The sequence below is a fragment of the Canis aureus genome, chromosome 1 (assembly GCF_053574225.1).
Source record: "Canis aureus isolate CA01 chromosome 1, VMU_Caureus_v.1.0, whole genome shotgun sequence".
NCBI lineage: Eukaryota > Metazoa > Chordata > Mammalia > Carnivora > Canidae > Canis > Canis aureus.
The window spans coordinates 118,503,385-118,708,630 of record NC_135611.1 but is presented as its reverse complement, the minus strand read 5'-3'; the positions used below and the strand labels follow the sequence as shown (position 1 = coordinate 118,708,630).

The 205,246-nt window shown below is 44.6% G+C and overlaps 4 protein-coding genes and 1 long non-coding RNA gene across 20 annotated transcripts; 4 read left to right on the top strand and 1 right to left on the bottom strand.

Annotated features, from left to right (window-relative positions):
* Positions 1-14,971: 14,971 nt before the first annotated feature.
* On the top strand, positions 14,972-92,506 carry GARRE1 (granule associated Rac and RHOG effector 1). 5 transcript variants are annotated; one of them, XM_077855663.1, is made up of 15 exons: positions 15,013-15,079; positions 33,989-34,043; positions 42,930-44,221; positions 65,362-65,568; positions 69,720-69,860; positions 70,292-70,387; positions 70,524-70,685; positions 71,559-71,717; positions 74,641-74,738; positions 79,856-79,981; positions 81,537-82,570; positions 86,511-86,676; positions 87,440-87,577; positions 89,303-89,381; positions 89,858-92,506. In XM_077855663.1, exons 3-15 carry the CDS (start codon positions 43,727-43,729, stop codon positions 90,164-90,166), a joined length of 3,210 nt encoding a protein of 1,069 aa, XP_077711789.1. In that variant the 5' UTR covers positions 15,013-15,079; positions 33,989-34,043; positions 42,930-43,726; the 3' UTR covers positions 90,167-92,506. The 5 variants fall into 5 exon arrangements, with proteins under 5 accessions (XP_077711779.1, XP_077711789.1, XP_077711814.1 ...); XM_077855672.1 differs by lacking the exon at positions 15,013-15,079 and adding an exon at positions 22,109-22,197; XM_077855682.1 differs by lacking the exon at positions 15,013-15,079 and adding an exon at positions 24,629-24,760.
* Positions 92,507-96,726: 4,220 nt separating this feature from the next.
* On the bottom strand, positions 96,727-97,649 carry LOC144288044 (uncharacterized). The gene is made up of 3 exons (XR_013356005.1): positions 97,516-97,649; positions 97,288-97,361; positions 96,727-97,077 (listed from the first exon to the last, which is right to left on the bottom strand). It is a non-coding gene; the product is annotated as an uncharacterized LOC144288044 (long non-coding RNA).
* A 3,592-nt stretch (positions 97,650-101,241) lies between these two features.
* GPI (glucose-6-phosphate isomerase) lies at positions 101,242-127,036 on the top strand. Its single transcript, XM_077855633.1, is given in 19 exon segments — positions 101,242-101,457; positions 102,358-102,448; positions 102,784-102,852; positions 104,267-104,386; positions 108,451-108,534; positions 108,650-108,796; positions 109,557-109,628; positions 110,124-110,168; positions 111,446-111,499; positions 122,680-122,740; positions 123,152-123,195; positions 123,305-123,457; positions 124,554-124,683; positions 124,812-124,835; positions 124,838-124,884; positions 125,939-126,067; positions 126,291-126,366; positions 126,452-126,518; positions 126,631-127,036. Coding segments are annotated over 19 exon segments (1,671 nt in total). The 5' UTR covers positions 101,242-101,335; the 3' UTR covers positions 126,767-127,036.
* A 3,413-nt stretch (positions 127,037-130,449) lies between these two features.
* On the top strand, positions 130,450-160,015 carry PDCD2L (programmed cell death 2 like). 6 transcript variants are annotated; one of them, XM_077855605.1, is made up of 8 exons: positions 130,452-130,598; positions 130,714-130,886; positions 130,988-131,048; positions 132,833-133,206; positions 134,133-134,243; positions 148,735-148,883; positions 158,127-158,240; positions 159,837-160,015. In XM_077855605.1, exons 1-7 carry the CDS (start codon positions 130,491-130,493, stop codon positions 158,204-158,206), a joined length of 1,056 nt encoding a protein of 351 aa, XP_077711731.1. In that variant the 5' UTR covers positions 130,452-130,490; the 3' UTR covers positions 158,207-158,240; positions 159,837-160,015. The 6 variants fall into 6 exon arrangements, 3 of the variants coding, with proteins under 3 accessions (XP_077711748.1, XP_077711731.1, XP_077711722.1); XR_013355985.1 differs by lacking the exon at positions 158,127-158,240 and adding an exon at positions 157,164-157,294 and having other exon boundaries at positions 130,453-130,598; XR_013355986.1 differs by lacking the exon at positions 158,127-158,240 and adding an exon at positions 157,164-157,298 and having other exon boundaries at positions 130,453-130,598.
* A 4,406-nt stretch (positions 160,016-164,421) lies between these two features.
* Positions 164,422-205,022, top strand: UBA2 (ubiquitin like modifier activating enzyme 2). 7 transcript variants are annotated; one of them, XM_077855545.1, is made up of 17 exons: positions 164,422-164,602; positions 166,781-166,864; positions 167,998-168,068; positions 169,398-169,462; positions 171,072-171,172; positions 172,882-173,003; positions 179,221-179,288; positions 179,711-179,832; positions 186,850-186,949; positions 188,239-188,405; positions 190,080-190,173; positions 190,261-190,373; positions 194,520-194,675; positions 196,187-196,283; positions 200,731-200,836; positions 202,505-202,641; positions 204,164-205,022. In XM_077855545.1, the coding sequence occupies exons 1-17, from the start codon at positions 164,465-164,467 to the stop codon at positions 204,343-204,345; spliced, it is 1,923 nt and encodes a 640-aa protein (XP_077711671.1). In that variant the 5' UTR covers positions 164,422-164,464; the 3' UTR covers positions 204,346-205,022. The 7 variants fall into 7 exon arrangements, with proteins under 7 accessions (XP_077711671.1, XP_077711703.1, XP_077711691.1 ...); XM_077855577.1 differs by lacking the exon at positions 164,422-164,602 and adding an exon at positions 164,689-164,989; XM_077855565.1 differs by lacking the exon at positions 164,422-164,602 and adding an exon at positions 164,854-164,984.
* Positions 205,023-205,246: the final 224 nt, after the last annotated feature.

Genomic DNA, 205,246 nt, shown 5'->3' with positions numbered 1-205,246 from the left:
GACTGCCTCTCATATTCTCCGTTACTTGGAATCTATTTCATTCTTCTTGAGCTTAACAATTTTCTAATAGAATTTAGACAGTTTTTTCCTTGGACCATTACTTTCTCTACAGCTTTTTGTTTTTCCTGGAGTTGCTGAATGTTCTTTGCTTGTTATTTTTTGCTTTTATCATATAATAAGGTTTTTCTAAACCCTCACCCGTATCATTTCGATTTGGTCTGTGAAGTCATCTTTCTTCCTAGAGGCTGTTCCATCCTACTAAAATCCAAACAGTGTTTTCAAGATCTTCAGCAAAGGGACGATTCTGGGATTTCTCTCTTCACTGCTCTCCTGGATGAGACTCAGAGGTTCATGGATGCCATGTTTTCCATCCCTTGTTTGCTAGAATTCTTCCTTAGGGAGCTTTCTAAGAAGGTGTTCATAAAGGGCCAGATAGTACAGTCTCTGTTACATTATCTTTTTTTAATTTAACAACCCTTTAAAAATACAAAGCCCACTCTTGGCTCAATTGCTGACCCTTGATCTAATACTCAGTAATGCTAAATCCGATGCCATCTGATTCTTTTTCATTATAGATGACAGGTTTTCTCCTCTCTGGAAACTTCACGTTGTCCTTTGTGTTAAATTTTATAATGACTTCTCTGGGGATGGGTCTTGTTTTATCCCACTGTTACCCTGAACAGCGTAGACTCTTTTGATTTAAAGATTTGTGTGTTTAACTCTTTCTCTTACGACTTCTTGGGTAATTTCTTTCATACCATGCACACTGTTCTTTTTCACTAAATCTCCCTCTTAGATATGAGTTTCAAATGCATCCTCTGTGTCTAGGTTGTTTTTTTTTTTTTCCTCATATTTTCTTTCCTTATCCTGATTGTCAATCTTGGTTTCCTTCCTGTAACATACTCTCATTCACATATCTGAAGATTCTTGGTTGTGTTTCATTCGAAAGAAGCAAAATTGTTGCCAGGAGCTCTTTTTGTGGCCAGAATTGTCATCTGGCAGGGTTGCTTTAAGGTAGTGACAGCTCCTTATTTTTGAGATCTCTGAATTCCAGAAGGCTTTGTCCAGAGGTGCCAATATGCACAAATCCTGCAGAGGAGAATCGTCCTCTTGTTTGTTTGTTTTTCCTAGCAATTTGTTGCCTAATTATAGGTCATTCTAACCGCGGCAGTGAGAGGATTATCCACTGCTTATCGTGCGGACAGACCTAAAATTAGTTTTTCTGTTTTCGAGCCTCCTTCTCACTTTTGCCCTCTGTCATCCCTGCTGCTGAGTCTGAAGCATTTGAGCAGCACCCTCAGGCACCGTCCAGGTGGCTGCAGCCTCTGCTCCGCCCGGGGTCCCCACGCTGACTCCATGTGTGCCAACCAGCCTAGAAATTTGTTGAAAAATTGCCTCACTGATCCCTTTCTGCCCAATTCTATTTATATTATAAATAGTATTTTACTCATTTGATCACCTTGCAACGTAGCCTTAAAGGAAGAAAACACAGACAGTTGGTGAACCATCTCGAACCAGAAACCGGTTGACCAGCACTCTAGTGTGAAGTGCCTTCGGACCCTTGCAGGTGTTGTGACAATAACGTCTTCATCGGGCCTCTTCCATCCACACTGCTCTCCTCCAATTCATTTTCTGTGCAGCAAGCAGCCGGAATGGATTTTTGGGAACTCAAATCTGAGCATCAAATATTATATCCCGAGCCTTAGAGGAGGGCCTCTAATGTGAAGGCCTCAAGAGATTGTGTCCTGCTGGAAATTCCATCGCTGCAACTATGTGTGCTCAGATACGGACGTGAACGTGGGCTCAAGCAGCCCGCCCCATGCTACTCACAAGAGCCAGCCTCTGAGCAGGGCCTCTTCTCTCCCCAAGGCCTCGGTCCTGGTTTAGGCCTCTGAGTCACGGATCTAAAAATAAGGCACAAGGCTGTGAGCTAGCGAGGCCACTGCTACACCTCCGGTTCCCGGGCTAGCTGGTGTTCCACACCAGGGAGTCCCCATGTCCAGCACTGCTCCTGCTCCAGACAGCCTGGGGACTCGGCTCGGCTCCCACGGGGAGCAGGCCTCGGAGCTGCCTGTAACCTTGCGCTGGACTTCTCTTAAAGTTGTGAGGGATCAGAACCTCAGACCTGTTCTCTGCGGGTGTCTAAAGGGCTTCTGGACAAAACAAGAAATGCCAGGCCAGGTCATACTTTAACATGTCCCAGGATGTGTCCCTGAGTCAGATGCCTCTCTGTTCTTTGGTTTCCAGACCCAGTGGGTTTGCTCTGCAGCTTTCATCAACCCAGATGATGACTTATGCTCAGAACATACCTAGTGTCTGGGTCGGCTTACTTCTCTCTTCCAGCTGCTACTTGGTTTAAATCTGGAAATCCTGGAGACTTCAGACTTCCATGGAACAGGGGCACTGGATGGCTCAGTGGTTGAGCATCTGCCTTTGGCTCAGGGCGTGATCCTGGGGTTGTGGGATGGAGTCCCATGTTGGGCTTCCCACATGGAGCCTGCTTCTCCCTCTGCCTATCTCTGCCTCTATCTGTGTATGAATAGATAAATAAAATCTTTAACCAAAAAAAAAAAAAAAAAAGAGAGAGAGAGAGAGAAAGGCTTCCATGGTATAGAGATAGGCCACTGCCCTGATGTCCTTCCGTAACAGTCAGAGGATGGCTGCTTTTTCTTTTCCCAGGAATGAAAGGGACCTGTCAGACATGCTCATTTTTTGCATTATCCCAACTTGAACTTACCTTGTTTTCACTTAAGGAGGCAGGGAGGTATAGAACCAAATATTAGCACAAGTAACGTCTGTCACAGCCAACTACCAGAAAAGGACAGCCAGCTACAGATGACCTGGCAGCGATGGGCCCACACAGACTGTTGGTGGAAAGGCTGGCAGTTCCCCAACAATGGCTGGCATGAGCCCCAGGGTGCTTTCTGGAGCAGGCTGACATCTTTTCACATTTGATTCCCCACCCCCTTCCACCATGAACAAACTGGGTGTGCACACAGTCTGGCCTTTCAAAAAGAGGAGTTTTTTTTTTTTAATTCAACAAATTAGGAATAGATGGAAACTTAATCTAATAAAGGATATTTACCAAAACTGCTAGGCAATATTACATGTAATGGTGAAATATTGAACTCTTGTCTTGAGACTGGTGTCAACTATTACCACTTACATTTAGATTTGCATTGGCCATCCTGGCTAGAGCAATAAGGTATGAAAAAGAAATAAAGGTACAAGGATAGGGAAAAAGAAAACTATCACTTGTAACATGACATGATGAGATATATAAAATACATAAAATCCAAACTTATATCCAAACTACTTTTTTTTTTTAAGATTTTATTTATTTACTCATGAGAGACAGAGAGAGAGAGGCAGAGACACAGGCAGAGGGAGAAGCAGGCTCCATGCAGGGAGCCTGATGTGGGACTCGATTCCGGGTCTCCAGGATCCCGCCTGGGCTGAAGGCAGGCACTAAACCACTGAGCCACCCAGGGATCCCCTACTATAATTTTTAAGTGAATTATCAACATATACAAAAATCATTTTTATAAACAAGCACCTAGTAATTAGAAAATGAAAAGTTAAAATATTACCATTTATAATAGTACCCTGCCCCAAAAATCAAATACCTAGCAATCTAACAAAAGATGTGCAAGACCTGCAAATTTCAGAACATTTCCAAGAGAAAAATAGGGTCATATTTTTAAGACCTTGGACTAAGCAAAGAAGACACCAAGCAAAAAGTGATAATCGTAAAAGAAAAAAAAAAGTTGATAAATGACTTCATTAAGAATAAAAACTATCAAAAGAAAGTGAAAATGGAGGGATGCCTGCTTGGCTCATTGGTTTGACGCCTGCCTTTGGCCCAGAGTGTGGTCCCAGAGTCCTGGGGTTGAGTCCCGCACCAGGCTTCCTGCATGGAGCCTGCTTCTCCCTCTGCCTGTATCTCTGCGTCTCTCTCTGTCTCATGAAGACATAAATAAAATGTCTAAAAAAAAAAAGAAAGAAAGAAAGAAAGTGAAAATGGGAGCCACAGCTTGGGAGAAGATATTTACATCGTGTGCTATTAGCCTTGAAAGGGCTCATTACCCAGAATATATAAAGAACCACAAGTCAGTTTTGTTTAAAGAAAAAAAAAAGACCAACAATTCCAATTCTAAAATCTCAGACAATAAGAATATTCAGATTTCTAATAAACATGTAAAAATATTCTTGACATTTTATCATCAAAGAAATGCAAATGCAAACCACAGTGAGATACCATTCTACCCCCACAAAAATGACAGACCTTTTTTTTAAAGTCCAGAATGACAAGTGTTGGTGAGGAAGTAGAAGAGTTGGGATGGACACACTTTATTATTTTATTTTTTTATTTTTTATTTTTGGACACACTTTAATGGTGGGAGGGTATTGGTACAACCACTTTGGAAAACCAATGAGTGGCGTCTACTGAAACTAAATATAGGGGCCCCTGAGTGGCTCAGTGGTTGAGCGTCTGCCTTCAGCTCAGGGCATGATCCTGGGGTCCTGGGATCGAGTCCTGCATCAGGCTCCCTGCAGGGAGCCTGCTTCTCCCTCCGCCTGTGTCTCTGCCTCAATCTCTCTGTCTGTGTCTCTCATGAATAAATAATTTTTTAAAAATATTTTTTAAAAAATTGAACTAAATATAGATGTAGCTCCGACCCAGCAGTTTCCCCGTTGGGTATGTACCCAATAGCAGTGATTGGCTTTATGTCCACTAAAAGGACAGGAACGTTCATTGTAATCATAATAGCCAAAACCTGGAAATATCACAAATGTGTAACAACAGAATGAGTGGTGGTTATGTTCATCAATGAAATACAGTGAAAAAAAAATTTAAACTTATTCTAACACAACATAAATGAATGTCATGGGCATCACGATGAGGGAAAGAAGCCAGAGCCTCAGAGGACATACTGTATGATTTCATCTACATGAAACTCAAAACAGGCAAAACTCATCTATAGTGGTGATTAAGCAGTAGTCATCTTCGGGGGAAGCGGGGCCTGCTGAAGTAGATCGTGGTTGGGTTGAGGGGTACAGTATGTATACGTAAGTGAAAATTTAAACTGTGCCCCTAAAATTTGGTGTACTTGGTGTACATCGAGCATCAGCATAAAAGATACATAGAAGAGGACCTTGGATTCTCTCCATGGCTCTGGCCCTTTGATACACACGCAGGCCCCTGAGAGCCTTGCTAACTCCCTTCGCTTCTGCTTCTCCACCCCTCACCACCCCACCCCCCTCGGTGCTATGGAAACGAATTTTGCATCAAACTCTCTAGTGACTTCCTGTTTCTATTAAGAAAGAGCCCTCCTGCCCAGCCTGTCTTGGATGATCTAGTCCCTGGGGAACTCCCTCAGCCTTCCCTTGCTCCCTAAAAGGAGCCAAATCCCTTGCTTCGGGGCCCTTGAACAAGCAGTTCCTTTCACCTGGAGATCTTCCCCCAACTAGAGTTGTCCATTGAACGTTGTGGAGATTTGGGGTGCTGACCGCCCTACCCCACACACACAGTGAAAAAATCCACGTATAACTTTCGACTCCCCCCCCCCCCACAAACTTGATAGCATGCTGTTGACCAAAAGCCTTACGGATAAACTAAACAGTTGATTAACACATATTTTGTATGTTATGTGCGTTATATACCGTATCCTTGCAAGACAGCGAGAGAAAAAGAATGTCACTAAGAAAACCAAAAGAGAAAAATCCAGAACTGTGTTCTATAGAATTCACCTGTAAGCGGGCCCACTCAGTTCCAACCTGTGCCGTTCAAGGGTCAAGTGTAATTGCTTCTCATTTTTCAAGTGCCAGTGTAAACATTGCATTTTCGGGGATGCCTTCCAGGACCTTCCAGAATGTTTTTTTTTTTTTTTCTTCACTGCCGCATGTTCTAATTGTGCTTGCGTGTTTGTTATGTTTCTCTTTGCGGATTTTGTTTGTTCAATTCTGTCGTCGGCCTCAAGTGAGCGTTACGAATCACTGTGGTCTTACTACTCCATCCCCAGCACCTGGCCCAGTGCCTGGCCCGTAGTAGGTGCGCAGAAATTCACTGAATAAATGAGGAAGCCCCTTAGTGAATGCCGGCTGTTTGCTCTAGGCAGCACCAGTGCCGGAGATTCAGCCGAGTATGACACGGACACTAAGCTCACAGTCTGGAAAGGGCAAAAACGTACAGGTTTGTGGGATAAATACTCTAATGGGGAAAGTATACAGTTGGGGATTTCAGGGAAGGCCTCCTGGAGGAGGAGGCCCATGAGGTCATGCTTGAAGGAGCCCTACCAGAACTACCCCTACCTGTTCCGGGAGGAGGCCAAACTTGCAACAGCCTCTGGACTCACGGTGCTCGTGGATTTGCCTGTGACTGCACCTGTGCAGCTGTGGAAACAGCTTGAATTGCCAATTTTATGAGATCACAGGTTAAAAAAACATACTCATCTGATAGGCTTTATGTGAGATGATTTTTTTTTTTTAAGATTTATTTATTGGGACACCTGGGTGGCTCAGCGTAGAGCCTCTGCCTTCGGCTCAGGTCCTGATCCCGGGGCCCTGGGATCAAGCCCCGCAGCAGGGAGCCCGCTTCTCCCTCTGCCTTTGTGTCTGCCTCTCTGTGTCTCGCATGAATGAATAAATAAAATCTTTAAAAAATAAAATAAAGATTTATTTATTTATTTATTTGAGAAAGAGAGACACAGACTCCACACTGAGCTCAGAGCCTGACATGGGGCTCGATCCCACGACCCGTAAGATCACGACCCGAGCCCAAATCAAGGGTGGGATGCTTAACCACTTGAACCACCCAGGCGCCCCTGAGGTGATGTTTTTTATTTTATTTTTTAATTTATTTATGATAGTCACACAGAGAGAGAGGCAGAGACACAGGCAGAGGGAGAAGCAGGCTCCATGCACCGGGAGCCCGATGTGGGACTCGATCCCGGGTCCCCAGGATCGCGCCCTGGGCCAAAGGCAGGCGCCAAACCGCTGCGCCACCCAGGGATCTCTGAGGTGATGTTTTACTGTCAGGGTTTCTCCACGTATTTTTAGGGCTACGTGGCTCCCCTTCAGTCAACCCAATCTCATTGGTGATTCCGGAAGTGAAAGGTGGCTGTTATTTTTGTCAGCTCCCTCTCAAGTCCTCACTGTTAGCTCAGACCTGGATGCCCCTGCATCCCCTCCCTTGGTGCAGTGTAGACTGATCATGTTTCATGTTGCACACTCTACCAGCGATGTCCCGCGCTAGTGAAATCATTGTAGGTTAAGAGCCAAATCTTAGGGTATAAACGCAGCCTTTCCCCAAATATTTCTAATAACTTGGCTTAAAACTGTGATTTGGTTCTGCCCAGCTTTGCCCCTAAATGGAAGACACAAGAACTTGGCAGCTGTGCGGCTTAGGGTTAAGGTCAGGTGCAACACTGCGGGGCAGTGAGAGGCCTGGGAGTCTGGGCCCTGCGCCCATCATCTCTCCCCGGGGGGCCAGGGGGGCTGCGCAGGGAGAGACCCCTCTGACCTCTCTCATCACGCTGACACCCTGCCCTCCACCCGGCTGGGACAGCTGCCCGCCCGTGGCGCCCGGGAAGCGGCCGCCGTCTGATGCTCGGTGGCCCTGGTCCCCAGCACCTGCATCCGGCAGGAGTGGAGTATCCCCCCTCCCTTGGGAAGGGAGGCTGGGCTCTGTGACCCGTCCCCAGGGTCTCAGGAGTCACCATCACCCTAGAAACACAGTTGACTGCCCCTGCTCACGGGCGACTCAAGACCCACCTAAAATGCCCTAACCGGACAGGACCAGGGGGGCCAGCACATGCAAAGGTCTCTAAGTGGAGCCAGAGGGGAGCCTCGGGGTTGTCGGGCTGGAAGCCCCCTGCACCGTGTGTGGCACAAATGCAGCCCCGGCTCCGACGCCGTCCTGCCCAGTGTGTCCGAGCGGGACGGGCGCTGCAGGGGAGCGAGTCTCTAAGTTACTCCCGGGCATCGGGACGCCTGCCAAGGACAGCCGTTCTGGTGGCCACAGTGCCCTTTTTGTTAGGGCTAATAAGTCCCCTCTTGTTTCCGTGCCGAGGAGTTGGGGTCATTACGTGTTGATAACCGAAGGCAAGTGGCCCGCACTCGGGAACGGGGACAGGGTCCTGCGCTCTCCACCAGATGGGCCCGGGAAGGTCTCCTGTCCCGCTTCAGGCTCGGCCCGTGGGTCTACACATCCACAGGTGGGGTGGGGGGGATTTTCATAAATTATCCAGAACTCCAACAGTCAAGGGTTCACAGAGGACCTTTTGACAAGGCCGAGGAATCGAGTCTGCAGTTCGGGAGACACGTCTTGCCGCGGGGACTTTGCGACCCGAGGGGAGCAGGGCTGTGAGCTGGGCCGCAGCCGCAGGGCCTTCGGGCTACCTTGACCCGAAGGCTGTAGCCTCTGTGGCTTTGCAGAGCTGGGGGCCTGGAAGTCCGCGGGGCCTGGGCCATATCCCTCCCACTGTGCAGACCACGGCCGGTCTCGGTGACGGGCCATCACGGTGGTCCCTATCCTCCCAGCAGCCCCCCTCCCCCTCCACATACTCCAGACACCTGTTTCCCCAAGCCCCGCAGAGCCCCCGGGGAGACCCCAGCAGCTCCCCCTGCCTGGGCCTCACATGTTCCCGAAGATGCTACCTGGCATCCTGTCCCGGCTGCAGGGAAGGGGCCTGGCCTCCAGGGTCGGTGCAGCCCCCCTCTCCCGCCCCATCAGGGATCTCCCGGCCCCTGGCCACCCTCAGCCCATCAGAACCATGAAGAGCAACCTGGGATGCTAGAGGTGTGGGTGGACAGAAGCAGGTGGCTGTGCCCCCAAGGGTCCAGCCAGTGAGGGAGCAGAGGCCAACAGGAGGCTCAGATGCTCACAGGCAGGGGAAACGGGTGGTGAGGAGTGACTTCCTCCGGGAGGCAATCTCGAGAATGTGGGAGCAGTTTCCCCTGCGGCACATGACTCACGCTGCCCTCACCCCCTTTCCTGCCTGGGCCTCCGCTCCAGCGAGACTAGACTGGCCTCGCCCGGCCTCTCTCCATGCCCAGCAGACAGCCAGTTGCTCCGTGTCCAGAACGTCTGGCCAGCCCTCTCCAGACTCGGCAATCCTGGGGATTCTGGAACGCAGCTACCCTTCCTGGGGCTCATGGTTTGCAGCAGTTCACACTCTGCCCTGGGTCGGGGGGGGGGGGGGGGGGGGGGGGGGGGGGGGGGGGGGTGGACTGGCGAGGTAGAGGAGGAAAAGCACTCTCTCCAGACCAACCCCACTGCCCCTGCCTTGTCCCCCCAACCTTGGCTGTGACAACCTCTCCCCCGAAGGCTCTTCTTTCAGACATGCCCACTAAACCTGTGGAAAAGCCCAGCCTGGAAGCCCTGCACAAGCCAACGGGAGTAACTGGCTGCGTAAGGAACCGAGCGCTCTCCTTCCTCAGGAGGCCCCCTCTGTGGATGTCTGTATTCTGCTGCTCTCCACCTTAGGATGTGAATCCGCTTTTTTTTTTTTTCCATCAGCAAAGAGAGGCATCTCATGCCACAGCCAAGGTGCAGCTCTGGCCCATCTCACTCGTGCAGAGGGAGCTCTCATCTGTCACCCAAATGTCATTCTCACTTTCCATGGTGATGACCTCTGAGGCTCTCATCCCGTCCACGGGATCTGGCTCCAACCATCTGTGCCTCTGACCAGATACGAGGGGGGGGGGGCGTCAGGTGGATCCAGGAAGAGACCTTGAAATGCCTTCTTGGTGTCCTAAGTAGCAAGTTGAGGTCGGATGGTCTCTGGGATGCCACCCTAGCCCTGTGTGCATGGCAAGGCTCCAATCAGACCTCTCAGCAGAGTTGGAGGATCACAGCTTCTGTCCCTGAAGACCGGGGGGCGGGGGTGGTTTCCAGGAGGGCCTGGCCACCATCTCTAGACCCTGGGGGCTCCATTCTCTTTTCCTGGCACCTCTGTGCAAGGGAGCTTGGAACGAAGAGGTGACGGGACATGACAAAGGCCTCGGACCTGTGTGGTGCATACATGGATGTGTTTGATGAAGGAGAACAAATCGTTCAAGGCTCCAGGACGTAGGTATGATAGCTGCAGGTGTGCTCAAGCCCACTTGACAAGTGCACAATACCAAATGTCCTCAGGTCAGCTTGAGAAGTCCAAGACGGCCTGGTAGCTCGGAGCGCCACAGAGGCCACAGAAGGGCCCCAAGGTTGACGAGGTTCACACTGAGCCCAAACAAGAACTGCACGTTGTGACCCGAAACTAACGTAACACTGTGTGCTAATTATACTTCAATGAAAAGAAAACAAAGAAAAGAAGCCCCGCCTGCCTGGCTGAACGGGTCTCTAGAACCTCCTGGTCCTGGATTGAGGCCTACAGCAGGGGCCCAGCTGGAGCCGGGCGCAGGTCGTTTCCAGCCCATCACTGTGGGACCCCGGGGTTTGGAGTGAAGTGAGCAGCAGTGGTCAGAGCTGCCACGCGGGGAGGGAGCCTCTTTAAAGTCCCATCCGATGTCTACCAGGCGTAGCCCCCAGGCCCCTGGGGCCTGTCCTAGGAGCTAGGAGGGCCTCCGAGTGGTGGATGGGCTTGTCCTGAGACTGCAGGACCCACAGTTGGCCCACGTAGAAGCCAGCCGTCATCCCTGGTCCCTTCTCGGCCTCCACAGGTAAGAGGACGCCAGCACCCAGAGGCACTTCCTCCGACCCAGCTGTCTTCGCCCATCTCACGTCCCTCCTCTGGGAGCTTGGGGTCCACGGCCCATCACGGCAGTGACACTCTTCCCGTCTCCCCTGTATTCAACTGCCAGGTGAACGCTTGCTCCACCTGCTTCCCTTTTACCTGAAAGCTGCTGGGGAAGAGGGCTCTACTCGCCATTAATGATCCTCACTGCAAATTGTAAATGCTCCCACATTTCTCCTGCTCACCTTTCTGCTGCCAGACCTTTCCCATTCTCCTCGCGCCTCTGTCTCCAAACTTTCCTCTCTTTTTGCTTTTTGAAAAATTTTTTTCTTTTTGAAAAAGAAAGAGAGAGAGAGAGAGAGAAAGCATGGGAGGGGCAGAGGGAGAGAGAGAATGTCAAGCAGGCTCCATGCCCAGCAGCAAGAGGAGCCTGATGGGGACCTGACCCCACAACCCTGAGGTCACCATCCCAGCCGAAACCAAGAGTCAGACGCTCAATGGACTGAGCCATCCAGGAGCCCCTGCTGCAAAGCATCTTAGACCCCCCTCGAGCCTTTTCAGAACCTCATAAAATGACAATATGTTTCCTGTAACCTCAGCCTCTTTCTGTTAATAGATCCTCCTCTCTGATATTGAAATGTGTTTAAATCTCTTCCACTTTAATAAAACAACCTCCCAACAGGCACCTGCCTGGCTCAGCTGGTGGAGCATGAGACTCTTGATCTTCGGGTCACAAGTTCAAGCCCCACATTGGGCACAGAGCTTGCTTAGAGCAAAACCAAACAAAGCAAAAAATCACTAAAAAGCCTTCCCTCAAGGTAAACTCATTTCAGCTCCTCCCCACAGCTTGGATGACCAGCTAAGCCCCAGCGACGTTTCCAGCACTCTTCTCAGCTCCAGACTTTCGTCCCCAGTTCCTCCTTGGAGCATCCTTGATGTCATGTTCACAGCGGAACTCATGGCCTTCCTTGTATCTTCTGCCCTTCCAAATGTAGTCTTCAGGAACTTCCCAGCACTGGGTGTCACCACTACAATGGTTCGTCCCAGAAACTTGGGAGAAATCCAGGATTCCCTTCTCATCCTGACCCTCCATATCCATTTCATCACTTACTTGCATCTGCTTTACTCCCTACTGCAACTACCATGGTCTGTGAGTGGCTTTCCAAGTGAGGTTCACATACCCACCAGTGTAAGAAAGCAAACTATTAGAGTACAGGAATATAATATTAGAACTTCTATATAGGGATCCCGGGGTAGCTCAGTGGTTTAGCGCCTGCCTTAGGCCCAGGGCGTGATCCTGGAGTCCCAGAATCGAGTCCCGCATCGGGCTCTCTGCATGGAGCCTGCTTCTCCCTCTGCCTGTGTCTCTGCCTCTCTCACTCTCTGTGTGTCTCTCATAAATAAATAAATTTTTTTAAAAAAGAACTTCTTTTTTTTTTTAATTTTTTTTATTTATTTATGATAGTCACAGAGAGAGAGAGAGGCAGAGACACAGGCAGAGGGAGAAGCAGGCTCCATGCCCCGGGAGCCCGACGTGGGATTCGATCCCGGGTCTCCAGGATCACGCCCTGGGCCAAAGGCAGGCGCCAAACCGCTGCGCCACCCAGGGATCCCTAAAAAAGAACTTCTATATAGACTGTTCTCTTTTCAATTTTAAAAAATTGCTTATTTCTATAAATAAATAAATAAATAAATAAATAAATAAATAAATGTTTATTTCTGTTTCATGATATAAATAGTATTTGAGCAGTGTGGTGGATATATGGGCATACCTGGCCATATTACAGATTTGGTTCCAGACCACTGGAATAAGCCTAATATTGGAATAAAGGGAATCAAATGAATTTTTTGTTTGGCCCAGTGTATATAAAAGTTATGTTTACACAAGATGATAGTCTATTAAGTGTGCCGTAGCATTATATCTAGGAAAACAATGTACATACCTTAATTTAAAAATACTTTGTCCCAGGGCACGTAGGTGGATCAGTTAAGTATCCAACTCTTGATTTCGGCTCAGATCCTGGTCTCAGGTTGTGGGCATGGAGCCAGCTTAAGATTCTCCCTCTCTCCTCCTCCCTCTGCCCCTCCCCACCTGCTCTCTCTCTCTCAAAGACAAAACAAACCAAACCCAAACTTTACTGCTGAAAAATGCTAACCATCATCTGAGCTTTCATGTAGTCACAGTCACTGATCATGGATTACCATTAACAAATAAAATAATAATGAAAAAGTTTGAAATATTGGGAGAATTGACCAAAATGTGTACAGAGAGCAAATGCTGTTGGAAGAATGGCACCAATAGACTTGCTTGACACAGGGTTGCCACAAACCTTCGATTTGTAAAAAATGATGTTTTTGCAAATTGCAATAAAAGGAAGCATATTAAAATGAAGTATGCTTGTATGTAGTTTGTTAATAAAATTCAAGTGATACTGAAACTTTTTTCTAACAGAAGTTCAAGAATAATGACAACAAAATTTTGAAGGCCTGGGGCGCCTGGGGTGGCTCAATCAGTTGGGCATCTGCCTTCAGCTCAGGTCATGATCTCGGGGTCCTGGGATCAGGTCCCACATCAGGCTCCCTGCTAAGTGGGGAGTCTGCTTCTCCTTCTCCCCTCACCTTGCTTGTGTTCTCTTTCTCTTTCGAATAAACAAATAAAATCTTTAAAAAAAATTTGAAGGACCTGGTCAAAATCAGAATCCTTTTTGCTTGGGCAATTGAGATAGCCTCCAGATGTCTATCCACCTATCTAAAATATGCATACAGGGGATCCCTGGGTGGCTCAGAGGTTAAGCGCCTGCCTTCTGCCCAGGTGTGATTCTGGAGACCTCGGATCGAGTCCCACGTCGGGCTTCCTGCATGGAGCCTGCTTCTTCCCCTATGTCTCTGCCTCTCTCTCTTTCTCTGTGTCTCTCGTGAATAAATAAACAAAATCTTTTTAGGGTAGCCCCGGTGGCAGCGGTTTAGCTCTGCCTGCAGCCCAGAGTGTGATTCTGGAGGCCCTGGATCTAGTCCCACGTGTGGGCTCTCTGCATGGAGCCTGCTTCTCCCCCTGCTTGTGTCTCTGCCTCTCTCTCTCTCTCTGCGTCCCTCATGAATAAACAAAATCTTTTAAAAAATCTTTTTTAGAAATAAAATACGCATACAATTCCCTATTTTAACTGTTTTTAAGTGTATGGTTTTAATGTGGTTTGTGCATCATCGCTATGTTCATCTCCACGTTCATCTCCAGAACTTTACATCTCCCCAAACTGAAACTCTATACCTATTAATTAGAAACTCCCCCATGCTCCCCTCTCCCCGCTCCCTGGCGACTACCTTCTGCTTCTGCTCTCTATGAACTCGCCTACTCCAGGTATCGCATATAAGTGGAATCGTAGGATATTTGTCCTTTTGTGACCGGCTCACTGACTACTCAGCCTGATGCTTCCTGGTTCATATGTTTGTAGCATGTGTCAGAATGTCCCCCCCCCTTTTTAAGGCTGAATAATATTCCTTTGCATGGATATACCACATTTTGCTTATCCACTCATCCATCAGTGGACATTTGGGTTGCTTCCACCTTTTTGACGATTATGAATAATGCTGCTATGAACATGGGTAAAAAAAAAAAAAAAATCGACATCCAGTCCTGCCTCCCCCTCCCTAGTCCTTCCCGGCAGCTGCAGCCCAAAGACTCCCAGGAGGCCCACAGGTATGATAAAGTCTCCACCTGCCTAAAGCTTACTAGTTTCCCGACGCTCCCAGGCCAGACACCTGCCGTTTCTTCTGCCCTCACCGGGCCTCCCTCTCTGCGTCTGCAAGTTGTTTTCTTCCTTCTCCCCTCGGAGGACCTGAGCTCCCGCTCTCCGTCCGGGGCCAGGAGGTCCCCGATGACCCCCCCACACTAGGTCAGGGGACTCTCCACCCCCCCCCTCCACTTTCCCTTCCTACCACTTGGCACAACTGGCGCTCTCTCATCATGGGCGTTTGTGACCATTTTATTGCGTTTCCGCTGGAGCATCCAGCCACGCGGGGGTGCGGGCGCTCACCGCCCGGTTGGTTCCCGGGCGCCCGGCAGGACGCGGCCCCCCGCGCGCACTCGGGAGCCGAGGAACCTATTTCCATACTGAACACGTGAGGCCGCCCAGAGGCCCCGCGGCGGTGCAGGATCCGGGCGGCCGCCCGTCGGGCCCCCCCGCCCCCCCTCCCCCCGCGCCGCAGCGGCCCCTCGGGGAGCTCCCGGCGCCCGGGCACGGAGCTCAGGGCGCCCCCTCCCGGCCCGCGCGCGGGGGCCGCCTCCAGCCCCGGGGCCGCAGCCACTCGCGCGTCCGCCTGGGGCGGGGGCGGGGCCGGCCCGGAGACGTCACTTCCGGTGTACACAGCCGGGCCGGGCGGTGCGCTGGGGGCCGGGCGCGTCGCAGGTGAGGAGCGGGCGCGAGCGGGGCTGCCGGGCGCGGGCGGGCGGGCGGCCGGTGGGCTGCGGCCGGGGCTGGCGACCCGACGCGCTCGGGGGGCGGGGGCGCGGGGGGCGCCGCTCCGCTCCGCTGCGGGGCTCGGGGCTCGGGGCCGCGGGCGCCCGCCCCTCGCCCGTCCGCTGTGGAGGACGCGGGGCTGTGGGGGCGCTGGCCGGGCGGACGGAAGCCCGGAGGGGCCTCTGGGCTCGTGCCCGGGACCGGGGGGCGCCGGGGCCGTGAGGGGCGGCGGAGGGGGCCCGGCGAGGTCCGGCTGGCGCCGGCACCCGCTCCCGGAAGCCGGCGGCTGGTCCGCGGAGGCGCGGCGGCCTGTGGGCGGCCGGGGTCCGCGGGGACTGGCCGGGGACGCGGCCCTCACGCCGCCCCGCGGCTGCCGGGCCGGCCGTGCGGGGCCGCCGAGGAGCGCGCCGTCGGGGCCGTGCGGAGCCTGCAGGCGCGGTCCGGCCGCGGGAGCGTCTGTGGGCGCCCGGCGGCGCCGAGGGACCCGCGCCCGCGGGGTCAGGGGTGTGTCTTCCGGCGCCGCGCGGCGCGAGGCAAGGAGCGAGCCTGGCTGGCACGATAAGAATTCTGGTTATTCTCCTCACAAAATCCGCCCGATGAGCGCCCGGGTCGGGGGGACCCCGGTTTGGAAGCGGCATGTGGCTGCCCCTCCCCCCGCGCCCCCCACGACACGAGCGACCGTCTCCTCACACTCGGCCGCGCACGGAGTGTCGTGACAGGACTTTCGCGGACGGCGCGCCTCCGGCGGCCTCGCCTGCGTGACAGTCGTTTGCGGACGCTGCGCTAACAGCGTGTGATCACTCTAATGGGCTTCGTAGGCACCGCGGCGTACCGTGGTGTAACCAGACCCCCCGGATGGGCCTGTGGGTCGACCGTTTCCAGTTCGTCACAAGATACCTCTGCCCAAAGGATTTGTCTGATTGTTTTAGGATAAATTTACAAATGAGGTCAAAGGCAACATTCATTAAAAAAAAAAAAAAAAAATAGGTTATATTTGTTTCCTTTGTTGACATGTTTGGAAAATCCTTCTCCATCCCAGTGTTGAACTTCCATTCATTTTTGCTTCTCATTTCATGATTTCATGGTGGGTTTTTTTTTTTTTTTTTTTTTGACTTTCAGCTTAAATATTTTTTTTCTTTTTTAAGATTTTATTTATTCGTGAGAGACAGAGAGAGAGAGAGAGGCAGAGACATAGGCAGAGGGAGAAGCAGGCTCCATGCAGGGGAGTTGGATGCAGGACTGGATCCCAAGACCTCGGGATCACAACCTAGCAGAAGGCAGATGCTCAACCCCTGAGCCATCCAGGTGCTCCAGCTTACTTTCTATTTAAAGTTTCATTTTGGTGTAAGATATGAAATATTTTCCAAATGATTAGTTGACCCAGTTTTATCGAATAGGCTGTGACTGCCGTTTTGTCATATTTTATTTCACTTTTTAAAATTTTATTTATTTATTCATGAGAGACACAGAGAGAGAGGCAGAGACACAAGCAGAGGGAGAAGCAGGCTCCATGCAGGGAGCCTGATGCAGGACTCGATCCTGGGACCCCAGGATCACACCCTGGGCAGAAGGCAGGCGCCAAACTGCCAAGCCACCCAGGGATCCCCCATTTTGTCATATTTTAGATCTAAAGTTCTCAGTATGTGTTTATAAGGGACTACTCACAAATTTGATATTTAGGTTTTGTGTATGCTGTCTTTAAATTTCATCCGCAGGATCTTTTTTTCTTAATCATTTTCCTTTACGAGACTAGGAAATAGGTCATGTTTGAGATTTTTTTTTTCTTTTTTAAAGTGAAAAGTTCAGTTTATTGTTTCATTGCTTTCTTGCTGACAAGATAACAAACTCCATATGAAGAGTGCAGGTTTGTTGTGGCAACTTTTCAGTCTGGCATTTGAGATTCTAATCTTCCTCTATTTTTGCACACGAATACGTAGGTTAGCATTGGAGACCAAGATAGAAAAGCTCTCAGATTCCCTTGGCAAGCCTAGATTTTTGAATCTAAAATTATCTCTGGATTTTTGGAAGACAGCATGTTTTAAGCATCCTTTAAAAAATTTTTTTTAAACAAGTTGCACATGATTCTGCTGAAATCTTACTAAATGTTTATTCTGTTTCAATCCTGGAGCCTAATATACCAGAAGCTTTATGTCAAGTGGGTCTTCCAAGTCTGTAGGAAAATAATTGTATCTAAGAGCTGGTAGGCTGGTATATCACATGGGCTGGGTGTCCACTCTCTTTCTTTCCCTCTTGAAACTTTGTCCTTAGTGGAAAATGATGACCTTCCTAGGTAGGCAAAGAATGTTGGTTTGAATAAGGAATTGCTTTACTTTGGAATTACAGGAAAAAAAAAAAAAAAAAAAGATGCTTTTTCTCTTAGTACAAGTTCACGGAGAGCTTGAACTTGTGAAGCGTTGTGCTTCAAATGTCTTTATCTCTAATGAAACTGCTCTTGAGGCCCAATTGATAGATGCAGTGGCTGCTGCTTACTCATTTCCCTTGACCTTGACCATAAATATTTGGCATGGTGAGCCAGATTTCCTTGCTGTTGTCAATCTCCTCTTGGTTGGCCTTCTTGACTTGGAGCTATTGTGGTCATTTTCTTAACTTTGTGACAGTGCTTTTTCATTTGACTTTGTTGTTTCTCTCCCCACATCTGCCTATGAGCATTTTCCAAGGCCTCGCTTCCTTCCTCTACCTCTTTTCCCAAAAAACATGCTCCTTCCCACTCATCCAGTGTATGACTTCCAGGCAGAGAATCACTTTACCCCCTCACCCTTGTCCCCATTGAGTGACCCCAGCTCACACTTTGCTACAAGTCATTTCTTTATCTCCAACTGACCCCTGGTCATGTTCTCGAGGCCATCCTCTCTCCAGCTGAGGGAGCCCTTCTTTGCTTCCCAAGGTGGCCTTGTCCTTCATGACTATCCCATCTCATTTTCCTTCTTGATTTGGGGTGTATTTGCTGTTTGCTTTCTGTCCCTATACTTTGATTTAAACTTTGTGTCTTTGCTCTTAGGGACCTCAGACATAATCTGGTTCCACCCTAGATGAGAGATGAGACTCAGTGATTTTATTCATTAGTTTAGTTAACTCACATTTATGGAGTACTCTCAGTATAGGCCAGTTACTATAGTGGAAAATTGAAATACAGAGCTAGAAGGTATAGCCTGAACAAGAAGGCCAAATAAGCAATTGCCACAAAGTATCATAAATGCCTAGAAGTGGGGGACACTTAATGAGCTCCGCCAGGTTTCAGAGATCTTGCCTGTTGAATGTTGTTGCTGTTATCTCCAGGACCTGGAACACAGTGTCCTGGGAACGATCAAGTATTTGTTGAATGAATCAGTGATCATCTGAGAATGAAATGAGAAAAGAGCGGTCTATAGAAAAGATATAAACCAAGAGACATCTTGTGAGACAGTTTGGTGAATTTCAGGGAAAACTTTAAGTTCAACTAAAATGACCCGGCTATAACCCCAGGAAGGCATGAGTGGAATGTGTTTGTAGCCAGAATGCTTAAACTTAATTTTGTATCGTCAGAAGAAAGACTACATTTCTAGGAGAGGATTAGGATGGTGTCTGTGGAAATCGGGGTGGCAGGTCCAAGAGAAGAATTGGGTGCTGTGTCTGTAGCACTGCCTGGAGGCCCTGGCCAGAGGAGCTGTGTGCAGTCCTCCAGTGAGCTTCTGCACCCCCAGACAGATGGGTGCATCTCTGTTGATGCCTCAAGCCAGGAGAATCTTTCCCTTGCTTTACTTCCACACTCCTAATACCTTCTGATTAGAACATGGCTTCCTGCCAAGGAGAGAATGTGAATGGTTGAGAGCTCCTTATCCAGACTGACCGCTTGGATCAGATCCTGATCTTGGGGTGCTGGCTAATCTCTTTGTTTCCCTCTCTGTAGAATGGGGAGAATGGTAGACCCTTCCTCTTCGCTGCCCAGCACCTAGTATAAGTGCTCAGTAAATATTAGACCTCATCAGTATTTATAAACTTAGTAACTGGCCTTCTGGCTAGTACACAGTCATCTTTGAGTTTGGGTGGCCTGAGTCAGTTGCCCTGGACCTGCTTACTCCTGGGGGCACTGACAATACTGAGAAACAGAGGGGAAGTCGTGGCAGATACACTCTTCCCAAAGCGCTCATCCAGAGAACCCGACTGCTGTTGTCAGGGAAGATTTCCTGGAGAAGGATGGGCTTCAGCTGAGTACGCTGGGAAAGCATTAGTACAGCACCACAGTAAGGGGAAAGGACTTTTAAGGAGGGCCATGACAAGTACAAAGGCATAGAGGTGAGCAAGCATGAGGTTTGTGAACCGTAGGAGTTTTAGGGTAAAGGGTGGACAATTATGAATATGGAAGTGGAAGGAAATGGGATTGGGGAGGAAAGTGGGGCCAGCTCTTAAAGAAATAATTAATGATGATATGTAACTTATTGGGCAGTAACAATGTGTCAGTTATGATGTCAGTCCCTTCTCACTGTGCCAGCCAGGTTTGGTGCCAAGTGCTTTGTATACATTACTTTGTTTCATCTTCACAACAACCCTGTGTGATGTAGGTGCTTACATTACAGGAGAAGTGATACATCCAATGTCAGCTGCCTGGTGATTCAGCCTGTGCACTGTTGCAGGGTTAGCACTTAATATCATTTGTGCATTTAAAAGCCTCTGTGACTCCTGTTTCCTGGCAAGTCCAAGCCCGACAAGATCCTGACTTTATGGAACCATCTTGGGTTAAAAAGTGAAACTGTGTGTGTCTTAGAATTGAATAAAAACAGTATAGGTGCAGATATACGTCAGAGAAATGTCAGTCAGTGAAACAGGCAAGATGCAGAAGAGTGTGTATATGGGCCCATTTGTGTAAAAAATAAAGGAGAGAGAGAGAGGTCCACATGAAATAGGTTTCTAAGTGTAGAAAAACATTTCTGGAATGATAGAAAAGAAAGAGTGTTTGCCTTCAGGATGAGGCCCCAGAAATCAAGGCTTTTAGACTGACCTAGCTTTTTCTTGCACATACTCTTTTGTACAGTATGATTTTTCTTGTCACTGTGTATTATATTTTCAACTAAAAGTTAATAAAAACAAAATTTTAAATGTTTGCCATGTACGTAGCAGTCATTTAGAGAGGGAATGCGGTAGATGTTAAGAAGGATTCTATCCAGACTTCTTGTGTTCGGTTTCTGTCTCTGCCATGTACTAATTGTTAATCTCTTAAGTCACACCCTCTCTTTACCTCATTTTACCCCATCTGAAAATGGGGGGGGGGTAACACTAGCTACCTCTTGGAGTTACAGAGTTACAGTTAAGTTACAGTGTAAATTAGTTAATATTTGTGACGTCTTTGGAACGCTTCTTGGCCGGTATGTTTTCTTGTTGGTGGTGATGTTGTTGTGGCTTTGTACTGTGTACCGCCGTGCATCTGAAGAGGGGTCCACCCTGTCTCTGTGCATTTACAGTTCTTGTTGAACGGGCCGGCAAACAAAGCTAGCAACAAGCAGTGGCAGTGGAGGCTGCAGGAGCTCAGGACAGCCTCCAAGAGGACCGAAGGGGCCCAAGATGGTTTCATCCAAACAGTGAAGCTTAAATATGGCTAACATCTAGAAAAAGTGAAGGGGAAGAAAAAAGGGCACACAGGGACTTGTTTTGGGGGTGATGTGTGCCCCAGACAGACAGAAAAATAAGACAGGAAAGAGCCTGAAGGGAGCCCGAAATTGGGATATAGCGTGTGATGACAGGTCATCGTTATGTGGCAATTTTTCTTAGCATATATAAAATAATGATATGATTTATAAATGACATCTTAGGCTTGATGAAATGTGGTAGCTGTACCTTGATCTTTGAAATGGCCATGAGGTGTTCCTGTGTAAATTCTTTAATGAATCCCTTAATGCGGAACATGTGGGTTACTTCCAGGTTGATGCTTGTAGACAGAGCTCCCAGTGAGTGTCTTTGATATAGGTCTCTACATTTACTGAGTCTATTTCTAGGATTCATTTCTAGATGGTCTGTTTTTTTTTAAACTGTTTTGACTATGTTCCTTGTGTCTGGGTCACTGTCTGATATGTGCTTTTTCAAATTGGTAGCTGCAAAGAATTTTTTAAGATTTTATTTATTTGAGAGAGAGACAGAGAGCATGAACAGGGGAGGGGCAGAGGGAGAAGCAGACTCCCTGCTGAGCAGGAAGCCCAGTGTGGGCTCCATCCCAGGACCTTGGGATCGTGACCTGAGCCAAAAGGCACATGTTTAACCGACTGAACCACCTAGGTGCCCCATTTGCAAAGAATCTTAATGGGATGGTTTGGTTTGGTTTTCTTTTGGTTTTAATGGGATAGTTTTTAAGTGCAGAATTAGAGCTAGATATTACCTGGAAAAAATCTAATTTTCATTTTAGAAATAATTTTGGTGGGCACCTGGGTGGTTCAGTCAGTTAAGTGACTGCCTTCTGCTCAGGTCATGATCCCAGGGTCCTGGGATTGAGCCCCACATCAGGCTCCTTGTCAATGGGGAGCCTGCTTCTCCTTCTCCCTCTGCCTGTTGCTCCCCCTGCTTGTGCTATTTCTCTCTCTTTCTGTCAAATAAATAAAATCTTTAAAAAAAAAAAAAGAATTTTGGGATTAGTTTCTAGTGAGATGTTATTTATGATGGGGAACCTGGGAATACCTGACTTTTCTCCCACCCCACCCCCAGGTCCCAGAGGTGGAGGTGCATGCCTGAGAGCAGAGGCAGAGGAAAGCTGGCCTGGCTCCCAGACTCCAGTGCTGCAGGCTGTGGTAACCTAGGCAAGAGCTGTCCCTCTCCCCGGCTCCCAAAGACTTAGCCTACCCCTGGGTCTAGGTAGAGAATGCAGCCACATACCTGTGCTTCAGGAGCTTTGTACTTGACAACGCCAGGTGATCCCTTCCTGAGCCTAGTCCTTGCCAGTCTTCAGTGTGGGGCTGAAAGAGGAGGGAGTGGTGCGCAGGGAAATGGGAGGAGCCCTGACCTCCTTCCCCTCTGGAGGATACCCGGCAGCCCTCCTTTTAGTTTGTTGCCAGGACCTTGAGAGTCAGGGCCAGAGCAGCAGGAAGGTAAGTAATAATTTTGAAAAATTTTGTAACTATGTGGCATTTTGAGAGGAAAAGTTTGGGTTTCCCCCCACACACAAATAGGAGGCTAGTGTGAAGTATTTCATTAGAAGATGAAATGCTTCTCTCTGACTAGTGTCCAGCCTCTTTCAGAGCAGATAACTCCAGTTTCTTAGTGAGACTCAAAGTGTGCCAAGGGCTGTGGTTTATGGATTTAAGCCTCACCACTGTACTGAAGAAACCGAGGCACAGAGTTCAAAGAAACAGAGGCGTAGAGTTAGTAAGTGCCATTAATTTAACTGGTAATTACTGAGAACTGGAATTCCTATCCAGGTCAATCTGATTCCCAAGCCGTACCTACTGCACTTTGTCAGTGCCTGTTCCCAGGAAATCTCTGTGGACTGTGGAGCATCTTACTGACAAGGTCAAGGCATGAGTTTTTTCTCACATTGGGTTATAAGCTCCTGGAGAGCAGGAATTGTGTCTGTTTCACTCACCCCTGTACCCCCAGTGCCTGGAGCAGTGTCGTGCACATAGTAGGACCTCAGTAAATGCCTGAGTATGTGAAGGCTCATGGCGTGAGGAAGTGGGAGAGCCTGGAAGTCAGGATGGTAGTAAGCTCTGATGGTAAGGCCTGCTCTGTAGGGCCGTCTTCCCTGCCTGGGGAACAAGGGTGGGAATGGGGAGGAGGCTGCTTCAATATTCTCACTTAAATATTCGACCTGCTGGGGTGTTTGTGGGGAAAAATGGGCAACCTCACCTTGACTCTGACTTGCTGTTCTTTCTGAGAGATGGGAAGGCTTGCTGGCTGTGCAGAATTGAAGTGTGTGTTCCCAGCCTGGAGGCAGGGGCTGCTGTAATTATACATTGATCAGATTTTTCAAGGGTGCCTTAAATTTTCAGAAATGGTCCCGAATCTGAAGTGCATTTATCTAAAATTTATGATTCCTCTCCATAGTAAGAAATAATTTCTAGATTATAGTTTGATGTACCCATTTGTATATAAACTTATTGATAAATATTTGTTTTCCCTAGTCGAGGTTAATTTTGGACAGGTTCACAGTGCAAATGGTTAAGAATGAGTAGTGCTACTAAGTTTTTTTAAATAACTTTCTAATGGATACATTAGTTTTCATTAGTTGAACTTGCTTTCATGTTTGGAAACTTTTTGGATAACAAAGTTTAAAACTAGGCTCAAACAGAGCTGAGTGGATCAAGGCCTTTTCGTGCCATAAGATACTAACAAAAATAAACTAGCATTTTTTAATAGAGTCAGATTTTTTGGAATGCTTTAACCATTTGGGTTTGAAAAAAATTACATCAATGCTTGTAACTTTAAAAAAATTATTTTCTTCAGTCAACTACAGTTAAAAAAAAAAAAAAGATTTACTTTAAGTCATACTCCTTGATTTATACCCAAATTTCCATCAGTGGCACAATTTGCAGTTGTGAATGTTTTCTTCGTGCTCTGTTGTATTGGATGCAAAAATTTTAGCTTATCAATAAAAACCTGGTTTTAGCTGAGCAAACTTTTTCAGAAATTTCAGAGCCAACTTTATCCTTTGGAGATTTGTGGTTATTTGTACATAAACCTTTTCTTGGCGAAGCTTTGACAACTGCCCCCTGCTTTTCCTTTTGAAGATTTCTGTTTTAATAAAGTTTTTTTGGCTCAGAGTGTTCCTCTAATAAAATTATTTCAGAAGTTCTAATACTTATTTTGTTTTAAAGGCAACAGGTTTTGAGTTACTCTTTTGGTTTGATAAGATTAAACACAAGTCTTAGAACACCATGGGTTATTAACAGATAGCTAGATCTGCCCTCAGCAGGACCAGTAATAGATTCCCCCCCTCTCCCCACTAAATGTTCACCATTTTTCTTGGTATGAAACTGAATATATGGTGGTTACCATCCATTTCATTTACTTTTCTACTTATTTATGTGCTGTTTAGAAAATAAACTACCCTTTGATCTTCCTCTTTCTCCACCCCCAAAATACCCTCAATTTAAACAAAATTGCCCATCATCTGTACGACTGTTTATGCCTTTTTTTTTAACCTGTGTTACTTTGAAATTAAATTTCAACTCTGTTGACCTCATGGTTAGAAAATTTTTTTCTTCTGCCTAAATTATCACTTGTTTGTAGATTACTAAATAAAAAAGCTTTTTAGATCTATTAATGATATCTTGCTTTGTTATTATAGAGGGATGTCCTGTTTTGTGGTGATGAATGTTACAGACCAAGTGTCAAGACAAGAGGTCAGATGTCATCATGTGGGGGCAGTTTGTTCCCCCATTAGACCAGAAGCTCCTTGACAGCAGGTCCTGATTCCCCTTCTCTGCATCCTATGTGCCTCTAACATTCAGAGCATTCAGGACCACTTGGCGGGGTTGACCATGTTGCTGGAGGATGGGTATAAAAAATATCTTCATTTTAATTTTGGTAGATTCAAATGTTGATCAGAGTTCTTATTTGGTAGGGTTGTTTTTTTTTCCTATGTACTTGAATTTTCAGGGCTCAATTTAGGATAAATGGGTTTCAGATTTCATCAGCTGATCAGTTTACTTGGTAAGTTTTTGTTTTATATTAATAGCAGTTTTAGTAATCATTTCTTGAACTAATAATAATAATCTTGGCCTTCTTAAAACTTTTCACTGAGATTTTTTACTCAGAACTTTAATGTTTCTGGAGTTTTTGCGTGATTCTTTAAATTAACGTGCTTAGTATTAATTCCTTGGCTGTATAATAGGCTAGTGTTCAGTTTTGCACATATTTTTCTTTGGGACAGTCTCTGGGCACAGAAATAATCTGGGCTTGGTGGACCCAGAACTGTCACTTCCTTTCCTCTGGCTTTGGCTTTCCATGTCTGCCTTTCCATTTTGATGTTTTAATGATACCCTCCCTGCTCAGTGATTTGTGTTCAGGAAGCTAGGCAGTGATTACTTTTGTTTCTGCTTTGTGAACTTCCTCCCCCACTTCCTATTTTTACCGAGCAACTACAGGAAATGAGGCAGCTCCTGGCTGGCTGCTGCTAAGCACTGATTTTAGGTGGCAGAGAACAAGGCCTGAGCCATTTAAAACATTTTCCACCTTAGTCTTTTCACTATGTCCTTCCTGTAGGAATCATTGGAACATGATTTTGTGATTGGATTGAGATGATGACATGTCCTCTGCACCCTTCATGGGGTGGGGTGCTCAGTTGGAGGGCAGCGTTTTTTGTGAAGTAGGTGAGAAGTTTTTTCCATTGTAATAGTAGGAGTGGGACATTGTAGCCTGGAGGCCCAGCTGCTGTCATGGGTGAATGGCTTGGTAGAAGCAAAGGGTGGTTTGAAGGGACCTGTTCTAAGTAAGGCTGGAAAGGTGGACTCTGGTCCTCCCTAGGTGGGAGCCTTGGCTGGCAGTCTTGGAGTGGACTGAAGGACCAGTCTGTTCCCTGAGATCTTTGTGGGGTTTTTTTTGTGTGTGTGTTTGTTTGTTTTTTAAGATTTTATTTATTTATTCATGAGAGACACACACACACAGAGGCAGAGACACAGGCAGAGGGAGAAGCAGACTCCATGCAGGGAGCCCGACATGGGACTCGATCCCAGGTCTCCAGAATCACACCCTGAGCTTCATGAAGGCAGGGGCTCAACCGCTGAGCCACCAGGGATCTCCTCTCTGAGATCTTTGAAGAGGGCATCAGCCTTTGTGGTGCTCTCCTTCCTCTGAAGTCATGGCATTTGTCTTCTAAATCACTATTTAGCATTTACTCACTTCTTTTCCCATGGTAACTCTTGTTGTGTTGTGGACCTTTGGTAGCTTCGTTTATGGGAGAAGTTTGTATTATCTTCTCAGAAAGAAGTAACTCTTTATACAGTAGGTTACTTGGATATGGAAGACGGTCAAAGCATTTGTTGAGCAGAGTTTCTCAATAGTGGCACTACTGACATCTTGGGTTGGACAATTCTTTGCCTTTGTATGAACAAAGGAGCTGTCCTGTGCATCGTAGGATAGTTAGCAGTTGTGACAACCAAAATGTGTTACCAGACATTGTCATATGTCCCCTGAGTCGAATGTTTATGTATGTGTGTGTGAAACATCCTCTTCTCCACCTGTTGAGAACCATTGTGTTAAAGGATTGAAAGCTGACTTCTTCTAATTTTGTAAAATGGGATAAAAAAGAATGTCTGGGTCCTTGGAATTGGAGCCATTTGTTAGTTTCTATTCCAGTATCTGACAGTCTCATACATTTTTGGTTTGCCACTTAGATTTTGCTATTGTCTATCAGCCAGCTTTGAGGTGTATCTTCCCTTCTGTGTGCTTCCATCGAAACAGCTAGGGCCTGAGCATCTGACAGCCTGGCTTCTGGTCCTCATAGAAACCATTCTCTCTCAGTCTTTTTTTTTTTTTTTCCATTCTCTCTCAGTCTTGATCTTGCTTGCTCCGGAAGGCTAGTTCCTGGGAAGCTGAACACTGGGGGTATAAAGGAGAAAATGAGAGGCATCTAGAGTGTAACAGTAGCTCACATTCATGGAGCAGTTGCTGTAGACCAGGTGAGCAGAATTAAAGGATAGAAAGCCAAAGAAACAAGACCAGGGCCTCTGGGTCATTTTAGGTTTAGGCTCTGGGTGCCTTTAGCCACAACAGTAAGTACAGTAGAAGGAGCAGAAAATGGAAGGGTGACTAGATAAAGTTTGAAGGACCTGAGGAGATGTTTCATGAGTCTAGTCCTGGGAGGGAGAGGTCTTGACCAAAGAGTTGAATTTGGGTGTCATCAGTAATAGATACAGGTATGATCTCCTAAAGAGAGATCACTTTACTTTTCGTTACTTCAGCTTAACTTCCTGTCAGTTCCAAGAAGACTACAGCTTTAAGCCATCTCCTCTCTAAGAGTGATAAGCAGAATGCCAAGGTCTAGATATTTGACAGAGGTGGATTAGCACAGTGGAGAGCCCAGCCTCTGGCAGCAGATTACCAGGGCCCAAACCCAGTTCATTTGGTGACTACTACCTTAGCCATGTGGCAAGAACTTGAAAAACTCCCTTAACTGCTTTAGAAGATTTACCTACCTCACAGGGTCATTGTGAGAATTAAATTAGATAATACACGTGAAATGCATAGCACAGAGCCTGGCACCAAGTACCCATTTGGTTAATGTCAGCTATTTATTTTAGGGTTCTAGCAAGGATTAACTAAGCTTATGTATCTAAAGTTTAGTTTAATGCTTGACAGGTTGTCGGCCCTTAATGAATAGTCTGTTTTATTGAGGAGTACTTGCATTAACATAGCATGTCATCTGTAGCTTTTTTTTTTTTTTTTTTTTTTTAAATAGAGGCTTATTTCTAACACTTAACTACTGCTTCTGTGGATGGCTTCTGTGGATGGCAACCGACTGCCTGAATGCTGTAAAAAAAACACCATTCAACAAATACTAAGGATGAAGTCATTCAACAAATACCTGTTGAATGTTTACAGTGTGCTTAGCACTCTGGACTATCTTGAATGGGCCTCAGTGATCCCGTGGGTTGGATGTGGCAGGAAAGCATGGAAACTAGTGGTGTGATTCGCTTGTTACAATACAGCAAAAGAGAATGTGAAGACGGGGCTAAAAACAGAGTGTTACAGCAGCACACAGAGGGTCTTCTAGCTCACTTTTTGCCATGGTGGCTTCCCAGAGGAGGTGATCTAGGTTAGATTCCAGGAGGAGTGAGAATAAACCAGGAGAGCTTTCCAGGCAGAGGGAACTGAGCATGTAGACAATGAGTGGGAAGATGGCCACAGCAAAAACTGGGCAGTGGTGGGCACAGGGGTGGAGGAAGACAGTTGGGAAGGGTAGTGGAGAGCCACACAGATGTTAAACAGGAGAGTAGATGATTAGATTGGCTCTAGAACAATCACACAGCAACCAGAAGGGAGCAGTCCAGGAGTTTGGGAGGTTACTCAGTAGGCTCCTCTGTAATTCAAGAGGAAAGAAGGTCTGAACTTTGGATTGGCAGTGAACATAGAAGGAAAAAGACTTGAGAGATATCAAGGGAGCAGGAGGGTTCCTGAATGATTAAGTGGCTGTAAAGGAGGGTGAGGAGTAGAGGATAACTACCAGTCTTCTGGTGTACAGGTGGATGGTACAGGTGGATCAAGGGTTGGTCATTCTCCCAGTCACCAACATGGGAAAGGAACCTGGGGAAGGTTGGTGATGGACCCTTGACTCAGGGACCTGTCCAGTAGGCAGTTGAATATTTGGGATGTGTAGCACAGAAGAAAGATCTGGGCTAGAGATGGATTTAGGGATCCTCCTAGGGAGAACATGTTGATCATAGAAACAGACAAAGCACAGCATAGAGCTCTGGCTAACCATAGTGCTTCAGGTCAGAGGAAGGGTGGTTCACAGAGGCAACTGAGAATGGCCAGAGGGGCAGGAGTAGAGCTAGGAGGACAAGCATCTTCCCTTACAGAATTGCCCCCACTCTCTTTTTAGTTTGATAACATATAAGGGGAGCCAAAAAGTAGAGTCCTAGGGCTAAGAGAACAAAGAACTAAATCTTTCAGACATTTTCTCTTGCCTGGATAGATATTTTACATTCATGAATGTTGAGAATAAAATTCTTCAAAGCATTTTTCTGGAGTGTATTTCTAAATATGGCTTGTGTCATTCTGAACTGACAAAAAACATGGAAACGGTTGGGCTTTGAACTTCACAGACAATAACTTCACTAATCTCCCTAAAGAATTTCCTGTGACGTCTCCATATTATCAAGGGTAGATTTAGATTTACATTGTTGCAGACTGGAGGGAGAAAAAAAAATTTTTTTTTTTTTCCTGAAGAGGGAATTGTTTATGGAGTAGTTCATCTTTATATTTTTTGAACAGCTTTATTGAGATATAACTCATATATCATACAATTCACCCATGTAAAGTATATGATTCAGTGATTTATAGTGTATTCAGAATCCTACAGACAACACCACAATCAATTTTAGAACATTTTTCTCACTCCAGAAAGAAACCCTGAACCTGTTAGCAGTCATTCCCCATTCTTCTCAGCCACCCCTGCCCTAGGTAACAATCTAGTTTCGATTTCAGTGGATTTTTCTATCCTGGATGATTAATATTAATGGAATCATATTTAGTATGTGGCCTTTTGTGTCTGGCTTCTTTCATGCAGCACAGTGTTTTCAAGGCTCATGCATGTTGTAGCAGGGACTGGTGCTTCCTTCCTTTTTTATGGCTGAATAATATTCCATTGCATGGCTCTACCGCATCTTGTTTATTCATTCATCAGCTGGTAGACATTTAAGTTGTTTATACTTTCTTACAATTATGAATAGTAAACCTCATATACAGGTCTTTTGTAGACATGTCTTACGTTTCTTTCACATACATAGGTGTGGAATTGCTTGGTTATATGGTAATTCTATTGTTCTGCTGAGGGATCCCTGGGTGGCGCAGCGGTTTGGCGCCTGCCTTTGGCCCAGGGCGCGATCCTGGAGACCCGGGATCGAATCCCCACGTCGGGCTCCCGGTGCATGGAGCCTGCTTCTCCCTCTGCCTGTGTCTCTGCCTCTCTCTCTCTCTCTGTGACTATCATAAAATAAAAATAAATTAAAAAAAAAAATTTTATTGTTCTGCTGACTTTTCCCGAGTCTCTACATCCTTTTACATTCCCATAGGCAGTTTCTCCATATCATCCCCAGCATTTGGTATTGTCTTTTTTATTAAAGCCATCCCAGTGGTTGTGAAGTGGGATCTTGTGGTTTTAACTTGCACTTCCCTGATAGCTAATGATGTAGAGCATCTTTTCGTGTACTTATTGGCCATTTGTATATCATTTTTGAAAAGTTCATCTTCTTTTGGTCATTAATTTTGGCAAGGTAAATTAAGTTGCAAAACCCAAAACTGAAAGAACAGGTGAGTATATTTGACTAGAGAAATGAGGTATGTGTGTGCACGTGCGTGCATGCAGGTAGTGAAAGATTCTATAAACAGATGTAAAAGATAAAGGAGAGGCTCCCCCGGAGAAATAGCCAGCTCTCCACCCACCTATAGTCTTCACTCTCCACCTGAGCTTGACAAGCAGGGTGCTCGATTACCTAGCTGTGACTTTGGAAGTAGAGACCATGATCTCTGCCTTCTTAAGTCCACAGGTATTGCCACCATGTTGAACCATGTATCAGAATGTCTTTTCTTTTTATGTTTAAGAATATACCATTTTGTGGTTGTACCACATTTTGTTTATCCATTCATCCATGGTTGGAAATTTGTCTTATTTTTACCTTCTGGCTATTATGAATAATGCTGCTATGAACATTAGTATACAAATATCTGTTTAAGTTTTGCTTTCACTTCTTTTGTGTATATACCGAGAAGTAAAATTGTTAGATCGTATGATAATTATATATTAAATTTTTTGAAGCACTGTCATACTGTTTTCTATAGCGACAGTACCATTTTATATTCCCACCAGTGATGCCCAGAGTTCCAGTTTTTCCACATTCTTGCCAACATGTTATTTTCTGTATTTTTTTTTCTTTTTATAATAGCCATCCTAATGGATTTATAATGGTATCTCATTGTGGGTTTGATATGCAGTTCTGTGATGATCAGTGATGTTGAGCATCTTTCCATGTATTTATTGGCCATTTGTCTATTTCTTTCTTTCTTTCTTTTTTAAAGATTTTATTTATTTATTCATGAGGGACACAGAGAGAGGGGGGGCAGAGGAAAAGCAGGCTCCCTGCAAGGAGCCCGATGTGGGACTCGATTCTGGATCCCGGGTTTACACCCTGAGCTGAAGGCAGACGCTCAACTGCTGAGCCACTCAGGCATCCCCATTTGTCTATTTCTTCAGAAAAATATCTATTCAAGTCCTTTGCCCACTTTAAAATTGGATTGTTTGAAAAAAATGGATTGTTTGTTTTTTTGTTTTTGAGTTGTATATAGTTCTTTATATATTCTGGATATTAATCCCTTTTCAGAGGTACAATTACACGTATCTTCTCCCATTGTGTGCATTGCCTTTTTACTCTATTGATAGTGTCCTTTGATGAACAAAAGTTTTAAAACTTTTGAACTGAAGTCCAGTTTGTCTGTTTTTTCTTTCATTGTCTGTGCTTTGGTGTTTTATCCAGAAAACTATTGCCAAGTCCAAACTCATTAATTTTTAAAAAGATTTTATTTATTTATTTGAGAGAGAAAAAGAGAGAGTACAAGTAGGGGAAGGAGCAGAAGAAGAGAATATCCAAGCGGACTCTCACCCAGTGTGGAGCCTGATGTAGGTCTCCATCCCACAACCTATGAGATCAGGACCTGAGCTGAAACCAAGAGTTGGATGCTTAACCAACTGAGCCACCCAAACTTGTTATTATATTTTTATATATTTAATGAATTTCGCTTCAAGGGAGGTTTTTTTTGTTTTTATTTTTTATTTTTACTTTTTTTGCGGATTGTTTTGTTTTTGGGTGGTGGTTTTTTGTTGTTTTTTTTGTTTTGTCTTTAGATTTTATTTATTTATTCATGAGAAGCAGAGAGAGAGAGAGAGAGACAGAGACAGAGAGAGGCAGAGACACAGGCAGAGGGAGAAGCAGGCTCCATGCAGGGAGCCTGATGTGGGACTCGATCCCGGGACTCCAGGATCACGCCCTGGTCTGAACGAAGGCAGGCACTAAACTGCTGAGCCACCCAGGGATCCCCTGTTCTTTTTTGTTTTTGTTTATGTTTTTTGTATGTTTACATTGTCTCATTGGTCATTAATACAACTTATTCTTCAGGTTGACTCAGAGTTCTTTTGACACCAGCCAGATTAGGATCCCCTTGCTTTCTGGCTTGATAAAAATTCCTGGCTTATCTTTTTTGTTTCTGAATCAGCCATTTCTAAAAAGAGGTCTGATTTTTGATGGAAAATAGTATTAGGGGCATTCATTACAACTGGGCTGTGATTCCTTCTAGGTCTTCTCAGTAAAGTAAATAAGTACAAAGAAATAAGGTAAATCATGATTTCAGACTAATATTTCAAATTCAAATGAATGGTTAAAGGATTTTTATTTCTTTGATTTTATATTTGTGTCTGTTCTCCTTTATCAACAGTAACACCAGAGAGGTACAGTAAAAACAGTTTAAACTTCAAATAAGAGACAAAAAAAAAAAAACCCAAAACTTCAAACTTCAAATAATCCTTTTCTGTGTGATTATATGCCAGTTTGATAAATAGTTTAGGGTTTTTTTTTTTTTTTAAGGGATTGTTTTCTTTTTGCTTTACTTTTGTTTTTTAATTGTATCCGATATTTTACTTGGTTCTAAAGACAAAACTAGAAAGCAAGGTAGATTGAGAGAATTATAGTTTCCTTCCAGGCTTTTGTTCTTTTCAATAGCACATAGGTAACATTTCTATTGATGCTTGATTTATTCTTCCATTGCTTATTTTAAAACATATAAGCTGGGATCCCTGGGTGGCGCAGCGGTTTGGCGCCTGCCTTTGGCCCAGGCCGCGATCCCGGAGACCCGGGATCGAATCCCACGTCGGGTTCCCAGTGCATGGAGCCTGCTTCTCCCTCTGCCTGTGTCTCTGCCTCTCTCTCTCTCTCTCTCTCTGTGACTATCATAAATAAATAAAAATTAAAAAAAAAAAACATACAAGCAAATGTGTGCACCCTACTCCATTCTTATTCTATTTTTTCCTTCTTTTTTAACTTAGCAATCATATTTCTTATTTCCAAGAATTCTTTCTTGATTTCTGCTTCCTTTATGGTTTGCTTGCTTTTGTTTTAAGGATGTATTATCTTATATCTCTCTGAGGATACCAGTTCAAATTTTTTTTCAAGGACCCGAAATATATGTTTCTTTTGGAGTCTGATCTGCTTTTCATCTTAGTTGTCCTTTATTGCCCTTTGGGGTTTTTCCTGGCTGTCTGGTGATCCTTATCAGTGAAGAAGTGGGTTGATAATACAGATAATTGAGAAGAGGTTCTTGTTTTTCCAGCAGTCCCTTTGCCTGGTAGGAGTTGGCTGAGTGAGTTACCAGGAGTGAGAAGTGTGGAGATCAGGTTGATGAACCTATCTCCCCCATTCCTGATTTCTGTACCTGCTGACTCAAAGCTGGGCGTTTATCCAGCTCCTCCAGGAAAAAGGGCTCTGCCTCTCTGCCTGCCTTTGGCTCTGCATGTCCTGGGAAATGTCCAGCTCTGCTGTGGTCTGTCGTGTCATACGTTCCCTCTGCTTTCTCTTCGTCTTCTAGAAAGTAAGCAGCATTTTTTTTTTTTTTTTTTTAGTAAGCAGCATTTAAAGAGACTATATCCCTCAGCCCTTCTCGTTACTGTTTTGTTGTGATTCCCTTGTGAATGTCTTTAGTGTTCTGTCATTAGGATTTGGGGCCAGTGGGAAGGTAAGTATATGCGCCTATTTATTTAGCCTGTCATCTTGAAATGAAGCTACTTTGTGCCATACTATTACGGACAACAGGACTGCTTTTCATTCCCATTTTCTCTGCTGGCTTAATGACTGAAATGGATTTAAAATTGTTCTCTGTGTTCACAAATCATAGCTATCACATCACTGAAACAAGTGATGCCTCCTACCTAGAATACATAGATTTCTACTCAGTTCAGGAATTGGCTGACTCTGCAGGACCTGTGCCTATACTTTTTTTCCAGACAAGCAGAGCTAACAAGGCTTGCTTACTTTCACTTACTGTGTGGGAATGATAATAACAAGATCATCAAACATTCACTGCTCAGTATGTGGCAGATATTATTCTACCTACTTTATGTGTATAAACTCAATGAACTCAATAACAGTAGTTACTGTTATTATCCCTATTTTATAGACAATGAAACTGAGGCACAGAGAGGTTAAAGAACTTGCCCAAGGTCACGTAGCTGGTAAGTGACAGAGCCAGGATCCTACCCAGTCGGCCCTCAAGGTCACTCTCTTATCCACTGTACTCTGTAAAGGGAAGCTCTTTAGATATTCTTAGGCTGACCAAACCACTTTTTATATCTTGTCAGCTAGGAATATAAGAAAACCCTTTTATACTTAATCTTTGTCTAGTTTCAAGCATGTTCTTTGTTACCATGTGAAATCGAAATTACTAACGATTTCTATTGCAGAAAGGAATGTTTTAAATGACATAATCATGTCTGAGTTCAGTTTTAATCTATTTAGAATTTTAGCAAACTACTGTGGTGTTGAAAAAATGTGACTTATGTCCTAAAACGTCCTTTTCAGCTATGTGTTTGTGACTCTCAGGAAGCATTATAGCTTCCTGTGACTCTCAAGAAGCATAAAGCATTAAAGAATAAAGTACTTAAATTTTACAAGTCTTGGCTACAGCTAACTTCTGAGGTCTTCACAATATATATTGATTCCGCAATGCATATGAATAATGGATTCATAAATGATGAATATTTTCCCAGTGAAAACTCTTACTGAGAAAATACAGAAATTTCCTTAAATGGATTGAACATATTTTAGCCCTTCAGGCAGATAAATATGGGGGAAAGCTTTAGGAAAACATTAAGCATTAAGAAGAATTTTATGTTTAAAAAAAGAAGTAATGAAAGGGATAAATTCAGGTGCTTCTGTGCATGTTTCTGTGCATTTTAAACTTTTTATTATGGATATGTTCAGTCATACCCAACAATAGAGCAAATGATATGATAGATCTCGTATATCCATCATCCAGCTTCCAGCAGTGTTTTGTCAGGAGAAATGATCACTGCCATGAAGACAACTCCTTAAATGGATGTCACCACATTTTCTGTGTATTATTTCATGGCAAAATCCCATTCGAAAATGATAGAACTTGAATGGTATTTCAATCCCATGATATTTCCTTGACTTCAACACAGTATCTAGTTTTATTACACCAAAGATCAGCACAGGAACAAACAGATCTGTTAAGAATAAGTAAAAATCATTTTTCATCTTCTTAAGGGGTTTGTGTGTTCTCTCTGCCTGGAGAAGAACCCCACTTGACCATGGCACTTAAGTGGTCTTGTTAAAGCACTTATGATACATACAGGTTTTCACTGAAGCCTGGGGAGTATGGAGGGCAGGTGGTTCTTCATCTGAGGCTTCAATTTCAAAACTGAATGGAAACTTCAGTGTTTTGGGTATGTCTTTGATCAAGAGTGTTTTTTCATCAATATTTCAAAAGAATCTATTACCCTGCCCTCCCCACTACCTGCCACTCCCCAACTCTGCATGCGTACTCAACCATGTCCTGGAGCAGCCTGTGGGAGAACCTCCTGGCTTGTGAAAAGCAACTGCGCAGACTGCATTACCAAATAGCCCTCTTGTGTGGAATCAGAATTGCCATCACTACCCGATCAGAACTATCAACATGCAGCGAGACTGGGCTGTCAACCAATGGCTGACACTAATGCTTACCCGATATTCCATAAGGGCCCCTACATTTCCCAGCCTCTCTTGGAGTTGCATTGGTACCATGTGACTAATTCTGGTCAAAGGGTCATGAGGTGAAGTGATGTGTGTCGCATCCAGCCGGAAGCAGTCAAGAGTAGGTATGAGTTTCTTGTTTTGTACTCAGGTGACTGGGAAACAAGTTCCAGTCATGTCATAACAAGTTGAAGACAGGCTGCCAGACCCACACTGAACTGCATGCAAAAGAGAGAGAAGTCTGTTAGGTTAGGCCACTTGATTCAGGATTTGTTGCAGCAACATCACTTAACCTATCTGCCAGTCTGAGTAGTTGAGCGCAGAACATTTACGTGTGTGTTTGGAGTTCTGGGAGTCGAGATGCCCAGGTCTGACCCTGGCACTCTGTGGTCTAGTGCTGGGCATTCAGTGTCCTGGGACCATCCCCCTCATCTGTGAATTGAAGGGGCCTTTTTGGCACTGACATTACTAGATTTTGGTTAGCAGCACTTAAATACAAATTTCTAAGGAAGTGGGAACAGGAGACTAAGGGTGGCATTAAAGGTGTCCCTGGGAGACTTGTTCTTTATTATGTACCTTCTGCTGGCAAATAAGTTACATAAGGAGAAAATGGCAATGAAAGATGAAACTTTTTTTTAAAGGCAGCTTTATTGAGATACAGTTCATATACCATATGTATTTTAGTATATTCAGAGGTACGCAGCCATCCCCAGTATCTAACTTCAGAACTCTCTCATTACCCCAAAAAAGAAAGCCTGTATGTGTTAGCAGTGACACCCCATTCTACAGATCTCCTTTCTGTCTCTGGATTTGCATGTTCTAGAAATTCTATATCACTGGGATCATAAAATATGTGACTTCCTGTGTCTGGCTTCTTAGCACAATGTTTTCAAGGTTCATCCCTTTTAGTTTGTATCAATACTTCATCCCTTTACATGTATATAACATATACATATATAGTAGCTGTACACCGTCTGTTCACCAGTGGATAGACATTTGTATTGTTTGTGTTTTTTGACTAAGAATAATGCTGCTATGAACATTTATGTACAGGTTTTTGTATGGACATCTATTTTTTTCATTTCTCTTTAGTATGTACCTAGGAGTGGAATTGCCAGATCATTTGGTAACACTATATTTAACATTTTGAGGAACTGCCAAACTGTTTTTTTGAAGTGCTATCCCATTTTACAGTCCTTTGAGCAGTGTATGAGGGTCCCAGTTTCTCCACATCCTTACCAACCCTTGTTCTTATCTTTTTGTTTGAAGTGATTATTTTTGATGAAGCAGCTATATGCAAACCAAACAGTGAAGAGATTTGAATATATATTTTAGCTTGTTAAGTGATTCCTTAAGCAGTTATAATATCCGTTGGCGTGTGTATAAAAATTTTCACTGTGACCATAGCACTAAAATAAAAAGTTTAATGACCAACATAATCCCCCAACTTGTTTACCTTTTAGAAAAATTATTTTTATTAAAAAAAATATGGTCCTTAATCTGAAACTACTATAACACTGTATGTTAATTATACTTGAATTAAAAAATAAATTAAAATAATACATTCCTAAAGGGAAGAAAAAGGAGCAAATGATTCACCAGTTGTAATTATTCTCTTAAAGCATCAATTTGTCTTTTTAAACTATACACTTGGGATCCCTGGGTGGCGCAGCGGTTTGAGGGGCTGTTTTAAACAGTGAAATTGCCAACAAAAAGCAAAAAAACCAAAAACAAAACAAAAAAAGTGACACTAGATAAACTGTGGAAAGGACACTGTATTTATAATCTGAGAGTTGAAATAAGAAGACAGAGCATCACTTTGTTTGACCTGAGCTAGGGGCATGGACATTGGGCACTTCAAAAATTTTTACCACTCTGCGCATGTCCAAAAATGACCACAAGAGCTTTACAAGTATTGAATTTGTGTTACAAATAAAGTTTAGCCAGTAAGCCAGTCCACAAGAAAATGTGTTTGTTAGATAAGCTTCATTCAGGCGTGAGGTATGGTGCTGTTGGCTGTGAGTTCAATGTTAATGAATTAGCAATATATATTAAATAAGATATTTTTGAAGAGAAACATACATAAAACAAGGTTATGTATTGATTGCTTGATGGAAGTGTTATGACCAGAAGCTCATAGGGATTTAACTCTGTATGTCTTCTAAGAATACTGACTCGTTATTTGTGAATTATAGTTTGTGTGGTGACCTTCTATAACATAACTGCTATAAATAATGAGGTCAGCTGTACGTGATAAATTGCTTTCCTGCTGGTATCAAGATTCTCTGTCTTTGGCTTTAGGCAATTTGATTATAATTTGAGTTTATCCTACTTGGAGTTTTGTTGAGCTTCATGGTTGTATAGATTCATATTTTTAATCAAATAGGAGAAGTTCTTGACCATTATTTCTTCACATATTCTTCTGTGCCTTTTTCTCCTCCTTATGGGAATCCCATTTTATGCCTGATTATGTCGCACAGGTCTCTGAGGCTCTTTTCTTTTTTCTTCATTCTTTGTGCTCCTCACACTGAATGATCTCAATTTACATTCAGGTTTGCTCACTCCTGCTCAAATCTGCTGTTGACCACTTAGTGTATTTTTTATATCAGTTATATTTTTCAAGTCCAGAATTTCTCTTTGATTCTATATTTTTAAATAAAATTCTTAGGGCACGTGAGTGGCTCAGTTGGTTAAGCATCTGCCTTCCACTCAGGTCATGATTTCAGGGTCCTGGGATTGAGTCCCACATCAGACTCCCTGCTCAGTGGAGAGTCTGCTTGTCCCTTGTCCCTCTCCCTCCACCCCTTCCCCACTGCTCATTCTCTCTCTCTCTCTCTCTCTAACAAATAAATTAATTAATTTTTTATCTTTTGTTAGTATTCTGTATTAGCTGAGACACCACTATCATACTTTCCTGTGGTTCTTTACATGTTACATGTTTCCATTTGTTCTTTCAACATATTTTTACAATAGCTGACTTTAAGTCTTTGTCTAGTAAGTCCAACTCCCAGAATTGTTTCTATCGTTTGTTTTCCTGTGTATGGGCCATACTTTCTTGTTTCTTTGAATGTCTTGTAAATTTTACTTGAAAACTAAGCATTTTAAATGATACAACAGAGGAACTCTGGAAAGCAGATTTTCTCCCTTCTCCAAGTGAGTTCCATGTCAGTTCAAACAGAGAAGTAGCATCTTCCAGGGAATCTATCTGATCAAATAATGATAATTCCCTGGGAATGAAACTGAAGGAGTTCTAGCCGAGTTCTGCTCCCTCTGGTAGCTGCCTGCTTTCTGGTTTTCACTGCAAATACTGCTGTTAGTTTGTAAGGCTATAGCAGAGCTAGAAAACTGGGAATGGAACTAGGTCAAATTAAAATGCTGGAAAGCTCACTGTTCTTACCCAAATGCAGCTGTTTTTCTTGAATAAACATTCCCCAATTTGTTGCAAGCTGCTAATTTCCAGAGTTTGGAAAAAGTTGATTCTGACCATTTTTACCAGTTGTCTTATTGTTTTTATAGAGAAGAAAATTTTTAGAGGTCCTTACTCTGCCATTTTTTATGACATCATTCTCCCTGCCCCCCCTTTCCTTTTAGATTTTTATTTTCATGAATCTGTTACACTCTCTCTCTCTCTCTCTCTTTCTCTCTTTTTTTAAGATTTTATTTATTCATGAGAGACACAGGCAGAGGGAGAAGCAGGCTCCATGCAGGGAGCCCAATGTGGGACTCGATCCCGGGACTCCAGGATCATGCCCTGGGCCAAAGGCAGGCAGTAAACTGCTGAGCCACCCAGGGATCCCCTGTTGCTCTCTTCTTAATAGTGAAATTTCAGTTTGGATTAGGTCTGAATCTTAGAGTTTGCGAAAGCTTTTCATTTAAGACTTACTCACTTGCCCCAAGTTAGGCATATAAGCACATACATTTCAGAGTAGTGCAGTGCACATATTCTTGGCCCCACTGGTTTATTGTAAAGCAGTAAGACTGGCCATTTGGTAATGTCTGTGTTGCTCCCTCTTAGCCCCCAGGCCCACCCCCAGTGCCTGTCCATTTGGAGTGACAGTTTCCCTACCCAAGCTTCCTTCCATTCTGTGCTAGTTAACTCTTTGTTCCTTTAATTTTTTACTGAAGAATAACATAGGAAAGTGCACAAGTCAGTGCTTGATTTTATTACCTCCAAGTAAACATTCAGGTCATCGCCACCCTGGTGAGTCAATAGCTACCCACAATGATGCTGATCTGCCCACTAACTAGTGGGTCATTTTTCAAATGTAGCATATTAGGCCTTTGTTCATCTATTCTAAATAGGTATTTTTGGAAGCCAGTAGTATATATGTTTTCCTATTTCTCTTTTTTCATTGATACATAATACACATGCTATAAAATTTACCATTTGGGGGCATCTGAGTGACTCAGTTGGTTAAGTGTCTCCCTTGGCTCAGGTCATGATTCTAGGGTCCCGAGGTCAAGTCCCACATCTGGCTCCCTGCTCAGCAGAAAGTGTGCTTCTCGCTCTCCCTCTGCCCCCCTCCCCCCAGCTTGCACACACACCCTCTCTCAAATAGATAAATAAAATATTTTTTTTTTAGATAAATAAAATATTTTTTAAATGTTTTATCATTTCAAGTGTGAAATTCAGTGGGTTTCAGTGTATTAACAAAACTGTATGAGCATCACCACCATCTAGTTCCAGAACATCCTTATCACCCCTCAAAGAAACTCTGTGTTAATTAGCAGTCATTCCCCATTCCCTTCTTCTCAACTTCTGGCAAGCATTAATCTGCTTTTATCTGTTTTTGTGGATTTGCTTTATCTGAATGTTTCATGTCAGTGGAATCTTACATTTTATGGCCTTCTGTGTCTGGCTTCTTTCATCTACTGTATATTTTCAAGGTTCATGCACAGTATAGCATTAAGCAGTACTTCATTCCTTTTTATGGCTGAATAATATTGTATGACTATACCATATTTTGTTTATCCATTTATCAGTTGATAGACATTCGGGTTGTTTACTTTTTGGCTATTTTGCATAATATTACTATGGACAAGTTTTTCATTTATGATTTTATGTAGTTGTCATGTGCAAGTTTTTATATCAACTTATGTTTTCAATTTTCTTAGGCATATACTTAGGAGTGGAATTTTGGGATCATATGGCAATTCTCTTTTAACATTTTGAGCAGCTGCCAAACTGCTTTTCACAGTGGCTACATCATTTCACATTCCTGCCAGCAATGTATGAGAGTTCCAGTTTCTCCACGTTTGTTGCCCACACTTTGTTTTGTTTTTATTGTAGCCATCCTAGCATGTGTGGAGTGGTTTTGATTTGTATTTTCTTGATGACCATCCATGTTGCACATCTTTTTATTTGCTAACTGGCCAGTTGTATATCTTTGGAGAAATGTCTATTCAAATCCTTTGCCCTCTTTTTTTTTTTTTTTTTTTTAAGATTTTATTTATTTATTCGTGGCACATAGAGAGAGAGAGAGAGGCAGAGACAAAGGCAGAGGGAGAAGCAGGCTCCATGCATGCAGGGAGCCCAATGTGGGACTCGATCCCGGGTCTCCAGGATTACACCCTAAGCCAAAGGTGGCACTAAACCACTGAGCCACTGGGGCTGCCCCCCTTTGCCCTCTTTTTTTTTTTTTTAATTTTTAAATAATTCTTTTTTTTTTTTTTATGATAGTCATACAGAGAGAGAGAGAGAGAGAGAGAGGCAGAGACACAGGCAGAGGGAGAAGCAGGCTCCATGCACCGGGAGCCTGATGTGGGATTCGATCCCGGGTCTCCAGGATCGCGCCCTGGGCCAAAGGCAGGCGCCAAACCGCTGTGCCACCCAGGGATCCCTTTTTTTTTAATTTTTATTTATTTATGATAGTCACAGAGAGAGAGAGAGAGAGGCAGAGACATAGGCAGAGGGAGAAACAGGCTCCATGCTCCGGGAGCCCGATGTGGGATTTGATCCCGGGTCTCCAGGATCGCGCCCTGGGCCAAAGGCAGGTGCCAAACCGCTGCGCCACCCAGGGATCCCCCTTTGCCCTCTTTTAATTAGGTTCTTTTTCAAAATATTTATTTATTTATTTGTTTGTTTGTTTATTTATTTATTTATTTATTTATTTATTTATTTATTTATTTATTTATGAGGGAGAGAGAGTGCAAGGGGCAGGGATAGAGAGAGAAGAAGAGAATCTCAGGCAGACTCCTGCTGAGTATGGAACCTGTGTGGGGCTCAATCCCATGACCATGAGATCTGACCTGAGCCAAAGGCAGATGCCAAACTAACTGAGCCACCCTGACACCCCAAAACATTTTTAATTTTGATGAAGTTCAGCTTACCTACTTTTTTTTGTTGGTGGTAGATAATGGAAAGAAAGAAAACCTAGTTATCAATAAGTAGGCCAAACTATATTTAGTGATCATGTGGTTTGAAGTTTAATTTAGAACAAATATAACACTCAGTAAAATAGACTTGAACTCTTGTTATGTTTGGGAGAACAAATAGTTCAGACAAATGTGAACCCCGATGTTAGCTATGTGAGAAGAACCCCACTACTCCACTGTTGAAGGTATCAGAAACTAAAGCCAGAGATATCCAGATGTTGCTATTGGAACCAATCCAGAGCCAGGGGTTCTATAGGAGCTACCCCAGGGGGTAAGACCTAGCACACCCTGCCAAGCTTCTCTTTGAACATCCAGAGGGGAGCTGGGTAGGGTGAGAAGAATCCTGTCTACAGACCTCTCTTCAGCCACTCACTACTCCAGGCTCTGTCTGTGCACTGCACTTTGGCCCATCTGGGAATCCTGAGTAGACCCCAAGCCATGGTGCTTCCAGGCCTTGTTGTGGTGGTCCCTTGACCTGGTGAGCCCCACATATCCCTTTTGGGCTTGTCAAAACCTGTCCTACGCTCAAGGTTTAGGTCAAAGGAACATTTCCTTTATTATCGCCTTCCTGATTTCTCCCTCTCTTTTCCAGTCTCCCTTAAAGTTTTGGGAGTGCTGTAGTTGTTGACACCCCTCCCCATGATCTGGGTACTCTCCTGATCCTCTTGCAGATTTATGAACTCTTTGAGGAAGAATCAAGGGTATGTCAAACACAAACACAAGTCCAGGCCCCATTAGCCTCAGCTGTGGAGTGGTTGGTGTGGAATCAAACTATTTGCCCTATTGTACTATTTGTACAACATGAGGAATTTTCTAGTAGTCGTCATGTTGTAGTTGAACTCTCAGTGTCGCACCTGCTTTGGTAAGGTTATATATGATTTCCTATTCACTTAAACCCACCTTTATGTATTGTAGCATTTCAAGAGTTAATGTTTCGGAATTACTCATCGTCCTGTAACTTTCCTAACTTTATCTTATTTTCCCCCTCACAGGAAATGACTTAGAGGCCTTACAAATACATCTGTGCATTCTTGCTTCAGACTTTACAATTGAGGGCCAACCCAGTCTGGAAGCACCTCTTATTACTGTTACAAGGAAACTGCTACCTCAGCAAACAGAAGGGAAGGAGGAGAAGACTTGTAATAACAAATGCCATTTTTTAAAAAAACACTTGTTTTCAGAAAATATTAAAGGAAATTTGGAAATTTTTCCCATTGAGAAGAAGCTTTGCAGGTGAATGGATTTGGCAGGCGGGCTCTGTCAAAATTCTGAAGCGGTTTGCTCTTCCTTCTTAAGGACTTAGTGTGAAGTAACTGTACTGCTTTTTAAATTGCTGTTGATCAGCTTGTGGGTTTTTGGGTTCTAATTTTTCTGGTATATTGAAGATACATTATATTACATTATATTACATTTTTTAAAGTTAAGTTATTTTTCTGCCATTGTAAATACAAGTATCAAAATATTCTTGCAAAGCAATTATAGGTAAACATTTTTCTCGGCAAGCATATCTTTTTATTAAGAGAGTGGAATGCTAACAGTTCTTATACAGCATTTTGGACACACTTGTATTTTTTGTCAGCAGTCCTGTCTACACTGAAAATACTAATTATACATACTTGTTCTCACATCTACGTTGGATCACATGGTCACCTGCCTCCTGGAAATGCCTTTTTCAAAACTTAGATTTGCAGAACTCCGCTATTTTTATACCTAGCTACAGCTTGGGGGAAAAAAAAAGGAATCAGAACCCTGCCCTCTGCTCAGTCACTGGGACAGTTCTCCCTCCCGCATGTATTGCTGCAGTGCCCAGGACAGTAAAATGGACTACAAGCGGCGCTTCCTGCTTGGCGGGTCCAAGCAGAAAGTGCAGCAGCACCAGCAGTACCCGATGCCTGAGCTGGGCCGAGCACTGAGTGCTCCCCTGGCGTCGACGGCCACCGCTGCCCCTCTGGGCAGCCTGACTGCTGCAGGCAGCTGCCACCATGCCATGCCCCACTCCACTCCCATCGCTGACATCCAGCAGGGCATCTCCAAGTACCTGGATGCCCTCAACGTCTTCTGCCGTGCCAGTACCTTCCTCACAGATCTCTTCAGCACTGTGTTCAGGAACTCTCACTACTCCAAGGCCGCCATGCAGCTTAAAGATGTACAGGAGCACGTCATGGAAGCAGCTAGTCGGCTGACTTCCGCCATAAAGCCCGAGATCGCCAAGATGCTGATGGAACTTAGTGCTGGGGCCGCAAACTTTACAGATCAGAAGGAATTCAGCCTCCAGGACATTGAGGTAGAGTATCTTCTGTGTCGTACTTGGGTGGGAAAATGTGTTCCAGGGGTAAGTGAGAATGTCCCCTTAGTGTTTCCCAAATTATCACAATGGTGATCGTCATCTTCTTTCTGTTGATACCTTGTCCTTGTAAAAAAATTTGCACATGCCAGGTTCTGAATTGCTTTCATTTCCAATTAAGTAGGTTAATAGACTGTGAAACAAACAAATCAGCCTGTATTTTATGTTCTTTAAATTTTGAAGTTGAAACTTAATTTCCAAATAACATCCTGTTAAAAGTACCTAGTCGGGGCTGAAATTTCTAAATTTCTAAATTTAATTTTTTTTAAATTTTTATTTATTTATGAAAGTCACAGAGAGAGAGAGAGGCAGAGACATAGGCAGAGGGAGAAGCAGGCTCCATGCACCGGGAGCCCGACGTGGGATTCGATCCCGGGTCTCCAGGATCGCGCCCTGGGCCAAAGGCAGGCGCCAAACCGCTGCGCCACCCAGGGATCCCCTCTAAATTTCTAAATATTTGTGAATTGTCATTATATAGAACCATTGGTTTAATGTAGGAAGTTCACACATGTTTACAGGATAAATCATTTTTCCAGTTCTACATTCGTAGTTGTTTACATTTGGATGTGTGTTTGATTCTTATGGTTAAACATTTCTTAGGAGCTTTGATAATCAAAATGAAATGTCCTCCCTCTTTCAGGGTTCTAGATTAGAATGTAAGATTAGAATACAAATTTTGGGGGCACCTGGGTGGCTCAGCCAGTTGAGCATCTGCCTTTGGCTTAGGTCGTGATCCTGGGGTCCTGCAATCAAGGCCCACATCAAGCTCACTGCTAATAAGCTTCTCCCTCTACCTCTTCCTCTGCTTGTACTTTGTCTCTCAAATAAATAAATAAATAAATAAATAAATAAATAAATAATCTTAAAAAAAAAAGAATACAAATTTCCTTCAGAATAAAGGTGACTTTTTTCCTTCCTTCATTTAGGAAATCATTTATTCAACTGATCTGCTACCAGATTAGTGTCACTAATTATTACAACTGCTAAATTTTAAAAATTATTGTTATCTGCTTGGAGAGTTCTTCTGAGTTTGATGTCTCAAGTCCTTTATATTTTAGTAGCACATCAGAGATTAGGTTCCTGGATGCTAGGAGAGAGAATGTCCCTTTCACCCTGGGGCTGAATTTGATGTTGGGAAATCATATCTTCAAGCCAACCCTGAAGGTTGGGGTAGCTAACCAAGCTAATTTATACTTGTGTGGATTTTGAAAAAAGGGTAGGCTATTAAGGGATATGACTAATTTTTATTGTGTTTAAAAGTGATTTTTAGACATTTCCAAAAGAGTTTAGAACTATATTTGAGGGACATCTGGCTGGCTCAGTCAGTAGAGCATGTAACTCTCAATCCAAGGTCATGAGTTGAGGCCCCGTGTTGGACATGGAGCCTGTTAAACCAAAAAGAGAGAGAGAGAGAGAGAGAGAGAGAGAGAACTGTACTTGAAAAGACAGTATTATTGGTATAAATTGGGGGTCATCAATTTTATTTTTTGTACAGAACAAATAGTAAATTCTAGGAATCATGGACCACGTGTGGTCTCTGTCACATCATGTTTTTTTTTAAATAACCCTTTAAAAATGTAAAAACCAGTCTTAACTTGCAGACCTATCTGTTGAACTGGATTTGGCCCATTGACTGTAGTTTGTTGAGTCTGCTGATGTAAATGTATAATGGTCTCCTTGGGTCATTCTCTATATATATTTTTTAAGATTGTATTTATTTATTTATTCATGAGAGACACACAGAGAGAGAGGCAGAGACACAGGCAGAGGGAGAAACAGGCTCCATGCAGGGAGCCCAATGTGGGACTCGATCCCAGGACCCTGGGATCACACCCTGAACTGAAGGCAGATGCTCAACCACTGAGCCACCAGGCCTCCCAAGGGTTATTCTATTTTGAATCTGTCCCAGGTATATTTTACATTTCTGATTATTTCTATGATTACATCTTATATTCAGGGAAATTACCATTTTGAAGTGTTTTTAAAATGGCTTCTGATAGTTTAAAGTATTTTTTTGAGTAACACGTGTAAAGCATACATAAAGCATTTTTTGGGAATATATGCTTTTCAAAAGAAATTCAAAGAGTGAAACAGAACGGGATGTTTGTTTGAAAATAAACGGGATATTTATTTATATGAATAAATAAATAGAATCTTAAAAAGAAAAAGAAAAAAAAAACTAAGGCCAAACGCTTTTATTTATTTTTAAAAAGATTTTATTTATTTTTTCATGAGAGACAGAGAGAGAGGCAGAAACACAGGCAGAGGGAGAAGCAAACTCCCTGCAGGAAGCCCGATGTGGGACTCCATCCCAGGACCCCGGGGTCACAACCTGCGCTGAAGGCAGATGCTCGACCATGGAGCTACCATGTGCCCCCAAATGCTTCTATTTTAACCTGAACATCATCGAACCCTTTTTCAGGCCGTGCTTCCAGGTGCTGGAGGAGCCAGAGCTAGACACGCATGGCCAGTGCCCTTGCCCCCACATCAGAACCACTAGAGCAGGATGAACCCACCCTGAGGACTAGGGGTTTAGGAGGACACTGGGCTGAAGTTGTACCTCTCTTGGCCCTTCTGCTTCCTTGAGGCCAGCATGAACCACTTGAACTGAGAAGGAGAAATATTTCTAATTGTTGTGGTTTGGAATTTTGACTTGGCTTTCCCCATTGAAATGCGATTGGGATAGCTGGAATACTACCATGTTTTTGTACATACTAGGCTAAACAGGCTTTGGAGGCTAGACTCGAAAGTGCTATTGATGGGTTTTAGAATGTATGGGTGTATTCTAAGTTTCAAACAGCTGACTTATGAGTAAATCCTAAAATGTGGTTGCCAAGCGCAGGCCTACAGACTTTTAACATTTTGCCTTTTCCACAGAGCAGTATTTGTGGTTTCTAGAACTTATGTACTGCCATAGGCCAGTAAGGATGTCATGCTCAGAATGTTCACCAATTCAGATGGAATGGCTGGGCATTTGGGTTTTTTTCCTGTTAGTGTTTTTAGGGTTTTACCAGAAAGGCCGGGAGAGACTCTAACATTCATCCTTGAGGCCTAACAATGCTGAACTTGACGAGCTAGCTGTGGACCTCTGCTGAGAAGCTTAGTCCCGGACTGTGAGGGAGGAAAACTCTGAACTCAGTGTTCAAATGCTTGACCACCCCCCACTTTTTAAAGATTTTATTTATTTAAGAGAAAGAGAAAAGAGAGCATGAGTAGAGGGGAGGGGTGAGGGTGGGGGTGGAAGGAGAAACAGACTCCCAGTCGAGCAAGGATCCCAGGACTCTGGGATCATGACCTGAGCCTAGGACAGCCACTTAACCGACTGAGTCTCCCAGGCGTCCCTCAAATGCTTGGCCATTTTAAACCTAAGAGAAAGCACCAATCCCACTGTCTTCTCCCTAAAGGGTTCTCAGAGATGCCTCTCATGTTCCTTACTTACTGTCAGGTTTGGGATATGCTCATTGATCCTGGTGCCTATGTCTAGAACTCCATTTACTTTGTGCTCTGGGGCAAGCAGGGTGTACATGGGTCCTATCCCATCTGTACTGGTCAATGACTTGCCCCTTACCCTGGTGCTTCAGCCCTCACAGTCTCACTGTTAAAAACTCACTGTCAAAAAAAAAAAAAAAAAAAAACTCACTGTCAGAGAGGTGAGCTGTGACCATGGTGTTTCATTAGGTAACGGGAGCCTGTGACACTGTTATGGGACATGGAGTCAGAAGACCTAGACTTAGAAAATGACTGCTGCTTACTGTCCGCACAGCCTTGAGCAAATCTTCCAATATCAAAAAAAAAAAAAAAAAAAAAAAGAAAAATCTCCCAATATCTCTAAGCCCCATTTTGCCCATCTATAAAGTGGAATTACCAGGGTGCCTGGTTGTCTCAGTTGGAAGAGCATGATTCTTGATCTCAGGGGTGTCGGTAGAGACCTGCTATCTGTCTTTTCTCTTTGAATCTGTGAGCATCTCCACTGGTGATTCTTCAGATTGTGTTAATTCCAGTATTCCTGTAAAGTGCCAGGCTAGCTAAAATGAGTGGTTAATTTCTCTTTGATTTTATCTACCTCAATACTCTTTGTTTGTAGAAATCTGTTATCCTTTACAATTAAACCATGTAGTTCATAGGAAAGCAGTATAGAGGGCCGCCCAGGTGGCTCAGCTGTTTATTGCCTCCTTCAGCCCAGGGCATGATCCTGGAGACCCAGGATCGAGTCCCACATCAGGCTCCCTGCATGGGACCTGCTTCTCCCTCTGCCTGTGCCTCTGCCGCTTTCTCTCTCTTTCTGATCTCTCATGAATAAATAAATAAAATCTTTAGAAAAAAAATAATAAAGCAGTATAAATAGTCCTGTAAAATGGTTTTCTATTTATTAGAAACTTATAAATGTCCACCTCTTTTTACAAGGATCTGTCACTTGTCTTAAATTCTTTTTCAGCACAAATGTAAGAGAATCAAATTGACTTGTGATTCATGCCTTTGTTCCACAGATATTTATTGTACACTTTATTTGTACCAGGTACTGTTCCAGGTGCAAAGGATACAGTAGTGAACAAGATAGAAATTCCTCCTTTCAGGTAGATAAAAGAGGACTGCAATCTTAGATAAGAGGGTTAGAAAAGGCATCACTAAGGTGACATTTGAGTTGTTAGAAAGCAAAATTCAACTGAGTATATTTTAAAGATTTTATTGGCTTTATTCAGCTATTCATGAGTCTGGCAGCATCTCATCTAGCAGATAGAAAGGAGCTCCAAAGAGCTATACAGAATAAAAGGCTTTTTTAGGCAGAAGGGAGTCAGGAAAGAAAGTTTCAAACATAGTGGATTGGCTCGGGCAAGGCCACCTTCCTCTAGGAAGGGGTCCCTCAGGTGGATTACCTCACTAGGTAATCACCTAATCAGATGATTCCAGATTGACAGGTTATAGATATCATTTCTGGGAGAGGCTGAAATTGCAGTCAGGCTAAGTATTAAGTCTTGGTTTGCTGAGGTGGGTCAGAATCTATCTGGGGCTCCTTGTTTCTTTTTTTGAATAAAGACTTGAAGGAAGTGAAGGAATAAGCCCTGTTGATAACCAGAAACAGAGGATTCTGGGCAGAGGCAACAGCTACTGCAAAGTTTCTGAGGCAGGAGGAACCTGAGTGTTTGGAGAGTGGTGAGGACCTATTGTGGCTGAAACAGCAAAAGAGAGAGAACTGGGCATGAGGTCAGAAAGGTCATGAGGTCAGCTTTTGAAGGGAAGGTAGAGGGAGGGCAGCAGGACAGGATCCTTGTGCAGTGAGTGAGCAGTGTTTGTTGTCACTTCCCTGGCTTCCTTCACCCCTTGACTGCTCCAGGGCTCTGGTTTCACAGTGGGGCCTCAGTGTTGGGAGGGTGTGGCCCTCTGGGCAGGTGCTGTGCATTCCAGAAGTCCAGGGCAGCTGTACGGATCCCAGGAGTTATAGTTCTTTAAGGGGACTATATTTTATGTCTTCTGGCAATTTTATTGGCTTTCCAGGTATCACCACCTTGTAAAGGGGCAGGCATACTTTAAATCAAATCTTTATGTAATTGAACTTTGGCTTTCAGTTTGATGCATTGATAAATGTCTTTCGTGTACTGTGTTATTGCCCATGTATCTGAAATAATTCATTTGTGAGCTGACTGATGCTTAAGAACCTTAATTCAGGTATATTAACATTTATTTTGGGTAGATATATGCCAAAAATATTGTAGAGTAACAGTAATGGAAAATATTAGGGACTGGTTTCAAAATATGATTTTCATTAACCTGAAAGGAATAAAAATTGCCTGTTGGTTTGTTTTGTTTTGTTTTGCCTAAAGGTAAAATTCAATGTTACTTCTTTCTTTTCTTTCTGTTTTGACTAGTAGATCTTCCATAATAGACTGTGGAGTAAATGTTTCATAACTGAATGTGCCAAATGAAAATCCGCATTGCTGTGGAAACTGAAGCTCACTTCATAAAAAGCTTATATAGTTCTAGTTTCTAGGCGGTTGCTAATTTCTAGCCACTCTTTTTGGCTTATTCTTTTATTGAGGTGCCTCTTCTATTATCTAAATTGTCTTCAGATTTTAGCCTTTAGAAGAACCTATAATTAGTTTAAGCAGTTGGAATTTGAGTGATTTTGTAAACTTCATTGTGGAACAACAAGATTTACTGTGTGCCAAGCCCATTCTATGTGGGTGGAAGCCACCAGGGCCAGAGGGCATCTGCCACTCCAGAGGCACTGGATCCTTTGATTTTGATTGGCCAAGACACACTGTGCAACCAACTCATTATTCTGAAAATTGCTAATTAAAAGAAAAATAAGGAATTAAGCAAATTTCTCGCTTTTCCAGTACAGCTATTTTTCAGGGTAACCAAATAGCCATAATAGATGGGGGATGTTTCTTCTATTTAGAAGAATCTCAGTATTCTTGTATGTAGAATGGATGATATAATTAGGAAAGTCACTATCTTGCACACATAATGAATTAACTGACTCAGGCAAGTGGTCAACAATGGAGGATAAAACCAGTTGGTAAAAGGTCATCAGAGAACTTCATAAGGGAAAGATCAGGCTTTTCCCACCCAAATCCATTGGTCTACCTCAACATCACTGAAAATGAGACAACCAGTTATTTGATCATGAATCCTAAGAACCACACAGTACCCCCATAGTATATGCTTGCCCTTCTCCATCCCCAGAGTGGGAAGGGACCTGAAATAATCTCATCAATCTTCTTGAATGAATTTCCGGTCTACATAAAATATGGGATGTATTAGAGCAAATTATATAACTGGGTCTTTGGTTGATTGAGATTTTCTTCAAAACATTCCAGCAAAAAAAAAAAAAAAAAAAAAAAAGGTGATGTTGAAGAGAAGGGTGAAAAAAACATGGCAAAATGTTGGTGATTATTGGAGCTTTTTTATGAGTATATAAGGATTTGTTACAATCTCCTTTTGTGTTTGTTTGGACATTTTCCAAGTTAAAGGGAGAGAGAAACTTACATTAGGAGTAGTGTATCAGGAATACTCCATAAATGATTTCATTCCGTGGAGGATTTGTGCATATGAAGTGGTCTTGTAACAGAAAGGGGAGTGTTTAGGAAGACTCTTCTGTTTTTGGTCCACTCAATGAATAGTCCACTTCTGGCACTTCTGATCACCAAATGCCAGGTAGTTCTGGATCAGTTTTAACACTATTTTCCTGAAGTTAGCATCAGACCCCACAGTTTAAGGGCTCAGTCCTACAGGAATGTCCTCCTCCCTTTAGACTCCAATCACAAGTGCTAGGTGTTGTTACCCCTGCTGTAAAGTAGAGGTTCTCATGACCCCCACCTGGGTTCAATTAATTTGCTAGAGCAGCTCACAGAACTCTGAAAAACATTTTACATACTGAATATAAAAGAATGTAACATAAACTCAGGTATGGTTTAGAGAGGCTTGGTGTGAATAACAAAACACTTTATCTCTCTTATCAGAGAAAATTCCAAGGGTTTTAGGAGCTATGTGCCAGGAACCTTGGAAGAAGACCAACATATATATTTCTTGCTATAAATCATAATTTTGCAAGGAATATTATTGAGTAAGTTGTAGTGATGAAATAAATGCAGGTACTCTTCAGAAAAATGAAGAAAATAAAAGTGAATCAAGGAAGAAAATGAGAATAGAGGACCCTCCCACCCCAGGCAGGACCCCTACAGCGGGTAGGAGTCAAGGTGTACTCCTAATTTTGGTGACTAAAATGGCAATGTTTAGGAGAAGATTTAGGAGGAGAAGATTAAAAATGTCACAGTTGCTGAAAAGGTTGAGTGAACGTAAGGGAAATATAAGGTTTGGTGGGAGAATTACAAAAGAGTTCGTGGAGTATAATTTTACATAGAACTAGCTTTCCTGAATTATTCTTTATTCTAAGTGTTTATGGTTACTAGTGGTCAGCTTGTGAGATCTCACAGGATTGGAGAGCAGTCTGTTTGAGCAGCCTCCTTCATCTTTATAAATCAGGATTCTAAGTGTGTGTAAGATGACATTCACCTACAGTCCTCTGAGACCAGCATAGACAGGGTATGTGTCCTCTGCCCCTCCGCACCTCTGGCCAGGGTGGTCTTCCTGCAGAGGGGCTTGTTTGCTGTATCTGTTCCTCCATGAGACTGCGTTTCCTGGCCTTCGAGCTAATGCTGATGTGTCCAGAGCCAGGAAAGTAGAAATAGCCTGATGTGAAAGAACCCCGTGAGTCCTTGCTCATTCCAGGACCCTCGCTGCTGCCGCCCACCCTCCTGGAAAAAATACACAGGAGCTAGCTGCAAGATGGCAGAGATGAGTGAGGATAGTCCAAAGTGCTCTGCGACTTGTGGGCGAGACACACAAATGTGTAGACTGGGACATGAGGTGTGATGCTGTGGGCGGGGGGGATGCAGGTGGAAAATAGCCTCAAGCCTGACTGTCGGTTGCTTCAGTGTTCTCCTGCTCCACTCAGTCTGACAAGACCCCCTCACCCCAGAACTTCCTACCCAGCCTGGAAGCGGTTAGGGCAGGGAGCCAGGTAGGCCCTGGTAAGAATTTAGGTTTTATACGGAATGAAATGGGACTTTTTTAAGGAAGGAGGTTGAACAAGAAGCCGATATGATTGGATTTGTTTTTTAAAAATTATGGCTACAAGTGATGGAAACCAAACTCAAAATAGTTGAATGACAATAAAAGCAAAAAGTCACTAATAAAAAAAAAAAAAAAAAGTCACTAATAGTTACACATGCCGGGCTCTGTTCTGAGACTCTGCACATTACCTCACTGAACACTGTTAATAACCTTATGAGTTGGTATTGTTTATATTTCTATTTTGTGGATGAGGAGACTGAGTTGTGGAGAGGTTAAGCCACTTATCCAAAGTCTCCTTGGCAGATCTAGATTTTAGAACCAGGCTTTAGACTCATTCTGACTCTGGAGTGCAGACTCTTGACTGTAGCACTGAATGGCCTCTCAGCCAAACAATGTATTGACCTAGGAAGCTGAAGAAAATAAGCTCTTTGGGCATAGCTGGATTCAGGGGCTCAAACTGTACCCAAAAGACTCAGCTTTGTCTCTTCTCTCTGCCTTCAGGAATGTTCCCTTGTTTCTAGGCAGACTCTCCATGCCTGAGCCCCCAGCAACTCAGAAGAAGTACCTCTGCTTTCCCTGAGGTTCTGATAGAACTCCAGAACTAAGTCTGGTTGGCTTGGCTTGGGTCACTTTGCCTGTCCTTGGACACTGTGATCAGAGAGGTTAAGCTGACATACTGATTGGCCAGGCTTGACTATATGCCTACCACTCCCCCTCCCCACCCCAGGCTGAGGTGCACACAGAGTCAGCTTCACCCATGCTGAGTGCAGGTAGAGGGGCTCCTGGAGGGGCTGCCTCCAGAGGAGGCTACACCCAGATGAGAGCTAGAGGGAGTTAGAGGATGAGAAACACAGTTATAACCTTACATAAGCAGTGCTAAATTGTTTTGTTTTTCAGGATTTTAGTCATTATGTTTTTCTGTGAAGCCTTCTGTTATATCAGTAAAATTCCATAGTCTGCTTCCTAATGACCATGTATATTCTCAAAATTCTTAAGTAATTTATATTTCAGTAGCTCTAATGAATGAAATAGTATTTTAAAGGTTTTTTTCTATAATATGGAAACCCCATTGATTTATGTCTCCTTGCACGTGACTGAATTCAGTGATTCTAATGTTTCAGTTTACTTGGGGTTTTTGGCATATGTGGTTATGGCATCTGCATGTTTCTTCCCTTCCACTAGTTACGTATCTTGTTGTGTTGACCATAATTTATTTTAAGATTTATTTATTTATTTGAGAGAGAGAGAAAGAAAACTTTTGCAAGCTGGAGGAGGGGCAGAGAGAAAGGGAGAAGGAGAGAAGACTCCCTGCTCAGCGCAGAATGGGGATCCCAGCATGGGTAGGGCTCCATCTCAGGACTGAGATCATGACCTGAGCTGAAATCGAGTATGGACCACTCAACAGACTAAGCCAACCAGGTGCCCCAGCCATAAATTTTAATATATAAAATAATCAGCTTTAAGAGTGAGCATCCCCTGAGACGCCTGGGTGGCTCAGCGGTTGAGCATCTGCCTTTGGCTCGGGGCATGATCCTGGGGTCCCGGGATCGAGTCCCACATCAGGTTCCCTGCAGGGAGCCTGCTTCTCCCTCTGCCTGTGTCTCTGCCTCTCTCTCTCTCTTTCTCTCTCTCTGTGTCTCTCATGAATAAATAAATAAAATCTTAAAAAAAAAAAAAAAGATTGAGCATCCTTGTTTTGGTCCTCATTGTAATGAGAATGTTTTGGATATATTACTGTCGAGTATTGATTTAATTTAGTTTTTCTTATACATGGTGCATACTTATGGTAAAAAAAATTCGAACATTTCTGAATAGCATAAGTCTCTTCCAAAAATAGTGATTCTTCTTTCCAATTCTACGCCAGTCCCAGATATAACTAATATTGTCTTCTGTATCTATGCAGATGGCAGCAAATAAATATGCACACTGAAACATATAAGGAAATTATTCCTTTACACATGTCTCTAAACAGCATACCCATTAATTACAATAGAGGTTCTTAGTTTGAAAGAATAAGCATACAGTTCCAAGCCATAACAAATGTTATACCTGACTGTTCATCCATGGATGAGTGTGTTGCTCACAGGAAAGCCTTGTGTAGTGTCTAGACTTCCTTTCTCCACAATAGTTGTGATCTCCCCTTGTCTATTAGTGATGTCACTCTCAAAATAATCTCAAAGTTTGTAGCGGGTGTCTGTGGGTTGGCTGCAGAAGAGCCATCCAGGGAAAGTAAGCAGGAAAAGTTTTTTGGGGAAGAATCAGATGTCATTTGTATTTTTGATATCCTGCCCTCAGCCCTGTAGTCACCATGCTGCTCCTGGCTTGGCCTGGCACTTAAAAAAAAAAAAAAAAAAATTATGTATTAGAGCATGAGCAGGGGAAGAGGCAGAGGGAGAAGAAAAGAGAGAGAATCCTCAAGCAGATTCCTCACTGAGTGTAGGGCCCAACATGAGGCTTGATCCCAGGACCCCAAGATTATGACCTGAGCTGAAATCAAGAGTTGGACACTCAACCGACTGAGCCAGGTGCCCCTTGGCTTGGCACTTTTATGTGGAGGGTAGCAACTGCTTTCTTCCCTTCTTTCAACAAATACATGAGAGGGATTATCTACTGTGTCCCAGGCACTGAGAATGCAACCAAGAGCAAAACAAAGACCTACTCTCATCCAGCTTAGCTCCTGGGTGGGAAAGTAGACAAAAAAAAAAAAAAAAAAAAAAAATTTTAATAGCACATACAAATGGAATGTCAGGTAGTGGGGAGTGCTGCAAAGAGAAATGAAGACAGATTGAGGGGGGCAAAGAGAGGTAAAGGAAAGGCCGAGGTTGGGACATTTGAGCAAAGACTGTCAGAGCGACAACCATACAATTCCAGGGGGAAGGATGCTCCAGATAGGGTAGTGGTTCATTCACCAGTGGGTCAGGATGGGCTCTCACTCAGAGGACACTTGGCAATGTCTAGAAGTATTTTCAATTGTCATAAAAATGACATCTCCCTTTTTTTTCCATGCTAGGGATGGGGTAAGAGGAGTTTCACTCATTGAGAAGAACTTGAGTGTTACCCCAAAGGGCCCAGAATGGTTTTAAGGAGCAGGTTTGAACTTGCATACAAAGGAGTCGGAGTTTTACTAACTCACTGTATATTCTTGGGACAAATTTTTGCCATCTTTTAAGACCTTAGTCTCCTTCTCTGCTTCTGACCAGTATCCCATCCTTCCTATCCCACACATATACACCCATGATGGGATGGTGTTTCTGTAGGAAGTATGGAATATCAGGTAACCAGACTCAGGCCCCAGATCCCGAAAGGACATAAGTTTGCAGGAGCACAAAGCTCTTTGATTTATCTGATTATCAATTCAAATTTATTTGGAGAAGGCAGAATGTTGGTATTTCTTTCCTTACAGCCTGTCAGGTTGTATTTCATTCTTGCAGCAGAGCAGAAGTGTGGGTATTCAAAAGCTCCCCTCTGGTGCCACATTCACACTCTTCTGCAGCCCTTGGTCTCTCAGAAGTCACCCTAAGAGGAAGGGATTTCCCTCTTCTTTTTGGTTTAAAAGAAAAAAAAAAAACAGTAAAGATTTGAAAATGTATTCAAAACAGTATGATCTGAGAGGTTGTGGTTACTGCAGCTCCAACCAGTACTGCTCACATCTCACAAGTAAAGACCAGCAGTGCTGCTGACAACACACGGACAACATGCAGCACTGCATGGGACAGCCCCCCTACAACAGTGAAGTCTCTGGCTCCCAATGTTAACAGTGTTGATGTTGAGAAACCCTGAGGTAGTGGGAACTGACTTGTGGAAGGCTTGAGGCAGGAGCTGTGCTCAGAATTTTTGAGGAACAGCAAAAAAGCAGGGCGACTGAACTCAGATAAGGATAGGAAAAAAGTTCAGAGAGTAGTCAGGGGCCAGATCACACAGGATATTTGTAGGACAGAATGAGGACTAGGGATTTTCTTCTGATCGCAGTGGAAAGCCATTGGAAGATTTTGAGCAGGGGAGTGCAATAATCTGATTTCTGTTTTACAATAATCTGTTTCCTGTGTGGAAAATAGATTCTAGGGAAGAGAGGAGATGCCATTAATCGTCTCCCAAAAGCCAATCTCCCCTTCTTCCTTAGCAACACAACTCTGGGTTTGTGTTATGTTTTCAGGCATATTGTGCCTGGAAAAGAGACCATATTTCAGCCTTCCTTATACCTGGGAGTGACTTGAATAAGTTCTGGTCTGTGAAGATGTAACTAGAGATTTGGGATGAGTCTATGGCTCCAGTTTGCTTCTGTCGAGAACGCAGGCAAATGGCTGACCATCATTTAGCCATTTAGACCTATAAGACAATTAAAGAATGTGGGCCTTGTTTGAGGATGCAGAGCAGAAAGATGGGAACTGGGTTCTTTGTGATACCCAGGAGTCCCCATCCCAGCTCTGGACTGCCTAACCCTAGGTTTAGTTTTACCTTAGAAAGAAGAAAGAAGTAAACATTACTTTTGCTTAAGCCATTGCATTTGCTGTTGTTGTGGTTAGATAGACCTAATCCTAATTGAATGGAAGAGGAAGATCAGTTAAGAGGTTATTATAGTAATTAATCCAAGTAAGAGATGATTGTAGCTTGAATGTTAGCAGAGGAGGTGACTGGAAGCAGTTGTACTTGTTTTTAAGTGTACAGCTCAGAGGCATTAGGTACATTCCTACTGTTGTGCAACCTTCCTCATCCATCTCCAGAATGTTTTCATCTTCCCAACTGAAACCCTGCTCCCTTTAAACAATAACTCCCATTCCACCCTTCTCCCAACCCCAGGAAACCACCATTCTACCTTCTGTCTAGGTACCTCATATAAGTGGGATTGTACAATATTTGTCTTTTTGTAACAGGCTCCTTTCATTTACCATTATGTCTTTAAGGCTCATTCATATTGTAGCATGTGTCAGAGTTTCCTTCCTTTTTAAGGCTGATTAATATTCTAGCAGTTTCATTTAAATGTAGCATTGTGGGACATGTGTGTGCATGCATGAGAGAAAGAAAGAAGATTCAAAGATGACTCCAGGGTTTATCCCACGAGCACTTGGCCCACTGGTAGTGCTCTTTACTGAGATGGGGAGCAGTGGGGCAAGAGTAGGTTGGAAAAATAGGTCTGTAGTGCCTATTAGACATCCCAGGGGCAATGTCAAGTAGATAGTTGGATATACAAATTTGGAGTTCAAGGCTGAGGGCCAGACAGGAGATAGGAACTTAGGAACAGTTGAGTCAATAGATGGTATTTAAAGTTGTAAAACTGGACCAGGACATCAAGGAAGTGAACATAACCAGAGAACCAGAGGGAGAATCCAATGACGAGTGAGCCCTGCGGCACTCCAGTATTTAGAGGTGAGGAAATGACTCGGAAGGAGCCTAGGGGGTCTGCTGAAGGAGCAGCCAGAGAGTGAGATAGAGATGGAGCAGGTGCAGTGTCTTGAAAGCCAAGAGAAGCAAGTGTTTCAGGAAGGGGAGAGGGGCCCACTGTCCCAGATGCTGCTGAGGGGAGGTGAGAGACCGGCTTCCCCACCTCAGCCCAAGACTCCTGAGTGATATTTGATAATTATCCTGATTAGTTAAGATTTATAGCAATGTAACTAAAACTTCCTATGTTGCATGATAATAAATTGTTGATATATTTTCTTTTGGAAAGCACGCTATAAGACAGAACATATAAACAATCTAGTGTTACCAAAAAACCCACTTATACATACAAATATAGGCTGTACAGGAAACATGTAATCAGTGGTTATATCTATTTAGTGATATTTGGTAGATTTTTATTTAGCTGATCTTTTTTCCCTCTAATTTATTTACAGTGATTATGCATTACTGATGTGTTAAAGGTTTTGTGCACCAGAGTGCTCTGCCCATGAAGTAGTTCTGAAACTGTCTCTGTTGATATTTTCACCAGCAGGCGAGAGCAGCGTGTCCAGAGCCAGAATATAATCTTGTGTGAATAATTAGCATTTGGTGTTGGCGCAGCCACCCTTGGGCACGTGTTAGCTTTTCTTTCGTTTCCTTGTTCTCTCTCCTATACATAGCATGGCAACTTGCTCTAGGTTAATACCGACTGCAAAGAGATTTTTGTTGTTTTGTTAGTTGCTTTTTAAAAAAATTTTAAATATTTAAACATTCACTGTAATCGGTTTTAAGTCAGACTATACATAGTTTCAGTAAGTTTGTTTTTTGCATTTTTATACTGTAATCTAATCTTTGCAAAGCACTTTCCATAGCCTGGGCATGGTCCACTGCATTCTCTATTTCTCTGGAGACACATTTAGGTCTCTATATTACATTCTGGTCTATTGGTTAGGTCATTATGTAATAACTCTGGAATTATCATACGAACAAAAGAGCAAGGTTGAGGCTACTTGGAACCAACTGTTAGGTTTAAGGTAAAAGTAAATATTGCGGAGGAAGAAATGATTGAATGACTTTGGAATTTCTAGTAAAAGCAGCCAATCCAGATTGATTTCATTTCATTCACTCTAGACTTTTAAACTGATCAGAAATAAATGCTAGAATTCCTGGAAATGTTTAACAGTATGGTATATGTGATAGTTTTATTTGTTCTTCACTCTGGGGATGTGAGAAAGACGGATTGTTAAATGAGGTTGAATAGAAAATGAACTTGGTGAGACATGGTGTGTTTTAATATGAAAATCACAAGGCATGTTGGGAGATGGAGTGGATTTGGGCATTCTATCATCCCAACACAGGCATATATTCAGGGCTGAGTCAGGCCTTGCTTGGCCCTAGAACAGTGGTGACTAAAACCAAATTTTGAAATATTCTAGGAAGGTAGAGTTCCATTGATCCTCAGCATCAGTGGTGATACAGAAAGGTGGTCTTTTGGGATTCAGAATACGGTGACCTTAAACTGAAATCTGTTTTAATTAACAAAATGTTCAGATTAAAAGATCACCAAAAAGAAAAGGTTTTCTGATTCTATCCATCAGCATAATACCCTTAGCAGCAGATGTGGTATGTGTACATGGATATGAGAAAGTGAACTCATACCCTTTCCCGCCATCATCAGGGAGTCCAAAAAACAGTTTCCTTTTAGTAGATCCTTGATGGCTGTCTATAATCCAAAATGCTCTGTGGACATTGAGAGGCAGGAGTGGCAAGTTCGCTGATGGTCTATATTCAGGAATTGGGCCTTTATAGGAATTTAAGTCACATTTAAAGGTTTCTCTTGGCATGCCTGGGTGGCTGAGCAGTTGAGCGTCTCCCTTCGGCTTCGGTCGTGATCCCAAGGTCCTGGGACTGAGTCCCGCATCGGGCTCCCTGAATGGAGCCTGCTTCTCTCTCTGCCTGTCTCTGACTCTCTCTGTGTGTCTCTCATGAATAGATAAATCTTAAAAAAAAAAAAAAGTTTCTCTTAATTCAGAAGTCTGATATTGGCCTGAAATTCTATATTTTATTTATTTAAATAATCTCTACACTCAAGCTGGGGTTCAAACTCACAACCCTGAGATCAATCCCATAGTCCAGTCCGCACGCTCCTCCAACTGAGCCAGCCAGGTGCCCCTAGATTAATCTTTTAAAAATGCAAATGTCAATTAATTCTGATTGCTTTATTTGAAATTCTTAAATGAGACTGATGTCCTAAAGAACTGAACAGATGTTTTTGGGTTTGAAATTCCTCAAGAGGTAAGAGAAGCTGCTCTTTTTCCCAAGCCTCTGGTACCCTCTCCTCTTTCACATTGCTGTTCCCAGCCAGTCTTAGGAGCTGCTCTCTGCTGTGGAATCATAAACTTTGAGACTCATGCCACCTAGGAGTGCCACAGGCTACCCCACTCGATACTCTCGTCCCAGTCCCTTTTCCACCATCAGAGAAGACTGAGCCATGCTTCTCGGTCTCTGTTCCCACCCCAGGGCCTGACACTGTGAGAAAATCAGGGTCCCTGCACCAGGGCTCCTCCTCTCTTCTAAGTAGCCACCTCTATTGTGGCTACATCCTGGATCTTATCATAGGGAGACAGACTGGTCTGGTGCTTAGGAACACACCTTTTGGAGTCACATATCTGGCATCAGATCTCTGCTGTACCTCCTATCCACCTGGATTGGAGCAGGCATTGGAGCAGGCTTCTTTCTCAAAGCTACACTGTTATGATCTGTAAAATGGATGCATTTCTGTTACAGAGTTGCTTTACTGCCAGTAAAGTGCTCTCAGTATGGGCTAAGCACTCAATGAACAGTAGCTGTTGATAGAGCTGTAGTTGTCTGTAGTTGTCTGTCTGCCTTAACCCCAGTGTCTCTGACTGCCTTAAGCATCTGTCCCCCAGATTGTCACCTCTGTTCTGCAGCCTCACTGAATCCCATAGTCCAGGCAGTATTCTCCATATGAAGGACAAAATAGCTGTCCATGGCCCTGAGGTCACATTCTTTCGAATTCACAACTCTAGAGTCTCTATTTCCTTCCAGGTTTGTCAGGGAGTCCCAAGGCCTGGCCCAGTTCTGGGTGGAGGTGTGGATGGGGTCTGTTAGAGGAAGAGACCCAGGCCGAGACAGGAGATGGGCAGAGGCAGGCTGGAGACTAAGCTCTGTCCTCTCTCAAGAGAAGATAGTGTTTATACATCTGTTACTTTAAGCCTTTGAGCAGATATAGCCTATGAAATAGCTTTTCCAAAGTCCAGGGTAGCCACCGATTTGATTGGCTTTTAGTGAATTGTTTACAACACAGATATTTTGTTGCAGCTGTAATGAGGACTAATGCTCCATGTATGGGGTTGGGGGGTGCAGATTGCCAAGCTCTGGTTGTCATCATTTCTTGTTTACAGGGAAGAAATTTAGATAAATGACTCATCCAAGGTCAAACATGTAAAAATGGTGGAGACATCTAGCATCTTTCCCCCACTTCCTCCTACAGCATCCTCCTCCTTCTTCCACCATCCCACCAACAGGGGTGCCTCCCAACCCCATCCTCCCATCAAGCAGAGAATGGTGTCCTATTCTGGACCCGAAGACCCTGCATCAGGCTTTTCCCAGTAGCCCCTGACTTTGCATATTGACTTAGCGGTTTGCTCCCCACCATTAGAAAGTGACCCTGATGGGGTGCCTGGGTGGCTTAGTCTGTTGAGCATCCATCTCTTGATTTCAGCTCAGGTTGTGATTTCAGGGCCCTGAGATCGAGCCCAGTATCTGACCTCGACACTTAGTAGGGAATCTGCTTCTCTCCTTTTCCCTCTCCCTCTCTTGAATAAATAAATCTTTTTAAAAAGAAAGAAGGAAGGGGGCAGCCCTGGTGGCTCAGCAGTTTATGCTGCCTTCAGCCCAGGGTGTGATCCTGGAGACGCGGGATCGAGTCCCATGTCGGGCTCCCTGCATGGAGCCTCCTTCTCCCTCTGCCTGTGTTTCTGCCTCTCTTTCTGTGTCTCAAATAAATAAATAAATAAATAAATAAATAAATAAATAAATAAAATCTTAAAAAAAAAAAAAAAGAAAGAAAGAAGGAAGAGGAAGGTAGCCCTCATGAGGACAAGGACTTGCTCATTGTCTTTCTTGTAGCATCCTTTGGCCTTTTGTCGTGCTTTGTACATATCAGGTATTTGCATATTACATATCTGAACAAATGAGTGACTTAATTGTATTGGTCAGAAGCTGGAAGCTTCTGGACCCCAGAGCAAACAGTACATGGCTTCTCCACCTCCCCCCCCTTCCCTCTTTGCTATAGCTGCCAAGAGTCTGAGCAAGGAGGAGGAGGAAGAGTTTGTGTATCTGAGGAGCCGGCTCCACTCCTCCTCCTGTGTCTGCACTCTGTGGGGCTTCCAGATACCCTCATTCTGGCCTAAGCCAGTCAAGGTTGAGTTTATCAGGTGCCTGGCGTTGGTGTTGCCAGCCCACAGCCGTATCCAACTGGCTCAAGCCAGTTGAAGGCAGTAGGGCACACTGGCAAAAGGCATAGACACTTGAGTCAAGTGACCACTCTGTTACATCCAGTTATTGTTCCCCTGACAAAGTTTTATAACCTTTCTGTGCTTTGGTCTTATTGTCTGTAAAATGGGAATGTTTTCATACAGTTGTTCCTAGGATGAAATGAGGTAATCCATGGTAGATTTTCAGCATAGGTAAAGTACATCGGAGTGTTCAATTAAGGCCAACTGCTAATGTGTACAGTACTAGATAAACGCTGTGTATTCTGTTCATGTCACAGGAGCCTAGGCTTCTAGGTCTGCTTGCTCTGTGTCCTTCACCCTGCCCCATCTGACACAGATCACTGATGGGGAGGAGCTTTGAGGCAGGTATGAGTAGAAACCCAGAGAGGTTTGAGTTGGGAGTTCAGCCTATAATTCTAATTGTTCTCCATAGAGGGCTGATGCTTTGGCATGAGATTTGTGTGAGTTTGTTTGTTTTAGTCTGGCCCTGGTGACTCCCACAGGGGAAAAATCCGAGGGAACAATTGTTACCACTGGGACTTACCACTGGGACTTGTTACCACTCTTTCTCCAGGAAGCAGAGCTCTGACCAGTGGGGATGGAAAAGGACAGCATCTAAAATGTGTGCCGGAAGGTGAGAGGGCCCGACTTGAGTCTTTTTTTTTTTTTTTTAAGATTTTATTTATTTATTCATGAGAGACACAGAGAAAGAGAGAGGCAGAGACACAGGCAGAGGGAGAAGCAGGCTCTATGCAGGGAGCCTGACGTGGGACTCGATCCCGGGTCTTCAGGATCACGCCGTGGGCTGAAGGTGGCGCTAAACTGCTGAGCCACCCGGGCTGCCCCCCGACTTGAGTCTTACTTTGGCTGCTTCAAGGGACAGGACTAGGCCAGGAGGTAGGCACTGGGGTCAGATTTTAGTTCCTTGTAAAGGCAATGGAAACAGTTCCCCAGCCATCACCACCTCTCATGCAGTGCACTGAGTGCTGACAGCAAGTGGGCCCTCTCAGTTGTGCTCCTACCAGTTGAATAAATTGCAAACTCAATGAATAAAGTAATTTCTTGAGTAAGTAATCTGTGTGAACCAATAAAATATGATAGACCCTCCATGGAAAAAATGTGAACGTTATGAAACATAAAAGAGTTAGGGATAGTTTTGTTGTTGTTGTCAAATATAGTGTGGGCAAAACAACTGTAAAAGTTTAGGGGGAAATGTTAGTAATGAAGTTCTCTGCTCACATTGCTTTGCAAGTGGCAAGATCTTGCTCTCCTTTATTATTTTTTTAATTTTTAATTTTTTTAGAGAAGAGGGTTTTTTAAAGATTTTATTTATTTATTTACTTATTTAAGAGAGAGCACGAGTGTGGGGAAGGGCAAAGGGAGAAGGAGAAGCAGACTCCCCACTGAGCAGGGAACCCAACCCGGGGCTTGATCCCAGGACCCTGGGATCATGACCTGAGCCACCATCAGGCACTTAACTAACTGAGCCACCCAGGTACCTCTCTTGCTCTCCTTTAAAGAAAAAAAAAGTAGGAAATCAGAGAGAACACCTTTGTAGCTAGGGTTACCTCAAGAAAGCAAACAGGAAATAACATCAGAGAATGGCTTTGGCCAGTGCCAAGGAAGGCAAATAAATGCGCATTGGTATCTTAAAATATTTATGGTATACAGTATTTTTTGGCATATATAGTTACATACTAACAATATATATTATGTATATGGTATTTTTTAAAGATTTTATTGATTTATCTGAGAGAAAGCGAGAGTGAGCAGGAGATGGGGGGAGGGGCAGAAGGGGAAGTCAGACTCTGCACCGCACTGAGCAGGGAGCACAACTTGGGGCTTGATCCTAGGACCCTGGGATCATGACCTCAGCTGAATGTAGACACTTAACCAACTGAGCGACCCAGGCCCCCTGTAGATAGTATTTTTTAAAATGAATTCCCTACTTTAATTCCCTACTGCTTCATCAACCAACTAACTATTGATATGCATCAGAAGAGTGAGTTTCTACTGTTGTGACAAGTGGAGTCATCCAGTATGTTTTGTTGACTCTCAGAAGACTGGTCTGTCAGCTTTGTTTCCTAAGACTGGAATTATGACATACAGCTATGTTAATAACACTGTTACCAAAATAACCTGTATCTTTGGATTCCGTTTCTAATAGCATGTCTTCTTATAGTCAGACTGACCTTTCAGATTTTCAATCACATGGCTTTTACTCTGCCTTCTGAATGTTATGTGCACATAACTGGAACTGTGGGTTCCTCTGGTTCATTAGGAGCCCAGAGACAATCAGGGTTAGTGTGAGCCAGAGTCTATGTGAGGGGAGTGGAGAACAGGAGTAGGGGGGCCAAGTGGGAACTGGGAAGGCCCATTTGAACCTTGGGGTCTGCTGTTTGGTTGAAACATTTTGACTTGTTGGCATCAGGCACCCAGGGGCAAACATGAGAACAAAGATCTTTCTAAGGCATGGTGACTTTCTAGCTTCCTGTGATTTCAGATCTCCAGGTACTGTTATCTTCTGCTCAAATTGATAATTAACAGTATATTGTACTAATGCACTAGCAACCCACAACCTAAAAAGCCCTGGCTTTCTTGTTTTCACAGGTGTTGGGACGGTGTTTCTTGACAGTGGTGCAGGTCCATTTCCAGTTTCTGACCCAGGCCTTACAGAAGGTCCAGCCTGTAGCCCACTCCTGCTTTGCTGAGGTTGTTGTGCCAGAAAAAAAGAACAGCAGTGGCGGCAGCTTATCTGGCATGAGCCACACACCTGAATTGGAGGAAGCTGTGCGATCCTGGCGGGGGGCTGCCGAGGTAACCCTGACTTGGGGGAGATTGGTGCCCTGTGTTCAAATAGCAGCAGCCCCAGAGGACCTTTGCCTGTTGGTTGCTAAAAGAGGGGTTTTATTTAGAAATGTTAGTCTTAAACTGTTATCGTTAGCTTGTTCATTCACTTAACAGTGAATGCCCACTTTGTGCCAGGCATGGGCCAGGCACCGGGATGACGGCCTCTACTCACTGCCTCCTAAGAGGAAGGGCCTACAAAAACAGGGTGAAAGGGCTGTGATGGAGGTGTGCAGGAGCCCAGAGAAAGGGCCCTGCCTCTGACTAGGAGCAGTGCCGCAAAGCATCAAGGAAGAGGGACCAGGGAGAAGAGGCCAGAGCCTCAGTCTGGAAAGACAGGCCAGAACTGGCTGTGGAGGGTAAGTGGTCAGCTAGGCAGCCAGGTGGGGATGTGACCAGTGACAACACATTCTTGTAGGCATTTTAATACTCCTTTGTGTCCAGGCCGGGGGTGGGAGAGAAGAGGGGTGTGCGGAAAGCCTTTTAGGTCGGGACTTCAACTAGGACTTATTAATGCATTTTACAGAGTAAAAGATAGTTTACAGTTAAGGAGTATCATATTGATTTCTTATATACTGTCTAGTTTGAATCCCTCTGTAACTAAATTGGCCAAGTATTTCATTTCATGTTTTAGAAATCTGCTTTAATCAAATTTTAAGTGTGATTTTGCACACTTTCACACTGTACATTCTTAAATTTTCTTATTATTTCAGTTTTATGCTGTTCTGCAGTGTTATTTCTTTTGAATTTCCTTTCAGTTCCTTTGTCTTGTTGCCTTGCAACCCTCTGTGTCCTATCTGTTGCTGGGCTCCAACCTCCTGATCACAGCTCATATTCATACCCAGTCTTCTCCACTACTCCTGGTGACATCATTGTGCTGAGAACCCAGCGTACAGTGAGGCCCTACGGCACTTCCTTGACCTTCTCCCCTTAACGTTTTTCTTCACCCACTTGAGTCTGCCCACACCTTTCTGCTTACCTGCCAGCCAGTGACCCTGTCCCACATGGCACTGAGAAAACAGAATCCACCTGGCAGCAGCCCCCCGGGTTCTCAGCACCAAAACGATACCGTTCTCCTTCAAACCTTCTTCTCCTCCTTCAAACCCTCTCTTTTCCTCCTTCAAACGCACTTCGCACTTCTCATCATTCCCTCATTACAGCAGAGGAAGTGCCCTCTCCTCCCATCAGGTGCCTGCCCTGTCCACACCATCCCCCGCCCTCAAGGCTTCTGTGGTGGGACCATGTGTGTTCTCTCTTTCCTCTTCAGCACGTTTCCCTCACTACATGAACACGTTTACACAAAATCCTCGTTGTCCTGCCCTGTGTCTCTGCTCTTTTCACAGCCAACTTCTTGGAAGGATTACCCACCTCACCTTTAAGTCGTTCTAAAAAAAGATTATTATGAAACACTTCAAGCATTTAGGAAATGTCACATATACTCTCTTTTAGTTTCATCAGGTGAATCTTAACTCTTTACCAGTTGCTTCATGTCTTTTATTTACTTACTTACTTACTCACTGACTTATTTTTAAGCAGGCTCCATGCCCAATGTGGGGCTTGACCTCACAACCCTGAGATTAAGAGTCGCGTGCTCTTCCGATTGAGTCAGCCAGGTGCCCCTTTTGTGCCTTTTATTTTTAACAGAAAAAAATACTGTTTACAAATGCAGTTGAGTTCCCTTTGCAACTTTTTACTGTCTTACTCACATCTCTTCCTTTGTAGAGATAACTTCTTTTGAATTTAGAGTTTGTGAGTCCTGTGCACATTTTTGTATTTTTACTCTGTATCTCTGTATCCATAGATAATGTTTCTATTTTGCACAATATGAAACTTTATATAAATGACATCATTCAGATGTCAGTGAAATCTGGCTTCCACTCACACAAAAACAAGCATTTTCTTTTCAAGGTCACTAATGCCTTCTGTGTGGCCAAATCCAGGGGAGCATTTGACTCCATTCAGCACTCAGGGCAATGTGGGCCCTTGGACATGTCTCTTCCTGTGGCATCCCTGAACCAGGCATTAACCTCTTGGGTCATCCTCTGAGTCTACTTTGCTAGCTTCTCCTCTTCAATATTACTTAGAAATGTCAGTTTCTCAAAGCTCAGTTCTGGGTGCCCTTCTTCCTGTTAGGTCCAGATAGCCTTGGAGCTTTAAGAACTGTCAGTGTGGTGGGGGTCCTCAAATATGTGTGACCAGTCCACCTCCATGGGCTCCAGGCCCCTGTATTCAGCTCTTACCTCAGGTATCCAGGTAGCCCAGGCTTAGCTTTTCCTCAGATCCCTGGTCCTCCACAGATTTTCCCCATGCTAGCAAGTGCTGCCATCCCACACTGAGTACTTCATGCAAAAAACTGAGATATATCTTCCTGTCTTTTCATCATATCTATGTCCATTCAGTTAGCCCTGCAGGTCCCACGCCCAAAGTATTATTCCAGATCTGTCTCTTTCTGTCATTGCCCTAGTTTAGAGAGTCACTACTCTCCCCTGACACCTGCCGTAACTGGACTCCCTTGCTCTCCTCCTTGTCTTGCCATCCTTCAGCACTCACTCTCCATTTAAAATTGGATAATGTTCCTATTTCCTTAGGGTAAAGTATAGATCCTTCACCACGACCTGCCTCGTCCACACAGTCTGGTTCCTACCTTGCTCCTCACTAGCCTGATCTGTGGCCTCTCTCCCCCTTCCTCATTGGGTTCTAGTTTCTTTACTGACATATCTGTTCATCCATCTCACACTTCAGTTGACTGTCTCCTCCTCCTCCTTAAACTCATAACCTAAATAAATAAAATATTTTTTAAAAAGTCAAATAAGTTGTTGGATGTTTCTTTTTTCTTAAGATTTTATTTATTTATTCATGAGATACACAGAGAGAGAAGCAGAGACATAGGCAGAGGGAGAAGCAGGCTCCATGCAGGGAGCCTGATGTGGGACTCAATCCTGGGTCTCCGGGATCACATCCTGGCCCAAAGGCAGACACTAAACTGCTGAGCCACCCAGGCGACCCAAGAGTCAAATAGTTTTAAACTGAGACTTTTAGGGTTTAGGGATTGAATGGAATGGTAGTCATGGGTAATTTGTGAAGCTCTGGAAACTTTATAGCATTATAGCTGCTAGTTACTTTCCTGCAATTTTGTTAAATATTATAATTCCTTCAACAGAAGAACAAAAATTAGCTGTTAAAAATGTTAATTGTTGCAACAAAAATAGACATTGAAAAATTCAAAGATGGGTCACTTGGGTGGCTCAGTGGTTGCGCATCTGCCTTTGGCTCAGGTCGTGATCCCAGGGTCCTGGGATCCAGTCCCGCAACAGGCTCCCTAAAGGGAGCCTGCTTCGCCTTCTGCCTGCGTCTCTGCCTCTCTCTCTCTCTCTCTCTCTCTCTGTGTGTGTTTCTCATGAATAAATAAATCTTAATAAATAAATAAATAAATCTTAAAAAAAATAAATCAGGAAAGTTCATCCTGAATTCTTCCTACCACCTAAAAAACATATTTTTCTGTATTCTCTGATCCTGGCCCATATGTATAGATAACTTATATTTTATCACGAGACATTGGTTCATTTTTTTCTTGTTTCTCTGTCTTGTTTATGTACTCTCATAAACATATTTAATAACTGAACAGTACGTATTTAAATTTTTTGTGCATATTTCAGAAGTACTCTTTTTCCTTTAAAGTTCCAATGTACATTTGTTTCCCATTCTCTGTTTGTGTGGCTTTTTACTTTGGTGTATAGGAGTACCTAACCTTATGTGTTCTTTATTATTATTATTATTATTCTGGAAACTACAAGTGTCAATATTCTAGCTTCTCTGCCTTTTAAAGCAGGGAAATAAAAAATGTGAAGGTTTGACATATAAAATAAATTAATAACAGGCAGGTAAGTTGTCCTTCCAGGGTTTTGCTGTGTCAGCTTTGCTTTCTCTTCAAGATGCTTGATTTCATCTTCCTAAATTTCTGGCTGCTTACTTTGTAATACAGGCAATCCAGAATGTCTGGTGTACATCTAATACTTAGTTTCTTGCTTTAACATAGTTTTTGGTTTTTGTTTCTTGTTTTTTAAATGTTGCTAATGTCTGTCACATTCTCTGTCACCTACCGGCCACTGTTATTGTTGCAGGCAACATCCAGACTGAGGGAAAGAGGCTGTGACGGCCGCCTGGCAGGCATTGAAGTTCAGCAGCTCTTCTGTTCTCAAAGCGCAGCAATTCCTGAGCACCAGCTCAAAGAACTGAACATGAAAATCGACAGTGCTTTGCAAGTAAGTGTTTTAGAACAGGCACATAGTTATCCAAGGACACAAACAAGGGAGGAAGTTCAAGTGGTGATGTTGAACCAATTGGAAAGAATAGTAAGGATGAGGTGCCTGAGTGGCTCAGTCAGTTAAACATCTGCCTCTGCCTCAGGTCATGATCCTCATGATCCCAGGGTCCTGGGATCAAGCCCCAAGGTGGGCTCCCTGCTCAGCAGGGAGTTTGCTTTTTCCTCTCTTGCTCCCCATGTTTGTGCATGCTCACTCACTCTCTCTCTCTGTCAAATAAATAAATTAAAATCTTTAAAAAGAATAGTAAGACGATAGTTGGCTTGAAGTCTTTTAATTAACTATAGAATTTTTAAATTTCTGTTATCACTGGACATTGTCATTTTATAATCTGTATAATCTTGATTCTTAAAAATCCATTTTTTTTGCAGGCGTATAAAATAGCTCTGGAAAGCCTAGGCCACTGTGAATATGCAATGAAAGCTGGTTTCCACCTGAATCCAAAGGCAATTGAAGCCAGTTTACAGGTACGCTTCTCTCTCTGGGAGATCTGAGTGGAGATCCTGTGGTACGGAAGATTCGCCACACCAAGTGAACCAAGTGGCTTGGCAAGATGTGCTGTGGGTCACCTCTCCTCTCCTCTCCTCCCCAAACCTCTCATAGGGCTGCTGTAGTGAGGCTGAAGCGCAGCAGACGGGGCGGAGGCAGACTCCCCCGCAGCCCATGCAGTGTGAGCTTCCCACTGTCCCTGTGCAGATAGGATCACACTTCCTGAAGGGCGTCTCCTTCAACGAATCGGCCGCCGACAACTTGAAACTTAAGACGGTAGCTTTTCATGGGGTTTCAGTGTGAACATGGAAATAGTTCTTCAGGGAAACGTAAGGGCTTGTAAGGAATATAGATTAAAAAATAAAACTGAAGTCAAAACAGGAGGTATTAGTAAACTGGTGTCTAAAAGCGGAGCGTGGCGACTTATTTTAATGAGACATTTGCCAAGTTTTATTCAAAATTTTGTTAAATGTTCAACATAAAGTGTTTTGAGAGTACACTATGAAATACTATTTATGATTAATATTTTAGCAGACTTTGTGAATTCAATAAGAAGAGAAATCTTGTCATAATACTGCAGTAATTATGACCATTTGTGGGGCATGGTGTGTGCCAGGCATTGTGCCAAGTGCTTCACATGCACTGTCTCATTTATCAGATGCTCACCCATGAGATGGGTACTGCTCTTTTCTCTCTTTGACAGATAGAGGAACTAAGACTCAGGCTCACACAGCTAGAAAGTAGTAGACTGGAATTTGAGGTTATGTAGTCTGTTTCCAGAGCCTGCATACCTGACCACTTGGTCATCCAAAATAAAGTTGAGGTTTTCATTGGTATTTGTTTTTGCCAGATGATTTGGCTCCTTATTTAGAGAGATTCAGAATTTCAAAATTCTTCAACCAGTTTGCATTAGCAAATTACTATATGATGCTGTGTTTTGTGCTAGTATAGAAATCACATGTATGTATTGCTGTATGTGTTTCCATATTCTCAGAGGATATCCGACGATAATTATTTATGACATTAAAATGACATGATTTGGAGGGACTGAAACAAAGTGCTTTTCTCTTGAGGACCTGTAAATTCATTTTGACAAATTTTAGAATCTTGTACAGGTTTATCTTGAGCTCTCGTCTTCCCAATCCATAGCATACAATGTTACAACTGATCAAGGAGGCGGGCTGCTATAATGGAATCACACCTAGGGACGATCTTCCTGTGACTGAAGTACTGAACCAGGTGTGCCCATCCACGTGGCGGGGTGCCTGCAAGACTGCCGTGCAGCTGCTGTTTGGCCAGGCTGGACTGGTGAGTGAACATGTGGGATGCATGGAAGAGGGAGAGCAGAGAGCCGTGTTCCCAGCATGCGAGTGTGTGGTGTGGGCACAGGTGTGGAAATACTGAATATTTGGCATTACAGGGTGTAGACCATGTGGAGAAGGTAAAGGAAAAGCAGGATAAAAAAGCTTTTTTGGGGATCCCTGGGTGGCGCAGTCTCTCTGTGACTATCATAAATAAATAAATTAAAAAAAAAAAGGCTTTTTTGTTGTCTTTTATAGATTGATAATATGTATTCATAGGAAACCTAGTTGCAAAATGATGTAGGTTGTTCTCATTTTATTTTCTTAAGATTTTATTTATTTATTCATGAGTATACATAGAGAGAAGAGAGAGAGAGAGGCAGAGACACAGGCAGAGGGAGAAGCAGGCTTCATGCAGGGAGCCTGACGTGGGACTCTATCCAGGGTCTCCAGGATCACACCCCGGGCTGCAGGCGGTGCTAAACCGCTGAGCCACCGGGGCTGCCCAGTTGTCCTCATTTTAAAGAGACTCATATGTTAGTAATGATTTGATGGGGAGAGCCTCTTTGCCCAGCTTCCCTACCTTGGAGCCACAGTGGATGTCTTTCTGATGCTCAAACGTGCCATGCTTCTTCCTGTCTCAGGCCTTTGCACTTGCTGCTCTTTTAACCTGAGAATACTTCTCTCTAGTCTTCATGTGACGCTCCTTAGCTTCATGATGTCAGCTCACAATACCACCTCCTCTGAGAAACCTCCATGGTACAAGTAATCCCCCCACCCAGTCACTTTGTATCCCAGCTCTCTTTTTATCTCCTTCCTAGCAATAAAATAACATCAACTCAGAAATAAATTTAGTCTTTTCACCTTTGTAGAGAAGAATAACTTTTGGTAGAGTTGGGTGGGATCAGGAAATGAACATCTGAAATCCCCATTTAGCTTTTTGTTTGGCATCTAAGACCCATATAACCTTATATACTTGATCCCACTTTCTAGAATTAAATGACTACTTTTTGAAAAGATACGGCATTTTAGTCAGAGGTTAAAGGTAACTAATTAGAGATTAAGAAAATTTAAAAAACTGTTTCTTACTCTAATTCCTACTTTATCCAGAAATGGAACTGTTGGGAGGATTGCTGTCCTTTTGTGTCACATGGGGGAGAGCTCAGGTGGCCTACCTCAGGGTGGTGCTGCCTTGTGTAGGACCAGGTGAGGGCCTGTCCACAGTAGTGAATTCTGCTTCCTTTAGCATCTAGTCCTTAATACAGGAGTCCCTAAGAGAAGGATCAAGCTAGAGACACCCTGCTGACATATGTGAGAGAACCCACTGCCTCTAGGAAATTGATCCATATTCCCAGAGATCATTTTTTTTTTAAGATTTTATTTATTTATTCATGAGAGACAGAGACACAGGCAGAGGGAGAAACAGGCTCCATGCAGGGAGCCCGATGTGGGACTCGATCCCGGGACTTCAGGACCACACCCTGGGCTGAAGGCAGGTGCTAAACCGCTGAGCCACCCAGGGATCCCCCAAAGATCATTTTGGCTGAAACTAGGACAACCATGGCATAAGTTCTCCAGAAAGGAGTGGGTAAAGTACGGCAGAAGGACACACAGGCTGTTTTGGGAAAACATTGTAGGTTAAAAAAAAAAAAAGTCCCATGTTACGGAGAGAGCAGAAATTTCTTCTAGTTCCTTACTCCTTGCTCCCAGGGCACCTTTGTGTGTGACTGACAAAGAACCTTTAGATTATGGGCTCTGGAGATAGGCGGAGAGAGGAAACACCTGCCTGGTCCAACAATGGCTATTACTTGGACAGGAAGTCTTTTCCAAAGGACATTGCAGACCAGCTGTGGGAACTCTGTTTACAGCAGTGGAAATCAGCTCCATTAGAGGCTGAATTTAGAATCATAATAAGCATTTCTGCATGGCTTTTGAACTATATCAGATTTATTTATTTATTTTTAAGTAATCTCAACACTCAATGTGGGGCTCGAACTCACGACCCTGAGATCAACATTCAAATGCTCTACCATTTGAATTCAAATTGTCTACCATGGGGCCAGCCAGACACCCATAACAGATTTATTTTTAAAGTGCTTTATGATTATTTTCTTAAATTCTTTTAGTTATTTTAAAATCTATTAATCATTTTGTCAAACCCTAGATTACCTAGGCTACTATCTCACCTGTGTAATATTAAAGACTACTCCAAATAAGAAACCATTGGGATGACTGGCTGGGTCAATCAGTTAAGCATCTGACTCTTGATTTTGGCTCAGGTCATGATCTAAAGGTTGTGAGATCTCAGCCCCACGTCAGGTCTCTCTGTCCCTCTGTTCCTTCTGCCCTACCCCCTGCTCACACATTCTCTCTCTCTTAAAAAAAAAAAAAGAGAGAGAGAGAGAGAGAGAAAGAGAAAAGAAGAAATCTTTGAGAGAAGAATCATCTTCACCTTTCTGACCTAGTTGTTTTTATCGATGGTTGAGGATAAAATGAACTTTTTAAAAAAACCTTCATCTACTTCTAGCTTGTATTCAGTCATTACAAATGGACTTTTCTGAAGCTGTGGTTAGATTTTTAATGACAGTTTTACTTTCAAGTGCATAAAGTAAAAAAATACTAAAAGGAAACAAAAATAATTCCTAATTAACATATTTATGATTTGGAAAAAGTACTAAAAGTGCTTACAAAGTTCAGTACATCCTGCATCTAGAGTTTGGTTTCTGTTTATTGAAGTATTACTGTGTTCAGTCATTTTTATTACTTATATTTGTCTTCATGCGGCTCTTGACTGGCCTCTGCACAATTGCCTTGCCATGAGAATAGTGCTTGCCAGAGTCTCTCAGTATTAGTAGGCTCATCTATTGAATTTGTTTGTAATTCATTTTCCTCTCTGAAAGCTGATTATTGTTTCTCTCTCTCTCTTTTAGGTGGTAGTTGACACAGCACAGATTGAAAATAAAGAAGCCTATGCCCCCCAGATCAGTTTAGAGGGCTCCAGAATTGTGGTTCAAGTCCCATCCACATGGTAATGTGACTCTTAACACAAACTTAAGCTCTGATTGAAGTTCCCACATCTTTGAAAAGAGTGCTTTGTTTTGGACAAAATCCTGCATTAAGTGACATGTCAGGTCTTGCTACTTGTACAAGTACATGGGCAATGATATGTCATGGTTATCAGTCTATGATAAGGAAGCCAGGATGTCTGAAAAATAAGGTTTTTTTGACCAATGTAAGTAAGATGTTGTATACTCATGGATCACAATGAGGATCATTATCTTCTCTGTTACTGTGTCCACAGCTTTTGAATAGAGTACATCATTTTCTCAAAGTCACCAGTGCTTCTCTAAAGCTGAGCACAGAACATAGAATCCCTTCTCCTCCTCTGTTTCAGTAACAACCCTGATGGTCTTGGACTCATGCTATTATAAGTCTGGGGGCGGGGGGATCCCTGGGTGGCTCAGCGGTTTAGAGCCTGCCTTTGGCCCAGGGTGTGATCCTGGAGTCCCGGGATCAAGTCCCACATCGGGCTCCCTGAATGGAGCCTGCTTTGCCCTCTGCCTGTGTCTCTGCCTCTCTCTTCTTGTCTCTCTCATGAATAAATAAATAAAGTCTTTAAAAACAAAACAAGTCTGGGGACGGACTGAGCCATTTTTATTTTTAATTATTTAATTACATTTATAGCCTTAAAATAGATAAAGTATCCTTTGTAGTTTTTTAAAACAGAAGCTCCTACAGATTAGTAAGAAAATGGACAAGGTGCATGAATAAGTAACCAAAAAGACACACAGTCAACAAATAGATGAAGAAAATATGTAACCTCACCTGATAAAGGCAGAGTGAAGAAACAATACAATGTTGTTTTTGCCCTTCATGTTGTTAAATTGTTTTAAAATAATAAATAAATTTGAAAAAAAAATAGAAAATAAAGGTTTTGGCCAGACTGTACAAAAACAGGTACAGGAGGTGGATAAATCATACGGCATTACTGGAGGGCAGTTCAGTGTATCAGAAGCCTAAAATAAGAGATGTGATCTCAGGAGTTCCACAGTTCCACCTCTGGGGATTTATCCTTGTGATGTGCATATAAATCCAACTAGAGGATCAGCATCATAACCTTATGAATAAATAGCAAAAACTGAGCATCTGTTAGAAGGCTTCTGTTATTAAGATTGTGATATGAATGAGTAACCACATAGAAAAGTCTTGAAACATTTTGGTGGGAAGAGATGTAGTAAGGCATGATGGCACTCTTGGTGCTTGTGTGGACTAAAGTGGTAACTGAGTAATTTATTTGAGTTGTATTTAAACCATTTCTCCTTGAAATGTGAGGGTCCAATGGTAGACTCTGCCAAAAGTTCTAGGACTTGGTATGTTAAGGAAAGGCAAGCAGTTCACTTCATGTCCCCAAACCTCCCTTCTAGGAGTTCCCTCCTCCCCCTAAGTTTTTTATTTCTTATTGAGATGGTATACTGTTAATTTATATACATATCTTCCTTCCTATCGAACAATAAACCAGAAGCTCACTTATCTGTAAGATTTTTGGGTTCCTGAATTCATTTGTTTCCCGATTCAGGTTCTTATTGAAAAATATTAAACTTAACCAGGATTCCCATTTTAGAGAAAACATTTTGAACTTTTGAATAATTAGGTGAATAGAAACAACTAGTAATTAAATGGTTAACACTGCAGTTTACTTCCAGAACTCTCCATGTATGATTGATTTCCTTTGTAATTCATTGAACCTCCATGAAAGACCTTATGGACTATAATTTCTTGGAGAGGCTCCCTCTGGTGGCTTTTGGTAAAAACACAAAGTTTTCAAAATACTTGTTTTTGTTTCTAAGTATAAACTACGTGCTTGTTAAGAAGAACGCAAACAAAAGTGAATGCTTTATTCCACCTTTGGAAAAATGGAATTGTTAGCAAAGACAGCCAAGAATTTATTACATGCTTTGCTTAAAAAAAAAAAAAAAAAAAAAAAAAAAGGTGTGTCACACTGCTAGATAGGATTTTTTTCAAAACAAAGTAATACCTTATTTAGATTTTTTAACTTATTTAAGTTGTCGATCCATCCTTCCTTTCAGCAAATACTTACTGAATACCTACTATGTGGCAGACACTGGGGTCTGGGAATTTAAGTATGAGCAAGACAGACAGGGTCTCCGCCTCTAATAGAGTTGTAATGGGAGGGAGAGTGAGGGGACCAGCCAACAAGCATAAGAGTCCAATTCAAAGCCTGGTACATGTATGAGGGGATAAGAGTAGAATGATGTCTATGATGGAGAATAACTGAGGTAGCGCCAGGGAGGGGAGGCCATTTTGGATGAAGAGGTCAGTCACGAAGGGTCCTTCCTTGAAGATAGGACATTTGAGAGGAGCCAGCCACATAGAGAGCAGAAGGGAAAAGCATTTCTTCCAGGTAGAAGAAATAGCAAATGCAAAAGCCCTGGGGAGTGAACTGGCATGGCTGGAGATGTGGTAGGTGGCCATGAAGAGAGAGCCAGAGAAGCCAGGATGTGCAGGTTCCCCCAAGGCACTTGGATTTTTATCTAAGAACAGGTAGAGGATTTTAAGCAAGTCTGTGTGATTGGCCAAAAGAATGGGTTTAGTCTCTTAAGGGGATTCTATTGTTCAACTCTCAAGACTGATAAATAAAAGTGCCAGTGTGTTGATTTTCAGAGAGATTATTCTCACCAGCAAGTGTAGTACTTCTTCTGCATGACCAGCAAATGCTCTCCTAGTGGGCAAACATATGTGACCAGCCAAATCACAGCCAGGAGTGGCTTGGGAGCACAGAGCAAGTATGTCCTAATAATCAGCAATTCCAGGCTGAGAGAATCGGGTACATGAACCCTGGCCAGGTTCACTGGCCAAGATTCTCTCCCAGGAGTCCAAGGTCTGGTTGGGCACTGGAGGAGCTTGCCTTTTGCAGGGTTTCTGAGGCAAGCTGGCTCATATCTTCACTGATAGATTTCTTTTCAAGTGTTAAGTCATGTTGAAGAGTGCTGCTGCCTCCTTAGGATGGCTTTGCAAGTGTTGATTTCACCATTTAACTCCCAGAGTGCCTATGAGCACACTGACATCTTCCTGATTCTGCCTCTCAGAAGAAGCCTCTTAGTGGAGGTATCCTGAGTGGGCAGTGAGGACCTGAATGCTGGGAAGCAGCTCTCAGGAGAGAACAGTCTGGGCAGAGGCAGCAAAAGCAAAGGTCCTGAGATGTGGACAAATCCAACATATTCAGGGAGCAAGTAAAGGGTCTTGTGACTGAAACAAGAGAATGGAGGTAACAGTGGCCAGAGAGGCAGGAGGGACCAGGTCCCCAAAACCCTCGAGGGCTGGTTAGATTTTATTTCAATCATGACAGGATGCCACTGGAGGGTTTTAAAGAGGGGAGTGATTGTTCTGATTTGTGCTATCAGAGGCTCACTCTGGCTGGGGAGGGTGGGCTGGGAGGGACAGGAGTGAGGAAAGGAGACCAGCTGGGAGGTGGGTCCTCAGACACAGATGCTATTGGCTTCTTGGAGTAGAACCATAATGAGGGAGGTGGCGAGAAGTGCTTGGACTGAGAATGTGTTTTGGAAGAAGGGCTGTCAGGATTTGCTGATGGACTGGTGTGGGCTGTAGGTAGCTAGCCATGATGTGTAGGTTGGGGATAGACAGCTGTGTTGTTTACTAATGGAGGAAACATAGAGTGGTTTTTGATGGAGAGGAGAGGAATCCATTGTGCTGACCAGGCTGCCTGTGAGATGTACCCAAGAGATGTCAAGTGTGCAGTTAGATATGGGAAAATGGGGTTTGGGAGAAGGGGGTCAGCTGGTGAGAGACTATGAGTGTTCAGTGGAGGATGGTCTGTACAGCTGCAGGACCAGACGCAGAAGTGTAGGGAGAAAAGACAAAGCCCAGGACGCGCTGCCATACACAGATAGGGGAAGCAGAGCAGTAGGAGTCAGCAGAGGAGACCAGGAAGGAGCTTGCTAGCCGGGGTGGGAGGAGAGTTGAGCAAGTTTGGGTCACTGAGCTACAGAAGATAGTGCTCTAGGAGGAAAGAAGTATTGCACAACATTGCTGAGAGATTGAGTAAAATGGAACAGGTAATTGACCTTTGACACTGGCAAGATCAAAGTTTGATAAAAGCTATTCTTGTGGAGTTATGTCGATCAAAGCCCAGCGGGAGTGGGGTGAGGGGAGACAAGGAGGTAAGGAAAAGGAAGAGATGATGTGTTTTGCTAAAAGGGGGAGCAGAAAAATTAGCAGAAGGGAATGTGGAGCTAAGAGAAAAATGCTGGTCCATGAGGCTGATTTGCTGGCACAAGGGAATGTCACAGGGAGAGAGAGAGAGGGTAATTAGGTGAGCAGGGTCCTCAGGAAAGCAAGAGATATAGGGCAGGCAGTGTTCGGCTGGAGGGCCAGCCTGTGGCAGAGCAGGTCTCCTGCCATGACCGGAGGGTCAGGCCGGGAGTGCGGGCATGGGTACTTGAGCTGGTGGGTCAGTGGTGAGGAGAGGGAGCAGATCTCATGTCAGTGACGTGAGCACTGTGATAGGAAAGAAGAGGAGAAGCAGCAGGAGTGGCCAAGCTCTGAGGAGAGAGGATGCAGGTTGAAGTGGTCAGCTTGGAAAGGGAAAACATTCATTTATGGGAAGGCTGTGTTTGTTGCTTACCTGAAATTTTCAGTGAATCTGGGTTTTTTTCCCTCCATTGACCTTTAGTTTCTTGGGTGCAGTGTGAAGCGCTGTGGAGGAAGTGGAGGCAGGGGTGTTTTGGAAAGGGTTTGCAGAGGAATAGATAACTGTGTCAGGTCACAGAATCTGAACATGGTAGGACGGAAAGTCCAGGCTGGAGCCAGTGTGGACAGTGAGGGCATTAGGCCCCCAGAAGGTAGCCCGTCCACCGAGCCCTGCTCTTCCTCCTAAACAGACTCCAGATGATTAGAAGTCCAAGGAGATCCTGCACCCTATTGCTTCCTCCTCCTTCTGCAGCAAGTTCCAGTGAGAATCTTGTCATTCTCTAACTGGTCTTTAATTGCCAAATTTTTATTTGGTGCCAGAAGCATGTAAAAATTGCAGCCTTTTGTATGAGGCCTGCTTGAAATACTTATTCAGAGAAGTGTATCCCATACTGACACAACCTGGTTCGTGCCTAGGTGCCTGAAAGAAGACCCTGCAACCATGTCCCTGCTGCAGAGAAGCCTTGATCCTGAGAAGACCCTGGGACTGGTGGACGTACTCTACACAGCTGTGCTGGACCTCAACCGCTGGAGGGCAGGGAGGTGGGTATCCCTGTTAGTCACTTGTAGTAGTTTACATTCAGGCTCATATATAGGGACAGTGCCACCACATACAGTTTTATGTGTGCCCACATCACTGATGGATATAAGGAAGGCAAGAAAGAAAAATTTTTGGTGACTTAATTTTGGAATAAGTTCAAATTTACAGAAAAGTTGTGGTAGTACCAAGAATTGCTCTCTGCTCTTTACCCAGATTCCTCAGTTACTTAACATGTTTGCCTTTCTTTGTTTTATCATTTGAGAGTAAGTCCATGGAACGCCTGGGTGGCTCAGTGGTTGAGCGTCTGCCTTTGACCCAGGGTGTGATCCTGGGGTCCCAGTATTGAGTCCCATATCAGGTTCCCCACGGGGAGCCTGCTTCTCCCTCTGCCTGTGTCTCTGCCTCTCTCTGTGTCTTTCATAAATAAACAAATAAAATCTTTACAAATAAATAAAAATAAATTAAAAAGTAAAAATTGGCTTAGAGAGGTAGGTCTATACACACAGGCAGGGCAACATTTTAAAAAAAAGAGAGAGTAAGTGCATCAAGAGGATTTTAGCCTGACTCGTGTTCTTAAGAACTAAGACCAGAGAAATGTTTAAAAAATTTACTTCTAGGGCCCCTGAGTTGCTCAGTGGTTGAGCATCTATCTGCCTTTGGCTCAGAGCGTGATCCCAGGTCCTGAGATTGAGTCCCGCATCAGGCTCCCCACGGGGAGCCTGCTTCTTCCTCTGTCTCTGTCTCTCTCTCTCTGTGTCCCTCATGAATAAATAAATTTTAGGAAAAAAAAATTACTTCTAGCCTACATGAAATTTATTTATATCTGAAAGTAGCTGACAGTTATAAGATTGTCTTTAGGAATTATGAACTTGGGAATGGTAGGGACCTTAAACATCTAGCCATGTGTCCCCTTTCTTAACTCCTGAGTGCTGAGGTCCCAGAACACTGAGGTAGCTTATCCAAGGTAACAGCAGCTATCGCCTGCCTCAGCCTCATACCCTTTCCATCTCTGGGGCTCTCTTTCAGTACTGGAAAAAGTGCTCAGAAAACCTTGGAAGTAACAACCATCTGTCCTTGACACTGTCTATAAGTTACTTCCAAGGACAACAGTGCTATATAGTGTCGCTGAGTCCTGCTCACCCCCCTCTGCCCCTGTGTAGATTTATCCACATTCCTCAGCTGGATCAGTCTTATGTACACTTAAGTCTCAGGCGTTCATTTTATCTATAAAATAAGTGAACCTGATACCAACTATAGAGATTTTTTTAAAGATTTTTATTAATTTATTCATGAGAAATACAGAGAGACAGAGACACAGGCAGAGGGAGAAGTAAGCTCCCCATGGGGAGCCCAATGTGGGCTTCGCTTGATCCCAGGATGTGAGATCACGCCCTGAGCCGAAGGTAGAAGCTCAACTGATGAGCCACTCAGGCGTCCCCCAACTAGAGAGATTTTTTTTTGTCCTTAAAGTCTTTCTTAAACACAAAGAGATCCATTTCATCATCCAATTTGCATGTTTATCTTTTTTAATTTTTAAATAAATTTCTGTTTAAATAGGGAACAAGCTTTACCCTGCATACAGATCCAGCTTCAAAGGGAGATCTGCGATTTTGGGAATCAGGCTGACCTGCCTTCTGGGAATGGAAACAAATCTTCAGGTGGCCTGCAGAAGACATTCTCCAAACTGACATCCCGGTTCACCAAGAAAGCTTCATGTACCAGCTCTAGTAGCAGCACAAATTACTCCATCCCAAATACTCCTTCCAAAAACCTCTTCATAGCTGGGTGTTCGGAAGAGAAGACCAAAATGCCCAGCAATATTGATTCAAGGTTACAAAGCATTTTGAACATTGGTAATTTCCCTAGGACTACAGACCCTTCACAGTCAGCGCAGAATTCCAGTAATCAAATAGCCAATGGTTTTCTCATGGAGAGGCGTGACAACTTCCTGCAAGGGGATGATGGCAAGGATGAGAAGGGTATGAATTTACCAACCGATCAGGAAATGCAGGAGGTGATAGATTTTCTCTCTGGCTTTAACATGGGCCAGTCACATCAGGGCTCCCCGTTGGTGACAAGGCGTAACTCTGCCGCCACAGCCATGGTGACTGAACAGAAGGCAGGAGCCATGCAGCCACAGCAGCCACCACTGCCAGTGCCCCCTCCACCACGGCCACCCCAGGCTGGGGCCCACACAACTCTGACTTCCCAGCCGGGCCTGCCGCCTCAGCAGCAATCCCCAAAGCAACAACAACCCCAAGTCCAGTACTACCAACACCTGCTCCAACCCATTGGACCTCAGCAGCCCCCACCCCAGCCTCGGGCCCCTGGGAAATGGGTACATGGCTCAGGCCAGCAGCCAGCACAGCCTGTTGGAGCAGGCCTGTCCCCTCTTGGCCAGTGGCCTGGCATATCTGATCTCAGTTCCGACTTGTACAGCTTGGGTCTGGTGAGCAGCTATATGGATAATGTGATGTCGGAAGTTTTGGGGCAGAAGCCACAGGGACCTAGAAATAACACCTGGCCAAACCGTGACCAAAGTGATGGCGTCTTTGGGATGTTGGGAGAGATTCTGCCTTTTGATCCTGCAGGTATGTGGGCTCTTCCTCCCCACCTTGAGATTTTCACATAAATATAGTCACTGAGGATTCACAGGGCCTATTCAACACAGCAGCCTTACTTGTGGGGGCAGGTGACCTAATTTCCCTTTAAAGATGTTTTCTGACTGTTGGACAGCAAGTATAGAATACATCTAGCAAAGGAAGGCAGCAGTGGTGAGAATGACGCTGTAAGGACCACTATTTTTCTCACTGTACAGAGGGTAGGGTTGAGGCTAAGAGAAGTTACTAGAATGGCTCTACATGCCATAGTTCAAGTGGGCTTCAGGCTGGGCTCTCCCATTCATGGGAGCCAAGGTGGCAGGCCGTTTGTGAGCTGCTTTTTCCTGATTATATAACTTGTGTGATTATTCTTTGCCTAAACTCTAGGATGTATGAAAGCTGGTGGAGCACCCTCCTGCCTTTAGAGAATATGGCTTCTCCTGGCCTGAACATATGAAAATACCACCAGAGTTATCTTAGGAAATTAGAAAAAGAACCTAGAAACAAATAAACTAGGAAGAGGAATCAGTGAAGGAGAAAAACTAAAATTAATTAGATTTAAAGGAAAAATATAATAGAAATTGTAAATAAAATCTAAAAGAAGAGTCTCTTGAAGACCAACAAAATAGGTATTATATTTATTATAAACCAATTTATTATAAACCACAATAAGAGAGAGCAAAAAGAAACAAGATTAAGAAAGAGAAAGGAGATGTCACTCCAGAAATAGGAGAGGTTAAAAGAAGTTTAAGACATTACTACAAATGACTTGATGACAATATATTTGAAAACTGAATGGAAAAATGACTTCTTTCCAAATAAAATACACATCACCAAAATTGTACCAAGAAATGGAAAACCTGCTTAATCTATTTTAATGAAAGAAATTGGAAGGGTAATTATGAAGCCAACATGATTTTAACCACAAAAAGTTTATCAGAGTTACTTAAAAAGCAAACTGTAGTCATCTCTTTATGAGTGTGGATAGAGGCAAGACAATCAATCTAGCAGTGATTGGAAAAGCAGTTATCTGTTGCTACATCCAGTGTACTGGGGGGTGGGGAGTGGAAGGTGGAGCAGTGTAAGGGACTCCACTACTGCTCAGTAATCCATCATTATCACTCCACTACATGAGAGGAACTCATACAACAATAGATGCTGTAGAGACATTTGATAAAAGATACCAATGATTCTAAAAAAAAGAAAGAGAAAGAACAACAAAAAACCCTCAAAGTAAGACATGAATAGAAAGAAAGTTCTTAAACATTAAAAAAAAAAAAAAAAAAAAACAACTACTATCTATCAAAAACAAGTAGCAAACATTACTCTGTATAGTGAAACAAAATTATTCCAATTAAAATTAAGACCCAGACAGAGTGGCAACTATTACTGACAATAGCATGTAACTTTGTCTTGGACTTTCTAGAAAAATACAGCAAGATATGTATAAGCTTTAGAAAAAGATGCATTGGGATCCCTGGGTGGCGCAGCGGTTTGGCGCCTGCCTTTGGCCCAGGGCGCGATCCTGGAGACCCGGGATCGAATCCCACATCGGGCCCCCGGTGCATGGAGCCTGCTTCTCCCTCTGCCTGTGTCTCTGCCTCTCTCTCTCTCTGTGACTATCATGAATAAATAAAAATCTTAAAAAAAAAAAAAAAAAAAAAGAAAAGAAAAAGATGCATTGAAAAGCACATCTCTTTGCTGGCAATAGAACTGGGGGGAGGATAAAAACCAAGACTCCTCAATAAAAAAACTAGAATTATTAAGCAAGTCTGGCAAGGTGGGTACATGCAACATAAATACATAGAAATCTATTACTCTTTTTCTCTAATTGAACAAAAGGTATACAGAGTGGAAAATATATTTCATTCACAAGGAAAATACTGTGAAATATAGAAATAACTATAGGAAATATTTATATAAATAACCAGCAGAAGAGGAATTCCCTGCTGAAACAACCCAGCATTAGCTACAAATGGAAAGAAATGTTTTCTTAGGTCTAAAAATCCCTCCTACTGCTGCTCACACTTTCTTGTTCTTGCTTCCCTTGGGTGGTGGATGTGGGCAGCCTGGCTCCCTGGGTCGCAGAAGGGCAAACAGTTCCACCTGCTGTGGAAGAGCAGGCCCACGTGGCTGCCACTGGCTGCAGTGGGTGCGGCAGGGCACATTTTCTCAACTGCTGTGAAACAGTCTGTACATCTTTTGATAGGCGGGTAATTAAATCCAGAATATAGGGCAGTCCTGGTGGCTCAGCGGTTTAGCGCTGCCTTCGGCCCAGAGTGTAATCCTGGAGACTCGGGATCGAGTCCTGCGTCAGGCTCCCTACATGGAGCCTGCTTCTCCCTCTGCCTGTGTCTCTGCCTCTCTCTCTTTCTCTGTGTCTCTCTACCCCTCTCTCTCTGTCTCTCATGAATGAATGAATGAATGAATGAATGAATGAATAAACAAACAAATAAATAAATCTTTTTAAAAATTTAAAAATAAATCCAGAGTATAAGTGGTGTCTGGCAGGATTTTACCGTCTTTGATCTTTGTTGAGGCCTGAATGGCCTCTATGTCTTTAGGTTACAAATCCTACTAGTGTTATCTGCCATGTGTTCCTTTGTGACCTGCAGGTCCTTACTGTACCTTCCTGCAGACCCCACCTCGAGGGCATAAGGTCTGTATAGCCCCTTTCCCAAATTAAGGAAGGGCACTCCTTGGATAGATGAATCCCAGAAGGCACCCTCTCGGGCAGGGCCAGTGAGAGCAGAGCACCCCCTCTGGACAGGGCACCTGTAGCCCCAGAGGCATGGCTTGACTCCCTGAGAAGGAGGCCTTGATTTGGGCCCCGCCGCTCCCCTCCCCAGCTGTGGGCATCCTTGTGTGCCGCACATACAGCACAGTCTCATGCAGTAGTCCTGTGGCAGTGCCCTGGGGACAAGCTAATATGAGATTATGCCTAGTAGCTCTCCTAGCTTGAAGCTGAAAAGTATACACTGCTGAGTCATACTCAGTTTGTAAACCAGAGATCCTTTCATGCTGTATCTTCTTGTTTGACTTTTTCCTTCAACGCCCTCTATGCTTTCTTTTCTCCCACTTGTACTGTCCTGCCCGTCCTTACTCAGCTTTCTCCAGTATGTTTCTAGTCACCTCTTAATACTTCTTAAATTCTGAAATTTCACCTCATTCATTAACACTCTTACTGTCTTCAGATTGAATGAGTAGATCTGCCATCCAATATCCCAAGAAAATCCTCGATTCGAGTTGGGCCAAGTGGCAATGACATACCTCTATCTGGCTGACCCTGATGCTTTGATAACTCTCAGGTTATTAGTTCACTAAAGACATCATGTGACTTCCTAAGTGTTATGTACATAGCACCAGACATTGGAAAATTTTTAAGTGTCTGGTATTTGTCTTTAAGATTTAATCGTGGATCCTTTTGTGTTCTTCTTTCTGTCTTTCACATTCAGCCTGCCTCTGTCTTAGGCATAACCCTTCTTTTTTTTTTTTTTTTTTTTTAAATCTTTTTTTAATTTTTTTTAATTTTTATTTATTTATGATAGTCACAGAGAGAGAGAGAGAGAGGCAGAGACATAGGCAGAGGGAGAAGCAGGCTCCATGCACCGCGAGCCCGATGTGGGATTCGATCCCGGGTCTCCAGGATCGCGCCCTGGGCCAAAGGCAGGCGCCAAACCGCTGCGCCACCCAGGGATCCCAGGCATAACCCTTCTTGACGGTCACTGTGCACACACCTCACCCCAGCCTCAGACATCTGGCTGAAAGCCCCAGGCCTACAGCCAACTCTCTGGCTTCCGGGGCCACAAGCCAGGCAGCACCTTGCCACTTTTCACTGTGTATGTGTGACCAGAATGTGATCAGGAGGCAGAGAAGGAGACAAGAGGCCAGTGTGGCCCCAAACCCTCTCTGTCCCTTTGTCCTAATGCAGTGGGTTCAGACCCCGAGTTTGCACGCTATGTGGCAGGAGTAAGCCAGGCAATGCAGCAGAAGCGCCAAGTGCAACACGGCCGCCGCCCAGGCAACCCCCGGGGCCACTGGCCACCCATGGATGATGCCCATCGGACCTGGCCTTTCCCAGAGTTCTTCACAGAAGGGTGAGTGCTGGGTGTGGCAGGGAAGCTGAGTTTGGGACCTTGTTATCCCCCATGGGGCCCTCATGCACCATCATCAGGCAACTCAATTCCACAATCCCCCTGTGAGAAACTGACACCTGGTCACATCTTTAAGTAGTCAGGGTTCTGTGACAAGACTTGAAGATGCCAGGTGGCATGGTATGTCCCTGTGAGCACACCGTTTGTATAAACCGATGATTTTCAACACATAGTCTTCTGCCCTGAACTAGGAACTTACTTGATGGTGTTTGTGACGTAATTGAATGTTTAACATGGTTTCTGTGCTGAAATGGGCATAGTTGTGCAACCCATGCGATTCGGGGAATGCGATCCTTATAGCTTCCAAAAAGCAAACGTGTATAGTTCAGATGCCAGCGTATTGAGAAAACTGCAGCTTTGCATCCTGAAGACAACTGGAGATTGATTTTTCACATCCTTTATTTCTACTCAGTTAATAAATCTGGACAGCTAAAGACCATTTCAGCTCTTTGCTCTACCATGAATTTCATATGCAAAGCACAGGCTTCTGAGAAGAATGAAGGGCAGCGAAGAATACATGTTACTTTCTATATAATAAGGGACAGGAAGAAAAGCTTGGGTTTTTAGAAGGGGAGATGAGCCCACGATCTGGTTGTTAGAGGAGTGCGGGCTAAAGACCGTTCCTTTAGAGCTGGGGGAGTGGGGGCAGCCTCGGGGTTGTCCAGCTGCAGGAGGCCTGGGACCAGCTTATCTCTCTGGCTTTCAGGGACAGCCTGCACAGCGGCTGGTCAGGGGCTCAAGGGGACTCCGCCAGCTCAAGCGACGAGACATCCTCCGCCAACGGGGACAGCTTGTTCTCCATGTTTTCAGGGCCTGACCTCGTTGCTGCTGTCAAGCAGAGAAGGTATGAAGAGATTTCTAAATGTAAGCAGAGGACAGAGGGGCACATGAATGTGATCCACAGCTCATTCCTCTGGAAGGCTCAAGAACCCCATGGCTCCTTGTCACCCTGGTGTGACAGAGGCAGAGGGCCTCTGCTAGCACGGTCTTGCTGAGTCTTCTATGGCTACCATGCAGGCTTGTAGCCCAGATGACTTAAGGTTTGGCTGAGGCTTTGCTGGCAAAAAAGTCTCATGCAAGTGGTAGCTAAAAAACACCTAGAACTCTAGGGTTCTAGAGAATGGGGTCTACTGATAACTGGTCTGTGCCTTTCTGTGGGAGGAGCAGGACCAGAATGACCAGGTTCTAATCACGACTCACCAGTAGACTTTGCAACTGCAAACAAGGGCCTGACTTTCTCTGATCCTCAGTTTCTTTGTCAAAGAGGAAAAGAAGGGATCCCTGGGTGGCGCAGCGGTTTAGCGCCTGCCTTTGGCCCAGGGCGCGATCCTGGAGACCCAGGATCGAATCCCACGTCGGGCTCCCGGTGCATGGAGCCTGCTTCTCCCTCTGCCTGTGTCTCTGCCTCTCTCTCTCACTGTGTGCCTATCATAAATAAATAATAAAAAAATTAAAAAAAAAAAAAAAAAAGGAAAAGAAAACAGTAGAGTATTTTCAGGTCTAAGAAATTTTTTAAAGTAGTGGCACCTGGCTGGCTTATTTGGTAGAGCATGAGACTCCTGATCTGAGGGTCATGAGTTCAAGCCCCATGTTGGGGATGGAGGCTACTCAAAAAAAAAAAAAAAAAAAAAAGGGAGGGAGGTTGGGAAGAAGAAAAGAAAAAGGAAAAACCAAACATGTCAGGTTGGGTTAGTTGCTATGAAGAAAAATATGGGGGGAAGGGGCACCTAAATGGCTCAGTCAGTTAAGCATCTGACTCAGTATCAGCTCAGGTCTTGTTCTCAGGGTCATGAGTTCAGGCCCCACATTGGGCTCCACACTGGGCATGGAACCTGCTTTAAAAAAAATATGAGAGTCAGGGAGGCCTCTGAGCAGACAGCTGAACAAAGTGGGGGAGCATCTGGTGAGAGATTAGCAGTGGGGTATGTGTGAGAGAGAAGAATCAGGGTATGAGTTTTTGGCTGAAGCCTCTGTATGAAAGGGGGTGCCAGTGAACTGAGACAGGAGGATGCAGAAGGAGCAGAATTGAGCCAACGGTAGCATTTAAGATGTCTTTTTTTCAACAAGGGAAACTGGGGAGGCCGACGAGACATGGAGGAAGCCACCTGTAGCACCACCTCTACAGAGACTGCTGTGTCTGCAGGCAGGAGCACCAGTAGACTGATTGCCTTGGCCCTGAGCCGGCTCCTTCCTGCCTTTTTCATTCAGCGTTATAACAGAAATTATTCATGTTTCTAGTTAAAACTAACAGTCTTTTAAGTCCCACTTCCGCAGGGCATGGTAAACAGTTGGTATCCGTTGAATAAATTAACAAAAGCCAGAGCCAATATACTCAGAGCAGCTGAAACAGCCAGTGGCTGTCCGAATGCCTGCCACCCCCAGCTCTCCCCAAACCCATGAATGACTTCTGGGCGTGTTCCATTCAGTGGTGACCTGCCCGACCCCCCACATGCAGTGGATCCAAGGTCTCCCCACCTAGAACCATTGCCCAGAACCAGGTGGCTAGCATGTCAAGGTAAGCTGGGCAGCAAGCCAGGTGCCCACGGCACTGAGCTCTTGATTCTTTCAGGAAACACAGCAGTGGAGAGCAGGAGACCAGCACGCTACCCTCACCGCCTCTTCTTACCACAGTGGAAGACGTTAACCAGGTATTGTGGGCCCTGCTCTGGTCACCAAGGGCCAGCTGTATGGGGTACAGACCATGAGCACAGTTCCAAAGCTTCCGTTTTAAGAGGGCTTCAAAGCAATGATGGGTTCTTTGTGGTGAACAACTTTTTTTTCCATGATTAACCATCTCAGCTGACTCAGAGGCAAATGTAGAGAAAGCCCTGGGATTGTGCCATCCACTGTGATAGCCAGTAGCCACATGTGGCTGTTTAAATTGGAATTAATCAAATATAAATAAAAATTGAGTTCCTAGGGGCGCTAACCATATGCGGTGAACAGCACAGACACAGAACATTTCTGTTGTTGCAAGTTCAGTTAGACAGTGCTGCCCAGGGCTGTGAGGGGTCTGGGGCTCCTACCCTGGCCCCTAGGTGGGAATAAGGACCAGAGCCCTGGGGAAGTGGGAAAGATCATGAATCGCCAGAAATGCCACTAAGAACCCTCTTTTGTCTCTCAGGATAACAAAACCAAAACGTGGCCACCCAAAGCACCCTGGCAGCACCCTTCCCCGCTGCCCAGCACACTGCCGAGCCCGAGCGCACCACTCTACGCAGTTGCCAGCCCCGGCAGCCAGTGGAATGACAGCATGCAGATGCTGCAGTCCCCGGTGTGGGCCGCCACCAGCGATTGCGGCACCGCCTCCTTTCCCTATGTGCAGAGCCCACCACAGCCCCCGCCCCCACCAGCACACAAGGCGGCGCCCAAGGGCTTCAAAGCCTTCCCCGGGAAGGCTGAGCGCAGGCCGGCCTACTTGCCCCAGTACTGACCCAGGGCCGGCCCGCCTGCCCAGAGCTGTTGGGGTCAGTGTCCCCGCCCCAGGGCTGCCTAGTTGGCACCAGCCCCCCAGAGGACCAGTGCACCCCTGTCCCAGGCAGGGATCCTTGGGGATGGGGGTAGTTGGCAGCTCCAAGCCTCTAAGGCCCAGCTTCCCAGACTTTGGAGGCATCAGACCCCTGGAGGGCCAGCTAGAAACAGGTTTCTGACCCTCAGGGAGATGCTGGGGGATCTTCGAGCTTAATAAGCAGCTCCAGCAATTCTGATGCAGGTGGGCCACAGGCCGCATTTTGAGAAACACAGCTCTCAAGTTTGTAGTCCCACTGTGTGTGTTGGGAAGGCACCAGGCCTAAGGCTGAGAGCAAAACTGACCATTCTTCTGAAACCCTCCCCCTCCTTAACACGTTGAGTGATGACCACATCAGTCACTGTATCTCATAGATATTTTTTATATAGGTTTTTAGTTAAAACATCTCCTGCCTAAAATGCATTGAATATTTTAAGATAACAAATATAGAGGCTGGAGGTTTGTTCAACACTATCTTTATTTAAGCTTCTACAAAACGGGCAAAGTATAGAATATTTGTGATTGGAAGCAATCACCTGGGTTTTCTGTGGGTGGGCAGCCCCTCCCCACCCCAAGCAGCACCGAAGGGGTGCAGTCCTGACCGGATTTACAAAAGCAGGATCATAAAACTAAATGTTAGAGGCATATTCCTGATGGTGCATGGAGATGAGCCAGCTGGCTGCTGTCCGTGTGCAGGATAAAGTTGCACCTGCTGCCCTCCCGTCCACACATGGCCAGAGGTTTCGACACAGTTTCCAAACCTGGGGGTGTGGTCACGTGGCTGCACAGAGACACCTGCACTTGAAGCATTGCAGTAACATTTGTGAGCTGGCTCAAGACAAACCAATTAAGCTGTAGATAGGAATTAATTTAAAGTCTTTTCTTTCAAAAAAACAAGAACAAAAAACCACCTCATTTTCAGTTAACGTGTGCCATTAAAGAGATAACATCCTGTGGATTTTGGGATATTTTCCAGCCAGAATGGATCCAGAAGAATTGAATGGTGCTTAAATTGAGAAATAATGATACATATATCTCTATAGGGTAGACATATCCCACTGTATATTAATTGAGGTTACAGAAGTTCTTTATATAAAACTTATTTAAATTTTTCATATTTCATCTTTGAAAAAGTCTAATTGAGAAAAATCCATAATATTTTCTGGTATGAAAGTTTGACAGTATTAATATTTTTTTTATATTTTCTTAAATCATTAAACCATTTTAATATATATGTTAACTACTAATAAATGGTTTATTCTTTCTAACTCCATATAAGCTTTTCCAGCAAAGATTGTAATAACACGTTTATGTTCTCATTTTTCTACGGATATAAGTAAATTTATATTTAAAAATACCAAAAAGAAAAAATATATATGTATATGTATGTATCCACACTAATGATAGAGGCCCCCTAGGGAGTCTGAGCCCAGCCATCTGAATGTTTAGTGCTGTGTCGCCAGGCTGTCTCCAGGCCTCGGGTGTCGTCCTTTGTGCTGTGTGGGGATGCCATTGCTGCCTGTACTTATGATCCTCTCACCGTGGGTTCTGAACGTTCACCTCACCATGTTTACAAAGAACTATTTTGTACATAGACCTTTTCAGGCACGTGCTCTGCACCAACCCTGCGTGGCTCTGGTCCGTGTTAGCCGTCACTGTGTGTGCACTAATCTGTCCGAGTTGTTTGTGGCTGTTTCTCCTTGTAGTGTAGTTTCCTCTTCCCTTCAGTAACGTGTCCGCAGTACCTTGTATTTCAAGTTCTATCCTACTGAAGTCCTCTTGTCTTAATAGTGCCTCCCCCAGAGACCTCACCCTGGACAGAGGTCAGCCCCTGCTGCCCTGTGCAGGTGACACCAACACCGCTAATTGTCACTTTCCAGTCTGTTCTTCTCAAATAAGCAGGCCATTTTGTAACTGCATATCCCCAGGCTGTGAGGCTGTGTGAAGCTGTTTGTGTGGTCTCCTTGTAGGTGCTGTGTTCTCAGCACCGCCTTGCTCTGAACACTGGTAATTCCAGGTGCTGCGCTTGGCAGAGGGGTCTCGCCAAAGCGCATGTGTGTGTGTATGTGTGTGTGTGTGTGTGTGTGTGTGTGTTTGTGTCCTTTGCATGGCCGGGCGTGACTGCCTTGCTCGGGCATCAGCAGGACGTCTCGTGTGAATAGTTACAACGCTTCCAAACTGGAACTCTACATTTTGTATCTTACTTTTAAAGCTCCTATAAGTAAAATAACTATTGGCTTTATTAAAAATATACATTTAATAATATTTTGTATCTCTGTTTGAAATGAACTACAGCAGACATGTCAGAAGCCCTGCCTGATTCATTACTTTGCAAAGCTGCACCCACAGTGGTTCTTAGGTCAGCTCATCCTCTGGTTCTGAAACCTTCGTGAGAGGAAAGACCACTGGGAATATTAGGATGAGCGGGGTGGGTGGGCGGGCAGGAAGCAGACAACCTACCACACCTCTCCAGTTGGCTTCCCGAAGGCCAAAGCTGGGAGAGGCCTCTGGAGGCAGAGCCCATGTCATGGGGAGGGAGACCACATGGAACAATGCAGGTTCTCTCCTTGGATTGTGTTCGGCCACCACCCACATTCCACCAACCATGGGCACTGTGAGCTGTCCAGCCAGCCTTTCCAAGGAGTGGGCCCAGGGATGAGCTCTCACTCTGCTCTGCCAGGGACCCCCTATTTGGCAAAGAGACCATACCTTAAAGGGACAAGGACTAGTCACATTGGATGATGCCCAGCGAAAAGGAAAGCTTGTTCAGTGGGAACCACAAAGGGAGGGTGGGTTACAGGGGAATCAACTTCTTTTCACTTGCAGCAAGACAGACTTGACCAAAACTTTTTTTTCATGAACTCAGGAAAACACATATCAGCATTAATCTATAAGTACCACTCAAGCTTTTCTCTGCTGAAATGCCCAGAAGCTAAGCACGGGGACCAAGACCCAGAGCCTTCTAAGCGCACCCCAGGACAAGGTTACTCAGTAACAGCTATGATGTGTGAATGTGCTAGAAAATACACTAGAAGTGCATGTTAAATGCTAGCATCGGGTGCCTGGGTGGCTCAGTCGGTTAGCGTCTGCCTTCAGCTCAGGGCATAATCCTGGGGTCATGGGATGGAGCCCCACATCGGGCTTCCTGCTCAGTAGGGAGTCGGCATCTCCCTCTAAATCTCCCCACCATTCTGTCCTCTCACACTCCCTCTCTCTCAAATAAATAAATAAAATCTTTTTAAAAAATTAAATGCTAGCATTTTATTCAAGCATGTTCCTGTTCAACACCAGTACGTGGTGCTGTTCACTGACTTCAGTTCACAGCAGTGGAGACAGAAGAGGAGTCCTGTGGCCCAGCTATGTGCCGGATGGGGGAGAGTGGAAACCTGAACAGATGTTAGACCTGAGCTGCAAGAGGGTCCTTGTGAGGCTGGTGACCCCTCCTTCATCACCTGACAGATCCTGGCAAAGAAGGACGGCCAGCCCAAGGAATGTAGCTGAAACACAGCGTGCCCACCGTGGCACACTGCGAGTTTGGCTCTTTGTGCATTGTGTGACCACTGTTGTGACCCGCTTCCTAATCTGGAGACGCAGAGGAAACCCTTGCAATGTCCAGCTCCTCAAATGCCAGAAAGCCATGTACTTGGAAAGCATGACTGGCTGCCTCCCAGCCACACATTCTGAGGAAGCTCCAGGGGCAGGCTCCTGGAAGTCACGCACACACAGCTCACTTGATGATTCTACAAGGGTAGGCTGGCCGGGCTCAGGATGTGTGTGTCTGATGGAGGGACTGGATGTGGCTAGTACTGGGTCTGAGTTTGGGGTGTGGGCTTAAGTCAGGAGGAAAGATTGTTTCAGGAGTTTCCTGTTCACTTCAACATCTAAAGTCATCAAGGAGCAAGGGCCTTGCTAGGAGGAGAACTGAAAAGAAGATGCAGTCTCTGCTTTTAAAACAAAGTCTTTTATTTGTTTGTACTATCTTTTAAAATTATTATTATAATTCCAGTGTAGTTAGCAGTGTTATATTTGTTGCAGGTGTACAATATAGTGATTCATCAATTCTATATATTACTCAGTGCTCATCAAGTGTGCTCTTGATCCCCTTCATGTATTTCACCCATCTCCCCCACCCACCTCCCCTCTGGAAACCATCTGTTCTCTATGGTTAAGAGTCTCATTTTTTGGCTTGTCTTTTTTGTTTGTTTCTTAAATGCCACATATGAATGAGTGTATGATATTTGTCTTTCTCTGACAGGCTTAGTTTGCTTAGCAAGCTACTCTAGCTCCATCCATATTGTTGTAAATGGCAAGATTCATTCTTTTTTGTGGCTGAATAATATTCTATTGTGTATATAAACCACATTTTCTTTATCCATTCATCTATTGATGGACACTTACGTTCCTTCCATAATTCGGTTATTGTAAATAATGCTGCAATAAACATAGGGGTGCATGTATCCCTTTGAATTAATATTTTTTATTCTTTGGGCAAGTACCCACTAGTGCAATTACTGGATCATTTTTAGTAGTTGAAATTACTTTCAAAAAAAAAAAAAAAAAAGAAATTACTTTCAATTTTTTTAAGGAAACTCCATACCGTTTTCCACAGTGGGGGCACCAGTTTGCGTTCCCACCAACAGTGCATGAGAGTTCTTATTTCTCCACATCTTCATCAGCACTTGTTTCTCCTATTTTTTATTTTAGCCATTCTGACTGTTGTGAGATGGTATCTCATTGTGGTTTTGATTTGCATTTCCGATGATCAGTGGTGCTGAGCATCTTTTCATGTGTCTGTTGGCCATCCATGTGTCTTCTTTCGGGAAGAAAACTCAGTCTTTTAGTCTTTTAGACAACCCCATCTTTCCCCTCCTTGCTAAGAGGCGCTACCATCCACCCACCAGGCTGCTCTGACAGAAATCCTAGAAGACATCCTTAATCCTTTCCTCATCCAGCAAGTCACAGAAGTCTATTCACAAGCATATTTGAATTCCATCATATTCTTCAGTATGCTACCAATGACCCGGTCCTCACCTGCCTCCTGCCTCTCGCTCTTGAGGCTCAGGGTTTCCCCGTACACTCAGCTCCCCCACCCCCGCCCCCGTGCTCCCCTGCCAGCTGCTCCCAAGAGTGCTCCCTGCTTCTGCCTCTCCATCTGTCCTCTTGGGCCAGAGCCCAGCTTCTACTCGCTTTTTCATTATAGCGCTTAGTGCTCCCCGGGCATCGAGTTTGCCTTTGTCCCTCCCACTAGAACGAAGGCCTCCAGAGAGCAAGGGTCAGGTCTCATCAGGGCCACACACGCAGAAGAGCGGGAAGCATTTCCAGAGGAGCCAGGCCAAACAAGGTGTTGGGGGGCAAATTACTGAGCAAATTCTAATGCAAAAAAAAAGAAAAAGAAGAAGAAGAAAATAACGACTTAAAACTCAGCTCTCACATCAAACTAAAAGAATAATACGTGATTAAAAAAAAAAGAGGGCAGCCCTGGTGGTGCAGCGGTTTAGCGCCGCCTGCGGCCCAGGGCGTGATCCTGGAGACCCTGGATCGAGTCCCGCGTCGGGCTCTCTGCATGGAGCCTGCTTCTCCCTCTGCCTGTGTCTCTGCTACTCTCTCTCTCTCTCTCTGCATCTCTATGAATGAATAAATAAATAAAATCTTAAAAAAGAAGAAGAAGAAGAAGAAGAAGAAGAAGAAGAAGAAGAAGAAGAAGACGTGATGACCAGAGTTTGTACCAGAACTGCGAGGTGAGACTCACATTCGGAACTGCGCGCAGGATGATGCAGTTTTTTATTTTTTATTTTTTCATTTATTTTTTTTTGATGCAGTTTTTTAGTAACCATAGAGTTTTCCGTTCTCGTGGAAACCCACGTCTTTTGTGCAGTAAGAATTTTTTTTTTTTTTAAGCCACTACCGATGGAGTCCCAGGGAACATCTGGGGGCGACACCCCGGAGCGGCGGATCGCAGACGACGCAGGACCGGCTCGCGGCCTGCGGGGGGCGCCGAGGGCCCTGCTCGCGTGCGCACGCGCACAGCCGCCCGCTCAGCCTCCGCGCACAGGCGCGCGCACGCCCATCGCGGACGTGCGGACGCGGACGATTGCTGGGCGTCTGCAGCCCGGCGCCCCTCCCGGCGCGGGGACGGACATGCGCACACGTGCCCCCCGGACGTGCGAGCCCACACGCACACGCGTGCGCGCCCCCGCCCCCGCCCCCGCCCCCGCCCCCGGCCTGCCCCTCCCCGCCCCGCCGGCGCGCAGGCTCGCGCGCTCCGCCCTCTCCCGGGGGGTGGGAGGGGCCTGGCGGGGCGGCGGCGCGGCTCCTCGCGGCCAGCCTGTGGCCTTCGCCGGGTGTCCGGGCCTCGCCACCCGGGGCTGCGCCTCCCCGGAGCAGCTGGCGGCGTCCCTCGGCGTGATCGCCGCGCGCCCGACCCCCCGACCTCCCGTGGGCTCCCGGAGCTCAGCCGCAGAGCTGCAGCCTCCCTCCCCGCCCCCTTACTTTGTCCGCGCGGCCTGGCTCCTGCCTGCCTGCCTGCCCCGAATGAGGGAGCCAGACTAACCTAGACGCCCCCTGCCTCAGCCTCCCCCTTTATGGAAGAGGGCTCTTGTCTGGAACTGTGCTGGCCACAGGCTCCCCAGGTGCTAGTTTCGCAGACTCTCAGCGGGACCCCGCGCGCTTTCCAAGGCCGCAGAGCTGCGCCAGGTCTTCTTCGGGTTGTGGTTTGGCCCAGCCCCGCAGGCCTCACTGCCCCTGAGACGCTCAGGCGTCTGACCCCTATCCTCTGGGTGGCGGCGCTTGGCACAACATAGGGTGGCCCTGGCGGTGGGAAACAGTAGGGCTTCGCCCTGGGGAGAATGCAAAATTACCTTACGCTGAAAATTTCCCGAACTCCAAATCCCAAACCACCCCGAGGTGCCAGCCTCACAGTGGGGTAGCTACCTGGTCACCCTCCACACGCCCCGCCTTCCCTGGCGGGGGTCTCCCTGCCGCCCCACACAAATCCTTAGATCGGGTCCGAAGGGGCCACGGTTAATGCACTGGCTGATCTGTCCTACCTGACTCCTCCCGTGCTGCTGTCACATCTGTTGGAGGTGCCATTCTTGGCCTTTCCCACTCGTAAAATTCTACCCTGGCAATTGGAATTAATATCATAGAGGCCTAATTAGAGGTTAAAAACAGAACTGGGATGGTGGGGGATTGCCAGAAACTGGCAGGCAGGACAGGGCTGTGATTTAAAACAAAAAACAAAAAACAAAAAAAACAGGGCTCAGAAATCAGGCAACCTTGGATCGATTCTCCACTTAGCAGCAGAGTGGCTATTTCCAGATTTCTTAACCTGTCTGTTGAACCGGTTGCACGGCCGAGCTCCAAACACAGTAAGCTAGTGGTAGTAGTAACGGCACTAGTGGTTGGATGATGAATGCCTTTCAAGTAATAATGATCCCCTTGTCCCTTCCTATTTGCTTTCTCTCCTTAGCAACTGTGACTTATGGCCCTTCAGATACCAATATCGTTTTCTGCTAATATAGAAAACACACGTAACTGGGGTTTCAAATAACAATGTCAAACTTAAAAAATTTTTTTAAAGAAAAGTTTTTTTTTTTTTAAGTTTTTATTTATTTATTCGAGAGACACAGAGAAAGGGGCAGAGACACAGGCAGAGGGAGAAGCAGGCTCCCTGTGGTGAGTCGGATGTGGGACTCGATCCCAGGACCCTGGGATCACAACCCCAACCGAAGGCAGACGCTCAACCACTGAGCCACCCAGGCGTCCCCCAAACTTAAAATATTATTGGGAAATCTAGAGTAGTTGAACCTCCTGGGAATCACAGAGGCCAAACTAGAGGGGGTCTACCAGAGAATGTCAGAAGATGAAGCCTTCCGAAAGGTGATCACGAGGCCTTGTGTCCAGCTTCTTCTTCAGTAACCAAAGCAGCGCCTGTGGGTTTCAAAAGGCCAGGAGACGACATTAGAGAAGCAGTGTGGGGACGCCTGGGTGGATCGAGTCCCGCATCGGGCTCCTTGCAGGGAGCCTGCTTCTCCCTCTGCCTGTGTCTCTGCCTCTCTCTGTGTGTCTCTCATGATCAATAAATAAAATCTTAAAAAATTGAGAGAGAGAATGAAAAATAGAGAGAAGCGGTGTGGCAGTGCTTAGATGAACACCCATAAAACCTTTGGAAGGACTTGCGGTTGTAGATGACAGCCCAGCTCCACACAACATCGACCCTGAGGGAAATCACTCATTTATGTTCCAGCTGCAGACAGAGGTGGCCTGGCCCTCTGAGTTGGACTCTGGCATCTCTCTGGGGGTCACTCTCTGCATTGTTTTCCTTCGCACCAGGGACTGATCCTCAGGTCTCCTCTTTTCAGAAGGGCAACTCAACACTAGAAAAACACTGGGTTTCTCCTGCTGGCACTCGTTTGGCTGGCCTTGGTCGTGCGCTCCTCTCTGATGCAATTTGGGTGGCAAAGGAAGACACACGAGACTGGGACGTAGTGGTTTTGGATAGAGACACAGACGTGCCCTGTGGTCACCAGGAAGAGCCTGCTAGAGAAAGGCAGTCAGTGGCTACTGTTGGGCTAGGGTCATCTCTGGAATCACAGGGCAAGTGGTAATGGGGTGGTGGCTACCAAGACTGGCCTTCTTCTTGGGTGAGGTTATGAAACAAAGGATTTAGGAGTGGGAGTGCTCTTCCGTGTAGACAAATAACTGGCTTGCATGGGAAACCCTGATCGGAGTATCTCTCAGGGGCCCCAGTAGAACAGATGCCATTCAGCACTGTTAGGGGGGTGCCGAGTAGGGGAAGTTCAGTTAAAGCTCAGAATTTACAGGGGACTCAAAACTCTGGGTAAGTAAGGGCCATGTGGACAGGGCTGCTCCCTGTAAAGTCCTGTGGACCCCTCATATCTTCAGTCTTCACCCTTTCCCTATTTTCCTTCTTCATCTTTAGGGCCCCCAGGATTCCTGCACAGGAAGGGAAAAGTCATATGCCGAGGTCGGAGGGGGCCGTGACCGCATGGAGCTGGGAGGTGGCTAGAGGAAGAGCTCGGCCTGGGGCGGCAGCAGGACAGGGCGCGTTCCTGGATGGCTGGCCTTTCTAGACGAAGCAGGCAATGGAGCAGCTCGATTTGGGTGCCCAGTTCTTGGACCTCTTCTTCCTCTTGGCCATAGATACTGTCTCACCCAGCCTGTCATCCAGGCTCATGACTTCAAATGCAGTCTATTCACTGACGACTCCCAAATTTTTCCTCCAGCTCGAACCTTCTCTCCCCACACTCCAGTCAGCAACACCCAGCTCAACAGCTACACTTGGATGTCTAAAAGGGTTTGTGATCTGCCCCCTGCCCCCAAACTTTCATCTCTCCAAGATGTGAGGACACTTCCGTTTTTTCCAGGAACTTGGGTTAAAAGCTGGATGTTACCCTTGACTGTTCTTTCTTTCTTCTTCTTCTTTTTTTTTTTTTTTAGACTGGGAAATGTTAAGATTATTTATTCATTCATGAGAGACAGAGAGAGAGGCAGAGATCCAGGCAGAGGGAGAAACACGCTCTTCGCAGGGAGCCAGATGTGGGACTCGATCCTGGATTCTGGGATCACCGCCTGAGCCAAAGGCAGACACTCAACTGTTGGGCCACCCAGGCGTCCCAACCCTTGAGTGTTCTTTTTCTGTCTCTCGGCTCTTCACTGGGTGTGTCCAGGTCACCACGCCCAGCTCCCCTACCCCGACCCAAGTCACCTTCATCCCGGGCCTACATCCATGCAATAGCCTCCTGTTTGCAGTCCTTCCTTCCATTCCTGCTACACTATGGGTCTGATCCTTTGTAAAGCTTCTCAGATGATGTCCTTCCACCGCTTAGAACCCTTCCATGGCTTCCTGTCGCACAGAAAACCAGAGTCTTCACAAGGACTTACAAGTTGTACGTGTTTTGTTGTTTTCCTTTGCTCACTGACCCCAAGTTATGTCTCTTTCTTTTATTCACTCCACTCCAGTCACACGTGCCTCCTTCCTGTTCTGGAACACCTAAGTATGTTCGCCCTAGAATTCTCCAGTGGTTCTTCCCTTTGCCTGAACAGTCACCTCATTAGTCATTCCCCTTGGCCATTCCTTTTTTTTTTTTTTTTTTTTTACAGATTTTTTATTTGACAGAGATTGAGAACAAGCAGGGGGAGTGGCGGGCAGAAGGAGAAGCAGGCTCCTCGCTGAGCAAAGAGATGATGAGGGGCTGATGAGGGGCTTGATGGATCCCAGCACCCTAGGGTCGTGACCCAAGCCAGAGGCAGATGCTGAACTGAGCCACCCAGGAGCGCCTCCCTTGGCCATTTCTTTTTTTAAAGATTTTATTTATTTGGGCAGCCCGGGTGGCTCAGCGGTTTAGTGCCTGCCTTCAGCCCAGGGCGTGGTCCTGGAGGCCCAGGATCGAGCCCCACGTCGGGCTCCCTGCATGGGGCCCGCTTCTTCCTCTGCCAGTGTCTCTCATGAATAAATAAATAAAAGACAGGCAGGCAGAGAGGGAGAAGCGGGCTCCCTGTGGAGAGCCCCGTGCAGGATCCGATCCTGGCACCCCGGAATCACGCCCTGAGCCAAAGGCAGATGATCAGCCGCTGAGCCACCCAGGCGCCCCTCCCGTGGCCGTTCTATTCAACATTGCAACGCCAATGCCGGGCACCCTTTGCAGCTTCCCTTTCCTCCGTAGCACTTAGGAGCCCCGGAGCCACCGATGCTTTATTCACCACGCTGTGCCCGCGACGCCGGAGCACGACCCGGGACGTGCAAGGTGTGGCGTGAACGAACGGCCGAAGGGAGCAGGCCCGGGCGTGGGGAGCTCGGCCGCTTCACCGCAGTCAGCGCCAGGCGGACGGGGACCCGCTGCAGGGAGGGACCAGCTAAGGCCCGGGAGCCGCCGCCGCCGCCGCCGCCGCCAAGGTCGCCCCGAGGGCGCGGACGGCGGGGGGCGGGGCGGGGGGCGGGGCGAGGGCGGGGGCGGGGCGGGCGCCGCGCCTGCGCCATAAAGGCCGCCTTGCTCGGGGCCCCCGCCAGCCGCGCCGCCCGCCCCTCTTCCTCCCGCGAGCCGGTCGGAGCCCGTGCGCCCCGCTGCCCTCGCCATGGCCGCGCTCACCCAGAGCCCGCAGTTCCAGAAGCTGCAGAAGTGGCATCGCGAGCAGGGCTCTGACCTCAACCTGCGCCGCCTTTTCGAGGGGGACAAGGAACGCTTCAACCGCTTCAGGTGCGCGCCCCGGGGCGCAGGCGGGGCGGCGGGGCAGGCTGGCGGCGCGCTCGGGGGTCCCCGGGGCCCTGCGGGGGGAGGTCCCCGGCCGCCCCCGGCCACGCCTCGGGGCCCGGCCCAGGCCTCGGTTCGTCCTTGACGCCTCCTTGAAGGAGGTTCTGGGGGCCGCGCGCTCGCCGGAGGCTCGGAGCCCGGGCTGCTTAGTCACGAAGCGGGCTCCTCCGCGGGGCCGTCGCCCCCCAACCCCCCATTTGAGAAGGGCCCCCCCCCGCGGGTGCGATCGGGGTGCGCGGGCCTGCGGGGCTTGCGGGGAGGATGCAGATGTGGGGGCGTGAGTTCTGCGAAAGAGGCTCTGCGTGGAGACGGACGGCGACCAGGAAATGCAACGGGACCCGGTGGAGGAAATCTTGGCGCGGGGGGAGGGGGGGCAGGAATCTCGGGGTGCTCTGGGGACCGGCGCGGGGAGGTCTGCGGCTCCGGACTGGAAGGCCCCATGGCCAGCCCTGCCTTCCGAGGCCTTCCCCGAGAGTCGCCGCCGCCGGGTGGAAGCTCTGGGAGGGAATGAACGGTCCCCCCCCCCCCCCCGCCCCCAGGCCAGGCGGGAGCAGGGCCCCCGGGTTGTCTTCCCGGTTCTTGCAGAGAAATGGCTCCTCGGGAAGGGTCTGCGCCTCCCTTCCGTGACCATGGTCCGGGTCACTGTGCTGCTGCTGCTGCTGCAGGTCAGCCTGGGGGGCAGACGGTGACAGACACCACCGCTGTGCAGAGCAGCTGAGGCTTTTTTTGGGGCGAGGCTCAAGGAGGGTGTTTTTTTTTTTTTTTTTTTCCTGTCCGCAGCGCTGGTCAGGGAATAGGTTGGGGAGAGCTGGGGTGTGGTCATTGGCTTCTGCCGTCCTTTTGCAGCTTGAACCTGAACACCAACCATGGGCGTATTCTGGTGGATTACTCCAAGAACCTTGTGACCGACACCGTGATGCAGATGCTGGTGGACCTGGTAATGTTGTGCCTTGAGGGGCTTGACCTGTGACCCATGGCTTGGCAGGCAAGCTGGCCTCCTGGGAGCCCCCGGGTGCTTGAGCAGCTTTATTTCCTCCTCTCAGTGAACCTCAGTTCGTGCCTCTGTGCCGACGTTTAAGGCTCTGGGCTCCTGCCCCCTGGCTCAGGATCGGAGCAGCCGCCCAGGGGCTCCTGCACAGACGGTGGGGGAGGGCACCAGGCTGCAGCCACCTGTCAGGCCCACTGGGTGCTGCATCCAGCCCAGAGCTTGGTGGCTTGGGCTCGTGGTCGCCAGTGTGGACAGGATCAAGCCTTAGTATCTCCTCTTCACAGGCCAAGTCCAGGGGTGTGGAGGCTGCCCGGGAGCGCATGTTCAGTGGCGAGAAGATCAACTTCACGGAGGTGAGCTGGCCTGGGGACAGCAGAATCTGCATACCCTCCAGGGCCTCTTCCTTCCCTCTGGGGTCCATCTGGCTGATAGCATCACACTGTGTCTTCACCACTCCTCTTAAGCAACATCTTTGCTTCACAAGGGGCACGAGAGCCTATTTCCTTGAGTGGGTTGCAGGGCGGCGGGTGGGGTGCATCGTCCCTGGGACTGGCTGTGTGGATCTGGTGAGCCCAGAATGGCTCCTGGGGTCTGCCTAGGGGGAGGACGTCTCCAGCCTGCAGGAAGGCAGCTTCTCCAGGCTACTCTGCTTTAGAGAACTTAACTCTGATCTGTCTTTGCTGTCAGTTTTATTAGTGAAGACAGGAATTTGGACATAAGCCCAGCTTCCTCAGTGGTAGGAGTCGGTAAGAAGCAGCGGGAAGGCCAGGGCTTGCGGGCCCTGTTCCTGATTGCTGTGGAAGCCTGGAGGTGTGATAATCACCCAGCGCTCAGAGTCTCTTCCTCACAGGGTTGGCATCCTCCTTTTACACACGAGGTAGCCGAGGCTCAGAGGGCAAGTCACTTATCTAAGACGTCGCATCTGTAAGAGACAGGTTTCACACTCAGCCTGTCTCGCTGCTGGGCTAGGCTGAGCGAGGCTGCAGTCGAGGGCTTCCTGGAGGAGCGCGTTCTCCTATGGAACGTGAGGCAGGAGTGAGGTTGGGCAGGGGGTGGGCAGAGTGGCATGAAGCTCTCCCCCTTAGTGGGCCTCCCCTTAGTTTGGAGTCCAGACACCATCCCTTGCCTACCCACCTGGGCTCTTGAGACTTGTTTCCTTCAAGGGCCCTTCTGCTGGCTTCAGCTTGATGGGACTGTTGCTCTCACACGACGAGGCCAGCTTCTGGACACCTGTCACAGGCCTGTGGTTTCTGGCAGTTCGCATCATGGGGCTCATTGATGAGGGACATTTGAGTTGCCTGCTTTGCTCCACATCCAAGGGGCTGGGGGTGCTTTTTAGAAGGTGCCAGGTGTACTCTCCTGGAGAAGATGAGACTGCCCTTAATGAGCCCTGGTGCTCTGAAGCCATTTATTGTTTGTGTCTGCCCTGTAGTGTCACCATTCTCTGCCTTTGTTCACTCTGGTCCTCTTTTCTTGGCTTCTCATGCCCTGAACACCTAGGGGCCCCCTGGCCTTGTGCTGAGCTTCTCCTGGGCTCCCTCCCCTGTGGCTGTCAGCACAAAAGGCAGTGGCACGTGCCCTGCCTCCTGTAGGTCCTGGGGTGCCTGCCCCCTGCTCCCATAAGCACACGGTGGATTCTCAGTACCAGGTGTTGTTACCAGGCCTCGGGGCTGGTGGATCCAGCAGAGGAAGGGCTGACTCCCGACCCTCCCCGGCTGGCGTGGCTGCCCTGGGTGAGGGTCTTCCCACACTGACTGTCGTCTCCAGGATCGGGCGGTGCTGCATGTGGCCCTGCGGAACCGGTCAAACACACCCATTCTGGTGGATGGCAAGGATGTGATGCCGGAGGTCAACAGGGTCCTGGAGAAGATGAAGTCTTTCTGCCAGGTAAGCAGCTGTGCACTGGGCTTGCCCTCAGCTGTGCGTGTGCACGCCTTTGGGAATCTGAGCGCCTTGATGGGCCGCCCCTCCACTCCGCGTGGAGAGGACCCATGGCCTCACTGGAGGCGCTCTGTGTGATCGCCCCTTGTTCTGAGGGAATTTCCCTGCCCCTGAGGGGAGGGAACCTACGGCTGGCGGCCACAGAGCAACCTCCTTGCTGAACTCTAGACGCCCGTGGCTCGTGGGGAAAGTCTGGCCAGGGCAGTGATCCACCCAGAGTGGTGGGATAGTGGAGGAGAGACTTGCTTTTTCTGATCTATCTATCATCTATCTATCTATCTCTTTTGCTTTTTCTGATCTTTTTAGTGATCCACCCTCCTTTTCTAGGCTAGAGCTAAATAAAATAGATGTTTTAACATTTCCTTGATCATGCCCGCAGCCAGCTCTCCAGAGGCAGCGTTTATAACAGCGTTTCCTGTGAAGTCTTCTGAAAGCTTCCTGTGCGTGTGCCATGCATACGTACATTGGTCTCTTTGAAACACATCTGCACACGTGTACGCACACGGGTTCATTATTACCTGCTCTTCTGTAGCTTGATTATACTTAGAAATAAGTAAGAAATGTCTGTGTGTCCATGTTGATGGATGCACTTAACTGTGCCCCCTTTTCCTGTTGGGGGGTGAGGGTGTAGGGGTTGCCTCAGAGACCAGCTATAGATTTCCCCACATCAACCACTGTTGCCTCAGTGTCTGTTGTCCCAGGGGTGATTCTGCAAGGGTTAGTGGACATCCTCAAGCGTAGGGTAGGGTACAGGGGTGATGTGTATGTGTGTGTGCGTGTTGTACGTATGGGCTCTGCATGCTCTGGGAGTGACAGTCTGGGCTCTGATCAGCTTGTCCTTGAGAGCAGCGGCCCCCACCTGTGGCAGGTCCAAGTCGCGTTGCTCTGGCTAAGAGCCATTTCAGATGGCACTCAGATGGCAGGAGTGATCTGGCCATCAGTCTTGGAGCCCTGACAGCCAAGTGAGTGGGACTTCCAAGGAGAGGAAGGGTAGGCATCCCATTGGGAGTCTGGATTCCAGAACATCCCTTAACAGTGGTTGGTGCTTGTGATGGGCTCTGGATGTAGGGAAGGGCCTTTCTGGGCATCAGCGGTGAGTGGTGGAGCTAACGTGCGTCAGAAGCCCAGTGTTCTGTTCAGCGAGCATGTGCTCTTAGGTCTGCTGTGTGGAGAGTGTGGTCCTGGCCGTCTGGGAAGCTATTTCCAGGAAAGCCCTCCCTTACAGCTGGCTGCAGGATACCTGACTCAGACTGATGGGGTATTTATAGTTCAGAAAAAGCTACTGAGTGGCCGCAGTTGCACGTAAGGAGCACTCTCCATGGCTGGGCTCTTAGAAGTTTACCAAGGTTGGGTTGAGGATGTTCACCAGGATTTTAAGGATGGTGGCAAAAATCAAAAACAGCCTAAGCCTGGGGCGCCCCTCGGGCCCAGTTGTTGGAGCATATGACTCTTGATCTCAGGATCATGAGTTTGAGCCCCATGTTGGGTGTAGAGATTACCTAAAAGTCTTTTTTTTTTTTTTTTTTTAATTTTTATTTATTTATTTATTTATGATAGTCACAGAGAGAGAGAGAGGCAGAGACACAGGCAGAGGGAGGAGCAGGCTCCATGCATCAGGAGCCTGATGTGGGATTCGATCCCGGGTCTGCAGGATCGCGCCCTGGGCCAAAGGCAGGCGCCAAACCGCTGCGCCACCCAGGGATCCCCCCCTTTTTTTTTTTTTTTTAAGATTTTATTTATTTATTCATGAGAGAAAGAGAGAGAAGCAGAGACATAAGAAGAGGGAGGAGAAGCAGGCTTTATGCAGAGAGCCCCATGCAGGACTCCATCCCAAGACTCCGGGATCACGCTCTGAGCCGAATCAGACGCTCAACCACTGAGCCACCCAGGCGTCCCACTTAGAAATCTTTAAAAAATATTTATTTTTTAATTAAAAAAACAAACAGCATGAGTCCATTTATCAGAGGATTGATTAGTAAAATCAGTTTATGTTCATATGTTGTAGTCTCAGGTGCCACTAGGTATTAGGGAGCTGTGGTTACATTGACCTGCCGCGCTGTTCAGGATACGTTAAAAATGATAGTTGCAAACTGGCATGTCGTAAAACCCCATCTGGTCAAATAAAGGGTATGTATAATCTTATTAAAGACCTATAATTTTTCTTCTCTGGGATGCTTTATTGTAACAAAACTTGAATGGTGACGTTAAGGATTAAGAAGTGACCAACTTTATTTCTGCGTTGATGGAAAATTTCTCATGGCAATTAATTGCCTTATTAAAAAAAAAAAGTTGCTGCATGTAACTGGTTTGGGGAAAGATATATATACTAGTTTTCTGTCGATGTAGAATAAATTGCTCCAAAACTTAGCGTCTATAAGCAACAATCAACACTTCTGTGGATCAGGATTTGCAGTGGCTGTGCTGGCTGTTTCTGGCCTCAAAGGCTGTAGACAAGATTTTGGCCAAGGTTAGCATTCCCCTGAGGGCTCAATGGTTGGAGCCTGGAGGATCTGCGTCCAAGATGGCTCACTAGCAACTAGTGCTGGCATTTGGGAGGCTTTAGCTCCTTACCTTGTGGTCCTTTCTAGAGGCTGAGTGTCCTCCTAACAAGACAGCTGATTTCTCCAAATGAGTGATCCAAGAGAGAGCAAGACAGAGTGCCATAAGGTCCTTTATTACCTTGAGCTAGCACGAGAAATTACATCTGCCATTTCTGTAATACCCTGTGGGCTGTACAGGTCACTTCTGATCAAGGTAGGAGGGGACAGCACAAGGACACCAGTATAATGCCAAGAGGTGAGGACCACTGGGAACCAGCTTAGAAGCTGGCTACAGAGTCTGCCTTCAGGCTCCTAGTGATTCATGTTCCTTCCACGTGGAGAATGTCCTCCTCACCTTCTAAGGCCATATCCCTTTACAGTATCAGCCAGGAGACAAGAGTCTCATCACATAAATTCGGGAGAGGTATAGTAGTTGCATTTCCTTTTAAGACAACGCAAACACACTTCCTTTTGATGTGAAGACTTGTGAAGTAAACAATTTATTTACACAATTTATTGACATGCTGCATACCCAACACACAGCGGTGAGGTAGGCGTAGAGTAAATAACATAGGGAAACTCCTTTTCAAAATGAGGAGGGGAGGGAGGGACGCCTGGGTCAGCGGTTAAGCGTCTGCCTCCAGCTGGTGGCGTGATCCCAGGGTCCTGGGATTGAGTCCCACATCGGGGTCCCTGCGAGGAGCCTGCTTCTCCCTCTGCCTGTGTCTCTGCCTTTCTCTCTGTGTGTCTATCATGAATAAATAAATAAAATCTTTTTTTTTTTTTAATTTTTTTTTTTTTAAATTTTTATTTATTTATGATAGTCACAGAGAGAGAGAGAGAGAGGCAGAGACACAGGCAGAGGGAGAAGCAGGCTCCATGCACCGGGAGCCTGATGTGGGATTCGATCCTGGGTCTCCAGGATCGCGCCCTGGGCCAAAGGCAGGCGCCAAACCGCTGCGCCACCCAGGGATCCCATAAATAAATAAAATCTTAAAAAAAAAATGAGGGGAATGGGAGGAACACGAGAGTCATTGGTGTGAACACTTCTGAGATCCAGCAGGATATCTGTTGGCGGTTGCGTGGTTAGGAATCATTTCTCAAAGTTTTGGGCTTTGCCTTCATTCATTCTGAAAGGTAGTGTGTGCGGGCACCTGTGCAGTGTTCCCAGCCTGCTTCAGGCACAGACCAGTCCTAGTAGCTGGCATTTCACGTCTCTTGGTCTCTTACATGTCAGGTTCTGCTGGGAGTTCACCCTTGTTCTGCAAATTCTGAAGAGGTGGGGGTGACCCCTACTTTGCCAATGATGAAATAGAGTCTGGCTGGGGGTGAGCGTGGCAGGGATCTGCCAGTGTGGTCTCAGTAGGCCCCTGCGAGCACCTGGACGCTGGGCCTGAGGTATAGGGATGCTTTTGAGCAGCAGTTTATACTCGGGGCTTTGGGCTGACGCATCTCCTTGCTCTGTGCCAGCGCGTCCGCAGCGGTGAGTGGAAGGGGTACTCGGGCAAGCCCATCACGGACGTCATTAACATCGGCATTGGCGGCTCTGACCTGGTGAGGAGGACTCCCTTGGGATGGGGTGGGGGTCCAGCCCAGAGCCTTGGTTTTCCAGGGTGGGGCCTCTGTGGGGCCTGGAAGCTTGTGTTCTGATGCCCTGTCTCCCTCTCAGGGGCCCCTCATGGTGACTGAAGCCCTTAAGCCGTACTCTTCAGGAGGACCCCGGGTCTGGTTTGTCTCCAACATCGACGGGACCCACATTTCCAAAACCCTGGCCGCCCTGAACCCTGAGTCATCTCTGTTCATCATTGCCTCCAAGGTACGGGCCTCTGACCTGGCCTGGCTCCCCAGCCCAGTGCGTGTTGGGGGTGGGGACGGGGGCGGGGGAGGCTTTGCCACTGTCGGGGTGCCGGACCTCCTGAGCGCACCATGCTTTGTGGATCAGGTCCGCACAGCTGCCCTCAGGCTGTTCCTTGTCAGGCTTCTTGATGGAAGCCCTGATCAGTCAGTTAGAACCTTCATCCTAGGGCCACATCCTTTTATTTTATGGGATCTCTGCCCAGCCTGGAGCTGTTCTTGTCTTTCTGATGCATCTGTGTTTAATATCTGCTCCTTTCTGATCCCAGAGCCATGCCCAGAACAGTGTAAGGGTTTTGTTGTTATTTATGCCCTGTTACTTCACATCAGTGCACATAAAATATTCAGAATTCCAGCCTGGAAAAAAAAAAAAAAAGAATTCCAGCCTGGGCTGAAGGGAGCCCCTGGCATGGCCACAACCCCTTTCCTGCAAGATACTCTGGCCTCTGATCTTTGGTGGAGGAGTGGGGTGCAAGTGGGGGTCGTGGCTTGTACTCGGATTCTTCTTCCTCTGGTTGTGAAATCCTGGAAATCACAGGATGATGGTACTGCTACTTCCAGGCCCCCACCCCCGGCTTTGTGGACAGGTGGGGGGAGGTTATATGGGGTGACTGTCCCTGGTTGTGATAAGCAGGCGCCCACATGGCCTCTGCCACTGAGCCCTGGCTCCAGGCCACCCTGACCCTGAGCTGGGGCCCGACTGCTGTACTTTCTGGCTGCAGACCTTTACCACCCAGGAGACCATTACAAATGCGGAGACGGCGAAGGAATGGTTTCTCCTGTCGGCCAAGGATGTGAGTGCTGGGGTGGGCAGTGGGCAGTGCGTGCCCTGGGAGGGGTGGGCGGGGGGGCACCCACCCACCTGAGTGGTCAAGCCTAATGCTGCAGCCCTGTCTCCTCCTGAAGTTGGCGGCAGGAGGCCACCTCTCTTGGCGCCTGTCCTTTCCAGTTAAGACATTCGGCTCTGCCGGTCCCAGACATGTCAGTTGTGCCAGAACCTGTTCTGACGTGCTGAAGGCACTTGAAGGTCCCCGGGCCCCGGAGGAGCCTCTTCCCCGGGCCACACCTACTTTACAAGGGAGGGATCCCGGGCCTTGTGTGCCTGTGAGGGAGGATGGGCTCTGACTCCTCTGTCCTCCTGACCTTGACAGGGGGCTCTTCTAACTGCCACAGGGCCAAGGACTGGGCATTGTCAGTCCCACCCAGGGCCTTGGTATAGAGATGGGAGGCTCCCTACCCTCGGGTGCCCCCCAGGATGGCTTGGTGTAACCTGGCTGTGTCTCTTGTAGCCTTCTGCAGTCGCGAAGCACTTTGTCGCCCTGTCTACCAACACGGTAAGTGCCCGTGTGGACTCCTGGACATCCTCCTGGAGGGCCCAGATCACGTCAAGGGCACAGCCTATCAGAATACTCAGGTCCGGTTGTGGTTCACGGGTCTGGGGATCTTGGCTCGGCTGATGGCCTAGAAGGATCTGTCGGCTGTGAGGGATGTGAGCTGCACACTGTCCTCTTTGCATCCTCCCATGAAATCTCTGCACCTCCAAGGAGGGATCCTGTTGGCTGTGTCCGCCTCGCAGGCCTAACTGATATCCAGAACATTCCACAGGCCTCTACTACCTTGCCACTGGCCTTGCCCCTCATGGGGTATATGGGGTAGGAGCTGGGGTGCATCCCATTTCTTACATGAGGAGGCTAGGCCCCAGCAAAGGATTTTTGCCCAGTGACCGCATGAGTCAGTGAGGCCGGGATGAGCACACGGTCTCCTGCCTGCCAGTTCGCAGTCCGCCGGGCCTGAGGCTGTGCGAGGGATGGGGTGGGGTAGAGGGGCGGGGTGCAGCTGCGAGCCCGGAGTAACAAACCTGGCAAGCTCTTGCTGTGTCGTGGGCTGTGTCAGAGCTGGAACCCCACTCAGGTTGTCCCGATCCACTCCCTCCCATCTCATCCAACCCCCGCCTCTGCCTCCAGTGCTGACCTGTCCACGGAGGGGAGACGGGAGGACATCTTACGGCTGGCTAACCTCACGACACTATCTGCCTCCTGCCAGGGCTCATGCTGGCTGGTAGGGCGTCTCCTCTTTAGGGACCGCACAAGGGGGTGCTGACCCTGTGTGCGTGGGGGACAGAGCCCCTGAGGGGTACGATTGGTTATCTCCTAAAGGCTTCCTGGGGTAGAGTCACCACCTCTCATATTGGAAGGGCTGGACTGGTGTCTTGGCTGTGTGACACCTGGCCTGGAGGTGGCTTCTGCCCTGCTCAGATTCCAGCCCTGGGCTCAGTCACCCATATGTTCTGGATAGGTCAGTGTCTGCACCCCGACAGGTCCAGGAGGTAGCTCCTGCAGGGCAGCCTGTGGGCCCGGGTCATTGCACTGGGTGTGTAGCCTCCCTCAGCAGGAGGGCTTCACAGGCCCCAGGCCGCTGCTGTTGCTAGTTGAGAGCCTCATATCCAGTTCTGGGGGTGGCAGCTGCTGGTTCCTGTCCTGGACTGACAGGCTGCTCCCTCCTTGCCCCCATCTGTCCATAGCCTGGACAGTGTGACACCTGGCACCCTGGAGCTCCTGTTCTCGTCCAGCTAACATAGGTTTTCTTGCTTCTCTGCCTTTGCCCCTTTTAGACCAAAGTGAAGGAGTTTGGGATTGACCCTCAAAACATGTTCGAGTTCTGGGATGTAAGTAAAAGCACTTCCTTGCGCTGGGTGAATTATGTGTCCTATGTCAAGGCATGACCACCGTGCCACAGATGAGGGGCCTGCGAGGTCAGGTCAACATTTATTGAGTACCTGCTGCATGTCTGGCTCTGGGAAGGGCTTAGAGGTCAGGATGAGGGCTCCATTTCCACCGCGGGCGGGCTGAGCTTGCAGGGCCAGGCTAACACTCCCCTGGGTGCCTGCCCAGCAGCACCCACTGTGGGGTAACTGGAGCCACCCCTACCCGCCTTCACTAAACTGAGGTTGTGAGTTATTCTCAGCGATGACCTTTCTCCGAACTGCCGCCTCAGTCTGTAAAGGCCAAGGGGCAGGGTGAGGCAGGAGGTGTGACGGGGCAGGCCCGGTCAGGAGCAGCTGGAAGGTGGCAGAGAGGAGGCGCCAGGCCTGGGGCCTGCATGGGCCCTTGTCAGGCGTCTCGCAGAGCAAACCGTGCCTGAGTGGCCGAGCTGCAGGCTGGTCTAGCGGCGGGTGGTCGCGGACTCCTCTCTGCTCCAGCCACAGCTGGTGCCAAGCAGCGAGCAGGACCTTTGCTTGCGGCTTGCCTGAGCATGGCCCTGGTGGGAGAAGGGCTCCGGCTGTGGGATGCAGGGAACGCTTGGGGCGCGAGCTGCGGTGTGGGGGCAGTGGGCGCTAATCTAACACGTGACACTGGCAGGTGCAGCTACGAGGGCATCGTCCAGTTGGGGGCGTTCCCATTGGGGCTGTTTCCAGGCTTTTAGACTGGAAGCTGTTTGCTAGGTGGTGGTACCGGCAGCTGGAATCGCCTTTGAAAACCCTAAAGGCCCTGGAGTCTGGGAGAAAATAAAGCCCTAACGCCCTGAGGCATCTGTTGTGTGTAATGAGTTAACTTCTTTCTAGAATGGGACTAATTATGTACCATCCTTGGAAGAATTGAGAAGTCACTCAAATCATTTTCTGCGTCCTGTGGCTCAGATGAGGAACCCTGGTCGAGAGAGATTGGGCAGCTTCTAACAAATGTTGCATGTCTCAAAGTAGGAAAGGCACCTTCTACCTCTTTTCTGGGATCTGGAGCCTCGACAGTGGGTGGTCAGGGATGAGGGGGTCTCCTGTTAGCCAAAACCTGGTGTAGGTTTTCACTGCCCGTAACTGCCCAGCATGCCAACATGATGGGGGGGTGTGCGGCTTAGGGTGAGGCCTAGGCTTCCCAGGTAAGGCCTGGGAATGACAGTTGGGCACAGGAACATGGGGCTGGGCCCGGGGAGTGAGGCCTGAGTGGCTGAGGTGGCCTCCGTGACGGCCTCCCGGGCTGGGCATACCCACATATGCAGTGGCTGGAAGGAGGACCTGTCTGGGTCACTAAGGATGTGTATATTGTTTTAAATCAAGAAGGTGACATCTGAAGAGCCAGGGGCAGGTGAAATTTCTGGAGCTAGTATCTCTCAGGTGAGATGGAGGGTCAGGACAGACATAGGGATGTTGTGGTGGCTCTGAGGTAAGATGAGACGTGGCCAGTCTGGCACGGGGACATATAAGTGGTGAGGTTTGGTCAGTTATGGTCATTCATGGGGTAGCTTCGTGTCAGGATCAAGCAGAGATCTGATGGTGAATTGTGAGGGTTCTCGGGGTCAGCCAGAGCTAGAAGTCACTGGAGAGCTAACATTGGCTGGTGGGGTCTGAAGAGGAGCCAAGGTAGGTACAAGTGAGTTCCGAGGAGGAGCCAAGACAGGTAAAGGTACTGATGAGGGCTGTGAATTCTGGAAGACACAGGTATTTCGAGATGGTTCTATCAAGTAAGGCCTGTGGAGCCAGAGTCCTGTATAGAGACTAACCTGGATCTGGGAGTTGGAAGTCTCTGGTGTGGGACAGGTGCTTACATCGGGGTCTGTCCGACTGGTTCTGCAAAGTATCAGGTAATGGGTGTCTGATCACAGGTGAGGTGATTAAAACTCAGAATTAGGCAAACCTAGGTAAGTCCCCTGAGCCGTGTCAGCAACCTGGCTCTTGGCATCCTGACCAGGTGTGATAAGCAAAGCTCCAGGGTTGCAGAGGCCTCTGAGGACCCACAACCAGCCCAAGGTTCTGGCACCGGGTTCCGGCTGGGGTGGGGCCCAAGGGGCCCGGATGAGTGAAAAGTAGGAATATGCTGAGTTACAAAAAGGTGAGGAGTAGGGAATGGGGGCAGGTGAAGGACTGAAGCCACGTTGGTAAGATGTGGTCTGAGAGGCTCAGAGTAGATAAAGGCTTAGAGAATCACGTCTGCAGGGTGAGATGTCCGAGGCCCAAGTCTCTCAGCACCAAGAGGTTCCCACCAGTTTTCCCTCAGGTTGAGGTAAGCAGCCAGGAGTGTCTGGCCTGAGGGGAGTGTCTGTTCAGGCTAGGTTTGGACAGTGGAGTCCGCCAGCGGTGGCCTGTAGGATCTTGTCTGAGGTCCTGAGGTCCTAGGAGCTGGAATCAGACATAGTGTTTATAACTAGGTTTCTTAGGGAGACCTGAGGAGCCAAGATGAGGCACGCACATGTAGAAGGGGGTTGTTCAGGTTAGGACACTGGAGCCGAGAAGGGCAGACATAGCAGAGTCTGACAAGTGAGGACTAGAAATCCATGATTGGGTCCAGGTGAGAACTGTGTCCTCAGGTGACATCTAGCGGTTCTGGTGATGCCAGGTTGATCCTGGAGGTGGTCCTGGGTCCTCTGGGGAAAGACTGAAAAGCTGGAGTGATGGGAAACTGCATGCACCTGGAAGGTGTATGTCTGGCTCAGGTATGTAGAACACAGGTCTGTCAGGTGGGGCTTGAGGGGTGAGGTGAAATTCAGGTTTGTACTTTTGGGTCTTGAACAGGTAAGGTCTAAATTGCTAAGGTCAGGCTCTGGTTTGTATTCTGAACCCGAGGAGCTGAGATGGGTAGAGCTGAGTGTTTCAGGTAACATCTATGAAACCAAGGGTGAGCATAGGTAAGTTGACCTGAAGAGCCCTGGTTAGGTTCATTCAACTTTGTCTCACCGTTGAGTTTAGATATAGGTAGGTAGACCAGATCTGTCAGGTAAGGCCTAAGGAGGCAGATCTAGAAAGAACTCTATCTCTTAGATGATCTCTGAGGATCTGAAGTGAAATCAGGAGAGGGCTCAGTCCCTCAGGTGAGATCTCAGGAGCCTGTATTGAGTACAAGTGACTAGATCTGGATCTCTAGATTAAGGTCAAGGTACGCAGATAGAACTGCATCTCTACATATCTTGTAGAGCTGTCTTGCAAGGCGGATGAGTTGTGGTCAGGTACAGGTATATGGAATTGAGTTTCTCAGGTAAGGTCTACGGAGTCTGTATCTGGTAGGAGTTTATATTCTTGGGGCTGCCAGTATGAGTTAAGCCCAGGTGAGTACAGCAGGGTTTGTCAGGTAAGGTCTATGGAGCCAAGATCAGGGATGTTCATAACACTAGGTATGTCCAATGAGATCTAAAAAGTCATAGTTGAGCCCAAGTAGGAGCCGAACTTGGATGAGATGTAAGCAACTGCGAGGAGATACAGGTAACCAGAACTAGCCTATTATGTATAGTGTCAGGAGCCAGGAGCAAGCACAGGTAGATAGATCTGGCCTGCCAGGTGTAGTCTGAGGAGTCAGCGTCAAACACAGGTAGGCAGAACTGGCTCACAAAGTATGGTCTGAGAAGCCAGAGTCAAGCACAGGTAAGTAGAACTGGCCCACCAGGTATGATCTGAGGAACCAGGGTCAAGCATAGGTAGGTCTGAGGAGCTAGGGTCAAGGATGGGTAAGTAGAACTGGCTCACCAGATAAGGTCTGAAGAACCAAGGTCAAGCACAGGTAGGTAGATCTGGCCTGCCAGGTGTGGCAGGAGAAGCCAGGGTGAAACACAGGTAGGTAGAACTCGCCCACCAGGTGAAGTCTGAAGAAGCAAGGTCAAGCACAGACAGGTAGGCAGAGCTGGCCTGACAGGTGAGGTCGGAGGAGCCAGGGTCAAGCACAGGTAGGTACAACTGGCCCATCAGGAAAGGTCTGAGGAGCTATGGTCAAGCACAGGTAGGCAGAGCTGGCCTCGGTAAGGTCTGATGACCCAGTGTTAAGCACAGGTAGGTAGAACTGGCTCACCAGATAAGATCTGAAGAACCAAGGTCAAGCACAGGTAGGTAGATCTGGCCTGCCAGGTGTGGTGGGAGGAGCCAGGGTCAAGCACAGGTAGGTAGAACTTGCCCACCAAGTGAAGTCTGAAGAAGCAAGGTCAAGCACAGGTAGGCAGAGTTGGCCTGATAAGTGAGGTCGGAGGAACCGGGGTCAAGCATAGGTGGGTACAACTGGCCCACCAGGTGAGGCCTGAGGAGCCAGGGTCAAGTACAGGTAGGTAGAACTGACCTGTCTGTGAAGGCTGAGGAGCCAGGGTCGAGCACAGGTAGGTGGATCTGGCTCACTAGATAAGGTCTGAAGAGCCAAGGTTAAGAACAGGTAGGCAGAGCTGGCATGGGTAAGGTCTGATGAACCAAGGTCAAGCATAGGTAGGTAGAACTGGCCTGCCAGGTACGGTCTGAGGAGCCAATATACAGCACAGGGAGGCAGAGCTGGTCTGCCAGGTAAGGTCTGAGGAACCAGGGTCAAGCACAGGTAGGTAGAATTGGACCACAAGGTATGATCCGAGGAACCAGGGTCAAGCATAGGTAGGTAGAGGTGGCCCACCAGGTGAGGCCTGAGGAACCAGAGTCAAGCACAGGTAGGTAGAACTAACCCACCAAGTGTGGTCTGAGGAGCCAAGATCAAGCACAGGTAGGCATATCTGGCTTGCCAAAGGAGGTCTGAGGAGCCAGGGTCAAGCGCAGGTAGGTAGAACTAGCCTATCAGGTGAAGTCTGAGGAACTGAAATCAGCACAGGTAGGCATCTGGCTTGCTAGGTGAGGTCTGAGGAACCACAGTCAAGCACAGGTAGGTAGAACTGGCTTACCAGGTAAGGTCTGAAGAGCCAAGGTCAAGCACAGGTGGGTAGATCTGGCCTGCCAGGTGAGGTCTGAGGAACCCGAATCAAGGACAGGTACGTAGAACTGGACTGTCAGGTATGATGTGAGTAGCCAAAGTCAAGCATAGGTAAGTGAATTAGCCTATCAGGTAAAGTCTGAGGAACTGGAGTCAAGTACAAGTAGGAAGATTTGGCTTTCCTGGTGAGCTCTGAGGAACCAGGGTCAAGAACAGATGGGTAGAACTGGCCCACCAGATGGGATCTGAGGAGCCAGGGTCGAGCACCGGTAGGTAGAACTGGTCTGTCAGGTGAAGGCTGAGGAGCCAAGTTCAAGCACAGGTAGGTGGTTCTGGTTTGCCAGGTGAGGCATGAGGAGCCAGGGTCAGGCACAGGTAGGTAGAACTGGCTTATCAGGTAAAGTCTGAGGAACTGAGGTCAAGCACAGGTAGGCAGATCTGGCTTTCAGGTGAGGTCTGAGGAACCAGGGTTAATCACAGGTAGGTAGAACTGGCCCACCAGATGTGGTCTGAGGAGCCAGGGTCAAGCACAGGTAGGTAGAACTGGCCTGTCAGGTGAAGTCTGAGGAGCCAAGATCGAGCATAGGTAGGTGGATCTGGCTTGCTAGGTGCGGTCTGAGGAGCCAGGATCAAGCACAGGTACTTAGAACTGATCAGTCAGGTAAAGGCTGAGGAACCACGGTCAAGCACAGGTAGGCAGAACTAGATGGCCAAGTGTGGTCTGAGGAACCAAAGTACAGGTGGGAGGACGTGGTCTATCAGTGTATCTCTCAGGAGAATTGGTCTATCAGGAGCCAGGGTCAAGCATGCATAGGTGAATTGGCCTGTCAGGTAACGTCTGAGGAACTGGGGTCAAGCACAGGTAAGCAGATCTGGCTTGCCAGGGGTGGTGTACCTACAGGTAGGTAGAACTGGCCCACCAGGTATGGTCTGAGTAGCCAAGGTCAAGCACAGGTAGGCAGAACTGTCCCAGTAGGTATGGTTAGAGGAGCTGGAGTCAGAGACAGGTAGGTAGCTGTGGCTAGCCAGGTATGGTCTCTGGACCCAGGATCAAGCACAGGTAGGTAGAAGTAGCCCTCCAGGTATGGTCTGTGGACCCAGGGTCAAGCACAGGTAGGTAGAAGTAGCCCTCCAGGTATGGTCTGTGGACCCAGGGTCAAGCACAGGTAGGTAGGAGTAGCCCTCCAGGTATGGTCTGTGGACCCAGGGTCAAGCACAGGTAGGTAGGAGTAGCCCTCCAGGTATGGTCTGTGGACCCAGGGTCAAGCACAGGTAGGTAGGAGTAGCCCTGCAGGTATGGTCTGTGGACCCAGGGTCAAGCACAGGTAGGTAGGAGTAGCCCTCCAGGTATGGTCTGTGGACCCAGGGTCAAGCACAGGTAGGTAGGAGTAGCCCTCCAGGTATGGTCTGTGGACCCAGGGTCAAGCGCAGGTAGGTAGGAGTAGCCCTCCAGGTATGGTCTGTGGACCCAGGGTCAAGCGCAGGTAGGTAGAAGTAGCCCTCCAGGTATGGTCTGTGGACCCAGGGTCAAGCGCAGGTAGGTAGAAATGGCCCAGCAGATAGGATCTGAGGAGCTAAGGTAAGGCACAGGTAGGTAGAACTGGCCTTCCAGGTGAGGCCTGAGGAGCCAGGGTCAAGCACAGGTAGGTGGAACTCGCCTGCTAGGTACAGCATGAGGAGCCAGGGTCCCGTGTCGGCAGGTAGCGCTGGCCCCCCAACTGCACCATGAGGAGCCACAGGCCTGTACGGTGGGCAGCACTGCCCGGCCAGGTGTGGGCCCAGGACCCAGGGTCAAGCAGAGGCAGGTGGAGTTGGCCTCGCAGATGTGCTCCGAGGCGCCAGGGTCAGAGGCCAGGAGGCACCTGGCCAAGCGTAATGGAGAGACCTGAGGGTTAGGGTTGAGGTAGGGAAGTGAGGTGTAGCGCAGAGGCCGAGCGGGCTGCCGGGTGGTCTGAGGAGGCCTGACGCAGGTGGATTGGCTTTTAGGTGTTGGATTCAGGCAAAGGCACGTGCGCTTGGACCTCTGTGGTTAGGCCTGAGGAAGGAGGGCTAGGCCTGGGCGGGGCGAGCCCCCGCAGCACTGGGGTCTTCAGTGGGCAGACCCCTGTGGGCTCAGAGGAGGCCTGTGAGGCCTAAGCTCGACGTGACGCCGTGGCTCTCGGGCACGGCCTTTGGAGCCAGAGATCCCTACCTGGGTCTTGTTGGCGAAGTCCCTGGAACATGGTTCTGCTCAGGTGCGCGGACCCAGGTCTTAGGGTTGAGAGGGGAGGCTTGGAGAGCCGGTTCGCCCCAGGGTGGGAGAACCACATTGCCGCGGGGTCGGGGGTCTCTAGGGCACAGGTGCGGAGGTACTTGTGTCGCGGAGCTGAGGCCGCCCAGCGAGGTGCCGGTGCCAGGTCAGGCAGCGGCGGGTAGCGTTGATCCGTCGGCAAGACGGGAGGAGCCACGTCAGACTGGCGAAGAGCTGCCTTTCTCAGGTGAGGGCTGGGGCTGAGGTCGGGCCTGTCAGCGCTGGGTCTCTCCGGAAGGTGTGCGGAGTCTGAGCGGGGCTCGGTGGGGGCGGGGGGGCCTGGGTGTGTCGGGTGAGGTGTGAGGAGTCGGGTCAGGTACAGACAGGTCTGCGGAGCCCGGGGCATCCCAAGCCATGAGGCGCCCGCCCTTGACAGGCGTGTGACCCCGCAGGCAGGTCCTGGAGGACACGGGGAGGCAGAGCTGACCTCGCAGGCGAAGCCCTCCGTGTCGGCTTTGTCGGGAGTCCAGGAACGTAGAGTCACGTGGGGTGTATAAGTGGGGCCTTCGGTGGGTTCTGTCCCTGGGTTCAGGTACAGGTTGGCATCCCTGGGCTTGTTGGGTGAAATGAATAGGTAACGCTCTAGCCCAGGCACGCGTAACGGGTGTGGCGGGGCAGGGGCCTGGGTGGCAGGGCCAGGCGTGGGCTGTCCGCAAGGGAAGGCCCCAGTCCTCGTAGGCACGTGGACCCGGGCCCGCCTGGGGAGGCCTCGAGAACCCTTAGGATCACGTGAGACAGTGCCTTAGGCCGGAGCTGCTCAGTACCCTGGTCAGGCGTGACGGGCGGAGCCCCTGGTTGTGCAGAGGCCTGGGACCCTGTCGCCGGGCCGACGTGTGGTCTGTGGCACGGGGTCTGGGTGGCAGATGGTCTGAGTCACTGAGGTGAGGAGGAAAGGAGGTTATAACCGGTGAAAGTGAGGCCCGGAATGCCGGGCAGACTGAGGAGCCACGTCTCTCCAGGGGGGTTCTGAAAGGGCCGCTGCTGGTCGAGGGAGTTCTGGAGGCCGTGTCTGTGGGTGGGGGCCTCAGGCTCAGGTGAGACGCCGCCATTGCTGGGCTTCCCAGAGTGAAGTCTAAGGACCTGGGTGCAGCCAGAGTCAGCTTGCCAGTCCAGTTTCTAGAACTGAGTCTGTTTGGTGAGACCTGCGAGCCTATGTCAGGCTCCTGGGACTGCGTCTGTGTGGTAAGGTCCCCCCACACCTGGACTCCTTCCAGGTGAAGGGCCCCGCCATTCATCTCCTGCCCCCAGCCAGAAACCTCTGGGCCACACTTCGTTCTCTCGTTCTTTCCCTTCATCCTGTCTGCCTGAAGCTCCGGAGTCCGTCGTCCGCCTTCCCCGTCCAGGGTAGCCTCGTGTTCCTGATGACCCCTGGGGCTCCCTGCCTCGTTCTCCAGCATTGCCTCCCAGCTCCTCCTCCTTCCTTCATCTGGAATGTGCTGTGGTTCCTCTTGCCCAACCTGCCTCAATGGGCTTCTGGTAGAGAATGAAGCCCTAATGCCCCAAGATCGGCCTCTCTTCCCGGCTTCTGGGAGGGCAGTGACTTGGAGCCTCCTTGGGAGAATTTCAATTCGCTTCTTGAAGCCACTTAAAGCATTTTCTGGGGGGCTTCATCCTCTCGCTATTGAGAAAGGCTGCTCTTGCCGCAGGACCTGCGCCCGTGCTGTGCTGGCTCTAGGATGCTCCCCCCCCCCCCCCCCATGCTTTCCTGGGAGCGGCCGCTCGTTCTTGAGATCCTCGCTCCAGCACTCCTCGGGGTCGCTTCGGGGTCGCTTTGCCATTGAGCGCGCTGCCGCAGTGCCTTTCTCCCAAGCCCCGAATCTCACTCCACGTTTATTGGCACGATTACTTCACTTACGTGTCTGGGGAGCGCCCGTGGGCTCCTGCTGCCGCCTGTGCTGGGAATGTGGTAGGTGCCCCGTAAGAAGCCGTTAGGAGCCCAGGAATGGATTTCTGAGGATGTAGGTGACACGGAGTAGAGTCTGCAAGTGTGACGAGGTACGTCTTGGGGCTGAGGCTGAGAAGACCTATCGGGTCTGAGCCCTGGGCCTGTCGCTGGCCTGAGAGGCACTGGGTCTGTCAGTGTCAGAAGGGGCAAGGCCAAGCCCAGCTATGTTGGTACCTGAGGAGGCAGGGACCCAGGTAGGAGGTGCCGGAGCTTTCATCGTTGGAGGAAGTGTGCTTGCGCACAGGTATGGGGCATTGGGTCCGGGAGTCTGAGGATGCAGAGCCTGGCACGGGTGGATTCTGACCTGTTAGTGTCCAGGTAGGTGGGCCAGGCACAGGTGCAAGAGGCTGCATATAGGTATGAGGTACTAGGTCTGTCAGGGTCTGAGGAGGTGGGGCCTGGCACAAGTATGAGCCATCAGGTCTGTCAGTGTCCCACAGAGCCACAACCAAACACAGGTATGAGGTACTGGGTCTGTCAGTATTTGAAGATGCTTCGGCACAGGTATGAAGCACTGGATCTATCAGTGTCTGAGGGGGCTGGACCTGGCAAGGTATGAGATGCTGGTCTGTTGGTGTCTGAGGAAGTGGATCCTGGTACCAGGTATGAAGCACTGGGTCTGTTTCTGAGGAAACTCAGCCTGGCACAGGTATGAGGTAGTAGGTCTGTTGGTGTCTGAAGAAATGGGGCTTGGCACAGGTATGAGGCACTGGGTCTGTTTCTGAGGAAACTCAGCCTGGCACAGGTATGAGGTAGTAGGTCTGTCGGTGTCTGAAGAAATGGGGCCTGGCACAGGTATGAGGCACTGGGTCTGTTTCTGAGGAAACTCAGCCTGGCACAGGTATGAGGTAGTAGGTCTGTCGGTGTCTGAAGAAATGGGGCCTGGCACAGGTATGAGGCACTGGGTCTGTCTGAGGAGGAGGCCAGGCCTGGTGCAGGTATGAGGCATTGGGTCTGTCTGTCTGTCTGAGGAGGAGGCCAGGCCTGATACAGGTCTGAGGCACTGGGTCTGTCTGAGGGCAGGCGAGGCCTGGCACAGGTATGAGGCGCGCTGGGTCGGAGGAGGACATCAGACCTGGTGTGGGTATGAGGCACTGGTCTGTCTGTTTGAGGAGAAGACCGGGCCTGGCACAGGTATGAGGTCCTCGGTCTATGTGTCTGAGGAGGAATCTGGGCCTGGCACAGGTATGAGGCGCTGGGTCTGTCTGTCAGAGGAGGAGCCTGGGCCTGGTGCAAGTATGAGGCATTGGGTCTGTATGTCTGAGGAGAAGGCCGGGCCTGGCACAGGTATGAGGTGCTGGGTCTGAGGAGGTCAGACGTGGCATGCGTATGAGGCACTGGGTCTATCTGTCTGAGGAGAAGGCTGGCCCTGGCACAGGTATGAGGCACTCGGTCTATGTGTGTGAGGAGGAGCCTGGGCCTGGCGCAAGTATGAGGCGTTGGGTCTGTCTCAGGAGAAGGCTGGGCCTGGCACAGGTATGAGGCACTGGGTCTGTCTGTCTGTCTGAGGAGAAGGCCGGGCCTGGCACAGGTATGAGGCGCTCGGTCTATGTGTCTGAGGAGAAGGCCGGGCCTGGCGCAAGTATGAGGCGTTGGGTCTGTCTGAGGAGAAGGCCGGGCCTGGCACAGGTATGAGGCGCTCGGTCTATGTGTCTGAGGAGAAGGCCAGGCCTGGCGCAGGTATGAGGCGCTGGGTCTGTGTGTCTGTCTGTCTGTCTGAGGAGACAAGGCCAGCCATGGTAAGGTCTTCAGTTGAGTCTTGTGGCTCTGATCGGTCCCCGTAGCCTCCCTGTTGGTCAGCACAGAGTTGCCAGCGCCTGGCCTGCTGTCTTGCTTCCCAGAGGTGGGTTGGGCCCAGGCCCTCCATGCTGCACCTGTGGAAGAGCACTGCTCCCGGGGGCAAGTTTTGTGGCAGGAGGGAGGGGGGCGGGGTGTGCCGACCCTTCTTCAGCACCTTTTCCTGTCTCTCCTAGTGGGTGGGAGGACGCTACTCGCTGTGGTCAGCCATTGGACTCTCCATTGCCCTGCACGTGGGTGAGTGTGTTTTGGTGTTTGGGAGACCGTGCTGTAGTCTACGGTCGGGTGGGCGGCTCCTGTCCCTGAACACCTTTCTGACCCCATAGGCCGCCGGCCTCTCCGCCCTTGGCTGGATCATTTCTTTCAGGTCAGGAGGGCAGGCCTGACTTTTCTCTGGGGTTCGCAGATTGGTCTGTCTCTCTACCCCTCCCAGCTGCTGTCCTGTTGTTCCCACGGTAGGTGAGGTTAGATCTGCCTTTGCGTCAGGGCCGACTCTGGTTAGAGAGGCTTTCTGTAGGCCCAAGTCTTCCCAGGTCCTGTTTCTTCTGGCCGCACATCAGCCTCTCCGTGGTTCCAGAAGAAGCTGTGTCCACTGCCACGAGGGCACTAGGCATGACCGTTTCTGTTGATGCTGCTTTTGTGTCGCAGGATTTGACAACTTCGAGCAGCTGCTCTCAGGGGCTCACTGGATGGTAAGTGCTGAGGCTTACGCTCTCTGCCAGACACTTGGTTGGTCCAGCTCCCCCCTTCCTTCCCTCCCGGGCAGCTGCTCAGCTCCCACCTACGCTGCTGTGGTTTTAGGACCAGCACTTCCGTACGACGCCCCTGGAGAAGAACGCCCCTGTCCTGCTGGCTCTGCTGGGCATCTGGTACATCAACTGCTTTGGGTGTGAGACGCAGGCCATGCTGCCCTACGACCAGTACCTGCACCGCTTTGCTGCCTACTTCCAGCAGGTACCAGCTGCTGGGCCCGGCCTTGGAGCCAGCCTGTGGGGGGTCTGGGAGCCCCAGGAGCCCAGGTGCCCGGCTTCCTGTCCCTCTAGTGGCTTTTCCCCCGACTTGGGCATGGCCAAGGCCCACTTTCGTTCCCAGTCTCAGGGTGGGTCTCCGTTCCCAGGATCTGTTTGATGCGTGTTAGCGGAGGTTGACTAACGGGAGGGGCATGACTGGTTATGGTGGTGGGCGGTGAGGCCCTGGCTTGGCTCAGCCTGGGTCATTGCTGGGTCATTTCTTCCTTGGCCACCATTCTGTGTGCCTGTGGTAGGGCAGGGCCACCAGCTGGCACCCCTGGGGCTTGTACTGCCTTTGTCCCTCCAGAGAGGCAAATTCACAGCCAGTCTGTGGTGCCTCTTTGAGCTACTCCTGCCCTCTGCACCCCTTCAAATCTTCAGAACCCCTGGGGACCAAGCAGCCCCTCTCCTAGGTCCAGAATTCTGTTTCAGGCAGCCCTTCCCCATATGTCCCTGGTTTCTTTAGCACGACCCTAGTTTTGCCCTGCAGCCCTTGGGCAGGCACAGCGGACTTGCACCAACACCTGAAGGTGACAGAAGAGGGGGCCAGGGCTCCCCACAGCCCAGCATCTTGTTGGCGGGACAGACTTCAGAGGCTGTACACCCTGGACCCCAGCCAGCCTTTCCCTTGAGACATCAGTTAAAGAGGGGCACCTGGCTGGCTCGGTCAGAAGAGCAGGCGACTCTTGATCTCAGGGTCATGAGTTCGAGCCCCACATGAGGTGTAAAGATTACTTAAATAAATAAACTTAGAAAAAAGATATCAGTTAAAGATACTGTGACTGATTTCTGCTCTTAGGGAGGTTCTCCTCAGACCTCCATATCCACCTTCTGGCCATGGGTCCTTCCTGCAGTGGCCTAAGCCAGAAAGCGACAAGCCTGTGTCCTCACAGGTGAGGGGAGATAAAAGGGTCATGCCTGTGGACACCCCCAGGGCAGGGGGCAGGTACGCTTGGTGCATCCTAGGCAGGATTTGGACACGGTGCATGAAGCAAAGCAGGACTTACAGATAGAGGCCTGGGCTTCTGTCCCTGTTCCAGGGTGACATGGAGTCCAACGGGAAGTACATCACCAAGTCCGGCACTCGTGTGGACCACCAGACGGGCCCCATCGTGTGGGGGGAGCCAGGGACCAATGGCCAGCACGCCTTCTATCAGCTCATCCACCAAGGTAGGGCCCGTCTGGCCTGGGCAGGGGTGCTGCAGTGGACGTGGTGCGCTGCCCGCAGAGACTTTTCTCGCAGGTGGCTCCCATGGGCTGGGGGTAGGCGCTTGGGTGACCACTGTGCCCCTTTACAGGCACCAAGATGATACCCTGTGACTTCTCCCGGTCCAGACCCAGCACCCGATAAGGAAGGGTTTGCATCACAAGGTAAGAGCCCGGTCCAGCCTCTCCTCACACTTTCTCACGCACATTACACACAGACTATTGAAGAGCCGATGCATTAGCCGGGAGCTAACACTAGTTATCTATTCTTGTGTAATAAATTGCACAGACTCAGTGGCTTAAAACAACACCCAATTTTTTTTTAAGATTACATTTATTTATTCATGAGAGACACAGATTGAGAGAGAGGCAGAGACACAGGTAGAGGGAGAAGCAGGCTCCATGCAGGGAGCCTGATGCGGGACTCGATCCCGGGACTTCAGGATCACATCCTGGGCTGAAGGCAGGCGCTAAACCGCTGAGCCACCCAGGGATCCCCAACAACACCCAATTTTATCTTGGTTTCTGTGCGTCCAAAATCCAGCAGCCTCCACTGCATCTCTGCTGAGGGTAGGACCAAGGTCCAGTTTCCTTGATGGCAGCTGGGGGTCATTCTCGGTTTTGAGAAGCCTCCTTGGCCTGCGGTGCTCTCTAGCTTCAATTCTGTCCTGCCTCTTCTGTTGCTTCTCTCTGACCGACTCATTTGTCATCTTCGTTGTGTCTAAGGGCACGTGATTGTATTAGGCCCACCCTAAGGGCATGGAGCCATGATCGTGCTTACCACAGCAGCAAATGGGAAGTCGGTTGAGCATCCGACTCTTGGTTTGGGCTCGGGTCATGATCTCGGGGTATAAGATCGAGCCCCGAGTCAGGCTCTGCTCTGTGAGGTGTCTGCTTGGGATTTTCTCTCTCTCCCTCTCAAATAAATTCTTTAAAAAAGAAAAAGAAAAAGAAAAGAATAATGCTAATTTCTTAGCAGGGTCTTTGGCAAGTCACAGGTATTCCTTGAAGGGGAGTTACTGTTGTTACCTGCTTTGCTATGTCACCCGATGTGACTTGCCATCGTCATCCCCCCCCCACCTCCCCAGCTCCACTTGAACTCTACATGGGGGGCCAGCAGCCTGACCTAAGCTGGAACTAACCGCAGCTGGGAAGTCCTGCCCCTCTACCTGAAGCTCAGTCAGTACTTCCAAGTGGAACTGGGTGTCTCTCTTGTCAGATCCTCCTGGCCAACTTTTTGGCCCAAACTGAGGCCCTGATGAAGGGGAAGTCGACAGAGGAGGCCCGGAAGGAGCTGCAGGCCGCAGGAAAGAGTCCAGAGGACTTAGAGAAGCTGTTGCCACACAAGGTCAGCACTTCTTCTAAAGTGTCTTTGGATGGCATCCTGGCATTGGAAAGATAAAGTTATGGGGTCAGGGTAGGGATTTATGGCGTGCCTGGCCCCTCCTACGCGGTAAGAGGGACTCTCCCTACAGATCTGCATATCCCAGCCTCTGGGGCAGGGTGCACATCCCTTCTGAGGATTGGGGGATTCTGACTAACCAGGGGACATTCCTGGGTGTTTTCTGAAGGTCTTTGAAGGAAATCGCCCAACAAACTCTATTGTGTTCACCAAGCTCACGCCATTCATTCTGGGAGCCTTGATTGGTGAGTGAGCAGGGAAGGTCCTGGCCTGGGGTAGGTTGGATAAGGCTGGTCGAGCCCTAATGTGCCCCATCTGCCACCTCTATAGCCATGTACGAGCACAAGATCTTCGTTCAGGGTGTCATCTGGGACATCAACAGCTTTGACCAGTGGGGGTGAGTTGCTGCTCCTCAAGGGGAGGGTAGAGCATGCCTGTGGGTTGGCTTGTGGATTTCACTAGCAATGCTGGAACCTTCCTCTTACAATTCTTGTTCGTTGTCCTGGCAGGGTGGAGCTGGGAAAGCAGCTGGCCAAGAAAATTGAGCCTGAACTTGATGGCAGTAGCCCAGTCACCTCTCACGACTCTTCCACGAACGGGCTAATCAACTTCATCAAGCAGGAGCGTGAGGCCAGAAGCCAATAAACTCATGCCCGGCTGCAGTCCCTGTTGTAACTGGTCCTTGTCTCTCCTCACCAGAGATGCGCTGCACAGTCTTTCCCAGAGCACCCTCTGGTTGCGGGCTTGGAGCACAAGCCCTTTGGGGGAAGCCGGTCTGGAATTGCCACCCCTGCCCATCCATGTCCATGTGCCCTCTGTTTTACGATTGGCTGAAGTGTTCCAGTGCAGCTGATATTTCTGACCGTGTTCGCTTTGTTCGTGTACCAGATAGAAAAATAAAGATGCCACAAAGGAGGTTGTAGGCTCAGCCTCTTCTCATCTCCAGAAGTAGTGCTCTACGCGAGTTAGGTGCCCAGTAGGAGAGATGTGCCTTGATGGAGGCCTGACTGTAAGTGGTGAGTAGGTCCAGAATGGAGGATGCTCCTTTGAGGAGAGAGTGGAGGGGGGTGGGGCACCATCAAAGTCACAAGAGGAACTTGGCTTCTGTAAGCAAACCCCTTCTCCTTTGTCCACTCCTCACCCCTGTGACTTTGGAGGAATTGTATACTTCTATTCACTGGATAATTCTAAAAAGCTGCATTAGAATATATCTGTTTTGGGTGAACACCCAGTCTGGATCAGGGGTGATGATCATCTTTCTGGCCAGATGCTCAAGTAATTCTTTCCTAAGAGAGACATTGAAAAAAAAAAAAAAAAAAGGATTTTGAACAGACCACCCATTTATTGTCTATTCAAGATCCTAAATATTTTTGGCCAACTAGGCAGAAAGGGAAATTTATTCAAAAAAGTCAATGAGCAGAATTGATGAGCAGACTAGAGGGCTGAGCTCCCAGGATCTACATCCTAGATCATGATACAGAATCTAGACAGAAAGACTGCTCCCCTTTCACAAAGCCCTGCTGCCCCCCCCCACCATCACAGCTGCCTTCACCCTAATTAGGAATATCCTAATTACAGAAAGTGACCATACAGGTGCAAATGTCTGCTTAAGATAATACTCAGAAATTGTTAGCACTTCTCTGTTTGAATTCCAAAAACAAATGCCCACTTCTCACTTTGGCAGACGTGATATAAAGATGTTCTTCCACAGTCAGGCTCTGTTGAGGCTCCTGGTAACCCCCCTCCTTTCCTCACTACATTTTTAAAAAAATTTTTTTAGAGAGAGAACATGAGCAGGAGGGGCAGAGGGAGAGGGAGAGAGAAATTCAAGAAGACTGCTGAGCACGGAGCCCTACATGGGGCTCGATATCATGACCTGAGGTGAAGCCAAGTTGTACGCCTAACCAACTGCGTCACCTACACACCCCAACCCACCTCCTTTCTTAATGTAGCTGATGAAAAGTGAAGGTCTTTTCCTATCAGAAGCACTTCCTCTGTTACAAAAGAGCAAGCACACAAAAAACTGTAGAGAGAAAAATTTTAGGTAGCAGAGCCCCTGAGACTAGCTGAGCTTCACGTGAAGGCTCTCTTAGGAGTGGGACCCCTGCTCCTCTGGGCCAGCTGCCAAGTCTCCTGTCTTGCCTTATGCAGGAGGAACTGGCACGTGTCAATTAGATGGCCACACGTCCCTTGGCCCTGTCTTGTTCTCTCCCCCCATCACCACCACTATCACTTGTGGCTTCCACTTGTTGCAAATTCTGGAACAGTATTATTTAGGGTTCTCCAGAGAAACATAACCAATAGGATGTAGATACATGCTTGATGTATTAGGAGAATTGGCAAATGTGAGTATGGAGGCTGAGAAGTCCATGATATGCTGTTTACCACCAGCTGAAGAACCAGGAAAACCGAGACAGGTGGTGGTTCAGCTTGAGAACCCAGAGGCCACTGGTGTTAGTCTCCAAGTCTGAAGGCCTAAGAATCAAGATCTGATATCTGAGGGCAGGAGAAGATGGATATCCCAGCTCAGGAAGAGAGAATTCACCCCTCCTCTGCTTTTTTGTTCTCTTAGGGCCCTCCACAGATTGGATCATGCCCATCCACACTGGTGAGGGCAGACCTTTAAAAAAAAAAAAAAAAAGATTTTTTAAGATTTTATTTATTCATGAGTGGCAGAGGGAGAGGGAGAAGCAGGCTCTCTGTGGAGGAGGGAGCCCAATGTGAGGCTCCAATCCAGCACCTTGGGATCAAAACCCAAGCCGAAGGCAGGTGCTTAACCAACTGAACCAACCAGGCACTGTTCTTTCCTCTACTGATTCAAATGCTATTCTCTTCTGGAAACACCCTCACAGACAATCTGAGAAATAACGTTTCACCAGCTATCTAGGCACCTCCTAGCCCTGTTAAGTTGGTACATAAACCATCGTGAACAGCTCTTCACTGTGAGAGTAAAACAGCTTTCAACACCTTCGTTCTGTACTTGCTCAACACAAACTGGGAACAACTACCTGGCTCAGTCAGCAGAACATGTGACTCTTGATCTCAGGGTCGTGAGTTCAAGCCCTACATCAGGAGCAGAGATTACTTACACACAAAAATAAATATTAGCAACTTGATGATTTGTGTGAGTTTGTCCGGGAAGTCCAACCTATAAAACTGGAATGCTTCAAATCTCACACATGCCAGCACATTTTTGTTAACATTATTCCAAGGACCCCACAATAATGGTAGTTTCAAATATGGGGATCCCTGGGTGGTGCAGCGGTTTGGCGCCTGCCTTTGGCCCAGGGCATGATCCTGGAGACCCGGGATCGAATCCCACATCGGGCTCCCGGTGCATGGAGCCTGCTTCTCCCTCTGCCTCTCTCTCTCTCTCTCTGTGTGACTATCATAAATAAAAAAAATAAAAAAAATTTTAAAAAATTCAAATATGACGTCCTACTGCCTCTGGAATTCCAGAATGTGGTAGCAATTAACTTTTTGAAAGCTCAATAAATAAAATCTTTAAAAAAATAAATAAAAAAGGGGCAGCCCGGTGGCTCAGCGGTTTGGTGCCGCCTTCAGCCCAGGGCGTGATCCTGGATACCGGGATCAAGTCCCACGTCAGGCTCCCTGCATGGAGTCTAAAGATTTTCAAATCTTTAAAAAAATAAATAAACCTAGGTTATGTGACAAGCATTTAAAAAAAGAAAAAAAAAAAAAAAAGAAGTTCCCTTACAGAAAATTCCAACCATGTATAAGTCAAGTAGTATAATGTCTACCAAAAAAAAAAAAAAAAAGAGGTCTACATTTTTTTTAAAAGATTTTATTTAAATCTCTATTCATGAGAGATGCAGAGAGAGAGAGAGGCAGAGACACAGGTAGAGGGAGAAGCAGGCTCCATGCAGGGATCCCGATGTGGGACTCGACCCTAGGGCCTCCAGGATCACGCCCTGGACTGAAGACGATGCTAAACAGCTGAGCCACCCGGGCTGCCCAGATGTCTACTGTTTGATGCCAAATTTCAAGTTCTCAACTCATGGCCTGCTCCATAATTTCCTTCTTTATTTATTTATTGCTCCATAATTTCCTAAGTAAGCATTTTGACGTGTACCTATAAAAATCAAACTTTTTTTTTTTTTTATAATTATTCCACTTCGGGTAGAACCTTCCGGCAAGACCACTTCACAGCCGACGGCGCCCCCTTCCTTCCTCGGCGCGGGGTTTCCAGCCCGCGACCGCAGCGGCCGCCCGCGCGCCTCAGGGCCCGAACTCCTCCCGAGGACCCTAAGGGGGCGGGGCCGCCTGGCAGGGGCGGCGGCGCGCGTGCGCACTGAGGCGCGGCGTCTCGGCTGCCGTAGTCCGCCGGGGCACGCGGGGCCTCGTGGGCATGGCGGCTGCTCGGGGGGCCGTGCTGCTCGGGCTTCGGGACGCCGCAGTGCGCGGCCGCCCCACGGGGCCGGGCGCCTGGACTGCGAGCAAGCTGGGCGGCCTCCCGGTGAGGCGGGCGCCGCGGCGGGGGCGGCGGGGGCGGCGGGGCGGGGGCCGCGGGGTGAGGGCGCGGGCGAGGCCCCCGAGCCGCCCGCCCGCTGAGCGCGTCCCCTCGCCCTCAGGACGCCTTGCCCGCGGTGGCGGCGCCGAGGCCGGCGTGTGAGCGTTGCAGGCAGCCTCTTGCCCTGGTCGTGCAGGTGTACTGCCCGCTGGAGGGCTCCCCGTTCCACCGGCTCCTGCACGTGTTCGCCTGCCCCCTCCCCGGGTGCGGCGGCGGCGGCGGCGGGGCGCGCAGGTAGGCGGGGCAGCCCGCGCGCTGGGGCCGCCCCATGGGCCCGGCCGGCTGGCCCGGTGGTCCGCGTCGGAGCCTTACTGTCCTTTATTTTTACCCCGAAGCTGGAAGGTGTTCCGTTCCCAGTGCCTGCAGATGCGAGAGACAGGGGCGCACGATGCTCAGGTAAACCGGTTGCAGTTAGCTTGTTAGGACTCGCTGTGATTTGACAGTGTTTTCCAGGCTGTTGTCTAACGTAGACCTTAAGCCGTGACCTTGGAGGTACGTTGGAATGGGCTTTGCACTTTCTTTTCTGAACCGTGAAGGGCTGCCTCCTTAAGATTTCGTTTATTTTAATATACACTGAAGGGGGCAGCCCTGGTGGTTCAGCGGTTTAGCACCACCTTCAGCCCAGGGCCTAATCCTGGAGACCCAGGATCGAGGCCCACGTCGGGCTCCCTGCATGGAGCCTGCTTCTCCCTCTGCCTGTGTCTCTGCCTCTCTCTCTCTCTGTGTCTCTCATGAATAAATAAAATCCTTAAAAGTATATATATACTGAAGGTCTTGAGGCACATAACTCGCTGCTGTTTCTGTTTGGGAAAAAGTGTGGATGTGTACATGTACGTGCTTGTGTGTGACAGATAAATATGGTTATAGTAAATCTAGTTCCTGTGATACGTGTGCATGTGTCTAACATTTAATTAAAGAATCAGAGTTTATTGAATTAGAAAGTTGGGCAGGTTGGTAGCTGCTGAATGAAACCCGGTCTCCCTGTGGCTGTGAATGTTGGCTTCTGTGTGCACTGAGCTCTTAACGTGTGCCTGCTACCCTGCTAGCGTTACCAGGAATGAAAAGCTGAAGGCACAGGTGTGTACCTGTATTTCTCAGGGTTCCATTCATTGCAGATAATAGAAAAGCACTGATCTTTTAAAGCCCAGACAGACTTCGAATTAGGATTTTACTGACACTGAATAAGTTGGAGGGGGCCGGGTAGCCCAGGCCCGGCCGGGTAGCTCAGCGGTTTAGCGCCACCTTCAGCCCAGAGCCTGATCCTGGAGACCCCAAATCAAGTCCCATGTCAGGCTCCCTGCATTGAGCCTGTTTCTCCCTCTGTCTCTGCCTCTCTCTCTCTCTCTCTCATTAATAAATAAAATCTTAAAAAAAAGTTGGAGGGGTCCACTCCAGGAATGACTTTCAGAACCACACCTCAGAGTGAACTGGCCTGTCAAAGAGCTGTTACACCACCCACCGCACCTGCAGTCAGAGAGCTGACATGTGATCTGGTAAACTGGAAGCTGCCCTTTTCAGATCTTGTGGCTCCAGATCCTTGCTTGATACCCACCTATAGACTTTTGCTGTATCACAACAGAAAAATTGTTTCTCAAGTTTGTCTCCCTGGTGGACCTGATTAGCCAGCCGTTGATCATATCTGCAGCCCTAGCTGCTAAGGAGTCTGGGAAATGTAGTTCTGTCCTGCTAGCTTCTGTAATACGTGAAGCACATCTGAAAGAGTTTATTTTTTTATTTTTTTTTTAATTTTTATTTTTATTTATGATAGTCTCACACACAGAGAGAGAGAGGCAGAGACATAGGCAGAGGGAGAAGCAGGCTCCATGCACCGGGAGCCCGACGTGGGATTCGATCTTGGGTCTCCAGGGTCGCGCCCTGGGCCAAAGGCAGGCGCTAAACTGTTGCACCACCCAGGGATACCCTGAAAGAGTTTAGAATAGATGTTTGAAGAAACCACTGTATTACATTTGCCACGCTGCCCTTGCAAAGGGAAGGGAATTTTTGTTACCTCCCACATGGTTGAGTGCACGGGGTCCAGAAAGGTGAATCAGAGTGTGCAAGAGAGGAAGGTGCTGTATGAAGGCTCCCTGGGGAAGGTGAAGGAATGAGTAGCTCCAGCCAAGGGAATAAGTGAGATCACCCAAGTGTGCTTGGACTTCATTCACTGGATGTTTTTCCAGAAACAGGAAAATGGCCTTGCAGCTGAGGATTGGTGCGAAGGTGCAGATGACTGGGGAAGTGACAGTGAGGCCGCACCACCACCACGGCTTACCTTGGATTTTGGGAATGATTCCATCGGAGCCAAAGACAGAGACTGTACTGCCCAGCTCCAGGATCTCCACCTGCAGGACACTGTCTTGGGCGCTGCTCCTCGTGTTTCTCCTGGTGAAGAGATGGCCTTGCCCTCTGTGGTGCCACAGTTCCTGCCCTACTACATCTGTGTTGTAGAGGAGGAGGATTACAGGGACTTTGTCAGTCTGGATCACGCACATAGCCTTCTGAGGGAATATCAACAGAAAGAAGGAATGGATATGGACCAGTTGCTTTCTCAAAGGTGAGAATGTGTGCTGCTGAGTCTGAGAAGGGACTTGATCAGTAGGCTACCACAGTAGATACCCTTTGGTTTGACTCTAGTACTCGGGGAAACCTTTTCAGGCAGAACTTGTATGTCTGGGCCCTTTCTCCTTTGCTCCTCTTGGATGAGAAAGGAAAACAGACAAGGGGATCTTACCAGCCACCCTTGAGTCAGCTTGAAAACCCTTTGCTCTGTTTTTAAGTACCGTCAAGAAGATGAGCAAAGTAGTTAGTGGTGACAACTTTTACAGAAGAACATGTGTTTACTGTCTCTTTAACTTTATTTTCTGTTTTTAAAGATATAGCTCAGGTAAGTTGGAGAAATGCCATTTGTTTTTTTGTCTCTTGGCTGTGGCTCAGGAACTGGCCTGGGATGTCAGAGACATGCCCAGAACCTCAGGTGTCACCAGTGAAATGAGAGTGGTGTTGATACCTCCCTTGTCTGTCTCATCAGATGGTTTTATTTATTTTTTTATTTTTTTTAAAGATTTTATTTATTCATGACAGAGAGAGATAGAGAGGCAGAGGGAGAAGCAGGATCCATGCAGGGAGCCCAATGCAGGACCCCATCCCGGGACTCCAGGATCACGCCCTGAGCCAAAGGCAGACGTCTGCTCAACCGCTAAGCCACCCAGGCATCCCAAAGTTTATCTATTTTAAACCAAGCAAGGCAGAGGGGTGAAGGGACAGAGGGAGAGAGAGAATTGCAAGCAGACTCTGTTTCAAGCCCAATTCGAGATTTGATCCCACAAGCCTGACACCGTGACTTGTGTCGAAACCAAGGGTCAGGCATTTAAATGCACCACCCAGGCACTGCTTAAATTTATAGTTTTTAAATATCTTGTTTGCTCTTCTAATTGTAGTTCTCTGGATATAGACACTCAAAAGTGTTTTTCTGCTTTTTAGTCTTCCTAGTGATGGTGATGAAAAATATGAGAAGACTATAATTAAAAGTGGAGATAAGACATTTTACAAATTCATGAAGAGAATTGCCGCTTGTCAGGAGCAGATTTTGAGGTAAAGGCGTATTTTCTTTTATTGGTTTTCTTCATTATAAAAAGCATATTTTGTTCTTTTATTTTTTTTTTAAGATTTTATTTATTTATCCATGAGAGACACACAGAAGCAGAGACACAGGCAGAGGGAGAGGACTCGATCCCAGGACCCCAGGATTATAACCTGAGCTAAAGGCAGACGCTCAACCACTGAGTCACCCAGGCGTCCCAAAAGCATATTTTCTTTTATTGGTTTTCTTGACTATAAAAGCAATCCAGGGATCCCTGGGTGGCGCAGCGGTTTGGCGCCTGCCTTTGGCCCAGGGCGCGATCCTGGAGACCCGGGATCGAATCCCGCGTCGGGCTTCCGGTGCATGGAGCCTGCTTCTCCCTCTGCCTGTGTCTCTGCCTCTCTCTCTCTCTCTCTCTCTCTCTCACTGTGTGCCTATCATAAATAAAATAAAATAAAAATTAAAAAAAAAAATAAAAATAAAAAATAAAAAATAAAAGCAATCCAGTATTTGGAAAATACTGGGAAATATAATGGGAAAACCAAAACCTGTAATATTCCACAAACCCAGAGGCTAAGATTTTGATATATTATGTTCACTTATTTTTTATGCATTTGGATACATCATGTGAGTAGGATTTATGTGGGGTTTTTTTGTTTGTGCTTTAAAGATTAATTTATTAAAGAATTTATTTATTTATTTGACAGAGAGAGTGATCAGGCACAAGCGAGGGGGAGCAGCAGAGGGAGAGGGAGAAGCAGACTCCCCACTGAGCAAGAAGCCTAACATGAGGTTCGATCCCAAGATCTGGGATCATGTCCTGAGCTGAAGGCAAACATGTAACCAACTGAACCACCCAGGCACCCCTATTTCTTTAGGGAGAGAGAGGATGAGCAGGAGGGGCTGAGGGAGAAGGAGAGAGAATCTCAGACAGACTCCATGCCGAGCACTGAGCCTAATACAAGGCTCGATCTCATGACCCTGATATCATGACCTGACCCAAAACCAAGAGGTGGAGGCTTCACAGACTGTGCCATTCCGGCGCCCCAGGAATTGTGTGCCTTTTTTTTTTTTTTTTTTTTTTTTAAGATTTTATTTATTCATGAGAGACACAGAGAGAGACAGAGATATAGGCAGAGAGAGAAGCAGGCTCCATGCAGGAAGCCTAATGTGGGACTCGATCCCGGGACCCCAGGATCACGCCCTGGGCCGAAGGCAGACGCTTAACCACTGAGCCACCCATGGATCCTGGAATTGTGTGCTTTTAAAAAATATAATGTGACGGGGGACGCCTGCCTGGCTCAGTCAGTAGAGCATGCAACCCTTGATCTCAAGGTTGTGAGTTTGAACCCTATCTTGTGTGTAGAGATTATTTTTTTTTTTTTAATAGAGATTACTTAAGATTAAAAAAAAAAACAAAACAAAACTTGGATCATAAAGTGTGATTTTTTTTTTTAAATCTCTATAGTATCTTTTCAATACATTTAGAACTTCGATTTTTTTTTAAAATATTTTATTTTAGTCTCTACATCCAATGTGGGGCTCAAACTCACAACCTTGAGATTAAGAATCACATGTTCCACTGACTGAGCCAGCCAGGCCCCCAATAGAACTTTTTTTTTTTTTTTTTAAGATTTTATTTATTTATTCATGAGAGAAAGAGAGAGGCAGAGACAGGCAGAGGGAGAAGCAGACTCCATGTAGGGAGCCCGATGTGGGGCTCGATCCCGGGTCTCCAGGGTCAAGCCCTGGGCCAAAGGCAGGTGCTAAACCGCTGAGCCACCCAGGGATCCCCCTGACTTTTTATTTTATTTTTATTTTATTTTATTTTATTTTATTTTATTTTATTTTATTTTATTTTATTTTATTTTATTTTATTTTATTTATTTTATTTTATTTTATTTATTTTATTTTATTTATTTTATTTTATTTTATTTTATTTTATTACTTTAGATTTTATTTTTATTTATTTATTTTATTTATTTATTTATTTTATTCATGGGAGACGTAGTGAGAGAGAGGCAGAGACACAGGCAGAGGGAGAAGCAGGCTCCATGCAGGGATCCCAACATGGAACTCGATCCCTGGACTCCAGGATCATGCCCTGGGCTGAAGGCAGGTGCTAAACTGCTGACCCACTCAGGGATCCCTGATTTTTTTTTTTTTAATAGGCTTTATAGGACTGTAGTTCCTTGTCCATTTTTTTGATTTATGGGCATTTAATGTTTCCAAGTTTTCGTTTTGTTTTGTTAAAGATCTTATAATTTATTTGAGAGAAAGAGTGAGACGAGAGGGGGTGGAGCATACACGAGCCAGGGAGAAGGAGAGAGGGAGAGGAATCAGGCTCCCCACTGAGAAGGGAGCCTGATGTGGGGCTTGATCTCAGGACCCTGGGATCATGACCTGAGCTGAAGGCAGATGCTTAACCGACTGAGCCACCCAGGTGCCCCTCCAAGCTTTTGCTTTTATATGTTATGCTAATAAATAGTTTTGCACCTAATATCATTTTCCACGTATGCAGGTGTATCTTTAGGCTACATTCCTTGAAGTGGCAAAAAGGTAAGAGTTAAGCAAAAAGCTCTCCACAGTTGTAATTTTTATTGATAGCACCAAAATGACTTATAGGACTTCAGTTCCTACTGGCAATCCATAAGTGCTTGTGTTCCTATAGCGTGACCTGCAGCGTGAACTTCATGCTTTTTGTATTTCTGCTGATTCAAGGTGAAAAAGTGCATCTGGGTATAATTTTATTTTCCTTTTTTTTTTAATTTTTATTTATTTTTTTTATTTTCCTTTTTTTTATTATGAATATTTTTCTTTGTTTTTGAATCATTTCTGTATATATTTTTTGCCCATTTTTCTGTAAGTTCTTGGTCCTTTTGATTTTTAGAGACTCTTTATGCGTTAGAGTAGGCCTTTATGCAGATAAATTTTCTTGATTTTTTTTTAAAGATTTATTTATTTATTCATGATAGACATAGAGAAAGAGTGAAGCAGAGACACAGGCAGAGGGAGAAGCAGGCCCCATGCCGGGAGCTTGACGTGGGACTCGATCCCAGGACTCCAGGATCGTGCCCTGGGCCAAAGGCAGGAGTCAAACCCCTGAGCCACCCAGGGATCCCCTAATTTTCTTGATTTGTTTGATTTTGGCAAGTAAGTATTTGGGTATATCATAGGATGTTTAATTGCTCCCATTTAGTTTCACTTTTGCAATTGTAATGATACTATTATATATTCCCTTAGTAAATATTAGAATTTTTTATGATTTCCCAATAGTTCTGGAAGTGAAATTCAGGATCAGAGGTGTGAAGGTTAAAGGTTTTCAATATGTATTGTGTGACTATAGTTTTTTCTACTTAGTACAAAATCAGACTTTGCTCTTGATTCCTGAATCCTAATTTTATTGATGAATATCCAGTTTATCTTATTTCTCCTTAATTAAGTATGGCAACTAGAGATCTCCTAGCGAGAGAGCATATGTGCCCTCATGAAAACATGCCCAAATTATGATCCCTTCAACAGAATTTTCAGATTAAACAAGTACCTGTAATCATACGGCATCTCAACAGTGACAGTGATTCTCAGCCTGGAGCCCAGCCCTTGGGAGGAATCTCTTCACCAGAGAGATTCATGGCCCATAGTGAGCCCTGCTAATAACGAGCTGAGTTACTCTGCTTGAGTGAAGAAGGAGCATAATCACTACACTTGGCGCAGGCCGCAAAAGTAGTGCCCAGTCTGGTTAGGAAGATAGACCACACTGTACACTATGATGGTGCCCACTGGAGCTGTAAGTATGCAGAAAACATGGAGGAGGGATCAGAGCCCCCCCCCCCCCCCTTTGCCACATCAGGAAGGGCATCCTGTAGGGACGCCTGGGTGGCTCAGCAGTTGAGCATCTGCTTTTGGCTCAGGCCATGAACCTGGGAGTCCAGGATCGAGTCCCACATCAGTCTTCCTGCATGAAGCCTTCTTCTCCCTCTGCCTGTCTCTCTCTTTCTCTGTGTCCCATGAATAAATAAATAAAATCTTAAAAAAAAAAAAAAAAAGAAAAGAAAGCATCTTCCTATAAGAGACACTTGAGCCCGAGAGTTTCCTGGAGGGACTAAAATTCTAGTATGCTCTGAGTCACAGAGGGATCACTGACAAAGGAAAAAGATACCCATGTGTGTAGTTATGAGGCAGTAGCAACTCAGTGAGCTGGGTGTCATGGTGTCTGAAGTGAGAGCATCTTGACAATCTGTCTCTTCTCTTTTGCTCCTGTAGCACCATATGTTAACATCCTTAAGGATACACACCCTTGTTGTATTTCTTTTTTTCTTTTTTTTAATTTTATTTATTTATTCATGAGAGACACAGAGAGAGGGAGGCAGAGACACAGGTAGAGGGAGAAGCAGGCTCCACGCAGGGAGCCTGATGTGGGACTCGATCCCGGGACTTCAGGATCACGCCCCTGGCTGAAGGCAGGTGCTATACCACTTAGCCACCCAGGGATCCCCCTCTATTGTATTTCTTGCCAGCCTGGGTGCTCCCCATACCTGGTACCTAATAATGGCATGGGGTTAGATGCTTAAACTATGTTTTCATTATATTTCTTATAAAGAATTTGTACTTTTTTCTGTGACCAGAAGATGCTGGGGGTTGGGGGGGAGGGGAGTGATGATCACTCTGAGATTAGAGAAGAATAATCCAGGTGAGAGATGGTAAAAGAATTTGGATCAAAGCAGAGGCTATGGGAAGGAGGGGATCAATTTGGGAGATAATTTGTATAGTGGCAGGTCTTGGTGACCACTGGCTGTGAGAGGAAAAAATTGGAAGTCAACAAAAATGGTTTTGAGAGTTCATCTTACGAAGTTGGATGACTGTTGATGCTATTCTGGAGATGGGGGTTTGAAGGCTGTTATCTGGAGTACAAGGGTCTTCATTCTGGGAGTATGCAGTGTGTCCTTGTCAGTATGATTTACATCTTGATGGTTAAAGTTTTGTTACTTAGAGTTTTTATTTTATTTCCTTTGTGCATTCCATTTTACCCATTTCATATATTGAAGACATGTTATTTTTGTAGTGAGTAACAACTGTTCATAGGACATGGAGTCTGAGGCCTTGAAAGTTGTGGGCTCTTGGGCAAGTCATTTAACTTTTCTTATCCTCGGTGGTTCATCTCCAAAATGAGGATGACGATGTCATAAGATTCCTGTGAGAATTAACTGAAGGGGTGGATGACAATACTCTGTAAAACATATATAAATACTGGCTATTGTTTGAAATCCACTATGCTGCCTTTTGGGGAAGGATCTTAGTAGTATCCAAGGGTCTGTTAGGATCTTATAGTATTGGCATATTCATGCATTCTTCGTGATCTTAGGACAAAAATCTATTAAATTAACTCATTTCATTAACCCTTTGGCATTGAGGACAGTATATAGCTCTTGTGAAATGCACAGTACTCATGTATAATAGGAACTTTACTGAGTCTTCAGTAGAACCAATACTCCTCTTCTTCCCCTCCTCCTCCTCCTCCTCCTCCTCCTCCTCCTTTCTTCTCTTCTTCTTCTTCTTCTTCTTCTTCATTTTTTGAACCAATACCTGTCAAACAAGGTGGGGATGAAAAGAACCTTGGTTTTGGCATTAGAAGATTTGGTCCTGGATGGATGACTACTTACTTACCTTTTTTTTTTTTTTTTTTTAATGGTTTTAGGCCCATTTTATAGGATGGTTGGCAGGATTCAATGAGGTAAAGCATGTTCGCTCACCCAACAAATACTGATTCTATCCTAGATGTCAGGCACTGTTGTAGATGCTTAGATTCAGCAGGAAATGACACAAAGTCCATGTTTGCATAGATTTTTACATTCTAGTGGGGGAGATTAAAAATAAATAGATATGAGATTTGCTGAAGTAATAAGGAAAATAAAACAGAGCTTTTTAAAGTAGGATGTCAAGAAATCCCCAGAGGAAATGACATGCCTGGCAGGTATAGGGTATAAAAGCAGTTCACTGCATAGTGAAAACGTGTAAAACCAAGTCTGGATAGAGTGGGCAGCGTGAAATCAAATGGTTTTTCTCTCATAGTACTGGACACAATGAATCTAGAAAAAACAAACATTAAAAAGAAAATCCCTTTCATAGGCCATGAAATAAGGGAAGGGATTTAATACCATAAAACCGGAAGTGTCAGCCCAGGATGTAATATCACTAAATGTCTAATTCAGTTCTGAGTGCTTTGTATTTATTAATGTAATTCATTTTTAGTTCTCCCAGAGAAAGGCGCAGAAATCTGTGGTATGGTTTAGCGCAAGTTCTAACCAGGCAGCCCTCTTTTCCCACCTCTCCAGGATATACTGATTAGTCCACAAGCTCCTGAGAACACTGAATAATAATCTTGAATCTGGGAAGAAGCGAACATGAGGAAAAATCTGTCTTCTGGTTGGGGGGATGGTGTAACCGGCTGCTGGGCACAGAACTGGGGATGGCGGATGATGGTGCAGAACTAGGGGTTGCTTCTCAGAAGCAATAGTTGCTGGGTTCCATGACGAGTTAGAATAATGATAAGAGAAGTCAAGAGTGGTTCCCCCCAGGAGTGTGAGATCTCTCCCAACATATGACATTCACACTGACTCAGAAGTACAAGCAAAGCCCAGGTGTTCTAGTAAAGACTAGTAAAGATTACATCTAGTTGGGGATCCCTGGGTGGCTCCGCGGTTTAGCGCCTGCCTTCGGCCCAGGGCGTGATCCTGGAGACCTAGGATCGAGTCCCACATCGGGTTCCCTGCATGGAGCTTGCTTCTCCCTCTGCCTGTTTCTCTGCCAATCTCTCTCTCTCTCTCTCTCTCGAATAAATAAAATCTTAAAAAAAAAATTACATCTAGTCTTAGAAGAACTATATTCATCCTCCCCTCCATTCCCTGTCTTTTACCACTGACAGAAAAGTAGTGGAAATGAAAAAGTCTTGGAGAAGGAGAGATGAATGAACCCCAGATGGGAGATTGACAGGAAATCCGTAAAAAATCATTTTTTACACATACCATTTTGGAGCAAATAGATGGTCTAAGCAGAGTTGCTCCCGTTAGGCATGAGTGAGCCGAGAAGTGGCATGCCACCCTTGTCATAGTATGGGCCTTAAAATTAAAGACATGAATAGTACTTATAAAGATGAATTGAGAACCGTGTCTGGAAGAAAGCATCATCTCAGGACACCTAATTCCCAGGAGATTCTTCAAGATAAGAACTTCATAAGAAAATGAATTCGATGCAACCTAGACCTCAAAGGTGAGAAAATAACTGAGATGCCAGAAGAAACTTGCATTGCTGTGTACAGCATTACAGATCTAATAAATTTGGAATATAAGGAACATAATAGACTTAGCTAAAAATCAAAGCACTGCCACAGAGAAAAGACTTGAAATAATCCAGTGAGTCCAGAAGAAAAAGACTAAGCAATCAGGAGCTGATATCTGTGGAAGGCTGATAAAAAGTCATTACTATTAGGATAATTGGTGTCCAAGATAGAGAACCTAGCAAATGGATCAAAAACAGTATTCAGAGATAAAATAGGAAATTTCCTCCAACAAATGAAATATGAACCAAATCTGCAAAGTACATTGAGTTCAAGAGTGATTGACAGCAAAGAGGCTTAGCCTGCTGGTAGTGCTTTTTTTTTTTTTTTTTTTTTTTTTTTTTTTTTAAGATTTTATTTATTCATGAGAGACACACAGAGGGGCAGAGACACAGGCAGAGGGAGAAGCAGGCTCCATGCAGGGAGCCTGATGCGTGACTTGATCCCGGGACTCTAGGATTTTGCCCTGGGCCGAAGGCAGGTGCTCAAGTGCTGAGCCAACCAGGAGTCCCCCTGGTGCTAGTTTTAAAAATAGTGTCAATTAAAAAAAATTTTTTTTTCTTTTTTTTTTTCTTTTTTGTTTTTTCAATTTAAAAAATTTTAACCATTCTAATAGGTGGTAGTAGTATTTCATTGTGGTTTTAATTTTCATTTTCCTAATAACTAATAATGTTAAGCATTTTTACATGTACTTATTTGGCATCTACATATCTTCTTTTTTTCTTTTTTTAAGATTTTATTTATTTTTTCATGAGAGATCCAGAGAGAGAGAGGCAGAGACATAGGCAGAGGGAGAAGCAGGCTCCATGCAGGGAGCCTGACGTGGGACTCGATCCCCAGTCTCCAGGATCACATCCTGGGCCGAAGGTGGCACTAAGCCGCCGAGCCACTGGGACTGCCCATGTACATCCATTCTTAAATGCCTTTGATGAGGTGCGGTTGAGATACAGTAAACAGCCCATATTAAAAATGTACACTTTAAGTTTTGATATGTGTACACCCATGAAATCATTGCCACAATCAAGGTAATGAGCATCTAGCTCACACACTTATTTGTACACACATACACACATACCTTGCCAAAAATTTTTTTTTCTTTTTTTGTGGGTTGGGGAGAGTCAGAGGGAGAGGACGAGAGATAATCTTAAGCAGGCTCCATGCCCACTGTGGAGCCTGAAGCGGAGCTCGATCTCAAAACCCTGAGATCATGACCTGAGCTGAAATCGAGTTGTATGCTTAACTGAGCCGTTCAGGGACCCCGCCTCAGAAGTTTCTTTGTACTCATACGTAAATCCTCTCACCCTGTGTCTTCCCCATCCCCAGGTAACCACGGACCTTCTTGTCATTATACCTTAGTATATTTTTTTACAAATTTCTATAAATGAAATCATAAAGGGTATACGTTTTGGTGGGGGGCGTCTGGTCTCTTTCACTCGGTATAATTTCAAGATTCATCCTTGTGTGTGTCAGTGGTTTATTGGTTTTTACTGCTGTGTAATATTCTGTTGTATAAATATACCACGAGTTGTTTATCCGTGCATGTGTTGATGGGTGTTTGGGTTATTATAAATAAAGCTGCTATAAACATTAGTGTATATAAATCTTTGTATGGGCATATGCTTTCATTTCTCCTGGGTAAATATCTGGGATCGAAATGGTTAGATCTTATGATATGTATGTGTTTAACTTCTTAGAAACAGCCAAACTGGTTTTCAAAGTGGCTGTACTGGTAACATTCATTTCAGTAGGGACACCTGAGTGGCTTAGCCATTGGGTGGCTGCCTTCAGCTCAGGTCGTGATCCCAGGATTCGGTATCAAGTCCCACATCAGGCTCCCTGTGAAGAGCCTGCTTCTCCCTCTACCTGTGTCTCTCTGCCTCTCTCTCTGTCTCTCACGAATAAATAAATAAGTCTTTAAACAAAAAATATTCACTCCAGTAGTGTGTAAGAGTTCTAGTTCCTCTGTGCCTTTGGCAGTACAGGATACAGTGTTTAATTTTAGTCGTTCTAGAAGATGTGGAGTAGCAATATTTCCTTGTGGTCTTAGTTTGTGTTTCTCTAATGACTAGTGATGTCGAACACCTTTTCAAGTGCTTGTTTTCCATCTATATCTGTCATCTTTCTGAGTGTGTCTGTTCAAATCTTGCCCACATTTTTATTAGGCTGTTTATCTTTTTGTTACTAAGAGAAATTATATGTTCAGGATATAAGTTCTTATTTTATTTTTAAGATTTTATTTATTATTTATTTTGAGAGAGAGAAAGACCCTGAGTGGGGGGAGGAACAGAGAGAGACAAGTAGACTCCTTGCTGAGCAGGGAGCCCAACGCTGGACTTGATCCTATGATCATGAGATCATGGCCTGAGCCAAAATCAAGAATTGGAGGCCCAACTAACTAAAGCACTCTGGTGCCCCAAGGATATGGGTCCTTTTTGGGATCTATGCTTTTCCCATATTTTCTCCCTGTCTGTGGCTTGCCTTTTATTTATTTTATTTTGATTGTTTTTTTTTTTTTTTAAGATTTTATTTATTTATTCATGAGAGACATGGAGATGGGCAGAGGAAGAAGCAGGCTTCCTGCAGGGAGCCCGATGCAGGACTCAATCCCAGAACCCTGGGATCACAACCTGAGCCACAGACAGATGCTCAACCACTGAGCCACCCCCAGGCGCCCCAATTTTTATTATTTTTTAAAGATTTTATTTATTAGAGAAAGAGCACATGATCATAGGATAAGAGGTAGAGGGACAGGCTGACTCCCCACTGAGCATGGAGCCTGGCATGGGGATCAATCCCAGGACCCTGAAATCCTGACCTGAGCTGAAGTTAGATGCTTAGCCAACTGAACCACCCAGGTTTCCCTGCCTTTCATTTATTAATAGGGTCTTTTGGGATCCCTGGGTGGCGCAGTGGTTTAGCGCCTGCCTTTGGCCCAGGGCGTGATCCTGGAGACCCGGGATCGAATCCCACGTTGGGCTCCCGGTGCATGGAGCCTGCTTCTCCCTCTGCCTATGTCTCTGCCTCTCTCTCTCTCTCTCTCTCTCTCTGTCTCTCTGTGTGTGTGTGTGTGACTATCATAAATAAATAAACATTTAAAAAAAAGATTTATTTATAAAAAAAAATAGGTCTTTTGAAGAGATGTTTTACATTTTGATCAAGTCCAACTGAACAGTTTTTTTTATTTGGTAGTTCAACTTTTAATTTCCTCAGAAATTTCTATCTAACCAAAGGTGACAGAATTTGGTGCATTTGATTTCCTGTGTTTTCTTATAGGAGTTCTCAGTTTTAGTTCTTACATTTAGGTCTGTGATCCATTTTGAGTTAATTTTTCTATTTAATATATGAGGGTTGAGGTTCTTTTTTTGTATGAATATCCAGTTGTGGCAACACCAGTTTCTTTTTTTTTTTTAATTTTTTTTTTTTTATTTATTTATGATAGTTACACAGAGAGAGAGACAGAGACACAGGCAGAAAGAGAAGCAGGCTCCATGCACCAGGAGCCCGATGTGGGATTCGATCCCAGGTCTCCAGGATCGCGCCCTGGGCCAAAGGCAGGCGCCAAACCGCTGCGCCACCCAGGGATCCCGCAACACCAGTTTCTATTACTGATCACTTTTGTCTTGCTTATCATTTACTGAGAGGGGAGGTGTTGGGTATCTGGGTGGCTCAGTCAGTTAAGCATCTACCTTATGATCCCAGTGTCCTGGGACAGAGCCATGCATCGGGCTCTCCGCTCAGCGAGGAGACTGCTTCTCTCTCTCCCTCAGCCCCTCCCCTCTGCTTGTGTGTGCTCATGTGTATGCATGTACTTTCTTTGTCTCTCTCAAATAAATAAAATCTTTTAAAAAGAGGGCTGTTGAGACACCTGGGTGGCTCAGTGATTGAGCGTCTACCTTCAGCTCAGGGCATGATCTCGTGATTCAGGATTGAGTCCCACATGGGGCTGCCTGCAGGGAGCCTGCTTCTCCCTCTGCCTGTGTTTCTGCCTCTTTCACTCTCTGTGTCTCTCATGAATAAATAAAAAATAATCTTTAAAAAAAAGAATTAAAAGAGTGTTAAAACCTTCAACTATGATTATAGATATGTCTTTTTCTCCTTCTTAAAGTTTGTCTCATGCATTTTAGTACTGTTTTAAGATGTATGCATGTGCAGGATTATTATATTTATCTGAAGAATTGATCCTGTTATAAATAAATGTTCCTGTTTATTTCTGATGATACTCCTTCCTTGGAGTGTATTTGATCTGATGTCAGTATAGGCACACTAGCTTTCTTTTGTTTAGTTTTTGTATGGTTGATCTTTTTTATACTCTTCCTTTAAATATAAAGTGGGTTTGTTTGGGGTTTTTTGATAAATTATTTGATTATATTTAAACTAAAAAAGAAAAAAAAAAACGTTCACTTATTTCTCCCACCCCTGATCCTTGCCTCTGGGAACCACCAATTTCTTCTCTATGAGTTTGGTTTGGTTTTTGTTTTTTTTAGGTCCTGCATGTAAGTAATTTCACAGTCTTTCTCTGACTTACTTCACTTAGCATCATGCCCTTGAATCCCATCCCTGCTGTTGTAAATGTCAAAACTTCCTTCTTTATGGCTGAGTGTTCTGTTGTTTATGTATATTCTGTATATATGCATACACACACACATATAACACACGTACACGCACAGTACAATTTTCTTTATCCATTTATCTGTCGATGGAACATGGGTTACTTGCGTGTCTTTGCTAATGTAAATAATGCTGCAGTGAACATGAGGGTAGGTATCTTTTTTGAGCTAGTGTTTTTGTCTCCTTTGAGTAAATACCCAGAAATGAGATTGCTGGATCATATGGTAATTCTGTTCCCAAGTTTTTGAGGAACCTCCATACTGTTTTTTTGGGGGGTTTTTGGGAAGATTTTATTTATTTATTCACGATAGACATGGGGGAGAGGGGCAGAGACACAGGCAGAGGGAGAAGCAGGCTCCATGCTGGGAGCCCGACGTGGGGCTCTATCCACGGACTCCAGGATCGTGCCCCAGGCCAAAGGCAGGCGCTAAACCGCTGAACCACCCAGGGATCCCCATACTGTTTTTTTGTAGTGGCTGCACCAATTTACATTCCCACAAACAGTACACAAGGGTTCCCTTTTCTTTACACCTTTGCCAATATTTGTTATTTCTTGTCTTTTGGATAATTGCCATTCTAATGGGTGTGAGGTAATATCTAAAGTATACTTTTTAGGGGATCCCTGGGTGGTGCAGCGGTTTGGCGCCTGCCTTTGGCCCGGGGCACGATCCTGGAGACCTGGAATCGAATCCCACGTTGGGCTCCCGGTGCATGGAGCCTGCTTCTCCCTCTGCCTATGTCTCTGCCTCTCTCTCTCTCTCTCTCTGTGTGACTATCATAAATTAAAAAAAAAAAATTTAAAGTATACTTTTTAAAGAGCGTATATATGTATGTATATATATATATATGTCTTGCCTTTATTTTATCCAGACTGCTTTTTGCAGTGTCTCTTGAGCCCATTTAATGTAATTATTGGTAGTGGTGGGTTAATTTTATCATCCTGGTATTGGCTTTTTTCTTTTTAGTTTTCTTGTCCCTGTTTTCCTTTAACCTTCTTTTTCAGTGAATTGAATATTTTTAGTTGATGATTTTATGTCTTTTTTGTTGCCATAAAAAGTGTTTGCTCAAGTGATTATAATGTGCATCTTTGATTTACTGTATTTTATGCACAGTTGTTTGCTACTTTATGAACTTGCCAATGAAAAATATCATTAAACTTTACCCCCAATGGGGGCTTAATTCATAATCCTGAGATCAAGAATCACATGATCCACCAAACTAGCCAGGCAGGGACTCCAGCTATAAAAATAATTTTAAGGATAAAAAATAGCTTCAATGTATTTATTTATTTATTTATTTATTTATTTATTTATTTATGATTTTTATTTATTTATTCATAAGAGACACAGAGACAGAGAGAGAGGCAGAGACACAGGCAAAGGGAGCAGCCTTTGCTTCCAGCCTGCATGGAGCCTGACATGGGACTCGATCCTGGATCTCCAGGATCCTGCCCCGGGCCGAAGGCGGTGCTAAACCGCTGAGCCACTGGGGCTGCCCAGATTCACAGATTTTTGTTGTTGTTTCCTACCTACTGTTAACTTTTATTGACTGAAGTTCTTTATTTTGCTACAGCATTATTTGTTTTAGCATTTCTCTTTTGATCTTTTAGTTTCTATTTCTGTGCTTCCTTGTCTGTTTATGCATGTCCACCGTTTCTGCTTGATTGTTATATGTTTATCGTTGATATTTTGTTACTTTTTTGTTTGTTTTATTCTCCCTCCACTGATATTTTAGTCTTTTTCTGATAACCTCCATTATCTTATCTGTGGGTATTTTTAAAAGATTTTATTTATTTATTTATTTATTTATTTATTTATTTAAGAGAGAAAGTAACGTCAGGAGGAGGGGCAGAGAGACAAGCAGACTCCCAGCAGAGAGCCTGATGCAGGACTCAGTTCTGGAACCCTGGGATCATGACTTGAGCTGAAGGCAGACACTTAACTGACTGAGCCACCCAGGCGCGCCTGTATTTAGTTTCTTTTATTGTTTACCAGAGATGGTATGTTGACGAACAGTAGATACTGAAGTAAATATTTACTCCTTAGAAGGGTATGCCCCTTCTTCTGTAAGGCTAGTAATGTGCTTACTCTGTGGTTGAGCTGAGTCTGGACTTTGTTGCAATTTTAGTTAGATTCAGTTCAGCATTGGCTTTAGTACCTTCGTCCAGACTTTTTTTTTTTTTTTTTTTTTTTAAGATTTTATTTATTTATTCAAGAGAGAGGCAGAGACACAGAGGAAGAAGCAGGCTCTTTGCAGGGAGCCTAATACGGGACTTGATCCCCAGACCCTGGATCAGGCCCTGAGCCGAAGGCAGATGCTCAGCTGCTGAGCCACCCAGGTGTCCCTTCATCCAGACTTTGAATCAAACATTGACAAGACTTCAGATACCTTGCTGAGCTCTACAGGCTTGCTAATAGATTTTGGGCCTTTGGATTTTCTTTGCTCTCTGGTTTTACTCCTGGTACTCTGTAAGAAGGAAACAAAGTTTGCAAAGCATGGCCTCTGGTGTTGGAATGTGATTTGTATGTGGTCCTTCAGGGTTCTTTGTTTCCTTGCCCTAGGTATTCCTGGAGTGGAGAACCACTTTTTCTGACCTGCCCTCCATCAGAAGTCACTCAGCTCCCAGCCTGCAGCCACTGTGGAGGCCGAAGGACATTTGAGTTTCAGCTTATGCCAGCACTGGTCAGCATGCTCAGAAGCACTAATTTAGGTAATAAGCCCTTTTTTAATTTGAATTTGTGGATCTATTGCACCAGTAATGGAATTATTTTATTTTTTTAAAGGTTTTATTTATTTATTTATTTATTTATTTATTTATTCATTCATTCATAAGAGACACAGAGAGAGAGAGGCAGAGACACAGGTGGAGGGAGAAGCAGGCTCCATGCAGGGACCCCAATGCGGGACTCGATCCCAGGACTCCTGGATCACACCCTGGGCCAAAGGCAGGCGCTAAACCGCTGAGCCACCCAGGGATCCCAATGGAATTATTTTAAAAGGAAAGGCTCTCATTTTGTTTCTGTTTACTTATCAAATATAAGCATATTATAGAAAATTTGGGAAATTTATAATCCAATCAATCATAACACAATCATGAATACCATTTGATTGGTTTAAAGCTTAGCTATTGGGCAGCCCAGGTGGCTCAGCGGTTTAGCGCCGCCTTCAGCCCAGGGCATTATCCTGGAGACCCGAGATCGAGTCCCACGTCAGGCTCCCTGCATGGAGCCTGCTTCTCCCTCTGCCTGTGTTTCTGCCTCTCTCTCTGTGTCTCTCATGAATAAATAAATAAAAATCTTAAATAAGTAAATCAAGCAAGCAAGCAAGCAAGCTATTTTTTAGCCTTAACATGATTTTTATAGCAGGAGTCCCTGCCTGGCTAGTTTGGTGGATCGTGTGATTCTTGATCTCAGGATTATGAGTTAGCCCCCATTGGGAGTAAAGTTTACTTACTTAAAAAAAATTTTTTCATAGCATATTATAGTCAAAATATATTATTCTTTTTAAGATTTTATTTATTTAAAAGAGCACACACAAGCATACAAGTGTAGGAACAGGGGAGGGGTAGAGGGAGATGGAGAAGTAGACTCCCCACTGAGTGGGGAGTCTGACGTGGGCCTCATTCCCAGACTCCAAGTGAAAGGCAGACACCCAACTGACTAAGCCACCCAGGCACCCCTTTTATTCTTTAAAAAAAAACGGGGGGCACAGGGGAGGGAGAATAACTTTTATAGGGGCACCTGGCTGGCTCAGTTGGAAGAGCATATAACTCGATCTTGAGGTCATGAATTTGAGACCCATGTTGAGTGTAGACATTACTAAAAAAATAAATAAATAAATAATGTGTAAAAAAATAACTTTTGGGGCACCTGGCAGGCTCAGTTGGTAGAGCCTGTGTTGGTTTGGGGGTTGTGAGTTCAAGGTCCATGTTGGCAAATAGAATTTACTTTAAAAATTTAAAAGGGACACTTGAGTGGCTCAGTGGTTTAGCGCCTGTTTTCAGCCCAGAGCATGATCCTGGAGTCCAGGGATCGAGTCCCACGTTGGGCTAAAATTTTTAATTTTTGTTTTAAAAATTCTAAATGTAAAGATCATATAATGATGATAAAATCATAACTAAAATCATACAAAAATTATTTTTAAATTTTTAAAAAAAGATTTTATTTGAGCGAGAGAATGCACACAAGCATGGGCAGAGGGACAAGCAGTCTACCCACTGAGCATAGAGCCTGACACAGGCTCGATCCCAGGACCCTGAGATCATGACCAGAGCTGAAGTCACATGCTAAACCAACCAAGGCACCCAGGCACCCCGTAAGAGTTATCTTTTAAATTTTTATTTTTTAAAGATTTTATTTATTTATTCATGAGAGACACAGAGAGACAGAGAGGCAGAGACCTAGGCAGAGGGAGAAGCAGGCTCCAAGCAGGGAGCCCAATGTGGGACTCGATCCCAGGTCTCCAGGATCACACCCTGGGCTGAATGCTGCGCTAAACTGCTGAGCCACCCAGGCTGCCCAAAACTCAATTTTTTTACGTGGATATTTAGGGTTTTCTACGTATAAGATCAAATAATCTGCAACAGATCATTTTATTTCTTTCTTTTTTTTTAAATATTATTTCTTTTCAATTCTGCCTTTTTCTTTTTTTTTTTTTTTTTTTAAGATTATTTATTTATTCATGACAGAGGGGGAGAGAGAGAGAGAGAGAGAGGGAGGCAGAAGGAGAAGCAGGCTCCAAGCAGGGAGCCCGAAGTGGGACTCAATCCCAGGTCTCCAGGATCACACCCTGGGCTGAAGGCTGCGCTAAACCTCTGGGCCACCAGGGCTGCCCTGCCTTTTTCTTTTTTGCTTAATTCCTCTATAAATTCTGTGTTGATTGGAAGTGTTAAAATTGGGCATCCTATCTTGTTCCTGATTGAGGAATTTCCTTTCTGTTTATTGAGTTATTTTTTATCAGTTGAGTGTGTTGATTTTTGTCAAATGCTTTTTCTGAATCAATTGAGATGATCGTGCAGTTGTATTCATATAATTAAGTGTATTACATCAATTTTTGTATATTTAACCACCTTTGCATTTTGAGATAAATCTTACTGGATCATGGTATATAAATTTTTTTAAGATTTTATTTTATTTTTATTATTTATTTATTTTTTTATTATTATTTTTTTTAAGATTTTATTTATTCATGAGAGACACACAGAGAGAGAGGGGGCAGACATAGGCAGAGAGAGAGCAGGCTCCATGCAGGGAGCCTGATGTGGGACTCAATCCGGGACTCCAGGATCACATCCTGGGCCGAAGGCAGGTGCTCAACCGCTGAGCCACCTAGGCGTCCCAAGATTTTATTTTATTTTTATATTTTTTTTAAGATTTATTTATTTTATGATAGACAGAGAGAGAGAGAGAGAGAGGCAGAGACACAGGAGGAGGGAGAAGCAGGCTCCATGCCAGGAGCCCGACGTGGGACTCGATCCCGGGACTCCAGGATTGCGCCCTGGGCCAAAGGCAGGCGCTAAACCGCTGAGCCACCCAGGGATCCCCACAAGATTTTATTTTTAAATACCCTCTATACCCAACAGGGGAGTCAGACTCATAACCCTAAGATTAAGAGTCACATGCTCTACTGACTTAGCCATCCAGGCGCCCTGGTGTATAAATCTTTTTAATAAGCTCTTGGATTTTGTTTGCTAGTATTTTGTTGAGGATTTTTATATCTTACATTTATTTTATTTTTTAATTTATTTTATTTCTTAAAGACAATTTTTTTAAAGATTTTGTTTATTTATTCATGAGAGACAGAAAGTGAGAGAGAGGGATCCCTGGGTGGCGTAGCGGTTTGGCACCTGCCTTTGGACCAGGGCGCGATCCTGGAGACCCAGGATCGAATCCCACATCGGGCTCCTGGTGCATGGAGCCTGCTTCTCCCTCTGCCTGTGTCTCTGCCTCTCTCTCTCTCTCTGTGTGTGACTATCATAAATAAAAAATAAAATAATAAAAAAAAGAAAGTGAGAGAAAGAGGCAGAGACACAGGCAGAGGGAGAAGCAGGCTCCATGCAGAGAGCCCGATGTGGGACTCGATCCCAGGACTCCAGGATCAGGCCCTGGCTGAAGGCAGGTGCCAAACCGCTGAGCCAGGGATCCTCCTATTTTATTTTTCTTTAAAGGTTATTTAAACAATCTCTACACCCAACATGAGGCTTGAACTCACAACTCTGAGATCAAGAGCTACATACTTTACCCACTGAGCCAGCCAGGCACCCCTGTATGTTGTATTTATAAGAGACGTTGGTCTGTAATTTTCTTGTAGTGCCTTAGTATAGCTTTGGTATTAAGATAATGCTTGTCTTGGGGCACCTGACTGGCTTGGTTGATGGGAGCATGTGTTTACTTCTATAATTTTTTAAGTAGGCTCCATGTGCAACATGGAGCCCAATGGAACCTTACACTCAAGACCTGAGCCCCAAGGGATGCCTGGGTGGCTTAGCGGTTGAGTGTCTGTAGGCCTTTGGCTCAGGGCGTGATCCTGGAGTCCCAGGATCGAGTTCCACATCGGGCTCTCTGCTTGGAGCCTGCTTCTCCCTCACATGTGTCTCTGCCTCTCTCTGTCTTTCATAAATAAATAAAATCTTAAAAAAAAAAAAAACCTGAGTGGAGATCAAGTCAACCAACTAAGTCAACCAACCGCATGCAACTGTTGATCTCAGGGTTGAGCCCCATGAGTTTGAGCCCCATGTTGGGTATAGTGCCCTTTATAAAAAAAGAAAAAAAAGATAATGCCTCATAGAATGCGTTAGAAGTCATTCCTCTTTAGAGTAATCACTCCTCTTTAGTTGCTTGGCAGAGGTTAAGAGGGATTGGTATTTGAATGTTTTGTCATATTCACTAGTTAAACCATCTAGCTCTTGGGTTTTTTGTTGTTGGGTGGTTTTTGATTACTGGTTCAATCTCCTTACTAGTTACAGTCTATTCAGATTTTCTATTTCCTGAGTCAGTTTTGGTAGATTGCATCTATCTTTCTTTCTTTCTTTTTCTTTCTTTCTTTCTTTTTCTTTCTTTCTTTCTTTTTCTTTTCTTTTCTTTTCTTTTCTTTTTTTTCTTTCTTTTCTTTCTTTTCTTTCTATTTATGATAGTCACACAGAGAGAGAGAGAGAGGCAGAGACATAGGCAGAGGGAGAAGCAGGCTCCTCGCAGGGACCCCGATGTGGGACTTGATCCCAGGTCTCCAGGATCATGCCCTGGGCCCAAGGCAGACGAGACGCTCAGCCACTGAGCCACCCAGGGATCCCTACCTGTTTGATTTTTTTTTTTTTTTTTTTTTTTAATTTATGATAGTCACACAGAGAGAGAGAGAGAGAGAGGCAGAGACACAGGCAGAGGGAGAAGCAGGCCCCATGCACCGGGAGCCCAACGTGGGATTCGATCCCGGGTCTTCGCACCCTGGGCCAAAGGCAGGTGCCAAACCGCTGCGCCACCCAGGGATCCCTACCTGTTTGATTCTTACGGCCAGTTCTCAAACCCTCCTGAAGGTTCTCAATATTATTTTCCTCACAAATTGAACTCCAGACGACCTGGCTCCATGTTTATTTCCCTGAAGATGTCTCCTGTGTGCCTGGTTCTCCTGAACTAGTCTGAGCTCTAGACCCACACCGCTAGCATTGCTGTCATCCTGGGTCACCTTCTGCCTTTATTTTGGTATCTCTTTGCCCCCCTGCCAAGTGAGTCCCCCTGTTTCCTAGGACTCTTATCTTCCTCTTTTCTCAGCTTGTCCTTTCAGTTTTGATATAGCACTTCCTCTAGTAGTTTCCTGAGAATGGGTCATGGGAGATAGATAATTAAAGTATCCTATGGGTCTTAAAATATATTTATTCTATCTTTATGTTCATAACATAGTCAGATATGGGATCCTAAGCCATTAATAGTTGTTGTTTTTTTTTTTTTCCAGAATTTTAAAGATTTCACCTCATTCTTTTTTTCTTTTCTTTTCTTTTTTTTTTTTAAAACTACTCTACACCCAATGTGAGGCTTGAACTTACAACCCCAGGATCCAAACTTGCATGCTGCTCCTACCGAGCCCACCAGATGCCCTATATTACCTCATTCTTTTAGCATCCTGTGTTGCTATAGAAAGCAGTCACGTTCTGACTGGTAGTCCCTTGAATGAGAACCTCCTTGCTTCCAGGTTACTTTTAAAATCTTCACTTTCTCTTTGTTATTCTGAAATTGTGTATATTGTGCTAAGTACTTAGTAGGTGGTGTTTTCAGTTCAGACACTCCTGTCCTTCAACTACTAGGATGATTTTCTTCCATTTTTCTTGTGCCTTTATGGGAACTTCTGTTTTGATTCTGTTCTCTTTTGTTCTGATTTTTGCCTCACTTGGCAGGAATTTTCTTCAACTTTGTTCTTTATTCTTATTTTTAGTTGTGGTTAAAAAATATATAACATAAAATTTAACATCTTAATCATTTATTAGTATGCAACTTAGTAATGTTTAGTTTATTCACATTGTTGTGTAGCCAGTCTCTAAGAACTTTTTCTTTTGCAAAACTGAAACTCTATAAGCGATAACTCCCCATTTCCCCCTTTCCTCAGCCCTTGGCAACCACCATTCTACCTTCTGTTTCTATGAATTTGGCTACTTTAGATACCTCATGTAAGTGGAATCATAGAATTTACCCATTGAGACTGCCTTATTTCACTTAGCCTAATGTCTTTGAGGTTCATCTATGTTGTATTATGTGTTAGAATTTCCTTTTTAAAGCTGAATAATAGTCTTTCATATGGATCTACCACATTTCGTTCATCTGTTCATTTGTTGAACACTTGGGTTGCTGCTTCTTGGCTATTGTGAATATTGTTGCTATGCATATGGCAAATATCTCTTCAATATCCTGTTTTCAGTTCTTTTGGATATATATATATACCAGAAACAGAATTGCTAGATCATATGGTAATTTTATTTTTAATTCTTTGAGGAACCACTATAACATTTTCCATAGTGACTGCAACATTTTATATTTCTAGTCAACAGTATACAAGAATTCCAGTTTCTCCACATCCTCACCAACACTTGTTCTCTGTTTTGTTTTGTTTTGTTTTGTTTATAGTAAGCATCCTAATGGATGTGATGTATCTATTTTGGTTACAGTTTGCATTTCCCTAATGATTAATGATGTTGAGCACCTTTTCATATGAATTGGTTGTTAGCCATTTACATATCATTTTAGGAGAAATGTCTACTCAAGTCTTACTGTTCATTTGTAGTCAGGTTATTTGACTTTTTGTTGTTGAGCTGTAAGAGTTCTTTTTATATTCTGGATATGAACCCCTTATCAGATGTGATTTGCAAATGTTTTCTTCTATTTTGTAGGTTGCCTTTTCACTGTTAATTGTATCACTTGGTTCATCTAAGTTTTTAATTTTGATATATTCCATTTTGTCTATTTTCACTTCTGTTACCTGTGCTTTGGTTTCATATTCAGGAAATTCTTACCATTTACTTCCTTTTTTTCCTTTTTTTTTTTAAGATTTTACCTATTTATTCATGAGACACACAGAAAGATAGAGAGGCAGAGATATAGGCAGAGGGAGAAGCAGGCTCCGTGCAGGGAGCCCAGTGCAGGACTCGATCCCAGCACCCTGGAATCACGACCTGAGCCAAAGGCAGATGCTCACTGAGCCACCCAGGTGCCCCCATTTACTTTAAAAAAAAAAAAAATAAAGCACACAGTAAAGTATCCAGTCTTAAGCCTACAGCTTGATTAATTTTTACATAAATACACTCCTGTAATCACCTTCCAGAACGAGATAGAGAGTGTTTGCAGTGTCCCAGAAAGCCCCTTGGGCCTGCTTCCCTCTAAGGTTATCAGTCTCCACTGTTCTCTTAGGAATTTTGCCTGTCCTGGAACTTCACCCAAGTGGAATCCTATGATGTGTGACTTTTGGGCCTGAGTGCTTCTGTTTAACATTACATCTTTGTTAGTTTTATCTTCCAACCCTTCTTTTGAATTTAGTTTGGCTGTTCTATTTTTATTTTTCAAAAGCTCTTCCTTGTTCTCTGAAACTTTTTCATTCCACCTTTTTGTTGTGTTTTGTTTTGTTTTATGATTTCTTTCATATCTTTAAGAAGTGGTCCAGGGGCACCTGGGTGGCTCAGTCAGTCAAGTGTCCTACTCTTCATCTTAGCTCAGGTCTTGATCTCAGGGTCATGAGTTCAAGTCCCCAAAAAAGAAGTGGTTTGTTTTTTTTAGTTTTCACTTATTACCTACGTTGTCTATTTTTTGCAATTTTTTAAAATACTTTAAGTAATCTGTATACCCAACATGGGACTTAAACCTGTAGCCCCAAGACCAAGAGTCGTGTGCTCCACTGACTGAATCCAGACATCCCTTCTGCAATTTCTCTGATCCTCGAATATTATGTTGGAGTTTTTTGGTAAATGTCTGGTGAACTTTGGAAATCACTATTACAGCATTTTTCAACATAAGTTTAGTCATCATTCTTGACATTAATACAGATAAAAAGTTTAGATAGATGGCTAGAAAAATGGGATGCTGGAATGGATTCTTTTTACCTGGTCTCTAAAAGATCCTTCTGAAGCTAGGAGAATTATATTCATTCCATTTTTCAATTTTAGATTATATGTATTTGGCTCTTTACTACTGTAAGTAAGGAAATTTGCTCCACCTCCAAATATTTTAGTACTTTCTTTAAGGTTTTTTAATTTCTTAAACTAATCTCTGCACCCATCATGGGGCTTGAATTTATAATCCCGAGATCAGGAGTCACATGCTCCCCCAACTAAACCAGCTGGGTGCCCCATTTTAGTATTATTTTTACTTCATTGAGGTCTGTAAGTCTATACTCTGTCACCATGATTGTCATAGCTGATAAGCTTTTGTTCTATGTTTAAATGGTTTGTGTGCTCACACTATTCTTTTCTGTGAGCTTTTCCATTCCTGAATCTTTTATTTTGATTTTTCTCTGGTAGCTACAGTCTATCAAGTGATATATCGCCTCAAGGAGGGCTTATAAGGCTTATTCTTACTTCTGAATGTCTGCCTCTGAACTGAAGGACAACCCAGTATGAAATCTTGAGGTCGCACTTTCTTCCGAATGATCGTAGGTATACCTGATGCTATGGTCCCCTCACAGTGAGAGCCCCTCTGGTTCTCTTGTTATTGCCCAGAGCCCCCGTCTCATGGGGAAGTATATTTTTCTCCAAATCCCTAAGATCTTTTATATTGCTACCTTTGGCATTGGGTGAAGTCTGAGGTTGGCCTGATTTCCCTCCCACTAACATTTGTGCTAGCACCTGTAGATTTTTCTTTATTTGTGAGGTCCAGTCACTTGAACTAACATGGTGTGCTATTGTAATGTTCCATAATTCTTTCATCCTGGGACACGGTGGATTTTCGGACCTGCATTTAATTTTTCTTTTCTTTTTTAAACTTCTTTTTTTCTTTTTTAATTTTCTGAATATTTTTTCTGTTGCATATGTAGCTTTTCTACTGAAGCAGTAGCAGTTGCATTGGTCACCTTTTTCCTCTCTTGTGCTCACATCTTTCCTCTTTCCCTCGCATTTGCTGAGATTCTCTCAAGCCTTTCCTTTCTACTTGTAATGAGGTTTCACCTGTCTTTTGCATTCCTTGTGGCTTCTGGTGTTTTTCTTTTCTTTTTTGATTTTATTTATTTATTCATGAGAGACAGGGAGAGAGAGAGAGAGAGAGAGAGAGAGGCAGAGACGCAGGCAGAGGGAGAAGCAGGCTCCATGCAGGGAGCCCAATGTGGGACTCAATCCTAGGACTCCAGGATCATGACTTGAACCAAACAAAGGCAGACGCTTAACCGCTGAGCCACCCAAACATCCCTGTTTTTCATTAGATGTGTAATGGGGCTGTTTTGACCTATATCTTTTTTTTTCTTTTTTTTTTTTTTTATTTATTTATGATAGTCACACAGAGAGAGAGAGGCAGAGACATAGGCAGAGGGAGAAGCAGGCCCCATGCACCGGGAGCCCGACGTGGGATTTGATCCCGGGTCTCCAGGATCGCGCCCTGGGCCAAAGGCAGGTGCCAAACTGCTGCGCCACCCAGGGATCCCTTGACCTATATCTATATAGTTTCCTCTTTCTCCTGCCCCTTCCTCGCCCTTCTGCTGTGCCAGGTTCCTGGGCTCAGGCTTCATATACAGTACTCTGCTCTTTGGTTTCTTGTTCTGATTCCTTGCCTCTTCTTTCCTACCCTGGTGGCTACCAGTTCCAAGACCCCAGCCTTCTGATCATTGGCAAACTGCATGTTGCACATTCTGGTTGGAAATTACCTCAGATTTGCCAGGTGATTCCTCCCAGATCAGCTCTATTTTGGCCTTGTTGCTTCTGTTTTTGATGCTTTTTTTTTCCATTATACCTGCCTGCATTTTCCTTTCAAGGTGTTTTTTCCTTTGTTGCTCCAAACCTGTTGTCCAACTCCTCCTATTGACTCTAGTTTTCCTATTCTGGTATCAGTAGGAGTTCTTGTTGATCCTGTTTTCTTGGTGTTATTCTTCTCAGCTCTTAGGATTGTGTGTGTGTGTGTGTGTGTGCGCGCGCGCGTGCGTGCCTGCGCACATGCACGCGCACTTTCTTGAAGATAGTGTTGTGTTCTATTAGTGTGGCATTTATTCATTTATTCATTCATTCATTTAAAGTGTATTTGTTTAATTTCTCTACCCAATGTGGATCACAAACTCACAATCCTGAGATCAAGAGTCATATGCTAAATTTACTGACTGAGCCAGCCAAGAGCCCCATGACATTTTTTTTAAAGGATTTTATTTATTTGAGAGAGAGCAGGGGAAGGGGCAGTGGGAGAGGGAGAGAATCTCAAGCAGATTCCACACTGAGCACGGAGCCCAATGCAGGGCTCAATCTTAGGACCCTGAGTTCATGACCTGGGCCAAGATCAAGAGATGAACACTTAACCGACTGAGAGCCATCAGGCACCCCCTCAATTTTTTTTAAGTAGGCTCCACCCCCAGCATCAAGCCCAACAGGGGGTTTGAACTCACCACCCTGAAATCAAGACCTGAGTTGATGTCAAGTCAGATGCTCAACCAACTGAGCCACCAGGCAGCCTCTGCCACCCCATGATATATTTTTAAATGATTTCCAGTATCCTAGACAGTTGTAATAAAGACTTAAAAGTATATTTTCCTGTTAATTCTGCTTTTCATCATCAGTGGTCCCCATTACTGTGGGAAAGAGTGTGACCAAAAGTTAGTGAGCACTGGTTTTGCTTTTCCTAATTATTTTTTCAGCTTATCAGGTAAAATCACTCCTGTAGCAACACGAGCTACCTTGATATTACATCATCTTTCTCCTTCCTTCTATTATCTTCTCATTGCTTAAACTCTTTGTTTTATAATGAGCACTTAAGATATGTCAGGCTCTGTTCTAAGTATCTTACCTGTGCTAGTTTATTTAATCCTCCTCACAGTAATCTTACCATGATAAAGTCATTATCACAGAGCAGTGAAGTCCCTTGGTCGGGTGGTGGAGCTGGGATTTTAACTCAGGTAGTCTTACTCCAGACTCTGGGCTCTTTCCACTAAGGAAACCTTCAAATATTGATTATATCTCCTAACACTTTCTCTGCTAGACTCCTGAATATGTTGTATCTTTCAGGTCTTTCTGTAGAATTTGGAACAATTCTAATTTACACATGTGAGAAGAGTTGCTGGCCTCAAAATCATCAGACTCCCATGGAAGAACTTTGTATTATACAAGAAGACCCAGATGAATCATTATTTAAGTAGAGCGTTTCCTTTTATTTATATAAATTAAAACAAATTTTTATGTCTGGATTTGTGTATTTTTCCTTCATTTTGACCCACAGATTATTAACTGTTTAAGTGCTGTCCTTTTTGCTGTATGGCACCTGTGCTGCGGCTACAGCAAGATTTAGAACCTTCTGGCTGTGAGCTGGGCTCTCCTCCCAGGGTCAGTTGCTTTTCTCCACAGTGACTGCTCCAAGCGTGGCTCCTCTCCAGCCCAGAGGTCAGGTGTTCCCTGCACAGGCAGCCTAGTGGGCTTTGTAGGAGGGAGAGCAGCTGAAGAGCCAGGGGCAGCTGTCAGCCTCTTCCCACTGCGCTCTGTTGCAGTCCCTGTATGCTGATCAAATCACGCAACTCTCCCCAGTTTCTTAAGGCTCCTACCCTGTGACACTTACTGTTTAGATCCGACTGGCGTCCTCCCCACCCTCACCCTGTCCTACCTTCTTCCCCTGCAGCTTCACAGCAAAGGAGTCCTTTCTCTATTCTGATTATTATCCCTCCTTTCAGATGTTCACTTTTCCAGTCTCCTTTCTCCTTTTAGTTTTTATGTCAACTCCTCCATTCTGCTACTTTGACAGCGGTATGAAGACATGCCCACCGACTGTATACAGACTTGCTATTTGCCTGCAGAGATGAGGAAACTGGTATAAACAATTTGAATTGCTACTTCTGGCAAATAACACATTAGGTCCAGATTATCATGACGTGGGGTTCTCCTGGGCAGTGTGTGACTGGTGGGAACGCCACCTGGTCCTGCCTCCCAGGGCACCTGGAGGAAAGTGGCTGGCTGGGTTCAAACTGAACTTGCTGGCAGTGAGGCTTTCAGCACAAAGGAGAAGAGGAATAATTTTCTCTTTACCCTTCTAGGTACTTACTGAGAATCTGTAAGAAAAGACAGATTGACAGAAGAAAAAGAGAAGGGATCCCTGGGTGGCGCAGCGGTTTGGCGCCTGCCTTTGGCCCAGGGCACGATCCTGGAGACCCGGGATCGAATCCCACATCAGGCTCCCAGTGCATGGAGCCTGCTTCTCCCTCTGCCTATGTCTCTGCTTCTCTCTCTCTCTCTCTCTCTGTGTGTGACTATCATAAATAAATAAAAAATTAAAAAAAAAAAAAAGGTTTAAAAAATAAAAAAAAAATAAAAAAAATAAAAAAAAAAAAAGAAGAAAAAGAGAAGTATATGTATACCTCCTATATAGATGGGAGATATCCAGCAAAACCAAGTACCTTCTCAAAATGGCCCAAGCTATTACGTCACATACCACCTTCAGCTAAAGACAAAAGAGAGATGTGGGGTGCACAGACCGGTCACAAGAAGTTATCAGGCAACACATAGCAAACAAGGGTAGCATTGTTAAATATTGTCAGGGAAAGAAGATAATGAGAAAGTAAGTCCAACATGAACCCATTCAAATGTAAAACTGTGGGGGTGCCTGCCTGGCTCAGTCAGAAGAGCTCTTGAGTTCTAGCCCCACGTTGGGTATAGAGATTACTTAAATAAAACCAAAGGAATTGAATGCATGAATGAATGAATGAATGAATGAATGAATGAATGAAAAACTGCATGTTTTTACTTAGGAGACATAGATCAAGAAAGGTGTGTGTGTGGGGGGGTATGCACCTGGGTGGCTCAGCCAGAAGAGTATGTGAGTCTTTATCTCATCTGGGGGTTGAGTTTGAACCCCACACAAGGTGTAGTGATTACTTAAAAAAAAAAGACAAAGGCCATCAAGAGCCCTGAGGAGTGGGATTAGGCATGGGTGGGCCTTTCGAGCTTTCACTTCCAGCACTTGCATCCTATTTGAATTTGTTAAGGCATGCAAGCATTTTACACTTTATACTCACACACACAAATCCACAAAGAGAAAGAAAAAGCCCTCAAAATTAGGTAACTGCCCAGCCTGGCCTAGGGGAAGAGAAGTGAGGCAGAGAAGCCAAGGAAAGGTGGTTCCCATTCACTGAGTGTCTAGAGGGATAAGTAAGATCAGCATCCTGGGAAGGGTCTTCTTTAGATTTAACTGCCACGATGGGGTCTTTGTAAAAGCTAACCCTGTGTAGGGAAGCAACATCGGCAGCCCACTTGGAGGGGTGCCTCCCGTGCACTTCCTGCACTCCTGCAAGGACCAGACCAACTTGGCATGTGGGTGGTGAGCCATGCAGCTGATGAGAAAGACCACAGAAGTCTAAAAGCATTTTCCTGTTTTCTCTTTACCTTTTCCAATAATTTTTTCTTACTGAATATATTTTATATATATAACATTGTGTAAGTGTACATACAGTGTGCAATGTGTTAACTTCATACATTTACGTATTGTGAGATTGCTGTTGTAGCAATATTTAGCATGTTAAAAAAACAAAGTTCAACTGAGTGTAAAGATCTAACTGGCTTTAGTCAATGATTCATGAGTCTGACAGCATCCCATCTAGCAAGTAGAAAGTTCTGAGTTGTTCAAAATAGAAGTGTTGATAAGCAGAAGGATGGTGGGACAGGAAGTTACCTAACCTTCCTATGAGGGTCTTATCAGCCAGATGAAATCACTAGTGCTGATGGGGAATTTCCAGTCTGATTGGTTTAAAATTCCACTCCTAGGAAAGGCCAAAATTGCAATTAGGTTAGGTATTATCTCTTGGTTTGCTCGTTTGGGGCTTAGCACAAGTGACTCCATTTTTAGCCTTTTCTTTTTTACAGGTACCTCTATCACATTACATAATTATCTTTCTCTTTAGTATTTGGGATAATTTTTTTTTTTTAATTTTAGAAGTAACATTTTCTTTGAGGAGCATGAGCATCTGGAAATACAAAAAAGCCTACAGAAGAAATAAAATTATCCACAATTCAACCACACACAGATACAGAAAAATGTTAACTGACTTTCTAACTGCTTTTTAATATATTTTTGTTTTTACAAAATTTAATCATATAAAGTTTTGTATCTTTTAACATTATATTGCATTATGTTGTGATGATTTTTGAATATTTCCAAATTACTTTTATTTAAAAAAAAAAAAAAAAAAAAGACAAGCCCAAAATTGGGTTGGTTAGGCTAAGTCTCACATCACCAAGCAGACTTAATTACAGTTTCAGGCTCTCCCAGAAATGGAATCTTAAACCAGTCAATCAGGAATCGCCTGATCAGGGACGCCTGGCTGCCTCAGTCAGAAGATTGCGTGACTCTTGGTCTCAGGGTTGTTGAGTTTGAGCCCCACATTGTGTGTAGAGATTACGTAAATAAATATATATTTAAAAGTTTTGGGGATTCCTGGGTGGCGCAGTGGTTTGGTGCCTGCCTTTGGCCCAGGGTGTGATCCTGGAGACCCGGGATCGAATCCCACGTCGGGCTCCCGGTGCATGGAGCCTGCTTCTCCCTCTGCCTGTGTCTCTGTCTCTCTCTCTCTGTGTGACTATCACAAATAAATAAAAAAATATTTTAAAAAATTTTAAAAGTTAGGTAATTACCTGATAGAAGGAAAGTAACCTTGCAGTAACAGACCCCATACTTGTAGGACTTCCTTGCTCCTTCCCCCTTGCAGCCATGAAAGTTTTTGTTCCGCTCCTCAGAGCTCTTTTCTGTCTCCTAGATTGAATGGTGCTCAATTGGAATCGAGGTTTGCTCCAATAAACACATTTAAAAAATATGCCTCAGTTTATATTTTAACACCCTCTAGGAAAGCTTTGCTTTAGAATCCTTATCTATGGGCAACCTGGGTGGCTCAGTGGTATGGTGCTGCCTTCAGCCCGGGGCATGATCCTGGAGACCCGGGATCGAGTCCCACCTCCGGCTCCCTGCATGGAGCCTGCTTCTCCTTCTGCCTGTGTACACTCTCATGGATAAATAAATAAAAATCTTAAAAAAAAAAAAAAAAAAGAATCCTCACCTATAGCTACGGGAGTGCTTGTTTTCCTATCCTTTGACCACACGGAATGCCACACTTTTTCTTTTGCTGGATTCACAGGTGAAAAGGACTTAAGCACGGTTTTACAATTCTTTGATTACACATTGTAATGTTTATTGGTCATATGCATTTCCTTTGCGAGTGCCTGTTCACATCCCTGGCCTGTATTCGTTGTGGGGGGGGGGGGGGAGGTGACATCTGCTCTCTTGTTAATTTGCAAGAACTCTTTACATACAGCGGCATCTATTTTCAAACGCGCACGGAAGCCTCGGCTGGGAGTGCAAACCCCCCAGGCTCACAAAGCCGGCCGCTGGGGTTCCCAAAGCCGGAAGCGGCTCCTGGCGCGTCGGCGACCACCACCACCAGGCCGGGGTCCGACGCGGCCGCGAGCGGGGCTTCGCGCAGAGCCCATCCTGCACGCGGCCGGGGCTCCCCGCGCGGCCCGGGCGTCGCCCGCTCGGCGCCAACGGCGGCCGCAGCGCGCAGGAACGGAAGTCGGGCCGCCCTTCCCCCACCTGCTTCCGGCCGCCGCTCAGTTCTCGCGCCTCCGCCTCCGCCTCCGCCGCGGCTCGTGGTCGTCCCGCCATGGCACTGTCGCGGGGGCTGCCCCGGGAGCTGGCCGAGGCCGTGGCCGGGGGCCGGGTGCTGGTGGTGGGCGCGGGCGGCATCGGCTGCGAGCTCCTCAAGAACCTCGTGCTCACCGGCTTCTCTCACATCGACCTGGTGAGGGCCCGGCGTGCGCGCGGGCTGAATGGCGGGCGGGCCTGCGGGGGGCCGGGGCGCGGGGGGCGGGCGGCGGGGCGGCGGCGGGCCTGCAGGCCCCGGGGTCGTGGCCGCCCGCGGGGCCGCGCGGGACGCCGGGAGGCCGCGGGCCGGGGTCCTCCGGGCGCCCCCTCCCCCTCCCCCCGGGGGCAGCGGCGGCGCTGGGCTGGGGGAGCGGCCTCGCTGCCCGGCTCCCGCGGGAGGCGACGGTGCGCGTGTCGTGGGGGTCGTGACCGTTGGTGTCGGCGGTCACGGGAGCCGCTGGCTGCTGAGCGCTCGTCCCGAGCCCCACGCAGTTCTGAGCGGTTAACTTGCCTTAACGCATCTTCTCTTCGCTGCCCCCGTAAGGTTGCAAACGCCATTTTCATCCCCCACCCCCCCGCCGCTTTTTAAAAAAAAAAAGAAGAAGAAGAAAAGTGAGCTCTAGGAGCATTTTTTTTTTTTTTTTAGTAACTTAGTGGCAGGACTGTTTTGGGACCGGCGCTCCTCTGCTGTGGGTATAATCCGCGTGACTGTCCCTGTTATCTCCGTAGATAGCCCTAAACATCCCCCCAAGACGTTGGGGAGGATTGTGACTCTTGGCACTCCTGTCCAGTGACTGTAATCTTAAATACTATTAAATGTAAACTTTTTTTTTTTTTTTTTTTTTAAGAAATTGGAGGTGTTAACGAGGAGGCTGGATGTGAGTTTAAGTCGTCTTGAAGGTGTAGTGGAAATACGGAATGGGGAAAAAAAATAGAAGTGGCAGACTGAACTAAGAAATGATTTGGGGAGGGGGAGCCCCGGCTGGAGAATTTACACATTTTTCCTTTGGCTGTTAGAAGGGTAGCCTGCCTTCCCATCCGGTTCTGGACCTCAGATCCAGATGGGATTTGTGCCCTGAGCTGGTAACTGCTGCTACACGTTTAAAAAGAACCGTTTTGTAATAGGACAGTAGACTGGGCGCCTGAAAAAGAAACGCTGATTTCTTTTTTTTTTTAATTTGATTTAATTTTTGTAATAAACGTGGAAAGTGCAGGTAGAAAATGTTTAGGTGGTTATATAGTGATTTTTTTTTTTTTCAGAAATTATAACCTAAACTGTTAAAATGTTTCATGATAACGTTTTGGTTACTCTATATAAGTTTGGAGTGGAATGAAGTCTTTAGTCGTTTTCTTCCATTATGTTTGTTTATTTATTCATGAGAGAGAGAGGCAGAGACACAGGCAGAGGGAGAAGCAGGCTCCATGCAGGGAGCCCAATATGGGATTTGATCCCAGGTCTCCAGGATCAGGCCCTGGGCGGAAGGGAGGCGCTCAACCGCTGAGCCACCCACGAATCCCCCGTTATGTTTATTTTTAAGTAGCAGTTAGTAATAGTTAAAAGGTGACACTACTTCTTTAACCTTGTGTAGACATTTTCTTTCGCAGCCCTTAGGTAATGATTATAATAAATGGAGTTGTGTGTGAATGAAGACTTGAACTAAAGCAGCAAAAATTCAGTAAATCTGCCAAGTATCATTTAAGATAAACAAGTCAGATTAATATATTGGGTTTGATAGTAATTAATTAGATTGATAGATAAATGAGTTATATATTTATTTTCAATAGACACATAATTTTATGCCATGTAAGGAATTTCCAAACATACTTGCCAGGATGATTAAACAAACAAACAAAAAAATGCATCCTTTCTAAAATATTTCTGAGAAAAATGTCTCTGAAATTAAATCCTGACTTTTTTTTATTTATTTTTATTTTTTTAAGATTTTATTTATTTATTCATGAGAAACACAGAGGCAGAGACACAGTCAGAGGGAAAAATAGGCTCCATGCAGGGAGCCCGACGTGGGACTCGATCCCAGCACCCGGGATCAAGCCCTGGGCCGAAGACGGCGCTAAACCGCAGAGCCACCCGGGCTGCTGTCGACTTTTTTTTTTAAAATAAGTCCCGCGTCCTTTTTTTTTTTTTTTTTCTTTTTTTATGCGTTAAATTATTTTTATCAGTTTGACAATTTTAGTATTACTGGTTGAAAGTGAAAAGCATTTTCTCTGCTGATGTGACAAAGAGCAAGAGTTTGGGTTATGAATGCTGAAGATAGTGGTATTGCTCAAACATACTAGAAAATTTGTGATTTATCTGGAGTTTATGCACTTGTAGATTGATCTGGATACTATCGATGTCAGCAACCTCAACAGGCAATTTTTGTTTCAAAAGAAACATGTTGGAAGATCAAAGGCCCAGGTAACTTTATTTTTCTTATACTTTTTGTCTTTATTCATTAATATTTGTGCACTTCGGTGTATCTTCTCTTTATGGTATCAAGTTAATTGGGACTCTTCAGTAGGAGGGAGAATTGGGGGAAGCTGCCTCTTCTTACTTCAGAGATTGTGAAGAGTAAAAAGGTGTGGAATAAAGTACTAAAGACTACATCCTCCTGTTGTAGGGTGTTGAGGAAATAGATGTGCTCTACCTGGTCCTGTAAATGGTATTCCCTTCATATTTAGATTTCTCATTGTTTGCTTAGGGTGAGCTTTGTTCCAGTGTTTCCTAGAGGTTGACTGCTCCTGTATTTGGGGGCAAGAGAAGCGACAGCCTCTGCTCCTGTCTCTTGTAGAAAAAGCCTTCCCTGAGGTTCTAGCCACCTTGGCTTTTCCTTAGTGCCTTGAATGTTCCATCTTGAATCAGGGTCTTAAAAAACATATTTTTACTTTGCTTTTCTCCCAACCCTTTTGGCAAACTCCCACTCTGTTCTCTTTTTTGGTTTCCAAAATTTGGCTTCCTTCTCTAGAGATACACTCCAAATAAACCTTCTAGACTAAGTCAGACCTTCCTCTTATACAATTTCTACTTTTTTTTTTTTTTTAAGATATTTTTATTTATTTAAGTAATCTCTGCACAACGTGGGGCCGGAACTCAAAACCCCGAGATCAAGAGTAGCCCGCTCTGCGGACTGAGCCAGCCAGGCGCCCTACAGCTTCTCCTTTTTCTCTGTATCATTTATCATAGTTCATAGTTCTGTTTATCTACACTAATTAACGTTACTTTGGTTTACTAAGTGCTTCATACAGATGCTGGCACAAAGAAGATAGTAAATGTTTTTGAATGAATAAATGACACTTAGTTACTGCATTTTATATTCTTGTTGATGCTTGCTCTTCATGTAGATGTGTATAAGGGAAGGAGCCAGCTCTCCTTTTATTTTATAAATATATATCATATTTTAATCATTGAAATTCACATTTTTACATTTCTTTAGTTTTTAATATAAATAAGATATGTAAGGTGAAACAGTTTGTCATCCATAAATAAACTTGAAATACAGAGAATTGTAGCAATTGAGTAAATTAGTAATTTAGTGTTGTTTGTTTTTCCAGGTTGCCAAAGAAAGTGTACTGCAGTTTTACCCGAAAGCTAATATCATAGCCTATCATGACAGCATCATGAAGTATGTTCTAATTATTATGTTGCAAAACTGTTGTTTTGTGAATTAAACTTTGAAAGTATAAGGTATTTTTGTTAACTTGATCCAGGAGTTTGAAGTCCTTCTGCTTTTAAAAATGATTTTTCTATCCTAATTATAGAGAACAAACTGCTGGTTATCAGGGGAGGTGGATGGGGATGGATTAAATAAGTGATGGGGATTAAGGAGGGCACTGTGATGAGCACCAAGTGTTGTGTTGTATGTAAGTGTTGAGTCACTAAATAATATACTGTATGTTAACTAATTGGGATTTAAATAAAAACATAAATTATTTTTCTAGATAAAATGTCATAGCCTGTACCCACATAATAAGTAGAGTTTTTATAAATAGTTTATATAACGGATTTAAATGAGTTAGAGACAAAATATTTTAATATTTTAAATAAGTTACTGAAACACAGGGCCTTATGTTTTTGTTTTAAATAAAGATACACTAGACTATGAAAAAATCCTTATATGTGATAATTCAGACTTCTAAATATATCGCTCTCATTCTGATTGATTGCATCTGTGGTCTTTTTCAGTTTAAACGATTCCTTCCCAAAATAATTTGTTTGGACTATGACGTCTGTAGTATAACACTAGAAATTGTGATGGGGGCCATATATAAATACGCTCTGATCTCAGTAAAGATAGAGTAAATACATAATTTTGGAAGTGTTGGGACAAAGGAACCCTGGGTCTGAATTGTCCTTTATAGTTGTTGTCTAGCTTACAAGTAAGTGGTATTAAAAATAATAACTTCTTGTTTGAGGTCTGCAATTAGAGTCTTTTACTTTCTCAGGAAATTTGTATCTCCAGTTTCTCTTTTATTCTCTGGATGTTTGCTCTGCAAACCTTCCTGTAGCTCTGTAACCCCTTTGCCTTGTGTTGCTTTCCCAGTGCTGCTAAAAGCAGGGACCCTAGAGGCCTGAACCCTGCCTGATCCTAACCATGTGAGGTGAAGTCAGAGGCCAGGCAGATCCTGGGAATGTGTTCTTTATATGTTCCCAGGCTGCCTGGCGAAGGCCTGGTGGGACTGGTGAAGTCATGCCATCTTTCTGCCAGTTTAAGATCCTGCTCTTAGGCCCTAGATTGCTGGCCAGAAAGGATGCCTAGTCACAGGGAGTAAGGGGAAATTATTTCTTTGAAGTCTCCTATGGTGTTTGGAAAAAGTCCAACCTATTATACCCCTAGTATCAATTATTTTTGCACTGTTATTTTAATATGCTTTTTAGGATACTGTATTCTGTGAAGATCAGGTGTAAGGCCAGTTGTTTTAGTGACATTGTTTTGTTTTGTTTTATTTTGTAGCCCTGACTATAATGTGGAATTTTTTCGACAATTTATATTGGTTATGAATGCTTTAGATAACAGAGGTGAGATTATTTTAATACATTTAATTTCTAAGTATTTCCCTTCCTCCAAAACAAGGCTGTTTCCACTTGTAGCGTTTAAAGTATTTCCTAATGAGTTTCATGTAGAGGGAAGTAAGGTTAGCTTTAAAATTTACCAGTTGATTGTAATTTTAACTAGAACTGGTTTCAGGCAGGAATTTAGCTATCATTTACTCTGCTTGTTCTACCAAAAGGTGTGAATATAGAAGTTGTTAAAATCACTAAAGAGGGTGACTACATATGGTATGTGGGTGTGTGCTTGTTTCAGAGTATCCCATCACTTAAGCAGTGTGACTTCCTTCATTTACATGGCGATCTAAGAAATATCAGTGCCTACATCTCATCTCAAAACCAGTTAAGTCAGTCTCTGAATGGGGCCTGAACATCTTTTTTTCCCAAGATTCCCACATAATTCTAAAGTACAATCAGGGCTGTAAAACCACTGTTTTGAGATTGAGGCAACAGGATGTCAAAGTTCTTGTAGATGCCATGGATCTTGAATTATTTTAGGTACAGCTGGTGTGCCAGGATAACAGACTGGATTCTGTTTAGACGTACACATTATTAGACCATATAAGCTTTTCACAAATAGTGGGTGATGTTTCTTAAAATCAAGTGTTTTATAGCCAGGCATTGTTCTGCATGGGAAACATCTGTGGAGTGATTTGTAACAATTTTGAGCCAGAAATACCAAAGAATAAACACAAAGTAGCATGAGGAAGGGTCTGTTACCTTTTTTTTTTTTTTTTTTTTTAAGTTTTGTTTATTTACTTGAGAGAGTAAGTGAGTGGGAGCAGTGGCAGAGAGAATCTCAAGCTGACCCTGAGCAAGGAGAACCCTGAGCGTGGAGCTGACACACAGGCCAGATACCAAGACCCTGAGATTGTGACCTGAGCCAAAACCAAGAGTGTGGTACTCAACTGACTGAGCCACCCACACCTCCCAGAATGACTTTTAACTAGATTCCTTTTTATTCCCCTTGGCCTTAAACTGCCTTAATAGTTCCAAGTTGATGTTCTATATTCTCCATTCACTTCTATATGTTACCTACGAATTTTTTTAGAATAATAGTAAGAACTCAAAACACACTGAAACAATGCTTTAGCTAAGATTAATAGAGTAGGCACAGCAATAGAAGAAAAAGGCGACACTTTGGGATTTAAAAATTATTTATAGGGGTACTTTCCAGTGGAGTAAATTTGTGCTATAAATTATGTTTGAAATTTTGCTAGTGAATGTCTCTTAAATGTAGCAGTTTTATTTACTCTGGTCATAGCTATAAGAAAATTGCATTGAAATAAAAAAAAAAACAATAGTTCGGGTAAATGTTAGCCTAACTAAAGGTAATTATTTTTTTTTTCCCCCGTAAATTACTGCTAACTAGGGATGCCTGGGTGGCTCAGCGATTGAGTGTTTGCCTTTGGTTCAGGGCGTGATCCCAGAGTCCCGGGATCGGGATTGGGCATTGGGCTCCCTGTGAGGAGCCTGCTTCTCTGTCTGCCTGTGTCTGCGTCTGTCTCTCTGACTTTCATGAGTAAATAAATAAACTCTTTAAAAACAAAAACACTGCTAACTAGTATTTTTCTTCCAGCTGCTCGCAACCATGTTAATAGGATGTGCCTGGCAGCTGATGTTCCTCTTATTGAGAGTGGAACTGCTGGTTACCTTGGGCAAGTAACTACCATCAAAAAGGTAAAGTAAGTTTTTTTTACTTCCCAAATAATTTTTTTGGACCTTAAGGGGGAGGGAAGAAGTAAACTTTGAATTTATATGATATGGGCTGGTCAGCATCCAAGAAACAGGGATTTTTGTGCTGTGATAAAACATAGATACTATAAAAGTAATGAAAAGAATATAGGGCAGGGATTTTTTAGCTTGGTGCTATTTTGCTTCTGTACCTTATATATTAAAATTATTAGACTGGTAAGCTTAATAAAATTACATTTACAAATTCTTTGTAGCTATGAGACTGCATGTCATGCTGTAGTTGACATGATAAAACAGTCTTCTGCAAAATTACTTTTTATCTGAAGTCTGGACTCAGTAGATCTTTGAAGAGTACTTTGAAAATTTTTGGTGTATTTCTGAAATATTTCAAACAGAGAATAATAGAGCAAATGAATACTTGTAGACTTACAATGGAGTTTTACAAAATTCAACGTTGTCCTCTTTTTCCTCTTAGTTCTTTTAGGAAATTAAACATAGTTACATATGAGGAATAATTTTGCAGGTTTTGAAACCAAAACTTGGATTACATTCCTTAAAATTTGCTGCTTTTGTCCTTACTTGGCAATTTACCCATATTGAAAATTGTGGCTCTGTTTCTTTCCTTTTAGCTGGTAAATACCACTATTAGAAGCTTATTTAGTATCCTTTTACAAAGACTATTGTAAATATCAGTGTGTATTAAATTTACTTAAATCACTAGAGTCCTTCAGAGTCTGTTCATAAGTTCAGCAGTAGTTCTCTTTTCCACTGTGATTTGACGGATGGCTGCTTGTCGTATGGCTGCTGCCCCCAAGAAAGTTACTGTGAAAGATACTAGAAATGGTACTATGGAGAAAGTCCTGGATTTGCTGCTACATTTCCAGGTTTTGGTTCTTTAACCAGTATTAGAAAGACATTGCTCATTAACATGATCCTAAGGTACTAGTATGTATTAAGACTGAGATTGAGAATTGCTGAAATGAGGAATATTCATTTATGGTTTTGAAAAATTGTCTTAGGTGCCATAGACTTGTTCCAAAGATTCCTTACATTGCAAATTAAAATGTAACCCTAGCTCAACAAAATGAAGATTTTATTTGGTGGTAATCTAGGATTTTTCTGTATACATAGGTGGTTCTTGAAATGAATAATTATTTTTAGCTTTCTTAATTTTTAGGAGATTATAAGGTAAGGCTATGAATAATATTTAAATAACTGAGGTTCACACCTTTGAGAGAGAATTGGTTAGAAAACTGTTATTTGTAAAAAAAAAAGAAAGAAAGAAAGAAAGCTGTTATTTGTCTTTTAGTAGTTTTTCTTTTGTTTAGTGTGATTAAGGGAAACTTCATATTGATATTCAGGTGCAGTTGGGTTTTTTTTGTTTGTTTTTTTGGGGTTTTTTTTTTTTTTTTTTTTTTTTTTTTTTAAGCTTGTGAGTGGTGCTTACTGGACCAGGAGTCAGGAATCCTGGCTTAGATTTAGCTGTGACTGTGATTCATTCAATTCACATTTCTTACAGTTTCTCCTCTGTAAAGGAAGGATTTTGGAGTCACTGATATTTTAAAATACGCTTTCAAATAGTATAAATATAAAATCCAGTTAGAGTAGATGAATGAATGTTTATTATATTACTTTATAATGTTGAGAAACCACCAGTGTGGGATAAATGACTTTCTCATATCCTGACTTTGCAGGGTGTAACTGAGTGTTATGAATGTCATCCCAAACCTACCCAGAGAACTTTTCCTGGCTGTACAATTCGTAACACACCATCAGAACCTATTCATTGCATCGTTTGGGCAAAGTATTTGTTCAAGTAAGAGTCTATTTCTGGGCATATTTTCAGTATTGTCGATGGGAAATGGGGTCATTTTTATTTAAATATTTTGGAGAGATTGTACTTAGGAGGAATATTCTTTTAAATATGGCAAAGAGACACTTCAGTAGCCTTCTTTTGATATCTCTTGCGCTAAATTCAGCCAACATTGTATCCATGCCTGTTAACATACCATAGACTATTTAGGAAGCCTGATATTGGAGACAGGCATGTAACTAAAGGAATACAAATTTGTGTATTTGGAATTATAAAAACAGCAGCAACTTATTGGTTAAAAAAAGATCACAGGGGAGTGCCTGGGTGGCTCAGTCAGTTAAGCATCTACCTTTAGCTTGGGGCGTGTCCCAGGGCCCTGTTAGTGGTCCCAGGGCCCTGTTAGTGGGGAGCCTGCTTCTCTCTCTCTCTCTCTCTCCCTCCCCCCCCCCCCGACCCTCCACCCCCACTTCCTTGTGCTCACTCTTTCAAATAAGTAAAATCTTTTTTTTTTTAAGTGGGATTGTGGAAATTAAAAATATTTTGTAGGGATCCCTGGGTGGCGCAGCGGTTTGGCGCCTGCCTTTGGCCCAGGGTGCGATCCTGGAGACCCGGGATCGAATCCCACGTCGGGCTCCTGGTGCATGGAGCCTGCTTCTCCCTCTGCCTGTGTCTCTGCCTCTCTCTCTCTCTCTCTCTCTCTCTCTCTCTGTGTGTGTGTGTGTGTGACTATCATAAATAAAGAAAAAAAATAAAAAAAATATTTTGTAATGATAATGAAAATAATACGTGTGAAACTTGGATGCATTGAATATGGCAGTTGATAGAAAAGTTCTAGGCATATACACATAAAGAAAGATGAACCTTAATGAGCTAAGGACCCAACTTATATTGGAAAAAGGATAAACTCCAAGGAAATTAGTGGGAAGGAGGTAATTGAGATAAGGGGGAAAAATACTTCTTTGAGTTCAGTCATAGAAAGGAGAGAAATAACTAAATGAGGAATATAATCTCAGGACAGATTTACGTAATAGTAAAGAACAAAAGGATGATAATAAAAAGACCATGCTGGTATACAGAAATTTTTAATGATCTGGATAAATTCATTTAAAAACAAGCACAGTGAGGAGGGACAGAGGGAGAAAATCTCAAGCAGACTCCATGCTGAGCATGGAGCCCAGTAAGGGGGTCAGTCTCACTACTTGTGAAATTACCATCTGGACCAAAACTGAGAGTCAGATCCTTAACTGACTGCTTGCTACTCAGGCACTCTTGGATAAATTCACTGTGAAAAAAACTGACTCAAAGAAATAGAAAGCCTGAATAGTACTATGCCTTAGGGGAATTTAACCAGTGTTTTAAATTCTGAGTGATGCACCAAACTTACATAAATTTGCTGGTGATCTCCACTGAACTTGAAAGTACTATATCAAAATAATGTTAAGTAAACTGTCCCATAGACATTTTTTTTAAATGAATATTAGTTTACATTTACAGGACTGTCATGTCTTTGATAACAAAACCATATAAGGTCATTATGGAATAACAGAATTTTAAGACTTTTTTTTTTAAGCTTTATTTGTTTTAGAGTGTACACATTCTTGTAAGAGTGTGGGGAGGGCCTCAAGGGGGAGAGAGAGAGAAGCAGATTCCCTGCAGAGCTCAGAGCCTGACATAGGGCTCAGTCTCATGACTCTAAGATCACGACTCTGAGACAAAATCAAGAGTTAGATGCTGAACTGACTTAGCCACCCAGATACCCTCAAGACATTCTTATTTATAAATGTAGATGCAAAAGTCTTGTACAAAATAGTAGCATACAAATCTAGAATTTTGTAAAACAAAAGGTGTGCCATGACCAGGTTGTATTTATTCCAAGAATATAAGCACAGTTTAATAAAGGCCGTTCACTTCATTAAGAAATTAAAGAGGGGGCAGCCCGGGTGGCTCAGCGGTTTAGCACTGCCGTCAGCCCAGGGCTGGATCCTGGAGACCCAGGATCGAGTCCCACATCTAGGCTCCCTGCATGGAGCCTGCTTCTCCCTCTGCCTATGTCTCTGCCCCTCTCTCTCTCTCTCTCTCTCTCTCATGAATGAATACAAATCTTTAAAAAAAGAGGGAGAGAAACTATATAATCGAGATGTAGAAAAAGCATCTGACAAAATTTAGCAAACATCATTTCATGACAAATTCTTAGTGAATTAAAATTTTATCAACCTGGTAAAAGATATCTTTACAAACCTACAACCAACACTGATTTCCTTATTCTTCTTTTTTTTCTTTTTTTTCACTGATTTCCTTATTGATTGAGGTATAATGTATATGCACTCAGAAAAGTACACATATAATGTATAACAGTGAAATTTCACAAAAAACATACTTACAAACTTTAAGTGGTAAACTTTTTCTTTTTAACAGATTTTACTTTTTAGATATTTAAGATTTTCAGCAAAATTGAGGAGGTACAGAGTTCCCCCATTGTTTCTTGTGTTAGAATGATACATACATAGTAATTAATGAACCACTATTGATCCTTTTTTATTAACTGAAGTCCATGGTTTATTCAGAGATCTTTCGTTTTTACCTAGTGTCCCTTTTTTGTTCCAGGGTACCACATTACCATTAGTTGGGTCAGGTCTCTTTAGGCCTTAGGCCTCCTTTGGCTGTGATAGTTTTTCAGACTTTCCTCCTTTTTGATGACCTGATAATTTTGAGGAGTGCTAGTCAGGTATTTTGTAAGATGCTTTACTATGGGAAATTTTTTTGTGTGTCTTAACACTGTCATGAGCTATTGGAAGGGAAATCATACAGATAGGTAAATTGCCATTTTCATGACATCATATGAAGAGTAAATATATTATTGAAGTATTGATGTGGTTTATAACTTAATGTTGGCCTTGATCATTTAACTAAGGTAGTGTTTGCCAGGCTTCTCCACCGTAAAGTTAACTCTGCTCCCCCCCCCCCTTTTTTTTTAAGATTTTATTTATCCATGAGAGACACAGAGAGAGGCAGAGACAGGCAGAGGGAGAAGCAGGCTCCATACAGGGAGCCCAACGCAGGACTTGATCCTGGGTCTCCAGGATCACACTCTGGGCTGAAGGCAGGGCTAAACTGCTGAGCCACCTGGGCTGCCCTGCTCCCCTTTCTATATTGTATCGTACACTTCGGAAGGAAGTCATTGTGTGCATCTCACACCTAAGGAATGGGAGCTGTGTTCTGTTTTCTTGAGAGCATAGTGTCTACATAGAGTTCTTCTGCCTGGAAAATTTTTCTCACCTATTTATTGATTTATTCATCATTTATATCAGTATGCACATTAAATATATTTTTCAGGTTAAATCCAGTAGTATGTTTGTTGCTCAGCTTTGGCTACTGGGAATTCTTTATTTTGGGTCTGTGCTCTTAGACATACTGCCATCAATGTGGGGGAGGATGTTTAGGGAGTAATACCTTGCTTTCTGGTACTAGATGTTCCAGGCTCATCATGTTATTTCCTGCTGTAGAATCAGACCTTTCTCCAAGGAGCCTTGGTTCCTTTTATTAAAGAATGGCTTTAGAAATCAAGATTTGAATGTTTGGCATGCATTGGTGTCATTTCTTTTAGGCTCTTTTAACTAATAGAGCAAAGAATATGTTTTATACTAATCTGTATATGTGTACAAATTTATAAACATTTCAGTATCCATCCTTATCTATATTAAGCTAAATGTGAATTCATACTAGTGTCTCCAGCTCTACTCCATTAGTACATGGATCCTTCTAGCCTCCTCCCTGTGCTTATCTGTATAGTCCCACTCCAACAGGCAGAAACTTCCACTGTTTGCCATCCATATACTTAATATAAGCATTCTGTTTAATTTTTTTTTAAGATTTTCTTTATCCATGAGAGATACAGAGAGAGGGGCAGAGGGAGAAGCTCCCTGTGGGGAGCCCTATGCAGGACTGGATCCCAGGACCCTGGGATCACGACCTGAGCCAAAGGCAGATGCTCAACCACTGAACCACGAAGGGGCCCCTAAGTTATTTTTTTTTTAAAGATTTTTTTTCATTTGAGGGAGTGCATGCATGAGTTGGAGGAAGAGGGAGAAGCAGACCCCCACTGAACCTAAGGACTTGATCCCAGGACCTTGAGATGAGGACCCCAGCTGAAGGCAGACACCCAACCAACAGAGCCACCTACACACCTTGATACAAGCATTATTTTTAAATCAACTCTGAAATCATAGCGTGAAGGAGATTGCTGCTTCGATTTGGTGTTGTAATGAAGTTCCTAGCCAGCACAATAAGACAAAATTCAGGAGTAAGAGTTGAGAAAGAAGAAACAAAACTTGTTTGCATATAGTTTGAAAAGCTCCAAAGAATCTATAGACAAATTATTAGAAATAATGAGTTGGCCAACTAATAATTTAATTGGCCATGTTGCTGAACTCAATCCCAAGACTGCAGGATCACCCCCTGGGCCAAAGGCAGGCGCTAAACCGCTGAGTCACCCAGGCATCCTAATGTGAAATTTTAATATAAGCTAAAAGTAACTTACAGTATGTTACTGGTACAGAGATAGAAACACAGCCCTAGGGACAATGCAGAGCTCTTGGCCAGGGGTGCATTAAGAGATCCCAGATGAAAGAAGGGATTGAATAAAAGGTAGGACAATTTATTATCAATGTAGAAAAAAAAATTATCCAAATAGTATATAAAAATTAAGTCTAGATAGATTTTTTTAAAGGTTTTATTTATTTATTCATGAGAGACAGAGAGGCAAAGATACAGGCAGAGGGAGAAGCAGGCTCCATGCAGGGAGCCCAATGTGGGACTCAATCCTGGGTCTCCAGGATCACGACCTGGGCTGACGGCAGTGCTAAACTGCTGACCCACCCAGGCTGCCCTAGATAGATTATTTAGATGTCAAAGGAAAAACACTATTTTTCTAATATGGGGGAAAATCTTTAGGAAACAATCTCAAGACTCAAAAAAGTGATAATCATAAAAGAAAGGATTGATTCATTTGAATCCATTAAATATTACTTGTCAAAAGACTATATATGAGAAAATATTTGCAACACAAATTCAACCAAAAATTATGATCTTAGAATATATTCCTGTAATCAAGAAATACACAACCTGACAAAATATAGGCATTTTCACTTAGAGGGAAACCCACATAGGCAGTAAGCAAATGAAGATGTATTTAACTTCATGACTAACTTCGTGAAAACTAAGAGTAAAACTATAAGGTACCATTTTATTCTTCGTAGGTTAGCAAAATGTTAAGTCTAGGGGGGAATGAATTGATAGGAACTCCTACATGCCTTGTGGGAGGTGAAAATTGATACAGTGACTTTGGTAAACAAGTGGACATTACAAACAAGTCTTGTAAACTCTATCAGGAGCTTCTTTTTAACTGCAAAGGATACCTTTAAAAAGCTTTCTTCTAAGTCAAGTACTTGAGGGAAGGTTGAAACATTATATCCCTGTAACTGCTATGAAGTACTTTTTAGGATAACTGGATTAACAAAAAAGAATTCCTGCTTAATATATTGTTTCTTAAGGCCTTTTAGTAGTAAAGATATATACTACCATGAAAAAAAGTCTTACTTTTTATTCTTAGACCTAGATCAGCGCCCAGCATGTAGCAGATGTGTAATAATGTTTTTTTAATAGCTAGTTACAGGTATACTTCACAAGTGCCATTCTGGCATTAGAATGTTCTCCAACTTGGAATGTAAAAGCTGTGTCTTGATCAAATATTTTAATGTAGAAATTTGCAGAGCCTAAATGATAGGAATGAACATAGGTGTGCTAAAATTTAGCGTGCTGTGTATTATGGTTGAAATTAGAATGCAAACTATCTGAACAGGTTGCTTTAATACTTTTAAGCTTATGGAATATAATTTATCTTTTTTTTTTTTTATTTATGATAGTCACAGAGAGAGAGAGAGAGAGGGGGGGGGGGGCAGAGACCTAGGCAGAGGGAGAAGCAGGCTCCATGTACCGGAAGCCCGACGTGGGATTCGATCCCAGGTCTCCAGGATCGCGCCCTGGGCCAAAAGCAGGCGCCAAACCGCTGCGCCACCCAGGGATCCCAAATAATTTATCAATTGTTTATTCTTCATTCCTCCTAAAGATTTGGAATATTCTAAATTAGTTGTTTTGGGGTGAAGTAGGAAAAGTAAATCTTCAGAATTTTTTTTTTGAACATAAATATTTATTGCTCTTATAGCCAGTTGTTTGGGGAAGAAGATGCTGATCAAGAAGTATCCCCTGACAGAGCTGACCCTGAAGCTTCCTGTGAGTAGATGGGGATGTTATCTTACTTAGTGAGCACTACCTTTATTTTGCTAACTTGATAGCATGAGGAGAAACAAAATAATTGCTTTTTTATGTTACATAGTATATTATGTATTTAAAATGGATTATTAAAACATGAGTAGTCCTTGTGGTGAAGACAAGGTGCAGAAATTTTACAAATGCAGTAAATAGAGCAGAGAGTTTTCAGATCTGATTACAGGTCCATATTTTGAACTGTTCTACATGTGGCTGTCAGAAACTGAAATAGAAGATGCTCATGAGTGTATTATTTTCCTTTGTCTTTGAACTCAGAAGGTCATGTGTAGGTGACTTCCATGAAAGACTCTTTGTCCCTCAAAGGTAGATGAGAGGTTGGTTCTACATTTACCATAACTGCGAATAAAATGGTGTTCATTCTATAGGGGAACCAATGGAAGCTGAAGCCAGAGCCAGAGCATCTAATGAAGATGGTGACATTAAACGTATTTCCACTAAGGAATGGGCTAAATCAACTGGATATGATCCAGTTAAACTTTTTACCAAGGTTAGATTTACTTTCTTTATAATTATGGGTTAGTTTATTATTCTGTTTGTTTTAAAATAGTAAACGAAATAGAGTTGCCTGGGTGGCTCAGTCAAAGTGTCTTCCTTCAGCTCGGGTCATGATTTCCAGGGTCCTGGGATCAGGCTCTGCATCGGGCTCCCTGCTCAGTGGGAAACCTGTTTCTCCCTCTCCTCCCCACTCATGCTCTCTCTCACTCTGTCTCTCTCTCAAATAAAATCTTAAAAAAATAAAAATGAACTCTGAGCCTGAAGTTTAAAAAAAAGTACATGAAGTAGATGTTTTTTATGCCCAGTGTTGTCTTAATAAGTTGATTGATGTCATCAGGATAAGCAGTTTTGGGAATTTCCTAAATCGGTATAGAAATTAAAATAGAAAGGCTCCCTTACATATGTCTGGTTGGCTTTCCTTCCCTCATTTTTACTGAACCTCTTGATTTTCCTTGTTTTTTTTTTTTTTTTTTTTTTTTTTTTTAATTTTTATTTATTTATGATAGTCACAGAGAGAGAGAGAGAGGCAGAGACATAGGCAGAGAGAGAAGCAGGCTCCATGCACCTGGAGCCCGACGTGGGATTCGATCCAGGGTCTCCAGGATCGCGCCCTGGGCCAAAGGCAGGCGCTAAACCGCTGCGCCACCCAGGGATCCCTTGATTTTCCTTGTAATTGACCTTCCTGCTGTTTCTCATCTTCTCTTAGATCCGTCCTGCTCAGATCTCTTGGGAAGCTGATGGACATTTACTGAATTAGTCTTGAATCCCTAATTCTCTCATTCTTGGACAAATCCCTCTTCATTAGTATATATTTGCCTGCTGAATATGTGTAGAGAAATCTACAAGATTGTTTTAATTGGCTCTATCTAATTATAGCCCAGCTAGATTTTCATGTCTGTGTTTAAAAGTTTTTTTACTTCTTTAGCCTCCACTCCCTAGCAAGTTTATCATAATAGATACTTGGAGATTTGTTACCCTTTTTTTTTTTTTACATATATAAGATTTTATTTATTTATTCATGAGAGACATGGTGGGGAGGGGGCAGGGAAGAGACACAGGCAGAGGGAGAAGCAGGCTCCATCCATGCAGGGAGGCTGACGTGGGACTCAATCCCTGGTCTCCAGGATCACTCCCTGGACTGAAGATAGCGCTAAACTGCTGAGCCACCCGGGCTACCCAGCCTTTTTCTTCAAAAAAAAAAAAAAAAGAATTTATTCATGAGAGACACATAGAGTTAGAGACATAGGCAGAGGGAACCTGATGTGGGACTCAATCCCAGAACCCTGGGATCATGCCCTGAGCCAAAGGCAGATGCTCAACCACTGAGCCACTGGCAGATGCTCAACCACTGAGCCACCCAGGAGTCCCTCTTAGCTTTTCTTGAATACAATAGGTAAATCTTACTATCCTTACTGAGCAGATGACCTTAAGAATATATTAACAGGCTTGTAGCCATTGGACAAAAGCACCCATTAAGAGCAGGTCCCACTTCATGCAAACTTTTTTTTCCCCTCCTGCTACTTGAGAGAAATTGCTATGAAAAAAGGTTCATTTACTTTTCCTTTGTACCTTTGTCTTTTTTATTTTTATTTTTTTAAGATTTTATTTATTTATTCATGAGAGACACAGAGACACAGGCAGAGGGAGAAGCAGGTGCCAAGCAGGGAGCCTGATGTGGGACTCCAGGATCACGCCCTGGGCCGAAGGCAGGTGTTAAACTGCTGAGCCACCTAGGGATCCCTGTCTTTTTTTTTTTTTAATAGGCTTCATGGTGAATGTGGGGCTTGAATTCAAAACCCTGAGATTGTGGGGATCCCTGGGTGGCTCAGTGGTTTATTTATTTTTTAAGATTTTATTTATTCATGAGACACAAGAGAGAAGGGCAGAGAGACAGGCAGGGGGAGAAACAGTCTCCATGCAGGGAGCCCGACACGGGACTCGATCCTGGGTCTCTAGGATCATGCCCTGGACTGAAGGCAGATGCTCACCCGCTGAGCCCCCTGGGCTGCCCTGTGTGTGTGTGTGTGTGTGTGTGTGTGTGTGTGTGTGTGTGATGAATAAATAATAAAATCTTAAAAAAAAAAAAAAAACAGATAGAGAATGAACAAACTCTAATGACTGAACCAGCCAGGCACCCCCTGTAACTTATTTCTTTATCACTATATTTTTGCCAGTTTAATTGCAGTAAGCTTTGCTGTGGTTCTGCTTTTCTTGATTTTGATGGGAGTTCTCTGTGTTCCCCAGATCTGAATGGGAAAGTCTTTATCTCCCATTTTGAATAGTATGTTTGCCGGTTAAAGTATTCTTGGCCACAGATTTTTGCCATTTGGCACTTTGACTATATCATGCCACTTCTGGCTTGAAAAGTTTCTGCTGAACAATATAATAGCCTTAAAGAGTTTCCCTTTTAAGTTACTGTCTTTTGTCTTCTTTAAAATTGTTTTCTTGGGTAGCCCCGGTGGCTCAGCGGTTTAGCGCCGCCTTCAGCCCAGCCCGTGTGATCCTGGAGACCCGGGATCGAGTCCCGCATAGGGCTCCCTGCATGGAACCTGCTTCTGTCTCTGCCTCTCTCTCTCTCTCTCTCTCTCTCTCTCTCATTTGCTGTGTCTCTAATTAATAAATAAAATCTTTAAAAAAAAATAAAATTGTTTTCTTTATCACCATGTTTTGCCAATTTAATTTTTTTACTGTATTTTTCAAACAGTATTTTCTTTCTGCCCTGCATCTTGATCTTTCCTGGCTCCTTCTGTTTGCTTTCCAACATGTACAGGTTCCGCTATCCTAAGCAAATAGCCTACTACTTCCTCCAGTTTATATATCTACTCTCTTCCTCAGTGCAAGAGCTGTCACAGGTTGAACTCTTTAAACTTGTTGCATTTATTTCCCTGTTTTAGCCTTTTTAAAATTTTTTAAAAGATACTTATTTGAGAGAGAGAGAAAGAATGAGTAGACAGAGGGAGAGGAAGAAGCAGGCTCCCCACTGAGTAGGGAGCCTTATATGGGGCTTCATCTCAGGACCTTGGGATTATGACCTGAGTCGAAGGCAGACACTTAACCAGCTTTGCCACCCAGGTACCCCCTATAACCTTTTCTTAAGAAAATGGATTCTGCTTTTTTAAAAAAATGGATTTTGGTTATGCTTAAAATGTACTTAGCTCTGTTAGGGATGGTGACAGTGTATTTTCTAATTTTGAGTTTCCCAGCTCTATTCAGTAGGTAACTAAGCATCTGCTGTGTGCTGGTTACCACTCTGAAATGAGATAGAGTGGTAAACAAGACAGAAGATAGGGTCCTAGCTCTTTGGTTTTTTGTTTTTGTTTTGTTTTTTAAGATTTTATTTATTTGTTCATGAGAGACACAGAGAAAAGGCAGAGACATAGGCAGAGGGAGAAGCAGGCTCCATGTAGATAGCCCAATGTGGGACTCTCCTGGACTTCTGGGATCACACCCTGAGCCAAAAGCAGACACTCAACTGCTGAGCCACCAGGCACCCCAGGTCCTAGCTCTTTGTAGGTAACTCATAGTGCAGAGGCAAAGTCAAACATTGAATAAGTAAGATCAAAATCAGAGTGTCATGACATTAAGATCAGATGCATTAGAATTTTTAATACTAAGTAGACTTAGCATTGTTATTAGTGTTATTAAACATTGTTATTAGACCTACTAACTAGAACTAGAGTTCAAAAGAGATTTTCCAGAGGAAGTGACGTTTCAACCCAAGACTTTAAAGAATAGGGTTGGGGATAAAAGTGCTACATATATAAAGAAGGTATCTGGTCAGAAAACTGAAATAATTCTAAAGGGAGAGTGGGAAGCGGACTAGAAACATAAGGTGAGCCTACATCAAGCAGGAAGTCCTAGGTCATTACAAGGATGGTAAACCAAGGCAGTGGGAATCCATTAAAGGTAGTCTATAGGATCAGATAGAGAGGGTATGCCGTGCACCATTCTTAGGACCTGATATTCCTGTTGTAGTCAACAGGGGACAGTGCCTTCTGGAGTTGTACAATGTTAGAGTAATCTGAAGTACACGCCCATTTGCATTCCCAGTGGAGTGTGGGGAAAAAAGTAGACTCAACAAGACTTATGGTGTTTAGGGGATGTGTCCAAGTCTTTTTCTTTCTTTCTTTCTTTCTTTCTTTCTTTCTTTCTTTCTTTCTTTTCTTTCTTTTCTTTCTTTTCTTTCTTTTCTTTCTTTTCTTTCTTTTCTTTCTTTTCTTTCTTTTCTTTCTTTTCTTTCTTTTCTTTCTTTTCTTTCTTTTCTTTCTTTTCTTTCTTTCTTTTCTTTCTTTCTTTCTTTTCTTTCTTTTCTTTCTTTCTTTTCTTTCTTTCTTTTCCTTCCTTCCTTCCTTCCTTCCTTCCTTCCTTCCTTCCTTCCTTCCTTCCTTTTTCCTTCTTCCTTCTTCCTTCTTCCTTCTTCCTTCATAGAAACACAGAGAATGAGAGGCAGAGACACAGGTAGGGGGAGAAGCAGGCTCCATGCAGAGAGCCTGACGTGGGATTTGATCCAAGGTCTCCAGGATCACGCTCTGGGCTGCAGGCAGCACTAAATCGCTGCACCACTGGGGCTGCCCAGTGTCCAAGTCTTGATTTTGGCTCAGGTTGTGATCCCAGGGTTGGAGACTGAGCCCCATGTTGGGCTCCATGTTCAGCAGGGAGTCTGCTCAAGATTCTTTTTATCTCCCCCACCGCCACTCACACACTCTTTCTTTGAAATAAATAGTTTAAAAAACAAAAAAGACTTCAGATGTTTAAGGTGAGGAATAGTGAAAAATTAGGAATTTTACCTGGTTTCCTGCTGGGCAGCAGAATGAACAAGGTGCTATTTCTCTGAAGTAGGCGAGGTGAGCAGCATGTGTGTTGGATAGGGGTTAGAGACCAGGAGAAGATGACAGAATCATTTTGAGATTGCTGTGGAATATTAGAATAAGGACAGGTGATTGTAAGGCAAGCAGAGAGGTTTAGACTATGGTTTGTAGGCCTAAGAGAAAAGAGCGTGGAGGTGGTTTATTATAGAACTCAGAGGGATTCCCAGGATTTAATAATTGGATAAGGGGAATGGAGCCTTGTATGTGGAAAACCATGCTAATTCCCCATTACCTTAGGAGACTTTTCAGCCAAGCCCTTAAGGTCATCTATAAAATGGGTCTTGGGACGCCTGGGTGGCTGAGCCATTGGCTCAGCGCTTGATCCCGGGTCTGGGGATTGAGTCCCACATCAAGCTTCCTGCATGGAGCCTGCTCCTCCCTCTGCCTGTGTCTCTGCCTCTCTTTCTCTTTCTCTCTCTCTGTCTCTGTCTCTCAGGAATAAATAAATAAATCTTTAAAAAAAATAATAAAGTGGGTCTAACCACATTGGTTACCCAGATCATACTGAATTTATTTCCTTGCCTGTGCACCCATTTCAGATGTTACCATCTCCTTGAACTCTTTTCTTATTCCTCAAAACAACTGCTGGTGCTAAAAGCTGTGTTATTTTCACACTAAATTTGTATTCTTAACTATTTGTATATTTGGTTAGTTTTCCAAAGATATAAGGATGCTTCATAAATATTGACTGAATTGAATATATTTTGATAGAAATAGTTCTGAATTTGGGGGGCACCTGGGTGGCTCAGTTGGTTAAGCAGCTTGATTTTGGCTCAGGTCATAATCTTGGGGTCATCAAATTGAGCCCCACGTCAGGCTCTGGGCACAGCAGGGAGTCTCTTTTGAGATTCTCTCTCCCTCGCGCCTTCCCTTGCTCATGCTCTCTCTCTAAAATAAATAAAATATAAATTTAAAAATGGTTTTGAAAAAAAAATAAAAATAAAAATGGTTTTGAATTTTTTACTAAACTGATTTACATTCATAGCTGATACATATAATAAATGTATGAGTAAATCATCTGACAGTAGAAAATTCAGCTGAGGAAAAAATAAATATTCGAAAATCACCTGAAATTCCACCACAGGATAGTGCCATTGTTGTGATAGTCTCTTAGGCTACATGTAATAATGTTTATAATGTATTTTTTTTTTAATTTTATTTATTTATTTATTTATTTATTTATTTGTTTATTTATTTATTTATTTATTTATTTATTTATTTATGATAGTCGAGAGAGAGAGAGAGAGGCAGAGGGAGAAGCAGGCTCCATGCACTGGGAGCCCGATGTGGGATTCGATCCCGGGTCTCCAGGATCACGCCCTGGGCTAAAGGCAGGCGCTAAACCGCTGAGCCACCCAGGGATCCCCTGTATTTTGTTTTTGAAAGAGTGCATTTGTGAGCCAGGAGGAGAGAGAGAGAATCTTAAGGAGGCTTCATGCCCAGCGTAGAGCCTCAGGGCTCGATCTCATGACCCTGAGACCATGACTTGAGCCAAAATCAGGAGTCGGACACTTAACCGACTGAGCCACCCAGACACTTCTATAATGTTTTTGAAAAAAAATTGTTTTGGTTTTGGGATTTGCGGGGGAAGACTGGGGGTCACAAGGGCAGACCACATTTCAAAGATGTTACAGATGGTTAAATTCTGGTTTTTCTACTTTTAAAATGTGTATGCGTTATTGCTATACCTTGAATTTGGAGTTAACTAGTTAAAACTGGTCTCTCTGAGCTCAGTGATTTTATTCAGTTCTTGTGGAAATGATGTATATTTATTTAGCTTTGGGATTGGTGTGATTTTGCTTTAGATTGATCTTTAGAACGTTAGAGGTGTGTTTTGGAGAGGTGAGTTGGGAGGGCAGGAGCCATGAGCACTATTCATAGTTCCCTTACTCTGTTTTCCTCAGCATTTCTGCTTTCACTGTTTCAAATGCAGGTGTTCTGTGTGATATTTCTTTTTACAGAAGGTTTAAGTTTTGTGGGGTTTTTTCTTTTAGAAATTGCTAATCTGCTGGTATATGATGTGTCTTTAAGATTTTATGGTATATTATAGTAAACCAGCAGTGAAATTTTTGTTATATTTTATCAACATGGGGACTGTAGGATTTGTGGGATTTTAACTTTTTTTTTTTTTTTTTTTTAAGCTTTTTAAAGATGATATCCGGTATCTGTTGACAATGGATAAACTGTGGCGGAAAAGGAAACCTCCAGTTCCATTGGATTGGGCTGAAGTACAAAGTCAAGGTAAAGAATACATTTATGGGTTGCCAGGCAGGCTTTTTCAGGGAAGCATCTGGCTCTTGACCTCATGGTTGTGAGCTCAAGCCCCACATTAGGTGTAGAGATTACATATTGCATACATACATACATAAATACATGCATATACAAACCAACTTAAAAACTTGTCTTGTGATACCTAAATTGGAAATTCTCTCACCTAAAATCTTTAAATAACACTGAATTTCGTGGTAACAAATTCAAACAGTTTAGAAATATGTGAAGAAGAAAGATCACTGCAAATCTTGCCACCTAGAGAAATAGCCACTATTAACATTTAGGGAACGTCTTGGTAGTCAACTGTGCATAGAAACAAAGGGCATTTGTTTATGCACTTACGTAAATGGAATCATACTATTTGTATATTCTTACTGCTCTTTCTAGTCAATATTATTTAGCTCCTTATTGGATGACCTTTATTTGTTTCATATTTTCCCTGAAATAAGGTGTTAAGATACATTGTGATAAGAATACATGCACCTACATCTTTGTACCTTTGTGTGTGTATCTTTTGAAGATTTAATTTGAGGACATACTTGTAACTTTGAAGTGAGGAAAAGCACTGTGAAAGTGAAGTTTTGTTTATCCTGCTGCCTCTTCCACATATTGTATCTGTGCTTTATCTGAATTATATTTCAGTTAATTTATGCAAAGTAGTGGTCAGTATATTGAAACTTAAAGGGTCCCAGGAGATTTGGGGTGTCAGTTTGGAGCAGTTCTCTACACTAATGAATAGATGTCTTCACAGACCAAACGATAGCTTCCATTTAACTGAGTGCTAATTATGTGTTGGGCATAATGCTTATCATCTTATTGACAGTGTATCTTTGAATTCCCCAATAACTTTATGAGGTCCCTCACTATTAGCAATTTCATTGCACAGACTTTTGTAGCATTCTGATAATTATTTGTTTTGTTTTGTTGAGAGATTTGATTTTTATTCCATGTTTCTCTTTTTTTTTTTTTTTAAGATTTTATTTATTTATTCATGAGAGAGAGAGAGAGGCAGAGACACACAGAGGCAGAGGGAGAAGCAGGCTCCATACAGGGAGCCTGATGTGGGACTCAATCCTGGGTCTCCAGGATCATGCCCTTGGCTGAAGGCGGCGCTAAACCGCTGAGCCACTGGGCTGCCCTGATAATTATTTTAATGGAATTTGTTTCGTTTTGATTTTCTTACTGGTCAAGCATTGAATTGTTAAATAAAATAGAGGAATGATGTTTAAAAGTGAAATTTCTAACATTTTTTCCCTTAGGCGAAGAAACCAATGCATCAGATCAACAAAATGAACCTCAGTTAGGTCTGAAAGACCAGCAGGTTCTAGATGTAAAGAGCTATGCCTGTCTTTTTTCAAAGAGCATTGAGACTTTGAGAGTTCATTTAGCAGAAAAAGGGGATGGAGCTGAGCTCATATGGGACAAGGTTCGTTTTGAAAATATGTGGCAATTCTGTTATCACTTGGATATTTATAGTTCTTGGACTGTAACCAGAAACAAGTGGTTTTTTGAGTATCATTTATTCTACCAGAATTTGAGGACATAATGATGATGTTGCTTAGGTGTTTTCATTTCTAATTACTACATTGAACTATGAATTTTCTGTATGTGAATTCAAGTATCAAGTAATACAAAACTTCATTTTAGATTCTGGTAGTGTATGTGTGGTTTGTAATTATGTTGACTGGAGAAATGTGATTTCATTGGAGTAAAATGTTTCAATGACTTAAAAAATTATTTGTGTAATACAGATTTGTTCATAGAAATCATAAAATTCTTTTGGAGACAACAGCTCTTGGGCCTAATTTAACCTTGAAAGTAATAAAATTGCCTTTCTATTGAAATACAGTGAAAGATCTGAGACTTCTAAATACAGAGTTGATCTTATTTTTAATAGTAATCAGTTTTCTGTGTCTAAAAGGGATTTATATGTGATGGCAGAAATTTGTCATGAGTTGTAAGGGGAGAAGTTTGGTCAGTATTACTTAGTAATTTTGTGCAAATTTTGAAACTGAATTAGACATCTAAAATGAAACTAGTAAGTTTATATTTAGGTGATTCTCATAAACATTCGTTTATGAGTTTATATTGCATAAACAGGTTTATATTATATTAAGGGCTTATATTGTATAAAGATTACTTTATAAATATATATTTTCATTGTTACGATTATAATAGTGGTTCGGGACATTTTTATCCCTGAAACCTTGAAACTGAGAGTTGTTACCCTCTGATTAAAATCTATACCTATTGGGTATGGTGAGCCAGCTGCCTAGGAAAGTACCTGATGTGTACACTGTGTTGTGTACTGTTAAATAATCATACTTCATCACAGTCTTATGAACTATTTATATAATTGTCCCTACTTAATAGTTAAGGAATTATGAGTTTTAAGGAATTTCATTTACCTGAGGTTAGTCAGTAAATAGAGATCTCCCATCCTGTCAGTTTTTTCTCTTCTATACTTAGGTGCTTCTGAATTATAGGCTAAGATAGTATGTTCTCAGTGAAGCAGGAAACCTTGCTGAAATCTAAAGAGACCAAGATATAGTCTCAAAAAGAATATAAATTGTCAAGGGAAAATTTTTGTTGTATTGCCATATGTGAAAAGAAACGTTGAATACAGGACACTGGTGTATCTAAGGGAATTTGGAGAAAGAAAACCGAAAGGTGTAGTCCAGATAATTTGAGTCTTTAATGAAGCCCTTTTCTCTAAAAAGTCTATCTCACTGATGTTATTGAACAACTTTTCATTACTGACTGATGGACTCAGAAAAGAATCACCACCATCAGTGAATGAAATTGGTGTTCCGGTCTTTATACTTAGTGTCTGCTGCACTAGAAGCTTGGTGGGTCTTGGCATTCTTGTCAGGCTACATTCCTGGATCCAAGAAGCTGATAATGATACCCTGCCCTCTACTCATCCAGTCTCCATGTTACTCTGAGGCTTTACTACAGACTGGCTACTTCCTCAAGGCCATCTCTTATTCTAGTTGACTGTCTACAGTGTTATAAAACATGGGAAAGTACTGTTTTGAAGGTGATACTAATCAAATTAAGTTTGTGGAAAGACTTGTTAAATTGTTTAAATTATCGGCAGGATGATCCATCTGCAATGGATTTTGTCACCTCCGCTGCGAACCTCAGGATGCATATTTTCAGTATGAATATGAAGAGCAGATTTGATATAAAATGTAAGTTGTCTTGTTTTTTGGTTGTATTATCTAAAATTCTGAGTAACTGTTTTTTAACAGTCAAATATATTCATCTTTGTTTTTTAGCAATGGCAGGGAACATTATTCCTGCTATCGCTACTACTAATGCAGTGATTGCTGGGTTAATAGTATTGGAAGGATTGAAGATTTTATCAGGAAAAATAGACCAGTGTAGAACGGTGAGTATATATATTTTCATTTTTTATGCAACATTTTTTATTTTTTAATTTAATTAATTTTAAAAGTAAGCTGCTCAATGTGGAGCTTGAACTCTGGACCCTGAGGTTTAGAGTCATGTGCTCTGCCCGCTGAGCTAGGCAGGCGCCCCTGTCCAACCTTTTTTTCATAGTAGTTTATACTTTGGGGGAAAAAAAACTTACAAATAGCATATTAACTAGATCATTTTAAAAATTAAATCAATGAGCTGAGTGAAGTAAGTCAATCGGAGAAGGACAAACATTATATGTTCTCATTCATTTGGGAAATGTAAATAATAATGAAAGGGAATATAAGGGAAGGGAGAAGAAATGTGTGGGAAATATAAGAAAGGGAGACAGAACATAAAGACTCCTAACTCTGGGAAACGAACTAGGGGTGGTGGAAGGTGAGGAGGGCCGGGGGTGGGGGTGAATGGGTGACGGGCACAGGAGGGGGCACTTGACGGGATGAGCACTGGGTGTTATTCTGTATGTTGGTAAATTGAACACCAATAAAAAATAAATTTATTTTAAAAATTAAATCAATGAAATTGATTAAAGCAGTGGGAAAAACACTGTTTCAGTTACCCCCGTGATTTCATGTGTAAGTAAGCTTCCTGGAAATTACAGCCAAAAAGAAAACATTTGCTCCTCTTATTTTTTCTGAAATAGAAGCAGAAGCTAGTTTGCTTCTAACAGTTGCCTAGTTTTACTGAAGTCTTAGAGGGACTTGTGTGGTTCCTTCTGTTAATTTTTTTTTTAATATTTTTTTCAATTCTAGGAGTTATCTTATGGTTTTAATTTTGTTTTTTCATTTTATAGTACTCTCCTTTTTTGTTCTTGTTTTTCAGTCTCCTTTTTGGTTTTAAATCTAGTTCATGTTCTTTAATAATGTCAGTGTCTGAACTCTATGGGTGAGTCTACTGTCATTTCTGCTAGATCTTACAATATTTTGTTGGCTTATGGTGTATTTTTTTAATCGAATTAGTGTTAATGTGTCTGGTAGTTCTTAAGGACTTATTAAAGGTGTGCTTCTTCAAAGAGGATTTGTGTTTATTTAATAAAATCTTTAAAAAAATAAATAAATAAATTCTTAGCTTTACGGGCAGCCCCAGTGGCGCAGCGGTTTAGCGCTGCCTGCAGCCCGGGGCATGATCCTGGATCAAGTCCCACGTCAGGCTCTCTGCATGATGCCTGCTTCTCCCTCTGCCTGTGTCTCTGTCTCTCTCTCTCTCTCTCTCTTTGTCTCTATGAATGAATAAATAAAATCTTTAAAAAATAAAATAAATTCTTAGCTTTAGTTTTTCAGCTCCTATATCCAGACAGCAAATCTTCATGAGCCTTGTCTTACCATAATGAAATGTGAAGGAAGATAACGTGTCGTTCTTCCCTCCTCTTCCCCCCCTCCCTCCCCTAAGCACCAAGGCCAAAATCTTTTTTTTTTTTTTTTTTCCTATTTTTGTGGGAAAGATGCTTTTATTCTCCACATACCTCCCCTTCCAGGTCCTTGCTCTATGCAGGAGTCTCCTGTTAATTCCTACCTTGCAGAATACTTAGGTGGCTCAGTGGTTGAGCGGCTGGCTTTAGTTCAAGGCGTGATCCCGGGTCTGCGGATCGAGTCCTGCATTAGGCTCCCTGAGAGGAACCTGCTTCTCCCTCTGCCTGTGTCTCTGCTTCTCTCTCTGTATCTCTCATGAATGAATAAATAAAATCTTTAAAAAAAAAAAATTTCCTACATTGCTCGAGGGATGGACTAAGTTTATTTTTTAAAACTAAAGCCACTGGTTATTCTCTCTGGATTCCTGCTTTTACTTTGATTTTGCTTGAAGATAGTTTGCATTCTTACCAGCTGAGCAATTTAAAAAACTGCCTTAAAAAACATTTAGCCAATACTTTTGATCTTGTTTAGGTTCTCCTTTTTACCATAATGTTGAAATGAAAGGACCAATTTATTTTTAGGATTTTCTTTTTTTATTATTATTTTTTATTTTCAGGATTTTCCAAAAACTACCTCCTTTGAAATGGTACTCGTACTTTTCAGTGCCATTATTGATACACTCTTAAAATACCTTTTATTGTTGGGGCACCTGGGTGGCTCAGTCAGTTAAGCATCCAACTCTTAATCTCAGCTCAGGTCTTGATCTCAGGTTGTAAGTTCAAGCCCCATATTGGGTTCCATGCTAGGTCTGGAGCCTACTTAATCCATTTTTGGGATGCCTGGGTGGCTCAGCACTTGAGCGTCTGCCTTTGGCTCAGGGTGTGATCCCGGGATCTGCGATGGAGTCCCACATCGGGCTCCTTACAGGAAGGCTGCTTCTCCTTCTGCCTGTGTCTCTGCCCCCCTTTCTTTCTCTCGCTCTCTCTCTGTGTCTCATGAATAAATAAAATCTTTATAAAATAAAACCTTTTTCTGTTTTCATGAAATTTTGGGACAAAGGAATGCAGAGTCATTGCCAGTCTGTCATCTTGATTTGATTTGCTGTTTAAATCTTCTTTGACTGTCCTACTATTTTTAATTTTTAAGAACTTCTTGTTTGTTTGGGGTTTTTTTTAGATTTTCTTTATTTATTCATGAAAGACACAGAGAAAGAGAGGCAGAGACACAGGCAGAGGGAGAAGCAGACTCCATGCAAGGAGCTTGACATGGGACTCGATCCCAGGTCTCCAGGATCACACCTTGGGTTGAAGGCAGCACTAAACCGCTGAGGCACCAGGGCTGCCAGAACTTCGTGTTTTAATTTCCAACAGCCTGAGTTTGTCCTGTGGCTACAGAATACATCACTTGGAGCTGATAGACAATATTAATTAATGAATTTATTAAAATGTCTGTTACCTGTGACATCCTTCTTGTTTCTTTACCTACTCAGCTTTGTCCCTCTCTTGGGTTGATGATGTTTATGTCTGCATTTTTGGTTCACATTTATAAACTGAATTTTAGGATGGCATAATAGTCTTAGCCTGTTAATAGTGTTAGCATTTGTTTTCATGACTGTTGATTTCCCTTAGTACAGTTACCTTCCCAGTGAAACCTAAGATCAAACAAATCTATTCCTCCATTGAACCAATACAGTGACAGACTGTTAGCACTACTGTTAACAGGAGCCCTCCTCCCAGCAATAACTGCTTCCTACAGGATTTACTTCATTAAGCTTGGGGGATCCATGGGGTTCCTCTTCAGAATTAGTTCATCTTAGCAAGTGCCACTCTTAACATGGTCATCACAAGATGAAAATTTATATATCTGCTTCTAGTGGTGTTCTCACATTGGTTTGTATTGATCTTGCTAGTATTTACCAAACTTTGTAGTAATATGAGGTGAGGCCTTCTTAAATTCCAGTGCAATTTTTATTTTTTTTAAGGTTTTATTTATTCACGAGAGACACACAGAAAGAGGGGGGGCTGAGACACAGGCAGAGGGAGAAGCAGGCTCCATGCAGGGATCCCAATGTGGGACTCGATCCCTGGTCTCCAGGATCATGACTTGAGCCAAAGGCAGACGCTCAACCTCTGAGCCACCCAGGTGTCCCTTGGTGCAATTTTTAAAATTTGCATTGGCTTTTATTTTTTTGTTTGGGTACTAGGCAGGACGGAAGGTGGTAAATAGATGCTAATACTGCCTGAAGTACATTTTTTTTCCTCATAATTATATAAACATTACTATTGTAGTTATCATAGACAAGTTGAAAAGAAAGGCAGTATATTGGTTCCATACATCTATGAAGGTGTCATCATTAATTGGAGAAATTAATATATGTTGCTGTTATTGAGAAGTTGGCTTAAAATTGATAACCACTAGGAAGACACTCAAAAGCTTATTTAAGATCAGAGAGGAGTACAGCTAGGCCCTTACTTGGCTAAATTAGTTTGTAGAATAGTTCAGAGTCTTGAGCACAAGATTTCTTTTCAGTAAGCATAGCCTTTGACGTGGTAGCTAATTGGAAAAGTTGGAAAATCAATCTCTTAAGAAGGTCTTGGTCTTCCTTATGTTTTTTGCCATCTAGAAGGGAATATTTAAGTCATTTTTTATTGTCTCTACAGTAAACAAGATGGTAGACTTTCAGTTGTATGATATATAAAATTGTAACTCAGATTTATGGATTCTGCTTGTATTTTTTTTCTCCTTCAAAGATTTTTTTGAATAAACAACCAAACCCAAGAAAGAAGCTTCTTGTGCCTTGTGCACTGGATCGTCCCAACCCTAATTGTTACGTATGTGCCAGCAAGCCAGAGGTGACTGTTCGACTGAATGTCCACAAAGTGACTGTTCTCACATTACAGGATAAGGTAAGTGCAGACACTGGTTCTCTTCCACAAAGTATGTTCATTTTTCTTTCCTAAAAACAGAAAACCCAGGTTCCCTTCTGCTTTATAGTGTTGGTGTGATAAACTAAAAGCCACATAATTACTCGAAAGATACTGACTACTAAAGTGCGTTGCTCTGATATTCTAGGTTGCTTTACTATCTGAGTTCCTGCTGGTTTTTTGTCTGTGGTTCCAGAGTATGTGCCTCACATGCCAGAAGGGAGTAGATGAATTTGGATGGAATATGCACCATAGGTGGTACAGAGGTGATACAAATTCTTGGCAAACAAGAGACAATTATGTTCCCAGATAGTGTGTAAATTCTCTGTTCTCTGACAAGCAGTATCCTTAAATGGTCTGGTGATCATCCTGATTCTGGTGTGTTAAGTTGGCCTCTTACAGAATTCTGCATTTGTGTACCCGGATTCACCATTTGAGCTCTGGAGTGAGGAAAATGGAAGTTTAGGATTAGGTCTGGTCCTTAGGTTTCTCCTAAATGGGCTAGACGTAGTTTCTTTAATGGCCCAAATGGGTGCCACTTCCCACTTTGGGGATTACTTCAGATTGTTCTCTGATAACATCCATCATCGTGTTTCATATTTATATGACACAGGTGCAGTAGACTCTTGTGGCCCAGTTCTCCCAGAACTGATTAAATGGGACAGATTGATTTGTGCTTGTGTTTTGATGGAGAAGCATGCCCCACCTACTTTCTTAGAAAATAATTGTAGTTTGTATGTACTCATTCTTGAGCTTAAAAGCAATCCCACTATTTGTAGGATAATCAGACCTTTAGAGAATTCGTCCTTTTTTTTAAGAACAGGTAGGATTTTACAGATGATTATCACTCCTGTCTTGAAATTTAAAGAGAGATGGAGGGACACTTGGGTGGCTCAGAGGTTGAGCGTCTGCCTTTGGCTCAGGACGTGATCCCAGTCCAGGGCAAGTCCCGCCTAGGGCTCCCTGTGAGGAACCTGCTTCCCCCTCTGTCTATGTCTCCGCCTCTCTCTCTGTCTGGGTGTTTCGTGAATAAATAAAATCTTTAAAAATGAATGAACGAATGAATGAATTTGAGATGGAACTTGGGAAACGGAATACTATCAAGTATCAGTTTTTTTTATAAATTTTCCATCTACAAAACGTGCAAATACAGGATTGGTATAGAGACTAAGTGTCTAGCTCAGTACCTGATCTGTAGGGAAGGACAAAATACGAAGGGCCAATCAAGAGTTCACAACTGCCCATTTGGAGCAAGTTTTATCTGAACTTTATCAGTGGTCAAATGTGGAGGTAGAAGGTAGGCAAACATGGGCATGAAGTAATTGGGTGAATTTCTAGTGCTTTCCTGCATGCCCTGGGGTATCTTAAAGAACACCTTTGCCCCTTTCAATGGAAGGGGAAAGTAAGAGCCTTTGTGGAAAAAATGTCAGTTTTTTGTTTTTTTATGATTTTTAGCTATATATATTAATATTTTGAATCTTTTTTCTTTATAGATAGTGAAAGAAAAATTTGCTATGGTAGCACCAGATGTCCAAATTGAAGATGGGAAAGGAACAATCCTAATATCTTCAGAAGAGGGAGAGACAGAAGGTATTAATACATTGCGTTTATTCACTCCCCTCATTGGATGGAAACTGTGTACATGAAGAAGTAACATTAGTTTGTCTGTTTACGGTACACATTACTTGATATCACAGCTGAAAGGGGCAATATTTGGTCATGGAAGTGCTCTTCCAAGGTGGCACTGCCTTGCTGGGATCACCACATTTTCAGATTTGAGGACTCCCATGTTGTCCGGGTATCTCAGAGACTGTCAGGAACCCCGTGAATGGTTAGGTTTATAGTGACCATGAACAAGGAACCATCTTGCCTGTCTCATGGATCCTGGGAGCTAAATTAGTAATGTGAAGATTGCTCTGGCTATTAAGGTAGGAAGGATAATTTAATGCTATTAGGTGTTTTGTCCAAGAGCAGAGAAGCCTTCATAGCCCGCTATAGAGCAGAAAGTAATGCTGAAAGTCCGTGCCCACTTTTGTTTTAGGCTTTCTTTTTCAAAAGTTCAGGCAGGTCGGGGCACTTAGGTGGCGTGGTCTGTTAAGTGTCTAGTTCTTGTTTTTGGCTCAGGTCATGATCCTGGGGTTGAGGGATCGAGCCTGAGATTATGGGATCCAGCCCTGTATCAGGCTCTGTACTCAGCAGAGTCAGCTTGGGATTCTCTCTCCCTCTGCCCCTCCCACTTGTGTTCTCTGTCTCTCTAAAATAAATAAATAAATTTTCAAAAAAAAAAAAAAACTAGTTTAAACAGGTCATCCTGTTTAATGCATTTGTTGTACAAAGTGCGATGCATTTGATTCTGTTTAAGCTTAGAACTGATAATAATTGGGGATCCCTGGGTGGCTCAGCGGTTTAGTGCCTGCCTTTGGTATAGGGTGTGATCCTGGAGTCCCGGGACCAAGTCCCACATCCAGCTCCCTGCATGGAGCCTGCTTCTCCATCTGCCTGTGTCTCTACCTCTCTCTCTCTCTCTCTCTCTCTCTCTTTCTATGTGTGTCTCATGAATAAATAAATAAAATCTTAAAAAAAAAAAAAAAAGAAAAGAACTGATAATAATTATGTCCCCTTCAGACTGCACTGGTCACTTTGATTAGACTTAGCCTAAGTTCCCTTACCTTTTCGGTCACTTTAGCAGCTCATTTCCTTGGGCTACCACTTGAGTTGATTTCACCACATCCACAATTTTATCAGTGTACCATTACTTTGAAAATCTGGGTGTTTTCCCCAAACGTGTGATGTGTGTATTCACACATTTGTTCATTGATTATTTATTCAGGACAGTTTGCCAGATTCCGATGGGGTTATTCAAATGTCGAGCCTTTACATTAAAACTTAGTGTCAGGATTCTTCTTGACTATAGTTTTTTGTCAAGAACTTGTTCAAGGCCATGTTTTGCATAGGTTTATTCTAAGTATCTGGTTGAATATATTTAACACCGCATTTTAGCCGGCTGTCTTTACTCATAGAAAGTTTGTGACTATTCTCCCCTTGGTTCTCTGGTACTGACCAGCTCTTTCAAGTGCTAGGACTTTAAAGGGTTTTTTTGTTTTTTTTAATCATTTAGAGCACAGCTGGGCAGGTGGGGAGGAACAGACAGAGGTAGTAGAAGGAGAAGCAAAATCCCTGCTGAGCAGGAATCCGGGCATGGGGCTCGATCCCAGGCAAGCCCTTGGGATCATGACCTGAGGCAAAGGCAGATGCTTAACCAACAGCCACCCAAGCACCTTCACAAATGCTAGGACTTTAAAAATGAAAACTGGCCAGGAATCTCAAGTGACTGAACTGGCCCTTCTCCACAAAATACATGTGCTACTGAGGGAGAGAACATATATTCAAATATTTTGTGTCCTTCTGTGTTATAAGTATGGTCCTAGGTGTTTATGATTCAAGAATGAATAAGGAAGACAGTGGTCCCTCTATAGCCTGGAAGGAGAGGAGAGATGATCAAGTGGGTTTAATACAGTCTAACTATAGGAAGAGAGCATATAAGGTAGGAATTGAAGCCTTGTGAGAAGAGGAGAGGGGTCACATGAGAAAGGACTCTGGGTCAGTTCTTAGATGGAAAGGTGCTCTGGGCAGAGAAAGGAATGACTGCATTTGGGCAGAATCGGCAGCCTTTATAAATAAACGTGTGAACTAGTGAAACAATTTTGGAATCGCCAGTTACTTGTTTTACTGGAAAGTAGAGTGCGGTGTGGTTGGCAGTGGTGGCACAGCTGGAGAGCTTCCTGTGCCATGCTGGTGACATTGTTTGCCGTCCTGTCCCCCAGGGCCATGCTCCCACCAGAGTTTATAAGCAGGGAAGTAATGTGTTATAGGAAGAAAAAAATGAAAGTAGTGAGGGATGTTTACTGAGGCAAAAGCAAATGAAAGAGTTGAAATTTACAGTCAGAGTTCAGGGGCCAGATGAGGAGAAATAGCATTGTTGGGCAGATGAGGACTATCACAGGACTCTGGCTTCAGAGATGATATGCTAATTGACCAGAATAGAACGCATAGTAACTGCTTCTCTTTCAGACATGTTGGGTCTGAGGAGTTTGTGTTGAGAGGGGAATGTGTGAAAGGGCTTGAAGATTAAGTCTGGGTAGGAGCTATCATTCTCTGAAGGCGTCTCAGGTAGCTTAAAAAGTTAAAATAAGAAAAATCAATCTGTAGGGGTACCCCACTGACTCAGTAGAGCATGCAGTTCTCAATCTCAGAGTCACGAATTTGAGCCCCACATTAGGCATAGAGTTTACTTAAAAAATCTGTAAAATTAGAAACTCAGTAGTTTCTGGGTTTCAGGGTCAAGTAGGGAGGATTCTTTCTAAGATTTTCCTTATAAGCAACAAAAAAAATAAAGCTATTAGATTATATAGAGAATCACATAAATTTAATGATGGATAACTAGAATTTTTTTATTTTTATTTTTATTTTTTTTAAATTTATTTATGATAGTCACACACACAGACACAGAGAGAGAGAGGCAGAGACATAGGCAGAGGGAGAAGCAGGCTCCATGCACCGGGAGCCTGACGTGGGACTTGATCCCGGGTCTCCAGGATCGCGCCCTGGGCCAAAGGCAGGCGCCAAACTGCTGCGCCACCCAGGGATCCCGATAACTAGAATTTAAAATACAGTCTACTTAGTATGTGCCACACACTACATAGGTCAGCAGGTTCTATACGGTGTGTGTCCTTCACAGAGCAGATGTTTAATAAAGTGCACTCTGGTGATAAGGGGGTGAAATTGAGAGCAAACTGAGGAAGCAGTTTTGTAAATGATACCTGAGTACTTTTACTGGTCCAGGGAGAGGAACATTTGAATAGGCTGGAGAGAAAGGATAATTAAGGCAGAAAGACCCAAGAATAGGGAGGGTGAGGTGGTGGGGACATCAAAAGTTTGGTTCAAGGAATTGTTCTTCATTGAAGTATCTATAAACCATGGAGCAAAGGTTTATTCAGTGCTAGTGGGTGTTAGGGACTGTGCTGCATGAAGCAGAAATATTCACATGAACCAGAAAGGACATGTGGAAGCTGAAACCAGATAGGAGTGATTATTTTTGGGAGGTCCCATAGGCTTGTCGTTGAGAAATGTTGAAAATTCATGTTGAGGGATCCCTGGGTGGCGCAGCGGTTTGGCGCCTGCCTTTGGCCCAGGGCGCGATCCTGGAGACCCGGGATCGAATCCCACGTCGGGCTCCCGGTGCATGGAGCCTGCTTCTCCCTCCTCCTGTGTCTCTGCCTCTCTCTCTCTCTGTGACTATCATAAATAAATAAAAAAAAAAAAAAATTAAAAAAAAAAAAAAGAAAAGAAAATTCATGTTGAGAAATGGAAATCCATTCAAATCAACAAAGTTGTCTCATATTTCTGAATTTTAAAATTTGCTGAAAAGTAGTTTTTTAAGTTGTTGTGGATAACCTCTCTGCAAGTAGACTATATTTTGAACAACACTAAAAGTTGTCTTTGACTCCTCTAGGAGTCCAGAATAATTTGGTTTGAATGGGAGAATGTTGTCAGAACTTCTTACAGTTTGGTTCTTTTGAAGCAGTTTTAGTAGTTGAGTATTCACTCGGGGCTGAATTTTTAAGTGCCTAATATTTTAGTGGATTAGTTTGCTTGGGCCACCATTCAAAAATACACAGAGTGACTTAAATAACAAATTTATTTTCTCATGATGCTGGAGGCTACAGGTTGTAAGATCAAAATGTGCGCAGGTTTGGTTTCTCTTGAGGTCTCCTTGGCTTCTTACAAGGATTCCACTTAGATCGGATTAGGGCCAACCCTTAATAGCCTCATTATAACTTAATTACCTATTCAAAAAGAAGGCACTGTTTCCAAATACTGTCACATTCTGAGGTACTGGGGTTAGGGCTTCAACATCGGAATTTTGAGTGGGTGACACAATTCAGCTTATAATAGGAGTTTAATCTTTTTTAAACTAATGTGACTGCTCCGTGGAAATCTATAACTGAAGTATCTAAATTCCTTTCCAATTTCTTAGCTAATAATCACAAAAAGCTGTCAGAATTTGGAATTAGAAATGGGAGCCGGCTTCAAGCAGATGACTTCCTTCAGGACTACACTTTATTGATCAACATCCTTCATAGGTAGGAACTATTGATATATTTTTAAGTGTAATAAATTATCTGAATATAAAAACGTAAAGTAGAGAAAAAATGTTTTCTTACCGTTAAGCCCTACTCTTCATTTGAAACCACACAATATATTTGCTTATGTTGGCTGCTAAGTTCCCTGATGCTTGACCTATAGAAGAATCTGAGAATTCAGAAACAGAAGGGATAGGCAAAACTAAAATAAAAACTTCAATTATTTTGAAGATTTCTCAGAAGAAAGAAAGAAATCTTTGTCCAGTAAAACAAATATTTCGTTTGTGATCTGTAAGAATAACAAGACATTTTAAGATTATCCTATAGAGATTATTGAATCATTTTTTTTATTTGATTTAATGTCTTGCCCATTTTATAAAAAAGCATTCGTATTCTTGCATTACAGAATGTTTGCATATATATAACACAGTTAAAATACAGATGGTCCTCCATTTTGATGTGGTTAGCTGTTGAATAAGGTGCATTTTTTTTGTGTATGTTCCCGTTGGTACACCTTAACTACACCCTGACTTAGGACTTTTGGATACCATCTAACCAACAGGAAAGGAGTTGCTACCTGCATCCACTTGTTTGGCTAATGTTGCCATCTATGAATTTAAAGAATGTGTAGCTGTTTGGAGGATATCATATTTTATATACTTGGTTTATAAAAAGTATAAATGACAAGAAAGACTGAATGTGAGTTATTGGTAGTAAGTACTGCATTTTACAAAGCTAGGCATGCCTCGTGGCTCAGCTGGTTGAACATCTGCCTTCTGCTTAGGTCATGGTCCCAGGTCCTGGGATTGAGCCCAGCGGGGAGTCTGCTTCTCCTTCTCCCTCTGCCACTCCCCTTGCTTGTGCTCTTTCTCTCTATTAAATAAATAAAAATTTTAAAAGAAAAACGTTTCATAAAGTTAGACAATGGAGTCAAAGACTGATATGGCTTGGGAGTGATCTCTAGCCTCAAACACCATTGGATACCAATGGTGTGCTCGTGTTCAATTATACAAGAAAAAAAACAATGGAAGGACATGTTACAATAAAATGGAAATATATCAGATGGTGTCTAAAGAGGAGGCATAATTAGGGTTTTTTTTTATCATATTTTTTAGCTCTCTGGGAACAGAACCCCCCCTTAAAACATGTAAGTCTTTTGCTTGACTTTCATGCATTAAACTTTCATACATGTTTTTGGGAACTCATTATAAAAGCAGGGTGCTGCCTGTAAAGATGGGGGGGAAACCCAGAGTCCATGTAACCGCCCTATTCCTAAAACACCAAATTACTCTGGTCAAGATCGGAGTGGAATATATAGAATCTTTAAACATAGTAGCCGAAGAAATAATGCCTAAAAGATATATTGGGTTGCGGAGTTCTGAATTTCATTTTCTGCTCTACCAGTAAAAGTTACATAATACTGTTTTAAAAATCTTCTTCTTGATCTGAAGGGGCAATGGTACTGGCCATCTGAGAGTTTTGAATTTCACAAAAATTTGTTAACATGCAGTCTAATTTTTATTTTATTAGCTCTTTGAAAATCAGGATCCGTATATTTGGTGTGTACATAGTACATGCACTTAGAGCTTAACAGTGTCTTTCTGGTGTGCCTTTGCTATCCTCTATAGTCATGGTGGTCCAGTTTTACATTGTGTCATTCTTTTACAGTGAGGACCTAGGGAAGGATATTGAATTTGAAGTTGTTGGTGATGCCCCAGAAAAAGTGGGGCCCAAACAAGCTGAAGATGCTGCCAAAAGCATAACTAATGGCAGTGACGATGGAGCTCAGCCTTCCACGTCCACTGGTGAGTCACGGCCCCAGCCAGCCAGCACTTTAATTACCCACCAAGCAAGCAAGTCATTATGTAGAAACAAATGGATCATTTTACAAATAAGAACATAAAACAAATCCACAGGACTGTTAGAGGTGTGTATTGATTTGGCATTGTTTTAATAGAGCTTTGTATGTATGAACCATGAACATATTTAAGTCTAGGGGAAATTCTTATGGAAAATAGGAACTGTTCTTTTTTGTTAGTGGGTTTTTACAACTGGAAATGTTAATGAGTGTACTAGTGCATGAAGACACTTCATCATTTTTCATAGTAGTAGTTTTGGATTTCGTATGCCTGTTTTATTTAGGGGAAACAAATCGATGCATCTGACTATTTTGAGTGAACAGATGCTGTAAATAGAGAATTAAGCATTTCACAGTTTTCTCGGAACTGTTATGACTTTGGTAAAGTACATCAGAGGCTGTTTCCCTGCACAGTCAGTGCTAGTGCTTGGTGCTTTGCTTTGTGCTCAGATTTGGATGTTTCCTATCGACCTGCATCCCACAGCAGCCTCCTTTCATTCTTTACTCAGGAAATTAAATTTCTACTTCTGTTTCCATTTCTTTAACCCTGTGTCTTTGGTGTTCTTTGGAATATGGTTGTTCTTGGTTCTTATGTTCTCTGAGAACTTTTTAAAGATAGACTTTGAGACTAGCTAGAGTGTAGTCCACCTATGAGCCATGACCTTTCTTCCCCTCCAAAAATAGAAAAAGTCTTTCATTCTCCTGTAAGGAAGGGACTTTGGTAGTTTTTCAGAAACCATAAATTAAAATGTGCATTCACTGATCCCTTACTGTGGGTTGGTTTGGGAGGCTATTGCAATGAGTAAGATAGGTAGGTACTCTGCTTTTGCTTTGGCGGGGATGGAGGATGGGGTGGGGGTGGTTCATGAAACCAACTGTAGTGTAAGGTTAAGAGCATGCACTGTAGAGCCCACTGTGTGGATTTGAGTCCTGGCCTCATCTTCTGCTATTGTATGACCTTGGGCAAGTCAATCTCTGTACGTCAGTTTCCTTTTCTGGAAAACGGATAATAATGTTATCTTCTTTATAGGGTTGTTGTGATGATTAAATGAGTTGTTATATGCAAAGTGCTCAGAACAGTTCCTGGCACATTGTAAGTGCTATATATATGTTGTTGTTGTTGTTGTTTTATTATTATTATTATTACCACCACTACCAGTATTAGGATATGCACCTTCCCCTTTTCTGTTGGAGAAATAGAAACAAGGAGCTATGATAATTTGAGTTCTATAATGCTTGTTACAGTTTTTTTTGTTTAGATTAGAAAACAAGTAGGTGCTTGTTACAGAAAACATTAAAACAGTACAGAGACGTGTAATGTGTAAAGTGAAGATTCCCTACGGGTGGCCTACCATTCTTAAGTTTGGTATATATTAAAAATGCCAGCTTTTCACTTTCATAAAATATTAGTGAATCACTAGTAACTCCCACTCCACTTTTAACCATTTTTCCCTTTTTTCTGAAATAAGCACAAGAGCAAGATGATGTGCTCATAGTTGATTCAGATGAAGAAGGTCCTTCAAATAATGCTGACATCAGTGAAGAAGAGAGAAGTCGCAAGAGGAAATTAGATGAGAAAGAGAATATCAGTGCAAAGAGGTCCCGCACAGAACACACAGAAGAGCTTGATGATGTGATAGCATTAGATTGAACAGCTGCCTCTAAACAGGACCCTCTTACTGCAGTAGGTCATCTGGGCAGATCCAGGTTATTTGTTACGTCCTTTGTTCCAAAGGGAAAAAATTGACACCAGTGACTCGAAGATGATTCTGCTCCTTTGGAAAGCATTCATTTTGCTAGAACAATTAGAAACATTGCGGTATGCGGTATTGAAAGTAGGATTATAGTTTTAAAGCCCTTTGAACAAAGTGTGTGCATAACCAGTCATGAGATGAAACAACACAATGCATGTTGCCTTTTTAATGTAAATACCCTTAGGTATCATTTAACAGTTTTAAAATATTGTGGTTTAGTAAAGTTGATACCTGGTTATAAATATTATGCCTTTATTTTTGGTTAGAAGAAGAATTATTTTTAGCCTAGATCTAACCATTTTTCATACTCTTAACTGACTGAAACAGATTCAAAGAAGTATCAAGTGCTATGCATTGAAACGTGTTTTTAAATGTTACCTGGCACTATGTATATTAATGTAAAACAATGTTAATTTACTCAAGTTTTCAGCTTGTACTGCCTGGTGTGTCTGTGTAAGAAGCCAATTTTGTGTATTGTTACAGTTTCAGGTTATTTATATTTGATGTTTTGTAGAACTCAAATACGACTATACTGTACTTATGGACCAAATAAATGGCATCTGCATACTTGTTATACATGCCTGCATAGTTCACGTTTCTGCTGCCTTAGTGGGTTTATATATTACTGCAGGCATGCTAAATTCTTTCCTTCTAAAAACTTAACTCCTAATGGATATGAAGGTTAAATGATCTCCACTGTTTGCCATAGATGAGTACTTTCTAAAATAAAACTTTAAATGGCAGTGTTGCTTTTTAGGTTTGGATTGTAAACAACTGGCCTTCTGTTGAGAACATTAA

Excerpts from the sequence above, each read along its gene's own strand:
- GARRE1 (XM_077855653.1), top strand. The coding sequence starts at position 43,727 with ATGTATTGCTGCAGTGCCCAGGACAGTAAAATGGACTACAAGCGGCGC. Across the intron at positions 44,222-65,361 it reads TCAGCCTCCAGGACATTGAG|GTGTTGGGACGGTGTTTCTT; the intron begins GTAGAGTATCTT and ends TTGTTTTCACAG. Across the intron at positions 69,861-70,291 it reads AAATCGACAGTGCTTTGCAA|GCGTATAAAATAGCTCTGGA; the intron begins GTAAGTGTTTTA and ends TTTTTTTTGCAG.
- PDCD2L (XM_077855596.1), top strand. The coding sequence starts at position 130,491 with ATGGCGGCTGCTCGGGGGGCCGTGCTGCTCGGGCTTCGGGACGCCGCA. Across the intron at positions 133,207-134,132 it reads GACCAGTTGCTTTCTCAAAG|TCTTCCTAGTGATGGTGATG; the intron begins GTGAGAATGTGT and ends TCTGCTTTTTAG. Across the intron at positions 148,884-159,836 it reads GCTCAGAAGCACTAATTTAG|GTCTTTCTGTAGAATTTGGA; the intron begins GTAATAAGCCCT and ends TGTATCTTTCAG.
- UBA2 (XM_077855545.1), top strand. The coding sequence starts at position 164,465 with ATGGCACTGTCGCGGGGGCTGCCCCGGGAGCTGGCCGAGGCCGTGGCC. Across the intron at positions 169,463-171,071 it reads GAATGCTTTAGATAACAGAG|CTGCTCGCAACCATGTTAAT; the intron begins GTGAGATTATTT and ends TTTTTCTTCCAG. Across the intron at positions 179,289-179,710 it reads AGCTGACCCTGAAGCTTCCT|GGGAACCAATGGAAGCTGAA; the intron begins GTGAGTAGATGG and ends TTCATTCTATAG.